General features: G+C 31.9%; 29 protein-coding genes, 1 non-coding gene and 1 pseudogene across 44 annotated transcripts; 21 read left to right on the top strand and 10 right to left on the bottom strand.

Moving 5' to 3' along the window:
• Positions 1-17,504: 17,504 nt before the first annotated feature.
• Positions 17,505-19,871, bottom strand: LOC148578964 (uncharacterized). Its single transcript, XM_088502281.1, has one exon. It carries the CDS (start codon positions 19,869-19,871, stop codon positions 17,505-17,507), a length of 2,367 nt encoding a protein of 788 aa, XP_088358407.1.
• Positions 19,872-48,535: 28,664 nt separating this feature from the next.
• Positions 48,536-48,609, top strand: TRNAI-AAU (transfer RNA isoleucine (anticodon AAU)). Its single transcript has one exon. It is a non-coding gene; the product is annotated as a tRNA-Ile (tRNA).
• Positions 48,610-50,729: 2,120 nt separating this feature from the next.
• Positions 50,730-52,397, bottom strand: LOC107619930 (protein GRAVITROPIC IN THE LIGHT 1-like). The gene has a single exon (XM_016322160.3). The coding sequence runs from the start codon at positions 52,293-52,295 to the stop codon at positions 50,898-50,900; it is 1,398 nt and encodes a 465-aa protein (XP_016177646.2). The 5' UTR covers positions 52,296-52,397; the 3' UTR covers positions 50,730-50,897.
• An 18,662-nt stretch (positions 52,398-71,059) lies between these two features.
• On the top strand, positions 71,060-77,114 carry LOC107622890 (protein STICHEL-like 4). Of its 2 annotated transcripts, XM_021114203.2 has the most exons (9): positions 71,060-71,331; positions 71,605-71,870; positions 71,994-74,119; positions 74,241-74,460; positions 74,750-75,298; positions 75,643-76,025; positions 76,122-76,195; positions 76,367-76,430; positions 76,721-77,114. In XM_021114203.2, the coding sequence occupies exons 3-9, from the start codon at positions 72,071-72,073 to the stop codon at positions 76,811-76,813; spliced, it is 3,432 nt and encodes a 1,143-aa protein (XP_020969862.1). In that variant the 5' UTR covers positions 71,060-71,331; positions 71,605-71,870; positions 71,994-72,070; the 3' UTR covers positions 76,814-77,114. The 2 variants fall into 2 exon arrangements, with proteins under 2 accessions (XP_020969862.1, XP_016180444.1); XM_016324958.3 differs by having other exon boundaries at positions 75,643-76,195.
• A 951-nt stretch (positions 77,115-78,065) lies between these two features.
• On the top strand, positions 78,066-79,235 carry LOC107624186 (fasciclin-like arabinogalactan protein 11). The gene has a single exon (XM_016326665.3). It carries the CDS (start codon positions 78,173-78,175, stop codon positions 79,019-79,021), a length of 849 nt encoding a protein of 282 aa, XP_016182151.1. The 5' UTR covers positions 78,066-78,172; the 3' UTR covers positions 79,022-79,235.
• A 4,013-nt stretch (positions 79,236-83,248) lies between these two features.
• Positions 83,249-177,877, top strand: LOC107621764 (fasciclin-like arabinogalactan protein 11 pseudogene; annotated as a pseudogene). Its single transcript, XR_015903477.1, has 2 exons — positions 83,249-84,333; positions 177,802-177,877. The product of XR_015903477.1 is annotated as a fasciclin-like arabinogalactan protein 11 pseudogene (transcript).
• Positions 90,865-91,641, top strand: LOC148578962 (uncharacterized). Its single transcript, XM_088502274.1, has one exon. The coding sequence runs from the start codon at positions 90,865-90,867 to the stop codon at positions 91,639-91,641; it is 777 nt and encodes a 258-aa protein (XP_088358400.1).
• On the top strand, positions 91,678-92,376 carry LOC148578961 (uncharacterized). Its single transcript, XM_088502273.1, has one exon. It carries the CDS (start codon positions 91,678-91,680, stop codon positions 92,374-92,376), a length of 699 nt encoding a protein of 232 aa, XP_088358399.1.
• Positions 105,123-108,173, top strand: LOC107623122 (U-box domain-containing protein 17). The gene has a single exon (XM_016325280.3). The coding sequence runs from the start codon at positions 105,846-105,848 to the stop codon at positions 107,988-107,990; it is 2,145 nt and encodes a 714-aa protein (XP_016180766.1). The 5' UTR covers positions 105,123-105,845; the 3' UTR covers positions 107,991-108,173.
• On the top strand, positions 118,593-120,083 carry LOC107619929 (uncharacterized). Its single transcript, XM_016322159.2, has one exon. It carries the CDS (start codon positions 118,670-118,672, stop codon positions 119,909-119,911), a length of 1,242 nt encoding a protein of 413 aa, XP_016177645.2. The 5' UTR covers positions 118,593-118,669; the 3' UTR covers positions 119,912-120,083.
• Positions 121,785-123,948, bottom strand: LOC107623925 (heat stress transcription factor A-4c). Of its 3 annotated transcripts, none has more exons than XM_016326327.3 (3): positions 123,616-123,948; positions 123,125-123,428; positions 121,785-123,003 (listed from the first exon to the last, which is right to left on the bottom strand). In XM_016326327.3, exons 2-3 carry the CDS (start codon positions 123,338-123,340, stop codon positions 122,026-122,028), a joined length of 1,194 nt encoding a protein of 397 aa, XP_016181813.1. In that variant the 5' UTR covers positions 123,341-123,428; positions 123,616-123,948; the 3' UTR covers positions 121,785-122,025. The 3 variants fall into 3 exon arrangements, with proteins under 3 accessions (XP_016181813.1, XP_016181814.1, XP_088359490.1); XM_016326328.3 differs by having other exon boundaries at positions 123,125-123,373; XM_088503364.1 differs by having other exon boundaries at positions 123,125-123,948.
• LOC107619928 (uncharacterized) lies at positions 125,461-128,405 on the top strand. The gene is made up of 6 exons (XM_021114967.2): positions 125,461-125,984; positions 126,068-126,220; positions 126,307-126,432; positions 126,571-126,615; positions 126,724-127,271; positions 127,470-128,405. Exons 1-6 carry the CDS (start codon positions 125,477-125,479, stop codon positions 128,130-128,132), a joined length of 2,043 nt encoding a protein of 680 aa, XP_020970626.1. The 5' UTR covers positions 125,461-125,476; the 3' UTR covers positions 128,133-128,405.
• LOC107623254 (RING/FYVE/PHD-type zinc finger family protein) lies at positions 128,295-131,945 on the bottom strand. Its single transcript, XM_016325441.2, has 5 exons — positions 131,579-131,945; positions 130,337-131,266; positions 129,395-129,595; positions 128,920-129,115; positions 128,295-128,696 (listed from the first exon to the last, which is right to left on the bottom strand). Exons 1-5 carry the CDS (start codon positions 131,690-131,692, stop codon positions 128,512-128,514), a joined length of 1,626 nt encoding a protein of 541 aa, XP_016180927.1. The 5' UTR covers positions 131,693-131,945; the 3' UTR covers positions 128,295-128,511.
• Positions 134,364-135,515, bottom strand: LOC107624521 (uncharacterized). The gene has a single exon (XM_016327016.3). The coding sequence runs from the start codon at positions 135,460-135,462 to the stop codon at positions 134,563-134,565; it is 900 nt and encodes a 299-aa protein (XP_016182502.1). The 5' UTR covers positions 135,463-135,515; the 3' UTR covers positions 134,364-134,562.
• On the top strand, positions 151,843-153,323 carry LOC107623360 (pyridoxal 5'-phosphate synthase subunit PDX1.3). Its single transcript, XM_016325588.3, has one exon. It carries the CDS (start codon positions 152,071-152,073, stop codon positions 152,998-153,000), a length of 930 nt encoding a protein of 309 aa, XP_016181074.1. The 5' UTR covers positions 151,843-152,070; the 3' UTR covers positions 153,001-153,323.
• LOC107621874 (nodulin-26-like) lies at positions 168,279-169,625 on the top strand. Its single transcript, XM_016323857.3, has 4 exons — positions 168,279-168,462; positions 168,535-168,957; positions 169,042-169,103; positions 169,209-169,625. The coding sequence occupies exons 1-4, from the start codon at positions 168,352-168,354 to the stop codon at positions 169,411-169,413; spliced, it is 801 nt and encodes a 266-aa protein (XP_016179343.1). The 5' UTR covers positions 168,279-168,351; the 3' UTR covers positions 169,414-169,625.
• Positions 170,359-173,344, bottom strand: LOC107623784 (Putative adipose-regulatory protein (Seipin)). Its single transcript, XM_016326157.3, has 2 exons — positions 172,072-173,344; positions 170,359-171,019 (listed from the first exon to the last, which is right to left on the bottom strand). Exons 1-2 carry the CDS (start codon positions 173,224-173,226, stop codon positions 170,522-170,524), a joined length of 1,653 nt encoding a protein of 550 aa, XP_016181643.1. The 5' UTR covers positions 173,227-173,344; the 3' UTR covers positions 170,359-170,521.
• LOC107619927 (uncharacterized) lies at positions 174,291-178,718 on the top strand. Of its 2 annotated transcripts, none has more exons than XM_088503365.1 (9): positions 174,291-175,221; positions 175,657-175,806; positions 175,959-176,099; positions 176,299-176,418; positions 176,527-176,589; positions 176,677-176,757; positions 176,857-176,964; positions 177,077-177,627; positions 177,974-178,718. In XM_088503365.1, the coding sequence occupies exons 1-9, from the start codon at positions 174,657-174,659 to the stop codon at positions 178,583-178,585; spliced, it is 2,391 nt and encodes a 796-aa protein (XP_088359491.1). In that variant the 5' UTR covers positions 174,291-174,656; the 3' UTR covers positions 178,586-178,718. The 2 variants fall into 2 exon arrangements, with proteins under 2 accessions (XP_088359491.1, XP_088359492.1); XM_088503366.1 differs by having other exon boundaries at positions 174,380-175,221; positions 176,680-176,757.
• Positions 178,719-179,538: 820 nt separating this feature from the next.
• LOC107623195 (uncharacterized) lies at positions 179,539-184,425 on the top strand. 4 transcript variants are annotated; one of them, XM_088503368.1, is made up of 8 exons: positions 179,539-180,131; positions 181,520-181,669; positions 182,001-182,144; positions 182,246-182,293; positions 182,561-182,674; positions 182,994-183,167; positions 183,255-183,592; positions 183,665-184,425. In XM_088503368.1, the coding sequence occupies exons 1-8, from the start codon at positions 179,567-179,569 to the stop codon at positions 184,280-184,282; spliced, it is 2,151 nt and encodes a 716-aa protein (XP_088359494.1). In that variant the 5' UTR covers positions 179,539-179,566; the 3' UTR covers positions 184,283-184,425. The 4 variants fall into 4 exon arrangements, with proteins under 4 accessions (XP_088359494.1, XP_088359495.1, XP_088359493.1 ...); XM_088503369.1 differs by having other exon boundaries at positions 182,994-183,196; positions 183,272-183,592; XM_088503367.1 differs by having other exon boundaries at positions 183,255-184,425.
• Positions 184,426-184,579: 154 nt separating this feature from the next.
• On the bottom strand, positions 184,580-186,947 carry LOC107623196 (26S proteasome non-ATPase regulatory subunit 14 homolog). The gene is made up of 6 exons (XM_016325368.3): positions 186,591-186,947; positions 186,271-186,448; positions 186,077-186,158; positions 185,423-185,599; positions 185,130-185,297; positions 184,580-184,948 (listed from the first exon to the last, which is right to left on the bottom strand). The coding sequence occupies exons 1-6, from the start codon at positions 186,721-186,723 to the stop codon at positions 184,757-184,759; spliced, it is 930 nt and encodes a 309-aa protein (XP_016180854.1). The 5' UTR covers positions 186,724-186,947; the 3' UTR covers positions 184,580-184,756.
• A 3,882-nt stretch (positions 186,948-190,829) lies between these two features.
• LOC107622487 (putative LRR receptor-like serine/threonine-protein kinase RFK1) lies at positions 190,830-197,877 on the top strand. Of its 6 annotated transcripts, none has more exons than XM_016324407.3 (24): positions 190,830-191,358; positions 191,806-191,980; positions 192,302-192,373; positions 192,481-192,549; positions 192,641-192,712; positions 192,800-192,871; positions 192,968-193,039; positions 193,129-193,200; positions 193,298-193,369; positions 193,455-193,526; positions 193,650-193,721; positions 194,077-194,145; positions 194,351-194,416; positions 194,499-194,561; positions 194,661-194,708; positions 194,783-194,826; positions 194,913-195,301; positions 195,372-195,570; positions 195,875-196,018; positions 196,105-196,223; positions 196,315-196,525; positions 196,671-196,908; positions 196,992-197,142; positions 197,298-197,877. In XM_016324407.3, the coding sequence occupies exons 1-24, from the start codon at positions 191,265-191,267 to the stop codon at positions 197,694-197,696; spliced, it is 3,054 nt and encodes a 1,017-aa protein (XP_016179893.1). In that variant the 5' UTR covers positions 190,830-191,264; the 3' UTR covers positions 197,697-197,877. The 6 variants fall into 6 exon arrangements, with proteins under 6 accessions (XP_016179893.1, XP_016179892.1, XP_088359484.1 ...); XM_016324406.3 differs by having other exon boundaries at positions 190,953-191,358; positions 194,658-194,708; XM_088503359.1 differs by having other exon boundaries at positions 191,330-191,358; positions 191,885-191,980; positions 194,658-194,708.
• On the bottom strand, positions 197,597-201,798 carry LOC107622489 (dynamin-related protein 4C-like). Its single transcript, XM_016324410.3, has 2 exons — positions 199,527-201,798; positions 197,597-199,406 (listed from the first exon to the last, which is right to left on the bottom strand). Exons 1-2 carry the CDS (start codon positions 200,019-200,021, stop codon positions 197,880-197,882), a joined length of 2,022 nt encoding a protein of 673 aa, XP_016179896.1. The 5' UTR covers positions 200,022-201,798; the 3' UTR covers positions 197,597-197,879.
• LOC107622488 (heat shock 70 kDa protein) lies at positions 200,151-203,380 on the bottom strand. The gene is made up of 3 exons (XM_016324409.3): positions 202,383-203,380; positions 201,904-202,307; positions 200,151-201,798 (listed from the first exon to the last, which is right to left on the bottom strand). Exons 1-3 carry the CDS (start codon positions 203,017-203,019, stop codon positions 200,410-200,412), a joined length of 2,430 nt encoding a protein of 809 aa, XP_016179895.1. The 5' UTR covers positions 203,020-203,380; the 3' UTR covers positions 200,151-200,409.
• Positions 203,381-215,674: 12,294 nt separating this feature from the next.
• Positions 215,675-216,061, top strand: LOC107619924 (uncharacterized). Its single transcript, XM_016322155.1, has one exon. It carries the CDS (start codon positions 215,675-215,677, stop codon positions 216,059-216,061), a length of 387 nt encoding a protein of 128 aa, XP_016177641.1.
• An 8,039-nt stretch (positions 216,062-224,100) lies between these two features.
• LOC107619923 (mitochondrial import inner membrane translocase subunit TIM17-3-like) lies at positions 224,101-224,571 on the bottom strand. Its single transcript, XM_016322154.2, has one exon. It carries the CDS (start codon positions 224,569-224,571, stop codon positions 224,101-224,103), a length of 471 nt encoding a protein of 156 aa, XP_016177640.2.
• An 8,344-nt stretch (positions 224,572-232,915) lies between these two features.
• On the top strand, positions 232,916-237,287 carry LOC107623451 (MACPF domain-containing protein CAD1). Its single transcript, XM_016325713.3, has 6 exons — positions 232,916-233,519; positions 234,665-234,903; positions 235,212-235,407; positions 235,602-235,785; positions 235,932-236,086; positions 236,391-237,287. Exons 1-6 carry the CDS (start codon positions 233,229-233,231, stop codon positions 237,030-237,032), a joined length of 1,707 nt encoding a protein of 568 aa, XP_016181199.1. The 5' UTR covers positions 232,916-233,228; the 3' UTR covers positions 237,033-237,287.
• A 1,118-nt stretch (positions 237,288-238,405) lies between these two features.
• On the top strand, positions 238,406-242,568 carry LOC107624500 (protein NRT1/ PTR FAMILY 4.5). The gene is made up of 6 exons (XM_016326993.3): positions 238,406-238,476; positions 238,589-238,736; positions 239,128-239,345; positions 240,581-241,024; positions 241,172-241,299; positions 241,602-242,568. The coding sequence occupies exons 1-6, from the start codon at positions 238,474-238,476 to the stop codon at positions 242,482-242,484; spliced, it is 1,824 nt and encodes a 607-aa protein (XP_016182479.1). The 5' UTR covers positions 238,406-238,473; the 3' UTR covers positions 242,485-242,568.
• A 474-nt stretch (positions 242,569-243,042) lies between these two features.
• Positions 243,043-244,251, top strand: LOC148578960 (oil body-associated protein 2A-like). The gene is made up of 4 exons (XM_016327028.3): positions 243,043-243,329; positions 243,423-243,505; positions 243,576-243,690; positions 243,774-244,251. Exons 1-4 carry the CDS (start codon positions 243,068-243,070, stop codon positions 244,028-244,030), a joined length of 717 nt encoding a protein of 238 aa, XP_016182514.1. The 5' UTR covers positions 243,043-243,067; the 3' UTR covers positions 244,031-244,251.
• Positions 244,252-245,809: 1,558 nt separating this feature from the next.
• On the top strand, positions 245,810-249,738 carry LOC107624555 (receptor-like protein EIX1). Its single transcript, XM_016327055.3, has one exon. It carries the CDS (start codon positions 246,553-246,555, stop codon positions 249,526-249,528), a length of 2,976 nt encoding a protein of 991 aa, XP_016182541.1. The 5' UTR covers positions 245,810-246,552; the 3' UTR covers positions 249,529-249,738.
• Positions 249,739-252,493: 2,755 nt separating this feature from the next.
• LOC107623365 (Integrin-linked protein kinase family) lies at positions 252,494-257,303 on the top strand. The gene is made up of 12 exons (XM_016325592.3): positions 252,494-253,158; positions 253,794-253,868; positions 253,965-254,060; positions 254,478-254,563; positions 254,645-254,765; positions 254,894-254,973; positions 255,339-255,401; positions 255,527-255,633; positions 255,813-255,898; positions 256,165-256,286; positions 256,528-256,639; positions 256,844-257,303. Exons 1-12 carry the CDS (start codon positions 252,832-252,834, stop codon positions 256,949-256,951), a joined length of 1,383 nt encoding a protein of 460 aa, XP_016181078.1. The 5' UTR covers positions 252,494-252,831; the 3' UTR covers positions 256,952-257,303.
• An 18,911-nt stretch (positions 257,304-276,214) lies between these two features.
• On the top strand, positions 276,215-284,116 carry AG (K-box region and MADS-box transcription factor family protein). Of its 2 annotated transcripts, none has more exons than XM_088503361.1 (9): positions 276,215-276,549; positions 277,042-277,305; positions 282,571-282,652; positions 282,740-282,801; positions 282,959-283,058; positions 283,151-283,192; positions 283,396-283,437; positions 283,510-283,721; positions 283,821-284,116. In XM_088503361.1, exons 2-8 carry the CDS (start codon positions 277,067-277,069, stop codon positions 283,717-283,719), a joined length of 777 nt encoding a protein of 258 aa, XP_088359487.1. In that variant the 5' UTR covers positions 276,215-276,549; positions 277,042-277,066; the 3' UTR covers positions 283,720-283,721; positions 283,821-284,116. The 2 variants fall into 2 exon arrangements, with proteins under 2 accessions (XP_088359487.1, XP_088359486.1); XM_088503360.1 differs by having other exon boundaries at positions 276,453-276,583.
• The last annotated feature ends 4,242 nt before the right edge of the window (positions 284,117-288,358 follow it).

Genomic DNA, 288,358 nt, shown 5'->3' with positions numbered 1-288,358 from the left:
ATAATTTTTATTAATCATAGTAATTTTCATAAATTACAATTAAATACATAAACTTGTATGTATGGATATAATGTTATAATAGAAATAATAAAATTATCGATTGTATTATGATTACGTAAAATAATATTTAAACTATTTTAGTTCTTAGACATCTACTTCTATTTAATATACTAAAATTGGTTTTCCCCCAACTAATGAAAGTAAGATGTCAATTTTTCATGAATTCATTTTTTTGCCAAAATGAATGCATTATTTTCTCTTCTAAGTTTATTTTATAAATATATCTTTATTATAATTATACTATAATTAGTATTTAAGTAATAATGCATAATTATACTAATTTAGAAAAATATCTTTATTTTTAGAAAGTATTATTCTCATGTATTGAAAGCACTATTTTCTCTTCTAAAATTATTTTTAGAAAAATATCTTTATTATAATTATATTATTACAATTAGCATTTAATGAATAAGGCATGATTATACTAATTTAGGAAAATATCTTTATTTTTAGAAAGTACTATTCTCATGTAATAAAAGTACTATTCTCTCTTCTAAAATTATTTTTAGAAAAATATCTTAATTATAATTATATTATAATTAGCATTTAATGAATAATGCATGATTATACTAATTTAGAAAAATATCTTTATTTTTAGAAAGTTCTATTCTCATGTAATGAAAGCACTATTCTCTCTTCTCTTCTAAAATTATTTTTAGAAAAATATTTTTATTATAATTATATTACAATTAGCATTTAATGAATAATGCATGATTATACTAATTTAGAAAAATATCTTTATTTTTAGAAAGTACTATTCTCATGTAATGAAAACACTATTCTCTCTTCTAAAATTATTTTTAGAAAAATATCTTTATTATAATTATATTACAATTAGCATTGAATGAATAATGCATTATTATACTAATTTAAGAAAATATCTTTATTATAATTATATAAAATAATCTACTTAATATACTAAAATTGGATTTTTTCCCAACTAATGAAAGTAAGGTGTCAATTTCTCATGAATTTATTATTTTCTTTTCAAAATAAAAGCACTATTCTGATGTTCTCTCTTCTAAATTTATTTTAAAAAATATCTTTATTTGAATTATATTACAATTAGCATTTAATGAATAATGCATAATTATACCAATTTAAATAAAATATCTTAATTATAATTATATAAAAAATTAAACATAAATTTATAATTCTAATTGCTATAAATATGATACTAACTTTTATAGTGGTAAATTGATATTGCAATAATTAATTTTTATAATTATTTTTGTACTACGAAGGCTATATATAGTGTTTCTTTGTGGTTAGTGAGTCTAAATCTAAGAATCAAAGCATTCTTTTTTTTCTAATATGTTATTCTTCTTTGATTGGACAATTGTTTCTAAGGAGCATTGTAGGTCAAGTTCAAGTCACATCCCCTCCATATTTTCTACGTTTGTCCGAAAATATTTGAAGTGGAGCATATAATGAGATTGAATTTCCTCAATTTAGGTTCAGTTTTGAAAAATTCGTGCCAACCTTGAAGATACAATTCAAAGATTGGTACTATATTTAAATTTTCTTCTCTTAAACTTTTTATATTAAAAATAATTTTATAACATATTGTGATTTTTTTTCAGAAACTACCAGCTTCTGGTGCATTAATGCAATGCCTTTGAGGAGAATAAAAGTCAACTTAATTTGAAAATTTTAACAAGAAGATAGACTGAATTTGTACAGATTCTAAGTGTTCGATCTTATGATGTTATTTCGGTTGGTTGTTACGAGAATGACTCTAATCTATACGTATCTAAGGATTAGAATAGATTAAATATTATTTAAATAATTTAGTTCTAATATTGGTAATTAATTAAATTAGTTTTCTATAAATTTAAATTGTTGTCTCAATTTATTTATTATGACTATTCTTTTTGGATATGTTATTTTTAAACTTTTTAATATGAATTTTTTTTTAAAATTTGTTTTCTTTTTTGGATATATATATGTATCACATTTTTTTTGTATTTCAGATTAGTAATGCAATTATTAAGAGAAATGTAATTCATCAATAAATTAGAATGATTAAAAGTTTAATTATATTGTGTGGACACAAGATTGATTAATTAAGATTAAGATGTGAAAAAGAAAAAAAGAGTCACAATACGTGGTTTTATTTTCTTGCTAATATATAAAAATACGTGAAAGAAAAAAAATATCACTATTTAAAAAAATTTGTTAATCAAGCATATAAAAAATGATTGGAAAATATGCATGGATATAAAAAATAAAAAATTATTACTCGATTGTAGAATAAAAAATAATCATAACAAAAAACAATTAATATATGTGCGTTAAATTTTTATATATATATATATATATATATATATATATATATATATATATATATATATATATAAACAAATATTTAGAATTATTTAACAAAATTAATATATATGTATAAGTAAATAAAGAAATTATTATAATTTATGAAAATTATACATACGATGACATTAATAATAAAGAATAAAAAATTTTTTGAATGATTGTAGGCTTAAAAAAAATGAATCATGATAAAAAAAATTAATATATGCTATTTAAATATATTTACATACAATTAATACATATATATATATATATATATATATATATATATATATTATATAAATTATTAAATGATTGTAGGCTAAAAAAATTATTTATAATAAGAAAATAAAAAATAATTAATATATATGAGTTAATATATATGTATACTTAAATAAGAAAAAATTTAAAATTATTTAAACAAAATAAATAAATATATCCTACGAATAAGAAAGTTATTGACTAATCGATTAATATATACTGTTAGTATAAATAAACAATCATTAAATAAAAAAGAAATAGTATGTTTTCAATTTTGGGAATAAAACGTAAATAAATTATAATATAATAATTTGTTTAATTATTAATATTTATAATTGTTATTTTAAATCATAAATTTAGAAAAAAAAAGTAGATTAACAAAAATGATTAATAACTATATTAGAGTTGATACACATAACACTAGATTAAGAAAAAATAAACGCATAACATGTTACTTTTTTATTAATCAAATTACTACAATTCAAATTAATTTCAATAAAATAATTTAAAATTATAATTTCAACCTTATCACGTGCATAGTACGAATTATTGAACAATTTATTATTATGTACATGGCACGGATTATTAAACAATTTCTCATGTGTTTTTTTTTCAAAATAAAAATACTATTTTTACTTATAATTATTATTCTTTATCAATTCTTTCATTTAAATACTAATATTATTTATTAATTTTTTATTTTTATTTCTCACATTTATTAAAAATTCCTTTTCAATATTTTAGGTATTAATTGTTGTAATTTAATTAACTTATTTTAGGTATTTACTTATTAAAATTTTAAGTATTAATTATACCTCAATTACAGTATTAAGACTTTAAACATAATTTCAATTCAATTTAAGTATTAATTCTAATATTATGTTATATTAATTATAAATTAATTATTTTATTTTTAATCACATTTGTTAAATTAAAAAATAGATAAAAAAAGTATCAAATTAAAATTTATGTACAAATTTAAGTTCAAATATGGATATCAACTTCTCGATAACAAATTTATTCTTTATAAATAAGTGCATCATAAATAAATTTTTTTATAAATAATTTTTTTTATAAATTATTGTTAAAACTTTAAAGGTTCGATTTTCATCCAATTTAGACCTGATATAATTGTGACCAAAAAATATTTAGGTTTCATCAGGTCTAGGATCGGGTTAGAGTCTAAAAAATAGATCCGGTGTATATTTAAAGTCGGATCTGAATAAGGACAAATTCGGTTTCACCCGATCTATGTACACCCCTAAATTAGACAATTGAAAGTAACAAGAATGTTTGATAACAAAAAAATTAATAAAAAAAATTGGTTATTTTTTTTAACTCTTTAATATTATCATTGAAATAATTTTGTCTCTTGTGATTATAGTCTTAATTAATTAATTATCACATATTAATGTAGTTAATTAACATATTTGTATATTTATTAAAATGACACTATATTATCTCTTATTATTAATGATAAAATATGAAGTACTTATATATTATTTTAATTGTCCTATTATTTGTTTCTCACCTATAAATAGATTATATCTTGTATCATGTTTTCCACGGTAATTAAACACAGTTTTCTCAAATTTGGTCGTAATAGTAATATGGCTAAATTAGGTGCCACAATCCACTCCCTTTGTTGTTTCATAATCTTACTGCTGTTGCTGGGTGAAGGAGTCTCAGCAAGCAGGCAAAACTTATTTACTTCTGTGGAGCAAGAAAATAAGGGAATAAGTAGTGGTGAAGCTTCTACCATGTTAAGGGCTTCATCAGATGCATTCGTTGTTCTAAGCAAGGGACCAATTCCACCATCTGGACCAAGCCATCCCCATCCTCCTCCTCCATCGTCCTCACTTGGCAAGCCATAATACAATCCCTTCATGCATCAAATAAATCAAAGCAAAGTGGGGCTTATTAATAATTAATTATATATGTATTTCGGCTTATGAATAATGCATCCACTTTTTTGTAGTTGACCTTACCATATCTAATTTATTTATATTCCTCCTTTCTATACGCATGTACCATGTATTAATAATTTAATATATAAAACAAATACGACTTTAAAATCATTCTCTATATAAACGGTTAAACAGACATTTTTTTTTCTGTTGTTACAAGAGTTCTTTTATTATTTATTTCCAACTAAATGATAGAAAAATTCTAAAAAATTGAGTCATTTTTAGGTGTTTATAAAATAAGTAATTTATTCTCTCTAATCAATTTATTGTTAGAATTTTTTAAAAATTTCTTGACTTTAAAACCATTCATATAAAATTATTAAAAAAGAGAATTGAGAACAAAAACATACTTAAATTTGTGAACATAACTAAATCACAATTCTTCTGATGAAAATTGAAAGCACGCAGAGACGATTTTGATATATTGAAAATCAAAATGTTAAATTACTATTTATATTTGAGTGTGGCATTCATTAAACCTTAAAATTCTAATAAATAGTATTTTTGATTTTATTTTCGTTTAAATTTAAATCAAAAGTAATAATAAATTATTCAATTTAGTATTAATGATAATAATTGAGATCAGCGTTATGAGTTATTTAATATAAAATAGTTGTAATTAATATATATTAACCATAAATAAATTAAAAATTTAATAATTTCCTAATATATATTTATACCATAAAATAAATGATTGTTATAAATATTCGTTAACGATTTATTATTCAATTAATATATCAATACAAGAAAGAACATGATGGAAGAGAGAACTCTAGACCATGCAAGAGTATGCTGCTTTTTCTTCTCTTTTTTTATTCATTTCAAACGACAATACTTCTAGTAGTTTCTCCCTATCATCAATCAATGAATTATCGTTTGTATGATATGCTAACAATCTAAAAACAAATAAATAAATAACAAAAAAATATAAATAATTAATTTTTAATCAGTCAACTTTAAACATCAACAATTAATTAATAATAAAGACATATCTATATAACTCAAAGACACATCCACCAAAAATAACAATACATCTTTGGACCGTCAGATAGCGGCGAATAATACTTTTGTCAAGACTGTACACACCCCCACTCGTATTCCCATCCTAAATACCTGCCCAAAATAAAGACACATCCATATAACTCAAAGACATATCAAACCAAAACAAAGACGAAACTGATAAAGTGACAATTCAGGAGGGATTCACGGAGGGGAGGGTGGGGACGCAGTTACGAACCAGGTCGGGCTTCGCCGTTGAAGACATGCGACAGGGAGAATGATCGGTGCTAGTTCGAGGCCGCAACAGTGGCCATGCTGAGCAGGGATGTCACTCAGAACTCGCGTCAAGGCATCGACAGCAATGACTCATGAAATTGGGTCGAGGCGGCAGTGGATTGGTTGGTGCGGCATTGGGAGGACGCGTGGAACGGAGCACATGAAGGGCAGTGACAACGCGGGGTCTCGTGTCCTGTTGGCCGTGGGATGTCATCGGCTACATGACAGGCGGATGGCAACGGTGGCGCAGCGGCGATGGAAGTTGGCAATAGTTTGACTGCTAGTGGGAGAGAAAAGTGAATGGGGGTGTAGTTATTTTTTGAATGCTATGTAAAAGTGAAAAGTTAAATTAAGATCACAATGAGATATGACTTTAGGATGTGTCTTAGGTTTTTTTCCGAATAGTCCATTAAAGTTGATTGATAGTTAGCTGGTTGAGTGTTAATTACCTAGCGGAATTCATAATAAAATAGCATACTTTAGCTGTTTCTTACAAGTCTTTTGGCACGCTTCAAAAGCGTGGCCAAAAGGTTCCAAAGAAAAAAACATTTCAATGAAGTCCCTTTAAAATGACTTTGATGAGTTACACAATTGGCACACTCTCTCTCTTCGAAACTTCATCTTTCTCCATTTTCCTGGTGCACTGGCCCTATACCGTTTTTCCCTCTTTCAAAGAACCTAAATCCTAACTCGTTCAGATATGGCAGCGGTCAACCCTCTCTTCATTGTCCCTCATCCTAAATACTAACGATTAACCCTCTCTTCAGCACTCCAAAGAACATTGAAGAACCCTAGCACTTCGCAAAGAACCACAGCACTCCACGAAGAACATCGCTGACGCTCGCAATGCCTCCATCGATGCTCCCTCCGCCACCGCTCCCTTCCGTCGTTGCAAACCCCTAACCCCTTTCCATTTTTCGCTGCGCTATCGAGCTAGCAGGTAGTAGCATCTTCATCCCCCTGTGCCATCGCGTCGATTCCCTTCGCCCTCCATCGTCGAGCCCCGTCCAGCTGTCGTCATCCAGCGCCTTTCCCTTTCTGGCAGCCACCGCGTCTACCTCCACTCCTCCCTGCACTCTGCCACTCTCTGTCTGCATCATCAAGAATGGAGCCTTTGACTCAGGTTGGTTCTTGATTTTTTTGTCTGATTTTTCACTGCTTCTATTTGTTTTTCTATTTTGTTCTTGAGTTAATTCTAGTTTGTTCCTAAGTATTTTAGTTCTTGATTTTAGTTATAATTTTTAATTTGTTCTGGACTCTTGGTTGGCAAATTTTCTGCAGTTCTCTAGTATTCTCTTGGTTGCTATTATTGATTCTTGATTTTTGTTATGATTTTTTAATGTTGGGAATAAGGAGTATGACCACAATCCAATCAATCATGTGTCAAATAATTTATTATTGTTATTATATTAAAATACTAATATAATAAGGTCCTTGATTAAATTTAGAGATTTATCATTGTGATAGTGATCATAATATTGAGAGATAAATCTTTTATAATTTAATCTAAATTGTTCTTGGTCATAGGATTATTAAAAAGGACATTAATAATCCAGAAAAATCAATATATATATAATGGTCTTCATTGGATGAAGATTAATAGATCTCATTTATTAAATTATATATATAGATGGTGCATATAGAGATATGACCATTGAACTGACTCACTTTGAAAATTCCTAATGGTTATAATTACCGTATATTTGTCAATAGGATATTCTCAAGATGAACATGGTAATAGAGTTTCCTTTGACCTACGACTGTCATAGTAATTAACAATGTATTTATTATACTTTGATTTCGGACACCTAATACCCTAGGGTGCTAGTTGAATGGATATTGGGTATAATTTAAATACTTGTAGAATTAACGATTAGTCAATAAGGAATCCGTCAACTCTCGGTAAAGAGTTTGAGCTCTATGATTATAATGACTGAGATGAATAAAACCTTGACCGAGGGGATTGAATGAATGAAGAAATGAGTTTTTTAAGTCATTCACAGTTCATTATAATAATGGTAACAAGTTAGAGTTTGACAATTAAACCATACTTTAAGGGTTAACCAAGAGCTGGAAAGATGGAAGGAATTATACTTTGTTCTTCTAAGGTTATTAGTAAAAATATATTACTTCATACTATCGGGTCGTTGAGGAGTGTTGCTAGACGCCAACCTTGATTAGTAAATTTAGTATGACTAATTTACTACCCGCTTAGTATTGAACCTATGGGGTCACACACTAACGAGTGTTCTAATCTTTGCTATAGAATTATTTAATTATTAATTTGATTTGATCAAATAAATAATTATATTAATTCAAATGAAATATTATTATATTTTTTTCTAGCACCAAAAATATAATAATAGTATGATAATTGAGAATATTAAATGAGATTTGAGAATAATTAGTTATTCTATTTCTAAATTTGAATTATAAAGTTGGATGAGATCCTAACTGATTCTGTTTCAAATTGAATTATGATATGATTCATAAATTTGAAAGATTCAAATTAAAATAGTAAGATATGATTCAAATTTGAATTGAGATTCAAATTTAAAATCAGTAACAAATCTCATACTATATATATGTATGCCAAGAGTAGAGGAAAACATGAGAAAAAGATGAGAATAAAACACAAGAGTTTTATTCATTTACCTCTACACACATAAACGTATGTGAGCCTAATTCTTGAAGAAGAATTTTATGACGTGCAAAGAGTTGCAAGAGGTTTCTCAATTTAGATCAGATGTCCATTGGTCAAGGAGTTGACAGCAAAGGTTGGTCTCGGTGTGGATACGCATATCGCCTTCGTACCATCGAAGGAGAAAGTGATTTTTACTAAAGCGTCTAAAGGTATTTAGATCTGATCTATTATATATTATTATTGGAATAAAGTTTAAGCACAAAATAGATCCTTAGGATTACTTTATTTTCTTCCACTGCGTATTATGAACACATGGTAATCCTTCAGTAATGCTTCTAATTTTTTCCTGTTCTGTACTTGAGTTGATTATGTTCTTGATTTTTGGTTCTTTATTTTTCACTGCATCTATTTTTCATTGCTTGATTCTGTACTTGATTTTTGTTCTTGTATTTTGTCTGCATCTATTTTTGACTGCCAGTTTCTGTTCTGTTCTTGATTCTTGATCTTTGTTGATTTTGAATTTGTTCTCTAACTTTTGTGGTTGCAGTTTTTTAATTATTTGATTTTAATTTGTTGTTTGGTGTTCTCATTTCAATTTTGGTTTAGTGTTATCTGTTCTTATTTTATTTTATTTTGATCACTCAGGTTTCAAGAGTAAATGACGGCGCCGTATGGGAGACTTTTGGCAGGGAAAGTAAACGAGACGGAGACACATGTGGTGGTGCCGCAGGACGGAAGCGGGGACTACACCCCTACCATGGCAGAAGTGAAGGCCTTGAAGAAGAAGAGCTTGAAGAGGCAGAATTGGAAAGATTGGAACAAATTGTGGGATTGTACCTTCAGCAGTAAAACCTGCACAGCTTAAACATTTATGGAAGGCACATCACAACTCACGGTATGGCAAATATTTTTATTGATTTTTTGATATTATATTAGGGAAGATAATTTTAGTGTTATTTTTTAAAAGTTTTATTAGTTTAAAATCATATGCATCTTTTTAAACCTTAAAATCATATGTCTATCTGATTGCCTATTATTTATTAAATTGCGGTGATATTTTGAAAGGGAACTATTTTACGATAGTTTTGCTTACATTTTCAATAGATGTTGCATAAAAGGGCACTGTTTGGGGATTTATAAATCTAGATACAGTTATGCTAGTATGAAGCTTAAGTCATTACCTAAATTTCAACCTGCAATTTAAAGTAGGAATAAATTCAATTAAGGGGATTTGGGAAGTGTAGAGTAAGTAATTTTGAATATTTGAGACTCAAAAGAAGTTGAAATTGTTGACATCTTTTGTCTAAGGTTTTAGTATATAGCAAGTAGGTGCAAAATGGGACATGAGACAATGCATTATTGGTTATGCTTTGAGCTCAAAAGAGAAGAATTTTCCAAATAATTGATAGATTGAACTCTATAATCAAACCAAATAACAAAAGAGAGTTGAAGTTTAATTTAAGTAGTAAGTGATTCACCATAGACAGAGAGAATCTTAATTTCCACAAATAGAGTATAGTTCTGTTTCTGTTTAATTCCCCAGCAAGAGATATGCAATGTTAGAGCAGAGTGATTATTAAGGGGGTTCTTTGTAAGTGGAATAAAAGAAACAAAGGTTTTTGTTGCTAAAAGGAGGAGCTTCTTGATTCTATATTGGCTTTTTCATTCCTTTTTGAGAGAGAGTTATTATTGCATTGCTTTGCTGTTTTCTTGCTCAAGAGAGAAAAAGTGGGAATTTCCTTCTTGGCTCACTCAATTATTTGATGAGGTTAGAAGCTATGGAATATTCATTCTTTGTTTCTTTCAATTTTAATTTGTTTCTGAAATTCAGTGGATTCATATCTATTAAGCATAGTTCTAACAAGTGAGAAACTTTGCCTCCCTTATTTTTGTCTATTTCTAGCATCTGCTTTGGTGTTTTGAATTTTTCTTTCCTTCACCCATCATGTTTATCATATCATTGTTATGATTCTTTGTAGGTTCAGACGGATTATTCATCTCCATTCAAATGTTCAAATGCATCAATTACAGATGCTACAGCAATCTCAGGTTTTGTCGATGCAAACTTATTATCAAAACCAGCACCAAGAGTTTCCACATGCAACAGCAGCAGCATCAGCCAGCCGAATTTACACAACAACGCGATGCTCAAGCACAGCAGCAGTCAGATCCTGGAATGTCATTACATGAGTATTTCAAATCACCCGAAGCAATTCAGGTATTTGCAATGCATGCTGCTGTTTCTTACTATTGTTCTTGTTTTCGAGCACACGTCACACACTACTTTCTATTGATGATGCTGATATACAAACTTGATTTACCTTTTTATTCTTACCATCTTACTCTTTTGACTTGGTAGTCTTTGTTGTGTGACTGCGACAAACTTTGCCAACTTTTGGAGCAGCATTTGAAGTTAATGCAGATGCTACAGGTAACAAGATTTAGTCCTTTATTGGGTGTTACCATATTAGCACTATAACATCCCTAAACCTTAAGTATGTGTTCCTGACGCGAGTTGCACTTTTTTTAAAGATTTGGGGAGAGGGGGTTGAATTGCACATGGCTTATAATGATAGGGCAGAATGCAATTAAACCAAAATTATTTATCAGCATTCAAATTGGTTTTTTTTCTTCTGCAGGAAAGACTGGGCCAGCTGTAGCAGCATGATGGCAAAGTAGAACTAAAGAAGCATGATTTCTTGCACTATTCTTATCTGTAAATATTCTTCATTATTGATTACTAATGAGCTTGTGCTGATGTTTATGCCTCAGCCATTGAAATTTTATGTTAATATGTACTTTATAAACGTGCTTTTAATTTCTTAGTCAATGCCCCAATGGGTCCTTATGTTGATTTCTGGCGCAATCATGGTGCTGTTGTACTTCTATTGTACAATTGCATTATTAGTTCTTGATATCATTGCCTTAATGTGTATAGTTATTTCCTTCTCCTTTTACTAAATTATATTCAAGTTTAAGTGCTAATTTTATTGGGAAAATTCGTTAGTTACATTGGTCATTGTTAATTGAGCTCCAAGTTTTCTATGCTAATCTTCGTTAGTTAGAAACATGATTTTTTTTTTAAAAAAATATGATAAGGCTATTGCCACGCTTTTAAAGCGTGGCCGTATCTCTCTATCGCCACGCTTTAAAAGCGTGGCCATATCTCTCATATACGACCACACTTTTAAAGCATAGCCATATTTGGCACATATGGCTACGCTTTTAAAGTATAGCAAAAAATAAAGTATGGTGATCGGTCACCAAAAGCGTGGCGATAGAGTAACCGGCACCCTTGCAGATGTACCTTTCAAAAGTGTGCCGATAGCTCAAAAAGCGTGGCGAAAAGTAAAAAAAACGTAGCGATAACTTTTCGCCACGCTTTAAAAGTTAGCAAAAAACATGTTTTCTTATAGTAATTTGTTGAACTTTAAATATTTTTTTGCAACTTTCTATTCATAGCTCTTGGAGCATATTTTTTACTTAGGTACTAGTCTCATAACAACATAATCCAAATTTTATCTGTTATATCCACTCGAAATAGGTAACATAAACTTTAGTTCAAGTAAATCTTTAGACTATATATATAAACAAGAGAAAGTTTAGGGGTCAACAATTTTATTAAAATTTGGCTAACACATAAGCAGCAAAAGAAAATGGAGTAATTTCACACCATTAGATATAATCTCACCTATTCCAAAACACGCGTCAACTCAGAGTTTTGACACATAAGTTCCTCACCTATAGAAAAAATTTGAGTTCCTCATCGTAACATTATCCTCATTTGCAATTAGCTACGACAGCACATTGAAGAAAGAGAAAAAATATAGATAGATAATAAAAATACTAAATAATGTGAATAATGGATATATTGAATGTTTATTTCACTAGGTGTGGAGATGGTTATTCTAATATTAAGATTTAGGTGGATAATTTAGAGGTGTAGTGTATTTTAATTTGATTGGTAGTTATTCATGTTGTTCAAGAAAGTTATTAGTTACCAAATATTTCTGAGAAAGAAAATGCTATATATTAAACAACATAAGGTTAGATAATTGGAATAATTTCATCTCGTGTTAAAAGACACTCCCACGCGATCAAATCAATATCAGAAATATATGAGAATAATAAAATAATTCAAATATCAGAACTTATCTTTGATTAAAAATAAAGAATAATTTATATAGAAATTAAATAAGTAAAATATTGTTTTTATCTTCAACGTTTGGGGTAAGTCCTATTTATATTCCTAACGTTTAAATTGTCCTTTTATATCCCTAACGTTTATAAAAATAATTTAATATTGTCCTGCCATCAATTATACTAATTAACGGAATAGATTGTATTTTTTAATTATTCTTATTTAGATGTGTTTGATTTCAATATTATACTCACTATTTGTGTTTACGTTCAATTATGTCTCTAAAAAAGTGAATTATGTAAATATTGCAGGATTAGTTTCAATTTTTGATGAGTTATTATCCGGAGTGGATTATCAGTTCTATCCTAGACATTTGTATTCTAATTTCGAGAAGAGATTTTCATATTCCAACTAAAGTTCATAATGTGTAATTAACGACAGGATACATTGAATCACTTTTACAAACGTTAGGGATATAAATAGGACGATTTAAACATTAAGGACAAAAATAGAACTTGCCCCAAACATCAGGGACAAAAATGATACTTTACTCTAATTAAATTATAAATGACATTGATGTTATGACCATTTGATAATTAAGTTAGTCATGATAATCATTAAATTTGTCTATTACAAACTTAAAATTAAAATAAGGAAAAGTATATATAGGTAGACAACAAAAATACTAAACAATGTGAACAATGGATATATTGGATGTTCATTTTACTAGGTGTGCGGATGATTATTCTAATACTAAAATTTAGGTAGGTAATTTGAATGTGTAGTGTATTTTGATTTGATTGGTGTTTATTCATGTTATTCAAAAAAATTACTAGTTACCTAACATCACCTTTAAAACAAATAAAATCAAATTATTATTCATCATGTACAAAAAAAGACCAAATTATTTTCATCATGCATAACAGATCAAGTCGAATCATAGCTTAAGTAACTAATAAAAAATGATACTATATGTTACCTCTTATTATTAATGATAAAATATTAGGTATTTATTATTTTAATTGTCCTATCATTTGTTTCTCACCTATAAATAGATTATGTGTTGTATCATGTTTTTCACGATAAACACACAGCTTTCTCAAATTTGATCGTAATAGTAATATGGCTAAATTAGGTGCCACAATGCAGTCACTTTGTTGTTTCATAATGTTACTGATGTTGGTGGGGGAAGGAGTCTCAGCAAGTCGACAAAAATTATTTACTTCTATGGAGCAAGAAAATAATAAGGGAATAGGTAATAATAAAGATGCATTCGGTGTTCTAATTAAGGGACCAATCCCACCATCAGGACCAGGCCATCGCCATAATCCAGAGCCACCGCCCTCTCTAATTAAGGGACCAATCCCACCGTCCGGACCAGGCCATCGCCATGATCCACTGCCACCGCCCACATTTTAATAATACAAGCCCTTCATGCATCAAATCAAAGCAAAGCTATAGCTAATAAATTCAATAATGGGAATGCATCGTGATCGTATATTGTATATATATGACGGCTTATTAATGATTAATTATATAAATATTTCGGTTTACTTATGCGTCTACTTTTACAGGGGACTCTATCTAATTTATTTATATTCCTCCTTTCTATATGCGTGCAATAATATATATTAGGTTAAATTACACGGTTGATTTCTACATTTTCAATGAAATTATAAATTAGTTTTTATATTTTAAAAATTTATAATTGAGTTTCTAAAGAAAATTAAAATTTATAATTTAATCTCTATCATTCAAAAAGTATTTGATTTAACCAAATATTCTCAGTATATTCTCTATTTTAACAGAATATTCTTAATATATACTGAGAATATTCTATTAAATCAACACTTTTTGATCGGTAGAGACTAAATTACAAATTTAAATTCTCTTTAGAGATCTAATTACAAACTTTTAAAGTGTAGAGATCAATTTGCAATTTTACTGAAAGTATAGAGACTAACTATATAATTTAACCTATATATTATATAGAAGTATAGAACAGATACACGATTAAACGAACATTCTTTTTCCGTCGTTATAAGAGATGATACACAAAATTCTAAAACATTGAGTCATTTTTAGGTGTTTATAAGATAAATAATTTATTCTCTCTAGCTAATCAATTTATTGATAGGATTGTATTGAATTCTTCATCTCTAAAATCATCCATATAGAGAACTTAGAGCTAAAGGGTACTTAAATTTGTGAACATAATTAAAAGGTTTTATTCTTTGATTTTTTTTCGATTAAAATTTTTTTTAATTGGATTGAATAACAACTTCTCTAATAACAAAAAAGAATGGCATGCAATGACCACTTTAATATATTAGAAACGAACCAAAATTCAATTATATTTAAGTGTAACATCTGCTATATCTAAATACTTAGACAAAATAGTACTTCTGATTTTATTTTAAAATAATAATGAGTTATTCAATTCAATATTTATGACTATTAAATCGCTTGTTTTTATTTTATTTTTATTTGTTTTTATCTTATCTTATTTTTATTTATACTAAACTGATTTTAAATTTTAAAATAAGCTAAAATAACAAGAATTTTTTATTTTAAATTTTAAAATAAGCTAAAACAACAAAAAATTTTAGATAATTCTATTAAAAAAAATAAACATAACAAATTTAAAAAAAATGATGATTTAATAATGATAATAAATTATAAATGAGTTTATCGTTATATAAATAATTTAATATAAAATAATTTAATTAACAATTATAATTAATATATATATTGTTTATAAATAAATTAAAAAATTAATATTTTTTTAATATTATTTATACCATAGAATAAATGATTTTGTTATAAATATTCATTAACGATTCATTATTCAATTAATATACCAATACGAGAATCATAATTTGCAGAGAGAATATTTAAATTTTTTTTCTAAAAAATTTGAAGTACTTGACATGATGGAAGAGATCGAGAATTGTAGACCATGTGAGTATGCTGCTTTAGTTTTTCTCTCTCTTTTTTATTCATTTCAAACGACAATACTTCTAGTAGTTTTTTTCTATCAAATTCAATTTCAATCGATTGCATATAAAACCAATCGATTGATACAGTAATTAAGTGCACTCCAATCGATTAAAATAATAAAACAATTGATTGGAACAGTGTTTAGGTGTACTTCAATCGATTGCACTAAGAAAACAATCGATTGAATCCATACAAACACCTGATTGCACCCATTCTTCAATCGATTGCATTAAAAACTAATCGATTGAAGAAGTAACTAAGTGATTGTGCTTGCACTTCAGTGTCTTGTGGTTGTCTTTGGACCTAAGGTTCTTGGGTATTCGGATCTCTTCCCATCTGTCTTAGAGTGCTGTCATCAATCTTGGCTACATTACTCAAGACGACACTTTTCTCTGCACTCAAGTCAATTCCAAGCCAGGTAAAAATCTTGGTCCAATGGCAGGCATATCCTAAACCAACACTTGATTTTCCTTTCTTCATTTCAAGCATATGATGAACCATAAAATAAGGCCAATTTATCTCCTTTTCAGTCACTATAGCCCAAAGCACTATAATATCTTCGTTAAACAAGATTCCATGATTATGTTTTCTTGGAATCAACATGTATGAAAACAAATACATCAATATACGCTGCTCGTTACCCAACCCACTGCAACTTATATTACCTCTAACATCCATTTGTGGATTCTCATACTGTAGATTCTGCAAACCAACGATCCTATTATATTCACCCTATTCCTCATCTTCCCCAATACCTCCAGTAAATTTTGCCCCATGATAAACTAAATTCCATTGTTCAGCTAGTTCTTGCAAAATAACTCTATAATACTGACCCTAAATCAAACTCAATCAGCGGCATTACCTCCTCACCCTCTTCATCAGGTTCAGGAACAACATAATTTAAAGTACTATAAACAGCCCTAACCAAGTTCGGGTAATAATCAAGCCTAGTTTGTACAAAATCGGTTAAGTGCTGTGTTTGCAAAGCATTTCAGACCAAGTTATAATGTCTACCATGAATGAACTCGGCTGTTATGTACCTGGGAGGAACAATTGGCCTTGACTCGAACTTCTCCACATAGTTTTTCAGTGCCCTTCGAGACGGCAGCCACCTTGCCATGTAATGTGATGAAGCAACTAGTCTGGCGGAAGCAGAGCTTTCTCCCTCAATCCTGGCTCTTTTGGTGTTTTTAGTTCTGTCCATTTTGGGGATATTGATTTGGTGGGTTTTGTAAGGAATTGGATGAGGATTAATAATACGTATGTAGGACGGAGTGGATGTTGGTGAGATTGGAGAAGAAGAAGAGAGAAGAAGATGAAGCTTTCTTGTTCGATGAAAGAAGAGAGCGGTGCAGAAATGGGGGTTCGAATCTTTTAAAACGTTACTTCTAATTCAATATGCATGGTTTGGGTTTAATATATAGCGAATTTGAAATTTCAATCGATTGGATTAAAATACCAATCGATTGAAAGCCGAAAAAAACATATTTAGATCACTTTCCAATCGATTGAATTTTCAAACCAATCGATTGACTTAGAAGTCACGTGCAAAGCCAATCGATTGAATAGTGAGACCAATCGATTGTTTTGAAGAATTCAATCGATTGAAAATCCTAAACAATCGATTGAATTACATAAAATCCACATAAAATTCATTGTTCAATTGATTGGTTACTATAACCAATCGATTGATTTATGCAAAACCATGCTTCCCAGCAGTGACGGACCCAGAAAATTTATGGTGGGGGGGCAAAAATAATACACATTATTATCAAAATATATATTAATTTAAATTTAAAAATATAAAAGTGCACATTAATTATTCGAATACAAAAAAAAACCAAAAATTACATTAGCTGCTAACTTTCTTCGCTTCAAATCTTGAAGGTACTTCTCTTCTTGTTTTCATATTTTGAAAATGTTGAATAATTGTTTCATTATCAACTTGATTGAATGTCTCTCTTTCTATATATGTAACCAAACAATCATTCAACCACTCATCTCCCATTCGATTACGAAGTCGACTCTTTATGATATTCATAGCAGAAAATGTTCTCTCAACTGATGCTGTTGCCACAGGTAGAATCAAAGCTAATTTCAACAGAAGAAATACCAATGGATAAACAATATGCTTTTTTGTCTCAACTAACTTTTGAGATAGTCCACTGATTCCATTTATATTTGAGAATTGATCATCAAGACGCATATCCAATATAAAATTCTCAAGTTGACTATCAAGTGCCAAAATTTGAGTAGAAGAGAATTCATGTGGATAAAATTCAGCTAAACGAAGCAACTTCTCCTTATCAAATGCAAAAAATGAGTCACTTGGATTCAAACAAGCTATACAAAGAAGTAGCTCAGTATTTACCTCTGTAAAACGATTGTTAAGCTCTTGAAGTTGTCTATCAATCACTTGATAAAATAATTCAACTTGAAAATGATGCAAGTTTGAGACCTTTTGGATTTTGCGCCTTGATCTTCCTTGTGTTACAAATATATCATTCATATTTGGAGCAAGAATATTGTGACTATCACAAAATAGTAAAACTTCGTTGAGCAAAGAGGACCAACCATCGTCTCTTATACTTTGCAATCGTTGCTTGGACACTTTAACCAATGTCATAGCATTTATAATGTCTTGATCACTTCTTTGTAGAGCTTGAGACAACTCATTAGTAACTCCTAATATACTTTTCATCAAATGTAAATTGAATACAAATTCAAAAGATTGAATATGATTCAATAATTGGCATGCTTCAGCTCTTTGTTCAGGATTATTTCCATCTTCCTCAATAACTTCAAGAACTTCTACCACGGAAGAAAAAATAGAAATCAAGCTAAGTATTGTACCATAATGTGAGCCCCATCGAGTATCACCTGCCCTTTTCAATGTTGTTTCTTGATTTAAGCCACGCCCACTAGAAACATCTCCATTTTGTAATGCAACAATTGTCTTTTGCATTTGACTTTCACGAAGCATGTCTTTACGTTTACAAGAAGCTCCAACAATATTGCACAAACTAGCAAGCAAATTAAAAAGTAGTGCAATTTCGACCTGTTTCTTTGCAACAACCACAAGTGCTAATTGAAGTTGGTGAGCAAAACAATGAACATAAAAAGCACAAGCATTTTCTTTCAAGATCAAACTTTTTAAGCCATTAAATTCTCCCTGCATATTAGTAGCTCCATCGTAACCTTGTCCACGTATTCTTGCTAAACTTAAATTATGCTTTGTTAATAAAGATTCCAAAGCTACTTTTAATGACAACGCATTTGTGCTAGAAACATGGACAAGGCCAAGAAATCGCTCCATTACAATCCCTTCTTTGTTCACATACCGCAAACAAACAGCCATTTGCTCTTTAACAGAGATGTCTCGAGCTTCATCAACTAAAACAGCAAATAAATCATCTCCAAGATCATCAATAATAACTTTAGTAGTTTCACTTGCAGCAGCTCTAACAATATCTTTTTGAATTTTAGGTGCTACTAGCTTAAGGTTTCCACGAGCATTTTTGAAAACACGATCAATCTCTGTATTATGTTGAGCAAGAAAGTCAAGAAGCTCCAAAAAATTACCTTGATTATTTGAATTGTGCGATTCATCATCACCACGAAAGGCCAATCCTTGTCGCAATAAGAACCTAATGCACTCAATTGTTGCTGTTAAGTGAGTTCGGTAATCTCTTTTAGCTTGGTCTGAATGCTTTTGAAAAACAACTTCAATATGTTGTTTTTGCTTCATGAGTGCTTCGCATTTTCTTCGAGCTTGATTATGAGCACTATCATGATTTCCAACATGTGTTTGTAATCGCTCCTTCTTTTTCCAATTTGAAAAGCCCTCTTTTACAAAAGCATCACCACTCGCACCATCAGGTTTCATAAGATAGCAACAAAGACAAAATACAGCATCTTTTGAAATACTATATTCCAACCAATTGCCAAATTCATCAAACCAATCAGCATTAAATCTACGGAGAGAAGTTCCAAAATATGTTTGTGGAAAATCATGTTCTCTTGGTTGACAAGGACCTTTTTGCAAATAAGCTCGTCTAACTTCATCTCTGTCATTTGGATCATAATTTGAAATTTTGGGTCGTTGTCCAGGATCAGCTACCAGACTTTCCACATTGAATTCTAAGAACTTTTTATTAGAAGAGACTAATGGAGTGACTTCAGATTCTAGTGGTAGCTTTCTTTTGAAATATTTCTCCATTACTATTTCTAAAAATAAAAATATATATTCTAAATTAGTAAATTGATCAATTCACTTTAAAAATTTATATGCAATCTAATTACATATAATAGAATAGAACGAAAGATAAACAAATAAATAATAAGGATCACTAAATTGAGAATAAAATAAAATATATAAATTCATGAAAAGAATAAAAAATAGATTAATACTTAAACTATAATTGTTTGAATTAAAATTTGCAATTGAAAATATCAAAAAGAGAAACAATGAAATTGAAAGATACATAGAGTCATAGAGAGCTATATAAAATAAAATAGAGAATTTAAAATTTACCTTTTGATGAAGAGAAGATGACCACTAGACAAGGAATAGAAAAAGAAGATTGAAAATATGAAACTAAGAAAAGGGTTTAAGAGAATAAATGAGTGACGGCTAGGATTTAAAAACAGAAGAAGACTAAATTTAATTAGGTTAACTAATAGTCAAAATTATAAAAAGATAAAATGGACTTAGACTTTTAATAATTGGGCTTAGTTTATTTGTAGTGGGGTCATTTAAAATTTAAAGTGGGGGCATATTATATATATATATATATATTTTTTTTTTTTTGGGTTTAAAAATATCAAATGTCACTGGGGGCAAGTGCCCCCCCATTCATGAAGGTGGGTCCGTGCCTGCTTCCCAGCAATTTTCAGTCGATTGGTTTGATAGTCCAATCGATTGGATTTCAATCAAACACGATTTCATGACTCGTCACGAACGTGACATATCAAATTTAATATTTTAATCGATTGGAATGGCCAAAAAATTTATTAGGATCAATAGAAGATCTAATTTGTTATTGTTTTTGTTCTTGATTGTTAATAAATATGATAGATTTTGGTTAAAATAACTATTTATAAAATAAAAAATCGTTTTTATAATTAAATAAAATATATGAGATTAATTTGTAATTAAATTTAAAAAAAGACTATTTAACAATTATTAAAAAATTTTAAAAAACATGTTTTGTTATGAGACCATTTAATGGTCCAAACGTTCTAAGACCACCGAATCCTGAGCCATCAAACATAAATATTACAACTTTTAAAAAGTTATTTTTTAAAAATTAACTTTTATAAATTACTTTTAAAAAATAAAAATTTACCAAACTAAGCCTTAACACGATGAAAGAGAGAACTCTAGACCATGCAAGAGTATGCTGCTTTTTTTTTCTCTTTTTTTATTCACTTCAAACGACAATACTTCTAGTAGTTTTTCCCTATCATCAATCAATGAATTATCGTTTGTATGATATGCTAACAATCTAAAAATAAATAAATAAATAAATAACAAAAAAATATAGATAACCAATTTTTAATCAGTCAACTTTAAACATCAATAATTAATTAATAATAAAGATACGTCTATATAACTCAAAAAACACATGCATTCAAAATAAAGATACATCCACTTAAAACACAATTCACTTTTTTCTTGGACTATCGGATAACTGCAAACAATACTTCTATTAAAACTACACACATCTCCAGTGATGAATTGAAAAAAATTTATTGGTGAAGATAAAATATGTATAACATGATAATAATTTTATAATTATATTTTATTATTATAAAGTATAATTAATTTTTTAACTATTTAACTAATAAATTAAAATATTTATATAGTAATTTAAATAATAATATATAATTTAAAATTTTATTCTTTTAAATTTGATATTTTAAATAGATTGAATAATTCTTTTATTGTTAATATAATTAAATATTTTATTTTTTTATATATATTACTAAATAATCATTTAAAAATTCATGTCTTATAAAATTATGAAATTAGTTTTTTATAATATTTATAATTAAAGTTTTTTTAATTAATGTTGTTATTACTAACAAAACTAGAACTAACTTCAAAAAAAAAATATTAATAAATATTTGTATATTTGGATCTTATTTTTTATTTTAACTGTTTTTTATTATTAGTTAATATTACTATATTTCAAAATTTATATTGTTAATGGATCTTATTTGGCAACAGCTTGACTGCAAGTGGGAGAGAAAGGTGAATGAATGGGTGTGCAGTTATTCTTTGAATGTTATGTGAAAGTGAAAAGTGAAATTAAGATTACAATGAGATAAGATTTTAAGATGTGTCTTAGGTTTTTTTTTTTTTTTCGAATAGTCCATTAAAGTTGACTGATAGTTAGCTACTTAGCTGGTTGGGTGTTAATTACTTAGCGGAATTCATAACAAAATAGCATACCACTCAACTGTTGGAGTGATTGTTTATCTTGATATCATGAGTATTTTATTATTTATTTTATTCTCTAAAATTGATTACTGCCTAGTTAATTATAAAAGATATTAAAATTATTTTAAATTATCAAAAAATAATAACATAAATATTTTTGGTAATTTAGGAGGCTAAATTATTAGTATATCGCTATGTATTAATGTGAAAAATTTATGTATACCTTTAAAGTATAAAATAAATAAATTTTTACTCTAAGTTGATAACTTATGATTTACAAAAAAAAAAAAAAAAACTGTCTACATGAAACACAATAAACATATTGATAATTAATGAGAAGAAACCGCTACATCCTTCTAGCAGTTTTTGATGGAATACTTAAAAGGCATAAATCGCAGTACTCCTATAATAGTTTATATTAGGTATCAAACAAATGACACAGTAAAATATAGAAATGAAAAATTAAAAATTTGTAAAAAATATGAAAATAACTGAATAACTTTTTTTGAGAATTATAACTTCTCTCTATCACAAGAAGATTACCATAACACTCTCTCTTGACAAAAGGAGAATACACCTCTCTCTATATATAGGAGAAAACTTCTGAAAGAAATAAAACTCTCTATGTTAAAACTCTCTATGTAACTCAATGTTACTATTGTTCTTGTTGGATGACTTGATTGAAATGAATTAAAGAAAAACTCAATTTATAGGTGAGTTTTTTCAATATGAACCATCCGTCAACTAGAGATATATAATTCTTCTCTTTTTCAACCATTAAAATTTTAAGGTTATAAACTAGGATTGTTTATTACCTTTCATTTTATTTAGTTATTATTTATTTATTTATGTATTTATTTTTTAAAATTAGCTTTACTAATTTCACAATCTCCCACTTAAAGCTAATTTTGATAAATTTTTAAAATTCATGCTGCTCATATATTCGATAGGCCATGTGAGAATCTACAACATTCAAACTTTTCTGTGTTGATTGATTTTGTCATGACATCTGCTAGGTTATCTTTCGTGTGAATCTTCTGCATATCAACACTTCCTTCTTCTACTACTTCCCAAACAAAGTGATATTGTACTACAATGTGTTTTGTTCTTGAATGAAAAGCAGGATTTCTTGCAATGTGCAAGGCACTCTAACTGTCACAATACACAAGAATCTTCTGTTGTTTGTGCCTGAGTTCCTCCACCAACCTTTGGATCCAAATAGCTTCCTTACATGCTTGTGTAGCTACCATATATTCAGCTTTTGTAGTAGATAAAGCTACAACAGTCTGTAATTTAGATAGCCAGCTCATAGCTCCTCTTGCAAATGTAAACACATAGCCTGTAGTAGATTTTCATTTATCAAGATTACCTGCAAAGTCTGAATCGACATATCCATTGACAATGAATTTTGATCCTCCAAAACATAATGCAACATTTGAGGTCCCTTTGATATATCTCAGGATCCTATTAACAACATTCCAATGCTCTTTACCCGGATCTGCCATAAATCGACTTACTACTGCAACTATTTGAACAATATCTGGTCTTGTACAAATCATGGCATACATAAAGGCTTTCCACCGCTGATGCATACGGTACTTGAGACATTTTCATCCTCTCTGCTTCACTACTAGGGCACATACTTGAGAATAATTTAAAATTTATAGGAAGTGGGGTTGAAATTGGCTTACATTCTTACATCTTGAAGCGTTGCAAGATCTTCTTCAAATAATTCTTTGGCGATAGCCAAATCTTCCTAACCCTTTTGTCTTGGTGGATTTATATTCCTAAAATCTTATTTGCTGGTCCCAAGTCTTTCATATCAAACTCCCTAGCCAACTGTGCCTTCAAGAATTTAATCACGCAAAGGCGAATTCTGAATTAAACATATTAAACAAGACAAGGTTAGATTAAGGGTGTATATGGCCTGATTCGGTCTGAAGATTCGGTCCAGACTTGAATATTTTAAGGACTAATTTGGTGTGATTTTATCGAGTTTAGGGTCTCAAAAATAGACTCAGTCATTATCTAAGGTTGAATCAAGGTCAAAGCAAACCCAACTTCATCCAATTCATGTGCACTTTAAGAAAACTAAAATATGTATATATATTTTAAATTAATTATAATATTATGTTATATTAATTATAAGCCTATTGTTTTATTTTTAATTACACTTGTTGAATTAAAAAATAGATCAAAGAAGCATCAAATTAAAATTTATGAACAAATTTAAGTTCAAATATGGATATATCAACTTCTCGGTAACAAGTTTCTTCTTTATAAATAATTTCTTTTATAAATTATTGTTAAAACTTTAAAGGTCTGGTTTTCATCCGGTTTAGACCTGATATAATTTTAGCTCGAAAATATTTAGATTTCATTAGATCTAGGATCGAGTTAGAATCTAAAAACTAAATCTGGTGTATATTTAGAGTCAGAATCTGGATAAGAACAAATCCGATTTCACCCGACCCATGTACATCCCTAAATTAGATAATTGGAAGTAACAAAAATGTTTGATAACAAAAAAATTAATAAAAAAAATTGGTTTTTTTTCTCTTTAGTATTATCATTGAAATAATTTTGTCTTTTGTGATTATAGTCTTAATTAATTAATTATCACATATTAATGTAGTTAATTAAAATATTTGTATATTTATTAAAATGATACTATATTATCTCTTATCATTAATGATAAAATATTAAGTATTTATATGTTATTTTGCTTGTCCTATCTTTTGTTTCTCACCTATAAATAGATTATATCTTGTATCATGTTTTTCACGGTAATTAAACACAGTCTTCTCAAATTTGGTCGTAATAGTAATATGGCTAAATTAGGTGCCACAATCCACTCCCTTTGTTGTTTCATAATCTTACTGCTGTTGCTGGGTGAAGGAGTCTCAGCAAGCAGGCAAAACTTATTTACTTCTATGGAGCAAGAAAATAAGGGAATAAATGGTGAAGCTTCTACCATGTTAAGGGCTTCATCAGATGCATTCGTTGTTCTAAGGAAGGGACCAATTCCACCATCTGGACCAAGCCATCCTCCTCCTCCAAAAAAGTCCACACTTGGCAAGCCATATTAATAATACAAGCCCTTCATGCATCAAATAAATCAAAGCAAAGCTAGCTAATAAACGAGGGCGTATTAGTAATTAATTATATGTGTATTTCGGCTTATGAATAATGCATCCACTTTTTTGTAGTTGACCTACCCATCTAATTTATTTATTATATGAAAAAGTCTAGGGACGGTAATTTTGTTAAATTCTAACCAGCATGTAACCGGTGAAGAAAAATGAGCCATTGGATGAAATCTCACACCAATCTCATACCATTAAAACCATCATTGATAACTATTTGATGGCTACAAATCACATTTCTATACGCGTGTATTAATAATTTAATATATAAAACAGATACTGCTTTAAAATCATCCTTTATATTTTTTTTTGTTGCCCACAGTATCCCCCAACCCGACAGGTTAAGGACTAATCCGTCGCAGATCGGAGCTCCATTTATTTAAGCGGACGAGTAAGCTGATCACTCGACCAACCCAAGTTGGTTAAAATCATCCTTTATATAAACAGTTAACTAGACATTCTTTTTTCTGTCGTTATAAGAATTCTTTTATTATTTATTTCCAACTAAATGATAGCAGAATTCTAAAAAATTGAGTCCTTCTTAAGTGTTTATAGAATAAGTAATTTATTCTCTCTATTCAATTTATTGTTAGAATTTTTTTTTAATTTCTGAACTTTAAAACCATTCATATAAAATTATTAAAAAAGAGATTTGAGGGCAAAAACAAACTTAAATTTGTGAATATAATTAAATCACAGTTCTTCTGATAAAAAATGAAAATACATAAAGACGACTTTGATATATTAAAAATCAAAATTTTGAATTACTATTTATATTTGAATGTGACATTCATTAAACCTTAAAATTTTAATAAAATAGTATTTTTAATTTTGCTTTTGTTTAAATGTAAATTAAAAGTAATAATAAATTATTTAATTTAATAATAATAATAATAATTGAGATCACCGTTATATAAATTATTTAATATGAAATAGATTAATTGACGATTATAATTAATATATATGTTGTCTGTAAATAAATTAAAAATTTAATATCTTCCTAATATTTTATACCATAAAATAAATGATTGTTATAAATATTAATTAACGATTTATTATTCAATTAATATATCAATACAAGAATCATAATTTGTACAGAGAATACTTAAATTTTTTTTTCCAAAAAAATTGAAGTACTTAGCATGATGGAAGAGAAAACTCTAAACCATGCAAGCGTATGCTGCTTTTTTTTTTTTCTTCTCTTTTTTTATTCATTTCAAACAACAATACTTTTAGACTTTTAGTAGTTTTTCCCTGTCATCAATCAATGAATTATCGTTTATATGATATGCTAACAATCTGAAACAAATAAATAAATAACAAAAAAATATAGATAATCAATTTTTAATCAAGTCAATTTTAAACATCAGCAATTAATTAATAACAAAAACACTTCTATATAACTCAAAGATGCATCCACCCAAAATAAAGACACATCCACTCAAAACACAACTCACTCCCTCCTTAGACCGTTCAATAGCTGCAAACAATATTTTCGTCAAAACTGCAAATACCTCCACCCCACTCTAAATACCCGCTCAAAATAAAGACACATCCATATAACTCAAAGACACATCTAACCAATGTTAAAATTTTTTCAGAATTTCTTAATCCAGAGATTATCTATGTTAAATAATTAAAAAATAAAATACTTGAATACAAGAACATACCTAAATTCATAAACATGAATTATGATTGAAAGAGTTTGAATCGTACGGTTCTTTCGATCTTCCTCAACCAAAACTTTCTGTATTCCTACGCAGCTGAATTGCAACTTTTCTGATGGGGAGAGAGTTGATGAGGTGGCTTTGGTATATTAGAGACCGAAACCTTAAAGGCACTATTTATATTTGAGCATGACACCTATTAAACCCTAAATCCCAAATAAAATAAGTGTAATAACCCGTGCCATGCACGTGATAAAACTGAAATTATAATTTTAAATTATTCTATTAAAATTAATTTGAATTGTAATAATTTAATTAATAAATAAATAATATGATGTGCATTGTTCGTATTTTTTTAAATATAGTATTAAATGTATTAACTCGAATGTAGTTATTAAGTGTATAAAAATTATGTTTAAATTATGAATTCTCTAAATGAAATTATCCCGTTTAAAATATTTAAATTATGATTTCAATCATAAATTATAATTATGATTTAAAATTTTTTTTGATATAATATTACATTTTTTTCTTCATTTTACTATTAATATGTTGATATTGCAAGTCTAAATTACAGTATTTTACTTAATCTTGACTAAAAAAAAAATAGTTACGTGTTTCTATCATTTAATTTATTTAATACATAATGTGCTAACACTAATGATATTTTTTTTAAAAATATATTGATAAAAATAGATATAATATAATTCCAAATATAACATAAATAAATAAAATATATAAATAAATGCGAAACCAATATGTTTACCAATGTCTTTGTTAAATTTTATAAATTAGAGAATAAATTATGTATTCGGTTGCTTGGTGATCACATAGATGATCAAGTAATTGGATTGTAAATTGATCTCATAGTGTACATCTTATTTTTTTCTCATTTTTGAATGAAAGCGAGAATTAAGGGAGTAAGTAGTAATATATAAAGAAAAAAAAATTCAACCACATCAACGCATAATTATAACCTAAAGAAATATTCATATTAAAATTTTACATACTGCAAATCATGAAGATCAATCACAATGTACTGGTCACTTCTCTTTATTTTTGACCATGATATGAGTTTTTCTTTTCTAGTCAAGAATCTAATAACATCTAATTGAACAAAAAAATTGAATTAAAAGTACCAAATTAAGGACAAATGAGTGAATAATATAAGAAATTATAACTTCGAACGTGAATAAAATAAAAAGAATTTACTGATTTATTTTATATTAAACGATAAAACTAACAATAGTATATTAATAAAAGGATATACCTTTAAAAAAAGTCACAATACAATTTCAAATATTTTCATAAATAAACTATTAAAATTTTTGTTATCAATAAAATAATGCTATTATACAATTTTTTGGTAAAACTTAAAATCAAAAGAAAAATAATTTTGTGTGGGTTAATATAAATTAATTACGTACCAAATAAGTAGAATCGTTCATTTGTTTGTTTCAATATATCAGCATGAGCAAGCAAATTAAAATGATTATCCAGAATTTTACGATCATCGACCAAATGTACTATACTTGACTCCGTCTCAAAAGATATTTTGCACGTGTGTACAGTCAGAAGATATATTCCGCTTGATTTCTCGATCTCAAAATTTGAGAAGACATAGACTTTCCTTTCTACCAATTCATTCTCAAATATTTTTGTCAAATAATTCTTGATTAAACAATGAATTTTATCATATTGTAAAACAAATTAAATATAAAAGCTATTAGCATTTACAAAGCTATTAAAAAGAATTTCTTTGACTTGATTGAACAATGAATTTTATCGTATTGCAAAATAAATTAAATATAAAATCTATTAGCATTTACAAAGCTATTAAAAAGAATTGTATTTGACTTGTGAAATGGTGTACTTATAAAATTAACTTAAAATATGAACTACAAATATTTATAAGAATTTAATTTTGATACACTGCAGTGTAAAGTAGTTTTACACGTGTATCCAATTACGTAATGACACATCAATAAAAATAAATACATTTCACATTGACCGTGTGAATGGTCATCCAAAAGAACGGATGTGATTGCACGACTATGTAAAATGCTTTACACTGTCAGTGCATCAAAATTAAACTCTATTTATAAATTGAACTTAGCATTACTTGAAAAAATTTAGTAAATGAATCAATTAATCTTATCATCTATTAGAACTATTTCTATGTAAACTGTCTTACTCTTGTCAAACTTGAATGAAACTTTTTATAACCTTATAATTCTTGTCTTTATTTTTCATACTTTCTCTTCGTATAATCTACTATAGGTGATACTATTAACAGAATCGTAGTAAATAGTCATTAGGTATGGAAAAAAATAGAATAAAGACTATGTGAAAATTATAAATTTTTTAAATAATAAACATGAAAGAAAATTTATTGCTTATTATATATACTAATAATATGCCAATAATTTTAAAAATTTACTAATAATACTAATAGTTTAAAGATAATTTTACTATAGTTATAATAAATTTAGTTATTACTCTAAATAAATAAAATAAATAATATATTTGAAAACTAAAGAAAAAAAGATTAGCGATAATCATGTTTAGAATGTTCCCATGGTTTTTTTTTTAATTTTTTTTTTGCTTGTTATTCTTTCACTGCAATGTTAGATAAAAAAACTCTAAATTTGAAATATAATAATAAATATGTCATGTAATGAAAAAATAACAAACTATATATATATATATATATATATATATATATATATATATATATATATATATATATATATATTATTGCTATATAGGGAGCCAAATACACAAAGATATATTATCGTAATAAAATATCACACTATGAATAATTATATTTGTCAAGTAAATTTATTTATACTCTATATCTATTATATTATTTTATATAAAATTAAAATTTACTCTTCTAATTTAATATTATATATATATTTTCTTCTTACATTGTCTAAAATTAAATTGGGATTATGTCTAAAGACTTAACATAGTAAACAGAATATAATTAATATCTAATATTTTAATAATTAAAAACCTAAAATAAGTTAATAGATAATAATAATTAATACCTAAAATATCATATATATATATATATATATATATATATATATATATATATATATATATATATATATTTATTTATTTATTTTTGATATTGTCCAAAATTAAATTGAAATTATGTTCAAAGTCTTAATACCGTAATTGAGGTATAATTAATACCTAAAATAAGTTAATTAAATAACAATAATTAATACCTAAATTATTAAAAAGAAATTTTCAATAAATGTGAGGAATAAAAATAAAAAAAATTAATAAATAATATTAGTGTTTAAATGAAAGAGTTGATAAAAAATAATAATTATAAGTAAAAATAGTATTTTTATTTTGAAAAAAAAAACACATGAAAAATTGTTTAATAATCCGTGCCATGTACATGATAATAAATTGTTCAATAATTCGTACTATGCACGTGATAAGTTTAAAATTATAATTTTAAATTATTTTATTAAAATTAATTTAAATTGTAGTAATTGCGTTTATTTTTTCTTAATCTAGTGTTATGTGTATCAACTCTAATATAGTTATTAATCGTTTTTGTTAATCTAATTTTTTTTTAATTTATGATTTAAAATAACAATTATAAATATTAATAATTAAATAAATTATTATATTATAATTATTTACGTTTTATTTTCAAAATTGAAAATATACTATTTTTTTATTTAATAGTTTTTTATTTATACTACCAGCATATATTAATCGATTAGTCAATAGTTTTTTTATTTGTAGGATATATTTATTTATTTTGTTTAAATAATTTTAAATCTTTTCTTATTTAAGTACACATATATTAAGTCACATATATTAATTATTTTTTGAGTTTTTTATTATAAATAATTTTTTTAGCCTACAATAATTATACTGATTTTGTTATTTCATTAATACCATCATATGCGTAATAATATTCATAAATCATACTAATTTCCGTATTTATATAAATTGTTTAGTTAATAATTTTTTTATTTTTATAATATATTTATTGTTTTAAATAATTCTAAATACTTCTTTATGTAGTTTATATATATATATATATATATATGATTATTTTTTATTCTACAATTGAGTAATAATTTTTTATTTTTTATATCTATGTATATTTTTCAATTCCTTTTCATATGTATGATCAACAATTTTTTTTAAATGGTAATATTTTAATTTTTTCTTTCACGTATTTTTATATATTAGCAAGAAAGCAAAATCATGTATTGTGACTCTTTTTCTTTTTTCACACCTTAATCTTAATTAACCAATCTTGTATCCAAAACAGATGTTAGTTAATCTTAATTGAACTTTTAATCATTCTAATTTATTGATGAATTACATTTCTCTTAATAATTGCATTACGAATCTGAAATAAAAAAAAAGGTGATACATATATCAAAAAAGAAAATAAACTTTAAAAAAATCATATTAAAAAGTTTAAAAATAACATATCTATAAAGAATAGTCATAATATATAAATTGAGACAATAATTTAAATTTCTCTAAAACTAATTTAATCAACTACCAATATTAGAATTAAATTATTTAAATAATATTTAATCTATTCTAATCCTTAGATACGTATAGATTAGAGTCATTCTCGTAACAACCAACCGAAATAACATCATAAGATCGAAATCGGTACAAATTCAGACTATCTTCTTGTTAAAATTGTCAAATTAGAAGAGACTTTTATAAAATTATTTTTAATACAAAAAGCTTAAGAGAAAAAAATTTAAATATAGTACCAATTTTTGAATTGCATCTTCAAAGTTGGCACGAATTTTTCAAAATTGAACCTAAATTGAGGAAATTCGATCTCATTATATGCTCTACTTCGAATATTTTTTGACAAACATAGAAAACATAGAGGGGATGTGACTTGAACTTGACCTACAAAGCTCCTTAAAAACAATTGCCCAATCAAAAAAGAATAACAGATTAGAAAAAAATGCTTTGATTCTTAGATTTAGACTCACTAACCACAAAGAAACACTATATATAGCGTTTAGTAATACAAAAAATTTATAGAAATTAATTATTGCAATATCAATTTACCACTATGAACGTTAGTATCATATTTATAGCAATTAGAATTATAAATGTATGTTTTACTTTTTATATAATTATAATTAAGATATTTTTTAAATCATAATAATTATGCATTATTCATTAAATGCTAATTGTAATATAATTCTAGTACAGATATTTTTTAAAATAAATTTAGAAGAGAGAATAGTGCCTTTATTTTGAAAAGAAAATAAATTCATGAGAAATTGAGACCTTACTTTTATTAGTTGGAGGAAAATTCAATTTTAGTATATTAAGTAGATTATTTTATATAATTATAATAAATATATTTTTCTAAATTGGTATAATCATGCATTATTCATTAAATGCTAATGGTTATATAATTATAATAAAGATATTTTTAGAAAAGAGAATAGTGCATTCATTACACGAGAATAGTATTTTCTAAAAATAAAGATATTTTTCTAAATTAGTATAATCATGCATTATTCATTAAATACTAATTGTAATATAATTATGATAAAGATATTTTTCTAAAAATAATTTTAGAAGAGAGAAGAGTGCTTTAATTACATGAAAATAGTACTTTCTAAAAATAAAAATATGTTCCTAAATTAGTATAATTATGTATTATTCATTAAATATTAATTATAATATAATTATAATAAATATATTTTATATAAAATAATTTAGAATAGATAATAGGAAAGTTCATTTTGAAGAGAAAATTGAGTCATGAGAGATCGACACGTCACCTTAATTAGTTAGGGAAAAACCCAGTTTTAGAATATTAAGTAGAAGTAGATAGTAAATATGTCATGTAATGAAAAAATAACAATATATATATATATAGGGAGTCAATGCACAAAGATATGTTATCGTAATAAAATATCACACTATGAATAATTATATTTGTCAAGTAAATTTATTTATACTCTATATCTATTATATTATTTTATGTAAAATTAAAATCTACTCTTCTAATTTCATATTATATTTATATATTTACTTCTTACATTGTCTAAAATTAAATTAGAATTATGTCTAAAGGCTTAACATGGAAAACAGAATATAATTAATATCTAATATTTTAATAATTAAAAACCTAAAATAAGTTAATAGATAATAATAATTAATACCTAAAATATCATATATATATATATATATATATATATATATATATATATATATATATATATATATGATATTGTCCAAAATTAAATTGAAACTATTTTCAAAGTCTTAATACTGTAATTGAGGTATAATTAATACCTAAAATTTTAATAAGTAAATACCTAAAATAAGTTAATTAAATAACAACAATTAATACCTAAATTATTGAAAAGGAATTTTTAATAAATGTGAGGAATAAAAATAAAAAAAAATAGTAAATAATATTAGTGTTTAAATGAAAGAGTTGATAAAGAATAATAATTATAAGTAAAAATAGTATTTTTATTTTAGAAAAAAAAACACATGAGAAATTGTTTAATAATCCTTGCCATGTACATGATAATAAATTGTTCAATAATTCGTACTATACACGTGATAAGTTTGAAATTATAATTTTAAATTATTTTATTAAAATTAATTTAAATTGTAGTAATTGCATTTATTTTTTCTTAATGTAGTGTTATGTATATCAACTCTAATATAGTTATTAATCGTTTCTGTTAATCTACTTTTTTTTTCTCTAAATTTATGATTTAAAATAACAATTATAAATATTAATAATTAAACAAATTATTATATTATAATTATTTATGTTTTATTCCCCAAATTGAAAAAATACTATTTCTTTTTTATTTAATGATTTTTTATTTATACTACCAGTATATATTAATCGATTAGTCAATAGTTTTTTTATTCGTAGGATATATTTATTTATTTTATTTAAAAAATTTTAAATTTTTTCTTATTTAAATACACATATATTAAGTCACATATATTAAATATTTTTTTATTTTTCTATTATAAATAATTTTTTAGCCTACAATAATTATACTGATTTTGTTATTCCATTAATACCATCATATGCGTAATAATATTTATAAATCATACTAATTTTCGAATTTATATATATATATATATATATATATATCAATTGTTTAGTTAATAATTTTTTTATTTTTAGAATATATTTATTGTTTTAAATAATTCTAAATACTTCTTTACGTAGTTTATATATATATATATATATATATATATATATATATATTAATTGTATGTAAATATATTTAAATCGTATATATTAATTAATTTTTTATCATAATTAATTTTTTTTGAGTCTACAATCATTCAATAATTTTTTTATTCTTTATTATTTGTCATCGTATGTGTAATTTTTATAAATTATAATAATTTCTTTATTTATCTATACATATATATTAATTTTGTTAATAATTTTATATATATATATATATATATTGTACATATAAAAATTTAAGTCACATATGCTAATTATTTTTTTTGTTATGATTATTTTTTTATATATATGATTATTTTTATTCTACAATCGAGTAATAATTTTTTTTATATCCATGCATATTTTCTAATCCCTTTTCATACGTATGATTAACAATTTTTTTAAATGGTGATATTTTAATTTTTTTTTTGTGTATTTTTATATATTAGCAAGAAAGCAAAATCACGTATTGTGACTCTTTTTTTCCTTTTTCACGCCTTAATCTTAATTAATCAATCTTGTGTCCAAAACAGATGTTAGTTAATCTTAATTGAACTTTTAATCATTCTAATTTATTGATGAATTACATTTCTCTTAATAATTGCATTACTAATCTGAAATACAAAAAAAAGTGATACATATATCAAAAAAGAAAATAAACTTTAAAAAAATCTTATTAAAAAGTTTAAAAATAACATATCCATAAAGAATAGTCATAATATATAAATTGAGACAACAATTTAAATTTCTCTAAAACTAATTTAATCAACTACCAATATTAGAACTAAATTATTTAAATAATATTTAATCTATTCTAATCCTTAGATACGTATAGATTAGAGTCATTCTCGTAATAACCAACCGAAATAATATCATGAGATCGAATACTTAGAATCGGTACAAATTCAGACTATCTTCTTGTTAAAATTGTCAAATTAGAAGAGACTTTTATAAAATTATTTTTAATACAAAAATCTTAAGAGAACAAAATTTAAATATAGTACCAATATTTGAATTGCATCTTCAAGGTTGGCACGAAATTTTCAAAATTAAACCTAAATTGAGAAAATTCGATCTCATTATATGCTCCACTTCGAATATTTTTGGACAAACGTAGAAAACGTAGAGGGGATGTAACTTAAACTTGACCTACAAAACTCCTTAGAAACAATTGCCCAATAAAAAAAGAATAACAGATTAGAAAAAAATGCTTTGATTCTTAGATTTAGATTCACTAACCACAAAGAAATACTATATATAGCCTTTAGTAGTACAAAAATAATTATAGAAATTAATTATTGCAATATCAATTTACCACTATGAACGTTAGTATCATATTTATAGCAATTAGAATTATAAATTTATGTTTCACTTTTTATATAATTATAATTAAGATATTTTTAAATCAGTATAATTATGCATTATTCATTAAATGCTAATTGTAATATAATTCTAGTAAAGATATTTTTTAAAATAAATTTAGAAGAGAGAATAGTGCCTTTATTTTGAAAAGAAAATAAATTCATGAGAAATTGACACCTTACTTTCATTAGTTGGGGGGAAATCCAATTTTAGTATATTAAGTATATTATTTTATATAATTATAATAAATATATTTTTTTAAATTGGTATAATCATGTATTATTCATTAAATGCTAATGGTAATATAATTATAATAAAGATATTTTTTTAAAAATAATTTTAGAAAAGAGAATAGTGCTTTCATTACATGAGAATAGTACTTTCTAAAAATAAAGATATTTTCCTAAATTAGTATAATCATGCATTATTCATTAAATGCTAATTGTAATATAATTATGATAAAGATATTTTTCTAAAAATAATTTTAGAAGAGAGAAGAGTGCTTTAATTACATGAGAATAGTACTTTCTAAAAATAAAGATATTTTTCTAAATTAGTATAATCATGCATTATTCATTAAATGCTAATTGTAATATAATTATGATAAAGATATTTTTCTAAAAATAATTTTAGAAAAGAGAAGAGTGCTAGAATTACATGAAATAGTACTTTCTAAAAATAAAAATATGTTTCTAAATTAGTATAATTATGTATTATTCATTAAATATTAATTATAATATAATTATAAAATATATATTTTTTATAAAATAATTTAGAATAGAGAATATGAAAGTTCATTTTGGAGAGAAAATTGAGTCATGAGAGATCGACATGTCACCTTAATTAGTTGGGGGAAAACCTAATTTTAATATATTAAGTAGAAGTAGATAGTAAATATGTCATGTAATGAAAAAATAACAAACTATATATATATTAATGCTATATAGGGAGTCAATGCACAAAGATATGTTATCGTAATAAAATATCACACTATAAATAATTATATTTGTCAAGTAAATTTATTTATACTCTATATCTATTATATTATTTTATATAAAATTAAAATCTACTCTTCTAATTTAATATTATATATATATTTACTTCTTACATTGTCTAAAATTAAATTGAAATTATGTCTAAAGGCTTAACATGGTAATAATTAAAAACCTAAAATAAGTTAATAGATAATAATAATTAATACCTAAAATATCATATATATATATATATATATATATTTGTTTTTGATATTGTCCAAAATTAAATTAAAATTATGTTCAAAGTCTTAATACTGTAATTGAGGTATAATTAATACCTAAAATTTTAATAAGTAAATACCTAAAATAAGTTAATTAAATAACACAATTAATACCTAAATTATTGAAAAGGAATTTTTAATAAATGTGAGGAATAAAAATAAAAAAATTAGTAAATAATATTAGTGTTTAAATGAAAGAGTTGATAAAGAATAATAATTATAAGTAAAAATAATATTTTTATTTTAGGAAAAAAACACATGAGAAATTGTTTAATAATCCGTGCCATGTACATGATAATAAATCTTTCAATAATTCGTACTATGCACATAATAAGTTTGAAATTATAATTTTAAATTATTTTATTAAAATTAATTTAAATTGTAGTAATTGCGTTTATTTTTTCTTAATCTAGTGTTATGTATATCAACTCTAATATAGTTATTAATCGTTTTTGTTAATCTACTTTTTTTATCTAAATTTATGATTTAAAATAACAATTATAAATATTAATAATTAAACAAATTATTATATTATAATTATTTACGTTTTATTCCCAAAATTGAAAACATACTATTTCTTTTTTATTTAATAGTTTTTTATTTATACTACCAGTATATATTAATCGATTGGTCAATGATTTTTTTATTCGTAGGATATATTTATTTATTTTGTTTAAATAATTTTAAATATTTCCTTATTTAAGTACACATATATTAAGTCACATATATTAAATATTTTTTATTTTTCTATTATAAATAATTTTTTTAGCCTACAATAATTATACTGATTTTGTTATTCCATTAATACCATCATATGCGTAATAATATTTATAAATCATACTAATTTCCGTATATATATATATATATCAATTGTTTAGTTAATAATTTTTTTTTATTTTTAGAATATATTTATTGTTTTAAATAATTCTAAATACTTCTTTATGTAGTTTATATATATATATATATATATATATATATATATATATATATATATATATATATTAATTATATGTAAATATATTTAAATCATATATATTAATTATTTTTTTTCATAATTAATTTTTTTGAGTCTACAATCATTCAATAATTTTTTTATTCTTTATTATTAATGTCATCGTATCGTATGTATAATTTTTATAAATTATAATAATTTCTTTATTTATCTATATATATATATATATATATATATATATATATATATTGTACATGTAAAAATTTAAGTCACATATGCTAATTATATTTTTGTTATGATTTTTTATATATATATATGATTATTTTTTATTCTATAATCGAGTAATAATTTTTTTTTATATCCATGCATATTCCCAATCCCTTTTCATATGTATAATTAACAATTTTTTAAATGGTGATATTTTAATTTTTTTACGTATTTTTATATATTAGCAAGAAAGCAAAATCACGTATTGTGACTCTTTTTCTTTTTTCACGCCTTAATCTTAATTAACCAATCTTGTGTCCAAAACAGATGTTAGTTAATCTTAATTGAACTTTTAATCATTCTAATTTATTGATGAATTACATTTCTCTTAATAATTGCATTACTAATCTGAAATACAAAAAAAAAGGTGATACATATATCAAAAAAGAAAATAAACTTAAAAAAATCATATTAAAAAGTTTAAAAATAACATATCCATAAAGAATAGTCATAATATATAAATTGATACAACAATTTAAATTTCTCTAAAACTAATTTAATCAACTACTAATATTAGAACTAAATTATTTAAATAATATTTAATCTATTCTAATCCTTAGATATGTATAGATTAGAGTCATTCTCGTAACAACCAACCGAAATAACATCATAAGATCGAATACTTAGAATCGGTACAAATTCAGACTATCTTCTTGTTAAAATTGTCAAATTATAAGAGACTTTTATAAAATTATTTTTAATACAAAAAGCTTAAGAGAAAAAAATTTAGATATAGTACCAATCTTTGAATTGTATCTTCAAGGTTGGCACGAATTTTTCAAAATTGAACCTAAATTGAGGAAATTCGATCTCATTATATGCTCCACTTCGAATATTTTGGGACAAACGTAGAAAATGTAGATGGGATGTGATTTGAACTTGACCTAAACCCTAAACCAAAAGATAATATATCTAAAATCCAAAAGATAATATCTGGTTTTATTCTCATTTAATTCCAAATCAAAAGTAATTATGACTTATTCAATTTAGCATTTATAACAATAAATAAGATCACCATTATATAAGTCATTGATTTTGAAATAGCATAATTCATGATTATAATTAATATATGTATTGTCCACAAACAAATTAGGAAATTAAAATAATTTCCTAACAATCTCCCACTTGGGCTATACATATATTCTTTCTTGACATAATCACATCTTATAAACTTTATGCGCGCATCTAAATGCTATTTCCCTTATTACTTTAATAATCTGATCCGTCTCATACATTAGATATGGAACTACCGCAGCTTTTATCACATTAATGTCATGACTGAATCACGACAATCACCATCCTAATATACTTGACGACATAGATTAAATTTGGATGAATAATATGAAAATTACATACCAAGTGATATCATGCATGTCTATTTTCAACTGGTCCAACTTTAAAACTTTATTGAGATCAAACACAAAACAAATATTACAAAATAAACATTTCACATAACATGAAATAAACACCAACTTAATTCTGCATAAAATAATTCAATATCTTTCATAGGACATATAGCATAAAATAAACTCCCACTAAACCAAGGCATCACAAATATTGACACCCATCCGACCAGTGTGCTCATGAAAGACTTTAGGGGTCAATCCCTTAGTAATGGGTCTGCTAGCATATACTCTGTTCCTATATGTTCTATAGAAATCTGTTTTTCTTAACCTTTCTCCTTGACAACTAAGAAATTGATGTCTATATACTTCGATTTTGTCAAGCTCTTCTTATTGTTGTTGGAGTATATAGTATTGTTGACTTATTGTCACAAAATATCTTTAATAACCTTTCAATATCATCTATTATACGAAACTCAGTGACAAAGTTTCGCAACCATATGGCATGAAATCGAAATCAGAGTACCCAATGATCTCCAAATTTTTTATGATCTCCAATAAGTAAGCATGTAATCCTTTATTCTCTTTAGATAACGCATTACGCGTTTAACAGCTATTCAATGATCTATGCCCGGATTGCTCAAGTATCTACTCAACACTCCTACTGTAAATGATATACCGGGATGTGTGCAGACTTGAGCATACATTAAATTTCCTAGTGCTGATGCATAAGGTTTATCATGCATTGTTGTCTTCTCAAGATCATTTTGCGGCATTGCTTGGGACTAAACTTGTCTCCTTTAGTTACGAGTGTGTCTATTGGTCTACAACTTTCTATGACATATCTACTTAAAATTTTTTTTATATAGTTCTTTTGTGATAATCCAAGAATACCTTAAGAGCAATCTCTTATTATCTCGATTCCTAATACAAGTCCTTACAAGTCATTGATATTTTTTACGTGAGCACGTTCTTCTTCTCCTCTTCCTTCGTTATCATCGTCACTAACACCTCCTCCTCCTCCTCCTCCTCCTCCTTCTCCTCCTTCTCTTCCTCCTCTTCCTCATTCTTTTTTTCATTGGAATTTCTTCTCCTCTTTTCTTTTCCCCCTTCTCCTCCATCAGTTATCTCGTTATTAAAGATGATGAATAAGTCAAGTTCAGATTGTCAATTGAATCAGAACGAAATTGATTATTATTTTGAATCCAATCAAGTGGTAGTTGAGGTGTGGTTCAATTCTAGTCAACTTTTTCGTTAGTAGTTTATGATTCTATATGTGAATAATGTTTCATCCTTGATGGTTTGAATTGAGTGTAATGTAAATGTTCTGCATTAGAGAAAATATTTTTCTGTATTTGTAGCTAATTTGGGTGTAATACGAAAATATTTGGGTGTAACATAAAGATATTTGGGTGTATTTTTTAATAATTTTCGGTGTATGTATGCTGATAAATTCTGTATAATTCAAAACTTTTCTTCTCTCCCCTCCTCATCTTCTGTTGCTTCTTCTTCTTTTTCATCATCATCATCATCATCATCATCATGATTATTGTTTTGAATCCAATCAAGTGGTTGAGGTGTGGTTCAATTCTATAGGTGAATAATATTTTATCCTTGATGGTTTGAATTGAGTGTAATGTAAAAGTTCTGCATTAGAGAAAATATTTTTCTGTATTTACAGCAAATTTGGGTGTAACACGAAGATATTTGGGCGTAACACGAAGATATTTGAGTGTATTTTTTAAGAATTTTCAGTGTACGTATGCTGATAAATTCTGCATAATTTAAAAGTCTTTCTCTTCCTCCTCTTCTTCTTCATCTTTTTATTTCATATTCTCATAATTCTTCTTGGGAGAAAAAAATCAAAGAAAGAAAAATAATAAATAATGTTGCAAAATCAATAAAAAGAGAAGGAGGAAAAATTTGTAGCAACAACCAGAAAGACTTGTATGTGTAGTAGTACTCTAAAATCAAATTATTAGTTTATTACTCATCATGTACAATAAAAGACCAAATTATTGTCATCCTGCATAAAAAATGTTTTTAATATATTACCTCTTATTATTAATTATAAAATATAGGTAACAATTAATTAATAAAACAGTCGGAACTTGTCTTATTTAGTATTAATTAATTGTCGCAACAATTAATAAATGCTAAATAAGGCAAGTTATGGCTGTTTTTGGCTGATTTTCTTTGGTTACCAAATATTTCCGATAAAATATTAGGTAGGTATTTATTATTTTAATTGTCCTATCATTTGTTTCTCACCTATAAATAGATTATATGTTGTATCATGTTTTTCACCATAAACACACAGCTTTCTCAAATTTGGTCGTAATAGTAATATGGCTAAATTAGGTGCCACAATGCAGTCACTTTGTTGTTTCATAATCTTACTGATGTTGCTGGGGGAAGGAGTCTCAGCAAGTCGACAAAAATTATTTACTTCTATTGAGCAAGAAAATAAGGGAATAGGTAATAATAAAGATGCATTCGTTGTTCTAACTAAGGGACCAATCCCACCACCATCAGGACCAGGCCATCGCCATAATCCAGAGCCACCGCCCTCTCTAATTAAGGGACCAACCCCACCACCATCTGGACCAGGCCATCGCCATAATCCAGAGCCACCGCCCTCTCTAATTAAGGGACCAACCCCACCACCATCCGGACCAGGCCATCGCCATGATCCACAGCCACCGCCCACACTTGGCAAGCCATTTTAATAATACAATCCCTTCATGCATCAAATCAAAGCAAAGCTATAGCTAATAAATATTGGGCATGCATCGTATATTCTATGTATGACGACTTATTAATGATTAATTATATAAATATTTCGGTTTACTTATATTCCTCCTTTTTCTATATGCATGCAATAATATATATTATATTAGAACAGATACACGATTAAACGAACATTCTTTTTCTGTCGTTATAACTTATAAGAGATGATACACAAAATTCTAAAAAATTAAGTCATTCTTAGGTGTTTATAAAATAATTAATTTATTCTCTCTAATCAATTTATTGATAAGATAATTCTTCATCTCTAAAATCATCCATATAGAGAACTAAGAGCTAAGAGTAACTCTAATGGGCGGATCTTGAGGCCTTATTTATGACAAAAGTAGAAAGACACTGTTGAAAGAGAGAAGGGATGAGTTTTTATACGAATCTCAAGGTGAAAGAGTCTCTCAATAATAATTTGTCACTTTGATAAGTTATTATAAAAAACTAATCATATAAAATCTGAAATAATTAATAATTATATTAAATAATTAAATAATAATAAAGTTAGTAATAATTATAATAAATTAAATTTATTAACTTTATAATAATAAAGTTAGTAATAATTAAATTTTTATTTAATTAATAATTTATATTAATTATTTATATTATAATTAATTAAATTTATTTACATTAAAAAATAAATTTAATTTTTATACCTTACAAAATAATTTTTAGTTGAGTTAGTTATTTTTATTTTTAAAATTTAAAATGCTAACGATATTATTAAAATTAGCAGTTGTAAACACAAAATTATAAATTAGTATAATTCCGAATTATATATTATGTATTATTGTTATATATGAATTTATTTAATATTAATATCTTTTAATAGTGAATTATTTTTAAATTTATAAATTTAAATAATATTATTGAAAAAATTAATTACATTAATTTTAAGTATTTTAATTAATTAATTAAGTGTGATCACAACAGGGACTAAAGTTAGTTCCTTCTAATGGAGAAAAAAGAGATGCTTTGAGTTCTTATTTACTGTTTATGACACAAAAGCTTATGTGAAATTACTTTTTATGATAGATGGATCATAAATAAAGATTGAGATGAGTTCTTTATTAGAGATGGTCTAAATGGTACTTAAATTTGTGAACATAATTAAAAGGTTTTATTCTTTGATTTTTTCGATCAAAGTTTTTTTTGATTGGATTGAATAACAACTCCTCAGATAACAAAAAGGAACGGCAATGATGACTTTAATATATTAGAAACGAACCAAAATTAGGACAACCAAATCACATTTACATATAATATAGTTCGAACCTACCTGTTTTGAACTTGGATTGCATGTAATTCGAATCATATAGATTCGAATTACTCATTGACACTCAAAGCAACATAATTCGAATTCAGCTAATTCGAATTAGACAGCAACATGTAATTCGAATCAAGTTGATTCGAACTACTTCCATGCACGTCATTTAACGTAATTCGAAGTGGATTAATTCGAACTATACATGAATATTTTTTTATAAATTTTTTTAATAAATTTATTTAAATTATGCCACAAAAAATATTTTATTCTATACAAAATAATTTTAAAAAATGGCTTAAAAGATGTTAGGAGTACTATAAAAATTTGTAATGTCTTAATAACTTAGGATATTAAAGAAATAGTTTACATAGTCAACAATAATTTAAAAATTAAAATAAATATAGTTATAACCAGTATTTACCTAAATTACTAAAATATTACAAACTTTTATAGTACTTCTAACATTTTTAAGCCATTTTTTAAAAATTATTTTGCATAGAAAATGGCTTAAAATGCCCTTTATTCTATGCAAAATAATTTTAAAAAAAACAGCTTAAAAAATATTAGGAGTACTATAAAAGTTTGTAATATTCTAGTAATTTAGGTAAATACTAGTTATAACTATATTTATTTTAATTTTTAAATTATTGTTGACTATACAGAGTATTTCTTTAATATCCTAAGTCATTAGGACATTACAAATTTTTATAGTACTCCTAACATCTTTTAAGCCATTTTTAAAATTATTTTGTATAGAATAAAATATTTTTTTGTGGTATAATTTAAATAAATTTATTAAAAAAATTTATAAAAAAAATATTCAGGTGTAGTTTGAATTAATCCACTTCGAATTACGTTGAATGGCGTGCATGGAAGTAGTTCGAATCAACTTGATTCGAATTATGTTGCTTTGAGTGTCAGTGAGTAATTCGAATCTATGTGATTCGAATTACATGCAATCCAAGTTCGAAAACAGGTAGGTTCGAACTACATGTAAACGTAATTTGGTTGATTGATGAATCAGATTTTGCTTTATCTTATTTGTGTAAAATTATTCTCCCCTTAATTTATTTATGTTTTTTGCCCCCAAAATTATGAATTACTAATTATATTTAAGTGTAACATCGGTTACATCTAAATACTCAGACAAAATAGTACTTTTGATTTTATTTTTATTTAAATTCAAATAAAAATAGAGGCCTGCTACACATACAAGCCTTTTTGGCTTACAAGCTATGCAAGTTGGCCCAAATTCAAGAAAAAAATACGCGCACCACTCCGTTAGAATCGAGCTTCCAACGCACGCGCCTTAATCACCCGTTGCGTTTTTCCACAACATGTTCATTATGCCGCACTCTTCCTCTTCTTCCTCAATCAAAATGCAAACCGTCAAAATTCAAGCGACATTCGAAACAAACTACAATTCTAAAGAAACATTCTAACTCCTCGCGAAGAGTAGAAGAAATCAAGAAGAAAAGATACAAATCTCCATAAAAAATCACCAGAAAAACCAAGAAACATTATTCAAGGTACTGTTTTACTATTTTTCTAGGTTTTTTTTCTAGATTGTTTCTGCTATGTGCCTCATCCTTAACCAGCAAAACATTAAAAGATTTCAAGAAGAAATATATTGTCTCCCCCCTGTTTTAGGTGTATTTCTTAAATCGTTTGGGTGTATTTCTGTAATCGTTTGGGTGTATTTCTATAACTGTTTGGGTGTATTTCTATAATCCTTTCTGTAACTGTTTGGGTGTATTTCTATAACCGTTTGGGTGTATTTCTGTAATTATTTGGGTGTATTTCTGAAGTTCCATTATCTTCAAAACGATTTCAAAGCTTGATTTCAGAAATCATGAAAATTGGAAAAAAACTAAGCAAGAATATAGAGAGAGAAACGCACGTAAATGACGAAGAAGAAACCAGTGATAAATGTAGGTAAAACAATGAATAAAAAGGCAAAGAGAGAACTCACAAAAGAGATCGAAGAAATTTGGCAAGAAACTCGAAAAAGGAAACGAAATCTTTTGAAAAATAGAAGTTATATATTCGCGCGTTAATTGATTTTGATTGATTTAAAAATCTGTTAAAGAGGCACGTAACATAAGCAGCGCATTTAAGGGTTTCGTTCTCTTCAGGCTTGTAAAGCTTGTAAGCGCAAAACACTTATATGTAGAGATTAATCCATAAAAATAATAATGAGTTATTCAATTCAACATTTATAACTATTAAATCGCTTGTTTTTATTTTATCTTTATTTGTTCTTATCTTATTTTATTTTTATTTATACTAAACCGAATTTAAATTAAATAAGCTAAAACAACAAAAATTTCTAGATAATTCTATTAAAAAAATAAACATAACAAATTTAAAAAAAGAATGATGATTTAATAATGATAATAAATTATAAATGAGTTTATCGTTATATAAATAATTTAATATAAAATAATTTAATTAACAATTATAATTAATATATGTATTGTTCATAAATAAATTAAAAAATTAATAATTTTTTAATATTTATACCATGGAATAAATGATTTTGTTATAAATATTCATTAACGATTTATTATTCAATTAATATACCAATACGAGAATCGTAATTTGCAGAGAGAATATTTAAATTTTTTTTTCTAAAAAATTTGAAGTACTTAAAATGATGGAAGAGAGAACTGTAGACCATGCGAGTATGCTGCTTTATTTTTTCTCTCTTTTTTTATTCATTTCAAACGACAATACTACTAGTAGCTAGTTTTTTCCTATCATCAATCAATGAATTATATATCGTTTGGAAAGAAAGGTTTTAAGTATATTAATCCACTGTATTTTAATAATTTTAAATGGTTGATCTTAATTATATATTATACATATTTTTATAATTAAATTAATAATTAAAAATTATTGAAACACTAATGCACAAATATACTTGAAAAATTTTTTATAGTTTATATGATATGCTAACAATTCAAAAAAAAAATAAATAAATAAATAACAAAACATCATATTTTTGCATACCACTTCAGTGATTATTTATCTTGATCTCATGAGTATTTTATTAGGTGAATGCTATGGTGCCTAAAAAGTTGTGTCTATTTATTAAAAAGGGTTAAAAGTTATTATTTAATTTAAAAGATATAAGAATAAATAATTTTTAAAAAATTAAAATTTACTACAAAAAGTAAGTTAGGCAAAATTTAGACAAAAATTCATAGGCACTATAGAATTGGCCATTTTATTATTTATTTTATCAATCCTAAGTATATATTTAAGATTCTTTTATAATTAAATTGAGTCAAATCTAACAAAAATCAATTTTATTAGTGAGAGTGTATAAACACGTTCTGACTTCTAGCGGCATCGTGCACTTCCTCTTTTTCGCATTTTTTCTTTTGTTTGGTGTTCCTTTTTCTCTCCAAGCAGTTGCTGCGTTTTTCTTTTCTTTTTCTCTTTATTTTTCTGGTGATTTTTTGTACCATTATATATATTATCTTTTTCTTTATTTGATTTTTTTTCTATTTTTTTTGTTTTTTTTTTCTTGTTAAAAAGGTAAAACAAAAAGAATTATGAAAATACAATACAAGAAAAGAAGAAGATGATGATAACGAAGAAGAAGAGGATGATGAGTTTTGAATTATGTAAAATTTATTAAAAAATAACACCAAAATATCTTAACAATAACACCAAAACTTCTTAATTTTGATACCAAAATTTAACTACAAAAACACAGCTTCTTTAATGCTGTATTTTTTGTGCTTCTTATGATGATGATGCTGATGATGATAGTGATGATAATGATGATGATGAGGAGTAGTAGTTTTGAATTGTTAAGATCACAACATAGCACCGAAATTATTTGAATGAACATGTTTATATTATATTGCAATTTTATTTAGTTGAATGGATGTAACTTTATATTTATTGGATTGAATTCTTACCAAAAATAAAAAACACCAAAATTTTTTTATTTTACATTGAAATATTGCTAAAAAACAAAAAACCTTCTTAATTTTGACACTAAAATTTTATTACAAACACAAAAATATTTTTTTATGCTTTAATGAGAACTTCTTCTCTTCTTTTACTTACTAACTAAAGATAATGAGAATTTAATATTTTAATTTAATGTTCTAATCTTGCTAACTAATAATGTTAATCAAGATAACAAGAAATAAGAGGAGGAAGAAGAGGAGGAGAAGTTGTTGTTTTGAATTGTGATTTTTATTTTTTTATATGAGTATTGTTTCTCATATTAAATTTGAATGAACATATATTACAATCTTATTTAATTAAATAAATGTAAAAAGTAAATTGCATACTAAAAGATCATAAGATAACACCGAAATCATTTGAATGAATATGTTTATACTATGTTAGAAACTTATTTAATTGAATGAATGTAGATTCACACTTATTGGATTGAATTCTTGCCAAAAATAAAAAAATACCGAAATTTATTAATTTAAGCATTGTTTTTCAATTAGACTTGAATGCATACTTATTAGATTGAAATTTTATATGTGCAAAATTTTGAAAGAGAATGAAGGAGGAAAAGAAACATGGTAACTTACGTATAAGAAGAAAACGACATTGACGACGATAATGATAATGATGATAGAGGAGGAGGAAAAGGAATGAGGAGAATAAATTCAAGTGAAAAAGAAAGGAGGATGAAGAGGAGGAGTTGATGGTGATGGTGACAATGACGACGATAAATATATTATAATAATTTGGTTGGACTTATTAGATAAATGATTTTTTTTTTACCAAAGATAGGAGACTCAAACTCGCAACCTCTTAATTAAGTATGGAGAGACTATACCATTTGAGCTATTACTCTTTGACTATTAGATAAATGATTTGAATGTAGAGTTTTTCGTTATTTTATGTCTTAAAATTGATGACTCTGTGGCTAATTATAAAAGATATTAAATTTAAATTATAAAAAATATAATAATATAAATATTTTTGGTAATTTAGGAGGCTAAAATATTAGTATATCATTATTACGTATTAATCTGAAACAAATTTATGTATCCCTTTAAAGTATAAAATAAATAATTTTTTACTCCAAACTGATAACATGTTTTAAAAAAAAACTGTCTACATTAAACAAAATAATAATATTGATACTCCAAGAACAATTGGCCTATTAGCTCAGTTGGTTAGAGCGTCGTGCTAATAACGCGAAGGTCGCAGGTTCGAAACCTGCATGGGCCATATTAACGTTTTAATGTTTCTTCCATCATTGAAGTTTACTGTGATATTAAATATATCCCTTTTTACATGACACCTTTTAATAACGAAAAAAAGCATGTCGACTCTATTAATCATGTCTTCCCATATGTTTATTTATCAGGTTGTCACTTGCGGAATCTACTTTGATTTGGTTACAATGAGCAGAAAAACCATAGGGAGATTTTTGCATAGGTCAATCGAACTAAGTTGCCTGCTAATTTGGATAATATCATAATAATTTCCAAAGAACAATGACAAGGAAGAGAAACTTTGATAATTGCATGTTCTGCATCTTTAGTCAGTGTCATTCATTGAAGAGTGTGATAACTCTGCTTCTACTTGCTCACAGCCACAATAGTTGTTATCAATCATTCGAAATGAAAGCTATGGCAGCACATTGAAGAAAATGCTAAAATGGGTTTCTCTGCTTTCCATGATAAGTAGCCCACAGAGTCAGAGAGAGATATTTACTAGGGGTTTGGTTACCTAGTTGAGAAATCACCAAAATAAAACTCACATGTAGGACTGTTACTATGTCATCGTAAAATTGTTCCATTTTGTTAGGTAGACAATGATTTTTCTAAACAATGTGAACAATAGGCTTTAGAATTGACAAATAAAGTAAAAATACTCCATCTTTAAATTACCTCCTAAACTATAATATTAGGATAACCATCTGCACACCTAGTGAATTAAACATTCAGACATCCAATCATTGTTAACTATGCATGAATAAATCGAATAAAAAAATAACCATCTAATTAAAAATAATCAACATAATATCTGCATACCTATTAAATTGAACATCCGATATATCCATTGTTTACATTATTTAATATTTTCGTTGTTTTCCTATACTTTTCCATTGTGAAGATATATAATTACGGGAAATGCTAGGGGGACAATGATTTTGTTGAACAATATGAACAACCACCAATTAAATAAAAACACACTACATCTCCAAATTAATTCTCTAAATTTTAATATTAAAATAACCATCCGTACACTAGTAAAATAAACATCCGATATATCTATTGTTTACATTATTTAATATTTTTATTGTTTACCTATACTTTTTCTTAAATAAATTCAAGGTTTGAATGGAGTTTTAAATACATTATCATTACAAAGTACAAACCTTTCTTTGTCTCTATACTCTGTCCATGTGCATGCCATCATGAGGGGCAATGTTTTCCAAACTAACAGTCAACTTCTTATTGCAAGCCACTTTATTATAAACAACTTGAATCTCTATCTCCCTCTTTTATAACCCAAATAGAAACTGCAAGCTAACAGATTGTCACATGGAGTTGAACTTTACTAGAGAGTAAGCATTAAGCAAACATGTTAATTGACTATGGTAATAATGGTAATTCGGAAAGAATTATGAATTGTTAGATACACTTTACCTGTTCTAGGAAAGGTTTTAAGCATAAGCCTTCTTGTTAATTAATTAGCTACAATATTCCTATGTTCAAACATAGAAAAATTGTTGTGATTTATTATTTCCTGTGAATTACATGAGATGAGAAAAATTGTTGATTGGGTCTTGTGATTGTACAAAGACATTAGCTAAAGGTTATAGCAGTACTTGTCCTAATAATGCATGTTAGATAGCAATCCCGTGAACTATAGTCAGAAACATCAGAACCTCCAAGTTATAACCCATCACCTGAAAAAAGAATGTGACATTTCCAAACATTGGTACTTGTCTTTGTCTACAAAACCAACCTCCTAACTAGTAACTACCCTCACTCATATGTGAGACCACTATTTATCTTTTCTTTGGTTTAATATAATCCTAATGCACTAATTAACATTGCTGTACTAATTATTGATAGTAAAACAATCATCAAAATATTCTCTCAAACTGCAACATTCTTATAAATCGATGTACCTTCCCTTCCCAACCACCTAGCCACCATCATGATCATGTCTCCTCCCTCTATTTGGCGCCAACCGCTTAATCATTATTTTGGCATAAGCTATAGTTTTAGCACTACTAGGATTTACTCAATTAAAACTTTCTTTGGCCTATATCAAAATCAGAATAGTAATCTAAAGAGACTTGAGTGCTACTAGAACAAAAGCTTGCCAAACATTACTCATTACTCATTACAATATACACTTGATATTGCTAATAATTTAAGCTACAAAGTAATTGCACCATACCATAAACAAATTTAAGAAAGTAAAAGAAAAAGAAAGGAAATTTGAGGCAGAGTGTGTGAAGAACCCTACTTTGACTTTTGAGACCAAATATATGCATTCTAACTCACTGGAGAAAGGTAAACCTGGCTCTGTATAACACTTTTTCCAATCATAAAACCCGGAACCACCGTGAAACCCACCCGAAGCTCGCCGGAATCGGAATCAGTAACTTCCTCTGAGGAGGTTGAAACTACTTGTTCTGCTTCACATTCCATGTAGGCCTCAGAGAATCTAGTGTTCTTCTTCACCTGAAAAATTCTGACATCTTCATCTAAAGAAAGTGCCAAACAGTGCAAACACCACACACGCTTTGCCATCTCCGCAAAAGCAACGAAGAAAGCTGAATCTGGGACACCACCATTGTTGAGTTTGAGTAGCTTCCTATGGTTAAGGTTTCCAAAGAAGGAACACTCCATTTTTTCATGAACCACTTGAAGGTACTTGGATTTCAAGAATCTGGCAAACGATGAGTTTGGATCGTGTGCTGATAAGTAATGTTTTGTGTTCAGAGATTTGTGCCTCTTGAAGTTTTCCAAGTAAAGGTTTCTGTTATGGTGTTTCTGAAGTGGTTCACTTGGAACATTGAAGTTTTGGTAGTTGAAGCCTTCAAACATTGTCATGTTTACAAAGGATTCAAATGCATAGCATTGATGCCTTTGTTTGATAAAAACCGCATCTGGTTGGATACATTTGGCTGCTAGTTCTAAATCCCAATTTGATGATTCCATTTCTTTGATCATCAACTTGGTGAAGCTCTTCATTGAGCTTAGAGTATGTTGAAGAAAATGGATGAAGTGTGTTGTGTTAAGTGCTGAAAGATGAAGACTCTCGAACTTTGATAATGAACCACTTGAGTGTAGCTTCTTCTCAAGCGATTTGTTGAATGCAGTGCACTCATGAAGCTGTTTCTTCAGTGATGAGATTTCAGAATCTTTGGTATCAACCAAAGATTGGAGCTTTTGGATGGTGATTCCAAAGGTCTTCATTAGGCTTTGTTGTTCTTGAACCTCTGCAAGCATGAGAGTCACTTGTGGTGATGAAATGTTAAGTTGTTTCTTCAAGAACCTTTTCTTCAACTCAGAGATGGAAATGAGTTCATCAACAACAGCTTGATCAGCTTTCTGAATTGCTTCATTGTTGTAAGGTTGCTGAGCCATTTGCAGCTCTGCATAGGAAGCTTTAATGGTGGTGACACCAGCAAAGAGCCTTGCAATAAGAGCCTCCATAACCGCTCTTCTTCTTGTTCTTGCTTTGGATTCTTCATTTTTGTTCTTAGCTTGATGATGATGTGCTTTGGTTTCATGAGTAGTGAGGAAGAAAAGGGCATTGTTTGAAGCAAAATTGAGACTAGTGACCTTCTGGATTGTCTTGGACAGTTTATTATTGCTTCTACCTTTGGTTACTGATTTCGTTCCAATGGTTTCCATCTCATGAAAATAATGCTTAGTTTGAAGCATGAGAATTAGAAGAGATATCTATCTATCTCTCTCTAACACAGTCAAATCAGACTCTATGGACTTGTCACTTGGGAGACAAAAATTTGATTTTGGTTTGAAAATGGTCACAAATCTTTTTGACTAAACGTTGTAGCCAGTGATGTTTAATATATATAAATATGAGAAATGCTAGATCAGTAATTTTGGTATTTTGTAATTATCAATTGATTATTAATAGTATTTTTAATGATGTGAGATTACATCTAATGGTGGGAGATCACTCACTTTTATTTTAATGATTAAATGTTGGACATAAAATACAAAACTTACTGGCCCTAAACTTTTTCTATAAATATATTGCAAGCACTGTCAATTATTTTGGAGTTAAAAATTAAGGAAAAATATGTAGCATTATCTGCTTTTTTATGATAAAAATAAAAAGAATGTTATTATATAAACACATGCACCCACGCGTAGACATAAAACCTCGATTAATAAATATTAAATAAAATAAATCTAAATTATCTTTTTACTAACGCTACTGTATATATTAAATGATTCTTTAATTAATGAGATTTATTAAAATGGATGGCTAAAATGATGTAAAAAAATATGGGTTGATCAACCTACAAAATGTCAGAGATTCAGATTAGTCATTGGGATAGAAAAAGAGAAAGCCTAAAACGTTAGTATTTTTATTAAAATTTAATTACTATTTAATTATTTAAAAAATATATATATAATTTTATACTATTAGATATAATCTGAGACTATTAAAAATATTAATAATTAATTAATGACTACAAATCATAAAATGTGTTGATCGTCTAATACTACTAACAAATTAAAAGAAAACACATAATCTTTTTTACAATTAAAAAATAAGAAATGCAAAAAAGATAAAAACTTTGTTTTTTGTAATATGCAAAAAACTTAGGTCCTTCTTAAAGAATTTAACCATTTTTAAAATCATATACAAATTTTTCAACCGCATATATTATTTTTTGTATATTTCTTTTTGTTTTAGTACTAAAGTGATTAATAAAAATGAAATAATGTCTTTTTATACCGATAAAGAATACAAATATAATCTCTTCTAAAATAAATAGTAAAGTACTTGATTACTTGGAGAAAGTAGTCATGTGGTAGGGTTATAGCAGAAGGAGTTTTGCAATTTACATGTAAGCCATTAATTTTATTCTTTCTTTTTTAATTTTTTATTGAGTAAAGTATTTTTTGTCCTTAACTTTTGGGATAAGTTCTAAAGTTATCTTTAACATTTTAATTATCCTATTTAAGTCTCTAACATTTCAAAATTGATTCAATATTGTCCTACCATTAGGGATCTGTTAACAGAATTGACGGCGAGACAAAATTGAGACGATTTAGAAACGCTAGGGACTTAAATAGAATGAAAACTTAGGTAGCGTTTGTTTTGAGGTAGACAGATACTGAGAGATTGAGACTCAGTATCGTGTTTGTTAGTTCAGAGACTGGTACTAAAATTTCTGTCTCTGTCTCTAAAATTTCAGTATTTCAGTACCTCCAAAAAGTAGGGACACAGGGGACTGAAATTTTTAGAGATGGACACTGAAACTTTAATAATATTTTATACCTAAAATACTTTCATTTCAATTAATTAATTCCAATTTTACCCTTTGTGCAAATTAAATTAGAATTTTATTCTTGTTTCAATTCCTGTCTCCCATTTTGCACCAAACAGAATACTGAGATTTATTTCAATCCCTGTCTCTTAGTCTCTGTCTCTCAGTCTCAGTCTTTCCGTCTCTGTCTTTCCACTAAACGCTACCTTAGGGACAAAAATGATACATAAAAATAAATTTTAATTTAATTTTATCTTTTAATAATATTAATTTTTTTACCGTACATAGTATTCAATTATTTTTTAATTACATCTAAATAAATTACACTTAATCACATTACTTTTATTTTAAATAAATTTATTTTTTTATAATTTTAAAAAAATTTAATACATTAGAGACAAAAGGTATAATTTATATTTTATTATATATATATTATTTTTTTCTTGTCTGCAAGTTTATATACTAGTCATTTTACAAACATTTCATGATAACTAAAAATTTTTAAGAGTAAAATTATAAAAAAAATCATTTATTTAAAATAAAAGTAATATGATTAAGAATTTACTTAGATGTGACTAAAAAATAATTGAATACTATGTATAGTAAAAAATTAATGTTTTTGAAGGATAAAATTAAAATTTATTTCTATGTATCATCTTTGTCCCTAATGTTTTCGTCCTATTTAAATCCCTAACGTTTCAAAATCGTCTCAATTTTGTCCCGTCGTCAATTATGTTAACGGATCCCTAATGGCAGGACAACATTGAGTCAGTTTCATTAGAGACTTAAATAGAACGATTAAAACGTTAGAAACAACTTTAGAATTTATCCCAAATATTGAGAATAAAAACGATACTTTACTCTTCTTTATTTAATTTCCCCCTCTCCTTTTTAATAATAATATACTTGTAGACTTAGAATTATGTAGTGCTATACAGAAACATTATATGATCCGTGGGCCCTTTTATCATACGTGATTGATGGCTACAATATTGTTTTGGACAAAAATGTGGAATATGAAATTTGCATAACATGAGCCTCAGATACATTAAATTATACAACCTAGCTATTTGAGTTTTTGTTGCTTCAATATCAAGTTCCATGCGATCTATTATTTTTCTCTTGGGACCCATTTCCACATTCCATACACGCTTTCTGCAATTATATGTTCCACATATCGCAACAATTAATTAGATCTGCCGAATACATACATATAGACATAGTTCATTATTATTATTAGTCGATTAGTTAATATAGCATTGCCATATCTTCTTAAGCACACAACCTTATTAGATACTATATTAAAGTAAAAAACTATAATTTGTATTAGTATTAGATTCAATCTTTGGCATGCACTTTCATGCGTAAGTACTAAGTACCGTCAATAACTCAGAATTATGCCGTTAATTAACTGTGCAGTGAAGTCTATCTCAAGCTTAATTTCCACTGTTATAGGATTTATATATCATTTATCTATTTAACTACTACATCAGATAATAATAAAAAAGGTTTCCATATAAAATATTTAATTTGTTGGCCTTGTCAATCTATCAACAGTTCAACACCAAATCTTATGATTGATGCATATATACATCCCATGATTAGCAATATCTTGAATTATAGAAGTCCTATAATAATATAATATTATTATAATATAAACACTTGAAAATCCCATTATCTTTGATTGTACCATGATTATTGTTATTGTATCGTATTGATTGGGAAAATTTAAAATTTTTTTTATTTTTTATGGCGCTTGAATCCGACCGACCACCTTAACAATCAATAAAATAAGAGAAAGTATTAAATACCATCAAGGGTTTGATTGGGTCAAATCCTAGAATGGAAGATATGATTTTGGCGTTCTCAATAATAATATAGAGTTACTGGCTACAACAGTATTATTTGCGATACGATGCCATTGTTTTGTTTCCACAATTTGATGCATATGTATTATATATATTAAAAATAATAAATTCAAACGATTTAAATTTATTTTATTTAATATTTATTTATTATAAAATATATTAAATAAAATTAAAAATAATAACTTTTTGTAATTTTTAGTTAGTATTTTTTAACTATTAATTTAAAATTATAATATTTTAACGATATTTATAATTAAAGGTCTAAAATTTAAAATAAATAAAATAATTTTAAAAAATAATTAATATTAGCTAAAAAATATTGATTACTTAACCTTACTCTCTTTAAAAATATAAAATTTAATTAAGGCCATCCCGCTTTCTGCTATCTACATTATCAAAAGATCCAATAACACCTTCTCCATGCGCAGAAAAGGCACCCTTTCTAACTAGTAATGAGTAAAAATTAAATACAATTTTATTATATAGTACGGCTTTTTTATTTAAATAAAATAAAAGAGAATTAATATGATCATATTTTAAAATGTGAATCTTCTATTTTTATTAATATATATAAATTGTCCTAAAATTTGGTACTTTTTATAATATGAAAATCACCATACTTTAAAATAATTTATGCATTAAACTCATTTTAAAAATGCACATAAATCGTTCTAGGAATTTGAACTTTTTAAATTGAATATAATTTGTCCCAAAAGTAGCATGATTTGTAGTATTTTTCACCTAAAGGTAACACGATTTATATGCAAAAGGTATCACAGTACTTTAGCGCGATTTACGTACTATTTATTTTATTTAGTAGTTAGGCCTGAAATTTTGTATAATGAGCTAGTTATTTAGTTCAATTACTTCATAGGTTATCTAAATTAAAAAACTCTCATTATTTCATATCAAATTTCAAATTCTCCAATTTTAATTTTCAAATTTTTAAAAAATTCAGTTAGTTATTTTAAAAAAATAACCATCTTAAATCCTAATTTACTAAAGCATTTCACTCAAATACTCTCTTCTTTCTCGACTGACGGCCACCCAACATTCATTAATAATCATCTCATTTTACCGTCGCTGTTTGGCTTGCCACACGCTACTCATCCTTAGTAAAAATAACCATCCACTTAAAGATAAAAATAATCATCGGCATACCTAGTGAATTAAACATCTAACATATTTTAATTATATATAACTAAATCAAATCCAATTAAAATAATCATCTACGTAAAGATATTTAGGTAATGTTTATTGTTTTGGGTGATTCAAGTAGGATTGTTTTTGATTTATATAAGTGTTTCTAAATATAAAATAAAAAATTTCACTTTTTTTTTTCTCCTACACCTTAATTTATGTTTAGAGAAGATTTATATGTCATAACTCATGATAATAAAATAATGAGTAGGTAAATGAATAATAATAATAATAATAATAATAATAATAATAATGTGTCCTCAACATGTTTACGGGACTTTTTCTCGAGTTTGTCAGAGTGTGTGAGTCAGCGTTGCAATTGGCAAAGGAAATCACATAGAATACAATAATGGTCTAATCTGAAGGATATGGTATCTTATAAGTTCATGAAGGTGAGGAATTTAGAGCATCTCCAACGGCAATCCAATGAAGGACCTGTTCTGACAAAAATTGAAGCCCTGCCATTGGAGTAATATAAATATGAGTCCCCGTACGTATTTTAAAGCAAGTAAGTCCCTCTGAGTAGGGCCTTGCTTTGTTTTCATGGTAAGCAATAAAATTTTAACATGTGGCACTTAATTTAAAAAAAAATTAAATAATATCGTAATAATATAACAACTAATAATGTTATAAAATATGTTGTGAATAAAAGGTTGGTATTAATCTTATTAGATACTAACTTATTTAACCTTATGTATATAATTAAATATTATAATTATTTATAAATTAAATGTGATTTAAGTATTTAATTTAGTTATCTAAAAAATTATATCAAATAATTAAATTATATTTAATTTATTAATAATTATAATAATTAATTATAACTCTATTTGATTAATAATTTATATTAATTATTTAAATCATAATTAATATAAGTAATTAAATTAATATAAGTAATTATAATACTTCGAAATAGGCAGCAGTATAGACAATTGAAAGAGGATTTGATTGAACACATATGACAATTTCACAATGCTTGTCGTCAACTATAGAATTTAATTATGTTTTTTTTTGTATTAAGTAATTTTACAAATTTGTGTAATTCCGAATTATATATTGTGTATTGTTGTTATATATAAATTTATTTAATATTAATTTCTTTTAATAGTGAATTATTTTTAAATTAATTATTTAAATTTTAAGTATTTTAATTAATTAATTAAGTGGGACCACAACAGGGACTAAAGTTAGTTCCTCCTAATGGAGAAGAGAGAGATGCTTTGAGTTCCTATTTACTGTTTATGACGCAAAAGCTGATGTGGAGTTACTTTTTATGACAGGTGGGCCATAAACAGGAACTGGGATGAGTTCTCTACTGGAGATGGTCTTAAGACCTCAAGTGGCAGAAAATAGCTAGTAGTGTAGTGATGCCAATCTTGTCAAACCCTGCTTATTGCATTGTTTCCATGTTTCAACATGAATTGTTTATGCAATTTTGTAATATAAATTTTAAACTCACTTTTAGTATTGGACATTATTATTAAGGGAAAGTATCAATAGAATTGTTGTACAATGTATATAACGGAGGTTTAGGAAGTATTAGAGATATAACTATTAGTATTATCTTTTTCCATCAGCTAAAACTTTTGGGATGAGTGGTATTATGATATGGTATTAGAACTCTAGAGATGATTATTCTAGATAGTATGAGAGATGTTCATTTTGTAATTTAATAGCTCATTGTACATATTGTACAAATAGTACATTGTCTCCCTAACGAGATCCTGTTATTATTAAATAAGATAAAGGAAAGAACAAATAATTAAGTGAAAACTTCACTAAAAGGAATGATGTTAAGGTTTATCCTTTTTTTTTTTTTTTGTCTTGGAGGTTTAGCCCTTAATCTCCATCATAAAGTATAAACAAGCATTACAGTTACCAAATACCAAGTACAACAATAAATCATCAAATGAATCAACGAAGAGCCCAAAATAATTGACATGAAAAGCAGCTTTTCTTTTGTCAAATCACTCTTTCAATTTTGGTTGGACTTTTCATGTTGGAACACAAGTACCAATAACTCGTGCTAAAATGTACGGAAAGATAAAAGAACTTGGGCTCGAATGAAGTTTCAATTCTTGTTTAGGACATGATGAAGTTCCTTTTTTTTTCTTGGGCTTTCTCAGAAAATATACAAACACAGTCACTCGGACCAAAAACAATTTAAGAAACACAATGACACATCCACTTAAGCAAGTGTCTCCAGCAAGTGTCAAAAATTAAATTTCGTTTTGTGTGTAATAATTTACTAGTCAATAATAAACTCTTAAACAAAATTTTAATCTACGACAAATTAATTCTTAACCTATTACGTTAAGAAATAACATAAAAAAACCTCGAGTAAATACACTTAAAATAACCTCCACTTTTATTAACGACAAAAATACATCTAAAATATTGAAAAACACTACAAAAATATCTGCCCGCAAATCAAAATCTATTCTATTAACAGAGTTGCCTGAGCTATCAAACGGATTTTGTTACATCATTCTTCTGCTTCTCTTTCATTATCTCTCACTCCCTCCTAGGGATGTCAACGGGTAGGGCGGAGACGTGGGATGTCTTCTTGCTCTCCATCCCCGTCCCGTGATTTGCTCTCCATCTCTGTTTCCATTTTTCGCCGTAGGGGATATTGCTCTCCATCCCCATTCTCCACAGGGCTCCATTCTCCGCGAGGATCCATTCCCTATTTCTCTAATAGTTTTGACTAATTATTAATTTTTATAGGAATAGAGTTAAAAGTATCCATTTTATACAAAAATAGCAATATTCTATACAAAAAATCTAGACAACAAGATAGTGACTTCTTTCAAAATGACACAGTGAGAGACGCCACGGCGAGTCAGAGCACAGAACAGTGGATGAGGTTGAGGACGCGGCAGTAGAGAGGAGAATGGATACTGCGACAGAGTTGTGGAAAGGAATGCCACGAATATAGAGAACGACGTGATGAGGGAATGGAACAATAAGGGGTCACAATATAGTGAGACAGGAGAGTGGCAAGAGGGTGGCTGCAGAGAGGTTGGATGGAGTATAGACGACACTAAGGTTCTATGAATTGAAGAAGGGCTATGCAAATAAGGATTAAAAATTTTGGGTTTCTCTCTGTCTATATATATATATGGCATGTGAAATTATTAAAAAATATATATGCGAAATAAATTATTAAGGACAATTAAGTAAATTTATGAATTTTGGGGATTAGCGAGGACGGGGGCGAAGATCCCTGCTCGGGTCCCCGCACCTACCTCGAGAGAATTTTGCCTCCGTCCCCATCCCCACGGAGAAAATTTTCCATAGTCAGATCTCCATTCGGGGCAATCCCTGTAGGGATCTCCACGTCTCAGAGAGTTTTGCTATCCCTACTCCCTCCCTCCCCCAAACCTCCCAAAAAGAGCTTACGCCTTACCTTCTTCACTTTCACTCTGAATCTATGGCTGTTGCCTTTCGATCTTCTCTGTCTCGCGCTCTCACACCCCACTCCATGCTCCTTTTTTCTTCTCCCTTCTTCTCACTTTCATTTCTCTAATGCACAGAACTGTTGCTCATCAACCCATGCCACTTTCTCTTTGTCTTCAACGGCAGAACCTCGTTGTCGCTATTGCTGCTTGCTCACCGCCCATCCATTGTCGTCAGAAGCGGATCTCGCAGTTCCTTACCCTCTCACTCTCGCAGTAGATCTCTCGATCTTTCCTCTCAAGATTCGCCATCGACGTCGCTGCTTGCTCGCTGCCCCTCCATCGCTGTCAGAAACCTGTCTTGCACATAGTAAGCCAGCAGCGGACAGTCCCTCTCTCTCCAGCTCCTCTCTTTGTCATTCTTTCTCTTTGGATTCTGTTTTTATTAGATTATTTAAAAAATCATAATGTAAAATTGTGGAATTGCTGATTATAGATGATTATTATTGATTATGGCTAATTATTGCTGTGGTTGAAATGAAGAGAGTGAGGCGTAAGGTCTATTTTGGGAGGTTTGGAGGAGGGAGGGAGTCACTAAGATGTTGCTTTTTGTTGTTGTAGTTGCTTTGGGGAGTAAGGAAGGATGGGAGGAGCGGGCAGCATCACCGCAGGCACCATGGTTGAGGAGAAAGAGAAGCAGAACAACAAGGAGAGAGAAAGAGAGAGGCGGCGAGAGAGAAGAATCGAAGAACGAGAAGTGGATGAGCAAGATGACATTGACAAAGAGCAAGACCATTGTCGTACTTGAGGGAGAAAAACTGTGAAAGAAGAAGTGACATTGTATTTGAAGAGAGAAATAGTGAGGAAGATGTTGTTGTTGTAGGAGCTTCAGCTAAGAAGATGATATTGTTATCGTTATTGCAATTTTGGGGTGAATGAGATATGTTGTTGTTGCAGCTTGTAGCGGCTTCTGGGAGGTTTGGGAGAGGGAAGGAGTGACTGAGATACTGTTTATTGTTGTTGTAGTTGCTTTGGGGAGGAAAAAAGTGAGGGAGAATGAAATAAAAACAGAAGAAGGGGTGTAACGAAATTCGGTTGACAGCTCAATTAATTCTATCAACAGAATATATTTTTATTTATAGTTGGATATTTTTATAGCATTTTCTAATATTTTAAATGTATTTTTGTCATTAATAAAAGTGAAGTTTTTGTCAGCATATTAATAATTCAAGGATGAAATTAGTAATTTATCCAAAAAATTCTGACAAATAAAAGGGAATATACAATGAACATGGGAAAAAAAAAGAGTAGATTACTAACTAGCACAAATTGCTTCTAAATTTCGTCCAACCAACGAAAATGTATAAAACCAAACACACTTTAATTTGTGTGGAGTGTGGACCATTATTGTGTTTCCCTTCTCACCTCATGAGTATAGGTTGTACCTAGTAGTTGTAGGAATCATCATAATTTCTAAGGAAACGTTTGCATCGATTTAGTCTTCTGAATCGATACTTGCTTCCCAGAATTGCATTGTATGGGTATATCTCTAATAAACTCATAGATGACTTGATGGCTATGATTGATATCTGACATCATAATAAGCTTATTTAATTTGCACCAAACTCCAAAAAGGTCTATCATTTTCTTTTGGGTCATAGATACTGATATCTTTGTTCATAAGAAGAGGGATGACTAGTGTACAATACATGATTAAAATCCTATGTAAGGTAATATTTTGGAGGATGAGCACGGGTCGGTTTGGTTCGAATTTATGATAAAATTAGAATCGAACCGATCAAAATGTAATTGGTTTAGTTTGGTTTGGATTTGTATTTTTTTTTATATGTATTTGAATTAAATCAAACCGATTAAAAACAGATTGGTTCGGTTTGGATAATTGGGTACCCGATGACTTTGAAATTCATAAAAAAAAAAAACTAAATTTTTATCTTAAAAATTCAATAAATACAATAAACATATAACATTAATAGAAATAATCCAAACATGTTAAACACCAAATACATTAAAAACTAAATTCATTAAAATTCAAACATATTAATAGTGAATAATCATTGTCTAATGAAAAAGTCATATATATATTTTTTATTTTTTTATTTAATTAATATATTATCGGATTCACGGGTTGGTTCAAGTTCCACACCCCTAGAACCGATACCCGAACCAATCACTAACAAAAGTCATTAGTTTGGTTCGGATTGGACCCGATTACCCGTTGGTTCCAGAACCAATTTAATTGATTCGATTTGGATTCGGACGGATAATCAAGTATCCACTACCCGTGCTCACCCTAACATTTTGTTCATATGATGCTCATCATGCTGAGAGTTATATATATTAAGTTTATTGAGTACTATTACATATTAATTATACTCTTTTAATTAAGTATAGTAAACCTTCTCAAGCTCCACCGCCGCAAAGGTGCAAGTTATGGTGCTAATAATAATGATCAAAATCCTATGTAAGCCAGTTCAGCCTGCTTTTCTCAACATTAGAGTCTACTGTATCACTTAAAAAGATTTAATTATTTTAAAAGAGATTACTAGATTTCACATATCGGGAAGTTAACTAAATGTTTACCCGGAACCATACACTAGAACTCTTTCCCCATGACTCAAAATGATTCCCTCCACCATATCCACTTAAATTACTCGGCTTCCTATAAAAAAAATGTTAATGAGTCATCATCTAGCTACTAGAGTCAGCTACATGCATTGGGGGGGTATGTTTTTTCATAGTGTTAGCATTTAGCAGTCAAAGACAACATATATTATTCTATGCTAGACCAAGCTATAAGCCTTATTACAATATGATCACATGTTCCACCACTAATAATCTAAAAGATAATTCATTATAGTCACACATGCAATGGATGGTGTCTAATTAGATCAGTCACTTTCCAATAAGAACAGTTAATTTATTAGTTTTAAAAGATGTGCTATATATCTTTCCTCATTTTCCTCTATATAACTTATAATATATAATCGAATTATGTATAGAGAAATTCTTGGGTATACAATCTTTAATATTTTTTGTCCTTATTTCACTAACATAAATATTAAATTATTTTTAATTAAATAAATTTTATATATTAATATGTGCAAACTCTAAAAAATATGAATATAAATTGTATTAATTTATGTGTGTAAATTTTAGTAAATATTAGTAAAAATTATATATTTTTTGTGTACAAAATTTCTATAAATATAAATATAAATTATTACTGGCTAAATACTGACAAAAAATAATAATATTTATGTAGTATTATTTTTATTTTAATTTAATCTAGTGCTTGATTTGAAAGTTGGAATAGAAATCTGATTGATTCGATTTTTTTAGTTGATATATGTAATAAAATTTTTTCAATTAAACCAACAGAGGAGGAGGATGAAGTTAATTGGTGCTGGACAAAATCTGGTATATATGAAGTTGGGTCAGGATACAAAATTGCTTATAGATTCTTTCATTCTCCTACTTCATTGAAGCCCCAGAACATACACAACAGAGTCTGGAATAGCATTTGAGAGTTGAAATTACCACATAAAACTAAGATTTTTCTATGAAAAAATCTTCATGAAAAGCTTTCGGTGTTGCAACAAGTTCACAGCCGGTTCGTATCCACTACTGCCACTTGTCCAAGATGCATGTTGAAGGCTGAATCAATTTCTAATGCTTTGTTCCAATGCCTCTATCTTCAATAATATGGAGTCTAAGTTTAATAACCCCTGACCTATGGATGAGAGAAGAAGAGACCTTTTTCAATTGGTGGCAACGAGTCTTATCCTAGGCAGTGGCTCAATTCGACGGTAGACAAAAGACCCTTCTCATAGCGGCGCTGTGTTGGAGCACTTGGAAAGCGAGGAATCGGTGTGTTTTTGAGAAGGTAATAAGCCCGGCACCAAAGATAGTGAAAGAAGTCAGCAATTTAGTGCGTGAACTCGTGAGCTATACCTGATAGATGCTGCTAATTTTCTTTATTCTTACTTTACTCTTCTTTAAGCTCTTAGTCTTTCAGTTACAGTTGGGTGATAAATAAAAATACCCAATTGTACTTCTTTATGAAAACACTTTTATTTTATATTAATAAAATAACATTTATTTTTGACAAAAAAAAATCTAGTGGTTGATTTGGTCAAATTCCCTAAAGTAACTTTAAAAGCATTGTTTAAATAAACGATTTGCTTATATGGCCAAATCATAAAAGAAAAAGTAAAAGGCAGTAGTGGTCAAGTAGTAGTTAAGATTTGTTGTGATAATGAGTAATGATATCTTCTTCCTTCTTCCGTTGAGAACTTAATTAAAAAACTTGTACGCTTTCATGAACTAAAACCATAGTTATCAGAATCGAACCGGTGATCAAATCGGTCAGGTTACTGGGTTATTGGGTCATTAGTTTAATCGGTGGGTCACTGGTTGAACTGGTTAACTCGATACTATGTATATAAAAAATAAAAATATTCAAAAATTTAAAATTATAATTTAAAATAGATATTTTTACTAATATTTTAAGAATATCAAACTATTTTAAAATAATATGGATCAAAAATAATAAGTATTTTGTTATTTTTATTCTATCATAAATATTTTTATTTTATTTTTATATTAAAATAACTATTATTTTAAATTTTAATAATTTATTAATTATTTTATATCTATTATATTATTATATACTACAAATATTTATTAAAAAATAATACTAATAGATGTTATATAATTATAAAAAAATAAATAAATTTATAATTATTGTTAAATAAAAATATAATTAATTTAATAATGAGTAAATTTATAACTAAATTTAAAATAAATTATATAAAAGTAAATTATTTGATATATATATATATATATATATATATATATATATATATATATATATAATTTGTATAAATTTTAATGAAAATCACTACAGCTTGGTGGTCATGCATAGGTGAATGTTCAACTCAATGGTGAATGTTCTAGCTAGTGAAGTAGAGATAGATATATCCCTCACAAGAAAACTGCTTTCAACCACCACCTTCTCAATTACAACTTCAACCTTATTCCCATTTTATGGCACCACCATTTTCATCTATATATATACCATACCAATATTAATGAATAGAGGCAGACCCCAGTGTTATTCGCTTTCTTGCATCACGTGTTGTACTCATACTCACCACTCTCCACGTACACACATTAATATTATTTCCCCTATCCTATATAATAATAATAATTAATAAGAGAAACAAACTCTTTAAAGTTTGGACCTATATATTTGGACTATATTATTCAAACTCAATATATAGTTATATATACAACAATCACTTGAGGATGGTCCTAAGTTTCAATGCATAGGTCGGATTTTAATTTGGCCATGTTGGTTAATAAATACAACTTTATTAGACTGTTCGGCATTATTGTTACATTGGAATAATTAAATTGGGTCTCTAGAGTTTAGCTGTGGAACAAAAAAAATAAAAAAAGTCTCATCAATAAGATTCAAGTATAGTTGTGTATACTATAAATAATTAACAAGGAGGCTCTTCTATTAACTAGTTTAATTTGTCATTTGGTATGTAGATAAATTTACTTAAGCTCTAATTTAATATTGATCAATATGATTAGATGAAGTCTTTTGTTTTTTAAGTGATTCTCAAGTTTTAATCTTAAAAGGTGAAAACTCTAGGTGCAGTCGACTTCACGTGAAGTTGATAGCCAAGAGCCGTTAGATAAAAATTTAGTCAAATTATTTAACTGCTCTCGGTTATCAACTTCACGTGAACTCAACTGGACTTGAGTTTCTACAATTATAAAATTAATCAAAAGACGCACGGTATCACCACCAAACCCTAAACGAAATCACTACTATATAGCAGGTGGTTTCAACGAGTACAAGTTGGTTCAATTTTTAAAAGCATTTATTATCACTACAGCTATTTTTATTATTTTCGATTCATTGTGTGTGGTCCATTCATTTTGTGTTTATAGAAGTGGAAAATAAAAAAAAAATAAAAAACTATGATTTGTCTTATCTCATGTTATTATATTTTATACTTGAGAGATTTTATGACTTGCACCACCACACTTTGAATTGGACCACCGTCATAATAAAAGATCTAATAAGAATAACAATACATCATCATATCACTCTCTCCTTTTCTTTTTGTAGAAGACTTATGAAAATAAAATAAAAGCGGATGCATGGCATACTTGAGGACAATCTTCTAGAATCTAGACCACTTGAAGCATCATATCATATATCATATATATTGTCTTAAAACATGACACTTGAACATTGTGTGTTGAATTGGCAACATAGTTCACGCAGAGTGTTGGATATTAATTTAAAGTCATGTGAGTAATAACATGGTCCATGCACCATATATATGAATAATGACATTAAGGATTCTATTATGGTGAGTATATATATAGAGCTGGTAAAACTCCATCCCAATAATTACACTATTAGGTATGTAGCGTTTGGTGGATAGACAAAGACAAAAAGACTGAGACTGAAAAACAGAAACTAATAAGAGACAAAGATTGAAATAAATTTCAGTATTCTGTTTGTTGTAAAGTGGGAGACAGAAATTGAAACAAGAATGAAATTCTAATTTAATTTGTACAAAATGTAAAATTGGAATTAATTAATTGAAATGGAGGTATTTTAGGTATAAAATGTTATTAAAATTTCAGTCTTCATCTCTAAAAGTTTTAGTCCCTGTATTCCCACTTTTTAGAGGTACTGAAATACTAAAATTTTGGGGATAGAAACAAAAATTTTAGTACCAATTTCTGAACCAACAAACATAATATTGAGTTTCAGTCTCCCAATCTCTGTCTCAATACCTCAAAACAAACGTTACCTTAGGTAGCGTTTGGTGGAGAGCCAGAGACGGAAAGACTGAGACTGAGAGACAGAAACTAAGAGACAGAGATTGAAATAAATCTCAGTATTCTGTTTGATGCAAAATGGGAGACAGGAATTGAAATAAGAATGAAACTCTAATTTAATTTGCACAAAGGGTAAAATTTGAATTAATTAATTGAAATGAAAGTATTTTAGGTAAAAAATGTTATTAAAGTTTCAGTCTCCATGTCTAAAAATTTCAGTCCCCTATATCCTTACTTTTTGGAGGTACTGAAATACTAAAATTTTAGAGACAGAGACAGAAATTTTAGTACTAATCTCTAACTAACAAACACGATACTAAATCTCAGTCTCTCAGTCTCTGTCTCAGTATTTCAAAACAAACGCTACGTTAGTGTATACTATTGAAACCAAAGATGCATGCATGTATGCTGTGAATAAGTGAATAGAGAAAGTGTATGGAACGAAATATTTTAGTTTGTTAATATTAATTAATTTTAAAATTTAAAGTTTATAATTTAAAATTTAAAATTTAAAATAATTTAAAAAAAATTGATTAGTATTGGTTAAAAAAACTAATGTACTAGCGTGACTTAAAAGAATAATATGAGAAAATTAAATATGTATGTGGTGTATTGTATGAAATGACTAGACTTGTTTATTATGTAATGGCGATTGCCGAATATAAGGCTATCTTATCTTCTCCGTATATGGAGTAATGGTTGGTTTGTTAGCATGCATGAAGACATTCAGAATCATTCATTGCTGCTTTCCAAAACGTTGATCAAATGACAAGTGATGGATGATGATGATGGCGACGTTATTAGTTGATATATCCGCTAACGTTTTTACATGAGATACTCTTTTTTATATTCCTTAGTTTTCCTTGTTACATCTATTTTCCTCCTTTTATCAATGCAACTAATAATTTATTATCTCAAGCACTACTAATTTGGGACATTTTTTTTAATATATCGGTATTTGGACCACAAATGAAAGTTCGCGCTTTAATGGTTTTGTATAATGATTAATGAATCGATTTTATTTTACTAGACATAATAATTTTTGTGAATAATGGACTGTAAATTTAATTTAATAGAATAAAAAAATATTTTATTCTCAAATTATTTTATTTCATTAAAATCTTAATTTTTTTTTACTCTATTATTTATATTATTTAAAATTATCATTGTTTTTTTATATTTTTTTAATAAAAATACTCATTTTTGTCAATATATACTATTCTATCTTCATTTATATTAATCGCAGATTAAACTTGCCAACAAACTATAAATATAGTCTTCATATACTCATCTAGAAATTGTAAGTTTGAGTTTTTTTATTTTAAAAAATTTGGTTCATTTTGACTTTATTCAGCACGTGTTAATTGATTTAGATTCCAGTTTATAGATATATTTGGATCGGACTATTGCTAATAGATCAATTATTATTATTATTATTATTAAACCCTAAACCCTAGAGTTTAGAGTTTAGGATTTAGAATTTATATATTATACTAATAAATTACAATAAAAGATAGGAAGTGAATGTTATTATTTTTTAAATGATAATATTACTCCTAATTAATAAAATTTTGTTGTAGACATATATTTTGTGCTAATAATTAAAGTAAATATCATATTAATTTAAAATTAATAATATTTATTTTTTAACTTCTTAAATAAGTATAAAAAAATGATGTGATTTGAGATATAATTTATTGGCCAAATTATACTTAAACTTGCAACATAATAATCTACAGGAATCCATAGCTGATTTACAGAGATTGATTCTTTCCAGTGATGGACCTGGTCAAATTCTAGTACGACCCATGACGTAATAATGCACAGGAGAGTAGGATATATGATGTCATCATCATTTATGCCCGACATCCTCCGATCCGTTGAAAATTTCCTGTAACCTCTGTCATCGATCCCCCTATTCGTCAGTTATGCAACAATTTCAGAGATTATGACGAAGATCAATATGATCATCATGAGTGTTAGTTATTCAATCATCCAAAGTTTGTAGGTTTAATTTCCTTATGTGTTGGAAAATAATTGTTAGTGTGAGCAACTATGCCGTTGTACATATTATATACATTTATCAATTATGGTGAAAACTTATGAGTTTTTGTTACTCCAAGTAATATTTTATATTATATGCGTCTTAATGGGACAAGATGTCATGTGCTGGGAAAGTATCCAATGCAATACATATGTAACATTATAACGGTACAAGGAGATACTCCAATTTCTTATACATATAATCAAATAAAAAATAGAAAAATTTTCAAGTATGCCGTCATACCGGTGTTTTAGTGATTTTTAACCGTTGATTTTAATTATAATAAATATATATAATATATATAATTAAGATCAACGATTAAAAATTACTGATACACCGGTATAACGGTACACTTAAAAATCTTCCTAAAAAATAATCCATGCACTTACCACTTACCATGAAAGAGCTAGCTAGTAAGAACTAACTCAAATTAAAGTGCCATTAATGCATACTTGCTTTTGCTTCCATGAGCATCCACCGCTGTAAATTCTTGCATGAAAATTGAACAAGTACCAAAACCACTAGATCAATAATGAGTGTACGGGTTTCTGCACATACATTTTTTTAGTAGCCAGTTATTGGAGCTAGTAATAACAACTGGTTGCATTGAAAATGAATCAATACTAATATTTTTTTAGTACACGGTTATAATTTATACTCTACATACTACACATACATTATATATGAAGTATACTTTATGGTGAAAACTATAGGCAATTTCACGTAAAATTGATAATTGATGAGAGCCGTTAAATGATTTGATTGTCTTGACTAAATTTTCATTTAACGATTTTTGGTTATCAATTTTACGAAAAATCGACTGCATCTAAATTTTTACCATATTTTAGTTCTTGTTTATATTTTTTTATTTGTTTATATGAATCTCATCTTAAAAGACTTTCTGTTAAACTGCAGATATAATTATTATAAAGTGCATGAGAAATAAGAAAGTGTTTAACTCTAAAGCAACAAGCAACCAAGAATTTCAACGGGACGGGTTCATTGGCCCCTTCCAAATTTCAGCATCCACAAACTTCCAAAAATAATTTAATTTTGTTCCTATCCTACGCCAACAATAATCAGTAAAAAAGATGCGTACGTACAAAATGCTGGCCTAATATATACTTACCAATAACCCTAAATCCTAAAAAGACGCCATTTCAAATTTTAGGAGGTTCCTTTTCTATAACAATTTAGTACAACTTTGAATTTATAAGAATGGATCTTCTTAAGACTCAAATTAAGTAATTAAAATAATTGGCAATCACACAATTTAAGAACTAAACCTTATTTCACCCCAAAAAAATGGTGCTTTTCTAATTATTCATAATAAATATTTTTAAAATTTATTTTAGTGGAGAAACTCACCAGTAAAATTTAATTTGACAAATTTAATTAAATTATCTTCTAACCAGTTTTAAATATCAATTTTATATGAAGTTAATTGTACTCCACCTATGTTTTCACTTAAATAGCATAAATTTAGATTAACTTTTAAAATATTGACTTATTTTTTAGGTGAAAACTCAGGTGCAGTCGACTTCATCTAACGACTCTGATAAAACATCTTGTTATTATTTAGGTGAAAACTCAGGTGCAGTCGACTTCATCTCACGTGAAGTTAATATTTGAGAGCTGTTAGATGATTTGACTGATTTGACTAAATTTTCATCTAACGATATCAACTTTACTTAAAATTCACCTGAATTTTTACCTATTTTTTAATATTATGTAATTGAAGGAAAAAAAAATATAAAATGAAAATTGAAATTGCATGCTTAGCAGCAAATGGACACACCGCTTTATTTGCAGAGAGTGTCCTGTGTTCACTGTCCTCTCTCTGTCCACAACGGATCCATACCTCCCTCTCAAGTTTCAACCCTCACCACTCACCACCCCTTTCTCTCTCTCTCTCTCTACACTGCTGAGTGAGTGTTTGAGTGAGATATGGGTTGGACTATCGTTTTCTTTCCCTCGTGAAGTGCATGTGAACCTTGCTGAGAGATCTGGACACCTTAATAATCCAAAAGGTCTTCTTTCTCTCTCATTCAGGTGATTCAACTCTTCTTCCTCCCTTCTACTTCCACCTTTAGCTTTTATTTTTCTCTCTCTCTCTTTCCTTTTTTTGCTTCCCACTGTTGGAAATGTTACATCATTTTCTTTATGCTCCTGCTGCTTAGTTAATTCTCGCCTCTCATTTCTTCAAACACTGGCCTGATTGGTGCTTTCTGTGTTTTATGCACTTCTTTTGAGCTTTTCGGATAACGGGGTCTTAGATTCTTCTCTTTTGCATGCTTGTTTGACCCCAAAATTGTTCCTTGTTAGGTGTTTGAAATTTGAACTTCCAAGCTGGCTTCTTTGCTGCACCAGCACAAAGTTCACTCTTTTAGCTTTTTCTACCTTCGTTTAGCTCAATGGGGTTAGAGGAATACTTGGTTTTGTTTATGGAGTGTGCCGTGTAGCAACAGGGAAGTTCTGTTGAGTATTGATTAATAATTCCTCCACTTGAAGTGTGTTTCTTGTGTCTTTGTGGAGTTAAGTTTGCTTAATGGGATAATTGGCTGCAAGACCTGGTGTTTCTCCCCCTTTTGGTGAGTTCAATTCTAACCTCATTTTTGGATTTTTGCAAGTAATTAAGGGGTGTTCACGAATGTGCATTTATGTTTCCCTATTGTTTTTGCTGAAATATTTGTGAAAAATTGGCTCATGTACAGGTGAAAATGCGAGATTTTTTATCTTATGTCTTTGATTTAGAAGAGATATTGGTGTCAGAAAGGTTGGTGTTCTGATAATGACTAGGGCTGTCCGCAATAGGGTACTCAAGGATGCGAATGGTGATGTCAGTGATCATCTACGCAATCACATACATTTAACAAATTGCATTCACTTGAAGAACCACATGCACAAGAACAGCCCTATCCTGGCTGATAGGTCCCTCATGAGGGACCTTGTTGTGCTTCAGAGGTCACGTTCACTCAGGGACCCTTCGGCCAGCCCTCAATCATGGAACTCACCTTCTGTGGTTGATATGCTTTTCAAAAAGGTTGAAAATGATGTCATGCTCCATGGAGGAAGAAGGTCTGTGGGCGGGGAGCGCAGGAAGGAAGGGAGGAGGTTGTCCGGAACCTCGCCACCCTTGGTGAGCATAGGTACATCAAGAGTTGCTCCAGGTGATGCTAGTAGAGGCAATGATGGGGTGCCAGCAACTAGTGAGCGTAGTAGCAAGAGTGGAATTGGGGATGGGAAGAGAGTTGGGAGAGAAGAATCTGGTAGAAAGAGTGATAGGCCTGATTATGTGGATGTTAGTCAAGAACAGCATCTAAGTCAAGCTGCCAAAACTTTGTCTGAAGATGTTGCTTCAAGGCACTCTGAATCTAAAGGGAGAAAGAAACATAAAGGGAAAAATGTTCGAGATGTTCAAGTTAAGACCCTTTCTGAACAGCTTAATGATATTCCGTTGGATAGTGATGATTTAGCATCATCAAACATCCATTTTCGTGGAAGGTTTCCTAGACAAGAGAAAATCATTGAGGAGGCAGAAGCCAGTGTGCGTGGTCATGGAAGTCGGGTAAAGAGGCGTAAATTTCGAAGTGCAAGAAGAGCTCGGGTGGCTACAGCATCAAGAGATACTGGTGCTGAGAATGAATTGTCTGTGGCCTCCAACTCATTAGCTCATGGTTCAGCCCACCAGAGATATCACTCAGAGGAGGCTGATGAGTTCCTAGATGGAAATGTTACCAGGGCTCCAAAAAATGGTTGTGGTATTCCATGGAATTGGTCCAGGATTCATCATAGAGGTAAAACATTCCTTGACATGGCAGGGAGAAGTTTTACTTGTGGTTTATCTGACTCAAGGTTAAGGAAAGGGTTAAATGGCAATGGAAGAAATATTTCTGAAATGCCTGTGGCATCTGAGCACTCAGGATCATCTACTAAATCTGATGCAGAGGCAATGCCTTTATTACTTGATGCATCTGGGAGCACTGAAAATGCTTGTTGGTCCCATGACTATTCCGGGGAACTTGGTCTTTTTGGTGATAACTTGTTCAACCGTGATATTGATTCTGACCTTGCTTCTGAAGCTAGATCTGGTGACCAACATAAGTTGAGAGGGAGTCGTCATGGTAGACATCAAAGCTTAACACAAAAGTATATGCCGCGAACCTTCAGAGATATGGTTGGACAGAGTTTAGTGTCACAAGCTCTTTCGAATGCTGTAATGAGGAGAAAAGTTGGATTGTTGTATGTGTTTTATGGTCCCCATGGCACCGGAAAAACTTCCTGTGCCCGCATATTTGCCAGAGCATTGAATTGTAACTCTTCGGAACACCCGAAACCTTGTGGCTTTTGCAATTATTGCATGGCACATGATATGGGCAAGAGTAGAAATATAAGGGAAGTTGGCCCAGTCAGTAATTTTGACTTTGAGAGCATCATGGATCTTCTTGACCATATGATTGTATCCCAGCTCCCATCACAGTACAGAGTGTTCATTTTTGATGACTGTGATACTTTATCAGTGGATTGTTGGAATGCCATATCAAAGGTCATTGATCGAGCACCTAGACGTGTGGTTTTTATCCTTGTCAGTTCTAGTCTTGATGTCCTGCCTCATATAATAATATCCAGGTGTCAAAAATTCTTTTTTCCAAAGCTGAAGGATGGAGATATTATATATACATTGCAGTTGATTGCAACCAAGGAAGGTCTAGATATTGATAAGGATGCCTTGAAACTCATCGCATCAAGATCTGATGGATCGTTGAGAGATGCTGAGATGACCCTTGAACAACTTAGTTTGCTTGGGCAGAGAATATCTGTTCCTCTTGTTCAGGAACTGGTAAGTTGTTTTCTGTTAGCACAATTCTGTTTTTCATTGATCATTATATTCTGCTATCAACTGGCATTAATATTTTTTGTTGCTATGGATAACTTGCTTTGGACTTAAATTCTTTCTTCAGGTAGGGCTTATCTCTGATGAGAAATTGATTGATCTACTTGATTTGGCATTATCTGCTGACACAGTCAATACTGTGAAGAATTTGAGGGTGATCATGGAAACTGGTGTTGAGCCATTAGCTTTAATGTCACAGCTCGCCACAGTAATAACTGATATACTTGCTGGGACATATGACTTCACAAAAGAAAGGCGAAGAAGAAAGTTCTTCCGGAGACAGCCGTGTGAGTAAAAGTTATAGATTTTATCAAAGTCATAAATTCATTGCAAGCTGAGATGATACTGATAATCTTAGACTTAGTTCTTATATCTGAAACAAATGCAAAAATTTAATGCTGAACAATTCCAAAACTGGCTATCCTTGAAAAAATGTTTTTCTTTTTGGTTTTATACACTTGTCGGTGTGGAGACAGAAGAAGGGAGACTGGGAGAGCCTTAATCTGTTTTCATGTTGAAAGATATTTATTTCATTACTATCCTTTTACAAACTGATGATGTTGATTTATGTATCAGTGTCTAAAGAAGACATGGAAAAGCTTCGCCAAGCACTAAAAACATTATCTGAGGCTGAAAAGCAGTTGAGGATGTCCAATGATAAGCTTACGTGGTTGACAGCTGCATTGCTTCAACTTGCTCCTGACCAACAATATGTGATGCCTACTTCATCTGATAATAGCTTCAACCATAGTCCCCTAGATCTAAACAATTCTGGTGTGAGAGAAGCAACCAGAATAAATGGAAACCCTGTTGAAATTTCCAGCAAAGCAAGGCAATTATCAGTAGATTCTAGATTAGAAAACTTCCATGCGGGACACTCAGCTAATGGTATGACAAAGGATCCTAGTACAGAGAAAAGAAGACTCAGTGTGTCTGCTTCTGCCACTCAACAAACTTATTCCCATATGGCCAACAAGAGTAGAATGAATGAAAGGCAGATATTGAGTAAAAACCATAAAGGTATTGAAGAGATGTGGTTAGAGGTTCTTGAGAGGATTCAAGTTACTGGACTGAGAGAATTTTTGTATAAAGAAGGCAAGCTGATCTCTGTCAGTTTTGGAGCAGGTAAACATCAATTCCTCGCTGTTCATTTTTGCATGTTGCTTTGTGAAGAATTAGGGTAAACTGGTTTATGTATTTGATTACACTTAATGTTAGTCAACTGAAGGGCCTTGTAGCAAAATGCATTGAAAACTTGCTTTTGGGTTCGTCATAAAGTTAACAGTGATTTTTAATCCAGTTATGCAGCTTTTTATTTGCTTTCATAAGTAGCTTTCTTTTTGGTTTAATGTGTTGATATTGCTGTTATTATTATGGTAGGTTGCTTATGTGTCTCCCTCCTGTTTTTGTTGTTTGTATTGACAATTAGTTACCATTTATCTAATGTTAGTGGATGCAATATTGTGCAGCTCCAACTGTGCAGCTAATGTTTAGTTCTCAAATGACCAAATCCACGGCTGAGAAGTTCACAGGTCACATTTTACAAGCATTTGAATCTGTCCTTGGAACATCTGTAACGATAGAAATTAGATGCGAGTCAACTAGAGATGCAGGCTCAGCTGTTCAACTTCCTCTTACATTGCCTGCTACTGATGATAGTTCGTCACAAATTAGAGAATTAAGTGGTGTCAGTGTCGCTCGAGCTCATCCAAGGGGTGAAATCATAGAAGAAGCAGCTTCTCCAGCAGAGCACAAGAATGATGCACAGCAAGTTGATGCTCATGCAACATCTTACAGAAGTGTAGAAGGTTCAAGTATAGGGCAAGCATCAGCTTCCCAAAGAAATCCAATAGTTAAGTCTCACTTGGACCGCAGAAAGCTTAGGGAACAAGGTCAAAGTAAAAGTATTGTAAAAACTAAGGTATCTCTTGCTCATGTAATCCAGCAGGCGGAAAGCCAGCGAAGTGGGTGGTCGAAACGCAAAGCAGTTTCCATTGCTGAAAAGCTTGAACTAGAGAATCTGTATGTTGCTTCTTTATCCATTTTCTTTCTATGTGTAAACTTTGTAATTCAAGGATGGTAGCTTGCTTAGAATCTCCATTAGCCTGGGTACTAGTAGTGTTTTTCTGTTTCAGTAAACTAGTAGTGTCTCTTTTGTAACTGCCTACTGATTCTAAAATTCTTACTCTGCAGGAAACTGGAACCAAGATCAAGGAGCTTACTTTGCTGGAAAGCATCAAGAGCAACCCGTCAGAAGGTAATCATATTTTGCATGATCTAATTTAATGTTAGAATTCATACATGAACCTTTTTTCTTTGAAGTAAATAAGAATAATAATATTTTATCCACCATCAAGAATATATTCAAACTTTTCAGGCAAGACTGTTAACTAGAAATACAGCAGTGTTGATGCATATGTTTGTAGTTTTTATGCTTCAGCTTCATATGTGGTGATTTTTGTTGGTGAAAGTGCATATTTTTAGATTTTGTTTTGCATTTGCTTTGATTACTATACACATTATTGATTTATTTGATTGCATTGGCAGCTGTCCCGCTTGAAAATTCGAACCCGAAAACCAAGAGCATTGCTGAAGTTAGTCTCATGTGGGAGATGTCTCTCTTCAAAATCTCCAAGATAGTTTTGGGAATCTCTGAGAAGATCCATCCCACTGCCATTGTAATTTGTATTTGCCTGTATTTAGGCCGGTTTTTTTTTTCCTCCTGATGTTATAGGGTCCAATTTCATAAGGCCAATCCTTATTTTCATTTAATCTAATAAAAAGCATGTAGTTATATATCTAATGAAGAAAAATTAGGAATGTAGTTGATGTAGTTATTCCATTTTAGCGATAAGATGTTGTATATTTTTCCTTCCAGGCATAAATTTGATGAGAAATTTAAATTTAGATTCAATTCAAAATTTTATTAACTACTGTGGCAGTATCTTTTGTTGGAGCTCTATTAACTGGTCTCAATTATTGCCTTGGTTGTTCTGTTGAACAGAAAATGTAAGCAAGAACTTGTCTTATTTCAAGACAAATCTGTGAGTTCAGTCTTGTGTCTTGAACCCATTTTTGTTAATTTGGTTTTGTATCATATTGAATAATGATAGAGGACTATAAAAGCGTGCATATAAACAGGGTTTTGAAATAGTGAATGGTAAACAATACATTTCAAGATCTGATGCATGTATATAAGGAAGCATATACTTTTCTGATTCTATTTAGAGGGAAACAACATAGTCCATATATATTGTTCATGTGTAGTTGTGTACTTAAACTCGCTAATGAACAAATGATTCCTAAAGAGAAAAAAAATTTAAACCATCATAAGATGAAACATTGAAAGTAGAGAGGAACCAATGACTAATGAGTGTAATTCATATAAAGATATCAATCAATACCAAGATTATTTATGTACTAAAATTATGCTAAACGGTGATGATAGAATAACTTTTTTTGTGTACTTTTTTTAAAGGAATGAATCTTAAATGAGTACAGAAAAATGACTATTCAAATTTTCTGTATGTAAACAAGAGAAAATTATCATATAATATGACAAACATTTTAGCACAAACAGTTACAATAAGCTTATTATATCTCTCTCAAGTGAATTGATCTAACATCTTTCTACCCAATAGAAAAAGGAGATGCTGCCTTATCTGTAAAACTGGCATCTTTTTTAGTATCATCTCACAACTAATTGGGGTTCATTCACTAATCCATTCCCTGCATTTCCAAGCAAAACTGTCATGACAGATAAGATACATAGCCTCACTCCCCTTTATAATAGAAGTCATTTTCATAACTAAAACCTTTTACCTAACCCATCATTTCCCTGTCCAATATACCATCTATAAAAGCCACTTCCTCCCCTTCAATTCCTCACAGCAAACACTCATTGCAATAACAATTAGCCTAATCATTTGCATATTGCATCTACCCCAAAAGCAGCAAAACAATCTACAAAACTTTCAAGCTTCAATTACCAATAAGAAAATGAAGCAAAGTATCATCTTTTCACTTCTTTTAGTACTACTTTCTCCCATATTTTCCACCATCACTTTAGCACAATCACCTGCTGCAGCTCCTAAACCCCCAACAAAACCAAAACCTGCACCAGCAGCACCAGCTGCAGCGCCAGTGAAGCCATTAGTCCCATCACTTCCACAGTCACCTACATCCGATACTTCTTCGGGCGAAGACATCGTCAAGATCCTAAGGAAAGCGAAGAACTTCAACACAATGATCCGTTTATTCAAGACCACCCAAATCATCAACCAAGTCAATGCACAACTGGTGACATCAAAGACCGGAGGCTTAACCATCTTCGCACCGGACGATGGTGCCTTCTCTAATCTCAAAGCAGGGTTCTTCAACTCCCTAAGCGATCGCCAACAAAAGGCATTGATACAATTCCATGTTCTTCCAGTTTATGTATCAAGCTCCAATTTTGATTCTCTTAGCAACCCTGTTTTGACTCTGGCCAGTGATAGCCCCAATGGTTACCAACTTAATGTGACTGCATATGGTAACAGTGTGAATATCTCAACTGGGGTAGTGAATGCAACACTCACAGGGATTGTTTACTCTGATAAGGTGCTTGCTATTTACCATGTTGATAAGGTGCTTATTCCCTTGGATTTCTCTAAGCCTAAGCCTATAGCTCCGGCACCGGCTTTGGCCATATCGCCGAAAGCTGATAAGGATAACTCCACTGCAGAAGATACTGATCAGGGAGATTCAACAAAGGAGAATTCTGGGGCATTGAAGTTGCTTGGTGTGCAAGGAACAATGTTGGTGTCAATTGGTGTTGCTTTTGCTGCAGCACTAACGATTTTCAGTTGATGAAGGATTGAAGTGAAGTTATTAGAACAAGAACTGTGCATGATTTTTGTGAATTCTCTATGTTGTTTGTTTCTTTTTCTCTTTTGGTGGCTTTGTCTGCATGCATTGGGGTAGGAAGAGTGCTTGAAAGCTGTATGTGAATCCCTTTGGCTTCTTTCCTTCTTTTGTCTTCAAATATAATTTGAAAAGAAAAAATGATTGTTTTGTTGTAAAAGGTTTTGAATTATGCATTCAATCGTTTAATCTTATTATTGAAATCAATCTTGCTCTTGCGGTAATGAAGTATAAAAACCTGCTACTAAGGTACCAAAAAGATAAGGAGACTCGAATTCGTGACCTCTTAAGTAAGTATGGAAAAATGATGCCATTTGAATTATAACTCATTGACAATTTTTAATGTATATATAACATTTTTTATTTCTTCCTATAAGATTTTCGTTAGTATAATTTGATCTATCTGAATAACTTTTACAAACTGGTCCATCTTATTTTCACAATGAGTTTGCGTAAATTCTCAAGTGTTTTTGCATAAAATGAAGCAAAATTGCTTTCTTTTTTAGGTGTGAATTGAAAGGATATCTTTATTGAAATAGCTACTTCCTTATATCCAATTGATGATACCTAAAAATAAGAACATCAATCACTCCTTTCATGTCGCTGCCAAAAAAAAATCACTCCTTGTAACGTTAGCAACAATGATTGGAGAAAAAACAAATGATTTTACAGAGTACATTAATGTAATTTTGTTCCATGTATATACATATTGATACATCCTTCTTAGCGTTCTAGTTATTATATCGATAACGCTAGAAATATAATAACTAAAGTAATTATTTTATTGTTGAGAATAAGTAGTATGACCACAATCCAATCAATCACGTGTCAAATAATTTGTTATTATTATTATATTAAAATGTTAATATAATAACGTCCTTGATTAAATTTAGAGATTTATCATTGTGATAGTGATCACAATATTGAGAGATAAATCTTTTATAATTTAATATAAATTGTTCTTGGTCATAGGATTATTAAAAAGAACATTAATAATCCGAAAAGATCAATATATATATAATGGTCTTCATTGGATGAATATTAATAGATCTCATTTATTAAATTATATATATAGATGGTGCATATAGAGATATGACCATTGAACTGACTCACTTTGAGAATTCCTAATGGTTATAATTACCGTATATTTGTCAATAGGATATTTTCAAGATGAACACAGTAATAGAGTTTCCTTTGACCTGCGACTGTCATAGTAATTAACAATGTATTTATTATACTTTGATTCCGGACACCTAATACCATAGGGTGCTAGTTGAATGGATATTGGGTATGATTTAAATACTTGTAGAATTAATGATTAGTTAATAAGGAATCCGTCAACTCTCGGTAAAGAGTTTGAGCTCTATGATTATAATGACTGAGATGAATAAAACCTTGGCCAAGGGGATTGAATGAATGAATAAATGAGTTTCTTAGGTCATTCACAGTTCATTATAATAATGGTAACAAGTTAGAGTTTGACAATTAAACCATACTCTAAGGGTTAACCAAGAGCTGGAAAGATGGAAGGAATTATACTTTGTTCTTCTAAGGTTCTTAGTAAAAATATATTACTTCATACTATCGGGTCGTTGAGGAGTGTTGCTAGACGCCAACCTTGATTAATAAATTTGGTATGACTAATTTACTACCCGTTTAGTATTGAACCTATGGGGTCACACACTAACGAGTGTTCTAATCTTTGCTGTAGAATTATTTAATTATTAATTTGATTTGATCAAATAAATAATTATATTAATTCAAATGGAATATTATTATATTTTTTGCTAGCACCAAGAATATAATAATAGTATGATAATTGAGAATATTATACGAGATTTGAGAATAATTAGATATTCTATTTCTAAACTTGAATTCTAAATTTGGATGAGATTCTAACTGATTCTGTTTTAAATTGAGTTATGATATGATTCATAAATTTGAAAGATTCAAGTTTAAAATAAGAGATAAGTACGATTTTGGTCCCTCACGTTGAAGGTCAGAATCGAACCCGTCCCCGATGTATATTTTGATTTAAAATCGTCCTTAACGTGTTTTTTTCGTATTAAAATCGTCCTTTTTATTTTTTTGGACAAAAATACCCTTCCCCCACCCGGTCTCCCCTTCCCGCCTCCCTCTCCCCTCCCCCACCCCCAACCCCACCCCCGGTCTCCCCTCGCCCTCCTCCTCCCCTTCCCCTCTCCCCCACCCCCACTCCACCCCCACTCCACCCCCGGTCTCCCCTTTCCCCCTCCACCTCCCCGTCTCCCCTTCCTGCCACCCCCACCCCCACCCCACCTTCGGTCTCCCCTTCCCCCCTCCCCCACCCCCGGTCTCCCCCTCCCACCACCATCCACCCCCACCCTCACAACCACAACCACCACCAACCACCAACCACCACCACCACCAAGAAACAGGAAACAACACCACAACCACAACCACCACCAACCACCACCACCACCAAACAGAAACAGAAACAGAAACAAACAGAAACAGAAAACAAGAAAGCAGAAGCGAGGCGGAGGCGGCGACGTGAGGCGGCGAGGCGGAGGCGGCGAGGCGTGAGGTGGCAGAAGCTAGGCGGAGGCGGCGAGGCGAGGCGGCAGGCGGACTCCAACGTTCTTCCCCTTCGCCGCCGCCGTCCTCCCCCTCTCCCCTTTCCTCTTCCCTTCCCCCCACCCCCACCCCCACCTCGCGTTCTTCCCCCTTCCCCCTTCGCCGCCGCCGTCCTCCTTCCCCTCTCCCCTTTCCTCTCACCCTAAACCCGCTTCTTCTCCGGCTTCTTCCACTTCCCCTCCTCCCTCTCTTTGCCGCCGGCGCCATCCCCCCACCGTAAACCCTTCCCCCCTTCCCCCTTCCCCCTTTCCCCCTCTCCCTTCGTAAACCCTTCCCCCCTCCCGTACGCGTTTTATTTTTTTTTTATAATTTTATAATTTTTTTTATTTTAGGGGTAGTTTAGGAATAAATTAAAAAAATTTATTAGAAAGGACGATTTTAAATTTAAATGCGACTTTAAGGACGATTTTAAATCAAAATATACATCGGGGACGGGTTCGATTCTGACCCTCAACGTGAGGGACCAAAATCGTACTTATCCCTAATAAATAACAAGATATGATTTAAATTTGAATTGAGAATCAAATTTAAAATCAGTAACAAATCTCATACTATATAGATGTATGCCAAGAGTAGAGGAATGTGAAAGAGACGAGAATAAAACACAAGAGTTTTATTCCTTTACCTCTACATACATAAATGTATGTGAGTCTGATTCTTGGAGAAGAATTTAATGGCGTGCAAAGAGTTGCAAGAGGTTTCTCAATTTAGATCAGATATCCATTGGTCAAGGAGTTGACAGCAAAGGTTGGTCTCGGTGTGGATACGCATAGCGCACCATCGAAGGAGAAAGTGATTTTTACTAAAGCGTCTAGAAGTATTTAGATCTGATTTATATATTAAATTATTGGAATAAAATTTAAACACAAAATAGATCTTTAGGATTATTTTTTTTTCTTCTGCTGCGTATTATGAACACATGGTAATGCTTCATTTATTTTATTTAACATCCATAAAATATTTTGAACAAACTGGAAATAAAATTGCAAAGAAAATATATGTCGTTATGGTTATTGTTGATATATCTCCCAAGTCCCAACACATCAATCTCAATCTGATTAGGATGGGATATATTATATTAAAATAGAGAGAATTAGGTGGATACATCTGAGAAGGTATAGTAGGTCCAAAGTGTGATTCTTAGTTCCTCAATCCTTTCCTAAATAATCTTTCATAGGGTGCCACTTATCTAATGATTTGATTCGGTTTCCCTTTCTTCCCTGATGGATGGATCGGAGTAATTAACTCACCCTATACACACACCAATCATGAGTTGAGAATTATATTAGTTTTCCAACTGCACTGTAATATTAAAAAAATGATAAATCATTATATCTAACTATATATAAATAAGTTGACAACAAAAGCATTTTAGAAACATCATAGCATATCAAAATATATATGATGTGAAAGCAAAATAGTTGCATGCATGCATATTAATCCTAATCCTAATGCACCATCATTCACAGCTAAGAAATGTTCCAACATAAGTTCTTTAATCTGAAAAAGTAGTTATAACTAAGCCCTTTTAACATATCCAATTAATTAATCTCGCTAATTACTACATGCATCTGTCCTCATTCCTCATTATATAATGGCAATCCCTTCTCTCACTTTCCACACAAATTAATTAACACTAACACTACTACTAATAAGTAACACAAAAGAAACTAACTCTCATCACTGAAAAGTGAAAAATGAAGATCACAAAACAACAACAACAACAACCTCTCTTCTTTTCTGTCAAATTTCTACTGCTATCACTAGCACTCACCACCACCACCTTAGCCCAACTCCCCCCAACCCAGCCCGCTCCATCTCCGCCTACAACCACCGCACCATCCCCAGGATTCAGCACAGTCCCCCTTGTACCGGTTTCACCAAGCGGCGCACCCATCGCAGCGGCCCCAAAAGCCCCCACCATTGATATAATCCAAATCCTGAAGAAAGCAAAAAGATTCTCCGTCCTCATCCGCCTACTGGAAACCACACAACTCATCAACCAGCTCAACTCGCAGCTCGTAACTTCTGGTTCTGGAGGGTTAACCCTCTTTGCACCCGAAGATACCGCCTTCTCAAAACTCAAACCAGGGTTCTTGAACTCCCTGAGTGACAGAAAGAAGGTGGAGTTGTTGCAGTTCCACACGCTCTCTTCCTTCATCTCTATCTCCAACTTCGACACGCTAACCAACCCGGTGCAGACGCAGGCCGGCGACGACCCTCAGAGGCTTCAGCTCAACGTAACCACCTACGGCGGCAGCCAGGTCAGCATGACCACCGGCGCCGTCAATGCCTCCATCACCGGAACCGTTTACACAGACAGCAAACTCGCCATATACCAGGTGGACAAAGTGCTTCTCCCTCTGGACGTAGTGCTTCCCGCCAAGGCTCCGGCACCGGCGCCAGGGAAGGCTAAGGCTGACAAAACCAAGCCATCCTCGTCGTCGTCGTCATCCTCCGGTGAAGGGAAGGCTTCGCCCACAGAAGGTTCATCAAATGGTGGTGAATCGAAGGGAATGTGGATGGGTGTTGTTCTTGTTGTCGTTGTTGGAGTGACTACTATAATAGGTTGAAGATGAAGGATTCAATGGTTTTGTTGTGATTCGATTCTCTTTAAATTTATGTTGTTTATGGTATGTTAAGTTGTGATATATATTTTCTTTTCCTTTATGCTTTTCTTCATCCATTTATACATCATATTTATTTTTCATGTTTCAGAGGAAGTTGTCCCCTAAATTAAATTTTAGAAGGTTATATTTAACTGTGTTTATATAGTTTTTTGGACTATTTGAGAATGTTCTAAATAGTTTTGGAATGTTCTAAAATGTTTTAAAAGGTTCCAAAATACCCTAAAAAGTTTTAGAAGATTCTGAAAAGTCATAAATTATTCTAGAAGAGTGTGGAAGTATATAAAAGTATGAAGAGTAATATGAAAGAATTTATAAGTATTTAGAGAAATATGAAAGGATAGATATTTATAGTGAAGATTCTAGATGATTAATCTAGATCGATGATTAGATTTAATCCTAACCATCTATTAAAGAAATGAATGGCTATAAATAAGAGTTAAGAGTTGGTGTGAGTCATAAGTATGAAATAATTATAACAAATACTTGAGTAATAAATTATTCTTCTACCAAAATTTTCTTTTTTTGTGTTCTCTTGTATACATTGGACTTATTTTTTTGTTTTAATATTAGTTAATTTTTTAAATTATTTTTTATTTTAAATTCTTAGATTATAAACTTTAAAGTCTTAGATTTTCAAAATAGCAATAAAAAACGTTAATTAACATGACCAATAAAAAGTTCTGATAAAATTATGAGTCATGCTTTGAAGTTTTGGGCTTTCCACACAATAGTCCACTACTATTTCTTGGATCAATTATTCATTTGCCAGCCCAATAACTTATTAGATCACTAATCTTTGCCAACACTTCTATTCTCATGACCAAATTATGTATACTAGCTAAAGTTAATTTATGGTTTTACTTTTTAAACATATAAAAATGATAAAAGTGAAATTAGTTGACTTAATAAGTAATTTATAATTTAGTTAAGAGATTTTGGAATCAAGTGTCAGAAACCAGAAAAAAAAAATTATGAATTATATATGATAAAAAAATATTTTAAAAAAATTGTACACCAATTCTTTTGATATACTTATAATAATAGAGTACAGACGAAAGGCTTCTATCTTTTAGCTTATGTAATCAAGGTTTAAAATCCGATAACTATTAGATACACATTTCATTTCATTAGGGTTTTATGACGGCATTTGTAGTAATACATTGCTTTTATTTTTTAGATCAACTTAATTCTATTTAGTAGATGAATAAATAGAATCATTCATCATGCCATAAAATTTCTTCGGTTTAATTACTCTGTTGGTTCCTATAATTTCATCAAATTTTTAATTAGGTTCTTATATTTTTTTTTCTTTCAATTGAGTCCCTACATACACCGCTTTAATTTTGTAATTAAGTCCTTTCTAGTATAAAAAATATTAGAGTTAACTGAATATTTCTTCGCAAATTGAAGGTATTTATAATTAAAAACTTAATTTAATGTTCGACCGCATATATTTTGGTAAAAATATTATGTTAATTTTAACATTTTTAATTTGAAAAAGACGTAATTACAAAATTAAAAGTAGTGTAAGAACTAAATTGAAAGGAAAAAAAGTATAAGGACCTAATTAAAAATTTGGTGAAACTATAGGGACCGAAAGAGTAATTAAACCAATTTCTTCCCAATCCTTGCTAATCATAATTTTGGAGTTGGAAATATTTTATTGGTGTAAATACAAGTTTGCCGTATCAAAAGTAGGGACACACTATACACATAAGAGCAAGTGAAATTAAACCAACTTATTATTTGTGTAACTCCTTTTGAAAGTTATATATATATATATACACCAGAGGTACAACTTTAACACTAGTTTAATTATTTTGCATTGACCACTTCCAAGTCCAAGATAGAAGATACATGCATTTCTCACTTCAGTACTGTTCCTATGATGGCAAATTAAAAACATATTGATTTCATGCATCTCCATTAATTGGTTGTAGACTTGTAGATTAATCAAACCGTTATTTAGGGTAGAAAAAGACACTAAGCTAGCGTGTAGTTCAGAGTTTATAGCCACATGAAAAGACAAAGCAAAACAGCTAGCCACTACTAGTTTCCCACCCTACATTCCTTCTTGCTTCTTGTGGCCAATTTGGTTCCTTGATTTTATTGATTTAGCGCTATATATTATTAATTAATTTATCGTTATTATTATTATAGCGCGTATAGCAGCAATATTTATATTATTTTATTGAAATAAAATTGTTGACTAGTTGACTTTGGCATTCCTTCGGGTATAGGTAAGAAAATTGTGTGTTAGCAACGATCTCAAATCTGCGTGGTCGGTCATTTTATTGGCCGCGAAGAAGACAGCAACCACACAAATGAATCCCTTTTCCTTCTATATTTTATGACAAAGTTTTTGTTTTTGTTTGGTTTTCTAGAGGCATTGCCTGCCGCCACACGTTCTCATTAATCTTTTCGTCGCAAATTATTTGAGTAGTTGATTCCAAAAATTAGCTCGTTCTATTCGGTATTTAAATTTGTTTTTTTTTTACAAAAAGAATTATACGTTGCCTTTTCCAAAAATAGTAGCGGTAAATACTTACAAAGACAATCAAATGCGCAAGTTAAAAAGAATATATAATAATAAAGATAATATTTAGAGTGAATAACGTATGGTAACTTAACGAGTCACTTGTATTTATGAAATTGTTAATGCTTATAGAAAGTTAGAATATCTACGATAAAGTTAGTCTGATTTTTTAGTAGGCAGTTTTTAACTTTGGACGAATAGATTTTGTTCATTTTTATTTTTTTTTTAAGTATTAAAACGGAGTAGTTTATTTTTATTTTATTCATGAGATGTTAATTGATTTAGATTTCAGTTTATAAATATATTTAGGGGTGGCAACAGGACGGGTAGGGGCGGGTTTTTGCTCTACCCGATCCCGTACCGCCATACAATAATTAGCATAAAACCTGTTCCATTTCTATCCGCAGGTAGTAAAACATTGAACTCTAACCCATTTCTATAATTATTAAAATCCAATAAATAAAACTAAATTTTAAAATTTATATAACTATCATCACATACATAACATAAATTAAAGTAAAAATTTAAATATGATACAATATTATTGATCATTTACTAATTATTTTACATATATTATATATATAGCGGGGCGGGTAGGGGCGGTCATTATCTAAACCCGACCCTGCTCCGCCCCTTTCCAAGAACCCGTCTCGAATGGGTAGGAACGGGGTGGATACCCACAAATTTGGATAGTATTGTCATCTCTAAATATATTAGAGTTGGGTTATTACTAACGGATTGGATCAGTACTAAATTTCTGTTTTTTTTTTCCAGCTTATAAAATGCGTATAAATCTTAGAGAGATAAATAAACAAATAACTTAATGATATTATTTCTTATAAAACATAAGAACAATTCTAATACTATTTGTTACCGTATCAGTATGTGCTTAATATTTGCCCAAAACCCTAAAATAAGGAGAAGCACCCCGAATCTTCATGTCCCAACGCTTGCCACATGGCAAAATTTCACGCATACAGATAATCTTAATGCACCCTTCGTGTGGGTTGAACAAGCATAAAAAGCTCAATTTTTTTTGGAAGAAAATTAGTAAAATTTTATGAAAAAATAAATCTTTTTCAAGTTAAACCTAATTTTGTAATTGTCTTAAATGTCATCACTAAAGAACTTTTTTTTTCATAACTTAAAAAAAAATATATATGAAAATGATTTAAGACACCAAACAACAACCCTGCATGCTTTGAATTGGTTTTCTTACGTAGATATATATATTAGCTTCTCGTATCAATGCGGTGACTTATTGATTTATTTATTTATTAAAGATGAACTATTAAAGAGATGAATAGTCCATAGTCAGAGATAATAATTCACGTGGTTTTGAGTGTGTATGACGTTTTAGTCGGCGGATCGGGTAAGCTAATACCAAGTAATAACCGGAATCAGTTCGGCAGTTTTTTAATTTTTCAACAAATATAATAGCTGCATGTGCATATAATAACAAACAGTTTCATAGCTAAAAACTTCGAATGTGTCCCCTGATTTTGGGTGTTTAGGGTTCTTGAGGTAAACGAATTAAGAGCCAAATGCCACCAAGCAATAGGCTCGCCAGCAGTCACGGATTAATAAAACGAAAAGAAAAGAAAAAAAAATAATAAATGCATAGCCTTGATAATAAAATTGAACGCATATTATTCTATTAGTGATATTAATTTTAAAGTGTATGTGATAAGCAGCATGCGTTATCGTTATTCTTCCACAACGTGCTTTTGTTGTTACGTTGTTATCCATGTTTGAACAGTTAAAATTAATGGTGAAAAATAATGAGTATAAATATATGAATTAATTAATTAATTAGTCGGCTAAGAGCGAAAGGATATTCAATTAATATATTCATTATTCATTTAAGCATGTGATTATTAGAAAGTTTTAATATTGCGACCATCATGAAATCACTCTTCTTAAACTCTCTAAAATTGATATAAAAAAATAGTTATATTTTTAATATTATTTTAAATATTTTTTTGATTTACTTAATTTTTATATAGATCTTTTTTTTTCTCTCTTTTATTTATCTTATGCTAAGTTTTTCACTCTTAAAATTCATCAAAAGATCGAAATCTAAACCTTTTCGATATAAAATACTCATTCTAAAAATTTAAAAAAATAAGAAAATATAATATGAATGATTATATCTCTAATACTCTTCTTCAAATAAGAACTTCAATTCTTTTTAAATTTGCTTGATTTTTGTATACATTTTTTTTATTTTTATTTATCTTAAGCTATTTTTTTATTTTTGAGATTTACTAAGAATATTAAACTCTATAACATAGAGCTTATCATGTCATGTGAAATCACTTCTCTTCAAAATTTAAATTAATAGGAGAAGATAATATAAATAGTTATATTTCTAAATTTTTTTAAGCAATAATCCATTTTTAATTAGATCTGTTTGATTTTTGCATAATTTTTTTATTTATTTTATATTATTTTTTTATTTTTAAATTTTATTAAAAATTAAACTCTAAATTTTTAGATATAGAATTTAGGGTAAAAAACCTAAACAAGCCAAAGGGATATCAAATTTACACAAATAAGCCAAAGCAAAATCTGATTCATCAATCAACCAAAGGACATTTCTATATAGTTCGAACCAAATAGGTTCGAACTAACTTTCCAAGTAATTCGAACCAAATAGGTTCGAATTACACATGTTCCCATAGCCACATAATTCGAACCACCATGGTTCGAACTCAACCTCCATAATTCGAACCAAATAGGTACGATTTACACGTAAATTAATTCGAACCAGCTTGGTTCGAATTACACAGACCATATTTCGTACTAGCATGGTTCGAATTAGTGAGGAGGAGAGCTGTATATATATGGTGTGAAGGTGGGTTGATATCATTAGAGTGGGGTTACATGGCTAGTGAGGAGAGTTTCGCTGTGTTGGTTCACCACAGAGGATCCATTAAGAAGAAAACTCGTTCCAGTGTGAAGTTCACTGATAAGGATCCTCTCTGTATTATCGTCATGCCTACGACGAGGTATGAGGACCTTGTTAGCTCTGTACTGCTGAAACTCGGTCTGGAAGGTGTGAAACGGGTTAAGAAGTTTTTTTATCGATTTCCAATCACGGTGCTCCAGAACACCGTAAAGTACGATTGTTTCACGGTCGGGAGTGATGAGGACTTGCAGATCATGTTTCATTGTCGCCGGCAGTTTCCAGAGGTTAGGACACCGTACCAGAACTATTGACAAAGTTGGTTGATGCGGTGTCCAGCTCGGTGGGTTCGAACTGGAATACCACCACTTTAGCCACGGTAGCCGGTTCTAGCTCCAGACCTGCCGTTGCATCTTTCTCCGTCCCTGCGTACGAGCCACCCATCCAACCTGTCGCCTCCCCTCCGTTCGCTGTTGATCTCATCGGCAGTGTAGGCGACGAGGTCGGTGAAGGTGGGTATCTGCCGACATCTTTACAGTGTGCTGCACCGGCTGGGGTTGGAGATGGATTCTTGGATGATCCAAAGGACGATGATGTCGAGCCAGATATGATTGCTGATGACAGTGGCGATGATGTTGGAGCAAGTGAGCCTGCTAGGCCGGGCGGTGGTTCTAGCTCTGGCACGCAGCAGTATCCTCCACATTTTTTCTCTTTGGACTTGGATGCCATGAGGCAGGAGGGGGTTGCTGGGCAGCCGGCTGGATTTGGCGCTATAGATGCTGAAGGGTCTGCAGGTCTGACAGAGTTTCAGGTTGGTCAGCAATTTCCGGATAAAGAAGAGGCCCTGTTAAGTGTCAAGACTTACAGCATCCGGCGAGGGGTACAGTACAAGGTCGTGGAGTCTGACTATCGCCGGTATGTGGGCAAGTGTTCTGAGTTCAGCAATGGGTGCACATGGTTGATTCGGCTCAGTCTCCGACAGCGCAAGGGGATTTGGGAGGTCAAACGTTACAACGGACCGCATACTTGTCTCGCCACCTCCATTTCCAGCGACCACAGGAGTTTGGATTACCATGTCATATCGGCATTCATTATGCCAATGGTGAGGGCTGATGCATCCGTCAGCATCAAAGTACTCATAAATGCCACCACCGCACACTTTGGGTTTAGGCCAACTTACAGGAGGGTCTGGTTGGCGAAGCAGAAGGCTGTTGCCCTCATCTATGGTGACTGGGATGAGTCGTATAACGATCTCCCAAGGTGGGTGTTAGGAGTGCAGTTGACGATGCCTGGTACTGTTGCAGTGCTAAGGACGAGCCCTGTTCGTGTCGGTAGACAGTTGGACGAGTCTCGAGCTTATTTTCACAGACTATTCTGGACCTTTCCACCATGTATCGAGGCATTCCGTCATTGCAAGCCCCTAGTTAGTATTGACGGCACCCATCTGTATGGCAAGTATGGGGGAACGTTGCTTGTCGCGATTGCACAGGATGGGAACTCCAACATACTCCCTGTTGCATTCGCATTAGTCGAGGGTGAGAATGCTGAGTCGTGGTCCTTCTTTCTCTCCCACCTGCGTGAGCATGTGACACCGCAGCCGGGTCTGCTGGTTATCTCGGACAGGCATAACGGCATCAAGGCCGCCCTTGAGGCTCCTGACGGAGGCTGGTTACCTCCGTCTGCATACCGGGCATTCTGCATTCGACATGTTGCGGCAAATTTCGCCCTCACCTTCAAGGGCAAAGACGCAAGAAGGCTACTTGTGAATGCGGCATACGCTAAGACCGAGGTCGAGTTCCAGTACTGGTTTGATATTCTTAGGACCGAAGACCCGGCGATGTGTGACTGGGCTAACCGGATTGAGTATTCCTTGTGAACACAGCATTGTGATGAGGGGCGTAGATTCGGACACATGACGACGAATATATCTGAGTGTGTGAACTCGATCCTCAAGGGTGTCAGAAACCTTCTTGTGTGCTCGCTAGTCAAGGCAACATACGGAAGGTTGGCCGAATTATTTGTTCGCAAAGGGAGGGAGGCTGAGGCGCAGATGGGTACCGGACAACAATTTAGTCAGCACTTGGTGAAGTGTATCGAGGCCAACTTGAAGACGGCTAGGTGCTTCACGGTAACTGTGTACGACAGGGATAACTCCGAGTTCACCGTCGCAGAGACAACTCCGACTGGTTCTTTCTCACTGGGTACCTACAAAGTCTCGCTTGCATCTCACACATGTGACTGCGGATACTTCCAGGCACTTCATTTCCCGTGTCCCCACGCACTGGCATGCTGTGCCTACTCACGGCTTACATGGGAGCCTTACGTCCACCAGGTGTATCGTCTTAGTTCGGTCTTCAGTGTGTATCAGATGGGTTTCACACCTCCCATTCCGGAGGGTTTCTGGCCACCATATGACGGGCCGACTGTCATCCCTGACCCCAATAAGAGGCGTGCGAGAGAGGGTCGTCCCAGGTCCACTTGGATACGGACCAATATGGACGAGGCAGATCCGAACCGGCCAAAGAGATGTGGGCTTTGTCGGCAGCCCAACCACACACGTCGGAGTTGCCCGCAGCTCGGAGGAGCAGAGCACACACGGAGACATGATTAGGTGTATTGGTGGCTTTGGTACTTTTGTTATTTCAATTTCGCGTTTAGATTCCACTATTATCGGTTTTCTTGCTTGTAGTTGGTGACTGATAGAATTTGTTAACGTTAGTGCGATGTACTTTGAATGGGATTTTAGTTAATGAATAAGTTCTGTCACCGCAGTTTTAAATGAAATGTATGTCTAATGCACACCGGCAAAAATAACTTTACGAGTTTTATTAAAACATGATGCGGAAACTATGTTCGTAACTTAAATTGCTTGCTGGAACGAATTCTGAGTAATTCGAACCAAGCTGGTTCGAATTACTTTGTAAATATTTCTTCAGTGTAAATCAAACCTATTAGGGTTCGAACCAATTTGGTTCGAATTATGTTGCTTTGTTCTATACGTGTAATTCGAACCTATTTGGTTCGAATTACTTGGAAAGTGAGTTCGAACCTATTTGGTTCGAACTATATAGAAATGTCCATTGGTTGATTGATGAATCAAATTTTGCTTTGGCTTATTTGTGTCAAATTGATCTCCCTTTGGCTTGTTTAGGTTTTTTACCCTAGAATTTATCATATTATGAAATTATTTTTTAAAAAAACTTAATTTAATAAAAAAATATGAATAATTATATTTTTAATCATTAATATAGTCAAAATTAAAATTGTTCTTGTATGGATACCTGGGGGGAGAGCTCAGTCTCTGGGAGTCGACGCCGAGCTATTACTTTCGGTGCCGACCTTCAGGCCTTATGGTAATCCGAGCTCCACTCCAAGAGGATGTCCAATCGCGTAGAGCTTTGAGCAAGAAACAGGGGGAGTGTACCTGCAAAGGCACTCCGAAGCTTAAGTTAGTATTGAGAATTCAATATATCTTTAAAATGGAAGATCATACCTTTTTATAGGTGATAGTGTATAAATCGGTTATGTTCCTATTTTATTGTCTGTATTAAAGAGCAATAATAAGGGTAAATGTCAGGTTGGACGTTTCACATTTGTGAAGCAGTCCGTTGAGCTGATCTGTAACATCACTTTTCAATAAATGATATTGATTGTCGATTAGTGGCTGCAATGCCGATTTAATGACTGTAATGCCGATTTAATGACTGTAATGCCAAACTGTAACACTGATTTTCTGAGGAATGATGTGAATAATGCCGAGTTATGAATAGTAAAGCCGATTTATGATATTGGATTTATTATGGCCGGACCATAGCCCCCAAGCTTGGCCTGGGAAAATGTTTAATGAAGTAGGTTGAGCTTTTAATGATGTGTGAATTGGTTGCTGAACAGTTCGGCGTGTGGTTTAACCTTGTAGCCCCCAGGTCAAGGTGCTTTATTGAACAGTTACTGAGGCTATAAGCATGCATGATTAGGAAAGAGAAATAGTTAAATGAAGGTATTAATGAGTTTGCATGTTTCCAAGGTGGGTTTATTGGTTTTGACACGACTGATTTGATGGGAAGGGAAATTTTGGGTTTAAAGTGAGTGAATTTAAAGTTTTGGGAATTCTGAAGGGTTGCATGCTTGCTGTTTTATTTTCCTCAAGTGTTATCATCCAAACAATGAGTAAAAGAGGTGAGTTACTCTTGGTTATTTTTTGTTTTTCTGCGTAACCGTTGCCTCTTCTTCTCCTTTTCTGCTTTTGATTTTTCAATGGGTTATGAGAAAGAAACGAAAGGGAAGATAGATTGGTCTTATGACTGGGTGAATGATGATGTAAGGGATCGTGTCTCTTTGTTTCTGGATGTTGGTGCTGTGAATCAGATAGATAAGTTGAAGGTTGTTAGGGCTAATTCTGGGATTCGATTGGAACTGTTACCCTGTACTGTGGATGATAGGGTTTTTCATAGAGGGGAGGGTTTTGAGCATTTTTTTATGTATAGCTCTGTTTTGGAAGAACTGAGGGTGAGAATCCCTTTCAGTGATTTTGAGTGTAAAGTTCTGAGGCAGTTAAACTGTGCACCTTCACAACTTCACCCCAATGGTTGGACTTTCCTTCGGGCGTTTGAGGTTCTGATGAAATTTTTGGAGGAAAATCTGTCAGTGGAGCTGTTCTTCTCATTGTTTCGGGCGAAGGGAGTTTGGAAGGAAGAGTTGGCTGTAAAAGTTGCTAAGGTTTCTGAACTTGAGGTGAAGTTATTTGAGGTTGAAAAATATTTAAAAGAGGTGAAGGAGAGCTATGCCAATGATGTAGAAGATTTAAAGAAGAAAGAAGCTGACTTATCTTCTTTGAGCACCCGTATGATTGAGGTTACTGCCCAGATGAAGGAGTTGGAGAAGAATAAGCAAGGAGAGATTCTGGATTCCTTCCTTGAAGGTTTTGAGAGGGCTGTTCTTCAGGCGAGGTTTCTGGCTCCCAAGGTTGATTTATTGGCAATGGATCCGGGCAAAATAGTACAGGATGGTGTCATGGTTGAGGATGATGGTGCTGCGGAGCAAGGAGATGAGAATGTGTAATTTGTTTCTTGTTTGTAGACTTGTTTTGCTCCTAAGTTGAGCTTTTGACTTGTCAATGTGTAGACATTTTTAGTTGGCTTTTGTAGCTTATATGTTGCTACTTTTCTGGTAGAGGAAAAACTTGGTTATTTCTGTTTGGATATTATGATAATATAATGTTATTGATGTATGATAAGTTGGTTTTTATCTGGTTGAGACCAGATTTTTGTGGTTAAAATTTGTTGTAATGGTGAATTGCCTTTAAAAAAGGTGAGTAGGCCGATTTTGGGATGCCGATTCATAGGCATGATAATAACTGTTATGGTCATTTGGCATTGATTGTGAATTGAGATACCATAATGTTGTGAATCTGACTACGATCGGGTATTTGATTGAGTTGGCAAAATTAAGCATTATTGGGTTCTGAGATGGGTTGCTCATGCTTTCTTGAATGGTCGGATTCTGAGATAAGTCGGATACGTGTTTGGTTGAATGGTCAGATTCCGAGTTAGATCGGAATGTTGTCTGATTTAATTATTGGATTCTGAGTAAGATTGGATTGTTGTCTGATGATAGGATTCTGATTTGAATGATTTTATCTGGATTCCAATTAAGATCGATTGTTTGAATTTTGACAAATTGAAAAGTATAAAATGCAAATAATATTGACTGGATAAGGGATTTTATTAATGTAAGACCTTTGAATTTAAAAGCCCAGGTAGGCTAGCCTCGTTAAAACCTCTCCAAGCAAAACCCTTGTGGGAAAAATCTTGGTAGTAGGAAAAAGAGTACTGGCCTGTCCCTGGTATTAACTGTAATATAACTTTAAGGAAGATACATTCCAAGTGTTAGGGAGATCTTTACCCTCTAGTGTTTGTAGTCGATAAGCTCCATTGCCGATTACTTCTGTGACGCGGTAAGGGCCCTCCCAATTAGCTGCTAGTTTGCCATGTGCTGGTGGTTTCCTAGCTTGTTCTATTTTTCGGAGCACAAGGTCGTGGACTTGGAAAGACCTTGGTTGAAGTCGTTGGTTATATCTTTGGGCAATGTGTTGTTGCATGGCTAAATATTTGATTGCTGTGGACGATCTGAGTTCTTCAATGAGATCAAGTTCGGTTTGCCGGGCTATGTCTTGTGTAGTTTGGTCGGCCAACTCTGTGCGTAGTGAAGATTGGGAGATCTCCACAGGTATCATTGCGTCTGAGCCGTAGACCAAGTGGAAAGGTGTCTCCTTTGTGGTTGAGTGAATTGTTGTATTGTACCCCCATAGGATTTCTGGGATAAGCTCGGCCCAGAGGCCTTTTGCATCATCCAGTTTCTTTCTTAGAGCATGTAATATTACTTTATTTGCGGCTTCAGCTAACCCATTTGTTTGTGGGTGCTCTACTGATGAGAAGTGGTGTCTGATTTTCAAGTTCTGCAAGAAAGATGTAAATTCTGATCGGCAAACTGGCGACCATCATCTGTGATAATGTGCCGAGGAATGCCGAATCGACAAATAATATATTTCCAAACAAAGGAAAGCATTTGTTGTGATGTAATCTTGGCTAGAGGCTGTGTTTGTATCCATTTGGAAAAATAATCAATTGCTACCACGAGGAATTTTACCTGACCTGCTGCTGTTAGAAAGGGTCCGAGGATATCTATGCCCCATTGGTTGAACGGCCAACTAACCTCGGAACAGTGTAGGAGTTCGGCTGGGAGATGTGTAATTGGACTGTGTTTTTGGCAATTGTTACAGCTTTTGACTTTTGCCTGACAATCTTGTCGTATTGTCGGCCAATATAATCCAGCTCTGAGGATTTTCGAATACAGACTTCGGGCTCCGAGGTGTGTACCACAGATCCCTTCATGTGCCTCAGCAAGTGCAAGCTCGGCTTCTATTCTGCAAAGACATTTTAGTAATGGACAGGAGAATCCCCGTCTATATAGGCAATTATTATATATTGTAAAAAAGGAGGCTTGTCGGCGGAAATGCCGAGCATTTTCGGCGTCGCCTGGCAAGACCCCTGTCTGGAGATACTGTATGTATGGGGATCTCCAATCTACTTCCTGTGTTACACTTAAGACATGTGTTAGTTCAATGCTCGGCTTAAGTAGTGTTGATTGGTAAAGTGAGGATCCATTTGGTTGAGTGCTGGCGAGTTTAGACAGAATGTCAGCTCGGTCATTACTCTCCCTTGGTATGTGCTGTATTTTGTATTTGGAGAATTTTGAAAGGAAATTGTGTACGACACCCAGGTATTTAGAGAGCAAAGGGTCCTTTACTTGGTATAGATTGTTTACCTGTTGGACGACAAGTAAGGAGTCGCAATATACCTTAAGTTCGGTGATGTTAAGGTCGGCCGCGAGTCTAAGGCCGGCAATTAATGCTTCATACTCACTTTGATTGTTGCTTGCTTTAAATGAGAAGTTGAGAGAATGTTCGATGACATTACCGTGGCCATCATCAAGTATAATACCTCCGCCACACCCGTGTGGGTTGGAAGATCCGTCGACGTATAAAGACCATTCGATGTAATCTTCAGTTATATTTGGTACTGAGAACTCGGCGATAAAGTCGGCCAGAAACTGTGATTTGATGGATGCTCGGCCTTCGTATTTGATATCAAATTCTGACAGTTCTACCGACCATTTTACTAGTCAGCCAGCCAGTTCAGGCTTCTGCAGCACTTGTCGCAAAGGTTGATCTGTTCTAACATGGATTTCATGGCTCTGAAAGTATGGTCGGAGTCTTCTGGCTGAAAAGACAAGCGCGAGTGCCAGCTTCTCAATGCTCGGATAACGAAGCTCGGCGTTCTGTAAGGTCTTGCTTGTGAAATAGATTGGGAACTGTTTCTTCTCCCTTTCTGCAACAAGAGCAGAGCTTATAGCCCAGTTAGTGACAGACATATATAAGAATAATGGCTCCCCTTGTAGGGGTGTGTGTAAAATTGGTGGTTTTGAAAGAGTTTCTTTTAAAGTTGTAAATACTTGTTCACATTCATCAGTCCATTGGAAAGCCTTTTTTGTTTTTAAAGATTGGAAAAAACATGAAGATTTAGAAGCTAGGCAAGGTAAGAATCTAGAAAGTGCAGCAAGTCTCCCTGTTAACCGCTGGACTTCTTTGATGGTTTGTGGGCTTGTCATGTCTAAAATAGCTCGGCATTTTTCAGGATTTGCCTCGATACCTCGGCTAGTAAGCATGAAGCCAAGGAATTTACCACTTTGAACCCCAAATGCGCACTTTTCGGGATTTAACCGCATATTGTATTTTCTTAGCTGTCCGAAGATTTCTGTGAGGTCCTCAAGGTGATTATTGCCGATCTTTGTCTTGGCGACCATATCGTCCACGTAGACTTCGATGTTCCTGCCGAGTTGTTTGGCGAAAAATTTGTCCATCAGACGCTGATATGTCGCACCTGCATTCTTAAGGCCAAATGGCATGACTTTATAACAATAGTTTCCATATTCAGTAATAAAGGCTGTCTTATTTTGGTCAGATGGGTGCATTTGGATCTGGTTATAACCAGAATAGGCATCCATGAAGCTGAGTTTTTCAAATCCAGAGGCATTATCAACTAAACAATCAATAGAGGGTAAAGGGTATGAATCTTTGGGGCATGCTTTGTTGAGATCGGTGAAATCAACACACATGCGCCATTTATCGTTATGTTTTTTAACCATGACGACGTTTGCCAACCATGTTGTGAATCTGATTTCTCGGATGAAGCCCGCGTTGATGAGCTTCTTGGTTTCTTCTAGGGAAGCTTGCTTTCGATCGTGCCCGAGATTTATCTTTTTCTGTGCCACAGGTCGGATAGATGGATCTAGTGCTAACTTGTGTGATATGATGGATGGATCGATGCCTGGCATATCAGCTGGGGTCCACGCGAATAGGTCGGCATTTTGTTGTAAGAATGCTCGGAATGAAGATTTTTCGTCTGAAGATAATGTTGAGCCGACATATGTGAACTTATCCGTTTTTTTTCTATGAAGTAGATTTTATCTAGGTCTTCTGTTGGAGTCGGCCTTTCCAGTGTTCCTGCTCTAGGATCAAGGTCGGCCAGCATGTCTTGGTTGTTCGTGTTGCCGATATTGTGGACCTGGGCATTTGTGTTACGGTGAGGTTTTTTGAGACTATTGTTGTAGCATTCCCTGGCTTCTCGGGCATCACTATGAATGGTTGCAATTGTGTTGTCCTGCAAAGGGAACTTAACACAAAGATGAATTGTAGATACTATAGCGCCGAACTTATTTAAGAAAGGTCGGCCAAGTATAATATTATAGGGACTGAAGCAATCAACGACTAAGTATTGAATGTCTGAAGTTTTTGACGAAGGGAACTTACCGAGTGTGGTTTGTAACCACACTGAGCCCATAACCAGGACTCGCTCACCTGAGAATCCTACCAAATCACCAGTGGAAGGTCGGATGATGTTATCGCTCAGTTTCATTTTTTGGAAAGTCGGGTAAAAGAGAACGTCGGCGCTGCTGCCTGGGTCGAGCAACACCTTTTTAATTAGGAGATCTCCGAGCTGTAGGGACATTATGATGGGATCATCCAGATTTGCTACGCTGTTGTCATGATCGGCTGTATGGAATGTTATTTGTGGAGATGTAGGCGGCGGCTGTTGTTGACTTTGATCGGTGTTGATGGAAAGGATAGCTCGGTAAGATCTTTTCCTTGTCGAACTTGTGGCTCCTCCACCTGCAAAACCTCCGGAAATACAGTTAATTGTACGTGTTGGTAGTTCAGGATGGTTATTGTTCGGTCGGTCTCTATTTCGGTTATGTTGTGTAGCCGAGCTTTGGTCTCCTGAAGGAGGTGCTCGCCGCTGCATGTGGTCGCTGATGAATTTGTCCAGATGACCTTGCCGAGCTAATCGCTCCAACAAGTCTTTGGCGATGACGCAGTCATCGGTATTGTGTCCATGCTTCTGGTGGAAAGAGCAGTACTTTGATCGATCAGTGCCTTTTGAATCTAGGTAATTGCCAGCTTTTCGTGGTGGCTTGATTAACTTTGAATTCAAGATCTCCTTGATGATGTCATCGTGCTTGGTGTTGAATTTGGTGTAGGTCTCATATCGTGGGATCGGTTTGAAATTCTTCTTGCTGTCCCGTGGCTTGTCGTCATCTTTTATAGTGAGGCTTTTCTATTTTCCGAGCTTGTCGAAGCTCTTCGATGTCAATTTTTCCTTTAGCTTTTTCACGGAATTCGGCCATAATTTTTGGTTTGGCCACAGCAATAGTTTCCTGGAACTTTCCTGGTCTTAATCCACTTTTTATGGCGTGTAGTTCTACCTCGGGGTGGAGGTCAGGTATGCTTATGGCTATCTTTGTGAAGCGCGTCATGTAGTCCTTAAGGCTTTCGTGCTGGCCTTGTTTGACTGTGTTCAGGTAATCGGAGTCGTGAAGGTAGATGGTAGATCCAGCAAAGTGCTCCTCAAAGGGTTTTGATATGTCTCGGAATCGAGAAATGGAACCTGCAGGCAAAAAATAAAACCAATCAAGTGCAGGACCGTCTAAATAAGATGGAAAACAACGATATAAAACTTTATCAGATGCACCGTTTACTATCATTATGGAGGTAAACTTTTTGATGTATTTCTTCGGATCACCTAACCCATCATAGGGAGTTAGGGTGGTCGGCAAGGTGAACCTTCGGGGCAGCACGAAGTTCATCACCTCCGCCGTGAATGGTCCAGGGGAGCTTTCCTGATCGTCATTGTCGATGTTTTTCTGAGTGTCCTCATTATGTTCGGGCTGCTCCCCCTCCTGTCGAGCAGTGTCTGAGACATGTGTTGGCCCTGACTGCTGCTCGGCTTCTTCTGTCCGTTCTCGTCGGTCATTGTTTTCGGTTCGAGTGTTATTCAAGTTGGCGATTTGATTTGCCATTCTTTGGTTCTCCTCAGCCACGACTTGCCGCAACTCGGTCACCATCCGGAGCAATTCGGATGGCGAATGTGGAGGTTGTTCAGTCATGACTTCAAAACGGGAACTTCGAGGCCGATAATATAGAGAGAGAAGTTTATATTTTCGGTCCCACGGTGGGCGCCAATTGTTCTTGTATGGATACCTGGGGGGAGAGCTCAGTCTCTGGGAGTCGACGCCGAGCTATTACTTTCGGTGCCGACCTTCAGGCCTTATGGTAATCCGAGCTCCACTCCAAGAGGATGTCCAATCGCGTAGAGCTTTGAGCAAGAAACAGGGGGGAGTGTACCTGCAAAGGCACTCCGAAGCTTAAGTTAGTATTGAGAATTCAATATATCCTTAAAATGGAAGATCATACCTTTTTATAGGTGATAGTGTATAAATCGGTTATGTTCCTGTTTTATTGTCTGTATTAAAGAGCAATAATAAGGGTAAATGTCAGGTTGGACGTTTCACATTTGTGAAGCAGTCCGTTGAGCTGATCTGTAACGTCACTTTTCAATAAATGATATTGATTGTCGATTAGTGGCTGCAATGCCGATTTAATAACTGTAATGCTGAACTGTAACACTGATTTTTTGAGGAATGATGTGAATAATGCCGAATTATGAATAGTAAAGCCGATTTATGATATTGAATTTATTATGGGCAGACCAAAAATTAAAATTAAAAAAGAAAGAAAGAAAGAAAGAAAGAGGTGAATTGGCACTGGCATGTATGTATGTATATATTCCCAGAAATTACAGCAAAGCTAAGTCTGAAGTCTGCAGTCTCCACACACCCATTCATATTAAATGGCGTGGTGGCCCCATTACCTTTCTAAGTCAACTCTTCCCTTCTTGGACTCTTCTATGTATCTTCTATCCAAACTTTTACGTACCAATGTAATGTAAATTTAGGACTTTTGAGTTATTTCGGTCAAGTTAAAAATATAATTATCATATTAAAATTAATGGAATTAGAAAAAAAATCAATATAGTTAGTTTATTAGTGAAATTCCTAAAAGTAAGAGTTATAGAGAATTTACGGAAATACGAAGAAAAACAAAAATATCAAAATTTTTTAAATAAACAGAAATTACATTTTTCTAATAACAAATGTTTGGGACGATATATAGTTTAAAATTTATATGTAGCTATAATTTATTTTTTCTTTTATTTATATTTATTAGTTATTATTAAAAAAATACATATTATTAAATATAGTAAATATATAATTATAAATATTATACACATAAAATTATATATATTAAATTAAATAAGATAATTTTACATTATTATTATTTCTCTTTCTAATTTACCACTCATATCATCATACGTATATCATTAATGACTGACATGCAACGTTGCTTATTACTATAAATATAAAAAATGTTTGAAATGCAATAAAATTCAGTCTAAAATAACTAAAATTTTTTATTTTGTATTAATTAATTATTATTTAAATAAAAAAATAATTTTAAATATAATAAATATATAATTATAAATATTATTTATATAAAATTATAAATATTAAATTAAATAAAATAATTTTATTTATTATCTTTTTAACATTACTATAAATATAAATAGTTATATGTTGAAATTGTTTAAAATTATCCGTTTTGATTTCGGAACCCAGTTATTTTTAGTTTATTACCATATGCAGGTCTAAATAAGAAATCTAGAGTTTTTGGATCAAAACAAATATATAATAAAAAAATATAAAGATAAATATTAAATTGATATTCGAATAATTTTGGTGTTGATAAAATAATATTTAATTTTTGTTATTAATAAAATAGTCTCTAAATAATTTTAAAATTTAACAAGTATGCTCTTAAATTTGTCGGAGCACATCTCTAACAAAAATACTGCTGAGTTGACTATCGTATTTTACTAAAATAACAGCATTTCTAAACTAATTACTTAAGTATAATTAATAATTAAATTAAAATAATAATAGGTAAAAATTTCCTAAATCAAACTAACTTTATCCTAATTTTTTCAAATTTTTCCTTTCTGACCCATACTCTCTCTTTCCCAACGTACTCTCTGTCTCTCATTCTCTAGAACTTTAAAAAATTGTTCCAAATTTAAAAAATTTCTTAAAAAATCATCCCAAAATGAATACTTCTTTCGATAGTAATGGCACGTTTTTTTTGGCTTCTTGCAAATTTTTTGAGAAAATAACAAATAGGTCCCTAACTTTTTGCTCTGCGGACATTTTCGTCCCTAACCATTGAAAAATACTTTTAAGTCCCTGACCTTCACAAAACTTGGACGGATCAGTCCCTCCGTCCAAATGCCTCCGTCAGGGACTAATCTGTCCAAATGCCTCCGTCAGGGACTGATCTGTCCAAATTTTGTGAAGGTCAGGGACTTAGAAGTATTTTTCAATGGTCATGGACGAAAATGTCCGCGGAGCAAAAAGTCAGGGACCTATTTGTCATTTTCTCATTTTTTTGTGTTGGTAGATATAAATTTTTCGTTGTTGAAATAGAGGCAGCAACAACGATCTCTTCAATAACCTCAACGATTTTTGCACCATCATCATCAATGGATAGAACAATCACTACCTTTTCTTCAACTTCAACCATTGCGATTTCTTTCACTTTTTCCCCCTCCTCGACCTCCTATTCTATTTTTGTGGCAGGTTCAGATTCGGTTTCAAAAGTTTTTTCCTTCTCTTTCTTTTCACTTTTTTTCTCAGCAGTTACAACTTCTTCATCAGACTTGTGTTGCTGCTTGGGGTTGGTTAGAGAGGAGAAGTGGTGGTTATTAAGAACTTTCTCAACAAGATTCTTGAGTTATTGTATATGAATCTCTCTGCTTTCTTTTTAAAATGAGTTTTATTGTTATTAATCTTCTTTAATTGTAAATTAATTTGTAATTGACAATTTTTAACAAATTGAATTTTGAAATTATGGATTTTTTTTTCAATCTATAAATTTGGGACAATTAGAGTTCAAAAAAATTTTCAATCTGTAATTCACTAGATTAGGATTCAAGAAAAATTTTTAGGTTTGAGACAATTTTTCAGGATTCACAGAGTGAGAGAGTTAGTTGGGGATTGAAAATTTGAAAAAATTAGGGTAATCTTAGTGTTATTTGGAGAATTGTCACCTATTGTTGTTTTAATTTAATTATTAATAACACCTGAGTAATTAGCTTAGAGATGTTGTCATCTCAGTAAAATACGGTATCCAGCTTAGTAATATTTTTGTCGAAGATGTGCTCCGACGAGTTCAAGGACACGTTTATCAAATTTTAAAATCATTCAGGGGCCATTTTGTTAATAATAAAAATCAGGTACCATTTTTGTCAGCGTCAGAATCTTTTGGATACCGAATTGATATTTACATCAAAAGCGTAAATAAAACGGTGGTCAATCTATCCTTATTATCTTACCTTGTGGAGAAAATAATAAAGGAAGTAAACTATTAAAATAATATTCGAAAGTTTATATTGCTGATAAATTTTTTTACAAAAAATGTTAAGAGAAAAAGATAAATAGGTTCCTAATTTTTTAATTTGAAGATACATAAATTCTTAATCAATCAAAAATATAAAAACATCATTTACCTTCTAAAATACAACATATATAAGTCCTTCCATCTAAAATATAAGAACAAATAGGTTCTCTAGAGGGACTTAGATGTCTTGCTTTTTAAAAAGTGAATGACATTTTTGTATTTTTAATTCCTCGATGACTTATTTGTCTTCAAGATAGAAAGTCAAAAATCAATTTGTCCTTTTCTCAAATGTTATTGATAAATATGGCTCCAAAAAATTTAAAAAAGAGACCAAAAAAACTAAATATTAAATATATATTCTAAAAATAAATTTTAAAGATTAGATTTTGATGTATATTTTTGTAATTATTATTAAAAAAAATTTTATCTTTAAAATTTGATAATTTTATATCATATAAATTTTTTAAAAATTTTTTTAATGTGAATGATCATATTTTTTAAAAAAATCTAAAAATCAAATTTTATTTTAATTTTTTTATACTTGTTAAATATCTATTCAAATATTATTAAAAAACCTGAATAAAATAGTAAATTATTTGTTAAATATAAATTTTTTTTATTACATATAAAATATATAATATTTATTAATTATTTTTATCTTATTTTTAAATTATTAAAAATTATTTTATTAATAATATATTTTAAACATCTTTTTGTGAACCACTATTCTTTTGGATTGGAGCTGTAGTTAACCCAAAGAAAGCAAGCATGTTACACACATATCTAGGAGTTTGCAAACACTGTGGACTTTAAGGCAAGTCTGAAGTCATAGCCCAAGAAAAGCAAGTAACATGGCATCATCAAAGGGTACCACACACCATGTTTCACTTACAAAGTCAAAACCAAAACAACACACATACATTTCCCAATCCATCCTTCGCCTTTGTACTGTTTTTAGGTCATGTGTGATGTGTCTGACAAAAGTAACACTCTGCCTAAGTCTATCCTACGAGCCCATAATTGTAATTTCATACAAAAGCTAACCTATCTTTAATCTTCTTTGTTCCTTTTAAATCTATTGCAGCTAAGATGAGGTGATAAAGAAAAGGAGCGAAACATAACGAAAGGACCAGAATCTGCATATAATCAAAAATCAATCCGTCAAACATAGGAAAGTCATTTTCACGAAGGCTGCAACCTGCAAGCTATAGAGAGAGAGAAAAAAAAAAAGAAAAAGAAAAAATAAAAATTAGAAATCGAAGTGAGAAGACAAAATAAAAAGTCTTTGGAAATTCAGTCCCTTTTGTTTTTCCCCTATTTTTATCTTTCTCATATACGCGGATTCGGCTGAATTTTTTTATTCTTGATATCTCTTGGGAGTTCCGACTTGTTCATCATTCTTCTTCTTAACCCTTTCAACATTCAAACTCTCACCAAACAACAACTGTTTCATAATCCCTTCTTCTTTATGCCCTTTGGCAACCTAGAAAATTATTTATTTTCCCGGAAAATCCCACAGATCTGAAAGGTTCGCCAAGTTCTTTCATTTTCCTGTGCGAATTGCTCGTCTCCTCCAATTACCATCTGGGTCTCGAACAAAGTTTCACACCAGTGAGAGATTCTAGCTGTTTGGCTTCGTGTTTTCGAATTTTAAAATCCCTAGTTCGTCGGTTTCTATGGCTTCAGGGGCTATATTCTCGTCGCTGCGGCGGAGAAGGTCACCGTCGTTGGAAGCATTTCTGGCCCCCGTTGACTTGACAGACGTTGCACTCGTCCAAACGCTCGCTCACGTGGCCACCGAGCTCGTCACGTGCTTCTCCGATCGACCCTTCTTCTTCCAGCGCAAGAATTCCAGGTCCCTGATCCGAAAAGTCGAAGTCTTTCAGCTGCTCCTGGAGTACCTTAGCGATTCTTCAGGCGCGTGTCTTCCACCTACCGCCGTGCTCTGCCTCAAGGAGCTGTACCTGCTTCTCTATCGGTCCAAAATTCTTCTTGATTACTGTGCTCAATCGTGTAAGTTGTGGCTTTTGCTTCAGAACCATTCGATTTCTGGCCATTTCCATGATTTGAACCAGGAAATTTCAACCCTTTTGGATGTTTTCCCAATTGGGGATATTGGGTTGAGTAAGGATGTTAGGGAACAAGTTGAGCTCTTGCAGAAGCAATCAAGGAAGGCTAGGTTGTTTATAGACAAGAATGATGATGCGCTTAGGATAAGATTTTTCGCTTTTTTTGATGAATTTGAGAGTGGGAAGATTCCTGATTCTGCTGAATTGAGGGATTTCTATGTTGATAAGCTTAGGATTTTGGATGCTAGGAGTTGTAGAAGTGAAATTGAGGGTTTGGAAGAGCAGATTGTTAATCATGAAGGGGACATTGAGCCTACAATTTCTGTGCTCAATGGTTTTGTGGCGATGACGCGGTATTGCAGGTTCTTGATCTTTGGGTTTGAGGAGGATGAACTTGCTTTGGATAATGGGGGTCAGAAAAAGATCAAGAAGAGATTGATTACTCAGGAAATCGCCGAAACATTTATGACTGTTCCAAAGGACTTTTGCTGCCCAATATCATTGGATTTGATGCAAGACCCGGTGATAATTTCCACAGGGCAAACATATGATAGGAGTTCCATTTCCAGGTGGGTGGATGAAGGCCACACGACTTGTCCAAAAACAGGGCAAATGCTTGCCCACAATCGCCTTGTTCCGAACCGTGCGCTGAGGAATTTGATAGTGCAGTGGTGCTCTGCACATGGAATTCCGCTCGAACAGCCAGAAGTTATGGATCCAATGGCTGAAACTTTTGCATCAGCTTGTCCATCCAGAACTTCCCTTGAAGCCAACAGAGCCACAGCAACACTTCTCATCCAGCAGCTCGCTAATGGGTCGCAAGCCGGGAAGACTGTTGCTGCTAGGGAGATAAGAATGCTAGCCAAAACTGGTAAAGACAACCGCGCTTTCATTGCAGAAGCAGGGGCAATTCCTCATCTTCGAAATTTACTGTCATCTCCTAATGCTGTCGCTCAGGAGAATTGTGTAACTGCATTGCTCAACCTATCCATTTTCGACAAGAACAAAAGCCGGATCATGGATGAGGAAGGGTGTCTTGGATCGATTGTCAATGTCTTGAGATTCGGCCACACAACAGAAGCAAGGGAAAATGCTGCCGCGACATTGTTCAGCTTATCTGCAGTTCATGACTATAAGAAGAGGATTGCAGATAAGACGGGAGCTGTCGAAGCTTTGGCAGGATTGTTGCAAGAGGGGACTTCAAGAGGAAAGAAGGATGCTGTAACGGCTTTGTTCAATCTTTCCACTCACACCGAGAATTGTGTTAGAATGATAGAGGCAGGCGCAGTAACGGCTCTAGTTGGAGCTTTGGGGAATGAAGGAGTCGCGGAGGAAGCAGCAGGTGCCTTGGCCTTGATCGTCCGGCAGCCGGTTGGAGCCAAAGCAGTGGTGAAGGAAGAGGCAGCAGTTGCCGGATTGATTGGCATGATGCGTTGTGGAACACCAAGAGGTAAAGAGAATGCAGTTGCAGCATTGTTGGAGTTGTGCCGGAGTGGCGGTGCAGCTGCAACTGAAAGGGTGGTTAAGGCACCATCTTTGGCCGGATTACTTCAGACCTTGCTTTTTACCGGAACAAAGCGAGCCAGACGAAAGGCAGCTTCACTTGCAAGAGTGTTTCAGAGATGTGAAGCTTTACATTATGGTGGATTAGGTGTAGGGTATGCATTTGCCAGCAATTCTGCAGCAACTAGGGATACAAGCTTTGCTGGTGATGTTTCAGTGCCAATGTCCATTTCTGTCCCAGTTTTATAGTGGTCATACTCTCCAGTGTTGTTACATTCCCCATTTTTGTTGTAAAAGTCTTTACAGATTCTTTCATTGAAATTTATAAATGATAAGAAATTATAGCAATACCATATGTATTTATGAGGTCCACTGAGTGTTGTTGTAATGAGTTATATGAAGAAAGAAAAAGATATAGACCATTTCTCTGCATGGGGTTTCTCTTCTTTTTTGCTACTATCCACAATGAATCTATGGTTATAGGTCTAACAAAGAAAATGATATTAGTATTAAATACAATACACTAGCTTTGTAATTTAATATAGTGTAAAACTAAGCATCATGTGTCTAATGAATTTGAAGCATGCACGATTCTTGTTAGCACACTCCACTAGTTCTGTTCCAAGAAGAATCTAGACCACGCGGCTGAATGTTCCATTCTTCTTTCTCAGTCCATGGTGACTTCAACATAGCACCTTTTATTATTTTTTTCCTTCCAACAAGTTAGAACCAAATTTTGATCACAAAAAGATAAAGCTGATTTCTCCCAAAAATTATTCTTATTCTTTTATATGTTTTCTTTATTGGAAACAATCTTATTTAAATCATGCATACATGCTTATTTGATAATATTGTTCCTTTAAAATTTTAGTGCATCTACATATTCGAAATCTAAATTGAAAATGTCTAGTTGAATTCGAGCATCTTCTTATCAACACATTCGTTGGTAGAAAATTCTTCATTTTAACGAGTTAGATGAAAAAGGAACATAAAAGTAATTTGACACCCGTGAGTGGTGCAAGATGGTCCTAAATCCTAATTCAAGATTCATCACCAATTGTACATTCACATAATGGCACAGTCGACCGAACCAATTTTGTTCCAACTAGATTCTGGTGCATGTCAGCTCAAGTTTCTACCATATACTTTCTAACGAAATAAAGAGTATTAATTACTCCGGAGAATAAATAATACTTAGAGTGAACTACTAACCCGGCCCCTGTCTATTTTCAAGAATGATAACGCGACTCCTCAAAATAAAATCGATCCACTTCGGTCCCTGTCCCCAAATTCCGTCACACAACGCGGTCCCTGTGCGTTACTCTCCGGCGAGACTTGACGAAAAACGCTGAGCTGTCCTGTTTGAAGTGTGACCTGTCACATGAGCTAGATGACGTGTCTATTCAGTGGATAGGTGAACAATCTCAAATGGACAGGGGCTAAATTGTCCAACTCCTTCACCCTATAAACGACGTCGTTCGCGCGGGAATTAACGTTTTAGTTGCTTCTGAAACGTTATGTTTCCATAAAACACCATCCTCCAGCCTTCACATTTACAAGAAAACCCAACAGAAAGCATGACCAGTGGTAAAGAACCAGTAAAAAATCCATTACTACAAGACTTGTAAAAATGACCCAAAAGATCCAAGCTGGCAACCATTGATAAAGAAGGAGAGAAGAGCTGCTAAGAGAAAGGAGTTGCATATTGTACCCTTTGACCCAAACCAGAACAGAGGCCAGGTAATTAGGGTTCGAATTGGATCACTTTATAAATTGTCAGGGGTTTAAGAGTCACATCTAAAAATTGTGAAGGGTTTATGTGTCTCAATTTAGACTTGGGTTTAGACCTCCGAGGCAGACTTGATGTCTGTTGTGTTGCTGTTGACATAGATGATATCAAATTGAACTCTTTTTGTTATTATTTTGATGTTGGTGTTTATAAATTTAGGAAAAACTTTGCTTTGTTTGAGCGTGTATGTATGCATGTTTAAGTTAGTTTGAAACTCTACTAGACTGAATTGGAAGATGTTTTAGGTTTAAGGCTACATGTTGGCCTTCTTTTTGTTGTTAAAAGGCTATATGTTGTCCCTTTCTTATGCTGAACAAGGACATAATTTGTTATTTTGTGTACATGTTTTATATAAAGTATCTTTTTGGTTTCTTTATCTAATATTTTTTGTTGATTAATTTGTGTAACTACATGCTGCTAGAATGCATCAAATTAATAACAGACGATTTTCATTGAATCAAATCACTATCTCATTTGAAGCAACATACATACTTCTGAAGTTAGTAACACAAATTAAAAATTAAACAACATATACTTTTTGAAACAACATACACTTTAAACATAATATCACATAAGGTTTCCTGCTAGCCAAATGCCTTAAACAAAATTGGATATCATAATTCCAAATACAAAAGCAATAACCATAACTTTAACATTAACACAACTAGTACCACTATTGGTATTACAATTTTTGGCTTCCAACTCTAACCCAGTCACTCTACCCTTTAGTTCCCTAAGTTTTTCAGCATCAACAACAGCATCATTAGGTATCTGACTTTGATCTAGCTTCCAACCCTCCATAAAAGGAGAATTTTCTGGGTAACTCTTTAAATAATGCAACATAATCATCCAATCATGCAAAAAATTTGCAATGCGGTGTTGAACTCTGTAGAGTATACCCACAGTAAAGAAGATGTCATAGGGAGTTAGAATAAAAAAAACTTAAATTAAAATTCAGCTTACCTTGAAGTGTGGACATCCATAAAATAACCTGTTAGGGTTTTGCTCTGTTGAGGAGAGAAACAGTATTGCATGCGCCCCACACAACGGCATCGTGGAGCAATGAACTTCTTCTTTTTCGGTGCACCAACACTTCCTGCAGATACGCTAAGAGCAATTCTACCTTCCTCTTTAAGAACTTCTCTTCCACTCCCATCAATGGAACTCGACGCTGGTTCCTTACTGCTACTCATGCTTCCTGCTGAGTTTTCTTGTAAATGTGAAGGCTGGAGGATGAGGTTTGATGGAAACACAATGTTTCAGAAGCAATTGAAATGTTAATTTCTGCGCGAACGACGTCGTTTATAGGGTGAAGGAGTTGGACAATTTAGCCCCTGTCCATTTGAGATTGTCCACCTAGCCACTGAATGGACACGTCATCCAACCCATGTGACAGGTCACACTTCAAACGGGACAGCTCGGTGTTTTCCGTCAAGTCTCGCCAGAGAATAATGCACAGGGACCGCGTTGTGTGACGAAATTTGGGGACAGGGACCGAAGTGGATCGATTTTATTTTGAGGGATCGCGTTGTCATTCTTGAAAATGGACAGGGGCCGAATTGGTAGTTCACTCTAATACTTAGCAGTAATTGTAAATCCCTTATTATATAAATTTGAAATGCCTTTTTAGACATTCAGAAGTGTATGGATTCTATTTTAGTCAAGAACTACTAAGAATTTTCACGATCAAATTAGTCTAAAGTTCAAAAGACATAAGAATTAAGATTAGAAAAGATATTGACAAAAATTTTGTCCCTAATCTTTTCTTTGCTAATAATGTCACATCAGCAATTCTAATGACTTAGTAAAAAATGAAAATCAACCAATCACTATTTAGTAAAATATTTTAAAAAAATTAAAACAAAAAACTCTCTTATTATTATTCAGTTGAAACATCAAATACTAATTAAATGCAATAAACATACATTAAAAGTGTCATAATAATAATAATTATAAAAAATTTCAGTTACAAATATTCAAATTCTACAGCTTATACATGTTAAGACTCATACTACTCTTCGTTTCTTAATCTCTCGTACTAGTTGTCAAAAATTTCTTAAATTTAATATAACATTTTTATATATTTTTCATTCTCATTGATTTATTTTTTAATTATTTACAAACAAAAAAACCGCAAAAAAAGACAAGGGGATAACAGTAGCTGCTTGTTTAGACTTAGATATTTCTAGTGTATATAAATGGTTAGATTTTTTAGGTATTCCTAAGGTACTCTGGTGTATATAAATAGTTAAATAGAGTATGTTTATTAGAGTTAGAGTATCTAATATTTTTGTATATATATAGAATGAGTTTAAGTCATTTTTTTTTTGCTAATAATGTCACATCAACAATTCTAATATATATAACAAATATATTATCAAAAAATTAAGAACAGAACATTTTATTTACTGTGCCTAAGAATGGGAAGATGGAAAATGGGATAAAAAGGAGCTTTACCTCAAGTATCCTCCAAACTTGTAAACGGGTTTGTCAGGGATAACCGTAGCTGTGCCTAGGAATGGGAAGATGGAAAATGGGATAAAAAGGAGCTTTACCTCAAGTATCCTCCAAACTTGTAAATGGGTTTGTTAGGGATAACCGTAGCTGCTTGCTTAGACTTAGATATTTCTAGTGTATATAAATGGTTAGATTTTTTAGGTACTTCTAAGGTACTCTGGTGTATATAAATGGTTAGATAGAGTATGTTTATTAGAGTTAGGGTGTCTAATGTTCTTGTATATATATGGAATGAGTTTAAGTCATCTTCTCTTTTTACTAATGATACCACATCAGTAATTCTAATGATTTAGTGAAAAATAAAAATCAACCAATCACTATTTAGTAAAATATTTTAAAAAAATTAAAACAAAAAACTTTCATTTATTATTATTCAATTGAAACATCAAGTATTAAATGCAATAAACAAACATTAAAAGTGTCATAATAATAATAATTATAAAAAATTTCAGTTATAAATATTCAAATTCTACAACTTATACATATTAAGACTTTTACTACTTTTCATTTTTTAATCTCTCATACTGATTGTCAAAAATTTCTTAAATTTAATATAACATTTTTATATATTTTTCATTCTCATTCATTTATTTTTTTAATTATTTACAAAAAAAAAAACCGCAAAAAAAGACAAAGTATAGCCATTAATGCAAATCAAAAAATAAAAAAAAATGAAAATATAATTTTGTATAACTCTAATATAAATAACCTATGTCTTTTTTAAAAATAAATAAATTCAAAATTTATTTATAATATGTTCTCTAAAATATTTTTAATATAATATTTATTAAAATATATTATATAGTATAAATAATCTATCTCTCTGCGCATTGCGCGTCTCACCCTAATATTTATAATTTTTAGTAGCTAAAAATTCAAAAAAAATCTTTTTTTTTGGGTCAGAAAAATCTCTATTATTTTTTTTTGGACGTGAATCTCTATTATTTTAAAAAATATGATCTCGATTTAGACGTGGGCCTTTACCGATCACAATCCTCAGAATGTTTTTTTGTATGATCCAAAGAATGCATGGAGAAATATGTCACCATTATTGCCTTAATTAATTGCTTCTACCAACTATCCCATAATGAGAAGTGATTGGAGCCACACTTGACTAGTATTTTCAAAGTTGCTGTCATTGGCATTCCTTAACCACTCTTGAGGGTATCAACTACACACACACATATGCATGTTTCATTGCCTAGGAAAATTGCAGCTTATGAAATAGTGCGTTTTTAAATAACGGTCTATCTAGATAAATAGTATATTAAAAAATTATCATATTTTATTAATTTTTTAAAGTATTAATTTATTTAAAATGCCTTCACCATTCATTAGTTTATTTAAGTTTGAAGACAAAAATGGATGGGAGAGAAAGTGGAGGCATAAAGCGCACATATATGGAAAACAATTGGATATTTTTGGTGAGAGCATGGTGGTGGTTGAGCTTATCTCATGTGATATGATACCGTTAAATTAAAGAATAGAGGAGGAGAAAGGAAGATTTTTAATGATGACAATAACACTATTGACTATCAAATATCAATAAATATTATAGTTTTAACTTGAACAAGTAATATAATGCAATTAATTCATTAATAAAACTGATCCTGAAAACTCTACTACTCCTTAGCATCGCCCCTTGATACACGTGAAGGATTTTGATCCCTCCTGCTTTAACTTCAACTTGTCTTTTAAGACTTTTCAAGTCATAAACATACTCACATATGTGTTCACTTTCTAAATTGCTTTTTCATTACCAAGTATAATAAAAAAAGAAAAGAAAAAAGGATCTTGCATTCTTGCTCAACATCAGCGGTTGAAAAAGAATATATTGATACATAGTGCCATGATTTTTTTTTTTTTAAATTTTTGTACAATATCTTAGATGCTATATATGTGTGTGTGTTGAATTCAACTAGTTGATTAATTAATTTACCTAGTGATCTTGGCAAATTAAATTAGTCAATAATAATAGTCTGACGATGACTCCAATATAATTAACCAAGCAACAATGCTAGGAACCAAGAGGGTACCAACAAAAAACCAGCCAAATGCTTTTGTGTGAATTTAAAATCTCTAAGTGGATGGTGTTTATACTAAGCATTAGGATGTTTCTTCTACTAAGTATCAGAATGTTTCTTTTTCATACTAAATGGATGTTCTTTTATATATTTTATAAAAAATTTTTATATACTAAGAATCAGGATTGTTGAAAGTTCCGTGATCCCGACCCCTATTTCTCCAACGTATCATTCAAAATTTTAATTTAGGGATGAGAAACAATTAATATAAAATATTATAAATTAAAAATAAATAAAATTAATTAAATATAATTATAAATTAGTTAAATTGTTTATTTTTAAACTGATCCTCTTGGTTCCATATACTTTTCTTTAAGCAGGTATGGTCATTCTTTATATCTAAATAAAAGTTATATTGATTTTTACCTAACAATATATATAGATGTCAAATTGAATATATGGTTCTCTCGTTTCTTATTTGTGGTTCAACAAAACTTGCTGTCATCTTCTATACTGCGGACTTTAGGGATCAAATTAAAAGTGCATGAAGCAAAATTATTCAAAAGTAAATTGAGACAAGTTAGCGGCATATTAATTGATTAATTGAATATTTGAGTGAACCGTAATGACACTCGTTTTCCACTTTAATTACATTTATTTTACACTGTTCGGTTGGGCCTACATTACTGTGGGTTTCAAAATAGAGTAATAAATGGGCCTTAAAGATACTACTGTTACCCTCACGACCACCTAAAACATCATGTTACCTGATGTCCAAAAAAAAAAAAACCATAATGTTACCTTGACATACTAATGTTGTTATGTTCATGATTAGGAGACCGATGAAGAGTCTTCTATGTACACAAGGTCTGATTTAGTGGTGAAATTCTTGCATTGTAATAGGTATATTTTGATTCAAGATTTGGCTGAAGTAAATAGTGAATGAAAATTCATAATGTTGTGTATATGAGTGTGTAATGTATATGAATATTGTGATATTATAATACTTAGAGTTGGGAGTTGTCCAATTTAATGTAACCATAAAATAAAAATCTTATATAAATTTTTTAGGAATTAATTAGAACTAACTTATAAAAGAAAGCGGTTGGAAAATCGAAAAAAATGTTAACCACTTTTGAATCACTTATTTATAATAGAAATTATTGGTCAAGTTAATTGTTATTGGAAGTAATCTTTTTAAGTTTAGGGGGCCTTTATCTACAATAATTTAGTTTTTGGAGCGGATAACAAAGCTTGTCCTAGAATTATTGTGAAGCCATTCTAAACCAATGTAAATAATCTTTATAAGTGAGTTTGAATTTTCATATGAATAGTAGTTTATCCCATCAATCTCTCACTCAGAATTTTAAAGGATTGTACCGCAAAATGGGTTGCGGAAGTAGAATATTAATGTGTGCTTAGTTGATTTATGTTATCTGACAAAGACAGAGAAATTAACTAATTAATGTCGGCAAGAAAAATGGTTTAAGCTTTTCTTCCTTTACATTTCCATACTCATTATTTAGTCAATGAAAATTCGATTGCAGTCAACTTCACATGAAGTTGATAACTCAGAATTCGTTAAATAAAAATTTAGTAAAATTATTTAAATCATTTAACAGCTCTTACCTATTAACTTTACATAAATTTTCACCTATTTAGTTGTTTGCATATATATAATATGTATAACAACTTCCTTCTATTCAATTTTTTACCAACCAAACGTAATAAGGATAGGGAGTGTCTAGTTAGTTTTAGTCTTTTTGATGTAAAATTTCCACACAAAAAAAAGTAACTAGATATACAAAAGAATGGGAAATAAATTAAAAGTTTTGTGGACTAAGTGTTTATTTAGGAAAAAATGCAAACCTAAGCCTCCTCTTATTATTATTATTTTTTGTTCTTTGATAATTTTGTATCTCTTCTCTACAATAGCTACATCTACTTCTACTATATATATACTAAAAGTATGAAAAAAGTTAGTGTTATTTTTTTATGAGAAAATTCCACTCCCCTCCTTTACGAGATGCTAAAATGACACTCATTTTCCCTCCATTTTATAAATGTACATTCTCCTCCCTTCTAACTTTAAAAAACTTCCTCTTTAATCCATTTTAAACTTTTTTGTTAACTAATGTCAACTTTATCCATTTTTTAAGAAAAAATAAATTATTTTTTTTTAAAAAAATACTCATTAGCAAAAATTTTATTTTTTATCATTAAATTTTGCTTACCAAAATATCCTTTAATAAATTATTCTTTTATTGATTAAATTGTATTTTTTGAAAAAATTAATAATTATATTTTTTTAAATATCTTTCAATAATTTTTTAATTATTAAATTATAATTTTATAAAAAATTTTCGTTAACAATTTTTTTTTATATTTTACTATTAATTTTTTGATATCTATATATATTATTTTAACATTAAATAAAAAATTTTAGTAAAATTATTTTTTAATATCAATATATATTAATTGTTATATATATTAACAGTGATAAGATTTTTTACTTAATGTTAAAATAATATATATTGATATCAAAAAATTAATAGTAAAATATAAAAATAATTGTTAACAAAAATTTTGGTAAAATTACAATTTAATAATTAAAAATTATTGAAGGATAAGTATCTTAGAAAAAAATAATTTAATTATTAATTTTTTAAAAAGTATTTTAATAAAAATACAATTTAATCAATAAAAAAATAATTTATTAAAAGGTATTTTGGTAAGCAAAATTTAATGATAAAAAATAAAATTTTTGTTAATGGGTATTTTTTCAAAAAATAATTTATTTTTCTTAAAAAATGGATAAAGTTAATATTAGTTAACACAAAAAATTTAAAATAGATTAAAGAGGAGGTTTTTTAAAGTTAGAAGGGAGAGAAATGTACATTTATAAAATAGAGGGGAAGGGAGTGTCATTTTAGCATCTCGCAGGAGAGGGGAGTAAAATTTTCTCTTTTTTTATTATATATAATTCATAAAATATATTTTAAAATGTCTAAAACTAAAACTCATGATTTTTTAATTTAAGTATAAAATATTTATCATCTTAATTAACAATATATTTGCTATTATTACATACATTTAGTTAAAAAACTAGATTAATATAATAGACTCGTTAGTACATATTAATATACTAATAATATAATAAACTCCGTAAAAACATTCATAATCTTGCAGGCCAGCCTCCATACTTACAATTCATCTCAACTTCTAAAGGTCATTGCTAATAATTAAATTCATGTTACAGTAATTATTTAGACGGGCTTAGCTTTCATATATTGTCATGGTTGTTGCACTAAATTTAGCTATATATTAAAGACAACCCCTTAATTATATGATTGAGTACTGCTTGCATGAACCCTGGCCTATAAACAAAGCTCGTATTATGTCAAGTGGATGTCATTAATTATATCTATTTCTTTATTTTCTCCATCTCATCAATGGTGTATTAATTTGCCAATTATAACTAGTTAGAAAAATTTTTAAGTATATCAGTACACTAATTGTTGATCTTAATCATATATATTATAGAAAATATTTTAAGTGCATCGAGGAGCACCGGTGTTCTAGTTATTTTAACCGTTATATTATATATATTTTTTATAATTAAGATCAACGATTAAAAATTACTGAAACATCGGTATATCGGATTATCGGTACACTTAAAAATTTTCCAACTAGTTAACTACCACTATAGTGTATCACTGTATGACCTTATATGGAGGTGTCAAATTGTCAATTAACACTTCTTTAGTAAGTCGTTTGGAAAAATTGAAATGAGTGAGAGGTACACTACTATTATTAGTATATTTGACAAAGATTTTGGTTACTGTATGTGCTACATAGCGTTGCTCTCTTAATTTTTTAAAAGTACAATAATCCAAACTAGAAAGCAGCAAAAGTGGGTAAGTGATCACAGGAAGTGGAGGGTTCTCTCCCTTTTTTTTTTTAAATAATGCTTGCAAAATAGCAATATATATTACACCTAGCTCATCGCGACAGACTAATTATTGGCGTGTCAAACTAGAAAATACTATAAACAAAAAAAATTATTATACTTTTTATGATCTATTTTTTTATTTATTTTATTTTATTTTTATCTAATTATTTTTAACTTTTATTTTTTGAAGAAGACAATTTTGTGTGAATAATTATATTTATGAAGGTAAAAATTCACGTTTAAAATTAGTAATTAAAATTTATTAAATATATTTAATTTTTTTTTTTTACCAAAGATAGAATACTCGAACCCACAACCTCTTAATTGAGTATGGAGAGATTATGCCATTTGAGCTATTACTCATTGGCATATTTAATTATTAACCTGATATAAAGATAATTATAAAATTTTTACAGTAAAACTAGTGAAAATTTAAATGATTTAATAGATTTGATTAAATTATTATTTAATAAGTCTCAATTATCAATTTCAGGTAAAGTGATTTTTGACAGTGGAATTAATATTAAACAGTAAGAAAGCCACGTTCTTCATAACCGTCTTCTCCTTATTATTGTTACAGCTTTCTGCTCTATGTTCTTTGTATCTTTGTCTACCATCTTCTTTGCAAAAACCCTAAAGCAAGATAATGATGATGAAGTGGGGAGGAAGAAAAGCTGGTTCTTCTTCTCCTTCTGTGTCTTCTCATCACCATGCTTCTTCTTTTTCTTGGTTCTCTAAGTTAAAGCACATGAGAATCAACTCATCATCCGAGCCAACTACTACTACTCATCATGCAAACATCAAGAAGCAGAAGCCACCATACCAGAATAATACTTCTGATGCTGTTACTACTGCTTCTTCTACTGTTGCTGATGATGCTTCTTCTTCTTTATTTCACGATGAAGATAATTTTATTGACTCTTCTTCAAGTTTCCCTGCTGCTGCTAGAAGAAACAGTAGTGCTATGAAGCACACAGCAAGAGAAGGTGCTCTCATCAACAACAACAAGAACAAGTTGAAGAAGGAGAAAAAGGAGAGTGGTATTATTCAAAAGGAAGAAAGAAAATTTGTGGATGATAGGAAGGTTGAAATGGAGATGCAAGAGTACACTAGAGATGACAAGGAATATGAAAACCTAAGGAGGAGATTTGAGAGGAAAGCTCAAAAGGTTTTGCAAGAGCAACTCTTCAACTTAGAAAAAGAAAGAGGAAGAGAATCAAGAAAATTAGTACAAGAGATCAAAGATGTGGAGATGCAGTTGGATTCACCAAGAACAATATGCACACCAAGGATACATTATTCACTCCCATCTTCATCTGATTCCAAGAGTTCGAATTCTGTTAGAAGTAAGAAGAATAATGATATTTTGGAGAAGAAACTGATGATGAATCCTACTGATGAGGAGTTGAACTCGAACTTGAACTTGAAGGTGAAGACCAAGAAAAAGAAGCAACAAACAGTAGTTGATGGAAACAGCAGCAGAGAAATTATTCATCAGAGGAGGAAATCAAAGCATAGCCCCAGAATCAGAATACATTCTCCAAGGATGTCTTCTCCCAAGATTGATCAAGTTTGCAGAATAAAGGCTATAGAAGACATGAAGAAAGCAAGACTGAAGATGAAGAAAGAAAGAGAGGAGATTATTGTGCAGGAAGCACTACTCACAAAAGGGTCAGAAGATAGATTTGCTGTTATAAAATGTTCATTGGATCCAAGAAAAGATTTCAGAGACTCTATGATTGAGATGATCATTGAGAAGCAGATTAGAAACCCAGAAGAAATGGAAGAGCTTCTGGCATGTTATCTGACATTGAATGCTGATGAGTATCATGATCTCATCATTCAAGTTTTCAGGCAAGTTTGGTTTCAAATGAGCTATGGTGCTTAATTAATTACATTAAGCATGTATTCTTGTATTTAAAAGAGAGTAAGTCCTTGTTATATATTGTGTTATCATGCTTTGGTTTTACTTGATAACAATAATATTATTATGTAATAACAAAGTGTAGAATGATCTTATGAAGAATAATATATGATAATAGATATCAGAAGCAATTAAATTGCATTCTCTTATTGGGACTCAAATGGTGCCATTGGATCACCTGAATCATGCTGCAAAGTAGTGCAAGCTGGCTTCTGCTCAGCAGCTTAATATTTTGAGTTACACCTTTGACAAATACATATTTAATATTGATATAATGAGCAGAACTAACTCCGTGATCATGTGTAATAATAATGTGATTTTTCTTGTCACAGTAATACTTTGCATGAGGTGGAAGCAAAAATAGGGAAAAAGTTAGATAGGCACATGGTATAGCTTTCTTATAAAATATAGCATATATTATTTTCATTTACCTTATTTTCAGAGTTTGTTTAAGATGATATCCACAGATAAATAATACAAAATTATTATGTTATAATTAATCAATCTAATTGTAGAATGCATTATTTGCCTTTTGGGACCAATAAAGAACCAAAGTCACGAGATTTATCACTTATAATGACACCACCATGGTCAGAGTCCAAGGTCTTGTGTCTTTGACGGGTCATCACTCACTAACATCTATTATTTAATTTGACAATTAAGAGAAAATTAACCATGGGATATGTTGGTTGAGAACCAAGTTTTACAAACGAAAATTGCTTTGATTTTCTCATTTACTTACAAGTTACAACACCCGCCAAATCAAATCAAATCAAATTAAAAGAGAAATAATAAAATAAAAAAAAATAAAAAATTCTTCCCTTATACCAAGAAAAGAAAAAGTTCTTCTATTTTGCAATATTTTTATAAGATCACATCCTCAATCTTTCAATCTTTCTTTCTGCAGATACTTGGTCAAAGAATTATCTCAGATTCCATTTGACCCCAAGTTCAATAGTAGCCACTTAGAATAGTCAAAGGCATATATGCTCATAATAGTGTAGTCAATAAAGACTGAAATTATTTAACTACCATTGGATTAGTAAATTCTATTGTATGATAGATTGGTAAATCCTACTTAGTTACTGATCTATAGGTGGTTAATCTCTTACTATCTCACGTTACATAAAAAAATCAAAGAAAAAGCAGAGACAAATCTGTTAAAATGACTGTTTGTGAACAGAAAAGAGACTGTAAAAATGTAAAATGCAGAATCAGGTTGCATCCAAACAGTTTCAATGCATGCAAGCAAGTTCCCAGTTTCCACAGCATCTTCTAAGACATTCCAACATATTTTAATAACCCAAGCAGAAGAAATGTAATAAAACTAGAAACTAGAAAGTGATTTCACATCATGGTAGAACATGCCATGTCTTGCATCCTGTACTCATCTGTGGTTGCCTTGCCTTACATATAGCTTTCTGTAATGTCACAGCACTACAGTTTGATTGCAATTTAACAACATATAATATAATATCTTGTATTTCCCAATATGAACAAATCCTATTTTGAATGTAACACCTTCAAGTCTCAATAAATTCATTATTATTATTCAACAATTCTTTCTCTTATTAGCAAACAATTCAGTGCAGGCATCCAAACTATTAAAAAAAAAAAATACTGACTTCAGAGGGGAATCATAATTTAGAGTCAAGTCCATCAAATGTGCATTATACAAATGCCATTATAGATCAGTTTCAATTATCAATTCCAGGACCTATCCCTGTGAGGCATCTGAAATCCTAGATCGAAAACAAATATTCACACTTGATATTAAGTATCTCTCTGCAGCACATAAATTATGGGTCAAAAAGGGTGGGGGAAAAAATAACAACACTTAGGGATGCAAATCACGCTTTGGTACTGGTTTGGCATAGTAGAAATTGAAGAGAATGGCAAGCAGTAAAATAATAATTTACTAAGTTCTACAATGGACAAAACATCCAACCTAAGATATTGAACATGTATCTATAGCAGATTGTATCATGCTTACCTACAATTATTACATCTAATTCTGGGGGCAACAGCATCACAAGATAGAAAGAACGATCAATTTCCACAATGTTTTATCAGCTTAACTAAGAATGACCCATCTGTTCTGGAAGATTATTTACATTCCTCATGTTCCACCAAAATTTGCCATGTGCACTAGGCTTTCCTTCATTCTTTTTGTTGTCCAAATCCATTCTTTCTGATTGTGCCTCTTGCAGTTCTGTTGAACCAGGATTCTCTGTCAAGAATTGTTCCCAGAATTTGTCGTTAACACCAGTAGCTGCAGGGGTAGTTCCAACAGGTTGTTCCTTCAATGCAACAGTATCAGAAGGTAAAGCTGGCTCAGAATTCATGTCTATCCCGGATGACTTAGGCTGAACTTCATCATCGAGTTGCACACTAGATACCGCTGGACTATCTGGACAACTTGTGGATTCATCAACATCCAAGTTTGAATGACTTTGAACAATGGTTTCATTCACATCTTGTGCAATATATTCCCAAAATACCAGGGTTGACTCGAGCTGATTCATTCGTTCTATGCATGATGTGACGAAGCCACTACTCTCTGCATTTTCACTAGGTAACACTTGGGATATTTCCATAGGATCTTCAATGCTAGCTTCATCAGTAAAGTGACTGCTGCCTTTTGGCAACCTTCGTTTTCTTTCCATGTTTTCTGTCAGTGTCAACAGATTTAATGCAGCCCCAGGTTTATGCAGCACTTGAGAAATAGAAGAAATCATATTCTGTTGCCTCTTTTCCATTGTTTCCAAACGCTCCTTTGTGCAATCTATTTTTAACTTGAAAATTTCCCACTCTTGTTCTTGTCTCTGTAACTCCAGAATCTGTTCTTGTTTATCATGCTTAAGCTTTTCAATGTCATCTTTCAGACTCTTCCGTTCTGACTCGGTTAGCGGAATAGCCACTTGTCCATGTAGAGTCTGCAAAGAATGGCTATGAACCGGTTTGCGCCTATGAATATTCTTCATAAGATTTGGTTGACCTCTTACAAAATCATCATTGGAAAATTCCCATTGTTCAGGGTCAATCTTCTTAAAGCCCTGATCATACAGAAGCCATAATACAGTTCAAGCAATCAATATAAGAATGAGGAACAACAACGATACAAAATCTACTTATCAAATCCAATTGAACTAGACTAGAGGATTGAATTTTTCTTACATAAGTGTTGAGCTGTCTGATAAAGCTTGAGAAGTTATTGTGCTTAAAGAATTTTGGTAACAAGACCCTTGCAAACTCTGGTGGATTCCAAACAACAAAACTCCTGCTGCTGTCACTCCATGAAACAATGGAATTGGTGGAAGGATCATCCACCATCTCATATGTCTTTGTGAGAAATGGAGGTAAGGAACTTGAACTTCCCTGAACTTCATCCATCAGGCCCAAGCACCAAGCCCCAGTTACGCAAATCTAAAAAACAACCGAATCCTCAAACACCCTCTTCCTCAATTCACAATTCTCGAATCTAACACACACACAAGAATTAATAATTAAAAAAAAAATCCTTTTTTTTCCCTCCCCCCTTTTGTTTCTAGCTAGGTTGTATGAAATCCTAATAAATGTCAATGAATCACAACCAAACAGAGGATTCAGTTTTTCGCAATTCAATTCAATAATCGCTTTCTTCAAGCAAATAAAGCTCATACGCTTACCTGCACTGTACCAGCTGGCGATGAATTACAACCCAAAAGGTGAAAAGGTGAAACCTTTTACAGATTCAAATGCTCAAACACACCAAAGCTGAAAGTGGGTATAAGCAAAACCCACCCATAGTTACAGGGAAAAAATTTTAAATATATTTAAAAAAGAAAAGAGAAAAACTTTTTGTCAGCTTAACGTTCTTCAATCCAAAAATGCACTCTTCATGTTTATCACAGAGTTTAGCTAAAAATCTAAAAGGATTCCGACCCCTTTTTTTTTAACCAATAGTGTCAACGGTGGAATTATTTGTCATTTGTAGAACTTTTTAGAAATAAAATAAGCTTGCTGTTCAAGAAACAATAATTGGGGATATAATGTCCATTGAAAATAAAATATTGAAACCTTACTTAAATAATAAAGATAATATTTATTTTACAGAGATAGTTAATTTAATAATTAACTTTAAAACTGCATAACATAATTTTAAAAATAACTCAATTACCGTTTTAAAAGAAAGAAAGAAAATTGTAGAAAAAATAAAATAATTTATTTCATGTTAAATTGGGATTCATATTAGCAAAAAGGAAATTTAATTTTTTTTTCTTATTTTTCACTTTATTTTTCCTTTTGGTACGACATATTTATTGTGGTTGATTTAGTTGGAATTGGAATATGGAAATCTAAAACATATCTTTTTTTTTTTTTTTTGGAGAAAACAACATTTAAGAGCTTAGAAATTTTATAAACAGTACTTTTGACTATTTGACCTTAGAAATTTCATTGTTTTGAGCTTATGTACATAAGAAATTATTTTAACATAATCTTCCAATGAGTAAGCAAATCAGCAAATGTGATCATTATACTTCATCTGATTATCTGAACATATATAACCAAAAAGAAATAAGAAACAACCATTCTTACATTCTTCAACCTATTATAGTATCTTTGCTGTGCTAAAAGCCTAAAACAAAAAAGCATTTCTGTTCTATTTGCTAATTCATTCAATACCTATATATGACTACACTTCTCCATAAGTTTATTCCATTTAAGCCATTGAAGCATACAAGCAGCAACCAAAGATTGTGATAACAAAAAATAAGAAAGGGTAGTTGCATGATAGAAACAATTGATGCTGTCAAGTATCTTCTCACACTTTACAATATGATCTCTGAAAACACATAAAATAGCAACATAGAAAATTCACATGGAAATTAGCATCAATAGAAGTCTCACAAAATTAATTTCTTAGAAGAATTTTCATTTTTTAATCTGAAGGCTGGAATACCTTACTACAAATCACAGTTGATTAATATTTTAAGCAAGAGGGACAGCATATATATTGTGATAACAGTGGCCAGTGCTTCCTTGTTATCAAAATGAGATATGTTTCTCATTGCAGACATTTGTAGATGTAACATTATTTAAAGAGTAATATACGAGATGGTGTTAAGGGATGCACTATGGATAAAATTTTGGAACAAGTCTCACGTTATGTCTTGGTTCGTGAAATGTGCATGTTTCACAAGTCACAACATAAGATATTAATCCTCCACACAATATGCTGGGATAGATTCTCTTTTCCGATGCAATTTTCTTTCAAATCATATAGATTTGAAGGATGATAGAAGAATATGAATTAGTAGAACCTTCAAAATGGGATAAATCACAAGCACTCATGTTCCAAAGCAAAAGCAAATCTCTAACTTTAATTATTCTCTTGCTTATATACTATACACACATACACTTTATAAATTAATTAAGCAAGGCATATGCTGATATGCTCAAACACATTGCTCATTTCTGATTCTTTTTCCACAAATATATAATAATTAACACATTGGGAAGCTAGTGAGTGAGGGAAAGAAAGAGAGGATGACAGGATCAATAGAGAAGATGAAGAAGGCATATATATTGGCAAAGAGATATGAATGGGAAGAGTTTGGAAAATTCTTCAGGGAAAACAAGGAGCTATTGGACAAGGAAATTGATCTGCACAAGAGCACTGCATTCCACTATGCTGCACACTGCGGGATGCCAAGCATGTACAAGGAGATGCTAGAGATGGTGGATGATCCAATAGGAATCCAACACGTGCTGAGGTTGCAGGATGACATGGGGAACACGCCGCTTCACGAGGTGGCCTTTGTCGGAGAGGTGGAGATGACTGACCACATACTAAAGTACAATGATGATAGTGAACAGTTTGAATCCTTGCTGTTCATGAAGAACAACCTTGGTGAGACCCCTGTTTATAGAGCTGCTGCACTTGGCAAGACCAAGTTGCTTCAACACTTTGTTTTGAACATTGACTTAAGCCCACATTTTCACCGAAATGATAGTATGTCCATTCTTCACACTGCTGTTATTGACCAATTCTTTGGTATATCTTTCTCTCCTCAACTTCGTTTAGGAATGTGCACCATGCATGCAACAATGTCCAACTACTGTTGATTTCAATTGCAGGCACCGCTTTATGGCTATTGAAAAGGTATGGGAACCAGCTCGCTGATCTTAAGGACGACAATGGACTAACAACTCTTCAATTGCTAGCAACAATGCCTTCTACATTTAGGAGTCAAACCCAGATGGGAGCCTTCAAAAATTTCATATATGCTAGTAAGTCTCTAACAACTTCAATCCATCTAGAATTTCAATAACAAGCATGCATGTTTCACTGATAGATTCAATATTGTGACTCCTAGTGCTTCCTAAGTATCAAGATTATCAATTCTATCAAGATGAGGAATCTATTAAGAGAAGGGAAGACTTAGAAAGTGGTGAGAAAGGCATAAATCAATGGTCTCACCCATACCAACGGAATCACTCAGGTATCTATTTCACTCTACACTGTATTTTATGCACAACCAAAGAACACAAATATGGATTATTAAGTTGTGCACATTCTAGATACATGGATACATCTAATCTAACCATGTTACATGTCATTATGTCAATCAAATTTACAGCTTTCTTTTGGTTGTGGTATTCTATGTGGAAGGCTATGGCCAAAGGTAGTGCAAACTATCATGATTCTCGCAAATGCTAAATATTTTCTCTTTAGTCTGTTTTGACATTCATAATCTCTTCCAATGCTACTTCCATGTTCTGTTCTTGTTCAGAATGGAAGGGGATTGAAAAACTTTGGAGGAAAAAAGAAATGCACAAGTTAGCAGAGGAACTTGTTCGCTTATTAGCAGAGAAAGACAAATCATGGCAACAGACCTCTATTGCAACAGACAGGACAGTTTCCATAGGGAGCGCAGGTTCTTTCAAAAACGAACGAAAAGGAAAAGAGAAAAAAGATCAAGCATCCGAAAAACAAGAAGAGAAATCAAAGGATCAGCAAAAGCATGCTGAGAAACCTGCTTATACTCCATTGCTTATGGCTGCTTGCAATGGAATCATGGAGATAGTGGAAGTAATAATTCGTTTTCATCCTCAGTCAATCGAGCACGTTAGTGACGACGAGCAGAATATATTGTACATGGCTGTTAAACACCGGCAACTGGAGGTTTACAGGCTGTTGAAGAAACTGAAGATGGTGAGAAGGCTTGCAGGGAAAATAGACAAGTTAGGGAACACTGTCCTACATTACACTGCAGAGTTTCAAGGGGGACACCAACCTGGCTATGCTCTCCAATTACAAGAGGAGTTACATTGGTTTGAAGTAAGTACCTTTTTGAGACTCTTTACGAATACAACCATTATTTGATATTATCAAACACATCACTGAAGAAAAAATTATTTGAGTGGCAGAGTAAGCACTAATTAGTGAGAGACTTAGAGTGAATTAAGTGTTTACATGGGTTCTGTTCTCCTTAAAACTAGAGAGTTTGTAATATTTTTCTTTGTATGCTCAAAACAGCGCATAGAAAAGAGGCTGCCTTACCATTACACCATCCACTACAACAAGGAGGATAACAAAACCGCAAAGCAACTTTTCCAGGAAAAGCATAACGACCTGTTGAGGGAGGCTCGCAATTGGATAAAAGAAACAGCTCAGTCATGCTCTGCGGTGGCTGTCCTTGTGGCCACCGTGGTGTTCGCAGCAGCCTACACTGTCCCCGGAGGGACAGACGACAATGGCCTCCCTAGGTTCCTCCATCACCCCATTTTCTTGGTGTTCACAATCATGGATGTTGTGTCTCTGGCAAGCTCATTGGCTTCGGTTGTTATGTTCCTCTCAATCCTCACATCTCCCTGTGAGATGTGGGATTTCCGGAGCTCTCTGCCGCGAAAACTAATGGCAGGTTTCGCCTTCTTGTTCTTCTCAATGGCGACAACAATGATGTCATTCAGTGCAACTGTTCTTATCAACATCAAGTTGGAGAAGAACAAATGGACTTCAACATTGACTTACAGTGCAGCTTTCTTCCCTGTTAGCATATTTGCAATGATGCAATTCCCTTTGTATGTTGCCATGAGAGGATGTCTTAGGAGCACCCTCAAGAGGCTTAAGAAGATCACTCCTCGCTACATCCGCAATCTCCTCAAAAGGAGTAAGAGAAAGAAAATATGGGATATTTGAATTGGATAGATTAATATAAGATGCAAGAACATATGTAACATATGTTTCATTGGAGAGTAGAAATATATTGTCATTATATAGTGTTCACTCTTCTTTTTTTATTTTTAATCATAATTATTTTGATTGTTTGCTTAGGGTATATTAAAAAATTTTCAAGATGGAGAGAGGGAACAATAGTCCACTGGATAAATTAACCTCAACAAAGGTCCACACAATATTTACACGTTTCATGTATTTACATGACAAATAATGACACAAGGACCCTTTACACACTAGAGTGATTTTGCAGCTGTACAAATTATGGAAAATCCAATAATCCTTTCATCAATGACACTGTCCAAAAAGATTAAGGTATGAAATGCAATGTTGAGACATTCGATTAATCATTAATTTTCGAATACAAATCTGCAAGAGCACGGTAGAGAATAGCAGCAGCAGGTGGTCTAGGCAACGAGCCAAGTAATATATCTGTTGCAGTTATGGACTGGCTGCCATAGAATCGCGAATTTTCTTGTGCACGGGTACTCACAATACTGCTTTCAAGTGAACATCCAACAAATGCGCCTGCAAGCAAAGCAATATAGTTATCAAACACTTAGCATTGGCATCTCTTCCGCTGCTAAATGTGGTACTAAGATTGTTTAAACCCTACCTAGACTATCAAATTTAACATCTTGTAAATACAAGTTCAGTCGAAGTATATGAAGTTCTATTCTGAATTTCAGAGTTAAAAACATGAAGGTTTCCAATAGTATATGATCATAAATAACCGAAATAAGACATATACCTTTACTGCAGCTGTAGGTATAACAAGCCGCATAGCCACCATCACCAGCGCGAACATCAGCTTCAGCTGACCTTCCAACAATGCCAAATGCAGCACTCAAACCAGCTCCAAGAGAAACATGCGCATTACCACTAAATGTCTTGACAGCTTCCGTTGTTCTCAGAACAATAATGAAGTCGGTTAACTCTCCTCCAGCCTACATTTAGGGGGGTTACACAATTAAACGGGTATCAGTAAGTAAATTCTTCAGGCATGCTCCATATATATGGAGCAGAAAATCAAAATCTGTGCTACTTTAGAGGCTAGGAATGAATTTTAATTTGGTAAGCGTTCATTCAACAAAATAAAATTGGGCAACAGTATGTAGTATGTACATCAACAGTAATGGGTTCTTCATTGATTCGTCATTATAAGCAAAGCAATAACTAATTAGACTGTTAACGACATAGCTATTGTTACAGATTAGACACTTCACCTGAGCTCCCCAACCCACACCAAATGTGGAAATAGCAGATGGTGGGGACCATGAACCATCTTCCCTAAGCGCAAGCACAAGTCCTGTTCCAATATTATATGTAACCATCATTCCTACTTTGACCACAGTGATAATTGCAAGGCCTTTTGCTTGCCTTAGAATGAACTCTGGGATTGATTTCTCAGGCTTCAAAGAACCTATCTGCAAACGTGAAATTCTTCATTAAGTAACACATAATGACATGACATGATGATAAAAATAGTATCACCAAGAGCTTAAAATTTAAAGCTTCAAAAACATAAAATGACGATAACATTGAGCTATATACATAGTCGTCCAACCTAACATCTTCCTAAATATGCAATCAGGCTGAGACAGAGATTTGCAATTTTTCTTTGAGAATAGCACCATATATGATCAAATAGTCTGGGAGCTGGGCTAACTATAACTTTCAACTGTCACCAAATGCTAACAAAGAAACTCTGGCCCACCGGTATGCAAGATTAGCCTTATTCCTTTAACCTATGCCATCCATCACTAATTTAATTAAAGCAACACTACAACAGATCCGGTTGTTCAGTGTGAAATTAAGAAGAATACAGTTTCTAGAAACTAAGAATCTTACAAAGAGAGGCAATGACTATTTTAAAATGCTTGTCTTACTCTTATTCAGATCAACATTGAAGAAAGTTCATTATAGACATAAACCCCATAATAATAGGCATGCATTATATAGGATAATGATATTGCCAATCCTATTTTTGATACTGTCACTCTACACATGATTTGTTTGCATTGTAAGTTAGCATGAACTTGTTAAAAAAAAGGAGTGTATTATCAAAATAGGAGTGGCATTATCCATTCCCCATTATTAATGGTTTCTGCTTCTGGAGGGAAATCAGGGGGAAAAAGGTTGAAAAAAATGATGTAATTTGCACCAACCTGATTGTAAGCTTTGATAGTGTTCGTTGCTTTGTAAATTTCATACTCCATGGACCGTGCCCAAGGAAAGTTAACCCATGATCGTAAAGTGCTGAGGTCTGTCAAGTCATGGGTTGGTAACTGAGCAGCATTACTTACATGATCCATCAAATAAGGCTGTACAGACTCGAGTCGAACACAGCAAACATCACAGACTCTTTGGGGGTCAGAAACTCGGAACTTTGATGGCAACAAGCTCCGTCCTTTGGAACATTCACCACAAAATATTCCTCCACAAAACCGGCAGTGATGTCGGGTGCACATGATGGGATGGAACCTCACGCCACACAACATACAAGAAGCAGCAGCACTATCTGCCAACCACTTTGGGGGCTCTGCTTCAAGTAATTCCTTCACGTTACCAAAGTTGGCCTCTGTAAGAGTTTGTGCCATCTCTCTCCAACATTGTTCAAGTACATTGTTGGATATCCACGAAAAGCTACATGTCTGAAGATCTCCTGATGCTAAAGAATTCACTTTTCCCCTAGCTGCAAGTAACATTTCTGCTAGAACATCCCACATAGTCAATTCTCTTTCTTCTCCAAGGCATTGATTCCATCCCATGTCATCATCAGGAAAGTAGCCACCATTTGAGTGAAAACCCTTGGCCCACTCTTTGTGCTCATCTTCCAACATAGGAGGAACGGAAACCGGGATCCAAACACCAGTATCTTCGCACAGTGGAGTGTCATAATAGAAGAACTTTCCACGTTTCTGAAAATTACCCGATGAAGGTTCATTTTCGTCTTTACTTTTCTCCAAAGTTTTCTCATATAATTTAGGATATAATCTGGATGAATTCATGCTATCACCTTCAATGCCAGATGGGGAAAAAGAGTCGTAATACTCTTTGTTAACATGATTTGTCCTATTACCATCCACCTCATCATCCTGTAATCATGATAAAATCAAAACAAATAAACAACATAAATAAACCAGTTTTAAGAAGAAGAAAAAATTCAATATAAACTATAATCATTTAAAAAATTGAAACCTAATTAAATGTTTTCAATGATCCATGATTTCCTAGTTTAAATGCAATCCCAGCATACCGAATTAAATCATTACAAAGACAATCAAAGTCGAATCCCACAAATAAATAACAGAGTCAAAACAACGCAAAATCCACAAATTACGAAAATTTCCAGTTCACCAAACAGTACCTTGTGCATATCAATCAGGAGTAAGAAGGAGAACACTTACCTTAAAAGAATTGGAATTGGATATCTGGTCACTAACTGAAAAACCCGACACCCTTTTAGATAAAGTTTCTACATCCTCAACCTGATTCTTAGAATCCAAATCGTTGCCCTCCATTGATACAGCTAGAACAGGACCAAACTAGGGCATATACATGTTATCGGCCAGAAAAAAAATGAATTGAAAATTTCAATTTCGTGTCAAAAGAACGAAACTTCGATAATAGAAACGAAAAGGGTTTCCGATAGAACTCGAATTAGAGCTCTCCTCTAATGGAGTATTATCATAGAGAATTTGCCCGGGGGTTTACGATACCTTTTGCTTGCGTTTTCAATCTTTCTTTCCCAATTCTAATTTTAGTTTTCTTTCTGTTTATTTTATTTTTCGCGTAGCAATTAGAATGGAACAAGCAAAACGACGCCGTTTCGAAGAGGATTCTGTTGACTTGTTGAGATTAGCAAATAAGGGGTGTGTTTGGTTTGACTTAAAATTTTAAAAATATATAAAAATTTAAAATAGTTTCAAAATATTTAATCTTAATTAGTAATTTTATTTTTTATAAGATATTTAGCAGTTTAAAATTCAATTAGATATTGGTGAAAACTCAAGTGCAGTCAACTTCACACTTAAAATTGATATTTAAGAGCAATTAAATAATTTGACTTATTTAACTAAATTTTCATAAAACTGCTCTTAAATATCAACTTCACCTCAAGCCATCTTCCCCTGAGTTTTCACCTTAGATACAGTCTAACTTCTTTTTTGTTTAACAAATTTAGTTAGGTTTAGTTTTCAACTTTTGATGTTGACAACACACACAGCGAAGTTCCAGCGGTAGAAAACTAAGCTTTTTCAGTTCCATCAATCTCGGAATGAATCTGTGATACTCTCACTCTCACCGAGTTCAAAGCTCTGATCTTTCATCATCCATGGCGTTGTTCTCTCTCTTGAACCGCAACCAATGTTCAATTTTTCTTGTTATTCTTCTCTTGCACAGTACTATGTACAAACCGTCTTGCCAAACTCGAGGGGTATTAGGGTACACCAGCAACTGTGGGGAGCACGTGGTGCAGTCTCAGTGTTCTCGGAACACAAGGTGCAGTTGGTGTACCAGCGAGGTTCTTGATGACATGTGCTTCACTAAAGCTGAAGCGTGGAGGTTGCCCCACCAAGTTTACTCTTGTAGGTTGATCCGGTGAGACATCCATTCCTGTTTTTTCCTATTATCTATCTGCATTTCGAGATTGTGCCATTGATGTGGCAACTCCTTTCTATTCTATTAATTGATACAGTAAATATTGTTGTAATTGTATTTGTAAGGGTAACTTGTTGTAATTGTAATTGTAACTGTAATTGTAACAGTATTTCTATTTTTTATCATTGTGGTTGTATATTCATTCAATCTATGATTTGTCAAATTGACATAATGGGAGTGATGTATAAATTTGATCTTTGATTTGTGTATTATATTTCGTTGCCGGTAAAATCTTAATATTTTAGAAGAAATTGACTGTATTTAGATCTGATGATTTACCAAGTCCAAACACACCTTTACCAACAATGCATGATGTGTGTAAAAGTAAATGAAAGTGCAGTTAGTCTAAATTTGGGTGTGTCGTGGGTGTGTTTGTGTGCACGCTGTAAAGTGATAGTAAGTGTTGTGAACTGATGAGAGTGCATCGTGATTGAAGTGAGTGTGATTGCAGTGAGAATTCAAGTCTGTGAAGTTTCCTATGAGTGTAGTGAGTATATGTTGTAATCTAAAGTTTACAAATAAATAAAATCCATACTCTTAGTGTCTGCTTTTCTGATAGTGCAGAATGCAGATAGTGCTTGGTATGATTGTAAACATGAGGAGTTCAAGTTAAGTCTAAACTGTAAACGAATTGTTAAACTTCATCTTAAGTTAGTATAAGAAAGAGGTTGTGGTTGCGACATGTGATAAAAAAACTTCGTCCCAAGTTATGAAAAACCAACAACCCAGGGTTACAGAATCAGAGATATATTGAACAATATTGGAATCAATGTGCCAGAATTCTCTATTCATGTGTCATCTTTAAGACAAGTCTATGATTTCTTAGAAGGTTCAATATTTGCTTCTACCTAATTATAACTTATATCCCTATCCCTAATCGTGTTTCTTGGATAAGTTCTTAGATGATCTATGATCTTGATATTTCTCCTACCCTGTGCTGCTGTTGTAATTGTATCACTTCTGTTACGACTTACAACATTTCGACACGACTTAAATTTGGCGAATTTCATCCTGATTCCCCTCTTTTGTGATACATTGATCTCTCTTCACGATGAATTTTACTGAACCTCCCAAGTGGATCATTATGGTAGAATATAATGTTGCTAATCCAAAGCGAATTGTCCTCTTAATTTCTTCACTAGCTATATAGGTACCTTGAGTGTACAAAATAGTTACTTGTGTGATTTTGCCCCCTAACTTGCTGTGTGGTTATTAATACATTGACGAAATACTTTGCATGCTTCCTGTCTTATGCTATCAGTGCTGGAGGCTATGGTGTTTCTTCAACCAAGAAGAGCGCAGTCGAAAACAATGCAATGGAGAAAGACAGCAAGAAATTTCGTTTAGGCACTCGATTATCAGTTTCAACTAGTTGGGGGATTATCATGCGGAACAGTAGAGGATTAATGTTCCTTAACATTAACAAGTTACAACTTAGCAGTGATAGACAAGAAAATCTGCCAAATTCGGTTTCAGTCATGAGTGTGGTTGTGACTTAATATGGCAAAAATCTGAAATAAATTGCAATGATTCGAAGTAATGATTTTTTATTTCCAAGCTTTAAACACATGGAACAAGCTAAGTAAACATAACAATGAAAAAATATAGGATGGTAATACAACACTTTGGCAATACCTATTTTTACTTTCACCTCACTAATCAGGAATCACATTGAACAAATCATTGTTCAACTGACACTCAAACGAAGCAAAGAAAAAGAAAAGGGGAGTTGCTAATGATGCTGCAATTTGATGGGATAGTAGTGACTGATAGCCTCTCTCGTATCATCAAAGCAATCGCAAGCATCAAAGAACTTTCTAAGCTTCCAAAGCTCAGTGTCCCAAAGATTATCAATAAAAGGCTTTATCATGATCGCATTTTCGGGTTGTTTCGAGAATGAGTTCGGGTTATCGTCTACTATCACAACCCGATCCAACTCCCGACCCGTTTCCGACAGATCCTTCACCAACCTCCCGTCTACCGGCCGGCACGAGTCCCGGTAAAGCCTGTGCGACACGTACCGGTTGTCCTTATCAAGCCTGTCAAGCACCAGCTCCGCGTACTCCCGCAGCGCCGCCGTGAAAATCACCACCTCGAACTTCGCCGCCAGCGCCGACAGAAACTCCTCCAAGCCGGGACGCTTAAGGACGTAGAACTCAATCTCTGCGCCGTCGATCACCGGCCTCACGACGAAGTCGTAATGCTCCGGCGCCGGCGAGGGCTTGGAGTGGACCAGAGTCTCGTCCAGGTCGAGGAACACCGTCTTCCTTCTCCGGTGGGACGGCTGCGGCGGAAGGTGGCAAATCTTGGTGCTATCGACGTCTTGGAAGGATAAGGTTTTACGAACGGATGCGAAGGGATCCTCGGAAACTTGGAAGTCCAAATCGTTGGGCGCCGGTGCTGTTTTGGTCTTCTTGAGGAGTTTGTACGGAACGTTCTTGTTGTTGTCTTTGATCTTGTGGTTTGGGGTGAGTTTGGTGAGTAGCCTGGAAATGCGGCGGTGGATGGAGGCGAGGATGGCTGTGGAGGCGGTGACCGCTTTTCTCAACGGCGATTTCTTCCGCCAGCTACGGCGGCTTCCGCGGAGGTCCTTTAGCGATTTAATTGTTGTTTTCTTTGCCTTTGAAACCATTGTGTTTATTTCTTCTTCTTCTTCTTCTTCTTCTTCTTCTTGGTATGGTTGTTTTTCTTTTGGAGATGAAAACACAGAAGAGAGGGATGAATGTGTTTGATTTAGATAGCGTGATTTTTAAACCTTGGTACGGCGCAACGGTCACCACTAGGTTCGGAACCGAAGCTACGTTTCTTGCCCTTTTTGTTGTTTTGGGCTTATTATTACTGCCTTTCTTGTTTGTTAATTGGATAATTCTTATGGGATATCATTTTTGTTTCGTTCGTTACAACTTACTACATTTACTTCTTTCTTTTTTGGTTTTATAATGCGGTTGTTATACTGTATTAGTGTATTATACTATTATGAACCACTTTTGTGTTGTCACCTTTAATTTGTTTTTTCTTTTGTTAAAGTAGCTTTATGTGTCTTCTCACAACCATATCTTTTTTTTGAAAGTTTTTAAGTATATCAATATACTGCTGTTTTAATAAATTTTAATCATTAATTAAAAATTATTAAAACAAAAATGTATCAATACATTTTAAAATTTTTCTATCTTCTTAGTTATATAAGTTGCTTTTTTTTCGTAAATAAGGAAACAGAAAATGTGTCTAAACAAGAAATTGATTATGTTAATATCTTCTTAGAATCCAGACAAGCATAAATCAATTGAAACAATTAAGCTAACTAAGAAATGCCACAAAAGCATTTAACTAACATCTTCGTCTTTGTTAATTAAAAGAAAAAATTGTAACGATACCTAATTACACTGTTATTCTTTAAGCGATTATCTAATTTAGTTATTACTTAAAACAAAATACCGATTAGGAGGTTAGAAGTTTTCATTTCTAGTTAAAATTGTTCCTTTTTTTTATCATATCATTTACGCACACTCTATTTATGAGTTCTTAGTCCACTATTTCCGGTGATACTCGAATCCAAATTCGTAGTTCATGAAACTTACATATTTGCTACTAACCTTAGAGCCTTATCAGAGTCAGAATTGTTCGAATACTACAAAGTAGTTCATGAAATAATAACCAAACTTGATTTTATTGTTTTAGATTATGTTGATGTTGTGGAATCTACATTATTTTATCTTTTTTAGAAAAAAAAATCCATTTCATTGATCAAGAAATACACAACTATATATATGTGTTTTATCGATTTTTAGTAAATCGAAAGTGGTTTGATATCTCTTAGTCTGGGAGCAAAATTTATTTCTCTTGTGAGTTTCAATTTTTAAAAATGTATCAAAATGATCTTTTGATTGGACAAAACAATAAAAGAAAATCTGAAAGATAAACAAAGTAAACTTGAAAATAAATTGACTGAAATTAAAATAAGTGGCATTAAATTTAAATAAAACGGTAAATTGTCTTCGATAAAATCGAAGGACTTTTGAAATCGAAAACAAAGTGCTGAAATTTAAAGGAAAACAAGAAAAGTAAACATTGCTTGAAAAGTAAATTTGCATAAAAGTAAAGGTTACAAAAAATTTAAATGAAAAATAAAAACAGTGGAAGGAATCCTACAAAAAAAAAAAACTCTTAGCAAATTCAGGAATACGCTGGAGATATGAATGTACGAGAGTGTTTTTTGATAAAAGATCCAAACCCTTGTTTCTTCGATCTTCCCCTTATTTATAGAAGTTTTCAACCAATCAAATTCAAGTGTAACTCCCACGTGCATTAATCTTTGAATAATCGTTCTCGCTTTTTTGTACAACGTGGGTAACTGCCGATTCTCAACTCCGCAAGTTCCTTTCTGTCGATCAAGATTGTTGAGTTAAGAAATTAACTAACATAAATGATTATGACAAATATTAGATTATTGGGCTAATTACCCCATTAGTTTTGATTATTTTGGTGTTATGTTGTAGGCCAAAAATCAATATAAAGCAGCAGCCCAAGTGGATGAAAAATATAAACAAGGCTGGTGGGCTAAAATCCAAAGGAAGCCCAAAGAAAACAAAGCAAAGAAATCAACGGGCTGATTGAAAAGATCCGATCCAAGCCCGATAGCAAGCAATTCCCTCCCATTTGCTTTCATCAAAAGCAACGTTCACTTTCTCCCTCTTGGTCAAAAATCAGAGAAGTAAGAGAGAGCTTAGTTCCTAAGCTATTCATAGAAGAAGAAAGAAAGAGAAAGTTTAATCAAAGAAAGCAAAGGTCTAATCACCCAAATCAAACCATCAAACTGAGTCAAAAGTTAAAGGTGATTTATTTCCATTTGCATGCATGTTAATTTCTTCACTCCTTCTCCAACTTTCTGCGATACCATTTTTGGTTAAATGAAGAAAGGAGTCTCTGTTCACCACTGCTGTAAATCTATGGTCAAATTTGTGTCTTGGGGACCAAGTAGCATTTCAATGGCTTAGATCTGGGTTTACCATTGAAAAAGTGAGTTGACTCGAGGGTTGACCTTGGAGAGAGCAACTCAGCAACATGCAAGGAGATACAAAAGAAGATTTTTCATCATTCTGAAGCCAAGAAGAGATAACCAGTATTTTGAGGTGTATGTTCTGAGAAGAGTTCTCTGAAGAAGTTCATCAACTTGGACAGTGCTTCCTAGTCAAAGGAGCATTCTGCCAGAATGAGGAACTAAATCAGAGGCAAGCGAATCTGGTTTATCACATAGCAAAGAGGCTGTTGAAGCATTAATCTCCTTCATGTTTTACAGATTGTAATTTTCTTTTCAATGTTTATCTTTCTGTAATTTTTTGAGGTAAAAGGCTGAATGAGAGAGTTCTTGAAAAAGCCTAAGAGTGGAAAGAGGCAGAGAGAAACACATGAGTGAAAAGTCTAGAGTGATTTCAGATTTCTTTAGGTTGATTCTGTGTCTTGTATCTTATACCAGTGAGGTACCTATTTCTTAGTTGGGTGAACACTAAGAGTGAAGAGTTATATATTAGCATTACCAAGTCAAGTTAGGTTAGAACTTGAGTGTGGAAGGATTGTGTCAATCCTGTAGAATTGGTGTATGTAATACTTTAACTATAGTGAAAATTCCACCCCTGTTGTGGTGGAGACTGGATGTAGGTTGTATTGCACAAAGCAACCGAACCAGGATACATGATGGTGTCAGCTTCTCTCTTCCCTGCTCTGTTCTATTTTCTGATATTCATGAGACAAAATGAAATTGTCTCATAAATTTTCCGCTGCTGAGTTCAAACGGATTTAGATTGAAAGTTTATTTTAAAAGGGTTATTTCATTAAAGTAAAAGAAGGTCATAGATTCAACCCCCCCTTTTCTAAGCCTTCTACAACCTTCAATTGGTATCTAGAGCCAAGATCTCAAGAATCAAGCTTAACCACTTGGAACAAAGGTCCAATGGCGAACAACTTGGGTACAACCACAGTTGCCTACGCTCTAATTGAAGGCCAGTCAAACAACAGGCCATCCTTCTTCAACGAGAAGAAATATGCCTTCTGGAAAGAGAGGATGGGGGATCTTCATTCAATCCATTAACTACAACATATGGAAGATTGTTGTAAGCGGTCCCAAGATTCCAACAAAAACAAGTGCTGATGGAGTGGTGACTCCAAAAGAAGAAGCTTAATGGAATGATGACGACAAGAAGAAAATGGAGCTGAATTCTAAATCCATCAACCTTCTTCACTGTGCTATCAGTTTTGAAGAGTACCAAACGGTGTCTAGATGCAAGACAGACAAAGAAATCTGGGAGAAACTCCAGGTTACACACGAAGGCACTAAACAAGTAAAAGAAACGAGGATTGATATACTGTGAAAAGAGTATGAGATGTTTAATATGAAGGATGGAGAAAGCATTGATGAAGTGTTTGAGAGATTCTCAATCATAATCAACAACCTTGATGCTATGGGTACAACCTACTCAGAACAAACCCTAGTGAGAAAACTCCTTAGAAGCCTCACAAAGGAATGGGAAACTACTGCCACTGTCCTAGCCGAGAGCAATAACCTAAGTCCTATAACCTATGATGAGCTGAGAGAAAAACTCCTTGCCTATGAAGTCACACACACAAACCCGAACTCAAAGAAAAAGGGAATAGCCCTCAAGTCAAAAATAGAATCAAAAGAGAGTGAGCCTAGTGAGCATATTTCAGATGATGAACTTATGTTTTTTGTTAGGAGACTTAGAAGGATAATGAAGAACAAAGGCAAATACAAGGGTTCAAGCTCAAAGGATTACAAGAAGGACTTGAGTAAGGTGACTTGTCATCATTGCAAGGAGGCTGGACATTTTAAGTTCAACTGTCCAAAACTCAAGAAGGAGGACAAAGGAAAAAAAGAAAAGAAGAGAGTGCTCATAGCATTTTGGGAGGATCTTGAGAATGACTCAAATGAGGAAGAAGATTCTGAAGGTGAAGATAAAATTTACTTCATGGCTGGTAATGATCATCTTGATGAGGTAAATTACTATGACTTGTCTATAGATTATTTACATGCTATAATTGATGATCTTATACTAAATTCTTCAAAACTGCTGGATAAATACACTAAGTGTAAATCTGAAAAAGAAATATTGAAAGCTGAAAATGAATTTTTGAGAGAAAGGGTGAAGGAAACTGAATGTGCTTTAGATATCATTGAAGAAAATAGATTTCTAAAATCTGAACTTGAAAAACTAAAAGGAAAGCACATTGTGGATCCTTCTCATGAACTTATTGCTGAAAATGAAAGATTAAATGAAATGATTAAGAGGCTGAATGGTGACTTAGCAAAATTTGCTCAAAGTTCTAGTAACTTGGACAAATTACTTGCAAGTCAAAGATCATTATTTGAAAAATCTGGTTTGGGTTATGTAACCAAAGAAAGTGCAATTTTTAATGATTCATCTATGAAATTTGGGGCTTCTTCATCAAAAACTAAATCCACATCCAACAAATCTGGTATTGGATATGTTCCTACACATGAGAAGAAATTTGATGAAGTTTACACAAGTGAAACTGAGCCATCACCAAAAACCAAACCTACATCAAATAGGTCAGGTCTGGGATACATTTCGAATGATGAGGTTGCTTTCGAAAAACCACAATTTCACAACAAAATCTCATATTCGAAAAGTCCAAATATTTTAAAAAATTCTGGTTGGAACACTTTTGCAAAGAGGAACAATCACAACAAAAATCAGTTTGTCAAAAGAAATGCACCTCTTCTAAAAACCAGAAAATTTCAGTCCTTTAATCATTTCCAGCACAATAACTCACCTCAATTTTAGCGATATACATAAGAAAATCATTGTTTTAACTGCAAAAAATTTGATTACTCATATTCACAATATTTCATTGAAAAGAGAATTGTGGGAAACCAAATTTACAATGTTGTTTGTGATTTCAATGCACTTGGGCAACCAAGATGGGTTAACTTCAAAGGATCTAAATTAATTTGGATACCTAAGATTACTTGAAGTTTTTAATGCAGATTTTACCTAGCATCCAAGAACAAAAGGGATATGTGGTACTTGGATAGTGGATGCTCAAGGCACATGACTAGAAGGTCAACTTTCTTCATCAAACTAAACAAGTATGATGGAGGTTTTGTGACTTTTGGAGATGACGAAAAAGGTAAAATAGTTGCAGTTAGAAAAATAGGTAATAATCACTCCACTTTCATTGATGATGTCTTTTTGGTAAATGGTTTGAGGCATAATCTTTTGAGTATAAGTCAATTATGTGATTTGGGTTATTTGGTGACTTTCAAAAGACTTGAATGTTGTGTTGTAAATGAAAAGACAAATGACGTGTTGGTTGTTGCTAAGCGTTGTAATAATGTGTATGGACTTACCCTTGATGAACTAAATGACAAAATGTAGCTTGTTTTCATTCCAAAGAATCTGAAAAGTGGCTATGGCATAAGAGATTGGGTCATGCAAGTATGTTTCAAATAAATAAACTTGTCAAGAAATGATTAGTAAGAGGTCTTCCTTTGATAAGGTTTGACAAAGACATTACTTGTGATGCTTGCCAAATGGAAAAACAAACAAAAAGTTCTTTTAAATCAAAGGAAGACATCTCTACTAAAAGACCACTTGAATTGCTACATATTAATTTATTTGGTCCAACAAGAACTCAAAGCTTAGGTGGTAAACATTATGGTTTAGTGATTGTGGATGACTATTCTAGGTTTGGTTGGGTTTTATTTCTTGCACACAAAAATGAAGCCTTTTCGGCCTTTGAGGTTTTTAGCAAGAAAATTCAAAATGAAAAGGATTTAAAAATCTCTTCTATAAGAAGTGATCATAGAACTGAATTTGAAAACCAATTTTTTGAATCTTTTTTTGAGGAATTTGAAATATCTCACAACTTCTCTTGTCCAAGGACACCACAATAAAATGATATTGTGGAAAGAAGAAATAGAAGCATTCAAGAAATGACAAGGCTATGCTTTGTGAGAGCAATGTTCCAAAATTTCTTTGGGCTGAAGCGGTTAACACAGCTTGCCACATTTTAAATAGAACCATCATAAGGAAATTCTTGAAGAAAATCCCTTATGAACTTTGGAAAGGCCTCCCACCAAACTTAAACTACTTGCATATCTTTGGATGTAAATGTTTTTTCTTTAATAACAAAGATAATTTGGGAAAATTTGATCCAAAAGCATATGAGTGCTTATTTGTAGGATATTCCACAACTAGTAAAATATATAGAGTTTATCATCAAGATGCTAGAATAATTGAGGAGTCCATACATGTTACATTTTGTGATAGTAACTAGGTTCAAAGTATTTTGGAAGGCTGTGATGCAGGAAATCAAGCTCAAAAGGACAATGAAACAGCACAAAATCATGAAAAAGAAAATTCTGGACAATCTGAACCAGAAATTACAGTTGCTGAAAATTTAAGAGACAATTCTGTTTTGTCTCATGAATCTGAAGAAAATTCTGAAACCACTAGTTTCCTGAATTCCTTGGTGACTGAATCTGCCTCCAAGTCTACCAGACCTCGGGAATGGAGATTCTTGAAGAATTATCCTGAGGAATTTGTCATTGGAAACGTCTCTCATGATGTTAAGACTCGGTCTTCAACTAGAAAGGCAAATGAAGAATCAAACATGGCTCTTCTCTCTCAAATGGAGCCTCAGAATGTCAAAGAAGCCCTTAATGACCTTTCTTAGATAAAGGCAATAGAAGATGAGCTTCTTGAATTTGAGAAGAACCAAGTGTGGACATTGGTTCCAAGGCCAAATGGAAAGAAAGTGACCGGCACCAAGTGGATATTTCGGAACAAGCTAGGAGAGGATGGTAGCATTGTAAGAAACAAAGCAAGGCTAGTGGCACAAGGATATGACCAAGAAGAAGGAATAGACTTTGATGAATCCTTTGCCCCTGTTGCCCGAATGAAAGCCATAAGACTTCTCTTAGCTTATGCTGCTTTTTGTGATTTTAAATTATATCAAATGGATGTGAAATGTATATTCTTAAATGGTGTGATAGATAGAGAAGTATATATGGAGCAGCCACCAAGTTTTGAAAATAAAGAATTTTTCAACCATGTTTTCAAATTATCAAAAGCTCTCTATGGGTTGAGACAAGCTCCCAGAGCTTGGTATGAGAGACTTAGCTCTTTTCTTTTGAAAAATAGTTTTCAAAGAGGCACCATAGACACTACTCTATTTATCAAGAATTCTAATGATTCTTTCATTCTAGTCCAAATATATGTTGATGACATTATTTTTGGATCAGCCAATGAATCCCTTTGTACTGAATTTGGAAAACTCATGACAAGTGAATTTGACATGAGTATGATGGGTGAACTTAATTTTTTTCTTGGGCTACAAATTAAACAAACTAAAAATGGTATTTTCATTTATCAAGAGAAGTATGCCAAGGAACTAGTTAAGAAATTTGGTATTGAAAATGCCAAACCCATGGGAACCCCATGCACCCTAATTCAAAATTAAATAAGGGAGAAATTGAGAAAGATGTAGATGAGACTAGGTATAGAGGAATGATTGGCTCTCTTATGTACTTAACTTCCTCTAGACTCGATATTGTGCAAAGTGTTGGAATGTGTTCAAGATTCCAATCTAAACCAAAAGAGTCTCATCTTTCTGCAGTTAAGAGGATCATTAGATATGTTCATGGCATATCCAATTTTGGTCTTTGGTATCCTAAGATTGATGATTTTTCTGCAGTTGGTTATTGTGATGCAGATTTTTCCGGTGATAGAGTTGATAGAAGGAGCACATCAGGCTTATGTTGCTTCTTTGGAAAGTCTTTGAATATTTGGTCAAGTAAGAAGCAGTCAACAGTGGCTTTATCCACTGCAGAGGCTGAGTATATAGCTGCTTCTTCTTGTTGTTCTTAGCTTATGTGGTTAAAAACACAGCTTGCTGATTACAAATTAAATGTTGAAAATATTCCCTTGTTGTGTGATAATATGAGTGCCATTAATATTTCTAAAAATCCAATTTTGCACTCTAGGACTAAACATATTGAAGTGAGATTTCACTCAATAAGAGAACATGTTCAAAAAGTAGATATTAGCATTCAATTTGTTAAATCAAAGGAGCAATTAGCTGATATTTTCACTAAACCACTAGCTGATGACATATTTTGCTTGCTTAGGACTAGTCTAGGGATTTTAAGCTATGATTCATTGTTTGAAAGTTGCTGATGTGTTTGTTGGAGTTTTTGTCTCATATACAGGTATGAGACAATTCTAGGCAAATGAAGAACCTTCTCTCTAAACAGCATTCTCTGGCCTTGTTGCACATGTTGAATCATCTGGGCCGACCCTAAAATTCAGATTCTGAGTGGTTCAATATGCTTCCTTAAACACAACCATCTCTGGGACCAATGAGTGTTACATGTGATGGTCCAATGTGTTTCCTTAAATTCTTGTGATTTTGTGTATTGTCTTTAGTGAAAAAGTTTTATTTAAATCAGTTTTTATTCTTTTAAAATATTTATTTTTCTCAAATCAAAACACTTTTTCATGATGTCAAGTCTTGTTGGTTGATTTACAAAATCTAAAAAAGAAAGGTTTTGAGTTTGTTGATAATCTCATTTTTCTGTACTGGAACCATCTTTTTTTAAAATAAAAAATTTGATTTACCCAGTTTTAGTCAATGAATTTTATGCAAACATGACTTACCATGAGGGGACTGTTCATTCCTATGTAAAAGGCCGTGACATAATTCTGAATAATGAAACCATCAGTGATTTTCTGAAATACACTAATGTTGGTGCATGTGCCTATACATCTGGTAAGTGGGATGAAGGGGTAGGTCTCTCTTTCAATGATGCTCTGGCCTATATATGTGAACATATTTCTTTGATTGATGACATCACTCCAACTCACAAAGCCTTGGGTTACACTCGTGCTCAATTGCACTGCATAGTGAACCCTATCATCCTTCCTCAGAGTGGCTCATACTAAAGGGTATCTTACACTGACACTCATGTTTTGTATGCTATTCTCACAAAAACAAAAATCTCTTTTGCTTATTTAATGGTAAGATATATGTTTGATTCTGTTAGAAGTGAGAAAGATAAAGCCCTTCCTTATGGGATGTTCTTAATCTGTATTTTTGAACATTTTGGTGTTGACTTGTCAAATGAGTTATATGAAACTAGACACTCTTATCTAAAAGGAGGTGGTTCAGTAAAACAGCATAAGGGGCCTACTCGCACTGAAAGAGTTGTGCTAGATGATGAAGATGATGAGTTCATTCCTGAGGAATCTCCTCCTCCTTTCACTGAGGAAACTTCCATCTCTACTGGACAAAAATCTGCTCTATTTAATGTTGTCAAAGACATAGTCCAGGAGTTTGTCTCCCAATCTAATCACATTTTTGCCATGAGTAAGGAACAAAGGAAACTAGCAAGCAAGCATGAGAATTTCCTCTGGAAATCAAGAGATAGAGTGACTGTTTTCATGAAGTTTATTGATAACCTTCAACAAGATGAGGATCCTGCCACTGATGCTGAAGAGGAAGCTGATTTAGAGGGAAATGGTTCAGATGCCTAGAATTGTCTCATGAAGCTACTGTTGTCTGCTCACTTTTGTCTCATGAAAACTGTCTATCTTGTTACTTTTGAACTTTCTTTTTGTTAGTTCGGATTACTATAATACTTTAACTACTGTTGCATTTACTTTAAATTAATTTGATGTTTTAGACTGTGTATTAACGCTTCCTTGCAAGTTTTAAGGTGTAGATTTTAATTGTTTTTTATTATGCTCCATCCTTGATGACAAAAGAGGGAGTAATAGCATGAGCATCAGCAGCATGTGAATATGTGATTTTTAAGGGTGAATGATCTTTTATGAAGTTTTACTACTGAATTTTTGTGAAGCTTTATTGTGTTTTTTATTGCTACTGCTACAATGTTTTTTTTTTTTTTTTTGCATGAAAATTTGATTTGAAAATTTTTGCAACTACTGTGATTTTTGGCATGAAAACTGGAACTTGCTTTATATGATATGTTGCTAGTTTGCCCTTGTTAAACTTCATACTCTGTTTTGATGCTGAATTAATATGTTATACTGGGCTAAACTTGTGTTGTTGGTTATGTAATATCCCTTAGTCAAGTTGTATTGTGTACAACTCTTTATTGTATTCTCTACAAGTATAACAATCAGGAAGGAAGAAAAGAGCATAAATATAGGGGGAGCTATCCTTGAAAAAAAAGGGGGAGCAACACTAAAGCAAGTGACAAAAATTAAAGGGAAGTCTCTCAACTAAATTTAAAATTCAATTTCTTTGGTTAATATTTCAATTATGTTTATCATCAAGGGGGAGATTGTTGAGTTAAGAAATTAACTAACATAAATGATGATGACAAATATTAAATTATTGGGCTAATTATCCCATTAGTTTTGATTATTTTAGTGTTATGTTGCAGGCCAAAAATCAATATAAAGCAGCAGCCCAAGTGGATGAAAAATATAAACAAGGCTGGTGGGCTACAATCCAAAGGAAGCCCAAAGAAAACAAAGCAAAGAAATCAACGGACTGATTGAAAAGATCCGATCCAAGCCCGATAGCAAGCAATTTCCTCCCATTTGCTTTCACCAAAAGCAACGTTCACTTTCTCCCTCTTGGTCAGAAATCAAAGAAGTAAGAGAGAGCTTAGTTCCTAAGCTATTCATAGAAGAAGAAAGAAAGAGAAAGTTTAATCAAAGAAAGCAAATGTCTAATCACCCAAATCAAATCCATCAAGCTGAGTTAAAAGTTAAAGGTGATTTATTTCCATTTGTATGCATGTTAATTTCTTTACTCCTTCTCCAACTTTCTGCGATACCATTTTTGGTTAAATAAAGAAAGGAGTCTCTGTTCACCACTGCTGTAAATCTATGGTCAAATTTATGTCTTGGGGACCAAGTAGCATTTTAATGGCTCAGATCTGGGTTTACCATTGAAAATATTTTTTTTATTGATGTCATGAGGCTTTCGGTCAAGAAAGGGGGTTAGAACCAAAGTTCCTAATTTGAGAAAAAATGGAAGAAAGTGAAAAAGTGAGTCGGTGAAGCACACAGCTCGAGGGTTGACCTTGGAGAGAGCAACTCAGCAACATGCAAGGAGATACAAAAGAAGATTTTCATCATTCTGAAGCCAAGGAGAGATAACCAGTGTTTTGAGGTGTATATTCTGAGAAGAGTTCTCTGAAGAAGTTCATCAACTTGGACAGTGCTTCCTAGTCAAAGGAGCATTCTGCCAGAATGAGGAACTAAATCAGAGGCAAGCGAATCTGGTTTATCACATAGCAAAGAGGCTGTTGAAGCATTAATCTCCTTCATATTTTATAGATTGTAATTTTCTTTTCAATGTTTATCTTTCTATAATTTCTTGAGGTAAAAGGCTGAATGAGAGAGTTCTTGAAAAGCCTAAGAGTAGAAAGAGGCAGAGAGAAACACACGAGTGAAAAGTCTATAGTGATTTCAAATTTCTTTAGGTTGATTCAGTGTCTTGTATCTTATACCAGTGAGGTACCCATTTCTTAGTTGGGTGAGCACTAAGAGTGAAGAGTTAGGTATTAGCATAACCAAGTCAAGTTAGGTTAGAACTTGAGTGTGAAAGGATTGTGTCAATCCTGTAGAATTGGTGTATGTAATACTTTAACTATAGTAAAAATTCTACCACTGTTGTGGTAGAGACTGGATGTAGGTTGTATTGCATAAGGCAACTGAACCAAGATACATGATGGTGTCAGCTTCTCTCTTCCCTATCTGTTTTATTTTCTGATATTCATGAGACAAAATGAAATTGTCTCATAAATTTTCCGCTGCTGAGTTCAAATAGATTCAAATTAAAAGTTTATTTTAAAAGGATTATTTCATTAAAGTAAAAGAAGGCCATAGATTTAACCTCTCCTTCTCTAAGCCTTCTACAACTTTCAAGGATCATCGACTGAGCTCCACCTCTTCTCTTCGAAAAATATGATTTTGATGATAAAAATTATATTCCCCGAAAAGATATTGCGCCTCGATCTCATGTCTTCAAAATCGTATTTTTTCGACTAACAAATTGTTTACTTAGGATTAATGCGCTCTTTTTCGATACCAATTGAAAATGAAATGTTTAATCCTATTTCGCTTGACTTTCCAAACGCATACAATACATTTGATTTTAAATGCAATTTAATAATCGTCCATTTATTCGTGCTCACTCTAGCACGTTCTCTACTAATAACCAATAACCGTCTCTTTCCCTTTTACTTTTACTTCTTAAAAAAGTTTTCTCCTTTTTCAAATTTTTAAAAAAGTGAAATATAAAACGGCAAAAAATTTCACTTACCTTCCTTACTTTCACTTAACAAAATTCTCACCGTCACAACGTTAACTTTTCATCTTTATCTTCTCATTCTTCTTTCCAAATTCATCTCCTTTCTGACAACAATGACTTCCCCCCAAACTCCAAGAACCTTAACAACTCAAGACAAAGGTAAGGGTGTTTTGACTGAAACGCTCGCACAATCTGATTGAAAATACTAACCTGATTCAATGACACTATTATTGAAGATTCTAAAAATCTTACATATGATAAAAGAATACTTATCCCTTTTCTGTTGAAGATGATACCTACTGTTTCATCGGCCCACTACAGACATTTGAAGAATCCAAAGAAAAAAAAAGTCCAAATCTTCCCAAGTGTCGAAGGGGAGGATCATCAAACAGCCTCTTTCCATAGCACCTCTCACCGAGACTAAAAAATCATTCATAAATAATCTTAAAATCACTTCCAAAAATGTTGATTTCCTTACTTGGTACCAACGACTCGAACCAGTAAAAAACGAGGCTTGGAGAGTGCAAGGTATTCACGAGCTTCTTCGCCTGTCTCATTTTTACCCAACTAACTATTATTGGATGATTGGTGCTGCATTATGTTTTTGGAATAAAATCACAAAATTTTCAACTCCATTGCGAAATGGTTGGACCTATACTGTTTGATGTAATTGTCATTATTGGACTCTCGATGTGGTCAATTCTATAGTTATATTTGACACAAAACCTACTAAATCTTATAAGATCATTCAAAAAAATTCTTATGGTGAGGCAGTTCTGTCACCAATGACAAAAATATGACCTTTTTGTATTTTGTAATATTATTAAAAGAATTGTCTGTAAATAGTGTTATTTATTTAAATAGTTAACTATTTTAAGTTTATTGGATAGATAATTTAATTAAATTTATTAAATTATTTAATAATTTTTAAATATTAATTTTACGTGAAGATAAATGTATGTGAATAAATAAAGTGCGATGTCCAAAAATATCTTGAATATAAATATGCAACTTCCTTGCTACTCAAGGAAGCAATGGACAAAACTGATTTCGGTTACCAAAAATTAACACTACAATATAAACCATAAAGCAAAGCTGAGAGCGACGGCGCATAGATTCAGTGACAAAGATCTTTTTAGTGAAATAAGATGGTGGCTTGGTCTAAGGTGAGTCAAAATTTAAATGCAAATGGTGATTTGGTGAAAGAAAATCGACATTGTTATCTCTTGGTATTGGTCACTGAGGCCGCATGATGATGCAAATAAGACAATGAATCAATTGAATAATACACTTCTTAAAGTTTTATGAGGTAGCAAAGTAGGAGGGAGAAAAAGAAGTTTTAGTTGATTAATATATATTAAGATTATTATTAGTACAAAACCTTATTTTTTTATAAATATGTAATAAATGTTAAAAACTTAAATTTTACTTATCTTCTATAAAGTTTTTTAATTAATAAGTTTAATATATATTTTTAAAATATATTATTTAAATTTTAAAAATTATATTAGTACGTAATAGCGTATACATAAACAAGTGGAGGTGGAAGACAAGTTGAACCCAATCTCTTAGTTAATTATTAATATAAATAAATATAATAATTTGCATAGCATTGGTTATATTTTCCGTGGGGGAGGATGAAAGTTAGAGATTGAAAACGAACGGCTCCACTGCAGCCTTTATCTCAGCCTTTTTAGACAAAAAATTATATGTAATTATTTTTATATAAAATTAATAATTAAAAATTATTAAATAATAATTTAGTTAAATTTATTAAATTATTTAATAATTTTTTATTATTATTTTTATATAAAAATAATTGTATATAAATTTGTACTTTATTAAAAATAAAAATATTAATTGTTATATATATCTTATGTATATTAATATGTGTTATTTTATATTTTATATCTATGTTATATAAATAATTATTTTTTATATACAGCTAACATAATTAAAGTTTTATATATAGCCATTATTTTATGTTGAGTGATTTATGATTCATACTTATTATTTGGGAGTCTTTTGTTAATATTAAAAAGTGTACGAAGTTAGTCCCACATTAAAGTGAGCATTTTATAAGATAAGAAACTCATTAACTTACTGCTCTAAGGTTTTGTGTTGGATGTAATGTTTTCTCATTTTATTTTATTTCACTTGATTCTTACTGAAATTTTTCGGGTGGTCGAGAACTCTCCATGGCGGCTAATACTTTTAGTTAGAAAATCTTTTATTTATTTTTTAGTTTATATTTCCTATAAGAATCTCCTTCTTTTCTTTTTTTTTTTCTTTTTTATCAAAGATAAGAGACTCGAACTCGCAATCTCTTAATTGAGTATGGGAAGACTATACCATTTGAGTTATTACTCATTGGCCTATATTTCTTTACATACGTCTAATTATATTAAAAAATATTATGTATATATAAAAATTAGCTACTAAATTAATTAATATATTTGTATATAAATATATATGATGTTTAACTTATTTGGATGACTATTTTTTATACCCACATAACATGATTAAATTATATATTAGCTTAGATGTCCTCATCTTTTTTATTATTTGCTAATGTATTTGATTAGTTAACCTAACCCAAGTCGCCACAAATGGCAGTAGAGAATATCACAGTGCTCAAATTTATTTATTTATTTTATTATATATATAAACAAAAGCATTTCTGTTGGCCCAGGAAATGCCACCATGCCTTAATTAGAAAAAACTGTCGTGGTTTCCCCTTTACATATGGTTGCCGCCCATGATTTGTGTCTTCCTATTCAACATAAAAATTATAATTCTTAATATTAAGGTCTTGGTTAAAAATGTAGAAATAGATCTAATATTGCAATCCATGCATATGTCAAAAATCTTGAGAGCAGCAATTTATGCTCAGATGAGTTATAGCTCAAATGACATAATTTTTTTATACTCAAAAGTTGCGGGTTCAAATCTTCTATCTTTAATAAAAAAAAAAAAAACAATTTATGCTCAGACGTCCTAGTTGTGCTACTTGTTAAGCAACTGCGTTTAGTTGTAGAGACTAAACAAAAATAGAGAAACTCAATGTCTTTGGAAAAAAATAAAATGACATGAATGAATTTCTTAAATAATAAAAATCCTGGATTTTCTTACATCACTTTTAAGGTTGGGGAAGCAGGAATAATGATAAAAGAACAAACGATAATCCAATGGAGATACGACGTGAACTTATTGCAAAATGTATGCTTAGCAGTTAGCATGTGTAAAGTACTTTAGATTGAAGGTACCCTTCCAAATGTGTGTACTATTGCTTACTGTGATTTTTTGCTTGGTTGGCCTAATAAATTTGAATTTAGATCCTTTAAAATAAAAAATTAATAAAATAAAAAATTAAAATTTATAATTTATATCATATGTAAATTTTATTATCCTAATTAAAAATAATTAATTTTTTACTTTATTATTTTATCAATTTATTTATTATAAAAAGGTTTAATCCGATCAAATAAATTTAGGTCCAGTTACGTTGTTATAGAAAGTCTATTTGGATTTTAATTAGTTTTAAATAAAAAATTAAGATGAATTGTTCAGCGAATTGAGTTCAAACACTGAGAATATCCTAATATTTTATAGAATTATAAATGATTATAAAAGTATATAGTAAAATAGAAAGTTGATTAAAAAAAAAGTGATAATTATGATGATCACATATATAGAAGGAGAGGAATGCGTGGCCATGTTTGATTAGGCAGGGTTGAAGGCAAATGAGGCATCGAGATACGTGAGTGTTGAAACACTACTTAAACCCCCCAAGGCCCCAACCCCATCCCTTCATTCGTTACCCTTTCAGAAACACACAACACACACACACTAACAAGATAAATAAAAAGAAACTCACACACACAGTCTCTAGCCCTCTGTTATTTCTGCGCTACCAATGGAAGGTTCTGGTGTAGTAACCGTTTACGGTAACGGCGCTATAACGGAGACCAAGAAGTCCCCCTTCTCCGTCAAGGTCGGCCTGGCCCAGATGCTACGTGGCGGCGTCATCATGGACGTCGTTAACGCCGACCAGGCCCGCGTTGCCGAGGAGGCTGGCGCCTGCGCCGTCATGGCCCTTGAGCGTGTGCCCGCTGACATCCGGGCTCAGGGCGGTGTGGCCCGCATGAGTGACCCTCAGCTAATCAAGGAGATCAAGCAGGCCGTCACCATACCCGTCATGGCCAAGGCCCGCATCGGCCACTTTGTCGAGGCCCAGATCCTTGAGGCCATAGGCATCGACTACGTCGACGAGAGTGAGGTTCTCACTCTCGCCGACGAGGACAACCACATCAACAAGCATAACTTCCGCATCCCCTTCGTCTGCGGCTGCCGCAACCTTGGCGAGGCCCTCCGCCGCATCAGGGAAGGCGCCGCCATGATAAGGACCAAGGGAGAGGCTGGAACAGGCAACATCGTCGAGGCCGTACGCCACGTGAGGTCCGTCATGGGCGACATTAGGGTTCTGAGGAACATGGATGATGATGAGGTCTTCACTTTCTCGAAGAAGATTGCTGCCCCCTACGATTTGGTGATGCAGACCAAGCAGCTTGGCAGGCTTCCCGTTGTGCACTTCGCCGCCGGAGGTGTGGCCACGCCGGCTGACGCCGCGCTCATGATGCAGCTGGGATGCGACGGGGTTTTCGTCGGCTCCGGGGTTTTCAAGAGTGGTGACCCGGCCAAGAGGGCGCGGGCTATTGTCCAGGCCGTGACGCATTACAGTGACCCGGAGGTGCTGGCGGAGGTCAGCTGCGGGCTTGGGGAGGCCATGGTGGGCATCAACTTGAACGACGACAAGGTCGAGAGGTTCGCCAACAGGTCGGAATGAAAGTAAGTTAGGGTTTGCTGCAATTGGATCTTTTGAAGAAGAAGAAGAAGAAAGAAAAAAGGGTTTTTACTTTTTCTTAATTAATCTTTTTTCTAGTGTTGGTAGCTGTTGTTATTCTTAATTGTCATGATAATAAGGTTATTATTGTGTTTGTTACTGGGAATTTGATGTTTGGGACAATTTTAGGGGAGGAAAAAGAATGCAATTTGGGAGTTGTAAGAGGGGATACTTGGTTGGTCTGAACGTTGGATGGTAAGGTGTTTGATCAAGTATGTCTATTTACGTTGCTGCATAAATTATAAGCATTCTTATTTTGAATATTATCTTTGGTGTTAGCCTTGCTCTGTTTATAAATTATTCTTTATGAACTGAACTGAGCTGATATAGAACTGCTTCATTGGTTAATTTGTGTGGTTGATGAGACTATGAGAGAATGTTTGAACTTTGAACCATATACAAAATGAGTTCATACTTGAATTGGTTCAGCTAGGGCTTGGCTGGGTTATAATGTGTAAAATTATTGGTTTATTTTAATTTAGAATGGTTAAACTAGGTTGTAAGTGTGTAGGATGCTTGGTATCTCTGGAATTGTGATAGGGAAGTGACGTTTTCTGTGTGGCGGCTGTGGAGAATGTTGGATGCTGAAAGCTATGCTCCTTAATGACACTTTACTATGTTGTACAATCTGTAAATTCATGTTTTAACAACCAAATAAGGTGTTTTACCCAAAACATTTAGCATTTGTATTTTATGATTATTTTGGTATATTGTTTACCTTGCACTATACTAGTTACCTAGATTGAGCTATGTGAAGAAAATTCAGGAACTGCTAGCTGCTTTCCAAAGCTAATTGAAACAAAATACCAGATTCTCTGTTCATATTTCATGGTAGCTTTGTTAGAATCATGTTGATGTAATGTTAAGTAATTATAGCTTCTCATCTTCCTAACTTGTATTCTTTTGGTAATGTTGAATTCATCTACCAAATTTTGCTGTCATTTAACTGAATTTGGGAGTTATGGTAAAATATTTGCCAAAGTTTTCTACTCTACCTGTTCATTACAGAAGCTTTTGGAGTTTTGGCTTCTTACTCTCCCTTGCATTTGTTTACTTGTGTGTTACTTTTTTATTTGGTCTCTTTATATCTGTTACTTTAATAGTTTAATTGCATTCGATGTTTTTTTTTAATTATTAAATCATAAAAATATTATTATAAAAACATTTTGGGTCATAACACGTTTCAATCTTAGCCATTAGTTATAATTATAGTGTGCCGAGGTTCTGAATTTCTGAGTATACTATAAAATAAATGTGTGTAGAGTTGTTTGCTTGTATCCTACAAAGACAAAGATTATGAGTCACATAATTAGCTGTGGACAACATCGGCAACTAGACCTTCAAATACAATTGGTAGCAAACTTAGCAGCATGAAGATAGAAACCCGGATAAGATCTAGTACCACATGCACAGAGCAAGTAGTGCATCTAAACAAATTGCACACTGACACAAATTATAATTTGTGTGAGAGCATACGTTTATTATTTGTGTTCGAGACATGAAAATTATATATATATATATATACTTTGTCCAAATAATAACTTAAATAGGCATGTGGCATTCATAATTGTTACAACTTACAACATCATTTAGGTGGAATTGAAAAACAGAACAAGGGTATATTCCCTGGGCGATGCAGAAATTTCTGAGAATCGAATTATTTGAATGTATTTTATGTAGTAAATTTTATGATACTAAATATATTAGCTCCTAATAAATTATTATTTTTCTATGGCATCCCAAGTCTCATACATTTTTATGTCGCATACAAATAATTGAAAACCTTGCATAATTCATTATTTTTGTTTTTGGTCGATCTGCATATTTTATTTTTCCTACATAATTTATTATTATTATTATTTCTTTTTTTTTTGGTAAGAATTTATTTTTTTTTTTTTTTTGTCGGTAGATTGGATACACTCCTTACATACTTACCAATTTGAGATGGAGAGGGGACGGAATGCTGTGTGAGCTATGGCCCATTGGCGAATTTATTATTTATCTGAACCAGTTAAGCTAGTGGTTCAGCTTCTTAGTAGAAGCCCAGAATGGTTTGGACTCTTATTGATGCATTGTATATATTATACACTCTGAGAATTCCACATAAGGCATTAAAGATTGGACCTATTCCAAAGTAGAACTAAGTTGGGTTGGGCCTATTTAATTAGTACCGATGAATCCAATTGGCCCAAAATGATAGAACTTCTTGTACTTCTCCTTTGATACCATTTTGCAAGTCCTAAGCAATACATCACATGATCACAAATTCACAATGACTCATGCGAACACTCAAAATATTTAAAGGCAACAAAAAATGAGAGAGAAATTAAATGTGAAATTAAAGGCAACAAAAAATGAGGGGTAAAAAACCTTAATAAGCCAAGTCAAGAATCATGTAACGTAAATACGCCAAAACGAAAATCGTTTCAGCAATAAGCCAAATCATATTTTTATATAATTCGAACCATGCTGGTTCGAATTCCATTTCTACATAATTCGAACCAGCTTGGTTCGAATTATACACAAACACATGCATACACGTAATTCGAACCAGCTTAGTTCGAATTACACACAAACACACGCACACACTAATTCGAACCAGCTTGGTTCGAATTACACATAGTAATTCATGGTATAATTCGAATTATGCTGTTAAAAAATTAATAATTTATTTAAAAAAAATTATTAAAAAAATTAATAATTTAAAAATAAAAAAATATATATTTTTATTTCATACGTTAAAAAAAGCTAACAAAATATTTAATTACGAGACTTCTTTAAAATATTAATGAGCTATCAATTCGAATTCCATACAATACTTTTCTGTCCATTTTTAATAGTTCATGAATATTTTTTAATAAATTTTTTTAATAAATTTTTTTAAATTATAGTACAAAAAATATTTTATCCTATGCAAAACAATTTAAAAAAAATGGCTTAAAAAATGTTAGGAGTACTATAAAAATTTGTAATGTTATAATAACTTAGGTAAATACATGCATGTACTCAAATTTTAAATAAAATACTCTACATAGTCAATAATAATTTAGAAATGAAAGAAAATATTTTATTTCATACAAAATAATTAAAAAATATATTTTATTCTATACAAAATAATTTTAAAAAATGGCTTAAAAGATGTTATGAGTACTATAAAAGTTTGTAATATTCTAGTGATTTAGGTAAATACATGATAAAAATATTTTTTCTTTAATTTCTAAATTATTAGTGACTATGTGGAGTATTTCTTTAATGTCCTAAGTCATTAGGACATTACAAATTTTTATATTACTTCTAACATCTTTTAAGCCATTTTTTAAATTATTTTGCATAGAATAAAATATTTTTTTGTGGTATAATTTAAATAAATTTATTAAAAAATATTATCGATTATATCATAAAAAAATATTTTATTCTATGCAAAATAATTTAAAAAATGGCTTAAAAGATGTTATAAGTACTATAAAAATTTGTAATGTCCTAATGACTTAAGACATTAAAGAAATACTCCACATAGTCACTAATAATTTAGAAATTAAAGAAAAAATAATTTTATCATGTATTTACCTAAATCACTAGAATATTACAAACTTTTATAGTACTCATAACATCTTTTAAGCCATTTTTTAAAATTATTTTGTATAGAATAAAATATATTTTTTAATTATTTTGTATGGAATAAAATATTTTCTTTCATTTCTAAATTATTATTGACTATGTAGAGTATTTTATTTAAAATTTGAGTACATGCATGTATTTACCTAAGTTATTATAACATTATAAATTTTTATAGTACTCCTAATATTTTTTAAGCCATTTTTTTAAAATTATTTTGCATAGGATAAAATATTTTTTGTACTATAATTTAAAAAAATTTATTAAAAAAATTTATTAAAAAATATTCATGAACTATTAAAAATGGACGGAAAAGTATTGTATGGAATTCGAATTGATAGTTCATTAATATTTTAAAGAAGTCTTGTAATTAAATATTTTGTTAGCTTTTTTTAACGTATGAAATAAAAATATATATTTTTTTAATTTTTAAATTATTAATTGTTTTAATAAATTTTTTAAATAAATTATTAATTTTTTAACAGCATAATTCGAATTATACCATGAATTACTGTGTGTAATTCGAACCAAGCTTGTTCGAATTAGTGTGTGCGTGTGTTTGTGTGTAATTCGAACCAAGCTGGTTCGAATTATGTGTGTGCGTGTGTTTGTGTGTAATTCGAACCAAGCTGGTTCGAATTACGTGTGTGCATGTGTTTGTGTATAATTCGAACCAAGCTGGTTCGAATTATGTAGAAATGGAATTCGAACCAGCATGGTTCGAATTATATAAAAATATGATTTGGCTTATTGCTGAAACGATTTTCGCTTTGGCGTATTTACGTTACATGATTCTTGAAATGGCTTATTAAAGTTTTTTACCCAAAAATGAGAGAGAAATTAAATGTGAAAGGAATTGGTACCTCCTAAAAAGGAAACAGATATCGCGGGTCGCGACATCCATTATTTTATTAGCGCCTTTATTTGTTTTCCAAATTAAATTAGTGCAAAGTATACTTTTGTGGGCTAATTTTTTTTGATATGACATCAACTGTGGTGTAATGCTGGGTTATGGAACTATGGGGAGTTTTACACCGGTGTGGCGGTGTTCAGGTGAAGAGAAGTAATCAGACGGTCCGATTTATTGCAGCTGAAAAGGGACACAAATCGGACCGTCTGATTTGTGGATCATGAAGGGCAGTGCATGGAAATCGGATCCACCAATTTCATGCTTAACGTTCAGATTTTTCTTTTGCATAAGGAAATTGGACCCAACCATTTCTTGGCAAGATGGAAAAAAATTTTGGAGGCCATGAAATCGGACCCAACGATTTCTAGGTGCCACACTCCAGTCAAGCACCCTGCACCCCCATAGTGCAGTTATACACCACCACTAACCCAATATCAAAAATAAAAAAGTGTACTTTTGTGTATCCAAAAATGAATTAAATTCCAAAATAATTTATGAGATTGTCGTGCACTAAAATCATTTCTAAGATTTTAATTGCACTAATTACATTCCTGAAATTGACAAAAGTGTATCACGTTAGTCCTTGATCTATTTTTCATTAACGATGTGATGGCATGGTGGCTTGATGACGTGGGCTGTTAGTGACACATGTCACTCTATGGTTTAGCCACGTGTAATGGTATGATGATGTGTTGACCAATGACACATGACATGCTGATGTGGATGGTTGTGCCATATGTCACAATGTTATTTGGTCACGTGTCTGTTTGTGTCACGTGTCGCAACAGTATTCGTCCACATGTCACCCATTATGTCGCCATTGTAGATGCACCAAATTAGTCCCTCACTTTGCATTATAAGTGACTCATTTTAATCCTTGAAATTGAATGTCGTGCACCAAACTAGTCCCTTCACCAGTTTTTCTCATTTTTTAAAAAATTTAAAATTTTCAATATTTTGGATGCACTAATTTTAATTCTATTTTTTCACATATCGTTTATATACAAGTGTTCTTATAAAAAATTTTAAGATTTTAGTTTTAATTATATAATTTTTTTTCTATAATGACTTAACATTGGTAAATTTTGTAACATATAAGTATGTTATTATAAAAAAAGAATTATATGATTGATTAGACACTTTTTTTTATTAAAAATATGTGATTTTAACAAGAAATCAAGAATTAAAATACACATTTTTTTTAGTTCTTATAGAATACATGTTTTTGTTGTGTGTAAATGGGCTAGACCGAAGGCACTTCAAGCACCTTCACTAACATCTCTGACCTCTTCGGTCTAGACGAAAGAGGTCGGAGATGGTAGTGGGGGTGCGTCAAGTCGTCAACTCCAAAATGGGTGGTTAGGAGTATCCGCAAGAGAAAAATATTTTATAAAAGCACTTGTATTTAAATAACATGTGAAAAAATAAAATTGAAATTAATGGATTCAAAGATATTGAGAATTTTGAATTTATAAAAAAAAAAAGAGAAAAAACTAGTGAAGGAATTAATTTGGTGCACGACATTTAATTTCAAGGATTAAAATGAATCACTTAATGTAAAATGAGGGATTAATTTAGTGCATTTACAATGATAACATAATAGATAACACGTAAACGAATATTGTTGCGACACGTGACACAAACAAATACGTGGCTAAATAGTATTTGTGACACGTGGCACAACCATCTACATCAGCATATCACGTGTCGCTGATCAATACATCATACCATTATATGTAGTCAAATCACAGAGTGATACGTGTCACTAATAATCTACATCATCAAGTCATGTTATAATGTCGTTAATAAAAAATGGATCAAGAATCCACATCATCAAGTCATGTCATAATGTCGTTAATAAAAAATAGATCAAAAACTAATGTGGTATATTTTTATCAATTTCAAAAATATAATTAATACAATTAAAATCTTACAGACAATTTTAATGCACAACACCAGTTTAAAAGGCCATTTTAAAATTTAACCCATCAAAAATACAAGTTGACAACATTAGCTATATAGTCTTTTGGTTTGAAAAGTAATGTGTTAATTGTTGAAAGCAGTCAACAGCAATTTTAATTTTTGTTTTTTCGGTCAGCAACAATGATTTTATCATAAGTGACACATTTAAAGAAATGGTAGATATTATTTCCACTAAAAAATTATTGGATATTATAAAAATGTAAGGTACCTAATTAATAAACATCTACTTACTTATATTAAGTATAATTAGTTTCCCTCTATGATTTATTTCTCTATTAATAATATATTAAAATAGAATCTAAAGTAATCTCTATTCTCTAGATGCATTATTAATTTTTTACAATAATGTTACGTCAGTTTAAATAGTTAATTTACACCATTTAAATATAATTTTTTATTTTTACATTATATTATATAATTTTTATTATATTTTTATCTTCTTATAATAACTTATTTTTATATAATATTATAAGATTTTTTTAACTTTAATTTTTTATATTCTCTTACATTTTATTTTTATATATGTTACACTATTATTTTTAATATTAATGTTATGTCTTTTTAATATGTATAAATTTAATTAAAATTTAATTCTTTCTCTTCTTCTTTCATACTCATCACTCATTCTTATATTTACTATATAAATCAATATTTACTTCACACATTTTCTTTATATCTTTTAGCATAATCTTATACTTCTTTCTCTTTCTCCTTATCCCTCTCAATTCTTACTAATTTTTTTCATAATTAGAATTGGTTGATAACTATAGTTTTTATTTTTAATTTTTTAAATTTGTTAAACGTATATATTAGGTGATTGTGTGATTGTATTCATTAATTTTTTTATTTCTTTGTGTAATTGTATTCATGATTTATATAGTGTCTTTGTCGTCTATATATCACTTCTTTTTCTTTTAACAATTTATACTTGTTTAATATCATTTAGTTGTAATCATATTGTTAAAAATATATGTTGTCATGGTTCATGAAAAATAAATTTAGAAAGTTAAATATTATTTTTAAGGTTAAATTACACAGTTAGTCTCTACAATTTCAATGAAATTGCAAATTGATCCCTACACTTTAAAAGTTTGTAATTGGGTCCCTAAAGAGAATTAAAATTTGTAATTTAGTCCCTATCATTCAAAAAATGTTTGATTTAACAGAATATTCTCAACATATTCTCTATTTTAACAGAATATTCTTAGTATATATTCTGAGAATATTCTGTTAAATCAACAATTTTTGATTGGCAGGGACTAAATTACAAATTTTAATTCTCTTTAGGGACTCAATTACAAACTTTTAAAGTGTAGAGACCAATTGTGTAATTTAACCTATTTTTAATTATTAAAACATTAATAATATTCATACTTATATTTTATTCAAACGGGTTGGTTCGGGTTAGATATCCGCGAATAGGGTATATATTGTCAGCTCTAGCAGGACGAAAAAGGAGTGCGGCAACAAAGGAGGAATGTGAGGCGCTGCGAATCTAGATTTTATGAGCGGGTGAAAGATTTAATAGAGTAAAACTGTATTTTGAGATATTTAAGGAATGTTTTGGGAGTTGTTAAGATTTAAAAAGTTTAAAATTAAATTGTTCAATTTTAGTTTTACTTAAATTATTTTTTGAGCTTGTATTTTAAATTAAAAAATATTAAATCTATTTAAATATATTTATTTTAATTTTTTTAAATTAGTATAATAAAAAATTATTTAAAAGATAAATTTAAAAAATACCTAATCATATTGATAAAAAAATTTAAATTTAATAATGTACACTAAAGCTTAATATCCTTTATTCGTTTCGTTGCAATCTTTCTTATTTATTTGGTGGTTTCCATGCTGTATATAATAATTATCTTATTATTATAAGCTGTATATAGACTCAAAGAGGGCATTATGAGTTTTTATTTTATTTTATATATATATTTATATTATATGGATTTTCCTAATAAATTTTTCTTGGAATATAAATGAAATGTAGGTTGTACGTAATCATTAATCTTAATTATATTATATTGTTCCGAATTGATATTTTGGATCCTATCCAATAAACTAGCTCCAACATTAGTATCAGATTTGGCTATACGATGCAGTAAGCGGACTAAATTAAAAAGCACGTTATTTTAAGAAATACAGATCAAATAAGAGTAATAATATCTTTTCAAAATTAAGAATGCAAAATTTAATGAATAAAGTGTCATCATATATGATCCCGTTATGTATTAATTAGTTCAGTACTTCAGTTGAACCCTAGTATAATATAAGTTCGCAAATGATTATACTATCAATTTCGGGAGGAACATATTACATATATTTAGTTTCACGTACATGATCATAACTCTGTATTACAATCCTGATAATTTATGCTTCTGCATGTACTAAATACTAATAATGTTATCATATGTTAATTCACATCTATAACTCTATTCAGTATTCACCTCAATTTCGATTAGGAATATAAAAAAAAAAAAAAAAAATTCGTACCCACAATTATTTGTGATAGAATACTAACATAACCTGTAAAATTTTTATAGGAACAGGGTTTGGCTCCGGACAAGAGCGAAAATTGAAGTATCCTGTAAAATCTAATTAGATCTTTTGATTACATATTTTTTTTAGAAATATTTTATTAATTTTAATAATTTTTATATAAAAAAAATTTAATTACAAAAATTAAAAATAATTTAAAGATTCAGTTAAAAAAATATAAAAATTTAATTAAAAATTTAATAAAATTATAAAAATTAACAGAATAATTAAATTTATTTTAATTTATACATTAAAAATTATATATATATATATATATATATATATATATATATATATTATGTTAATTTATGTTTGAATTGTGTTTAATTTAATATATTTAATTAAATTATATTAGATTTTATTATAATTGTGTTAGTTTTATTTTAAAAATATTTTTAAACTTAATATTCACATATATCCCCGAGTATCCACCTCTTTTGCGAAAAAAAAAAAAAACAAAGATTTGTGAAAAAAATAAAAGGAAGACAAAACATATTTTAAAGGAAAACAGGAGACCCATCCCTAACTTTGATGGTTATCAATTTACCATCACCCACCAAAACTAGTTGTATTAATAATTAAGAGCCTTAGCTTTTGGCATACTTTGACTTCTTAGATCATAATTGTTCTTGCTTTGTCAACTCATATACAAAATAAAACCATATAATAATGATGAAAAATCAATTCAAGATCGAATCCCTTGTCCCTTGATATTAAAGGTGAGTGGCCGCTCATGCTACATTAATTTTTAAATGAAAAATGTTACTAACCATGAAAATTTATTATTTTTAGTTATTATTTAATTATTAATTTAATTTTTTTAATTTAATTTTTTAATTTAATAATTTAATAATATATTTTATTTTATATTTTTAATTACTAATAATTAAATAATAATTAAAAATAATAAATTTTGATCATTTTTATTTTTTTTTTCTTTTCTGAATTCGGTAGCTGGAGAAGACGTCAAGAATTAAATGCAAATTAGCTAGATCCCCAAAATCCATAACTCAAGCTGCTACAACTTACAAATAAATATTCCGCTCCATTGATATATCTTAATGTTACATAAAAATGTTTATTATCACTCCAATTCATAAATTTAATCTTCTATTATGAATTTATATTTTTGATTGAATAATTATGTAAAATTATTTAGAGTATCATTGTATTAAAATTATATTTTATATACTCTTTTTTAATATGGTATGTATTCTAGTGTCTCTGAACATATATATATTTAAAATAGGTGGATACTCTAATAAAAATTTTATAATTATTTTTATGTGAAAATTTTTTTTTTAACCATTAAATGATGAATTGAAGAGTTAGATTTTGATATGTTATAAAAGTGTTATTTATATTTAAAGTATGGCCAAATAAATAAATAACATTTTTATATAAAACATTTTTATAAAAAGATATTTTTGACATTTTTATTTGACTAACTCCCTTTAAAATATACCTAGTTCAAGTGTGACTGAAAGTTTTTTGGGTCTTATACATATAAAGTGTAACTATAAAAAGCATTCTCACCCTTAAATCAATAAAAAATATAAATCGGTTTATATGTGAAAAAGAATAAAAATTTTCTACCTCTTGCTTTGTAAATTTCCGTTCATTTTATAGAAAGATTATTTTAGTGAATTAACATGTTGTTGTAATCAACTCATTTATCTATTATTCGTTATAATTTAGACATACATTTCTGTAATTGTTAATCCGACTATTGCTCAGTAGATCAGTATGAATCTTTGCTAACAAGTATTTTAATGACATTTTTTAAGAATATTAAAATAAAAAATTATATTTTTTATATACTGAATTAGAACTTCGATTTTTTTTTTCCAATTACAATAACCATTTTACTTTTATATTCTCTAGCGGAACCCTTACAATATATATCCTTAAACGAGAAACACATAGTATGTTAATAAAAAAAATCTAAATAGTAGTCTAAAAATATAATTAGACAAAATTGTCCTTATAAAAAAATTAAATTTATATAATTTTTAAAATTATATTTTTTTGGTGACTGAAATAAATTAAACAAAGAAAAACAAAACAAATAAAACAAGGAACTGCCTAAATAGAGGGACAGTCCCGTTCAAGACTACTCTTAAACTCCTCCCAAGGTGAAAGAAGCTCCACATGCGAAAGTTGTAACTTCATCGCCATCTTTGCCATAGTATCTGCCACCGTGTTTGCATCTCTCATAATCAAACGAAAGTCAACCCGCCAATTCCAATGCATGATATCTCTTATTTTGAGCACCAGTGGATCAATAAACCCAAAACCATCTTGAGTAACAAGATTAAATGCTTCCATACAATCCGTCTCACAAACAACATCTCGTTGACCCACATCCCAAGCTAAGAGATATCCTCTCCAAATAGCAAATAATTTTCCTTGAAGAATACTATTACTCTCAATCATTCCCAAACACCCCATTTGCCAGCTCCCATTACAATCTCTAATAACACAAGCAAAACCAACAATATCACCCGAACCAAAATAACTAGCATCACAATTAATCTTAAAAGTACCAATAGATGGGAGATTCCAAAAACTATTTAGAGTAGAGGGAAGGGACATACGTTGTAATTCAAAAATATTCCTAAGCTCCTTTTCTGAAGTTAATGCCAGACAAATCACTTTTTCCGGAGTCCAAGTTTCATGGGGATTAAAGATGTCATTATTCCTTGCTCGCCATATCCACCAAAGTCCCGAAAAGAACTTGAACGGATGCTCTCTGCTATGATACAAGAACCAGTTCTTCAAATCCAAAGGATGACAAGAAATATCCAACCTATGCCAGACAAGCTGAGCTTTTGGACAATCCCGAATACAATGTAAAACTGATTCCTGGCTAGAAAGACATCTTGGACACCTATCCGATGACGACATCCCTCTTCTAAAGCGAAAACTTGCAGTAGGAAGAGCCTCCTTAAGACACAACCAAGCCAAAAACTTATGCTTTTCCGGAACAAGTTGACGCCAAAGCCAAAGCCAATTCTCCCGCTCCTCCCAACCAAACAGCTGCTTACACAACCACAAGTAACCATTACGTGAGTCATAGACTTTGGCAGCAGACCCACTCCAATACCAACCCACTTCCGGACCTGCTTGTTCATCTGGATTGTAAGAGAGAATATTATCTTTCAGATTTTGAGATAAAGGAGAATAAAGAGTATCCAAATGCCACCTACCAACCGACCAAATATCCTGTATCCGGAGATTCGAATCAGAAATGTGAACATAATCCATCTCATTAGATAACCGTCCTTCTCTCCTCCAGCTAGAAAACCAAAAATTCTGGTTCAAATCTCCAATACACCAAGCAAACCCATCCTTCAACACTTCCCAAACCTTGCAAAGACACCTCCAAATGGGAGAGTCCTTGTTCTTAGGATAACTAAAACAGTCATATAGAGATGATCGGTATTTGGCATCCAACAATTGGACCCATAGCTTGTTTGGCTGCTGGAAAAAGTCCAAACTAGCTTCCCAAGAAGAGCAATATTTACACAATAAGGATCTCTAATCCCCAAACCTCCATATTTTTTTGGAGTAACCAGTACCTTCCAACTAACAAGATTCAATCCTCTTCCATCAACTTGTCCTTTCCAAAGAAAATTCCTCATCATAGACTCCAATTTACTAATGATTCCTTTGGGAAAAATAGAGACCTGCATCTGGTACGTGGGAATAGCAGCGGCAACAGAATTAACCAAGCAGAGCCTACCAGCCCGATTGAGTAAACTTCCTTTCCAGCTTGCTAGCCTACTCCGAATCTTATCCAGGACACCATTGAAAGCTGAACGAGTCACCCTAGAATGGCTAAGGATAACTCCAAGATACTTGCCCAAGTCCTGGACAAATCTGATAGAGGATACCCCAGTGAAAACCTCTTTCCTTGTTGCAGAGACATTCTTGGAGCAAAGCGCTTTAGACTTCTCCACATTAATCTTCATCCCAGATGCTTTGCAAAAAGTCTCTAAAACCAACATCACATTTTGTACTTGTCTCTTTGTAGCTTTACAGAACAGAAGCAAGTCATCCGCAAACATTAAGTGGGATATTCTTGGTCCCCCTCTAGAAATAGCAACCGGCTCCCACAAGCACAAATCAATCTGATGACTAATAAAGCATGCCAATCGCTCCATACACAACACAAAAAGATAGGGTGACATAGGGTCTCCTTGTCTAAGACCTCGGCTAGGAGTAAAGCCATTCAGACGACTCCCATTCCAAAGAATAGATAAGGAAGAAGTAGTGACACAATTCATAATCAAATTAAGTGTAGGAATAGGAAAACCAAAGCTTTTAAGGGTATGAGCTAAAAACCTCCAGTCAACTCTGTCATAAGCTTTCTCCAGATCAATCTTAAAGGCCAGTGTGCCTTTCTTTGATTTAGTCTTCTTCATAAAGTGGAGGACTTCTTGAGCAATAATGATGTTGTCAGGAGTTCCTCGTCCCAAAATAAATCCTCCTTGAAGCGGGCCAACAATCTCCGCAAGATGAGGACGAAGCCTATTAACAAGGACCTTCGTGATGATCTTGTAAACTACATTGCAGAGACTAATCGGCCTGAAATCTTTCATAGATACCGGTGATTCAACCTTTGGAATGAGAACCAGTAAAGTCTCCAACATTCTCAGATCAAGAGGAACACCGGAGAATGCCTGCTTAACCATCTTCCAAACATCAAGACCAATGATCTCCCAATATTCTTTGAAGAAGAAAGCTTGAAACCCATCAGGACCCAAAACTTTAAAAGAGTTCATGTGAAAAACAGCTGCTTTGACTTCCTCCATAGTAACTGGTGCCGTAAGGTTATTGCAAGCTTCCTCATTCAGAGAAGGAAGAGGCACATCACCAAGGCAACCCAAATCAACATCATCCAAATGACAGAATAAGCTTTAAAATTACATTAATACTAGGAGAATGGTAAAAAATAATAAAATTACTTAAATATTATATAAATATTACAAATTAAATATCCTATGATATATGCAAATCAACAATAACTCCGTCTATGCTACACTTACGGTACATAGTCAGTTTTAAACCCGGATAAAGGAAGAAGGTTGTGTTAGACCTTCGACAGTCAACATAAAAACTTAGTCAAATTTTTATGACATAGATAAAAAACGTTATTGCGCTAAAACTAAGTCGTTGCCTAGAAGCAACGCTTTGTATGACTCGAGTACAGTGTCAAATGAGCAAGAGTCACTGCATTGGTGCCTGGGAGTATTAAATGAGCACGGGTTCTTGCATTTTCGTGAACAGACGACAGTAAATAAGCTAGTTCACAAAAAAAAGAATAAAGGTAAAGGTCGGAGCGACAGAAGGTTAAAATTTGGGACATGAAATATATGCACTCTAACAGGAAAATCCATGGAGGTGGTGAATACCATGACAAGGTTATGTTTTATGATCCAGAGTGTTGGGCAGTCAAAGAGGAGCATGAACATAAGTTAAGTGTGACAGAGATGAAGATGTTGAGATGAATGAGTGGTCATATGCGATTAGATAGAATAAGGAACGAAAATATAAGAGAGAGAGTTGAAATAACACCTATTATAAAAAAGATGGTAGAATTGCGTCTCAGGTGGTTTGGACATGTGAGAAGAAGATTAACAGAATATCCAGTCAGAAGAGTGGATGAGATGGAAGATAGATAAAGGATGAAAGGCAGAGGAAGATCTAAGAAAATCATCCATGAGATGGTCAAACGAGATCTACATATAAATGTTCTTTTTGTAGACGTGATACAAAATAGAACCCAATGACGTCGTTTGATCTATGTAGCCGACCCTAACTAGTGGGACAAGGCTTGGTTGATGTTGACGTTGTTGTTGTATATGCAAATCAAGAATATTTTTATCTATCATCAGCTATATTACAATAAATTTTTATGGACACATGCAAATAAGTAAAATAACAAATATTTCAATTTAAATAGAATGAAATACTTTTAAAGTTGATTGAATCATTAGAGTCGAATCTTGTTTCCATCATATATCCTTTGAAGAAATGGAAAAGCCTAATAATAACAATAATAATAATAATAATAATCTCATTATTTTCTATCAGTACAGTGACTCTGTCCATTGTTCTCTTTAGCACTTTTGTGTTGCTATAAATTGCATTGGCACACACAACTTCGATTGACAGAGAGTATTGCTTGTTTCTGCCCTTAGCTTAGCTTGTTAGTTCTTGTCTCTTAGCTTTCATTCTCAGTCATGTCAGATAATAATAATAATAATAATAATAATAACAGAGATGTTGTAATGAGTGTTACCAATGATGAAGATGAGTCAGACACCAAGGTCACTGTGCCTCTTCTGCAAAAGGTATGTATGTATGTATGTGTGTTGTTTATTTATTTGCCTATTTTGTCTTGAATGGATATGAATATGATGCAGATGGTAGCAGAGGTAGTGGGAACGTTCTTCTTGATATTTGCAGGGTGTGGTTCATTGGTTGTGAACCTCAACAACGACAAGGTGGTGACACTTGCAGGAATCGCAACAGTTTGGGGGTTGCTTGTGATGGTGTTAATATACTCTCTTGGACACATATCTGGTGCTCATTTCAACCCTGCAGTTACCATTGCTCTTGCTTCCATAAACAGGTTCCCTTGGAACCAGGTTCCTGCTTATATCTTCTCTCAAGTTCTTGGATCCACACTTGCAAGTGGTGCTCTCAGACTCTTATTTACGGGCAAGGATAACCAGTTTCCCGGAACCGTTCCATCTGTGACTCACGTTCAAGCTCTCGTTATTGAATTCATAATCACTTTCTTTCTCATGTTCGTCATTTCTGGGGTGGCCACTGATAACCGAGCGGTAACATTCTCTATCTAAAGGACTGTGTCATGAGGATTAAACACTAGTATCACAATAATTTCATTTGAGCTTTAAATTTTGCAGATTGGTGAATTGGCTGGACTTGCAGTTGGATCTACTATTCTACTAAATGTGCTCGTTGCAGGGTATTGACTTAAACATTAAGCCTAACAAAAAATATATAATATAAATTTGAAATAAGACATTTTTCATCTAGAAACAAAAGATATCATTCAACTATTTTTGAATAGGCCATTAACGGGAGCATCAATGAACCCTGCAAGATCATTGGGACCAGCTATTGTGCACAGTGAATACAGAGGAATATGGGTGTATTTGGTGTCACCCATTGTTGGAGCTGTGGCTGGTGCATGGACCTACAATTTCGTTAGGTACACAAAGAAGCCGGTTCGTGAGATCACCAAGAGTGCCTCTTTCTTCAAGGGGAGTAACTAGAGATCAGATATAAGCAAACATGTTCCTAGTCTTCAACATCACACGTTGTATGGTTTTTCTTAACACAGTTCAGTTTTCTCACGTGGCCTTTCGTTGTACTATATACACACTTTAGTCCCAACTTTCTTCTAAAATATAAAGTTTGCACTTTGCTGTATTAACGAGTATGTTATTAAGTCCAACAGGCAACAGAATTGTATTTTATGTTAAAATAATCTTTCGGTTTTTTTCTTTCTTCCTCAAATTTTTTTTTTTTTGTATTAAATTAAGTCCAAACGTTTTTTAAATATCTTGTCCACGACCGGAATATGTAATTAATTCTTTGTTAACTTATCGTTAGTTAATAGTTAGGCACTTCAATCAGGACTAGTCCAATCGAATTAAATTAAGAGGAGTGCTAAAATGCTAACAAATTTTGTAATTTGTAGCTATCAATTAGTTATAATTAGTCATCATTAGTGTTTTTAACAGTGAAATTAAAAGTACAGTATTGAATAAGAAAGGGAAATGAGCCTAACCACGTGGTCACATGATGAGCTTGGAAGATGACCAAACACAGCTATAGAAGTTCAATCATTTGTTTGGGCCTTAAGCCCTTAACAATACTCCTAGCAAATCCTGTTTCATATTTTCTATGGGTTTGTCAAAAGGTGTCCAACGACTCCAAACAACAACATCCAAGGTATGACAAAAAAGATCCAAGGTTGAAAAAAACAAAAACCTTCATCCGCGAGGTAGGTAAATAGGTAATCAGAACTCAGAAGTGTAAATACCAAAAAAAAAAAAAAGAACTCAGAAGTGTCAAAATTCCTTGAGCACATTGCATACAAGTTTGTCATAATAGGATACAACATTCCGGAATGAAGCTGTTTATTGATAAAAGTATACAACTAAATCAAATGAACAGATAATACAAAAAAATAAAAAAAAAATCAAATGAACAGATACAGGAACGATTAACCATATACCTCATTAACAAATTAACAGGTTACACAAAATTACATTATACATCGCATGTAATTAAAAGACTACATTGTGACTGTAAAGGAATTTAACAGAAAAATGAACATTAAAATTAAAAAAAAAAAAAAAAAAAGAAAGGAAAAAGTTAGAATTTAGGATGCCTTGCTAAATTTTGTACCTGATGATTATTTTGGGTTGCAGGTCTGCTAACCCTTTGCCTTGTTCTAGGAATAATTACAGGTCTACAACACACCAGAACAAAAAGTAACTGAATTATGAATACCATCATCGTGATCCATATGAATATGCTCATCTTCCAAACCCAAATAATCCTCTTAAAGAATGGAAGTTGGGACTCAATAACCACAGATGCATCGTATATCTGAGGAATGCCAGCACCAGGTTGATATTCAGCTCGCTGCTCAAGTGTCACCTTCAGGCACGAAGTAGGTTCATTCCCTTCAATGAAACCTCTCATATGGACGTTCAGAGTCTGGGTTTCGGCCATATAACCAGTTACAAGAGGAGCAATCTTGAGGAAAGTCATGATCAATCGTATAGGCTCGCTGCTGAATCTTAACATGCAAGGTTTACTTGAGCTTGCCATGGTTCTACCATCAGCCGATAGGAAATCAACTCTGGCCTAGAAATGAGTCATAGAAGAAACTCAAAAGAAGGCAATAGGAAAACTATGCACTGTAGTTATCATAGTTAGTTCTAACAGTTTTAACAAAGATGCTTGAAGAAATCATACAATTAATCCACTAGTCATAGATAAATAACACGTCAAAGAATCATTTCACCTAAAAGTATGAGCTATTAAGCAAAGGCCTTCGAAAATGTTTTTGATGTTTTTACACAAATTTCATGTTAAGTCTACATTGGCTTGAAATAATGAAAAAGATTGCTCGAAGAACTCAACATTACATTTAGAAAAGGGCATCAACAATCAGACTCCACTGATCTCGTCTAAAATTTCAATAGATGTGACCGAGACACTGCAAGAAAGGAGGCCTTTGAACTCCTTTCAAATGAGACACATTCTTAAAAGTCTATGATCACGTTTACAACAAAAAAATTCTTCTCCGTTTTTGATAAATCATTTACCAAAATTTCTTCCAACCACATGCCAACAATACTAAAGTAACACAAATAAGAAACTAATGGGAGTTGGAAAGGGAAAGGTTTAATGAAACTTCAGAGTTTACACACAAAACAATGTTCAAAGGTGAAAACTCATGACTGCAAATAGTATTACCCCACATCAAAGGTCCTTATTCTTCCATAGTAACATATAATACCTCATTCTTACAGTGTATCCTCTCAACTATAAAAGTGAAACCTATGACATTAAAGAGAGGTATAGACGTAGTGGTTTATCCGACGAGGTCCACAACTTTAATAATGTAAACAAAGAAGAAAATCAAATTCTGTAGTTATTAATTGAAGAAAGTGTAATCAGAGTAAGAAAAATGAAAAAAAAAAAAACCCTGCTAGCTTGCCCAACAAAGTGAGGATTAAATGTTGGGCCATTCAATACTATTTGTCAAAGCCAAATCACAATCACTTCCCCTATGATTCCTAAGCTCAGAGTGTAACAGAACATACAAAATTGCTTAGAACTAAATCACAATCACCGAAATCACAAAGCAAAACAAAATTTGCAGAAAAGGAGTCAGATAGATTTATCTGTACCTGAAAGACCCCAAGATCTCTGTTGTATCCTGACTCAGGAACTGTCAACAAGAGAGTGACTTGCACTTTGTGCTTATAAGGTATAAAACGTTGACCCCTCCACTTGGTACTCGTAACACCAACGTCGTTGTTCAAATTCTCAGAATATTTTCCACCAAAAACAGCATCACAAGAAATTATGGGCACATAAGCCACAGGGCTATGCTTAGTGAAATCAAAGTTCAAAACTTCCCTCGTCCGAATCGGCTTCTCCACAAAGCACTTCATCAAAAGCCCACTCACCACAAAAGAATTAACCAAGAGCCCAAACAAGACGCAACAAACGTAGATCGACCACAACAACCCCCACCCGCAACGAAGCGCCAAGCTCCAAACTGAATCGTTCTCGTTGAACCAACCCTTGAAGTAATGCCCCACACGACCATAAACAGCGTCACGCACTCTCGCCAAAACTCCTGTCACGAAAGCCTTGCCCTTTTTCGTCGTCCCCAATGGGTCCACGCAAAACATGCAACATTGAAACGCGAACAATAGCGGATACGTCACAAACATCGTGACTAGCTTGATTTCGAATGCGATCGCCTTAATTACAAGCCCTGCAACTATTTCGAGGAAACTCGAGGACGAGTTGCCGTGTTGAATCGGTGACTCGGCTGAATCCCCCGGCGAGTCGTCTTTCGAAGCTGTGGTAACCGTCGACTCCTCGTTGTTCACATTGTTCTCTTCTTTCACGGAACTTGAAGCTTGAACTGCGCGAGCGCGTTGACGTTTTGCTTCGTTCGAATCGCATTTCTCGGCAGGACTTTCCTCTTCCTTTGTTGATGTTCGAGGGCCTCTGTGATTTCGGGAGCTGCTTTTAGCGCCATTGGTGAAATCGCTGCTCTCGGAAGTGAGGAAAGAATCGGGAGCTGAAATTTCCGGTTCCTTGCCCTGGGAATCACGATTAATTTTCCGGCGGCGGATTCTGGCGGCCGGAGAAGGTCGTTGGGGATGCGAAATTGGAGGTTGTGATGAAAGGGGTTGAGGATCCGAAACCGTAGAATTCGAGGTAGAAGGTTCCTCGGCGTTGTGGAAGACGGCGTTGGAAGAGGAGGAGGAGCAGTGATTGAGGCGGACGGCGTCGTTTTTGTGGATTGATGAAGCTGGCGAGTCCATCTCGGAGAGGGAAGACGCTGGAAGATTGGGTTGCCTTTTATTTATTTATTTTTATTTAATTAAAAAATAAGGGTAGAGAATAGAGATGAGTATTTTACTATTTTTCATTTTTAGACATAATCCAACTCGTTTTGCATGAAAGCATTAAAATAATATTAGGAGTACTTGCGTAAGCGAAAGAGAAAAAATCCAAAATAGCTTGATAATTACTTTGAAAAATAACAAGATTTTTAATAAAAAAATATTATTTATTATTTATTTTTATTTTTATAATATTAATTAATTTTTTTATTAATATTTTTTTATATTAACAGAATAAGTCTATATAAATTAATTTATCTTTTAAAAAAAATTAAAATTTTGTTGTCTTTTAAATATAGTTATTAAGATCGTTTAATTTTTTTATTATTATTTTTAAAATACATTAACTAAATATATATTGTAAAATTAAAAAATATTAGTAATTTTTAAATTATTTTTATGATAGAAACATAACATTTGATGTTTGAAGGTTAAATGATAACAAAGTCTTTTAATTGTATTCTATAAGAGTAGTGCTAGAGAGTCAATTGACTAAGCGTACAATGTGTACAATAGACTAAATCTTTGGTTCATGAATAAAATAAACATCAAACTTAAGCTGATTTTGGAGTTACTTTTCGGATCTAGAACTCTAATAGTATATCATGAAACTACTCATCCCAAAAAACGTAATTTAACGGGACAATGTAACACTAATAGTCATATCTCTAATACTTCCTAATCCTCCATTGTAAGTTCAGACCATTGACTCCCTATACTTATTCATTCTATAATCCTCGTCGTGAAACACGTTGAAAAGGTGCAATTTGTGACTTTACTTGGAGAGGAAACTCAGCATAGATACTCACCAAAAGCAACCAATCCATTAGCAACAAATAAAACATTCCATAACCTGTATGTGTTTAGATTTTTTTTTAAAATATATTATAATCGAACAGGATTCCTCTGAAAGAATTTTCTTTTGGACAAAAAAACAGTTCCAATCAATATAAAATCCAAATATGTTGGAATCTCTCATACTCAAAGGCAGTAAAATCAGCATTGTTTCTATTTTCAATTCAGTTTTGGATCTTTCAAAGTTGCTGGCTGCACTTTTTTGCTTCCAACCGAACGAACGCTGTCAGATAAAGAAAAAAGGAATTGAAGAGACTTAATCGAAATAAAGAGCTGCAGATTGGAGATCCAACAATGGGAACAAACATGAACATCTCCACTTTATATGGTAGGATCGGATAAAGATAACTTCATATCCAAGTAATAAATAAAATAGAAATATATTATTCAAATACATAAATACACATTCATAAGCTTTGATCAGTTTCACTAATCACTATAAAAAGTGCTGCTGAATGCTGGTGATACATAGATTATAGAGTGAGTGAGAAGTTATGGGAAATCATGATGATGATACTGATCATATTGAGAGTGTGACGTGTAATGAGACGATGAAGAAACAAGAGAATACGAAGCAGCTCTTCCAAATCTGCATGGAAGGTAGATGGAAGGAAGTTGTTGAGATCTATGAGAAGGAGAAGAGAGCTCACACGGCAAAGATAACGAGGGGAGGCGAAAGCGCGTTACACCTGGCAGTCATCGACGGCCAAGAGGAGGTGGTTTCAGAGCTTGTGGATCTGATTGTGAAAGAGGAGAGTAAGAAAGAGGCTCTGAGAATCCAGAACAAGAGGAATAACACGGCATTGCACTTTGCAGCTTCCATGGGGACTATCAGCATGGTTCGGGTGATTGCTGATGCTGATCCTGAGCTGGTGAGTTTTCGAAACGTTGATGGCGAGACCCCTCTCTTCCTTGCTGCTTTCCATGGAAGAAAAGAGGCTTTCATGATCCTTCATTATATCTTCCACAAGGAACCAGGGACTCCCGTTAACTACTCTAACTGCAGAAGAAATGATGGCGACACCATTCTTCATTCTACAATTGCTGCCGACAATTTTGGTAAGAGTAGTGCTAGGGAGCCAATGGCCTAAGCGTACAATATGTACAATGGACTAAATCTTTGGTCCATGAATAAAATGAACATTACTTATACTATCCATAATAACCATCCGGATACCAGGATAATAAATATCTCATGTCATAAAACCATTCATCCCAAAAGTTTAAGTTGATTTTGGGATTCACATCGAACTCTTGACCTTTCGGATCTAGAACTCTAACACCATATCATAAAATTATTCATCCCAAAAGCGTAACCTGACAGAACAATGTAACACTAATGGTCATATCTCTAATATTCCCTAAACCTCCATTATACACGTACGATTAGGCCATTGGCTCCTTATACTTATTCTTTTGGTAATGATGATAGAGACATGGATTGGTTTAATTTTCTTTCTTGATTTATGTGTGTCTAATTGAGCTGTTTTACAGAATTAGCATTCCAAATAATTCACTTATATGGAGATCTTGTGAATTGGGTGAATGAAAGGGGAGCCACTCCTCTCCATTTCCTTGCAACCAAGCCTTCTGCTTTTAAAAGTGGCAGTCGTCTTGGCCGAATAGAAACATTTATTTATCACGGTAACTCTTATTAATTAATTCACACTATTTTATAGTTAACTCTTTTTAAAAATAAAAAATAAAAAGATATATATTATATCCTAGTATATAGTACTTATATCTTTTATCCTCAATTTCATTATTATAACTACTGCGTTATATATTTTTGGAAGGTATACGTGTGAAGCAACTGAAAGCTGAAACTGATTACCGGCCACAAGCTGAAACGAGAGACAATGGCAAAACTAGATATCCAAAGAATTATCAGGCATGCGTAGACTTTATGACCCTGATGAAAAATGCAGCCTCGGTTGGTATGCAAAAATAATCAATTATAAGTTTGATTTTGATATAATTTGCACCTTACTGTTAGTGTAGTTTATTCATCGGTACATATAAATCAAGTCATTGAAGAATTATATTACTTACTATTAATTGCAATTAATGTGATTTAATTTGAGTCTTATGTACCGCAAAAGGAATGATTTGATTCAATAGTTATGTATCCACCAGCTACCACCAAATTCCCCGTGGCAACTTTTCTGATTGGAAAACTAAGAAAAAAGCATAATAAAACTCAAAGAAGGGACCTTGAAGCACAAGAAAGAATTGCTTCTCAGACAAACCTCTTAGGTGAGACCATAGGGCTGCATTTTAGTGCATGCACAACAATTACCATATGTTATGATTTGATATAACAATTTTATTTTGTTACAATATTTGAAAATTAAACTACTCTAGGACGGGACTCTAAAGCACAAGAGAAATCTACTGTCAATGAAATTGAGACAGACTCTTCATCAGGTGAGGGATGAACTATTAATTAGTGATACACATACTCACATGTATACTTTTAACTAAAAATGTTGCTTCAATTTTTGTATGTGAAAGTAGTATATCTGAAAACTCAATTAGGACAAGGAGGGGATGGTGAAGCACAAGAGAAAATTAATGCTGACACAAACTCCTTAGGTGATGTCTACATATTATTATTATTATTATTATAAAATGTATTCGAATATACTCAACATAGATAAGAATCTAATTAGCAAGATATAAATAATTGTTTAGGGTCGGAATCTGAAGCTTGGTCGCACCCCCTATTTCCAGAAAATTATGAATGCTGTGCTGGCTTCCTCGCGTTTATATACACGGCTATCCTGGTAATCTTTGGAAAAGGTATGTCAAACATATATATAGGGCGTTGTGGATTAATTCATGGTTGACATAATTAAGGGATTAGTGTGCTGTTTAGTGATAATGTGGTATATATGTTTTGTACTACTAAAAGGGACAAACATATTCAAGAGGATAGGGCGAAAGAAGGAGAAGCACATATGGTCTAATCAAGTAATGAACGAACTTCTGAAGCGAGTATCCTTGTATGAGTATGATGGCAATGGCAGTAGTAGTGGACCTCAAGATCAAGATCAAGGGACATCTCCATATAATGTTTATAAAGATGATGCTTTGGATAGAAGCAGAAATGAGCAGCATGGTTCCACCAGCAGAGCTACTACTAAGGAGATGGAGACACCGATATTAATAGCAGCAAGGAATGGGGTAATAGAAATGGTGGAGAGAATCCTGGAAATGTTTCCAGTAGCAGTGCATGACATGGATTGCAACAAGAAGAACATAGTGCTGTTGGCTGTAGAGCACAGGCAACCACACTTGTATGAGTTCCTGCTGAAGAAAGAAAGCATAAAGGAAAGTCTATTCAGAAAAGTGGACCATGAAGGCAACAGTGCGCTGCACTTGGCGGCCAAGCTTGGTGACTATACGCCTTGGATCATTCCCGGAGCAGCCCTGCAAATGTACTGGGAACTCAAGTGGTATATGGTAAGTACGTAATTATTTTTATGTGAAGTTAATATTATATTTAAAAATCATTAGATGATTTAACAAATTTGATTAAATCATCATCTAACGATTGTTAGATATTAACTTCACATGAAAATAACTATACGTAAGTCTTCATCTGAATTAATTCAGATATAATAGATGGAAACTCAGGTGCAGTCGACTTTAGGTGAAGTTGATAGCTGGTACTGTTAGATAATTTGACTTATTTGACTAAATTTTTATTTAACGACTCTCAACTATCAACTTCACATGAAGTCGACTGCACCTGAGTTTACACATATTATTATTACAAAAGACTAATTAATATGACTCACGCACCCAGTTTGTCAAAGACTCTATGCCACCACGTTTCTTTGGTCGATACAACAAAGACTGCAAAACCCCGAGAGAGGTGTTGGTTGAATCTCACCAGAAGCTCGTGAAAAGCGGCGGGGAATGGCTGAAGCAAACCTCAGAGTCTTGCTCCGTGGTGGCTGCTCTGATTGCGACGGTGGCCTTTGCAACCTCCACCACAGTACCTGGTGGAGTCCAAGAAGACACGGGCGTGCCAACGTTGGAAAGCACGGCGGCATTCAAGGTGTTCGCCATGGCATCACTTGTTGCTCTTGCATGCTCTGTTACCGGGGTGGTGCTGTTCCTGTCCATACTAACATCTCGGTATCAAGAGTATGATTTCGGGAATAATCTTCCTCGGAAGCTTATATTGGGTTTGACAGCGTTGTTCATGTCAATAACGTCGATGCTGGTATCTTTCTGTGCTGGGCATTTTCTTGTGCTTCGGAACAAGCTAAGGGATGTTGCACTTCCAATATATGCAGTGACATGCTTGCCAGTCACACTTTTTGCTCTGGCTCAGTTTCCACTATACATTGATCTTATATGGGCTACGTTTCGGAAAGTGCCACAGCGTAGCTACAAAGCCACTCGACTCTAATTATAACATTTCTCCTTTTCTTCTTGTTTTATTATTTGCTTCCTACTGGGACGGATTACGGATTAACGCTTTTATAAAACATAAGACCTTGGTTTACAGCATTTCATTGAGAGAATCTATTAACAGCTAGCACAACAAATATTAGCTCTAGTAATGCAAGCACACTAAACATTATCAACAAGAGAACGAAAAACAAGTAGGAAAATTTCTTGTGCGCTTTGAGAATAAATAAGTGATCTTGCTCTGTTATTTATTGTGTCAGATTGATTTAATTTTTATTTTATTAATATTTTCATTCTACCTATGATACTAATATAAAAGGTAATCAATTGATGAGAGTAAGAGTAATCATTTACACTCACAAGACCTAAGAGTAACTTAAAGAGTAGGATCAGAAAACCCTTTATAAAAGATGCACCTTATTGTGGCTTTGCTTGGATAGGGAATTTAGCACTAATACTCACCAAAAGCAACCGATAATCCATACTTTTACTGTTTTTATGTGTGTTTAAAATTAAATTAATGTATTTTTATGTTTAAAATATAGTATAATCAAAATTCTTTTCTTGGACAAAAGAAAAGTCCCAAACATGTAGGATTAATCTGTCATCATAGGCAGTAAATTTAGAATTATTTCCATTTTCAATTCATTTTGGATCTTTCAAAATTGCTGCCTGCCCTTTTTCGCTTTCTACGGAACGATCCTTTTTAAATAATAAATAAAAAAGAATGGAAGAGGAGGAAGAGACTTAATCGAAACAAAACCTGCAGATTGGAGATTCAATGCAACAGTGGAAAGTGGGAACAAATAAACACATCTCCACTTTATTCGGTAGGATCGGAAAAAGATGACTTGATATCCAAGTAATGACCAATAAATTAAAATAGAAATATATTATTTAAAAACATAAATACACTGACATTCATAAAAAGTGCTGCTGAATGCTGATGATATACAGATTATCGAGGGAGTGAGAAGTTATGGGAAGTGATGATGATGCTGATCATATTGAGAGTGTCACGTGCAATGAGACGATAAACAAACAAGAGAATATGAAGCAGCTCTTCCAAATGTGCATGGAAGGCAGATGGAAGGAAGTGGTTGAGATCTACAAGATCGACAAGAGAGTTCACACGGCAACGATGACCAGAGGAGGTGACAGCGCGTTACACCTGGCGGTCACCGACGGCCAAGAGGAGGTGGTTTCACAGCTTGTGGATCTGATTCTGGAAGACGAGAGGAGTAAGGGAGAGGCTCTGAGGATGCAGAACAAGAGGGAGAACACGGCATTGCACCTTGCAGCTTCCGTGGGGACTATCAGCATGGTTCGGGTCATTGCTGATGCTGATCCTGAGCTGGTGAGTTTTCGAAACGTTGATGGCGAGACCCCTCTCTTCCTTGCTGCTTTCCATGGAAGAAAAGAGGCTTTCATGATCCTTCATTATATGCTCCACAAGGAACCAGGGACTCCCATTAACTACTCTAACTGCAGAAGAAGTAGTGGTGACACCATTCTTCATTCTACCATTGCTGCCGAAAATTTTGGTAACACAAACTCTCTCTCTATCTTTCTATTTTGGAAAAGTATAGGTAACTAACAATATTTTTGAATAATATGTAAATAATGTGAATTAATAAGGTTAAAAGAATAAATTAATCTTAAATTTAATTAGTAGCATTAAATTAGAATGTAATGTATTTTTATATGATTGGTGGTTGTTCATGTTGTTCAAGATAGTCATTATTTACCTAACACTTTCCTTTTATTCTTAAGTACGAGAAAGTTTTAGGATTAGTATTTTTATTAAAATTTAGTATTTAACTATAAAAAAAATATATAATTTTATATTATTAAATATAATTTTATACTATTAAAAATATTAATAATTAATTGATGATTATAAATTATAAAATGTGCTTGGCCCTAGCAATACTGTTTAGCTATTACTGAACCAAACTGTCATGAAAGCATTTCAAAAAAATTTAAATAAAAATATTTATTATAAAAACTAATTTAATGATGACCGTAAGTATGCTCATTAAGAGTATGTGCAAGTATGTACGTATAAGTTTCGCTTTGTTGCTTTGGTAAAAATACTTACTCACTTGCTTACTTTTCTTAATTTTGTTATATATATATATATATATATATATATATATATAATTGAAAATTTTTATATAAATATTTAATTATATTCATTATTTAAATTGAATTTTTTTTGGTGACTAAATAGATATTTTAATATCATGTATGATATATTAATTAATAATAGTAATTAGTCATTTTTATCATACTAGTGTATTAAAATTTTATTCATTATATATCTAAACACATATCTATGGGAAGCAGCTGTTTTTTCCTTCTTAAAAAGTATAGTTTAAACACATATATTTATTATATAATGTTATATTATGTTAAACTAATTACTTTTTATATTACTTGTCTGAATGATCATTGCAGATTACGAATATAATTATATAATTATATAAAATATTTTTTATTGTTAGTATATTAAAATTAAAAAAAAAATATATATATATATATATATATATAATTTATCTTTTTTTATTGGTACTTTATTTTATTTTTGAATTATATATGTTCTCCCATTATGATGTGTATAAAAAATAAAAAAATATAATATGAACTTAATAGAATATATATGTATATATCTTCAACCTTATTAAGTATACATTTAAGTTAACAACTTGTATAAAATATATAATGAAATATAAAATATGAATTATAAATAATTTAAATTATATATATATATATATATATATATATATATATATATATATATACACACATAGGAACAGATTTAATGGTTGTCTCGCTGATTTTTAATTTTGACATAGTATTTTTTATATATGATTCTAAATTTAGTTTCTTGTTATGTCTAATTGAGCTACTTGTTAAATTTGTTTGGCAGAATTAGCACTGATAATAATTCACCTTTATGAAGATCTTGGAAATTGGAAGAATGAAGTTGGAGCCACTCCTCTCCATATACTTGCCTCTAATTCTTCTGTTTTCAAAAGTGGTAGTAGATTTGGCCTAATAGAAAAATTAATTTATCAAGGTAAATCTTATTAATTAATCCACGCATTACGCATACATATATATAGCGGATATTATAATTCATTGATGTTATTTTTATAAAAAAATATTTAAAAGACAATAAAAATTAATTTAAAGTAGTCTATTTTTTTAATTTGCACTCTTTAATTATTATTAAAATAAATACATAATTTTAGATTTAATAAACTTATAATTACAAATACTACATATATAAAATTATACATGTTAAACTAAATAAATATTTCTTTAACATTACTTATTTAAAATGGTAGCCTTTATCCTCAGTTTCATTATTGTTATTATGATGTTAACAAGTGCATTATTTTTGGAAGGTATAACCGTAAGGAAACTCGAAGTAGATGAAAGTGATTATCTGCCTCCCTATGAAACGATTGACAATGGCAAAACTAAATATCCAAAAAATTATCAGTCATGCATGGATTTTATGAAACTGATGAAAAATAGAGTCTCATCCGGTATGCAAATTAAAAGGAATCGTACCCTCCTCTCGCTCTCTCTCTCTCTCTCTCTTGGAAAACATGTAAGTTTAATTTTGATATATATAATTTACTTTTAGGAAACCTTGAAGCACAAGAAAGAATTGCTTCCGAGACAGACTTTTTAGGTGAGGCCAGGGCTGCATTTTAGTGTATGCAAAAAAAAAAAAAAAAAAAAACCATATATCATGAAGATTTTGGTACTAATCCGTAGATAAATTTTGATGATTTTGTAATCTGGATCTATAATTAATTTTTTAAGGAGTACTAGAAGACTAGCAGATTTTGTAATTTGTAATCATCAATTAACCACCATTTACTTTCTTTTTTATGGTTAAGTAATAGCTATATTTGAATAAAAGTGCTGACTCTCTAAACTTTTTCTAATTTTTTAGGACAAGAAGCCGAAGCTTGGTCGCTTCCATCATTATTTCCCGCCAATTACAAATGCTTTGCTGATTTTCTTAAGTTGGTATTTATGATAATGCTGGTGCTGGTATTTGGAAAAGGTTGGTTCTCGTTGTAAAGACACGTTTACATCTTTAAGGGTTATGCTAGGTAATGAATAATTTTTTTGAACAACATGAACAACCACCAATCAAATCAAAACACACTACATCTCCAAATTACCTACCTAAATCTTAATATTAGAATAACCATCTACACACCTAGTGAAATGAACATCCGATATATCTATTGTTCACATTATTTAATATTTTCATTGTCTACCTATACTTTTCCCATCTGCATCTTTGATCTTCAATATTATTTGAGCTTCCAATATTTTACTGAATTATTAATTTATTTAAAACTACACATGTATTAAAGGTACATCCACACTTGAAGTGGTACTTGAAAAGAAGAAAAAACATATCTGGTCCGTTCAAATAATGAATGAACTTTTGAAGCGATTCTCTATGTATGAGTATGATAATATCCAGGTGACAACAGACCCATGGATAGACCAACTGATAGACCAAGATCAAAGGATATATGATGACGGTAACAAGATTCCTATTAGCCACTTAATTGTTTAGTTTTTTGGCATTAACATATTATCTGAGTTAATAATGGAAAATGAAATGTTAGATGAACGGAAGGGGGAGGCAGTGATAATAACAGCAGCAAAGAATGGGGTAACAGAAATGGTAGATAAAATCCTGGAAATGTTTCCGACGGCTATTCATGAGTTGGATTCTGAGGGGAAAAACATAGTGCTATTGGCCATAGAGAATAGGCATATCCACTTGTATCAGCTCCTTCTCAAGAGAAATATGGTGAAGGACAGTCTACTGGCAAAATTGGATTATGGAGGAAACACTGCCCTGCACTTGGCAGCCAAGCTGGGAGCTCCAGGCTATACTGATCTGTCTCGCCGCAATCCCATTGCCGCCCTGCAAATGCACTGGGAAATCAAATGGTACAAGGTAACAAACTCTTATTCTACATGTTTTTTTCCAAAACATGTCGTGTACAATGCTGATGATGATGTGATGCAGTTTATTTTAAGATCCGGGCCACCACGCTTCTTTCGTAGATACAACAAAAAGAGGCAAACTCCAGCAGCGATCTTCACCAAAACTCACCAGGAGCTTGCCTGGGTAGGTTGCGAATGGCTGCAAATAACCTCTGGCTCTTGCTCCCTTTTGGCATCGCTGATTGCCACGGTGGCCTTTGCCACTTCTACCACCGTTCCTGGCGGTGTTGGCGATGGAGAGGATGCTGGAATTCCAAACTTTATAGACAGGACAGCGTACAAGGTCTTTTCCATCTCATCACTCATTGCTCTTGGCAGTTCTATCAACTCACTCGTCTTGTTCCTCTCAATACTTGCATCTCGATGTCATCCGTCTGATTTCGAAAAGAGTCTGCCCAGGAAACTTATCTTGGGTTTGATATCCATGTTCTTGTCCATTATTTCCATGCTGGCTTCTTTTTGTGCTGCCCATTTCCTTGGAACCAGCAGCAAACTCAGGAATATTGCTGCTCCTATATATGCACTGGCATGTCTTCCCCTGGCATATTTTGCCTTGTCTCACTTTCCACTATACATCAAACTTTTCTGGTCTACCATTCACGATGAACCACAGGATACGTTCGACTACGCTCCACTTTAGTTGTGAACAAGTGTGCCCTCAATCTACCAAGCTTTAGCAGCCCTTCATGGTTCATGTTCCTGTTTCAAGCTTTAAGAATTAAGATCATATGATATAATCAGTGAATAAACTTCATACCTTGCACTTTTGCTTAGTAAGAAACTACTGATCTTGGTGGATGCTTAAGTATATCTTACATGTAATATCAAACGTTTTTTTCCTAACAATAGCAATCTTTCCTTTATGTAACCAATGATGATTGATGAGTTCAGGTATCGTAACTCCAAGGACACAAAGTAAATAGTAATACTATGGGGGTCACCGGAAAAAATATGAACTGTTTTAATTTCTTGACCTCTTCAGCTCGTCCAAAGAATACATCTGTCTTCAAATATGGTTTTGGGATAATTGTAAAACTACTAGTGAATAAATTACCAGTTTTCTAACTAATTAGTAATCACAATAGAGAAATTGAAAGATCCGAAAATAACAACTCTAGAAGACAACGGTATCAAGCATCATTCCTAGAGTTTGAACGATGTTGGAAGACATCAAATTCGAGACATGCTCTTCAAGGTGCTTCTTCGCATCTTGTCTTCCCACATTTGCTATCGCAAGCTTTTCCGGGGGCAGCTCATCTTCCTCTTGGACTGCCTTGTTGTATTTCACGGCAAGGTTCAGCATCTCCTGCAATTCCAAATTAGCTGAGATATATCACCATCTAAATCTAATCTAAAAAATAAACCGGACTGGCTTTCAAATCTTAGAAAGTTTAAACAACAGCATAATTGCAAAATCAAACACATTATTTGAGTAAAATAAAACCCGGGTGGCATTCAACCTTACACGCTGAATTCCTTAAATTTACCTGAACAGTCTGCTCATTAGTCTTAGAATGTGTATCAAAATGCTGAAGTGTCAAACCATCGGTCCATTTCTTCTTGTGAAGATTTAGCAACATCTTCTCCTCAAGTTCATTCTTCCTGTAGTTAATGGCTATGGAATAGTAATGCCTGTTCAATCCATGGATCAACGCCTAAAGATGGCAAATATTAGTCAGAAGCTGCTAAAAGGAGTCGCGGAAAAAAAAAAGACAGTGATCACATTGATGGCAAAAATAAAAATGAAAAATAGAAAAAGGAGAGGCATTGAATAACGCACTTGAATGGATGGTTTGTTCAGGTGCCCCAGATTGGACGTCGTCTGCCTCGGTTCTTGGCCAAGCATCATAGTCTGTGGATTGATCAATCTGAAAGCGTCAATCACTACTTTTCCTTTAACACTTTGTATTGGATCTACGACAACAGCCACGGCACGCTGATTCAAAGCCTCAAAACTCTGGAAAACACAAATTCATGAGCAAAGTTATCCAATAGCAAATGTCCATACTAATAAGAATTGATAACAGTTAGTACAATTACTGCACTTAATTATTATGCTGGGACGCATCCTGAAACTAAAATCATCAGCAACTCAAATTTCACATTAATAAAATAGACAATAGTTGGCACTTGCACTTGGCACTTGGCACTTGGCACTTGGCAATTGGCACTTGGCAGTGCAGTCCACCACAGTATTTCAATCACAAGAAAATAGTTTGCTTCCATTGATAATCTAGAAATATTCTATCTCATAATGAAGAGTACCCTTCTCAGGGAATCCAAAAAACAGAAACATTAACTTTATTCACCCCAACATAACATCATGAACCAATCAACCAGCCTAAATGAAAGTAAGGCATCCAACTTTAGTCCACAATTTCCCAAGTGATTAACTTTACTCCACAATAACCGAAAAAAAAAGATAAACTTGAACCTGTTGTGTATTGATGTCCACACCAGAAAGCCAACATCCAAATCCAGGATGTGAATGGTACCACCCAACAACCATCTCTGGTCTGCCAACACAAACAAACTAACTGACATTGATGAATTCATTCATTCATGAATTAAACCCAACACAAATAGTTAAAAAAGTATCATTTTTTTTTTCAAAATATATATTAATACCGTCCAGTCTGTTTGAGCATATCAAGCATGTTAGTTTGGAAGACATGATCAACAGCTTCAACACTAACACCAGTTCCACTCTGTGGCATCGCAAACACATCAACAACGCGTACGGTATACTCATCCACGAATTCCCCAAGCATCAAACCCATCACTTCCATTGGAACCCCAGCTCTTCCTATAGCAAATAGCACCCGAATTCAGCTAAAATAATATTTTTCTTAAGAAAAAAAAAACCTAACTTTGACATTGAGCTGAAACAAAAAAAAAAAAAAAGAAAAAGCAGAGATTTGATTGGGTTAAAGGTTGAAGCTTTTTACCGTGCTTGAGCATCTTGAGGAGGGCGAGCGAAGAGATATAGACCTGCTCGGAGGAATCGAGTGTGGGGGAATCTGGTGGTGGGTGCCCTAGCGCCCCTCCTGCACCTGCAAACATTCTCTGAAGCCGCTCCATGATTCTCAACTCTCTCGAGATTCTCTCTTCTTTTCAGATCTCAATTGATTTGGACTTGAAATCTTGAGTTGAAGTCTTTGATCTCAGCGAAAGTTGAAGTCTTGAAGCTGAATTTGTAGCTTAGCAGAGGAATGCCATGAAATTTTATCCTTTTAACCACAGATTATCACTTTTTACGAATAATATTTTTTTAATTAAGAGTAATATTGTAAATTTTTATTAAGTAACAATATCTAATCATTTATATAATTAAAAAAAAACTAATAATTTATTATTATTATTATTATTAAATAATTTTATTCTGTAGCGGTGTCATGCCGACTTTCATTTTTGGAACTCTAACGTATCGTTTGTTTTGAGGTATTGGGACAGAGATTGAGAGACTAAAACTCAGTATTATGTTTGTTGGTTTAGAGACTGATACTAAAATTTCTGTCTCTGTTTCATTATTTCAGTACTTCTAAAAAGTGGAAACACAGGAGACTAAAATTTTTAGAGACAAAAACTAAAACTTTAATAACATTTTATACTTAAAATACTCTATTTCAATTAATTAATTCCAATTTTACCCTTGTACAAATTAAATTAGAGCTTCATTCACGTTTCAATTTCTATCACCCACTTTATACCAAACAGAATACTAAATTTTATTTCAGTCTCTGCCTCTAAATCTCTGTCTCTCAGTATCCGTCTTTCAATCTCTATTTCTCTACCAAACGCTACCTTAATATTCGTTTCAAAAGAAAATAGTATCTAGTTCCCTGAGCAAATAAGAAACTCAACTTGGACCTTCTTTTTCAAGCTAGATCATGGGTCTTAGATATAGAATTTAAGGGATTTGATATATCATGAGTTATAGTATAATTTCTAAATTTGTTTGTTTTTATTTATAGTCCCAATTTTTTTTCATATTAAGGAGATTTAATTGATTAAGAGTTTGTTTGGGCGAGTTTCTAAAAAAAGATTTTTTTTAGTGCATGTTTGGGCGCCATTATTTTGTTAAAAAAAGATCTTTTTTCAATAAAAAAGATCTTTTTTTTATTTTTTAACGTGTTTGGCAAATTTCTAGTAGTAAAAGTAAAAGCACTAGTAAAATAAAAAAAAAAAGATCTTTTTTGAGAAGCTGTAATTTACATCTTTTTTTAAAAGATCTTTTTTTCTTAAAAAAAAAATGTTTTTCGTGTAATAAATGAACAAAAAAGTACTTTTATATTGTTATACCCAAACATAATTGATAGATAAAAAGACCTTTTTACATGAGATATCCAAACATAAAATTACTTTTACTTCTCTATAAAATCTTTTAAAAAAAGATAACTCGAAAAAAGATTTTTTTTCAAAAGTTCACCCAAACAAGCCCTTAGTTATCTTTTTTTAAAAGATCTTATGAAAAAGTAAAAGTAATTTTATGTTTCGATATCATGCAAAAAGATCTTTTTATTTTTTAATTATTGTTTAGATGCTATTATTTTGATAAAAAAATATTTTTTCAATAATTTTTTTTTTTATTTTTTAGCATGTTTGGTAAATTTTTAATAGTAAAAGTAAAAGTACTAGAAAAAAAATCTTTTTTGAGAAGTTGTAATTTACATCTTTTTTTAAAAGATCTTTTTCTCTTAAAAAAAAAGATGTTTTTCATGTAATAAATAAACAAAAAAATACTTTTATATTGTTATACCCAAACATAATTGATAGATAAAAAGATCTTTTTGCATGAGATACCCAAAGTCCAAACATAAAATTACTTTTATTTTTCCATAAGATATTTTAAAAAAAGATAACTCGAAAAAAGATATTTTCTTAGAAGCTCACCCAAACAAGCCCTAAGTAGATATTAGTTTTAAACATGTTTAAGCACAATTTTATTTTAAAAGAAAAAGGAAAAACTAAATGAGTCGTACATTATAATCTTTCTATGAATATGGAACATAAATTTTTACAAACTCAATCTCCAAATGTGGCATAAGAAGAGCTCTGTTTAACCTAGACAACACTCATACATGCATTTATATTTATGAGATAGTGGTTGTTTCAAATTTTGTTTGACAACTTGGTAGTGAGAGTGATAGTGATACTTCCATTCATGACACATTCTTAGCCTTACTTTGATGGATTTGCACATACAGAATGGGTTCAAGAAATATTCTAACCTTAATTATTATTTTATTTCACTTGAGAAATATTGATACCTGAAAAATCTAGCACATACAGTAGTTCAAATCATCCACGTCGAAATTAATTAAAATATTGACTTAGGAGAACAAAGTGATGACAAGGGTTGTCAACCTGAGGAGACATTTTTGCCATTGGGAGAATGAATCAATGAAGAAAATAATCGTTCTATTGTATAAATTAATTGTAAAATTTAATTTAGGAATCTTTTTAAACTTGCCTGAATTATTATTGTTATTAGTTTATCTATTTATAATATATAAAAAGCTGATACCAACTTTTTTCAACCATCTTTTCTTTGTTAACGATATCACATCAGCAATTCTAATTTAGCAAAAGATTAAAATCAACCAATCACTATTTAGTAAAATATTTTTAAAAAATTAAAACAAAAAACTTTTATCTATTATTATTCAATTGAAACATTAAATACTAATTAAATGTAATAAATATACATTAAAAGTATCATAATAATGATAATTATAAAAAATTTTAGTTACAGATATTCAAATTTTACAACTTATACATATTAAGACTCTTACTATTTTTTATTTCTTAATCTCTTATATTAATTATCAAAATTTTTTTAAATTTAATATAATATTTTTATATATTTTTCATTCTCATTCATTCATTTTTTAATTATTTAAAAAAAAAACTCAAGAGGTAAAAAATTAGAATTCCAAGAGTTAATAAATGCAAAACACATTACTGTAGAGAATGATAGGAAATTAAAAAAAATATTTTAAGTAAAGATTAAAAAATATTAATTTATGTCCCAAACATCTAAAAAATGAAAATAACATTAATATATGCAAACATATAAATAGAATGCAAACAAATAAAAAAATAAAAAATTATTTTTTTATAAACAAATTGATTATATAAAATAAAATATAATTAATGATAAGACATAATATTTATATGACATGGTTGTTGAAATAATAAATAAAAATGATATTATTTTATCGTAAAAATATAATTTTTTTAAACTAATATATATATATACCATTTGAGATATAATTCATTAAATACCCTTGTTATATCTAGTTACTATTATAGATAAGACTAAAGTAAGTCTACTAATATATATATATATACTAATACCTTAAAGGGGAGTCTTTGACCACAACACACTAACGCAATGTATGCATATGCAAATTGACCGAAACTTTACGTGCCCATAGTATGTTTTTCTAGGGGTGTGCATGCCCGGGTGAAGCCGAGTTTGATGTGACTCAGACTCGACCCGAAATATATACCGGGCCTATTTGTTAGACCCGAACCCGACCTTAGACTCGATGAAACCTATACACTTTCGGGCCACGATTATACCGGGTAAAAACCGGGTGAAAACCGGGCCGTTAACATTATATTACCTTGATACCTTCTTGTAAGTTAGCATGTAAAAATATCCAAATTTTCAAGACTCCAATCATTATTTGACATGGTAAAATTCACTTAGAAAAATATAATAAGAACCAACTCTTCTCTAAAATTAAAGCATAACCATAATCAATACTAATATTGCCTAATAACACCAAATATTTAAATCAATACAAATAACACAAGATTATGAATTAGTCTAAAGTCTTATGCATTTTAAACATAAAATATTAACTTATAGTCTTATATATAATGACTAATAACACAAAATATTAAGGTTTACAACACTTAAATTTCACATAATAATAGTCATCATCCAATATCCATCACTAATAATACAAAATATTAATTATGTATGATGACCGGGCCACCAGGTCGATTTCGGGTGACCCGAGCTATGACCCGGACCCGACCCGAAATAATGACCGGGTCTATTTTTGAGACCCATACCCGACTCTAGACCTGATGAAATCACACCAAATTAGCTCCTAAAGTGTTCGGGGCCGAGCCGGGTGTTCGGGCCGGGCCGGGCCATGCACACCCCTATGTTTTTCCATTGTTTCAGCTTTATTTCTTTTAAACTATACAAGTAAGGTATGGCATTAATGTAAAATAATAGTATGACATTAATCCACCTGCTGCCTTAAAAGTCTAAAACTGACAGCAGAAATGTTTGTTAAACAAGCAATATTATAAAATTCTGCAAAGAAATTCAACTATTCTCATTCAGAGGTTTCTGGATCTCACTATCTAGTTAATCCAATTTTCATGTTTGTCATATTCATTGTGTCCCTTATTATTGTGCAATAATGCAATAAATATTGTCACTGTTTGGTATTTGACCATAGCAGTGCAATGTGCACAACCTCTATTATTCACTAATCTAGGTTCCTGCAAGGCAAACACTATTAAGTTGATGATACTTGAAACCAAACTCAGCTTTGTAGCAAATATCAGAGTTTCTTAATACTTGTCAGAGCAACATGCAACTTCTCAACTTCTTTGGCTTCTTACTTGTTACACTTTGTTGCTTCCAGTTGCTGACAATATCCGAATCAAAATTACCAAAAGAAGAAGGTAACTCTGAAACTCATCTTTTCAGGTGATGAAATTCTTAGTTCAAAACATTTCATTAATGGTGGGTTTTAGTGACCTAGCTCCTCATTTCCTTATCTTCCCTTGGAGAGATTTCTGGGAAGAAAATGACCAAAATGAAAAACAAATGAAATTGATGTTGTGTCCTTCAATTTGGAAACTCCAGTATTTGAAATTATAGAGAGTACAGCAGGATCTTGGCAGACCCTACAGACTTATAATTTTTTTTTTATTATTTTCTACGTGCTTTCACTTCCATAATTAATAGTTATGTGACATATAGAGGAATTCTTTTAATGGTAGCCATCAAGTTGATATTGGACTCACTTGTAGTGGGTAAAGCTTCAAATTTCTCTAGTTACTGAAATGAGCATTCTAATATTTTAGAATGATTGCCTTAACTTTAACATGATTATGATTGCTATTCAGTTGAAGCTCTCAAAGAAATTACCAGTACAATGGGGGCGGTCTATTGGGAGTTTGATAATGATTCCTGTGACATTATAAGGGTTGGACTAACTCGAGAACCTCCTGACGAATCGGAGAGAAGCATTGTTTGTGACTGCAGTTTTGAAAATAATACTGTCTGTCATGTTACTAAGATGTATGACTACATAATTACCCTTTTGTTTTTTAGCTCCTTGAAGCTGTATTTGGTGTCTCATGATGGAAATGCAGAGTTGTGCTTCTATTGTGCCTGGTTTTTTGGTGGATAAAAAATTGGGCAGATTTTATCCAAGACAAAGACATTTTATGTGTTTTCTTCTCTGAACAAGTTTGTGTTTCTGGTTTCTTTGTATTTCTATCCTGAGACTGTTATCAAATGTGGCTTAAGTTTTTATGTGTGCTTGGCTACATTTTCTACAAAAATCTTATCAGCATTTTATGCATCTTAACAACGCTGAGCATTGTCTCTGTGCTTTAGAACCCTCAAGCGCCTTAGTCTACCTGGAGCACTCCCACCTCAACTGGTCAAGCTACCTTTTCTTCAAGTGATGTATGAGCATCTTAACTTCTTTGCTTTGTTCCTTTTACATTCTTTCTAAATGTTCTATGCTTCTTTATTTTCATATTTTTTACTGATAGTTTTCCTTCTATCAACAGAGATTTTGCATACAATTGTTTAAATGGCACAATTCCAAAGGAATGGGCTTCAATGAATTTAACTTCCATGTGAGTCACTTTGAACTACTGAATCTCTGAACATAATTTGTCATTATATTGTTCTTATATTTGATTACATATTTCATATAACATGATGCAGCTCTCTTCTTGTGAATCGCTTGTCAGGGGAAATTCCAAAGCATGTAGGAAATATTACTGCTCTCACATACCTGTATGTTTTGAGCTTTTAAGTCTATTCATTCGTATAGTGTGCCTTTTTCAATATTCACTGAAATGGTAGTTTTGAAACATTAATTAGGATGCTGGAAGCAAACAATTTTTCTGGAGTTGTTCCACCTGAACTTGGGAAGCTAATCAACTTGCAGACCTTGTAAGACCTTTGTTCCATTTGTACTTTTTAATGATATGATTTTTTCTTGATTTTAATTATTTCTTAAAATCTGTTTCTGAAATATTACCATTGAAGGGTACTGTCATCAAATCAGTTGACCGGGAACTTACCATCGGCACTTGCTGGGCTGCAAAATTTAACCGACTTGTGAGCTTTTCTGTTGTTTCTTCTCATCAGAACTCAAATTCTAATGATACTGTCATACTGATGTTTGCCATTGTTTTGTAACAATGCAGTAGGATAAGTAGTAACAACTTTACAGGAACCATACCTGATTTCATAAAGAACTGGCAATTTCTCCAAAGACTGTGAGATTCTAATTCCTTTCCTTGCTAATATATTCACAATACTAAATATTTATATTCTTTTCTAATTTTATATTCTTATCAATGTAAATTAATTAAGAGAAATGCATGGAAGTGGACTAGAAGGACCGATTCCATCGAGTATATCTCTATTGAAGAACTTACTTCAGTTGTGAGTATAACTATCTTTCTATAAAACATTTTATGATATTTTACTTCAATTTTGTCTGTCCTCATGGTAGCACATCTTTCTACAGAAGAATCAGTGATATAAAAAGTCCTAGCCAGGTTTTTCCTTCACTGCAGAGCATGACAGCACTAACTACATTGTATGTAGGCTGCTACTATTGAGAATATAATACTTCATTTTATTATTTTTGTAAAATATGATTCACTTGATTTCTTCGAATTGTTTTCCATAAGTTTAATGTGATTCAGTTTTTGCACTCAAGGGTTTTAAGGAACTGTAACCTGTCTGGGGAGATACCTTCATACATATGGACCTTGACAAATCTAGCAACTTTGTAAGTTAAGCATGCTCTGCATCTGTATTAATAATAATCAATTTATACACTTGAAATTGTTTACTAAGAAAATGTTAAAAGAAATGATTTCTTTGGATTTTTGTACATGAGAAAGTTAAGAGCTTTAGATTACATCAATAAATATGATAAGCCTTACTTGTCAGTGAAGAAGTTATGAATTACCTTTGTATTAAGCTTTACTTTATCTGATATGAGTTATTATACTATATTACTATTCTATTTATTGACTTACTTTGGTTTTACAATATGCTTAGACGATCGTACGATTTGTTTCTGTTAAAACAGCATTGTAAGTTTAAACAATGAAGTTCTTTGTTTTTGAAAATTTTGTCAGGGATGTCAGTTTTAACAAGCTAGTTGGGAAAATTCCCGAAGTCATTAATGTAAAGCGTATGAGATACATGTAAGTATCTTACTCTACATTGCTTTTTGACACTTTGATTTGACACAAGATAGCATATTTACACAAATGAAATCAAATAGTTCTGCTGAAGTAAGATAATATGCAACTAATTTTATGATTAGGCAAGTTATGTGAACATTGAATAAATGCTTCTACATTCAAGTATTAACACTATGAATTAAACAATTTGGAATTGTTTTGCTAGCTACCTAACAGGTAACATGCTCAGTGGAAATGTACCAAAGTCAATACTGAAGGATGGAAGTAGCATGTAAGTTGCTTCTTTTATGAACATCTTTGGATTCATCTGCAATTTGTTTCTGTTACAACTCCCCTGGCATTTTTGGATACAGTGATCTCTCTTACAACAACTTTAGTTGGCAAGGGCCTGAGCAACCTGCTTGTCAGGAAGACATGTGAGAAACTGAGATTATCATTCCTTTATTATTAGTGGAGTACTTTTTTATTTTCTTCCCTTAAAACTAAAATCTGTTTCATGCTGATTCACTTAGTAGGAACTTAAATGTGAATTTGTTCAGAAGCTCAATGATGAAGAATAAGTTGTAAGATCCTCATCTCTAATTTCTTGAGTTAGAAACAAGCAGAAACCTGAAAGTTGCACCTTTGCTTTTGACAGAGAGGAATATGTGCCTTGCAAAAGTAACTTCAATTGTCCACGATGTAAGTATATACTACTCTAAAGGAAAATGTTTCTCATTACACAAACTCACTTGAGAGAAACTCATCCATCTTCTTAAATTCTTCAGATTCAAGTTGCTTACATGTCAATTGTGGTGGAAAGGATATACAAGTAAAAGATAATACAGGAAACACCCTCTATTTCGGAGATGGAGAAGTTGCAGGTGGTACTGCAACATATTTCTATAGCTCCAGTGATCAATGGGGATTTAGTAGCACTGGGGACTTTCTGGATGATTTCGAAGCCCAGAACATACGTTACACTGTATCTTTATCATCTTCAAATATGTCTGAATTGTACACAACAGCACGCATATCTCCAATTTCACTCACTTACTTCCATAATTGCATGGAAAATGGGAACTACACTGTGAATCTTCACTTTGCTGAAATACAGTTTTCAAATGATAACACATATAAAAGCCTTGGGAAGCGTATATTTGATATCTATGTTCAGGTAAATGGTCAAAATAATGAATTTGGCTCTTCTTTCTACATTGTGAACTAATGCAGTGATTTTGTCTCAGGAAAAATTGATTAGAAAGGATTTTGATATAGAAAATGAGACACATGCTGCTGTAAAACCACTGGTAGTGCTTATATACAATGTCAGCATCACAAATAATGTTTTGGAGATTAGATTCTACTGGGCTGGGAAAGGAACAACTCGAATACCTGATTATGGAGTTTATGGTCCCCTTGTATCAGCATTGTCTGTTGCTTCTGGTGAGTACTTTCATCTAACATTCTTCATTTATCTTCATGTAAATCAGCTGACAATTAAAAAATGGTTGACCTAAAGAAAAAGAACCTCATGTAATAATACTTTTGTACTCGATTCGGTTGTGGTACAGTTCACTAGGATTCTTTCTAAGGCTTTCTCAATCTTATCAATAAGATGAAGTGCAGTGTCTGTTCTCATCACACGCAAACTAGTTGTTAAAAGAAGGCATGCTATTTTCAACACTAATCTGCATGATGTCCAGTACTGTCATAAATATAATATGATATCTATCTGTGGTTTGAACAGACTCTAGAACTTGCTCAAACGATGGAAAGAAGGTTCCTGTTTCTGTAATAATTGCAAGTGTAGCTGGGGCTCTATGCTTCATTCTTCTTTTGTTTGGATTCATTTGGTGGAAAGGCTTTTTCAAAAGAAAATTGCGACGGAAAGGTGGTGAACCCAGTCTCTTAACACTTCAAAAGTTGCAACAATCTCAAACTAATATGCTTATAAATTTATCTTGCTCCAATTGATAGGTACAAAAGGTGGAGATATTCAGTCAGGAACTTTTAGCTTAGAGCAGCTGAGAGCAGCCACTGATGACTTTTCTTCTGTTAACAAGATTGGAGAAGGCGGTTTCGGTCCTGTATACAAGGTTTTTGGATAACTTCTAAATGCTTATTTTTGTCAAAATGAAATCTGCTTATATGTTTGATATAAGTGGTTTCTGACAATTTGAATGTCAGGGTCAACTGCCTGATGGTACTGTTATAGCAGTTAAGCAACTATCATCAAAGTCAAGGCAAGGAAATCGCGAATTCTTAAATGAAATAGGCTTGATATCTTGTTTGCAACATCCCAACCTTGTAAAGCTTTATGGATACTGCACAGAAGGGGAACAACTTCTATTAGTATATGAGTACCTGGAAAATAATAGTCTTTCCCGTGCTTTATTTGGTGAGTATGACTTTGCCATGAATTTCTCGATACCTTGTGTGTGCCGAGGTCCTGCCAATGTTTAAGAACTAACTTAGAGATTGAACATGTTAGGCTTCTGATTCATTCATTTGTCTTAGAAGTGTTTAAAATTATTGATTCGTAGGTAGTGAAACCAATCAGCTTAAGATAGACTGGCCAACAAGGTTTAGGATCTGCATTGGCATAGCAAAGGGTCTAGCATTTCTCCATGAAGAATCAAGATTCAAGATAGTTCACAGAGATATCAAGGCTTCTAATGTGTTACTTGATGGTGAACTAAATCCTAAGATATCTGACTTTGGATTGGCTAAGCTTCATGAAGATGAGAAGACACATATAACTACCCGAGTTGCCGGAACTATGTTCGTAGTCTTTTCGTTATCATAAAGATAAAAATGATATTAGTTTACATGGGTCTAGATATAATTATCTTTTTTCTTTGCAGCGGATATATGGCACCAGAATATGCACTATGGGGATATCTTACATACAAAGCTGATGTTTACAGCTTTGGAGTCGTGGCCTTAGAAATTGTTAGTGGAAAAAGCAACAACAATTATTTACCAGATGATGAAAGCGTTTGCCTTTTGGATTGGGTATGTTCAACTCTCCTAGTTTTGTTATTCAATTATAAATAATGCTCCATTTTTGTTTAATTACTTATCTCATAGTTAAACACAATTATGCAGTATAATTATTTAGTCACTTTGTCCGTAAAACAAGTAAACAACAACAACTATTCATATTGTAGGCATGCCAATTGCACAAAAAACAGAACTTAGTTAAACTGATTGATGAAAGCTTGGGGCCAGAGGACATTATAACAGAAGCAGAAATGGTGGTCAAAGTATCACTACTATGCACAAATGCATCACCATCACTCAGACCTACAATGTCTGAGGTTGTGAATATGCTTGAAGGTCATGCAGCTATTCCGGATATGGTTCCAGATCCAAGTTCCTGCAATGAGGATTTGAGGTTTAAAGCCTTAAGAGACTTCCATCAACATAAATCAAAACAGGGTTTCAGTGTAAACCAGACCCCAAATTCAGCAACACCACATACATTCAGCTCAATATCTGGTGATAATAATTACACAAGTTCTATTGAGGAATTAGCTCATTCTGAGATTTCCCCTTTATCAAGTTAAATATTCATCCTTAGTTGATTAGTCTTAGCAAATAGCATAGTGGTACAATACATATATTTGTGTACAAAAGCATTTTTGTATCTAAAGATTGGGATTCACATAGACGTAGACACTGTACAAATAGAATTTTTGTACTGGAAGTAACACAAATTCACAAACATCAAACCAGACTTGCTGCAAATTCTAATCTGCATCAGCAGAAATTCTATCCATGATTCGAGCCACAACATCCTTGCTTTCCCTGAGCACTTCTACACTCTTCTTAAGCCTTTCGCGCTTACTCGCAGTCGATGGACTTTCCTCCAACAACCTCTCAATTCCACCACCATATGGATTCACCATCTCATTCACAATTTTCTCTCCAAGATCCTTGTTCACAAGGCTGTTAATGTTGAACTGCAAATGCAATGCAGTGCTGTCAATAATCCTTCTCAGCACGATCTTCCAATAGGAAATTAGCCTCATTCTCAAGTCAAAAGCCTGAGAAATCAAACATGGATACTGCCTCAGATGACTAACCTCAACTTCTCCAAAACCTTCAAGATTCACCCAACATGGGTTTTTAGTATTACCCTTGCAATGCAAAACATCTTCTGTGAATTCAATCTCATTGGCCATGAGCTTCTTGTAATCGCGAATGTAGTCGGGGTTACAAGTGTAATCTGTTATCTTTTCCATTTCAACAACCTCCATCACATGTTTCATAGACTTATCCTTCATGCTGGAAATAACATTCTGCACTGATCTTCGCACAGCCACTTGAAGTTGGTGATAGTGTTCTGAATGGTTTACCAAAACAGTAACCACCACTTCTTGTAGGTAGTCCCAAACCCTCTCAATGAACTCAACCGGGATTCTTGATATTGCCTTCACTCTGTTTTGTAGCAGAGTAAGAAAAGTGCTGCGCGGCACAAAGTTTGGGAGTCCAATCCATTTGGCTTCTTCCAGCACCTTGATTTCCTCCATCAAGAAGTTCTTCTTGGTTGAATCACTTTCCTGATAGTTGTGGAGATCATTTGAGTACTGATCAAGCATCTGAACCAGCCGAGCAGTGCAATGCATGCGTTTGTCATCAGGGTACTCATCGAATTCTCCTCTTAGGAGAATCTTCCTTAGCGACTCTTTGGCTGATCCAATAATATGCATGAATGCAGACATAGCTTCAGCCACAGAAGTCAAACTCTTGGGAAGTTTCTCCAGTTCAGAGACATGAGAACCGAGTTTGTCATTGATCTTCTTAACAATCTCAGGGAATAATTTGGAAATGCTATTGGCTTGGATTTGAACCAGCTTCTGTGCCAAAACTGGGACACCAACTATGGACTTATCAATATTGGATAGCAATGGATGAGTTCGGAACAGTGTTTCTTCTGCCATTCTTGCTTCTTCATAGGACTCATTGCCAATGCGGTTTCTGACACAAACATAGCCAAGACCAATGTTGACATCATCAGCCATAACCTTCTCTAGAAGACCTTCTGGAGCCTTATCAACTTTTGTGACCACAGCAAGAGTCCTGACTCCTTTCTTGTCAACACTCTGTGACATCCTAATGGATTCACAAGTAGAAAAATCAACAGTTGCAGACAACACATTGAGGATGATGGATTCCTCTGGCCTTATATACTCCATTATGATGTTCACTATCTGGTCATAGATATTCTCAGGTTGGCCATGAACCGGGACCCGAGTTATACCAGGAAGATCAACCTATGTTGAACAATCATAGCCAAAATTTTGAGAATTAGAATAACCTTTACATGCATTTAATACACAAACAATAATCGTATGTGACTAAAATTGAAGTGTTTATGCATCAAAGAGACCAACCATTGTGAGATCAGGAACACCGTTCTTCTTGACCAGCAAAGTTAATGGAGAGTTAGAAATCCCTTTGCCTTCACCTGCAAGCACATCAGTGGCTATTCTAATAGCGTCGGAGACACGGGACTCATCCGTGGAAACACTTTTCCCATTGTACTCCAGCACAAGCTCTGGTTTTGGGAGTGGATGCTGTTGGAGCCTCATGATCAAGGGTACTCTAGTGCAGATACCTTGTCCACGGGGCAAGGTAATTTCGGCAAGAGATTCAAGGACACTAGACTTGCCGGAAGATTGGTCGCCAACAACGACAATGGTTGGGAGTTGTATGCCTTGTTTGGTGATGTTGAGACGCCTTAGGTCCTCAAAAGCATCAAGAATTGGACGAATTCTATCATTGTAAGAGGAAACGAGAGGCGAATGGAAGTTAGCATCATGAGCTCCTGCTTCAACTGAGATGGTTTTGCAATCATTGTTGTGAGGAATATGGTTTTCATCTCCCATTTTCCAGCAAGTGCGGTAACTTTCTATGTGGATGAATGATTGTTTTTAATGCATGATGAGAAAAAATCAATAGAATTAAAAAGAGGGAGTGAAGTGTAGGAGACTCATACTTGACTTGAGACAATTAAATAGGGTAACTGATTCTCATAGATAGAATCTCTTCGTTGCTTTATCATGGAGGAACTTTGCACTTTTCCATGCATGCAAATAATTCATAAACATTTGATAACTTCAACCAAGGTATATACACATTTTTAGAAGCATATAAAGTGGAGAGAATCCTATGTTACATTCTTCTAACTCACTCGACACTAACTTTGTTCTTAAAGATATATATTATTCGTTTCTTTTTTCTTCAGGAAACAAAGACAAGAAGAAGAAAATTTTGCTAACGAGCATGAACACCACGTTGTAAGGGAACACCAGCAACATCATCATTAAGAATGTCAACAACAGCAGTGGGTGCCTCCATGAACCGCTTCACACTAAGACCCGAATCCAAAGTGTGTCCCAAATGAGCCATTTTGTCAGCAGCACGATTAGATTCTCTAAGTATATGAGAGAATTCCACCAACCAATCCCTTCTCACAAGTGCATTAATCTCAGAAACCAACCCAAATGCAGGATCACTAGCCACAGGACAATTCCTCACCAATCCAAGAGCATTTCCAGAATCAATATCCACCTTCACTTTTCTACACCCAAGATCCCAAGCCAGATTGAGTCCATGAACAACGCCCCACAACTCTGCCATTGTAACTGACGTGGCATGATCTAGTTTAACAGAAAAACCACCTAGGAAACTACCTGAGGAATCTCGAACTAGACCCCCACATGCTGCTTTGTTGTTATTGTTTCTGTTCTGCAACACTGAACCATCGGTGTTGAGACAAACCCAACCACTTGGTGGAACCCTCCAAGTACACCATATTGGAACCTTGGACTCATCAGGGTTTGGAACAACATTAGATACAAAATCTGATTTCAGATCATCTTCCAGTTCTTGCTTCCTGAACTCAAATTCCTCTGCTTCTGCTAACTGGTTCCTCTCTAACCATTCTATTGCCTCCTCAATTTTCTTCTCTAGATTCTTCAATTTTTGCTTCATTTCATATGCATAGTTTTCAAGCGAGTTCTTTGCCTTCTCCTTCTTCTTTACTTCCTCATCATCTTCCTTAAACTTCTCTGCATCTCTCACCATTCTCTTCAACTCTTCTGGCCTCAACCTTCCATTCCTGTGGTTGATCTTGATCGTTTTCTTCACCCTCGAACTTTTGTCTTCAGCCGTGACCTCAAGAATGCCATCGATGTTTATATCGAAGCAAACATTGATCTGTGAGGTTCCTCTTGGTGCTTGGAGCTCAAGCTTCCCGAGAAAGACATTATCCTTTGTTTTTTGTTCTTCTCCTTCAAACACTTTGATCATAACACTGCTTTGATCCTCATATGAAGGATAAAAAACCCTCTCTTTTTTGGTCGGAATCATGGTGTTCTTAGGAATCAAAACCGACATGGCTCCACCGGAAGCTTCAATTCCAAGGCTTAGCGGCAACACATCAAGCAATAAGAGCTCCTCCACGTTCTTGTCTCTTTCACCACTCAATATGGCTGCCTGAACCGCAGCACCATACGCCACGGCCTCATCGGCATTGATGCTTTTGCAAAGCTCTTTAACCATACCATTGACACAGAACATCTCCTTCAAGAGTTGCTGAACTTTCGGAATTCTAGTAGAGCCACCAACAAGAACAATCTCGTGTACTTGCCTTTTGTCAACCTTGTATGTTGCACAGAAACATGAACATATAAGTATAAGAAAAAAATACAAAACTTTGTGATAAGATTATTCAGAAACTTAAAATTATTTGTTCAATGATAGTACCTTAGCCTCAATTAGGCATTTCTCCACTGTCTCCATGCACTTTTTGAACAAGTCCTTGTTCAATTCCTCAAATGCAGCTCTAGTAACAGTAAGGTAAAGATCAATCCCTTCGTGCAAAGCATCGATTTCGATTCTTGTTTGTGAAATGGAAGAGAGATTCCTCTTGGCCCTCTCACAATGTGACCTTAACCTCCTCAATGCTTTCACATTCCCACTAATGTCCTTCTTGTACCTCCCTTTTACCAATTCAACGCAATGGTTCACCATTTTGTTATCAAAATCTTCACCTCCCAAATGTGTGTCTCCCAAAGTGGCCTTCACCTTGAACATCCCTTCATCAATTGTTACTAATGAAACATCGAAAGTGCCACCACCAAGATCAAACACAAGCACATTCTTCTCACCTATGATCCACAAACACAAGCATCATATTCCATAAGAAAGAAAATCATAACAATTCTTGCATTATAGCCACTCACCTTCCCTCCAACTCTTCTTGTCGAAGCCATAAGCAATGGCAGCAGCAGTAGGCTCGTTTATGATCCTCATAACGTTAAGGCCGGCGATTCTTCCGGCGTCTTTGGTGGCTTGTCTCTGAGAGTTGTTGAAGTAAGCAGGGACAGTGATGACTGCATTCTTCACAGAATGGCCTAAGTAAGCTTCAGCAACCTCCTTCATCTTGAAAAGCACCATGGAAGACACCTCTTCAGGTGCAAGGTATCTCTCTTCACACTTATAGTTAACAAGAATGAGTGGTTTGTTGCTGTTGTTAGGATCAGGGACAACCTTAAAAGGCCACAGCTTCATGTCCTCTTGAACTGAGTGGTCGTTGAACCTGCGACCGATCAAGCGTTTGGCATCGAAGACAGTGTTGAGTGGATTCAAGGAGAGTTGGTTAATGGCGGCATCGCCTAGTAATCTTTGAGTGTGAGTGAATGAAACGCAAGAAGGAGTGGTGCGGTTGCCTTGTTCGTTTGGAATGACGTCAACGTGGTTGTTTTGCCACACTGCAACACAACTGTAGGTTGTGCCAAGATCAATTCCTATGGCTTTGCCATTGTTGCTTGATCTTGAACTTGAACTTGAACTTGAACTTGAACTTGAACTTGTTGCCATTGATAAACACTCACTACCAAAGTATCAAGTAGTGTGGCTGAGACGCTTTATGTGTTTATATAGAACGGGAAATTGTGAGAATATTGGAAATTAAAGAATGGTTGATGTGATTTTCAGCGTTTTGGGGAAGCTGCGAGGTAGCAACCATGAAGCTCATTGGTTTGGTGTCGGTAACTTCCTCCATGACCAAGTTGGGTTGACTTTTACAAACAAAGCAAAATTCACTCACTAGTGGATTCAATGATTCATCCCAATATTATTTTCTAGTTAATACTTAATAGGCAAACTAATTTTTAATGGTTAAAATATATTTAGAAATATTTCGAATTGATTTGGTATTATTTGACTTTTGTTATTTGATCTAGAACTGAAAAATTAAGTGAGTGAGATATTTGTTTAGTAAGGAAAAATTACTATCCAAAAAAATAATTTTGACTCTCACTTAATTATCCAGTGATAGTATCTATTTTAAGTTTGGATGAGTAAAAAATAAAAGCTCGCAATTTAATATATAAAAATAATTAATTATCTAATTTTAGTTTACAAATAATATGAGCCTCCTCTACTAGGCTTTTGATATTAGCTTTTCAGTTTCTCCTTCGTAGCTAAGGACTCTCACTTATTGGCTGTTTTCTTTTCTTTTTCTTTTTTTTTTAATCTCTTATCGGATGTTTGAATGCTAATATTACGCATGCCATTTTTCAGTCGGAGTAAGAGTAGGTTTTTTTAAGTAATGTTAAATATTTAAATTTTTTTATTAATTAAATTTAATTAAATTGATTTAACATAATAAAAATTATTTTAAATTTTATCATTTAATTTGATTAGATTTGATTTATAAAGAATTTAGGGTAACTTTCATAATTAAATTGTTTGGACTTTAAATTACCCCTTTACAACTTTTGAAAATTTGATACGATCCACATTGAATAATAAAACCTGAGGAGTGAAGTTGAGGGTCTGCCGCTGGCCAATAGATTCCTACATGCACAAGACGAAATTCGAATTCCCGACACTTATTTAAGTGGACGAGTGAGTTGACCACTCAACCAATTCAAGTTGGTTAGTTGAGTTTTCATCTTATTAAAATTGTTTTGATTCTTTTGGATATTGGGTGACCCAAATCATTTTCAACTTCTGGGCCGAAACATTCCTACCCAATGAAGGCCCATAAATAGCACAAGCACGATCAAAAAACTGTTTTTACTATATTCATTAGTGTTGATTTGCATGGTAGTTAACATGTATTTAGGAGTGGCAATAGGCTGGTAGGAACTGATTTTTTAAAAATTTTGTTTCATAAAAACTAAACCTTTTACAATTATATTAAATATGAATGGCAAGAGATGAAGAATTAATTTTTTTGCCATCTTTTAATTTTTTATTTGAACATTAAAAATATTTAATTATACTTTACTAATCATGCCTTTAAAATTCACCAGTCACCACATCACTGCAGACATTGCCAATACAGTCCACACTCCACACTCCACAGAGTGAATCTAACTCAAACCCTAATCCTAAATTCACATTTTTTCTCCTGAATCTCCCAATTTTTATGGCGAAGCAGAAGTATGTGGTTCCTCTTAAAGACTCTGACCATGAAGAAGAAAAAGATAGCAGCGAGGAAGAGGATGAAGTTGCTTCATCCAACGAAGACGAAGACACAGATGAAGGCGAAGATAAACGTGACAAGCACGTGCTGGTTCCCAGAAAGCTTCAACCGCAAATGGTTTCCAAACCCTCCTCTTCTTCATCTGAAGTCGAATCTGAAGTCTCTGAAGCAACAAACATGATAGTGAGTCTCAGTCTTTTAATTTCTGTCTCAATACCTTAAAACAAATACTACCTAAGAATTTTAATATGTATAAGTTGTAGAATTTGAATATTTGTAACTGAAATTTTTTATAATTATTATTATTATGACACTTTTAATGTATGTTTATTGTATTTAATTATTATTTTATGTTTCAATTGAATAATAATAAATAAGAGTTTTTTATTTTAATTTTTTTAAAATATTTTATTAAATAGTGATTGATTAATTTTTTATCTTTTGCCAAGTCATTAGAATTATTGATATAACATCATTAGTAAAGAGAAAATAACTTAAACTTATTGGAAAGAGAATTTGTATCAATTTTTATATATTATAAATAGATGATTATTAAAAAAATAACCTGACAAATTTTTTTCATTTAATGTTAGATTTTCAGAAATAAAAAATACACCAAAGAAATCATGGTGTGATGTTTTATACATTAAGTAAGGATCAGATAAGACATTTTATGGAACATTTCTACAAACAAGATATTATGGTGACCCAGTATTTATCAGATGTAATCATTTATTTAGGTCAAAATTAACAGAAATAATCATTTACTGAAGACTTTCCCAATTTTATTTTATAGGAAAGAGGAGTACAAAAAAACTAAATTAAAACAGTGGTTGAAATGTGCTGATTTTGCTTTTACTAAACCTACATCAACGGGTGCTTATTTTGTTTGCCCAATTATAAAAATTTTATCACAAATGTAGAAAAAGATAGGATCTCTTCGTTGCTTTGCTATGGAGGAACTTTGCACTTTTTTATGCAAATAATTCATAAACATTTTCCACTTAAATTCCTCTTCTGCTTGCTAACTAGTTCTTCTCTAACCATTTTATTGCCTCCTCAGTTTTCTTCTCAAGATTCTTCAATTTTTGCTTCATTTCATATGCATAGTTTTCAAGTGAGTTGTTTGACTTCTCCTTCTTCTTTACTTTCTCATCATCTTCTTTTCCTTTTTTTTAAATATTTTTTAATAATTAAAATTTAATCTATATAATTGATTAAACCGTGTTATTTTTATTAAAATTAGACTAAAAAAAACCAATTTGACCGAAAAATTGATAAATTAAATTTTGAACTGATCTAAATTAATATTTTTTTTTAATAGAAAATTACTATAATACTCTTGTTATAAAAAATGACTAAAATATTCTTATTATATATTAATTTTAAAAATTTTAAATTCTAATTCTATGATAGCATAGAAAAAAGAGAAATGTTAGAATTTAGAATTTTAAAATATATAGTAAAAATATTTTAAGTAGTTTTCTATAATAGGGGTATTATAGTTATTTTTATAAAAAATATTAATTTAAATCGGTTCAAGATATGGTTTATCGATTTTTTGGTCAAACCGATTTATTTCATCTAATTTTAATAAAAATAATACAATTTGATTGATTATATAGATTGCATATTAATTATTAAAAAAACATCTTTAAAAAAAGATGTTTTAAGCATCTTTATATGAGTGGCTCCCTACTACTTAACAAGGGTATTTTATGAGTTATAGGCTTATAGCTCAAATCATATATGATACCCTATATATATATATATATATATATATATATATATATATATATATATATATATATATTAGTTTAAAAAAAATCATATTTTTACAATGAAGTAATGTCATTTTTATTTATTATTTCAACAACCATGTCATACAAATACTATGTCTTATTATCAATTATATTTTATTTTATATAATTAATTTGTTTATAAAAAAAATATTTTTTTATTTTTTTATTTGTTTGCATTCTATTTATATGTTATATTAATGTTATTTTCATTATTTAGATATTTGGGACATAAATTGATATTTTTTAATCTTTACTTAAAAATTTTTTTAATTTCCTACCATTCTTTATAGTAATGTGTTTTGCATTCATTCATCCTTGAAATTCTAATTTCCAACTTCTTGTGTTTTTTTTTAATAATTAAAAAAAATGAATGAATAAGAATGAAAAACATATAAAAATGTTATATTAAATTTAAGAATTTTTTTACAATTAATATAAGAGATTAAGAAATAAAGAATAGTAAAGTCTTAATATATAAATTATATAATTTTAATATTTGTAATTAAAAATTTTTATGATGTGATATTATTAGTAAAGAAAAAATGGATTAAATGTATTGTGAAAAAAGTTAATATCAATTTTTATATATTATAAATAGATAGATAGGCAAACTAATTTTTAATGGTTAAAATATATTTAGAAATATTTCGAATTGATTTGATATCATTTGACTTTTGTTATTTGATCTAGAACTGAAAAATTAAGTGAATGAGATATTTTTTTTTTTTGGTGACTAAGTGAATGAGATATTTGTGTAGTAAGGAAAAATTACTATCCAAACAAATAATTTTGACTCTCACTTAATTATCCAGTGTTAGTATCTATTTTAAGTTTGGATGAATAAAAAATAAAAGCTGGCAATTTAATATATAAAAGTAATTAATTATCTACTAGGCTTTTGATATTAGCTTTTGAGTGGCTCCTTCATAGCTAAGGACTCTCACTTATTGGCTGTTTTCTTTTCTTTTTATTTTTTTATTTTTTTTAATCTCTTATCGGATGTTTGAATGCTAATTAATATTACGCATGCCATTTTTCAGTAGGAGTAAGAGTAGGTTTTTTTTTTAATAATGTTATATATTTAAATTTTTGTTAATTAAGTTTAATTAAATTTATTTAACATACTAAAAATTATTTATAATTAATATTATTTTAAATTTTATCATTTAATTAGAATAGATTTGATTCATAAAAAATTTAGATGTATAGTATTATTTTTTTTTTTTTTTTGGTATAAGGAGTAAGAGTAATGTTACTTTGCAGTAAAGCTTCTTTATTGACTTTTGGAGTTTTGGTCATGGTTCATGGATCAACACACTGAATAGTAATACCATTATTAAAATTGTTTTGACGTTTTTGGATATTGGGTGACCCAAATCATTCTCAACTTCTGGGCCGAAAATTCCTACACAATCAAGGCCCATAAATAGCACAAGCACGATCAAAAAACTGTTTTTACTATATTCATTAGTGTTGTTATGCATGGTAGTTAACATGTATTTAGGGGTGGCAAACTGGCAATAGGCTAGTAGGAACTGATTTTTTAAAAATTTCGTTTCGTAAAAACTAAACCTTTTACAATTATATTAAATTGAGAATCTATATTAAATATAAATTGCAAGAGATGAAGAATTAATTTTTTCCTATCTCTTAATTTTTTATTTGAACATTAAAAATATTTAATTATACTTTACTAATCATGCCTTTAAAATTCACCAGTCACCAAATCACTGCCAAATACAGTCCACAGAGTGAACCTAACTCAAACCCTAATCCTAAATTCACATTTTCCCTCCTGAATCTCCGAGTTTTTATGGCGAAGCAGAAGCATGTGGCTCCTCTTGAAGAAGAAGAAGAGGATGAAGTTGCTTCATCCAACGAAGACGAAGACACAGATGAAGGCGAAGATGAACGTGACAAGCACGTGCTGCTTCCCAGGAAGCCTCAACCGATAATGTTTTCCAAACCCTCGTCTTCTTCATCTGAAGTCGAATCGGATTCGGAGCCCGAGCCCGAGCCTGAGCCTGAGTCTCTATTGGAAAATGCTAAAGCCTCTTCAAAGTTGAAGTCTCAACCTTCGTCTGCTGTCAGTGAAGCCAAATCCGGGTCAAAGGCGCAGCCAAGAACAGTATCGACCACTCGAACCAACCAAAGCGTGGGAAGAAGGCACAGGACGATCACGCCGCCGGCTCCGATGAAGAGGATCCGAATAAATCACGTGACGAGTCCAAATCCATCTTTCAGAAGGCTTTCAGTGAGAAAGATGAGATTGGTATCGAGAAGGCTGGGAAGAGTACTCCAAAGAAGGCACTAGTGCCTCGTTCAAATGGGAAAGGTGAAGCAAAGTCTTTGGATTCAAATGAAGGTAAAAGGATGAGTGAATTGTGTGGGACTGGTTTAGCTTTGACTTCAATGTTAAGGTTCGATGGGATTTTTGGTGAGCCTTACGGTGAAGGTTATATTAGAAAGGGAATAGAGTTGCTTGGAGTCTCAAAGAGAGAAGAGATCGAGGCTAGGTGGAGGAAGTTCGAAGATGCTGAAAAAAAATTGTATGCGGAGATAGCTGAATTCTATGCAGAACAAGCTAAGTTAATATATCAAGTAAATAGCTCGTTGTCCTCCTAGGTATAAATCTTGGTTGTTTTTTTGTTTTTTTTGGATTCTGGCATTTTGATTTTATTTTGGTACGTTTAGGTTCGGAAATTTAATTTGAATATGGAAGCAAAGGAAGTGTTGGACTCGCTTATGGGGAGGAGAGGTGCTCCACCTCGTTGTGAGATCAGAGGAAGCAGAACTCGGACCCTGCGAGTTGTGTCCCTCAAAATGTAAAAAAAAAATTACCCCGAATTTCACGTTTTAGATTTCAAATTCCATCAGATGCAAATCGGACCATGCGATTTGTGAAGCAAAATTTCATGACCAAAGAATTCGCATGGTCCGAGTTGTGTACTCTGAATTTTTTCAATTTTTAATACAAATTGGACCCTCCGATTTGTGTATTCTGAATTTTTTCCACTTTTTAAACACAAATAGGACCTTTCTATTTGTGTATTCCCACAATTTTAAAAAACACCAAAAATTACCATGTTAAAGTATATCACTCGTTTTACTTTCATATCAAAATTTTTTAACCTTTTAAGTTCATGGCATTTTAGTATTTTATGATATATATTTATCTCTATTCATTCAAAAATTGGGCGTTTGGGAGTTGGAGGAAAAGGAAGCAAAATGGAGGGCTTTTAGTAAATATTTAGGCTGCAAACCTTTCTTCCACACTTTTCACCAAAACCCAACTCACAAAAAAAAAACAATTTGACAATCTTTCAATTTTGATTTCCCTGTAGCTTAGTTTCAGTTGGTCTAAGTTTTAATGTTAATTGTTAGTTTGGCTTGTTCAATGTTAAGATTACAAGCAAATTTAACAAAAATTACATATATAGCTGTAGCTTTTAAGTTTCAAGTATTTGGCCTACTTCTATGGCAGAATCATTAACTTCAAGAAGAAATATAACTAATAGTGAAAGAGAATACTATGCTAATTGCTAAGTCAAACAATTGTCTGTTAATTATGTTTCTCGAGGTTAAAAACGAATAATTTTTAGTAATCCTATTATGGCTGAAAATAATTAAATGAATGGAAAATTATCAAATTTTAGATAACTCTACAAATTACTCAACACTAGCATGGGGTAGAATGTATAGAACAATGGAAGTGAAGTAACAAACTAGTTGTCATGCTACTCTATATGAATAATATTGTTGGGAGCTTACATAACAAGTATTTTGTATCATAGATGGCTAAAGTTGTGTTAACTTAGGCTGCGATTGGTGAAATAGACACAATGAAACATAACTTGTTTGGTAGTTAAATATATGTCATAATATACAAATAACAATACTATGAAAATGATAATCTTACCCTTATACAAACCACCACTACTACCAACACCATCTCATGTCTTCGTGTGATGGTTGGGGGTTCTATATGTTAAGCACATTGTTAATTTCCAATTTTTCAAATTGTGATTTTTGTTTTTGGTGATACGTACTATTTGAATATTTTTTTAGTAGGCTATTCGAATATTGTCAATGATGACAATTAAGGTGTTGGGCTTTCCTGTCGGTGGACATTTTGCCGCTTTGACATCCCAATTTTTTACTTGGGCCCTTTTTTATGGATGGTAGTACTAGTTGTATATATTACTCTCATTCTTCATTTAATAAAAAAATAAAACTCTCGTTCTTCATTACTAGAAAGAAAAAATACTTAACCAAATTGGGTTGGTCTAGTGATTAATTCACTAATCCGCTTAAATAAGTTTTGGGAGTTCGAATCTCGTCTTGTGTATATAGTAATCTATTGGCCAGCGATAAACCTTTAAATGGAGCTCAGTATTGCAACGGATTAGTTCTTGTCCTACCGAACTGGATGATATAGTGGGAAACGAAATAAAAATTAATTGATATTTTATAGAGTTTTGATATGACGAAGCCCTATTTATTAAGGAGGTTTTAATTCTAAATTTAATTACTGAAGATGTTAAAAAAAATATAATAGTATTAAAACCCTCTAATTTTGTTATGTTTAAATAATACAATTGATTATAAATATAATAATGGTTTAATTAGGCTATTGATGTTATAATTTTATTAAATTTTTAATTAAGATTTTATATTTTTTAATTAAATTTTTATACTACTTTTAGTTTTGTAAGTCCATCCTAGTGTAAATTTAATTAGATTCAAAAATACATTGTTTTTAATTTTGTAATTAGGTCTTTTCATATAAAAAATGTTAAAATTAACAGAATAATTTTTCCAAAATACATGCGGCGAAAATCTAATTAGATTTTTAATTATGAATATCTTTAATTTGTAAATATCTTTAATTTGTGAATAAATATTCAATTAACTCTAACATTTTTTATACTAGGAAGGACTTAGTTATAAAATTAAAAATAATATAAGAATCCAATTAAAAGGAAAAAAAAAGTATATAGATCTAATTACAAATTTGGTAAAATTATAAAAATCAATAGAATAATTAAACCTATAATAATATTAATAATTTAACGTATGATTAAATCTTAGGTTGATTTAGACGTGATTTGATAAAATTTTTATTTTTTCAACAGTAACTTATAAAAGTTAGTTTTTATAAGATATCTTTTTAAAATTGTAGTCTCCATGAAAATAAAAATGGATTTCAATAAGTATAAACAATAACAATTGTATTTGATAAAATAATTTTTAAAATTTAAAAATACTCATAATAAACATAAATGTTAGCGATAAATTCATAAATTAATTAGAGTTTTAATTAAATTAATTAGATTTTTTAATTAAATTAATTAGATAATTTTGATAAGCACAAACAAACTTACACTATTTTCAATTGGGTGTGAATTTATCTTCTCTTGGAATAGGGGGCCGATGTCGTACGTTGCGCCGTGAGACTAGATCTTTTTTCCGGAAGTCTCGTTCTACTATGCCCCTGATTGTACTTTAGGATCACCTTCTGTTTGAAGGCTAGTTTCCGCAGGTGGACTATGCTTCTGACCTCGTCCGCAAGGTCTTGTTCTGCGTTTTCATTGTGTCCCCCAACGATTCTTCAGGAGTTTGATTCTCCAATTTCTATGGAATAATGGCTTCCAAGCCGCATGTTAACCGGAAGGGGTCTCGATTGAAGTTTGGGGTGATGTTCGGTATGATCAGAGTTCGTTGGCTTATAGGCCTTTGGATTCATCTAGCTGTTTCTTGAACCCTTTTACGATAATTTTATTGACCACTTCTACTTAACCGTTAGTTTATGAATATTTCATCAAGTTGAACTTTTAAAAGATACCGAGTCCCTCTAAAAATTTTTGGAAGCGCTTATCTATAAATTGAGTTCTATTATCGGATATTATGATATTGAATATTTTGAATCGGGTTATAATTTGCCTCCAAAAGAATTTTTGGGAAAATTTAATTTGAATATGGAAGCAAAGGAATTGTAGATTTGCGTATGGGGAGGAAGGGTGCTTCACCTCGTTGTGGGATCAGAGGAAGCAGAACTCGGATCCTGCGAGTTGTATCCCTCAAAATGTAAAAAAAATTACTTAGAAGAAGAAAAACGGAGGGTCCGAATTACACACTTCAGATTTCAAATTCCATCAGCTGCAAATCCGACCATGCGATTTGTGAAGCAAAATTTCATAACCAAAGAACTCGCATGATCCGAGTTGTGTACTCTGAATTTTTTTTAATTTTTTAAACATAAATCGGAGGGTCCGATTTATGTTCCGATTTGTGTACTCCCACAATTTTAAAAAGTACAACAAATTACCATGTTAAAGTATATCATTCATTTTGCTTCCATATCAAAAATTTTTAGCCAATTTTTTAGCATCGAATTATAATATCAGGTATTTTAAATCGAGTTATAATTTATTTGATTAAATTGTTTAACGTAACATTTTCGATATAAATTATTCGGTTACAAATTTTCATTATTTGTATATGTGCGAAATTGAGGTGGTGTTATTTTTCTCAACGATAATCTTGTCAATATTATTACAAGATACTTTTTCACAACTCAACAAATTTACCGTTCTTTTAAGTTGCTTGCAATTTTTCAACAAACTTATGTGTTCCAATATAAGTTCTTTTAAGTTGTAACAACTCTTTGAAATTAGAGGGAATTATTCATTATTAATACTCAATACAATCAATGTAGGAACTTCCAAATTAATCCAAAACTGAAATTGAAGCAGCTCATATTTTAATCCAGCTAAGTTCATATGCTAAATGTTTATTTGAACGTCATTATTTTAATAAAAGAGAATTTTTTAATAAAAAATATTTTTTTTATTATTTAGCATATTTAGTAAATTTTTAGTAGTAAAGTAAAAACACTAAAAAAATAAAAAAAAATCTTTTTTGAGAAGCTGTAATTTACATATTTTTTAAAAGATTTTTTCTTCTTAAAAAAATATATTTTTTATGTAATAAATAAATAAATAAGTACTTTTATATCATTATACTCGAACATAATTGATAAATAAAAAGATCCTTTTATACAAGATATCCAAACATAAAATTATTTTTATGAAAATCTTTTAAAAAAATAATTCAAAAAAATATCTTTTCTTCAAAATTTATCAAAATTTTACAACATTCGAGGCAAAATTTCAATAGCACCCTTTAAAATTCTCGTAATTGCTCAAGTCTATCCTCTCCAAGTTAGGGCAAAACTAGTGACAACCAAATGAGAATTTATAACCAAATAATGTAATATCTAATTAAAATAAAAAATATAAAAATTTAATTATAAATTTAATAAAATTATAAAATTAATAAAATAATTAAATTATATATATATATATATTTATATATAAATATAATATAAATATATAATAATTAATTTAATGATTGATTTTTTATTCTAATTATTATCGTATTTAATTATATATGTAGGGTAATTATATTCCAGTGGACCATAAAACTTGCCAATTTGGTAATAATCCTTTTTTGTCTTTTTCTTAATATCATATTTCTTTCTATTCCTATAACTTCTTTGTTTGAGAATTTATTCTATACAAATAAAAAAAAAAGAGTATAGATAAAGAATTCTTAATAAGAAAATTTTAAATAATTATAATTAATAATAATTAATTTTATATTTATTAAAAAATAAAATTTAAATAATTATTGCTAATTAATGATAATTAATTAATAAAAAATTTAATTTAAAAATATTTTATTAATTTTAAAACAAAATTTTTTTTCCAACGCATTGTTGCTGTCTCGAAATTTATTAAAATCTAGATTGAGACTTGTGCAACACACAGAATTTAAATGCATGTTTAAATTAAAAAAATAATAATGCCAGTTTTATTTTTAATAATGTCATTTTTTTAAAGATATATTTTTTATTGCATAAAAGAACTTTATATCTGGAGTACATTATGTTTTCCTGGAGTACATTATGTTAAGACAAAGAATTTTTCAATCGAGATGTTAAATAAAAATTAGGAAAAATTATTCTAAAAGACTGTTAGGAAAATTTAATTATTAAAAATGATCTTTAATACCAAAATTGCATCATCATTCGGTGCAGTTCATCCAAGAGAATATCTAGGAGTTTGAAATAGCCCAGAGTATAAATTATTTTTAATAATGTCATTTTTTACATAATTTTTTTATATTATATTTTATATGAATTTGTAGGAAAAAATGATAACATCATCTCTCTATAAATTAATATAAAATTTAATACCACCATAGAAAATAAAAAACCAAATAATTTCAGCAATCACCTTTAATTGTTATTTTTTGTCTTTTATTAAAGCTTTGTTATTTTTAAGCAGTCACTTTCATTTAGTATTTTTTATTTTTTTAGGTTACATTTAAATGCTGTAAAGCAAAAATAATACTATTAGATGCAATGTAGATATGTATATAATATTTTAATAACTGAAAATAACATATAATTTTTTAATTTTATTTTTTATGAATCATGATACTATGTATTTTTAATATTATTATAATTAAATAATATTAAAAAATATAAAATGGTAAAATGGTAAAAATGTAATATATAGGTGAAAAAGATAATATATAATTAATGAATGAATACATTTAGATACAAGCAAAAAAAATTTTGCAACAACATACGTTTTAGTGTTTTTAAAATATTCATCTTTTAATATATAATGAGTCAATTTTTTAGCAAAATAAGAAAAAGAACTTTGATTAATCTTTTAATACATAATGAGTCGATTGTTTAGCAAAATAAGAAAAAGAACTTTGATTATAAAAATAATGGTACAAAATATTAGCAAGAATGGATAGGAGAAAGAAAGAGCAAGGCATGTGATTATATGGAAAAAGACTAAAAAAAAAAGTGTGAATTTATATAATAAATATGAGTAGAAGTGAGTATAAAAGTATCTTTCCATATTTTGTAGCGGGAGTACGTACTCCTCATCCAGCGCCCCATGAGTTTGTTCACGCTGTGCTAGGGTTTCACTGCGCCGCCTCTATGGTTACACCTTTCTTTGTCTTTTCTCCATCAAAATCTTTTCTATCTTCTTCTACTTTCTTCTCTTAATTTCTTTTCCACTTAGTTCCCTAATTTTCGTTTTCTTTTCCAATTCATTCCTCTTTTAATTTATTTCGTTTTCTAATTCACCCATTCCATATATCTTATTTCTCTCTGAAATCATTAAATACCAATTCTGTTTTTCTCTACACCATGAGCAACAAATCAGAGACACAAAACCCTCATATAATTGATAGTGATCAGGAGGATGACTTGATCGTTTTAGCTTATGAAGATGTTTCTGAAGGAATTCAAGCTTGTACACGGAGCCTGTCTGGAAGAATGTTCTCAGATCGGATCTTTTCCGTAGGTACCATGGAAGGAGCTCTCTATGCAACATGGAATAAACCAGAAGGATTCAGAGTAGTCGAAAAATCCAGGAACCAGTTTCAATTTTTCTTTGAGAATGACTCTGATGTGACTCGAATTGAGAGAGGTTCACCTTGGTTATTCAAGAATTTTGTCATTCATGTTCGCAAATGGAAGCAGTCAATAAACATGGAGGATAATCACATCTCTTCTTTTCCTGTATGGGCATAATTTTGGGGATTGCCTGAACAATACAAAACACTTGAGGTTGGACGAAAATTGGGTGGGAGACTTGGTCAAATTGAAGATGTTGCTCTATTTGAAGTCAGAGGCAAAGATACACGCATAGTGAAGGCTTAAGTGGAACTGAACGGTGATAAAAGAGTGAGGGATACACTGAAACTGCTTGATCCTAATCAGAAAATGCTGGAAATTGGAGTACGCTATGAACGTGTAGGTGTGTTTTGTACTTATTGTGCAAAATTGGGGCATGAATCTAAGAACTGCCAATGTTTTATTGATGATTCTGCCCAAAACAATATCAAGGAAGATAAAGTTGGTGAATGGCTTAAGGCAGATCAAGTCGGTAGGCTTTTAACTGAAAAGAGAGCTTCCTTCAATCCTAACCAACCTCGGGATGGTTCTATTCCAGCTCAACCGAAGAAAAAATCTCCACCTGCTTGGCTTTTTGATAGTTTCTCAAAAATGAGTGTGCAAGATGATCAGAAAAAACAGAATAATGAAAAAATTGTTGCCAATTCGGGTTCTAGAGAAGAAAATGAGGGTGAATCAGAAAACACAGGTACAACTACTGATACTAATTCTTCTTCTAATACTTTATTGGAGATATCCTATCCCATGAATAATGTCCAACACAATAACAACGTCATATCCAAGCTTAAAAAGGAGAAGAAAAAGCCAAACCTGAAACAACTTGCCAGAAAGTCTGTGATAGGTTTCAAACGGAGGAGTGGAGGTAATGGTACTGAAGAAATTTCAAAGAAAATTTGTCTCAATAATATTACCTCTGATGCTATGACGGTGGAGGGTGCCAGCCTTCAAGTGGCACCCAAAGAAATATGAAATTGCTCTCGTGGAATTGTCGGGGTTTGGGGAGACCTCTGACAATCCACAATCTTAAAGGGATTTGCAAATCCTACTCCCCCGAGGTTGGTTTTATCTGTGAAACAAAAAATCAATATCGACAAGTTGAAGGAAAATTAAGATCTTGTGGTTTCAAGGAATGGTTTATTGTGGATCCGGATGGATTATCAGGGGGTTTGGCAATGGCATGGAGGGATGGTTGCACTGTTCAGATTTTGCAGCATGGTAGATTCTTCATTGCAGTATCAGTTCTGACAGCTGGTTCTAATGATCCCTATGGTGTTCTAGGTGTCTATCTCAGTTCAAATGATCAACATAGAATGGCTCAGTTTGCTGAATTAACTTCAGTCACGCAACAGTTTGATGGTAAGGTTGTGTTAATGGGTGATTTTAATGCCATTTCTAGTCAATTGGAGAAAGCAGGTGGGGGTGCTAAATCTCCTTCTTCTATCGAAACTTTTAACAGTTTTATTGATGATAATTCTCTGATTGATATTGGTATGGTCGGAAGACCATTCACTTGGTCGAATAGACAGAGGGGTGATGAGTTGATACAGGAAAGACTGGACCGATTTCTGGTAGGAGTTGATTGGCAGCAACTCTATCCCAATGCAACGGTTCTTAGACTGTCAGAATTAGGCTCGAATCACTCCCCTCTTCTCTTAGACTCTAATCCAAGAACTGAGAGATCTAAACGCCGATTCAAATTCCAAGAAAGATGGTGTTTCAATGATGAAATAAGGCAGATTGTTAGAGAGGTTTGGCACGAACAGATTGATGGTTCAGCCATGTATATCCTAGCTCAAAAACTAAAGCGTTGTCGACATAAGATTGTCAGATGGCAGCAAGAATACAGATCTAATTCGAAGGTGGAGATTGATTTACTACAGTCTGAATTAGAGGAACTTCGTTTAGCAGGAATTCATGGAGGCGACATCATTTCAGAAATAGAGGACAAACTTGAAAAAGCATTGCAAAATGAGGAATCTTATTAGAAAGATAAGTCTAGAGTCAAATGGCTCAAATCTGGCGATCAGAATACAGCTTTCTTCCATCAGAAATTTAGAAATCGAACCCGAAGGAATAGAATTTGGCAACTAACTGGCAGTGACGGTGAAGTGGCTACTTCAAATGCTGGTATTGCTTCTGTGGCTGAATCTTATTTCAAGGACATCTTTTCCTCCACTTGTCATGAGAACCCTGAACCTCTGTTTACTGATTTTGAACCTAAGGTTACAGCTCACATGAACCGTAGGCTTCAAAGACCAGTGACTATGGAGGAAGTGAAACGTGCAACATTTAGCATTCATCCCCAAAGTGCTCTAGGAGATGATGGTATGACAGCAAAATTTTTTCAAAGCTTCTGGAACATACTTAGTGGTGATGTGTTTCGAGCAGTTAAGAGCATCTTTTCAGGGGCAGAATTTTGAAGGGTTTTAATCACACTCAGATCTGTCTTATTCCCAAGATTTCTGATGCTAAAGATATGACTCAGGTAAGACCAATAAGCCTATCTTCAGTCTTTTACAAGATTATCTCCAAAGTATTTGTACATAGACTTCAGGGTATGATGAATAGACTAATTAGCCCTACGCAGAGTGCTTTTATTAAAGGCAGATTAATCTCTGATAATATCCTAATTGCTCACGAGTGTATGCATTACTTGAAGAACAAAAAAAGGGGACTCGAAAATGAAATGGCGCTAAAACTAGATATGAGTAAGGCATATGATAGGGTGGAATGGCACTTTCTTTGGTTTATATTGGAGAAGTTTGGTTTTGACTCCCGGTGGATCATGTGGATTCGAGAATTAGTGACAACTGTTTCTTATTCTGTTATTGTGGAAGGACAACCTTATGGTTTCTTCAAACCAAATAGAGGTATTCGACAAGGAGATCCTCTATCTCCCTATCTTTTTCTTTTCTGTGCAGAAGGTCTCTCCTTCTTACTACACAAGGCAGAACAAAACAGACTAATTCAGGGTCTTCAGATACATAGGCGATGTCCCAAGGTCAACCACCTCCTCTTTGCTGATGATTCCATCTTATTCTGTAAGGCTAATCCTGAAGCATGTTCAAATATCCTGCATTTATTGAATTCTTATGAAAGCATCAGTGGCCAGGGGGTAAATCTTAATAAATCTGCTGTATTCTTTAGCCACAACACTCCCTCCACTACTCGTACACTACTGGCTAACTCTATGAATATTAATCATATTGGGGCTCAGGATAAATACCTTGGTTTGCCTTCTACAGTCTCTAAATCGAAAAAGGCTTCTTTTAGTATGATCAAAGAAAAGGTTCGGAAAAGAATCCAAGGGTGGAAGCGCAACCTTCTATCGTCAGGTGGTAGACACGTATTGCTTAAGACAGTGGGAGAAGTTATTCCTATTTATACATTGTCTTGCTTCAAGTTGCCTGATGGTTTAATCTCGGAAATTCACTCTCTACTTTCTCAGTTCTGGTGGGGACAAAAAGGTTCTGAAAGGCGGATGGCTTGGATTAGCTGGGACACTATGACTCGCCCACGAAAAGAAGGAGGCCTTGGATTTAAAGATCTCAGAATCCAAAATCTGGCACTTTTAGGCAAACAGTTTTGGCGACTTGTAACACAGCCTACTTTCTTATTATCCAAAATCCTAAGAGGTAAATACTTTAGCAATGGTAATGCTATAACGACAGAAATTGGAGTCTTACCTTCTTGGGGATGGAGGAGCATACTGGAAGGCCAAAAGATTGTTGAAAAAGGTCTTAATTGGGCTGTGGGTACTGGAGAGAATATCCGAACCTTTGAGGATCCTTGGCTGCCTCCTCCGTATCATTTAAAGATTTCTGACATGCCAAATAGACAAGCTATCTCTGAGTTGGTTCCAAGAGTTAAAGATCTAATTACTGAAGATAGGAATTGGAATCAGAATCTTATTCAAGAATTATTTCCCCAAGGCGTTGCAAACAGGATTTTGTCAGTTAAAATTCAGCAGAGTAGGGACAAATTGCAATGGGATTTGAACAAATCCAAACAATATGATACAGCTTCAGGTTACAAAATTGGCTATTTATTTTACCATCCGCCTCTGGAGCTTTGCCCTAATTATATGCAACAGAAAAAGCCGTGGATTGATCTATGGAAGTTGAACTTGCCTCACAAAATTAAGCTATTTATCTGGAAAGCTCTCCATGGCCGGCTCCCGGTGCTTGCTCAGATTCATCACCGCATCCCATTTATATCACCAATATGCCCCTGCTGTCATGAAGCAACCGAAACAGTCACTCATTGTTTGATCGATTGCTCTAGAATTAAAGATGTATGGTCTCATAGTTATCTTCGTGACTGTCTTCCCCCTCAGAGTCCTAGCGACTTTTGGACATGGTGGATTGCATCAACAGAGATGCTTAACCCGTTGAAGAATGCTGACCGTAATCCCAATTACTTGCCATCATTTGCTGGAACTGCTGGAAAGCTCGCAACCAGTTGATTTTTGAAGGTTCTACTTCAATGTCGTCTGCCATTCTAGCAAGCTCTGTCAAGTTGCTCCATGAAATCCAAAGAACTCCCAGTTTAGGTCGTCATCTCCATGAGGCAAGCTCTTAGTTGCATTCAATTTGATTTATCATTCTTTCTTCTTTAAGATTTTTTTCGTTTTTCGACCACGCACCGTTGGATGAATACCTTCAGTGTAGTGCTTTTAGGAAATCCCCACTTTTCATTATGCTGTCCTGCTTTTGGACATCTTTGTATTTCATTTTTCAATAATTAATGAAATATAACCTACTATCTTTGGAAAAAAAAAGAAGTGAGTATAAAAGTAAGTAAGGTTGCACACAGATCGGATCGGATCAGATATAGCCTATAATTTTATTCGATTCGCACTGCACTCATCGGATTGGATTGGATACGATATCCACAATTTTTTTTAAGTTGGATTAGATCCAATGGATCGAATATCGGGTATATCCGCATAATTCAAAAAAATTGTTTTAAGTCTCTTTTTTACTCTAGAAAATTTATTTTTTTTACCTATTTAAGCCTATTTACTCCTAAAATATTATCAATAAAATTCTATTGAATAACAAAAGAAAAATAATAACACAAGATCTAAGTTTAATTATTCTAAATTAAAGTACAACATAAAAAATTAAAAACAAGATATCATAAAATTTATAAAACAACACACTAAAATTTATATCACATTAGGGTTTACTTTCTTAAACTATGTTATTTATATGAGACCGTGGATATGCGGATCTGCAGATCAAATCTGCAGATATCACTGCCAAATCTGCAATCTGATTCTACCATAGTGCGGATAGGATCGAATCTGATCCGATTGCTCTGCGAATCGGATAATATCCATAAAATTCAGATCAGATGCGGATAATTACCACAGATATGAGAATATTATCCGATTTACGTGCAGTACTAAAAATAAGAGAATGAATTTCGGAGAAATGATTTGAGAATGGTAAATAAGAGAGAATATATTGTGTGGAGTTAACGATAATAGTTAGTAAAAATTAATGATTGTAATTAGTGAGAAAAATAAATGCAATTGGAACGATTGTTCTGTAAAAATAAACAGTTTTACAATACTGCTTATGTGGCAAACTATAGAATGATAAATGTCAAATTGTCAACATTTTATTATGAGACAATATTGGTATCAGGTTTTATATAATATAAATAAATGAAGAGATTTAATCAAAGAAGAAATTGAAAAAACAAGCTAAAGCAAAAGGGTCATTTCTTTTACCATCACACTATTATTTATTTTAAATTGGAGTCTTGGATATGCTTATAAAACGACTCTGCATCAGTGCATCTGATTAGAAATTTAAAAGAAATTTTTCGCTGCTACTACTACGCTACTACCCCCTAAAACTTCTCTAAACTCAGATAGTGCGTAACTGCATATCACAACCACCGAAAATAGCTTATATTTAACTTCTATCAAAGGAATAGTGAGACATCGAGAATTGAGAAACTAATTACAACATTAAGCTTTTAAAGAGATTATTTTTAGGTTCTTCTAACAACAAATTCACAAAAATCAAATTAATTTTATGAAAAACCAAATTAACTAAATAGTAAATACAAACATATTCAATTTTTAGATGTGAAATTCGGTTTCAGTCTGAGTATGAAACTTTGAATGATTTAAGATTATAGTCCTCCATCTTCATGAGCCATCTCATAAATTTTTCTATCAGAATAGTCTTCACTGTAAATATAGGAGGGTTTATCAAGTTTAATGTCTCCCAAAGTTGATGAGTTGTTGTCACATTTTAGAAATTAGAAACCAAGAGCTCCATGTTTAACATCAATTTGTCAAACTATCGCAAAGCCAATACATATTGTCATTGCAGCTTCCTCTGACAAACTGCTAGGCTTTGGAATATGTCAAGTGAGTGAAGATATTAGGGTTTACCAAGGGCATCATAAGGCTATTTGTTGTGCCTACATGATGGCGCGGAAGTCACACCTTCATGAAATGTTACTTGTCCTTTAAATTTTTAGTCTTTTGATTTAAATGTTACTTGTTTTTTTATGGGAAATTACTTATATTTTAGTTTCTCTTTTCTAAAGGTTGAATGATAGACAATTTTTAAAGGATATCTAGTTGTATAGACATAGAAAAATTGGTAAATTCTCAACCAGAATAGTCTTCACAAACTGGAATGAAAACATTAGCTTTAAATGATAAAAGGTGGTTTTATAACAAAAGATTAGATGGTCCAAATAACATTTAAATTATTCAATGATTTTAGTAACAAAATTTATTTTGGAAAAATTATTACAAAGGACCATTAAAAAAATTTAATTATTAAAAAGGACCTTTAATATTAAAATTATTTAGAATGACTAATTTTATAATATTTAAAAAAAAGATCAAATCTTTTTTTGTCAAGAGATAAATATATCCTTAGATTATTTATTTATTTTAAACATATTATTTTTTAATTATCTATCATATTCAAATCTTTATTCTTCATCTATAACTCATAGAGAATAAGGATTTGAGTATGATAGATAATTAGAGAAAAAATATGTTTACAAAATAAATAAATAAATAAATAATCTAAGGATATATTTGTCTCTTCACAAAAAAAAATTAGTCCTTTTTTTAAATATTATAAAATTAGTCCTTCTAAATAATTTTAATATTAAAGATTCTTTTTAATAATTAAATTTTTTAACAGTCTTTTATAATAAATTTTCTATTTATTTTTTAAATTTTTAATAATTATCAAATAATCATTTTTTAAATTTTATTTATTAATTAGCTCTTCATATATTATTCTATTTTAAAATTTAATCTCTATTTTATAAGTTATTTTATTATTTTCACAACTATATCATTAACAATTGGAAATTATATAGAAATAGAATCTCCACTAATGGTGACCTTAATTCTAGTCTATAAACAGGATCATGAGGTCAATGTAAAAACATCTTCAACTAATTTGATTTCTAAAATTCAAATTTTATATTGTTAGATTAAAATTCAACATTTATTGTTCTTTTGAATTGAAGAATAAAGAAAACAATGTGAATCAATGAATTTTTATATTTGATCTGTTTGTTGTTTTAATCTGTTTGATGGTGTAAACGATTGAAAAATTGTGTTTGTTGTTAATCTAATTAATTTAATTCAACAACAATCAAAAAGTATATAACTATTTTGGGTCAAATAATTCTAATTGAAAACTCGTAACAATCGATTGTATAGATAAATAAATCGATTCTTTTATGCACAAACATATTTAAGATTATAGTCCTTCATCTTCATAACTCATCTCATAAATTATTTCTCCAACTATTCCTTTCGTCGTCCAACTCCAGACTTTATTATTTTATTAATAACAACCATCCACTAATCACACACCAAAAGACTAATAAAAAAGAAAAAAAAATAGAACATACCCCCTTTATATAAAAAAAAAAACTGGCCAATAGGCGCAGCAAGAGTATAAGTGTATAACTATATATAGAATTAGATATACATTGAGACTATGGTACCTATCTAAGAACAATCAATGTGCATGCTAAATTTATTAAGATAAGAGTGAAATTTATACCTAATAAAAGAAATAAATTATTAGCCTTACTTTCTCTTGTGAAAACTAAAATTCATGCTGAATCAGTCAAAGCGTCAATTTCGACCGGTTTCATTGCATCTTTGGGTACTGCCTTTCTCCATTTGCCTTCCTCAATTTCTTAAGCGCGCGATCGGCCGAAAACTTTCGCTCCATGATTGAGCCGACCTCTGATACTGTGCCCATGAGAGCACCAAACATGGTGAAGCATGCGGAGGCTTTGAGATTGCGGTGGCACAAGGAGAGCAGCCCGCTGCTGATGGCCGGGGCAAATATGCCATTCCAGGAGTCGTTCTTCTGACGAACAGAACACAAGGCGTCGTAGGAGACACTGCAGAGGGCAGACCAGGCGGCAACCTTGCCCCCCACACGGGGTGCATTGAGGCGAACGGCGTGACAAGCAGTAGTGATATGGGTTGGAGAGATACAAAGGGACTTAAAGAAGTGGAAGGGAGATCCGGCGATTGCGCCCATCACGAACCCAATGCCGGCTGAATTGAGGGCATCATCAAGGCTTTCTTTCATTGTTAGGCATTCTTCCATTGTTCGCGGATTTCTTATTAACAAGTTACCGGTATCCATTGCAAATAGGATTCCCAAAGGTGTAACTGTGTTTCTCCACCACAAGGGTTCTTAAAGGAAAATTATTCTAGGCAGTAGGGCGGTTTAAAACTTCAAATCAAAATAGATCTAAATTAAATCCCTAATCTAATTTAATTTAAATTAAAAATCAATTATAATAGTATTAATTTGAATTTTAATTTCAAATTTTATTCTCAAGATCGAATTCAATTTAAATTGCACAGTTGGACATAATATTATTTTTATTATTATATTTAAAATTTTATTTACAATATGTTGATTTTATTATATATTTTATTTTATTCATATATTATCATCGTCATCATTATTACTATCTATTCATATTCTGACCAATAAATAAAAATCAGGATCAAGAAGATCAAAAAAACCCACCAATAAAAATGGACTTCACAATAAATCCAACTTCTTCAATGACATAGATGCAATGTAAATGTGTATATAATATTTTAATAATTAAAAATAACATTTAATTTTTTTATTTTATTTTTTATGAATTATGACACATGTATTTTTAACATTATTATTATAATTAAATAATATTAAAAAATATAAAATGTTAAAAAGTAATTCTCCACGTACAAGTGATTTTCAATACAAGTCATTTATATTCACGCCGTTTTACGTTTTTTTTTGTGTGCCTCTTTTTCTTCTTCTTCTTTCTCCGTGCTTCATCTTCCTCTTCTTCTTCTTTTTTCTCCGTGTCTCTTTTTCTTCGTTTTTGTAATTTTTTTCTCTCGTTGTCATCGTCATCAACACCACCTCTTCCTCCATCTTTTTTTTATTGAAATTTCTTCTCTTCTTTTCGTTTTCTCTTTCTCCTTCATCAAAATCACCAGAAAAAACGAAGAAACATTATTCAAGGTACTGTTTTACTGTTCTTCTAGATTTTTTTTCTAAATTGTCTCTGTCATGTACCTAATCCTTAACCAGCAAAACATTAAAAGATTTCAAGAAGAAATATACTGTATCCCCCTATATTGGGTGTATTTCTTAAATCCTTTGGGTGTATTTCTGTAATCGTTTGGTTTATTTCTGTAACTGTTTGGGTGTATTTCTGTAATCCTTTGGATGTATTTCTGTAATCGTTTGGGTGTATTTTTGTAATCGTTCGAGTGTATTTCTGAAATTCCATCATCTTCAAAACAATTTCAAAGCTTGATTTCAGAAACCATAAAAAAAAAACAGAAGGAGATCGAAGGCAAAGAGAGAACGCTTTTCCATACAAATCATACAAGTCATTTATATTCAGGTCGTTTTCAAGTTTTTTTTGTGCCTCTCTTCTTCTTTCTCTGTGTCTCTTCTTCTTCTTTTTCGTAAAAAAAGAAACGAAGATGAAACACGCGAAGATAGTTCAGTAACGCGCGTGTTAGCCCAATTTGTAAGACTTATAAACAAAAATAACTTGTATGTGTAGCACTCCTCAACGTTAAAATGGTAAAAATGTAATATATAGGCGTGAAAGATAATATATAATCAATAAATACATCTAGATAAAAGCAATAAAAATTGCAACAACATACGTTTTAGTGTTTTTAAAATTGGCTTCGCTAGGTAGAATCTGAACAAAGTGAATAATAAATTAGAAACTTAGCCCAATAAAATAAAAAAAAAAAAACACTCCATCCAAATTATCCAATCAAAAAATCTCATTCAATAATTCAAATATTTTAATTTTCATTATACTCTAATTTACCAAAGCACCAATTTTTTCTCCAAATTTTCTGTCGTCGCTGTCGCTGCTTGGCTTGCCACATACTGTTACTGGCGTCACTCACTCCTAGTGAAAATAACCATCCACTTAAAGATAAAAATAATCATTCGCATACCTAGTTAATTGAACATCTACCATATTTTAATTATATATAACTAAACCTAACCCGATCAAATAACCATCCACATAAGAATTAAAATAATCATCTGCATACCTACTAAAATGATCATCTCATAAATATTTATAATAAAATATAATAAATTTAAAATATTTTATAATTTTATTAATAAATAAAAATTTATTTATATATTTAATTATATTTTAATAGATCCAGACAAATTTAACAAACTAATAAAACTAATTAATAAATTTAAATCTGACTTATTAATATATTAAAATTTTTATAAAAATCTGAATTGTATCTATTTTATAACAAACTAAAAGTTAACCCAAACATAGATCAAACTACAAACTCCTGACCGCCTCACTCTTTTTCACCTCTAATCATAAGGCTACTATTATTGTGTCTAGGGGTGTCAAAAATTTCCAGGAGGCAGGGATCCCCGCGGGGACCGCCCCGAATGGGGTCCCGTTGGTGGGAAATTTTCTCCGTGGGGATGAGGATGGGAGAAAAATTCTCCTGAGACAGGCGCGGGAACCCGAGCGGGGATTCCCGTCCCATCCCCGATAATTCTTCAAATGTTTGAAATTTCTTAAATAACCTTATTTTATTTCTAACATAGGTGGGTTTTTTAGTAATTTTACCAATTAAAAAAATCCTAACCCTATTATTCAGTCTTCCCTACTCACTGTGTTGTATAATTTTAATTTTCTCTCCTTTTATGTATCTAAAGCAATTAGACATATAGGGTTTATAATTTTGAAATAGTTAGGGTTTGATTTTGAAATAGTTGCTTGATTTTCTCTCCTTCTATGTATCTAAAGCAATTATGATTTCTCTTGCTGAGTATGCTGACCATCAAAGAATACTTGATGTTAAAGACTATATCTTATTGCTTTTTTTTAGAATGGAAGTTGTATTTTAAGATTTTATTTTGTGGATTATAATTTGCTATGTTGTATTTCTGGACTTATAATGTTGGATAAGATATGTTTGTGTGTTTGTAATAGTATTTTGTAGTTTGTTTTTTATTTTTTTGATATTTTTTACTATAATTTTCATATAAATGTTAAATATAAGAGGATGAAGAATGGAGCCCGCGGGAAACATGAGGAATGCAGGAAATGTGGATGGGGACAATTATCCTCCCATGGTGGAGATCGGAACAGAGATGGAATTAATTCTAGAGGCAGGAACGGAAAGCAGGGAGGCATCCCCCACCCCATTGACATCCCTAATTGTGCCCTACATAAATCATGTTGTACCCAAACAAACTCTAAATTGCAATTTAAGAATATGTAGTGTCTACGGAAAAATTCTCAACCAGACCATAGTAGTCTTCACAAACTGAATTGAAAACATTAGCTTTTAAGTGATAAGAGGTGGTTTCATAACAAAGGATTAGATGATCCAAATAACATTTAAATTATTAAATAATTTTAATAACAAATTTATTTTTTAAATTTTTAATAATTACCAAATAGTATTTTTTAAATTTTATTTATTAATAAACTCTTTATATATTATTTTATTATTTATTATCTATTTTATTTTTACAACTATATCATTAACAATTAGAAATTGTAAAGAAATAGAATCTCCACTAATGGTGACCTTAATTCTAATCTATGAATATGATTATATGAGGTCGATGTAAGAACAATTCCAACTAATTTGATTTCTAAAATTCAAATTTTGTTAAATTAAAATTCAACATTTATTGTTCTTTTGAATTGAAGAATAAGGAAAGACAATGTGAATCAATGAAATTTCATGTTTGATCTGTTTGTTATTTTAATCTGGTGTAAACCATTGAAAAATTGTGTTTGTTGTTAATCTAATTAATTTAATTTAACAACAATCAAATAGTATATAACTATTTTGGGTCAAATAATTCTAATAAAAAACTCGTACAATCAATTGTATAGATAAATAAATATCAATGAGTTATAATTTAAATGGCATAGTCTTCTCATACTTATCTAAGAGGTTGCAGGTTCGAATCTCCCTATGGTCTGGAACAGTTGCCCCCTAGAGCGAGAGAGGGTTCTTGCTCAATCTCATTGCTCGGAAGGATTCGTCTTGTCGTGAGTCTGCCATGGAGCGCTGTTCGAGTTATCTGGCCGAGATCGGGGAACCGGGCCGAGTTTTTGGCCGTTTTGGGGGCCGCTCTTTTAGGTTTGGATGTTTCTCGTGTCTATCGGAAATGGGATGATGAAGTCTCATGTTTTGCAGCCAAGATCGGGGGTTTGCACATGTCTAGGTCGCTTGGTAGTCGCGTTTCTTCTAAGAGATTTTTGTTCGTTGCGGTTCCCAAGGCGTCATAACGAGGCTTAGTAAGAAGATAGAAATTTTCTTGTTTTTGCCTTTTTTACCCTCCACCCTTTCGTATTTTTTTCTTTGAAACGTTGGGGGTTTTATTTTTCATTTGCAACTGTTTTTTCTCCTTTTTCTTCTTTCACTTTCTTAAAAACGGTATTTGCGAATTTCTTTGGTATTGTGCTCTGCTTGAACGTTCGGTGGGCTTTTGGTGTTGTACCTCTTTGCTCATTGTTGTTTCATTTCTTTCATTCGCTTTTTGAGAACCAGGTTGGTGTGTTCTGTCACTCTGATCGCTTTATTTTTCTTCTGCATTTTTGTTTTATTTACTGTTTCTATGTTTTTGCATGCTTCTGTGTTTATCAATGGAGAAATGTTGATTGGTGGTATTGTGTTTGGTGTAGTTTTAAGGATTTTGGTAAGATGCTTTAATTGTGGTTTTAGTATGGTTTAGGAATTTTCTGTATGTTTGTGTTTCTGGGTAGTGGGCTGACAGTGAAAAATCCTATTTGGATATAGGTATGGTGCAATGGAGGGGAGTTTAGGGGAACATGGGTCCTATCTTCGCAATGGGAGGTGTGTCAAATCATTACCATTGGGTAACGTCCAACGTTTCGGGCACGCCTTCTCAATTACACGAGGGGGATCTTCAGAGTTCAGAGGCTCCATGATGAAGGGGCCATGTTAGGTAGTGAGGCGGGGGGTAGTACGGGTTGGTGCTTGCCGACGAAAATAAGAGAGTTTGTTATCTCAACTTACATTTTTCTCATGTCCCGGACTGGATTTGGGTGCACGAATCTCTGTTTACTAAGTTAGGAGTTCGGCTACCTTTTTTCTGAATTCCAGATGGTTCTTTTGAACCGGATTTCGGCAGTGCCGTTTCAACTGCATCTGAACAGATGGGCAGCTATTCGGACCTTTGAGCTGGTTTGTGACATTTTGGAGTTGCCGGCTCAGGTCGAACTCTTCTTGTTTCCGCATAAGGAAGGAAAACATCAGAAAATGATACATTTCTTTCCGAGCCCAGGCGAATCATCGACTCTTCGACTTGTTCGAAGATTCATTTCATGGTTTCAAGGAGGAGTATTTCAAAGTTCGTTCTGTCAAGGGTTGTCATCCCTTTTGGCTTTCGCCTGAGGGGGAGCACCGGATTTTCCTGCATTAGAACTTTGGGGCCATGGATTCTTATATGACGAGAGTGACCTATAAGGGGATCTCTTCCGAGAATAGGAAAATTGCTGACGTCTTGTTGGCACTTTTCGGAGACCGACCTTTGAATCATCGCGACATGATGGGGGATCCCAAGGCAGGCAGGTCTTCTGTTGGTAGATCTTATAACTTGTTATTTCTCTCGTCTTCTTCGCTTTTATAGTTGGCATAGCTGATGGATTGATGACTCTGTAGCATTTGAAGGCTACTTTTGTTGACACTCCAGAAGTTGGTGGTCTCAGTCAACTCCTCTGGCGACTTCTTTCCCTAGTTCGCAAATGGTCTCACAGGAGATCATCCAACAAGGGGGGTCGCCAAGGATGATGACCTCCGGGAGATCCCAATTTCCGAGACTGATAAGAAGCGCAAGCGAGTTGAAGGCACTGGTCAGGGGGGAGTTAGCACAGGGGTGGTCACTCCCTGTGTGATGGACCGCTCTTTTGATGCTCCCGGCTTTATTGACCGGCACCTGCTGCCTGAGACTAATGAGTTTTTCAAGGACTGTGGTTTTTCTGGCCAAACTAAGTCGGTGTACGGTGCCCTCCTTCGCTCTGCTGCCATCATCTGAAAAGGCTAGCCTGCGCTTTCGCAAACTTTCCGTTTGGAAGGGAAGCTGAAGTAGGCTCAGGCAGATTTGGGCATTTTGAAGGGACAGTTGGAGGTGGCTGAGGTTGCTAGGGTAAAGGCGGCCAAGGATGCCAAGATGTTGGTGTCGAGATCCTGAGATTGTCAGAGCTAGAGATTGAGCTGTCAATCCAGGAGGCTAAGGCCCAAAAACTTGCTGCTGATGCTAAGAATGCTGCTACCGCTGCCCGTGCTGAGGCGAAGGATGCAAAGGCTGAGGTGGAGAATTTAAAAAAGCAAAATGCCGTCCTTCTGGCTGATGCTTGGGAAGCCGTTGCAGCTACTGAGGAGGCTTTGAAGGCCCAAGTCTAGGATCTGTCCCCGGATGTGGATGTGTTTGTAATGGGAGCATTCCAGACGTCAAATCGTAGATTTGGAGTAGTTTGTTTCTAGTTCTTATTTCATTTTATAAGTTTGTAAGCCGTCTGTTAATCATTTCATACTGTTACTTTTATGGAACAATTTATCTTATGAAGTTTGTAAGCCGTTCTTTCGGCTCGTTGAACTACTTTTTGGTGATCTGATTTAGTGTGCCGTTTTGTATGAATAGCGGTCCCCTTGGTGGGCCGTTTTAAGTACTGTTTATTTGTGGATATCTGTTTGTTGGCTTTGGGGGTGATCGGGCCTTGGGTTAGTCGTCTAGTTTATTTTGTTCGTACCGTTTGCTTGGTTAGAATGCGAATGAAATATTTTTTTGTTCGTACTGTTTTGTTTGGGTAGAAATTATTTACAATAAAAAAATGACTTTTATTGAAGGGTAAACTTAGTTAAAATCTTCCATTGTTATCCGGATAGAAAAGAGTGCTCGAAAAAATAGAAATATTTACAAAAATAAAAGAAAAAGGAACATTAAAGAGCTAAGAGAGACTTTGCAAAACAACTAAACAAAAACTTTTGACAAAATTACCAAATCAATAGGACTTTTTTATGGGTAGAAACGCCGTATAAGTCGTGCTTGTTAAGTCGTTCCAGTTTGTAGGTTCTTTTTTTCGATTAACAACTTAAAAAAAGTCTAATATAATTTTATATACTAATTAATTGTTAGATTTAATTCTTATATTTATGTCTATTATAATATTTTTAAATTTTAAAAATTATTTTATTAAATATAATTATTGTTACTTATAATTATTGAAATTATTTTTAATTTAATTTATTAAATATAGATGGTATAATTTTTAGAAACCTATCTCTTAATTATTTATTGATCTGCACTCAACTCTTTGCTTGTGTAAGTCAATACTCGTTATTAAACACATGGAAATATTTTTGGTTACTATAAGATAAAAATATAACCCCTTGTTACTTCTGTTTTGTTGATTAAATGAGATTAGTATGACTAGTCAAATTCATTTTTCTTTTATTGCGTGTAGTACATCCCAACTTCATGTATAAGATATAAAGAGATAAGAGAAGGGATTAAAATCAACAAGGAATATTAAAATCATACTCGAATGGTCAGCTACATTCTCCATTTTTATGTACGAGTTGGAAACTTGGAATCAATCATTTTTCTAATGCTTTATTTCATTTTTATTGTTGAAAAATCAAGCGGTCAAATAATAAGGGTGAGCACGGGGTACCGAGTATCCGATTACTCGTTCGAATTCGAATCGAACTAATTAAATTGGTTCTTGAATCAACGGGTAATTGGGTCTAATCTGAACTAAATCGATGATCTTTGTTAGTGATTGGTTCAGGTATCAATTTTGATGGTGCGGAACCCCAACCAACTCGCGAATCCGATCATATATTAATTAAATAAAAAAATAAAAAAATATATATGACTTTTTTTATCAGACAAAAATTATCACTATTAATATGTTTGGATTTTAATGAGTTTACTTTTTAATGTATTTGGTATTTAACATGTTTAAATTATTTTTATTGATGTTACATATTTATTATACTTATTGAATTTAATTTGTTTTTTTTATGAATTTTAAAGTTATCGGGTATCCAATTACCCGAACCGAACTAATCCATTCTTAATCGGTTTGATTTAGTTCAGATACATGTGCAAAAAAACATAAATTTAAACCAAACTAAACTAATTACATTTTGATGGATTCGATTCTAATTTTACTATAAATCCAAACCAAACCAACCCAACTTGTGTTCGCCCTATCAAATAATGCTACTTCCTATGAAAACATAATCGCATCCAAAGATGTTTCCAAATTTTAGAAAGTGATGTTATCGCCTTATTCTAAGCCTAGTAATAAAAAAAAATTCACCATTTTAAGAGTGAAAATATCTAATAACATAAAGTCATAAACCAAAAAAATAGTCAACTCAGAATCTAAAAGTGAAAAAAAAAATGCAAAGGGAAAGGATGGAAAAAAAAAACGCGTTTTCAGACAGTAGATGATTAACAGTCAAACTCAAACAGTTGCCTTTTAGAAGAAAGAACAACCTTCGAAGCTCACCAACAACAACTACAAGGTCCAACCTTCAAAGAAAAAAACAAAGCCATGTTGTTCTTCTTCTTCTTCTTGTGAGGACATAACATCAAATGCTGTTGTTATTGCTCATATTCTTCTACTACTTCATCATCATCACCGCTTCACCAATTCCAACACCTCCTTCTTGCTCTTCTTATGTTCTTTGACCATGATGATGGAACACCCATCGGTTTCAATGAGGAGCTCTGATTCACTAGCAGCCACACTTGCAAATTCAATCCAAGCTTTGGGTCGTGGCTTTGATGTAACATCTGATATTAGGCTTCTATACTGCAAAGGGGCACCAGGGTCGAGGCTTGTTCATCTTGATGAGGGGAATACAAGGGATCTTGCTGTTTCCCATGGTGTTCTTGTTCCCAATGTTTCTCTGGACATTGATTGCTCCTATGGGAATGGCAAGGGTGATATAAACAAGACCCCTGTGTGTAGCTTCCATGAGGTGAATTATTTTTATATGGTTTCTAGATTTTGATTTTGATTTGTTTTGCTTCTGGGGAATTTCTTCTTAGAAATGAAGAAAAAGGGCAACCTGGGCATATAAGAATTTCCCCTTTTTTGGCTCATTTTTTCCTGTTCTCTATTGTTACTGTTTTTTTGTTGGTTGGTGGGTTGGTCAATGTGTTGGACTGTGTTTTCTTGATTCGTTACCCAACTCAATCTAATATGGAGGCTTCTGTTCCTTGCTGCATTTGCTGGATATATCACTTGGAATAGGGTGGGGGTTATGACATATGAAGATGTGGTTTGTAGCAATTAAAGTGGCTCTATGTCATTGATTTCCTGAAATAAGAATCGGATAGTTAAATTGAAATCTTTATGTGGCCTCCCAAGTTGCATTTTTATTCTTGCCAAATGATGGACCTGAAGCAATACACTTATTTGAATTAGACCCTATCATCTTAAGTTGGTTGGCACTTGACAACTGTAAATTGTTTTTCTCAAGCTCTGACAAAACTTCATTTTGTCTTACAAGCATTGCAAATTTATAGCAAAATTTATACCAAATATGGTTCTGTTGTTTGTACTAATCTCGAACCAGTATATCGGCCTGAGAGGATGTAGAAATTTGTTTGGATATTATTCTGGGAGTAGAATGTTGAATTCTTTTAAGGATTGAAAAATTGGATTTATTTATAAGTATCCATGAATCTGGCAAATGGAGCAGCAAGTTCCCAAGTTCTTTAAAAGTATTGAAGTGTAGTAGTTCATAATATGTAACAGGCATTTGCAGGCCCTGGTAAGATGTGGAATCCAAGTGTAATGCCATGCCAAACAAAAAGGGGAAGAGGGACCTGAAAAAGACATGGCATGAGACTATGATACATTAATGTGCACGAGTGATGATAATAATGAGGAACTTTGTTTTGACAAGTGATGGTTGAGCCTGTTCTGTTACATTGTCCTGATAATATAATCTTTCCATATAAATAGAAAATAATTGAAAGGAAAAGAATGCCTAGTAATCGTAATGTATTATTTTTCTTATAACAATTGTTCTTGTTTTCTTAGAAATGAAAGATGCAGGCTTGTTGTATAACCAATTTAGAAGTTGTGGTGGCCTTATTTGATGACTGAATTTTTCAGATGGCGAAATATTTCAATGAGAAAGCAGGCGTTAAAGGACAAATTCCACTTGGAAGTTTTAATTCCATGTTCAATTTTACTGGCTCCTGGACGGTTGATGCTGCAGCCACCAAATCCCTTGCTATGATTGGATATTTCATTCCACTGGTTGAAGTTAAATTAACCAAACTAAGTTTGGATTTGAATGATCAAGTCAAACGCGCTGTTCCTTACTCTTGGGATCCAGCTTCCTTGGCAAGGTAAACCAAACTCTTATCTTTTCCTGTAGATAAAATCTAGTTACTTTTGCTCTAGGCAATGGTTTTGGCTTGTTAGGTCTGACAATGACAAAATGTTGCATGCCGCTGATGCCGTCCCATTATATTGTACAAAAGGCAGTGGAATTTTTCTTGGTTGCAGTATTATGACAGTAGATATTACAAGGCATTTTTGTCATGACTTAAATTTATTGTCCAAAATACTTGGTTCCTTTTCCCTCAAAAATCCAAAAAGGAAGAGTTATATATTCAAGTTCTAATCAGAAACCTCTGCCCTTTATTCTTCTCAGTTTTATTGAGAATTATGGTACCCACATTGTTACATCTGCAACAGTTGGCGGAAGAGACGTAGTGTATATCAGGCAGCACCATTCATCTAGTTTGTCTGCCTCAGACATTGAGAACTACTTAAATGACATTGGAAATGATAGGTTTCTTGATGTCAAAAACACATCTGGTTCTGGTCCTTTAAAGTACAAGGAGAAGGTTAGTTTTAAGAAATGCCATGTTCCCATTATTACTCACATCTTTCTTATGCAAATACATTCCTGCCTAGCTTTGTTGCACTAATTTTGTTATTTCTTCCTATTTCATTCTCCCTTTGAAAATCATTGAGTCACTGATGTAATGTAGAAAATATAGGAATCTGAGTGAAGTGATCTTTCATTTTGTTGCTACAGGATGTTACTGTGATTTTTAGGAGGAGAGGAGGTGATGATCTTGAGCAAAGTCACACTAAATGGGTGGAGACTGTTAAATTGGCACCCGATATCATTAACATGACATTTACTCCAATTGTTTCCCTTCTTGAAGGAGTGCCCGGTGTAAAGCATTTGAGCCGTGCTATTGATCTATATCTTGAGTGTAAGTCTTAATCAAATTTTTTGATACAATGATACTCTGTTGTTAAATGCATTGGTTATGGACAGTTTGCTGGACAAGTGTGATTAGCAGTACTTAGAAGTAGAACCATATGTTATTGTAATTCACCACTCTTCTATATCCACCAGACAAACCACCCATTGAAGATCTACAGTATTTCTTGGATTTCCAAATTACTCGCGCTTGGGCACCGGAACAGAACAATCTACAAAGAAAGGAGCCCGTCTGTCCGACCCTCCATTTCAGCTTGATGGGACCGAAGCTTTATGTCAGTCCAGATCAGGTATTGTTTACTAAATCCTACTTGATTGAACATCGCAATCAAATTATGACGAAAAGGATCATGCACATTTTAAGAACATAGGATAGGTGCTAAAACTATCATTTTATTCTGTATTGCTAACTACCTTATTCATGTTCTTTTGGATAGATGTATCAGCATTAATCTTTAATATGTTGCAACCAAGTTATAAAACTGTTGAACTAAGCTTATGATTCCACAATCACATGGTTGGTGGCATTGTAAATTATACATCACAAACCTTTGGTATATTTCTTCCTAGCCAATAACAAGATTTGATGTGCAGGTAACTGTTGGACGAAAACCTGTCACTGGGCTAAGACTTAGCTTAGAAGGCACCAAACTGAATCGTCTCGCGATTCATTTGCAGCATTTAGTCTCACTCCCGAAAAACCTTCAACCTCACTGGGACACACACATGGCCATAGGTGCTCCCAAGTGGCATGGTCCCGAGGAGCAGGACAGCCGGTGGTTTGAGCCAATTAAATGGAAGAACTTCTCCCACGTAAGCACCGCTCCAATCGAGTACACTGAGACTAGCATTGGCGACCTCTCTGGTGTCCACATTGTCACAGGAGCACAGCTTGGTGTTTGGGACTTTGGTGCCAAAAATGTTTTGCACCTCAAGCTCCTCTTCTCCAAGGTTCCAGGATGCACGATACGGCGATCTGTATGGGATCATAACCCCTCTACTCCTGCAGCACAAAGATCCGATGGCGCATCATCATCAGTAACAAAGAAAGCCTCTGAAGATAAGAAGGAAGATAGTTCAATTCACATTGGAAAATTAGCCAAAATTGTGGACATGACAGAAATGTCAAAAGGTCCCCAAGATATTCCTGGTCATTGGTTAGTTACTGGTGCTAAGCTTGGAGTTGACAAAGGAAAAATTGTACTGAGGATAAAGTACTCTTTGCTAAACTACTGATTCATATTCCCCACCCCCTCTTCTCCCCAAAAATGTGTTATTTTTTATTTTATTTTTTTCCCCTTCACACTAGAAACAATAGTCAAGGTCAAGCATTCTTTGCACAGGAAACCGGTTGAGATATTTTTTTGGTGTACTTTTGCCTTATTAGTTTAGATGATGATGGTCATGCAAATCATTGATTATGCTAATGATTTTGAATTCAATTTTGTTTACAGTGACATCATTACATAAAGACAATTACCATTTGTTTTATATTCAATATTTGCAGCTAAAGATAAACTCAAGATTATTTTAGTTAACTAACAGTGACAGGATTCAACAATCAAGCTATATTTACACACCAATATACTTATGTTGAGGAATTCGCATTTCACAATTCACATGGAACCATAAAAGGTGAAGGAGAGTAAATTGAATAAAAATGAACTCAACAACTCAACTCAGCCCCAACAAAAATGATTATACAGTTGTTACTTGAAATTTTCTATCAGATAATTTGATACATTTGCTGAGTCAAGTTGATGAGAGACAGAAGTAGAAGCAACCAGGAGGGCTCTGGTCCCCTACTCAAAACATATCAATAATACATCATATCATATCATATATAGTACAATTTTCTCCATCATCTTAACTTATATGTGTATATTATGGTGTGAACCGTTGACATAATTAATATAGAAAGGAAAACATAACAACAAAATGCTCTTTTCAGTGACATTTTTTTAGTACTTCATTGACTGTATTATTCAGTTTATTTAATTCTTACCACTAAAAGATATAATTTCTCAAGATTTCTAAAGAGATGCTTTGGATACATATTGCACCCATAGTGTGACAACAATAATAGCTAATCTTAAGCTAATTGATTATACTTCTCTTTTAACATTTTCGAACAAACACTGCGATAATTATTAATAAACCTCGTAAAATCAAACAATAAAAAACAAAAAGAACGTAACTTGGTATATCCCAAACAGGCTGGTTTTGTTGTTGTTACAATTCCACGAGAATTTTTCTAGAGAATAACTAAGCGAGATTGTGATCATATCTTAAATTAAAAATATATGAAAGAAGAGGAAACTAAACTAAGGATATTGTGACGGATGTAACCATGTAGAACCGCCACTAAATATATAGCTATTATATTGTAAAGTCGGCTTTTTCAATGTGATGCAATTTGCTACCAACCAAGAAGAGTGTATATTCTGACTAGGAAGAATCAGCTACAACCATGTCCATCTTTGTCGAGTGAGGCACTTGATGTGCTCGTTATTATTGTCTATTAAAGGGAATCATTATATTATCTTTATGATTAAGAAATATACTTTTTGATAAGCATTTTTCACATTATATAAGGAGAGGGAGTTGGTCTTGCTTGCTGCGTTTCTAAATTTGTATCTTCTGCACAAGTTCAGCATATTCATTATTTGTATTGGAAATGGTATCTTTTATATTGGCTAGAAAGAACTCATCAGTTAATAAGTTTTCTAGTTTTGACTTTCTTCTTGTTACTTGTTATATACACATTCATTCGTTACCATATATACATGCAGGAAACTTCTGAAGTGGTTGATGGGAATTCGAAGGTGGAGGCAGTGGAGCTGGAGCAGCTGATGGCGGTAGATGGAAAGGTTGATTGGAAAGGAAGAAGAGCTCTCAAAAATAAGCATGGTGGAATGATAGCTGCAATCCCCATGCTAGGTACATCCTAAGATTTTAGGGTTATCTGTATGTCATCTAATTATTGTAAGAGGAGTGTTAGGGCAGTAATTTTTGTGTTTTGTAATTATCAATTGGCCATCAATAATCTTTTTAATGATGTGAAATTACAGGCAATGGTGAGAGCCATAAAATACAAAAGTTGTTGACCCTAAAGTTTTTCTTATTTTAATTTATATACAATTATTTTTATATAAAATTAATAATTAAAATTTATTAGATAATAATTTAATAAATATATCAAATTATTTAATAATTTTTAATAAATAATTGTACATAAAAATAATTATACAATTTCACCTACTATTATTGCTTAATAGTAAAATGAATTTGATATGGTTACGTGCGTTATGCATGGAATGGATGGATGCAGTGACGCTTGGTTTCGAGAACTTGGCGACATTCTCGCTGGCGGTGAACGGGGTGCCATACTTCAACGGAGAAATGCACTATGATCTGGCAGATGCGGCTAACATGCTCACCACCTATCTGGGTGTAAGCTACATCCTCGCCCTTTTGGTCGCCGTCGTTGCTGACACCTGGCTTGGCAGATACAAATCCGTTCTTATTTCTGGCTCCCTCGACTTTCTGGTACAGTGAGTTAAATTAGCACCTGTAGATTATGTTTATATACGTATTTATGTCTAAAAATACAGTAATGGAATAATAGTATGGGTGGCAATATGTACCCTACTCGCGGCTATCCAATCCGACCCCATCCAATTCGCAACGGATAGGATAAGGTACGGATAGGGTTTTCGTGCGGGTCGGATAGGGTGCGGATTGAGCCTCAACTCTACCCGACCAACTCGCACCCTATATATGTATATGTTATATATTCATATAAAAATATATTTTAAGTAGATGTTAAACTAAAGACTTCTCACTAAATACAAAAGATCCTTAGTCATTAAAAGAAGATCATTAATTGATAATTTAATAAATTTTTTTTACATAAAAGTCAATTCTATTTTAAATTATCATCAAGTTATATAATAACGTTGCATTTTTTTGTAACCCGTGGGTAGGGTCGGGTACCCGCAGATTAAGAACGGGTAGGTTAGGGTTGAGATATTCTCAACTCGCAGATAGGGTTAGGATTGACTCCAAACCTTACCCTACCCTACCCTACCCATTGCCACCCCTAAATAATAGTTTAAAAAGAATATTTCATTATTATGATATTTAAATTTAACCCTAAATACTAATAACTACACTCAAATTAGCCACAAATTATAGAGTTCGTATATAGACTCAAGTTAGCTTAATTAAACTTCCTCACGCCTTTAATTATATATATATATATATATATATATATATATATATATATATATCACTTGATTATCAATTTATCATTGTGGTCAAACATAGTTATGAATATATAGTTATTAGTATTTTTTAAAATTAACATAGTTTTATGTGTAGATGTCATGGGCAAAATTGGGTGTTCTCATTGTCTGTACTCTCTATGTAGTTTTTTTATCCTCAGATAAAGACGCGCAAAATCATATTAAAATTTAAAACAAGTTGACCAAATTGTACATTTGGATTGTAGACAACAAATTTATTGTCATATACTGTATTTTATAGCATCACATAATTAAATCTTTATCCTCGTGGTTATATATTTTAATTTTTTTTATAACGAATAGAATTTTATCTTTAATTCACTTTTTCAAAAAAAAAAAAAAAACAATTAGGCATACATTTTCTAGTTTATGATAACATGTACCGTAGTAAGTAGTAACTATGACTATCAACTGCTTGTAATAATGTCTGAATGAAAATTTGAGGTGATATTGTGAAATGTGAACTATGTTATGCAGGGACTTGTATTGATCACGGCACAAGCGCACTATTCTAGCCTTAAGCCACCCCCTTGCAATATGTTTGATCCAAGATTTCACTGTGAGAAACTCAGAAGAGGCCAAGAAGCATTTCTCTACATTGGCTTGTACTTGTTGGCATTTGGAAGTGCAGGGGTCAAAGCTTCTTTGCCATCACATGGTGCTGACCAGTTTGATGAAACAGACCCAAAAGAATCAAGGCTGATGTCAACATTCTTCAACACACTCTTGCTTGCAGTGTGCCTTGGTGGTGCTGTCAGCTTAACCTTCATTGTGTGGATACAAATCCATAAAGGATGGGATTGGGGATTTGGGATTGGCACCATTGCTATGTTACTTGGCATCATTATCTTTGCTGCTGCATTGCCACTATACAGAATTCATCCTGCTAAAGGAACAAGTGCTTTACTTGAGATCGTGCAGGTATCTGTTGTATACATGCTTCAGTGGTGTTGGTTTTAACTTAATCAGCATTACTCTCGAATTTCGATAAGCTTAATACCCCAGACGATGATGTCTATAATGGTTGCAAACTCCTTATTGCACTTATTCATGTGTTTTAATTTCCAGGTCTATGTTGCTGCAATCCGGAATAGAAGACTTACCCTTCCTGAAGATCCTGCAGAACTATATGAGATTGAGTCTGACAAGGAAGCTGCTTTGGAAACAGAGTTTCTACCTCATAGAGATATTTACAGGTTCAATTTTCCTTCCTGTAACTGTTAAAGCACAGATATAGTTCTATTGCATCCTCTTTGCCATAATTAAGAAGTAAAATTAATACAAGGCTAAAGTAAAAGGTCTTATAATATCTATATTTTGTAAATTAATTAAAACATGTGGATTTGGGTAGTCTACACTTTGATGAACCCTAAAAGATCTTGGCTATGAAAAATGTGCCATAGTGGTCAAAGATCTCAGCATTTGCAATTAGTATATATCATTCCAATTCCAATGTCTTTGGTTTTGTAGTTCTGAACAGAAGCTTCTTTTTTCACAGGTTTTTGGACAAAGCAGCCATCCAAACAAAACCTAATGATCAATCTGAGAAACCAGAGGCTCAAAGCCCATGGAAGCTTTGCAGAGTTACACAAGTAGAAAATGCAAAAATCCTTCTTAGCATGGTCCCAATTTTCTGCTGCACAATCATAATGACCCTTTGCCTGGCTCAACTCCAAACATTTTCTATCCAACAAGGCTATACAATGGACACCAGATTCATCAATAATTTCCACATCCCACCAGCATCCCTCCCAATCATCCCAGTCACGTTCTTAATCATAATTGTTCCAATCTACGACCGCATCTTTGTGCCTCTTTTGCGCAGATTCACCGGTATTCCCACTGGAGTCACGCACTTGCAGCGCATAGGAGTAGGTCTAGTACTCTCTTGCATATCAATGGCAGCGGCTTCAATAATGGAAGTGAAGAGAAAACAAGTCGCAAGAGACCATAACATGCTTGATGCTATACCAGTACTTCAGCCATTGCCAATAAGCACATTCTGGCTTTCTTTTCAATACTTCATATTTGGCATAGCTGACATGTTTACCTATGTGGGGTTGCTTCAGTTTTTCTATTCAGAAGCACCAAAAGGGCTTAAATCTACATCAACATGCTTCCTTTGGACTTCAATGGCACTCGGGTATTTTCTAAGTACTATTATGGTGAAATGTGTGAATGGTGCAACCAAGCATCACACTAATAGTAGGGGATGGTTAGCAGGGAACAACATTAACAGAAACCATCTAAACCTTTTCTACTTGTTCCTATCTGTGGTGAGCTTCATCAACTTCATAATCTATTTGTTTGTTTCAAAGATGTATAAGTACCGGCCTCAACAACCTATAGTGCCAGATGACAATTCAAAATCAAAGGAATGATTATTGTTTACAAGGAAGAAGAAAAAAAATAAGTAATAAAGATGGGTTATCATAAGGAGTAAATAATTGTTGGTTGTTTTGTGAGCCTCTTTTTCTATTCCTCACAATTTGGAGGCTTTTTTGTCTCAAGATTTTCACAATCCACATATAGATCTTACTATCCACTCCATACCTTTTGAGAGGAATTAATCTCCATTTTAATCTTTTTTCTATATTCAGTGTTTTTTTTATTATGATTTTGTCTTCATATTATGTATATATTATTCATTTTAAGATTTGTGAAAGTTAATTTTTTTTATAAATCACATACTACTTAAACCTGCTGGTAAGAAAAAAAAGAAAAACTCTTGATATGGTTATTCAAGACTCATTATTACGTCACTACTAGTTGAAGTTGATAAAGTTGTTTGTAGTTATGTAAAGGTCCCCACTCCAAGTTCCCAAAGCTTCACAAATGGCAACATAACCTGACAAGTAATTAACAAGTCTAAGCCACGTAATGCACCTTGCATGCCTACCACGTCCCCTTTTCCTTCCTCTATATCACTTCCAATACACTCTCATCTCTTCCAACACAACAATAATGGCTTCGGCGGACAAGTCAGCGGGCCCCACACCACCGGGGCAATCCATGAGCGTGGGGCAGCACATGCTAGACAAGGGCGCCATGATGCTTCAGTCCCTCAAACCCGTGAAACAGTTCAGCCAGCATGTCTGCTCCTTCGCCATCTACAGCCACGACATGTCTCGCCAGATCGAGACTCACCACTACTGCTCCCGCCTCAACCAGGACTTCCTCCAGTGCGCCGTCTACGACTCGGACGACGCCAACGCCCGCCTCCTTGGTCTAATTACTCCCTCACTTTCCATGCATCATGCAAGCATGTTTCTTCTTGTTATTTAAACTGACTCGCTCACTCCATATGAATGTGTGCCAGGTGTGGAGTATATTATTTCTGATAGAATCTTTGAAGATCTGCCTAACGAGGAGAAGAAGCTTTGGCACTCTCATGCTTACGAGGTTTTTCACTTTTATTCTCTTTTTTGTTTTTTTGCTGTGTCATAGAGGCTGATTTGATTGGATGGTGCAGGTCAAGTTGGGTCTATTGATAAGCCCAAGAGTTCCAGAAACGATTGCCATGCCTGAGCTTGAGAACCTTGCTAAATCCTATGGAAAATTCTGGTGTACTTGGCAGGCCGACAGAGGTGTATATGCATAATGGATAATAAAATTAACAATCTTTGTCTTATTATATTTTTGGAGTTTAATCAAGCTATTATTGGTGCAGGAGATAAGCTTCCAATGGGTGCACCAGCACTAATGATGTCACCACAAGGGGTGAAGCCTGGGCTGGTGAGGCCGGATCTGGTGCATCAGAGGGATGCAAAGTATCATGTTTCCTCAGACAGCTATAAGACCTCAAGGCTTGAGATTCCTGAGCCTGAGATGATTAGCCCTTTCGCTGATTATTGGAAGCAGCATGGTAAAGGGTTTGCCATTGACATTGTGGATAGTGAGATGATACTCAGGGCACCTTTTCCTTGAACAATGTTTCTATATATGTATGAGATCTTGATGAGGGAACAAATCTAAAGTGATGAAATGTAATAGTGGATTGTCTCAAGTGTTTAGCTATTATCTAAGTGCTTGTCATAATAATTACGTGAGTGAGTGAGTTGGGTTCTGTTCACGTAAAATGAATTTGTTGTATTGATTCCTCATGACAACTGAATCCTCATAGTAAATAAAGTCGTTAATTTAATCTATCCGTCAATCAACATTATATACAAAATATATATATGAATGATTTTAATTCTAGTATAATTTGTGGACTATTTAATATGAGCAACTCAGAGAAGTTAGGAAGTGGTTAGAGTGAAGAGAGAAATGATCCAAACAGAGAACTTGCTATTGCTTATTCAGTATAACGAGAAAATACTCAATTTGGTCCTTAAAATTATACTCGAATTTTAATTTAGTCCTTGAAGTTGTCTCAATTTAGTTTCTAAACTTTTCAATCGACTTTGTGACGGAAATCACCGGACTAACATGATTAAAATTTGAAAAATTTAGGGACTAAATTGAGACAATTGAAACTCAAAAGACTAAATTGAGGTTGGAGTGTAATTTTAAGGACCAAATTGAGTATTTTTTCCTTATATAACACAAGGATAATTTCTTGGCAATGAGTTATAGCTTAAATGGTATATGATACCATATATATATATATATATATATATATACATATTAGTTTAAAAAAATCATATTTTTACAATGAAGTAATGTCATTTTTATTTATTATTTCAACAACCATGTCATACAAATACTATGTCTTATCATCAATTATATTTTATTTTATATAATCAATTTGTTTATAAAAAAATATTTTTTTATTTGTTTGCATTCTATTTATATGTTTGCATATATTAATGTTATTTTCATTCTTTAGATGTTTGGGACATAAATTGATATTTTTTAATCTTTACTTAAAATATTTTTTTAATTTTCTACCATTCTTTACGCAATGTGTTTTGTATTCATTAACCCTTGGAATTCTAATTTTCCACCTCTTGCATTTTTTTTGGTAAATAATTAAAAAAAATGAATGAATGAGAATGAAAAATATATAAAAATGTTATATTAAATTTAAGAAATTTTTGATAATTAATATAAGAAATTAAGAAATAAAGAGCAGGAAGAATCTTAATATGTATAAGTTGTAGAATTTGAATATTTGTAACTGAAATTTTTTATAATTATCATTATTATGACACTTTTAATGTATATTTATTGCATTTAATTAGTACTTGATTTTTAATTGAATAATAATAGATAAAAATTTTTTGTTTTAATTTTTTAAAAATATTTTACTAAATAGTGATTAGTTGATTTCAATCTTTTGCCAAATCATTAGAATTGCTGATGTGGCATCGTTAACAAAGAAAAGATAGCTTAAATTTATTATAAAAAAAAGTTGGTATCAGCTTTTATATATTATAAATAGATAGATAGAATGAGAGATCACATATTGCTTTAGTTACAATTAATAGTATAAATAGCTAGCTTCAACTAAGAATGCCAACTTGCTATAAACATCTAGTAGCCACCAACTATCACTAACTGCTATAACTGAATCCGATTTATTACAATAATACCCTCCAATAGTCATTGTTGAGCTTATTGTATATTTTTACACACAATATTCAAAAATGTTTGGGAGTCAAAGATAGTCATAATTTATCTTTTTTGGCTTTTGTTTGTATTTATTAATTATTGCTAGAATAAATACATAGGATTAGATGTAATAAGATTTTAATTATAGATGTTAGTAATTTTGAATTAGGAAATTGTGCTTTATAATTTACAAGTAAGTCTTTGGTTCTTTCCCTGTATTTACACTTCAAGTCGGACACAATTTATTTGAAGCTGCTGCTTTAATTAATTGCAGAGAAGGAACCATGAAGATGAGCTTGAAAGAGACGCGAAGGAAGGTAATGGATAATTTTGTGACAATATGATTATGATCAATTTTATACTAATATGTCATATTCAGAGATCAATTTATAATGGATTCACTGCATTACCGTGAAGGCCACCCTCAAATTCTTGCTCCTAGAATCCAAATTCAACAAGCTTACTCAGTCAAGGACTCGCATTGTCAATAACAGGTATGCACCATTGTCACACTCACATTACTAATCAAGTGCTTATAATATATTTGTTTACAAATTAATTAGGACATAAATATTTTAAAAAGAGCAAGTAGTCCAACGCAAATCCATGCAGTGTAGCTTTTAGAAAATTGCATGGACATAGACTTTTAGCAATAGCAGCTGACATCTTCAAACTTGTTAATACCTTATATAATAATTGTTTCTATTTCAATTTTCAAGTGTTATCATAAGCATTATCCAGATTTTGACTTGGTGAACTTCCCAGAAGATGGTGCATATCAATTTTTAAAATATATTTAATCTGACTATGTTATCAAGGTACATATTCTGTTCTATATAGCTCTAGTTCATCAAACGGAGCTCACAGCCTCACACAGTTTAATTTGGAAACGTATGATGTCCGGTTTTTGGAGGATGGCAAGCACAAAAATCATCTTTGAATATGCTACCTTTTCTATTCTCCTGCTTATATCATTATCCTATGTAGCTACAAGCCTTAATGTTAGCACTCTTTGCATCAAGGAAGAGAGAATTGCCCTCCTCAAAATCAGGAAAGATCTTAAAGATCCTGGCAATTGCCTTTCTTCATGGATTGGGAAAGACTGTTGTAATTGGATGGGTATAGAATGTGACAATCAAACTGGTCACATCCTAAAGCTTAACCTTCAGAACTCACGTATCTGCACCTTCACCAGTATAATGGAAGGGTCTTCCTTAAGTGGTCAGTTAAATCCTTCATTGACATACTTAAAATATCTGACTTACTTGGACCTTAGTTATAATGATTTCCAAGGAATCCCTATTCCAAAATTTATAGGATCTCTTGGTATGTTGAGTTACCTTGACCTATCTCAGGCAAATTTTTCTGGAATGGTCCCTTCTCATGTTGGAAATTTGTCAAATTTGCATTATTTAGATATCTCAAGTCTATTTCCATCATCACTATGGGTTAGAGATATAAGCTGGCTCTCTCTTTTGTCTAACCTTCAATATCTCAACATGAATTCTGTTAATATTCGCTGCTCATCAACTGAGTTGTTTCAAGCTATAAATATGATTCCTTCTCTGCTGGAATTACATTTGTCCTTTTGCAATCTTCATACTCTCCCTCCATCACTTCCATTTCAAAACCTTACATTACTTTCCATTCTTGATCTCTCTTTCAATGATCTCAATTCCACAGTAATACCTTCTTGGCCTTTTAATATTAGCACACTCACAGAAATAGATCTTTCTTCCTTATCTCTCAGTGGCCCCCTTAGCAGTAAGTTTGGGAGAGGGAATCTCTGCAAACTTCAGACGCTAGACCTATCAGAGAATTACCAGCTTACTGGGGATATATCTGAATTGTTGGAGGCCTTGTCTTGTAGCAACCAAACTCTAGAGTGGCTCTTACTGAGTTCAAATCAACTAACTGGAAAATTGCCTAATTCTTTATGGCAGTTTAACTCTCTGTTGGAACTTGATCTGTCAAACAACTCACTCTCAGGTCCAATACCAGCATCTGTAGGCAATTTATCCAGTCTAGGTTCACTGAACCTGCAAGGCAACATGATGAATGGTGAAATTCCAGAAAGTATTGGTCAACTAACCAAGTTGTCAACTCTAAATCTGCTCCAAAACTTTTGGGAAGGTACAATGACCAATATTCATTTCCATAATCTGACAAATCTCATGTCGTTCTCTGTATCATCCAAAAATAAGTCACTGGCTTTGAAAGTGACACATGACTGGGTTCCCCGTTTTCACTACTTATATAATGTGGAAATTCGTGACTGTCAAGTTGGCCCAGCATTTCCTAACTGGCTCAGAAACCTGAAGTCCCTGCTTAATGATATAGTTTTAGTCCTAGAAAATGTTGGAATATCGGAGGAGATACCCCTTTGGCTTTTCAACATATCCTCCCAAATCTGGCAGCTTGATCTTTCTCACAATGAAATATTTGGTTACCTTCCCAAAGCATTGAACTTTTCTTCCTCATATTCGCCCACTGTTAACTTAGCTTTCAACCAGTTGAAGGGTTCTATCCCACTTTGGTCTGGTGTGTCTGCACTCTACCTAAGGAACAATTTGCTTTCCGGAGAAATACCAGTTGATATTGGCAAAGAGATGTCACAATTGACAGAGTTGGACCTCTCAAATAACTACTTGAGTGGGAGCATTCCTCTATCTATTAATAAGATGCAAAGTCTTAGTTATCTTGATCTGTCCAACAACCATTTGGTGGGAGAAATACCCATATTTTGGATGGGTTTGCAGAGGCTGGGAATTATTGATCTATCCAATAACAGTTTCTCAGGTGGAATTCCAACCTCAATATGCTCACTGCCTTCACTTTTTATCTTAGACTTGAGCAACAATAACCTCTCCGCAGATTTGTCTTCAGCTTTTCAAAATTGTAGTAACCTGAAAACTCTTGTGCTAAAATACAATAGGTTTTTTGGGTCCATCCCGAAAGATGTCACCAAAAATCTTCCTTTACTTGCGGAGTTACTATTACGAGGTAACACACTAACTGGAAGCATCCCTGAAGACCTATGTCATCTACCTTTTCTTCATTTGTTAGATCTTTCAGAAAACAGAATATCAGGTTCTATTCCTGCATGTTTAGGAGATGTGCACGGTTACAAACTGCCTCAAACATATTTTATATATCTGATGTATTCATTTGTTTCTGAAGACCATGTACCATACACGAGGCATATAGAATTGGTCTTCGGTGGCAGAATAATGGACTATATCAACCAGATGGCAGTGCATTCGACCATTGATCTTTCTAAAAATGATCTTACTGGAGAGATACCAGAAAAGTTGAGTGAGCTAGTTCACTTGGGTGCCTTGAATTTGTCATGGAATCATCTCACTGGTAACATACCAAGCAACATTGGATCATTGACTGACTTGGAAAGCCTTGATCTTTCCCACAACCATCTTTCGGGTTCAATCCCACCAAGCATGACTTCAATGACTTTCTTGAGTAATTTGAGCTTGTCATACAACAACTTCTCAGGACAGATTCCAGTAGCTAATCAATTTGGGACATTCAGCGATCCATCGATTTATGCGGGCAACCCACATCTTTGTGGAACACCACTGCCAACTCACTGCTCCTCATTAATGTTGCCACCAAGAGATGAAGAAGAAGATGCAAATGAAGATGACGACAAGAGTGAAAGGTTCTGGTTATATGGAAGCATTGCTTTTGGGTACATCACGGGCTTCTGGGTGGTATGTGGCAGTTTGGTATTGAAGAGGTCTTGGAGACACGCCTATTTTAATTTTGTCTATGACATGAGAGATAAGTTACTGGTCTTTATTGCTGTTAATATGGTTCGTGCGAAACGCAGGTTTGGATTGGAAACAAACTGAGACGACACCCATAAAGTGTGTACCATAGTAATTAGTTTTCCCTTTTTTTTCTTCTTCTTGTGGATGTTGTTTTAAGTTGTGTGTTTGTATGCGTTGTTCACGATGGCAACACTACCCAAATCTGCGGGTACTCATCCCATCCCTATCTATTCAGGCGTTCCGCACGTGACGAATTTTTAGCGGGGCGGGGTGAGGTCGGGTTTTGGTACTATCCGCTCCGATATATATATAATATATCATTCTAATATATAATATGTGTAATATATGTAAAATAATTGATAATATTGTATTATATTTAAAATTTTACTTTAATTTATATTATGTATATGATGATAGTTATATAAATTTTGAAATTTAATTTTATTTATTAGATTTTATTAATTATATATAAGCGCGGGTAAGAAAAGATGGATACCTGCGAGGACGGGTTATGATTTAACTTTTTACAGTGGCGAATTTTATGCAGATTATTGTAGAGTGAGACGAGTCGGATATAGCAAAAAATCCGTCTCTACCCGTCCCGTTACCACCCTTAGCGTTGTTGAAACAGCAATACGCTTAAAATATGTAATGTTATCTAGTGTTCATAACGGAGAAATGGTGATTAGGTGTGTTTGCATCTCTAGAATAAAATGATAAAGAGCCATAGATAACTAGATATAGTCATTATTATTATTATTATTATTATTATTATTATTACAAAGTACTGGAGCTGTATTAATTAACGATGAGAGCCGGGAGGGATGCGGCGCGGTGGAGGAGGAGAATGCAAATAAAGAGGAGGACCACGATAGGGTCCTGACCGGAATGTCCTAAAATGTGAAGATGGTGGGTGTGGCTGTGAAGGGTCATCATGAAAAGGATAACGAATAGAGAGAGAAGGAGGGAGTGAGCTTAAGACAAGAAGAACGCATAAGAGTAGTAGTGTTGTCACTTTCGACCTTGTTTCACACATTTTTGCCATCTCTCTACTCTCTTCTCTCATTCTGCCTCTTCCCAAGCTCTGCCCTTTATAATTGAGTCCTCAATACTCAATAGCCAATACCAATTATATTAAAATTATTTATTAAATTTAATAATTAATGTATAATATATATTAAAATTAATCATATTAAATATAAAATATATATATTAAAATATAAAACATACATTAAAAATAAATTAAATAACACATATTTATACATAAATATATAATAATTAATTTTAATATATAAATAATAATTTTGTATTAAAATATAAAATACATAACTATAAATATATTTATACAAATATATAGTGATTGACATTAATATTTTTATTTAAAAAATACATTAAATGTAAAATTAACACTAATTATTAATGCCTTGTTTTTGGGAAATTTAACACAAAAGAATTTATTAAGGAGAGAGATTAAATAAAAGTATTTGAGAGATAAAAATTAATTTGAAAAAGGGATAAGTATGGTTTTGGTCCCAAAGATTTTTAGAATCGAAATCGTCCATCGTCTAATTTTCGATTTAGAATCATCCTTAACGTTTTTTTTCGTATTAAAATCGTCCTTTTAAATAAAATTTTTAATTTAATTCCTAAACTACCCCTATTTTAATAAAAAAATAAAATTTTAAAATAAAATAAATATAAAAAAAAAGAAAGGAGGATATATAGAAGCGGGGTGAGTGGGGAGAGAAAGAAAGAAGGGGGGCGAGAGGGGGGGAGGAGGTGGAGGGAGGAAGAAAGGGGGACGCCATGCCGCCGCACCACCGCCCTCCGCTTCTTCTTCTGTGAATTCTGTGAATTAGATTTTTTGTGAAATTTGTTGTGGAATTTATTGATTTTTTTTGTGAATTTGTTGATTTTCTGTTTCTGCTTCTCTGTGTGGAGGTGGGGGGTGGGCGAAAGGGAAGACGGGGAGGGGGAGGGGACATGGGGGTGGGGGGAAGGGGGAGACGGGGAGGGGGAGGGGACGCGGGGTGGGGGTGGGGGGAAGGGGGAGACGGGAGGGGGACGGCGGCGGCGTTGGTGGTGGTGTTGGTGGTGGAGGAGGATGTAATTGTGTTGGTAGTGATGAGGGTATTTTTGTCCAAAAAAAAATAAAAAAAACGATTTTAATACGGAAAAAAACGTTAAGGATGATTCTAAATCGAAAATTAGATGAATGACGATTTTGATTCTAGTTAAAAACCTTTGGGACCAAAACCATACTTATCTCTTTGAAATAAGTAAAAAAAATTATATTAATTAAATAAACTAATTTTATATTATTATTATTATTATTATCTTTTTAACATTACTCAATTAAAATAGTATTATAAATAAGTCACACTCCATATTAAAAAAAAGAAGTTAGTGACACTTAAATAGTTCAATTTTTAAACTTCTTTAATAAATTTGTCGTGTTAATATTAAGTTTAACTCAGCAATATAAAGAATAATATTTATTTATATAATTATTTTTATAATAATATAATATTATAGAGAATAATATATATAACCAACATAAGATTAATTTTATTATTTTTTACGTCAAATTTTTTAATTATATAAAAATAATTATACGATAAAAAACATTAATTCATACAAAATGTTTAATTTTAATATTATATGTCCTATTTAATGAATAAATTTTACTTTATGAAAATATAAAAATTACATAAAAAAAAAGACAAAAAAGTAATGGCACTTAAATTCTTAAAATTTTGAGTCATTGATCCCGAAGATTTTTGGACATGTAGAAACAATGTTCACACGGTGACATGGACACGGTACGATGTCGGCGCGGCAAGCAATATCCATTTGTATAGTAAGAAATTTAGATGCAGTTGATTTCGCATGAAATTGATAATTAAGAGTATATGAAATTGATAATTGAGAGTCGCCATATGATTTGATTAATTTAACTAATTTTTTATTTAACGGCTTTCAACTATCAACTTCACGGAAAATCGACTGTACCTGAATTCTCACCATTTGCATTTGGCATCCACTAGGGCGCACGCTAGTGAACTGTATGTTATCGTGCGCCACCTTCATTCCACTGGCTCAAGTTGCGCTGGCGTCTCAGGAGACGCGTCACGCGCTTAGCTCAACGCGTAGATCCACCCTCTTCTTCCTCCTTCTCCGAACATCATAGACATGTCAACGGTGGACTCCGCTTAAACTTCAACCACCTCATCACAAACTCCCAACAAAAAAAAAAAATTGCCAAACTTTAGTCCTCCAGGGTTCTCAATTCTCCACTACCCATTAAACAAACTCGCATCTTTTTCAGCTCATTGATCTTCACTTTCAGCATTTCAAGCTTGGGCCTTTCTCTTCTTTTTGACTATGGAGACGAAAAACACTTCGAGGTTTACGCTGATAAAGCAGTCATCAATGGCACCAGAACACCGCAGAGAAGAAGGATCAGAGCTCCACAACGATGGTAGTGGCGAGGAAGGTATCCATCCGGGTGTGAGGTTGATGTATTCGGCGAACGAGAACGATCTTGAGGGTATTCGTGAAGTTTTGGATTCAGGTGTGAGCGTCAATTTCAGAGACATTGATGACCGCACTGCACTTCACGTTGCTGCGTGTCAGGGATTAACCGATGTGGTTTCTTTGTTGCTCGAGAAAGGAGCTGAAGTCGACGCCAAAGATCGCTGGGGGAGCACGGTAACTAACTATAACTAACTAACTAACTAACTAACTAACTAAAATGACTCTGGTTTCCATCATTGATCTGGGTGTTTATGCATGATGCAACTTAGTTTTGTAGTTGTTAAGTGTGAACTATCTTTTGGCCTGAAACTGAATATAGCATCAACTGAAGCTGCGCATTTTCATAACGAAATTATTGTGTATTAGAAAATGGCAATGACAATAGTATTATAAGTTTTAGTTAGCTTCAAAAGACCAAAATTCAGATTTAGGGTATTTTTTAGCTAGACTGGTTTTGGATTGCTTGACTAATCAAATAAAAAATGCTTTACTTTGTAGCATATATCCATTCTGTTTGGCACTCATGCTGGAAGCCCGGATACATGATTGATATGTAGTGTCATTCAAGGCCTGAGTTTGTTGGATCAAGTTCTTGTTAAGATTCTTTGCTTTTTTCCACTGCTTTTGTTAGGCATTAGCTAAGTATTGGCCTGCTTTTACAATGGGAGGAAACATAAGAGGGTATAAGTAATGTGAAACAGTGGAAATATAATTAGATCTCTGGGTCTTCTATATGGATTGCATCTTAGAATTAAGTTTCTCGTCTTAGTATAATTGCTGGACTAATTAACCTCATATCTTCCAAACAGCCACTTGCAGATGCTATATTTTATAAAAACAATGATGTGATCAAACTATTGGAGCAGAATGGAGCAAAGCCTTTGGTATGTGTTAATTGAGGATTGTATTTGTCCTGGTCTTTAATGTATATTTGGTATTCCTACTCACCGTTGCTTATACATATAATTATACTGTCTCAGATGGCCCCTATGCATGTTCATCATGCACGTGAAGTACCAGAATATGAAATCAATCCTAAAGAACTTGATTTTACCAATAGTGTGGAGATAACAAAGGTAAAGTCATTATGATTTACTTCTTTCTGATCAACAGTCAATTTGTTTCATCATCCCCCCCCCCCCCCTTTTTCCGGCGTCCCCGCCCTGCCAAACAAAAAACCCCTTCCCCCAAGTGACCAAAACTGGTACTAAATAATAATATTTTGTTACATCTCTTTTATTAAGATTTAGCTAATGTTTTTCTTCAGTATTCAAATAGCTGTAAGCTGCAATTAGCAGTATTGAACTTTTATGATAATTTTGTTTATCTGTAGCCATGTTCTTGGAACAGAACTTTTAGGAAACTAGTTAGTCTATGTTTCTTAAGAAATGCTGTTTTCTTAAGAAATTCTGGGTATGCACTATCTAAGAGCACAAGGCTTCAATTAACATGTAAATAATTATTGCATCTCACAATCTAGTCTTAAATGGCAGGGCACTTTCTGTAGTGCATTCTGGCGTGGGACAGAGGTTGCAGTAAAAAAACTTGGGGAGGACGTAATTACTGATGAGGAGAAAGTGTGAGTTGCTCAAAAACCTTGAATCTTTTTTTCCCCTTCTTTCTTACTTTCACTGTAGCTAATATGCTTGGATTTTTACAGGAAGGCCTTTAGAGATGAGCTTGCACTATTCCTGAAGATCCGGCATCCAAATGTAGTTCAGTTTCTGGGTGCTGTGACACAGAGTAGCCCGATGATGATCGTGACAGAATATCTTCCCAAGGTCTTTTATCCTTCAATTGTTTGAAAAATGATTTCTTGAGCGGTTTTTGGTGTTGTTTGATGAAGGCTAAAACTTAGGTGGAATTAAATATACATTTAGTGATCTTACGTTCTGTATGTATTGGTCAGGGAGATCTCCGTGCATTCTTGGGAAGAAAAGGAGCTTTGAAACCTTCAACAGCTGTGAAATTTGCACTTGATATTGCCAGGTATTTGACACTCATGTGGCTTGATATTGGTTCTAGAGAGGGGGCTGGTACTCTGTGGTTTGATCTTGGATGGTGCTTATATGTTATTATTTCTAGTTATATGGACAAAGCATTCATAAACCTTAGGACATTTTCAAATTATGAGTTTTCTCAATATTTTGTCCTAATTTTCTTCTCTTATATATTTGCGTGAGCACTGAAAAGTTGTATACTTGTAAGGCTTTAACATTATCGTTGTCCAATACTTGCCATAGAAAAGTTAAGTTACCTGTTAAATGAATAATGATATCTCCATTCACTGTATTTGCCCTTTGGCCTGTTAAAAGTGTTACTTGTTACATTTTTATTTTTCCTTGAATATGCAGGGGAGTGGGTTATTTACATGAGAATAAGCCGTCACCAATCATTCACCGTGATCTAGAGCCTTCGTGAGTTTCTTTTTTCAATTATTTTCATCTTAACCTCTGTTCTTTTATGTGATGTCCATGTGTCTGGTTTAATAGTCTGATATAGTCTACACTTTTTATAATGTTGTTTATGAGTAAGCTAACAGTAACATATTGCGGGATGATTCGGGACACCTAAAAGTTGCAGACTTTGGGGTTAGCAAGTTGCTGGCAGTTAAAGAAGACAGACCTCTAACTTGCCAAGATACATCTTGTGGGTGCTGCTTTTCTTCAGAATTGATATTAGTGCACACTTGAACTATCTATATATGAAAAATGCTATATTTCTTATTCTTAGGACATAAGAAAATAATGCCATGCTTTATATTTTTTTGGTAAACATAGACATTCCCTTTCATGGACTCATTAGGAATTTGTTGATTTTGTTGGTAGGCCGCTACGTTGCTCCTGAAGTTTTCAAACAAGAAGAATATGACACCAAAGTAGATGTATTCTCATTTGCGTTAATCCTGCAAGAGGTATGTATTTTTAAATACTTTGTACTCAAACAAAAACTGTTCCTTGTGAAAGTTGAAAGTGTTGAATTGACCTCAAGTAATCATCTGCCTAAGTATCATTTTAAACTACATTGTTCTTCTCATAAATCAGCTTTGAAATCTTTCAAAATCATTTAGTTGGATAATTTCACTTCCTTCTAGTCAAATTCCTACAATTTCAACGAGTAATGTGGTAACTTGCAAGAAGTATTCTACTGTCGTGATATTTCTTATTTGTTATGCATTAGATGATTGAAGGTTGTCCACCATTTTCTGCAAAGAAAGAAGATGAAGTTCCTAAGGTGTATGCTGCCAAAGAGCGTCCACCTTTTCGAGCTCCAGCCAAGCGTTATGCCCATGGGATTAGAGAGTAAGTCTTCAATGTGTATTGATGATATTCTTTTCTGTTGCTAATAAATTAGTTTTTAAATCAGGTTCAAGAAATTTTTCCCAGACAAATTTGAAAATTGTTAAATATGTTGATGTATGTAACTTAATCTAACTATTGTTCACAGCCTATAATATGCTTTGTATATTACTAATCTTCAAAGTTTGCATGTTTCATGGTGTTATTTATATTTGCTGAAGTTTACAATGGAATTTGTTTATAGATTGATTGAAGATTGCTGGAATGAAAATCCAGCAAAGAGACCAACATTTAGACAAATAATACCAAGGCTGGAATCCATCTACAACACTATTGGTCAAAAAGGACGTTGGAAGGTATTTGTCACCTCGCGTTTCCTGTTTATCTACTAGTTTCTAGAAGTAAAAAAGATACCAAAAGAAACTAGTTTTTATTATTGGATTTTTTGACATCGTCTAATCCATGTAACCGAACAGACTGTAATTGGTAAAAATATAAGGCTCTAGTTCACCAATCGACTACATTGATATTGTCATTTGTAATGGTGACACTATTTCCAGGTTAAACCATTGAAATGCTTCCAGAATCTGGAGGCCTTGTTGAAGAGGGATCGTTCGAATTTTAGCAGTCGAGGCAGTTCATCGCGTTCAAGGTCCAGCCGGATATGAACAACACAGGTGCTGTGATGCAAATTACATTAGCTTAAAGATTAAGATAGCAAGCAGATTCATTTGGCTACTTCTTCTTATGTGTTCATTCCCAATTTGGCTATTATGTTTTCAGATTTTCCAAGATTCTTGATTAGTTCTTAAAGATTTATTTATTTCCAACTGCATTATTTGCGGCAATAGAATTGCATCTAAGATGTAACATAAGATTAGATGTGCTCCTTTGTAATGTACATTATGTATGTAATTTGTACCAAAACGGTTTTTTTTCTTTTAAATTTAGATTAAGAACTTTAACGAATTAAATTTGAAAAGTCTACTATTTTATAAAATTCAGCATCTATTCTTTTGTGTCTTTCCGGGTCAGATTTTATTTTTTTGAGTTATGATTATTTTTATTTTATTTGGGGTCGGATATAAGAGAATTTCAATAGGAATAACACTGAAGCCTGTTACGCATAAATGGGCTAAGGCCCGATGTAAAGTTTATATTTTGCAAAAATACTAGATGTCCAAATTTTGTATTCTGGAAAAAAAATCGTGCAAGATCTTCCCAATCCCAGGTGATGTGAATCTTTCATAACTGACTCTCCTAAATGATTTGCCTAGTTTGGGTTTTGTTATAAGATTAATATTTTTCTAAAAAGGTAATAATCAACCAAAAAAGTAGTGAAGTGAACGCGGATAGGATGGAATATGACTAAAATTTTTATTCGATGGAATATGACTAAAATTTTTATTCGATCCGCACTAAAATCATTGGATCGGATTGGATCTAATATCCACATTTTGTAAGTTTTGATCCTATCCGATCTTTGCAGATCGGATATTGGATATCGGATATATCCGCAAAATACAAAAAATATTTTTAAAAATTTATTTTTATTAAAAAATATCAATAAAATTCATTTTTTCAATTTTTTTAAATAGTTTACTCTTAAAATAATATTAAACTAACTTTTCTTAAATAATAAATTAAAATAATACAACATATATGATAATTATTGGTTGAAATAAAATATAAAAAGAATATTTACTTATTTATTTCTTTATTTTTGTGAATACACAGATATGCGGATACATATACAAAATTCGCAATCTGATATTATTAGTGTGCAGATCCGATCCAATCCGATCCAATGCGAATCAGATCTATATCCACAATTTTCGGATCGGATTCGGATGCACACCGTGAATATGTGATCAGATCTGATCTATGAATATCCCTAAATACAAGTTAAGGAATAAAAAAAGAGAATTTCTTTAAGAAAAAAAAGTTTAACCATTCAGACAGGAAACACGAGTGGATTATCTTTACATAACGTAACGTAACGATCTGACAAGTTCAAAGTAGAGGTATATAGGTAAATTTGATGCCTATATATTGAGTGATTTCATAGTAGCTGAATTATCTTTACATAATTTCAGTTTAAGTATCTTTGTGGTCCTTATGAATATTGCTAACTTTATTTTGGTGCCTACAAAATAGATAAAGGTCAAATCCATATTTCTAGTTAGTCTTATGGTCAAGAGAAGACCCTTTAATATTCTAAGCTCAAGATGGTTAAGCAAATGTTTAATATTTATTTGAAGAGATAACAGAATGTGTGTGTGTGTAGAGGCAACGTTTCCCTTATTGGAGAGTTTGGAATGCGGCAACAAATTATGGCGGTTCTACCTTTTTTCTTGTTTTAGAACACACCGTGTGCCATAAGGCATTGGGCACAGAACACAAAAATTTCATACATATAGAGAACCTTTTAATAATTCTAAACTAGTATATAGCTTAAACAGCACACAAAATTTGGGTGTTGTTAACATGAATTTGCCAATTAGTGTTGAACCATATCAACCTTAGACTACAATTCTACCATGTTATTTTGAGAAAGATTTACATAAAATAATAATGGATGTGAGAAAAGCTTTCACTTCCATCTTATTAGTGTTTTTTTCAGCTTCCAATTTTTTACTCTTGGAATTGGTATATACTATATAGGTAGCTTTCTAGTATTCGTACGGAAACATTATTATTATTTGACAGCCTGCTATGTTGAAATTGAAGAACATGGGAGCATGTTGAATTTGTTTATTTAATTAGTGTCGAATAACTCTTAATAATTCACCTGCTTTTCATGATTATACATCGTACTTACACCTGCAAATTGTGACCGGGAATTACACTATTCCTATTTCTTTTCTTTTTTTCTTTTTTTGCTTTTCATTTTATTGTATTTTAATCTTCTAACAAATAATTGTCTTCAGGCTAATAATGATGACTATAAATTGTTGATGTTGAAATTTGACCTTGCAAATTCAAGATAAGTTTCTTTTTATTTGTTTATTTTGGTTACATCACATCACTTGCTTCCTTGTTTGTTGTCACATATCTCTCGTTTTGGAGTTTACAATTTAATGAGTTGAATTACATACTCCTATGGCCTAACTCCTATGGCCTAATCTCACATAAATATTTCTTGAGTTATCATATTTATATTAAGAATTTTATTATAGGGTAAAGTACTAACTTGGTCATTTATGTTTGGGTGTAATACTGTTTTAGTCCTTAAGAAATAATTAACGAAAAGTCCTATATCAAAGCAGAACAAGAACAAAGTTGATAATTTAGAGAACAAGTACAAGCTCCAAAAGCACAAAATCAACCGTGGATGCATCAATACATTTATTTAATATTCTCCTTAGTTTTATAGAAAATATTTCATTTAAATTGTAAGAAGAATGATAAATAAATGTATTGATGCATCCATGGTTGATTTTGTGCTTGTTCTCCCGATTATCAATCTTGTTCTTGTACTGTTGTGATATATGACATTTTGTTAATTATTTAACTTTGACCTCACGGTGGGACTAAATTGAAGCTAAATGGAACTTTTTTAGATTCAAATAAAACATCTTAAATCTTAAAGATCAAAACAGGATTATGCCTAAATGTAGAGGACCAATCTAATACTTTACTTTTTATTATAATTTTTTTATCATATAAGATTTTTTATTAGATTAGTATCATATTTTGTAAAATATAAACATGAAGCATAATATTATTATTTTTTAAAATAAATAGTATTTTTATAAATAAAAAAGCACATATTGAAAATTCAAGTACTACATATTTGAAATTTATATTAACTTATAATTATTCCTTTTATTGTTTTGCTAATTTATCTGCTTTTTGTTATATCATTTGCATAATCTATATATAAAAAAAAATAGGTACATATTAAAAATCAGTCCATTTTTTAAATTGGACAAATTTTATGCGTATGTTATATCCTTTGTATTTCAAAGTTAGTCAAACTTCACCTATTTGATACGCATAAAAATTTAGTCAATATTATAATTAGGTAGAAAAATATAGCTAATAATGATTTTAAAATGAATTAAATCATGTTTTTTAAAATATGATCGACTGGATTATTATAAGTCATTTACTAACAAAATATAGTATTTGGTGCGAAAAGATATCATTTCTATCCATATGGCCGCAAATTATTTTGTAGAGTAAAGTATTATTTTTGTTTTTAATATTTGGAATAAGTTTTATTTGAATTTTTAATGTTGAAATCGTTTTATTTGTATCTTTAACGTTTATAAAAATAATTTAATATTATCTTGTCGTTAATTAGACATTATGAATTTTAGTTGGACTTTTAAAAATCTCTTTTTGAAGTTAAAATACAAATGTCCGGGTCAGAATGGATGATCCATTCCGATTAATATTGAAACTAATCATTGCAACATTTACATAATTCACTTTTTTAGTGACATAATTGAACATGAATACAAATTTTGAGTACAATATTAAAATCGAACACATCCAAATGAAATGTAATTGAGAATAAATACATTTAAGTGAGAATAATTAAAAAAATACAATCTGATCTATTAATATAATTAATGGTAGGATAACATTGAATCACTTTTATAAACATTAGGGATACAAATATGACAATTTAAACGTTAGGGATACAAATAGAATTTACCCCAAACGTTGAGACAAAAATGATATTTTACTCTATTTTTTTAAATTGGGGTGAAAATGGTATTTTTTAGGATCATAGATTATAAGGGGTTATATGTAGAACTTTTTTATTTAAAATGTAGAAATCGGACCCTCCGATTTTTTGGAACAAAAATCGAACCATCCGATTTATTAGAAACAAAAATTGGATCGTCCGGTTCATGAAATTTTTTTTAAAAAAAATCACAACAAATAAATCGGACCTTCCGAATTGATATTAAATAAATTTTAAAAATTAACTTGCAAAGTAATTGATAGATTCAATTTCTAATTCTCATACTAAAATAAAAACACATGCATAACTAATAGAATTGAATTACACACATTTCTCTTCTATAATAAAAGGAGAAAATTTCACTCTTCTCTCATGAGAAATGCTAAAATGACAATTTTTTTGTAAAATATACATTTTCCTCCTTTATAATTTTTTAAAAACTTCTTCTTTAATTTATTTTAAATTTTTTGTGTTAACTAATGTTAACTTTATCAATTTTTCAAGAAAAACTAAATTAAATTTTACAAAAGTACCCTCTAGCAAAAATTTTATTTTTTGTCATTAAATTTTACTTATCAAAATATCTTTTAATAAATTATTTTTTATTGATTAAATTGTATTTTTACCAAAATATTTTAAAGAATTAATAATTAAATTATTTTTTCTAAGATACCCATCAATAATTTTTTAATTATTAAGTTATGATTATACCAAAATTTTTGTTAATAATTATAGTTATATTTTACTATTAATTTTTTTATATCAATATATATTATTTTAATATTAAATAAAAAATTTTAGTAAGATTAATTTTCAATATCAATATATATTAATTTTTATACATATTAACAGTGGTAAGATTTTTTTATTTAATGTTAAAATAATATATATTAATATAAAAAAATTAATAATAAAATATAAAAATAATTGTTAATAAAAAATTTGGTAAAATTACAATTTAATAATTAAAAAATTATTGAAAAATATTTTAAAAAATAGTTTAATTATTAATTAAAAAAATATTTTAGTAAAAATACAATTTAATCAATAAAAAATAATTTATTAAAGTATATTTTGGTAAGTAAAATTTAATAACAAAAAAATAAAAATTTTGTTATAACGTTTTTTTGTAAAAAATAATTTATTTATTTTTAAAAAATGGATAAAGTTAACATTAGTTAACACAAAAAATTTAAAATAAATTTAAAAATATTAGTTATCACAAAAAATTTAAAAAATTATAAAAAAATAATATATATTTTATAAAAAAAAAATCATTTTAGCATCTTTTAAAAAAGAAAGTAAAATTTTCTCCAATAAAAAATTTTAGCCCCATATGGCTGTTCTTAATAACTCCATGAGACACTTATTTTAAAACAAAAAGAGTATATATCAAAGCCAAATTTAATTTAAGTGCCAAGAGTAATATACTTAGAAATAGTTTCTGTTATTATTTTGATGGAAACTACCCGTTTCTCTCTCTCTCTCTGTTCGACTTAATCCAAAAGTCCCATCAAACTTTTGGGGTAGGCATTAATTTCATTAATCAATAAAAAATTATTGTTTACAAAATCTAATAGCATAAGGTTTGTAAAATAAAAGTATATTTAATGCTTAGAATCCCATCAAGGGAATGGTGCATACACACATCAGCACTCATATTTGACTGATTTGATTATATATTTTGCTTCAAACATCGTTCCTTAGTTTCCTCCGATCACTAAATTTCTGTCACTTCACACGTACGTACCTTTATTTCTGTCAATCAATCCAAATTCCAAGTCAAAAGCTGTTTGTTGGTGATGACACAATACTTCATTCGATCAAACTCCAGTACTTAAAATGTTCACTTAATTAATTACCTGACATTTCTAAGCACTTTTATTGTGTCACTCCTTATTTTCAATTTTATCCTTTGCCTTATAAGTAATAATTTCTCTTCTCTAATATAATTCATTCTAAGTGACATTTTTTTTCTTCAACCTTTCATGTTATCTAGGTTAGAGGAAACTACAAATTTATCTTCTAAGAAACGAGCCTAGTTTTGTTATGAAAATATCTTAAGAATTTTTTATAATATGATAGAAAAATTTTTAAGTGTATCGAAAACACCTGTGTTTCAGTTATTTTAACCGTTGATTTTAATTAATATATATTATATATATTTTTTATAACTCAAATCAACGGTTAAAACAACTGGAACACCAGTATTTTCGATATACTTAAAACTCTTCCAATATGATATGATGCAATATATAATAATCTAGACAAAATTTTATATATTTTGAATTCATCTGTTGACTTTAAATATTATATACGTTAATAAAAATTTAAAATGTATCTTAAGAATATATTATTTTATTAGATTGTTGTGATGGTTTTTTTTAATAAATATTTAAAGTAGATTATCAATAATGTAACATTTAAGCACAAACAATTCTAAATATAAAAGATTTAAATTATTGAGTTGTTTTATTAAATATTTTACATAATTTTGTCACACTAACTAAATTAATTTATGTTATTTCATGACTAAAATTATGAATGCTTTAACCTTTTTAGTTAAAAATAGAAATTTATTCAAATACCTTTCGTAAATATTGACATAGAAACATGCTTTATTTTTATAGATCGATTGATGTTGAAAGTTGAAACTAATTAAAATTTAAATAAAAAAAATTATAAAAGTCCTAGGGGTGCAGGCCTGCAGGCACATGGCGAAGTTACTGCTACGATTTCCTGTGATTATTGAAGAATGGGGATGTGATGGGGAAGTCTAGGTCTAATCCTAAATAAGAGGGTCTTATGTTAGAGAATCAATGCACATTTTGTAACCACATTTAGTCTTTGAGTTGTATTCAAATGTTGTTGATAAGATTGCCCTACTCACTGAATTTATTTTGTAAAGATCAAAATGGCAATGTTAATAGTTTCACATTTGTTTGGGCCCCCCAAATGGTTGTTGTTGTTGAGGGCATTCTTGGAATACTACTATGCCTATAACATGAACCATTATCTTGTAGTAGGAAAAAAGAAAAAAAAATGTTATCCGTGCACTAAAATTAGGGTAATTTATTTAAATAAATAAAGTGGAGAAAGAATTTATTCAATTACACATTTTTGAATATCAAGATGTAAATATATTTTTTTATAATTTTATAGAATCGCTACTGGTAGTAGCAGATTAGGAGAGAACGTAAACTACTGATACACATAGTGGCTGTTAGGAGTGATTTACGTTCTCACTTAATCCGTTACTACGTAGCGATTTCTATAGAATTATGAAAAAATACATTTACGTTTTGGTATTCAGAAATGTATAATTGGGTAAATTTTTCTTCTATTTTATTTATTTAAGTAAATTGTCTCCGAAATTAGTCACTATAATATAGTTTAATTTATTTTTAATGTATATTAATATTTTAACATATATTTTATATCGGTAACTGATTTTGATAGCTGATTTTGAGAAAAGAGAGGAAAAATATTATTCATTATGTACATTCTTTAGGTTTATATATATATACAAATGTGCCAGCATAATATAAACATAATGATTTTATGTCAGCAAGAAAAGGGATCTAGCAATTTATTTTCCAATTTGATTTCATTCCCATGTTGAAGTTTCAACACCACTTAGGGTTTATTTGAGGGTGGGATTGGGTGTTCCTTCAGATGGTAATTGTATATGGAAAAAATGGTTATAACAGGTACCAACTTCCAACTGCCTTGTGCTTTTTATTCCCAGGACATCACTACTCCACTGTAGATAGATTATTAATCAATGTGAAAATAAATATGTCATATATAAATAACAAAAATTATATTCAGCTCCATGTGACTACAAAGACAAAAGTTTGTTTGGCATCATCAATCCAATGGGAGAGAAAAAAAGAGAAAGGAGGCTCAACCATCAGAGTGGTTTTGTGAGAATGAGTGGAACCTTTAACAAAAAGGTACACTTTATACACCCCATATCAAAAGGAGTTATCAATACTATTCATATGTATCACTAGTTTTTGTCCATCAAAATTCACAAATTTTAATTTTATAACAAATTATTTTGTATTATTGTAATAATTTTCTTACTATTTTATACTAGAGATATAATTATTTATGTTGTCTTCTCTTATCAGATTAATTTTTTTAGATAAGTAATTTCATGACATAATATTAAAACTCTATATCCAACCCTTTTTCTACCGGTTTAAAATTTTAGCACGAGTGATAATTTTATGAAACTTTATACATAGATAATCTTATAAGTTTAAATATGTTATCAAGTACTTATACTAATTATTTTTGGACATATTATAATAATATTATTTAGTAATTACTTATATATATTTTTTAGATATTAAAATAATAAATTTTTATTAGTAGATATAAATATATTTCACCTAATTAAATGTTTCATAAAAACTGTGCTTTGTAATGAGTCTCCGGACACAAGAAAAGCATCACTAGAAAAAAAAAATATTTTCATCAAGGTAATTAAATTGATGAATACTTATGTATGTTGTTGTATATTTATTAAAAAAACAAAACTTGAAGTAAATTAGTTTTGTTAAAGGTTAGAAGCACTTTGGAAACTTTACAGAAAAGCATAATAGCATAGGTAAGTATCAGATTGTAAATACTAGTATAAACTTTTCATTCATAGGAGAAAGAAGTACTAAATTTTTTCTTATTCTGTTGATCTAACCGGACATTGGTGGCAGAGGACCCTCAATTTATATCTTGTACATATTTTGGGGGAGTGAATTTGGACCCATCAAACTCAATTTTATAAGCTCATGGAAAAAAAAAAAGGGAGCAAAGGTAACAAAGAAACAAGGGGTGGGAAAATTGACTACAGATTTATACTTTAATTGGGAATTACAAGCATCAAAGAAATTACCATTGTGGGTTCTCTTTAGCAAAAGGAAGGGTTGGGACCAAACATCAGTCACCCTTAAAGATATTACCTAATATGGCTTTGAGTATTTTTTGTTGGTTGATCTTCAATGTTCTCAAAGCATTAGTGGAAAGTAAGGCCTATTTGACTTTTTATTATAAGAGTGCCAAAGACACTAATATGTAATAATGCTTACTTTTGTTATACAAGTGGTATGGTCTTTCATGACATTTTCATAAGTTGGTTTTGCACAAACTAATTATCATCACTCTAGGAATCGGATACAAACAACATACACTTCAATTTCACTTTAACTCAAATTAAAGGATGATGACTATATATTCCACCGCTATTCATTACTCCCATTACACTCATTCTCATACAATATAATAATATTAAGAGTTCTTATTACACTTAACTTAACATTCTTAATGGAGTATGAATTCTTATTCATTGGTTGTTTTTGTTTTTTCCAAAACAGGTTTTGATATTTTTATAAGTCTATAAAATAATTAAGTGATTTACTTTAAATTTTGGACCTTACTATATATTATTAGGATCAAAACATTATTTTTAAATTTATGTCTCATTTGATATACCCACTTTAATTTGTGGAGAATTTATATTGATTTCATCCGTTTTGATGATATATTTTGTTAATTGTTGAGATGTCTTAGTGTCACTAGGAAGACTGACTATGTACCCATTATTTTGATAGTAGAAGATTTTACTGAATTAGGTCTCATGGATTTTCTACATTAAAATTCTGATGTCTGATTATTTAATATCTGTCATTATATTTATTATTTGGAATATTTTTAATATTGTCTATTTAATCGCACAAATTGTGAAAAAATTATTTTTAGTGATTTCGCTGTTAGACAGATTCTTATGAATCGAAACCTCAATTTTTTCAATAGGGTAAGATAAAATAAAATAATAATAATGTAAGAATTTTGTGTGACATGATAAATACATGTTATAAAAAATATCAATATTCTTTACATGACATGGCCACCTCTAATGCTCTAAAAGAGAAGACAGATCGTATATTCTCAATGCAAATACCAAACTCGTATAGATATGTATGTACGCTACCCCAATACTGAGATTATCCGATCCATTAATTCTAAACATTAGTTCCAACAAGTATGCATTATTCTTAATTTATTATTAATATGCATTCTTATTCCTGGTATGAAATCTTAGCATTTGATACCTAATTAATTGATGGCATGAAGTGACACACATGCATATGTACATGTGATGTAACAAATTATATAATGGTATATTTGAACCATCTGGACGAGGAATTCAAAATGGATGATGATAGAATTAATTAATGTGCAAAAAATGAAATGTGTTGGAAAAATGAAGTTGTAATAGTAAGCATGTGGGTAGTGAAAGCAAAGTACTTGGGGGTGATAGAGAATAGCTTTGCGACAAAGAAGGTGAGATTGTGACAACCCTACATACTATGCATTTATGAGATTAGGTCTTTGCATTCAAGAACTCCAACTTAACGCGTAGCATCATTTCAATCCCCATTTCAGAATCATCATCTAATTGCTTTGTGCGTGGTCCCCTTCCATTCCATTCCATTCTCTCATCTCCAAATTCAATATTATATACATTTTATTATATTCTTCCTCAAATTAAAGCTAGCAATTTCTTAGCTTTTACTTTGCTTCTCTTACAATTTTATCCTCTCAAATTCGCTATTCAATTTTTATTTTTTACGATATCTTTCGATCTGATAGATTCGTCGCATATAAAAGAAATTTGGCAAGTCAAAAGACTAATCTATTACGAATCGGAATCCTATTTAAGAATTTGTCGTTAGCCAATGAATTGTTACATATATAAAGTGGAATTCGAACTCCACCACTTGTTTAAGCGGACTAACTAGTGAGCTAACTACTAGATAACCCTACTTAAATGTCAAAGACTATACGAATCGGAGCTCTATTAAAGACTTTGTCGTCAGCTAATAAGTTGCTGCATGTACAAATTAATATTCAAACCCCACCACTTGTTTAAGCGGACTGACTAGTGAACTAACTACTAGACTAACTCAATTTAGTTGTCAAAGCTAATCCAGCACGAATCGGAGTTCTAAAGAGTTTGTTGCCGGTTAATAAGTTACTGCATGTACAAAACAAGATTCGAACCCGTAACTTATTTAAATAAACTAGCTAGTGAGCTAACTACTAGACTAATCCCACTTAGTTGTCAAAGACTAACCCAATACAAATCGGAGTTCTATTAAAGAGTTTGTCGCCGGCTAATAAGTTGTTGCATGTACAAAACAAGATTCAAACCCCGTCACTTATTTAAGCGGACTAACTAGTGAATTAATTACTAGATTAACCCAACTTAATTTTCGAGTCTTTGATTTTAATGACACGTTAACTCTAGTGTTGGATTAAAATTAAGAGGTAGGGTTATAGACTTCTAGGTACACTTCGAGACTATATAATAAAAGGGAGGGGGGGGGGGGGGGGACTCCTCCCTTGTCTTCCATTTCCTCTTGGACCCAAACACGGCCTTAATAAGAGAGTTGTTATGGAGCACTAAGCCTGAAAATTAAATTGATATTTATAGATTCCAGCAGGGCAGGGGAGGGGAAGCCACTTGTATTGCATAAACATTTGAAAACCATGCATAAGCAATAATTGAGAGGTGAATATAAGTCGATAGATGACACATGCAATTCTCAACTTTAGCATTTGGATGGTTGAAGCAAGAGGCATGTGGTACCACTTCCATACCCTATCTCTCTCTTCCTGTGGTCCTCATTGCAGATATGGCCAAGATTTTCTTGTTCTTAAATATAACCAGTTTGACCCATCACAATATCCCTCTTCTCTCTCTCTCCCTCCACTATCACACATTAATTTCACAACCATAATTAGCATAATTCATATTAAACCTCTTTCAATTTGATTTTATCGTCAATGTATTAAGAGTTATTTCAGTTTCAACATATGTCGTCCAAAAGTTAGAAAAAGATTAAGCAATCATATTTAATTAGCTAGTACAAACAATAGAACTTCTAATTTTTTTATTTAAAAATATTAAGAACATAATCATTTATATTATTTTTTTTTATCAGGTTAAGTTTTTAAAATAAGTAGTTTAAAAAATTAGCTATATAAATATCAGCTTAAATTTTTGAAAAGAATAATTTTACGAAGTAGTATAGAAAGATTTTTAAGTATACTGTCATACCGGTGTATCAGTGATTTTTAATTGTTGATCTTAATTATATATATTATATATTTTTAATAATTAAGATCAACGGTTAAAAATCACTGATTCACTGGTATGACGGTACACTTGAAAATTTTCCAGGAGTATATATATAACGTGGGTGAGAGGGAAATCTTGAGAAGGATTTGTGGAATGGTGTCATGGTGATGATGGTAGCTTTGAATCCTAAGAAGGTAGCTAGAAATAGAGGGCTTGCATGGAACATTCTACCACTACCATGAGGTAATTGGTGAACATTTGTTAGTCCCATGTACTAGCTAGTGTAATAACCTTGAGAACATGAGATCAGAGGCAAAATCTTCCCTTCAAAATCACATTCCATTTTTGTTTTATTCATAAGGGGTATCATAAGCTTGTCTAATACTTGTATTGTGAGCAAATTGATTGATAAATAAGTTTGATCAATGGCAAATTTAATTTATTATATTTTTTCAAATTTTAAAGGACTATTTTGTCCTTTTTATTTATTTTCCTTTGTGCTTGATCTAGATTCAGATCACTTTTACATCTTAGATTTAGTCCGTACTTTCTATCAAGATTTGACCAAAAAGATTGATTTGAGGAGAAAGGCAGAGTGTAACTAATCAATCATTGATCATGCATGAAACCCTTTGTCATAATGATCAATAAGGAAGAGATAACATATTCGCCTTTTATTTTTTTATTTGATAAATAAACTATTATTATTATTATTATTATTATTATTATTATTATTATTATTATTATTATTTATGAGGCCACAGGTGAAGGTGGCAATGGGGCGGGCCGGGTAGAAGCAAGATTTTGTCCTATTCGATTCGTCCCGTCTTACAATAATCCGCATAGAATCTGTTCCACTCTTATTTGTGAATAGTAAAAAGTTGAACTCTAACTCATTTCTGCATATTATTAAAATTTAAAAAAAAAATTTAAAATTTATATAACTATCATTGCATACATAACTTAAATTAAAGTAAAAATTTAAATATGATATAATATTATTAATTATTTTACTAATTATTTTATATATATTATATATTAAAATTTTATATATTATATATATACCGGAGACAGGTAGAGATAGATATTACTTAAACTCAACTTAGCCTCGCCTCGCTCAAGATTCTGCTTTGCTGAAAATGTGCTCCGTACCATAACGAGTAATTACCCGCCTCAAATGGATAGAGACGGGTGGTTATCCTAAGTTTGAGTAGTATTGCGACCTCTACAGTAGAAAATAAAGGATTTGTGTAAACATAAAATAGGCATAGCTAGCTAGTGAAAACGACTAGCTAGTATCAAATAAAAGATTCATAAAGATGCAAATTAAAAAGGAGGATATATAGAAACATAAAGAAAAGTTTTGTCGAAGGTTCTCTTGAAATAATGTAAGAGTTCCGGAGAGGAGAGAAAAGAAAGGGGAACACAATATAATTAAGAAGCCGTTGTATGTAATAGTGCAACTTATCAAGCCACCATCAATATACTGCTAGTTTACCAAACCAGCCCCCCACTAGCTACTTGTGTTTTTTCATTTTAATCTCAAATCAAAATGCTTCTAAAATGTCACAGCCGTCAAAGTTTTAATTTATTACAAATTTATAAACCTTCTATCAACAATGTCATCAAATTGTTCTTTATTCAGAAGTTTTAAATCCAAGAATGGTTTAACTTTAAACATTTTTTCTTATATAAAAAATATTATATTCTTTGTTAATTAAATAAATTTTAATTCTTTATTTATTATATTTGTGTTGAAAGATTTTAATAACTAAACCATTATTTTCTTCCATATTTTTATATCAATGATTTATATTTAGAACTTAGGATTTAAAATTTAAAGTTTAAAATTTAAAATTTATAATGCGTTGTAATTTTTACCTTTTTTTTAAGAATAATAATATTCGTTATTATAAATTAAAATAATATTCAAAATTTATAAATGTTGTCAAATCAGATCAAATTAATGGAATATGTGTTAATAGGATTATTTAGTCATTTAGATAGTGATGGTTAAGCATAATTAGATTGCTTTCATAACTAGAACTTTTTTTAAAAATTGAAGGTGAAAATTTAGGTGCAGTCAACTTCACGTGAAGTTAATAGTTAAAAATCATTAAATAATATGATTAATTTGAGGTGAAAACTCAGATGAAGTCGACTTCATGTGAAGTTGATATTTGAGAACTGTTAGATGAAAGTTTAGTTAAATCAGTCAAATCATCTAACGGCTCTCAGGTATTAACTTCACGTGAAGTCGACTGCACCTGAGTTTCCACCTTAATTTGACTAAATTTTTATCTATCAACTTTCACTTATCAACTTTACGTGCAGTTGAGTTTCCACCTTTTGTTATTTTGTTTTCAAAGTTTGAAATTTGATTTGGGCCAATCATGAGGTAGAGATAGATGTTGATGACTATTTTGAGTTGTGCCAAAAGCCAAAAATACAGCACCTAATAGATGGAGTAGCTGCTTATATATTCCCCTGCATCCACAAGCTATGGGCTTATATATCTGCATCTACGATTTGTTGGTACCTACCAAGGCAATCTTCCTGTTCATCAATTAATACACCTTAGATCTTAGTTACCAACTTACCATACTGTCTACACCATTTTTTAGGCTAAAACTTTGCTCAATTATATCACTATTTAAATAGTAGTAGTTAAAGTATAATGATAATAATTGATGTAACAATTTTTAATTGGATAATAATATCAATTTTTTTTTCCAACAAGTGTCTATTAGGGTTTACTTTTATTATTCATTTTATTATACCGTAAATAAAAAAGTTACTCTATTATAAATTTTAGGTTTAATTATTCTGTTAGTCCCTATAGTTTTGTGAAATGTTCAATTAGGTCTCTATACTTTTTTTTTTTAATTGGGTTCCTACACTAATTTTTTTTTTCAATTGAGTTCCTACACTTTTTTTTTTCTTTTTATTTGAGTTCCTGTACCAATAATTTTTTCTTTTTAGTTGGGTCCCTATACAATTAAGTCAATTACTACTAAGAAGGACCTAATTGAAAAAAAAAAATTGGTGCAGAGATCCAATTAAAAAGAAAAAAAGAATAGAGACCTAATTGAAAATTTCGTGAAACTATAAGACCAACAGAGTAATTAAACCTAAATTTTAATAATTATCCATGACTGAATGGTTATATGCACCAAACACTTTTAACACTCGGACAAAAATATGATTATTATTATTAATTAATTATATATTTAAATTATTTTTTAACTAATAAAATAAAAAAATTGTATATAATTGTTAAAAAAAATACTGATATTAAAACAATATTTATCATAAAGATTATACAAATAGTAATCGAATTGGTACAACCATATTATGTATTAATAGTATGTTAAATAATTAACAAATAAGTTCTATATAATCGTGATAATTAAAGTCAACAGCTTGAATTAAGGTTAAGCATATTTTAGATGTGTATTAATACAATGAGATTAACTTAATTTATAGTAGTGTTCTAGAGACAATAACTTAAAAGTTTTTTTAATATTCATAATTTTATGTATATAATATTTATATTTATATATTTATTATATTTAATATTATCTAATTATTTTAGCAAAATTAAAAATATAAAATAAAATAAGTTTAAACTAATTTTCTATTATTTTTTAAATATTTGTACTTAGTTTATTTATTTTGTGATTAATAATTGAGCCCACATCATAAAACAACATAATTAATAGTTATTTCTTCATGTTTTATTTGAATTTAGAGCATTATGTTGAATGTTAGGGGTGGCAACATGTACCATATTCGCGGGTATCTAACCCGACCCCACCCGATCGGGTAGGGTTGTCAACCTGATCCGCAGCGGGTAGGGTGCGGGTAGAGTTCTCGTGCGAGTCGGGTAGGGTGCGGATTGTACCTTAATCCTACCCGACCAACCTGCACCATATATATGTATATGTTATATACTTATATAAAAATATGTTTTAAGTGGATGTTGAACCAAAGACTTCTCACTAAATGCAAAAGATCTTTAGTCATTAAAAGAAGATCATTAATTGATAATTTAATTTTTTTTTACATAAAAATTAGTTCTATTTTAAATTATCATCAAGTTATATAATAATGTTGCATTTTTTTTTGTAACCCGCGGGTAGGGTCCTGTACCCGCGGGTTAAGAGCGGGTAGAGTTAGGGTTGAAATATTTCATATTTTCAATCCGCGAATAAGATTAAAGTTTGCCAAACCCTACCATACCCTATCCATTGTCACCCCTATTCAATACCCACCTCCTCCCTAAATATACCCTAGGAATAACTTGTTTTCTCAATATTTTCGTAATAAAGATAAAATACAATATATATATATATATATATATATATATATATATATATATATATATATATATATATATATATATATAACTCAATATAAACTAGTAAGCGTTCAATCTATTAGTATAACTAATTAATGACGTAATATGCATGTTTTATTTATTTATTTATTTATTTATGGTTGTCAAAGTCATATCCTCCCAAACTTGAATATCGATAATAGGAGTTTTGTGTTATTGATTTGACATGCGTGTGTATATAAGTCACAAAATGAAAAAGAAATGTTAAAAATTCACAGTTAAGCTTTTTGAGAAAAGAAATTAAAGAAAGCTAAGGTTCCTTATGCTTTCCGTGGTTAAGAATAACCTAGTAACGATCTTATATACATTGATGATTATTATTCAAGGTCGTCACATGGGGTTGTCTCGTTAATTAGTTGAATTTCCAAAATTGTGATGTTTAATACTATCCATTTACTCAAGTTTCCTCTCATGAGTTTCATCTTGAACTACAATTTGAGGTGACCGTAATCATTAATAAGAACTTGTTATCATCTTATGCGCCGTAATTTAATAAATCCCCTTGAACACTACCAACCAAGACCAATCACTCTAAGCCTAGACTATACCTTAGATTGACCTAAAAAAGCAAATAAAGTATTAGCAAGAAAAAACACCCCAAGCCGATAAATAATAAGAAAATTTTGACCACATAGACATGATATATGTACTTTTAAGTTAAGTAATAAGTGGAATAATGTGTAACAAAATTTCTTGCTATAGAAGGACCTGTCAACGCTATGCTTAACATGTATTGCTAAGGTAGGCATGGATACTTGACATGTCCTACACATACCTTAATGAGTGATAAGCCACAATCCATGAATAGAACAAATTGTACCCACTCGACAATTTCCTCATTGCTCCGTCCAATCAACACTTAATTTACATACCTTAGCAATTCGACATGCATGCATGGTAAATGTAAATAATCCTTCTTATTTCACATGGTAATTTTTTGTTTTACCCAAAACTCTATCCATTCAAAGTAAAGCTCTTACAACAAGTCAATATCATATGTTTGGTTTTATGACTTTATAGAACTTGGGTTATAATTTTATGGTCAAATCATCATAACTTGTCTTTTGTCCACTCTCTTGTTCTGGATATGCAAACTATTTTGGACTCAGACAATTTCACTACTCATATTCTTATAAAAATCATTATGTATTTTTGTGTGGTGACTTGAGTTTTAGAAATTCTCATTGACTTCAACTCTTAGTTTTTTGGTCCAATTATTGTTTCAAGTATTTAGACTTTGCTTCATAAGTTCTAATTTTGGATTTTAACTTTTTTGTACCTTATTTATACTCTCTTTTTTTCTAGAAAAAAAATCATCAAAAAAGGAAGAATTAATAATTGTTATAAGGTGGAAACTCAGGTGCAGTTGACTTCACATGAAGTTGATACTTGAGAGCCGTTAGATGATTTAACTTATTTGACTAAATTTTTATCTAACAACTTTCAGATATCAACTTCACGTGAAGTCGACTGCATCTGAGTTTTCAATTTGTTATAAATAAATGGATGCATGTCACATGGCAATCGCTAGTAGCCTTCAATTTTGGGTCACCACTTAATAGTTAATAACAGTTACATTATTATTTATATTTATAAATAAATAAATATGGTGTCAATGATAGAAGGAAGTCCCCACAGTGATGGAATCCCACACAAACAAAATGCTAACAGTTAAAAAGAAATATGAAATAGGAACTGTGATCATGATTGATGGACATAGCTAAACAATACCATTTGACTGTTTAGTTATTTATCAATTTCATGCGTTAATTGTTGTACAAAAAAGATATATTATAGTAAGAAAGGACCACTATTACTCATAAATTAATTTGATTAACCCCTATTGTTTAATGCCTATTGCCACTTTGTAAGAAAAGCTAGTACAATTAAGGAAAAAAAATGCTAATTGCTTGAATGCCTAAGATGGAAAATTTATTACAAAATTAAATGTATATGTTGAGAAATTAAATGCCTAAGATGAATAACTCTAGTTGATCTACTCTTCCAATTGTCAATGGCAGTTGCGTTAAATTAAAAATTACTTGAACCTAAATAATCAGTTAGCCAAAATTTGTGTTAGATTATTTATTAATTAATGAATCTTAATTTCAAGTTTTATAAGTGATGTAATTGAATTAAAATAAAGAGAGAAAATTCTATTGTCAAATATTTTGAATAAAATTATTTCCAACAAAATAATATAAGATTTTTTTTTTGAAACAAAAAAGAATTGGTTCCTATTTTCTGAATTTTTGCAAGTAAATTTATTGTCCTTTTCATTCCATTAATATGGTTTTCTGAGCATTCTCTCTCTCTCTCCTATGGCTAAACACACATGTCCTTCTTTGAAGAGTATTTAGAATCTTAATTTAAATTTAAAAAATTTTTAATATTATAATTTTAAATTAATTAATCGATTTTACAAAACTTATATTAGATATAGCAATTTTATTATCTAAAATCTCAATTTAAATCTTATATTTTTTTATATCAATTTTACAAAATTTATATTAGTTATAGCAATTTTATTATTTAAATTTTGTTACAATTTTATATTTTATATATTTAATTTATTTTTTCGATTTCAAATAAAATCTCGATTTTGTTCTATGTTGTGTTTTTCTGTCACTTGTATTTTTATTTTTTTTAAATTCCCAAAAAAAAAAGAAAAAAAAGTTGCTAATGAGGCATAACTTAAATAATCTTCTAGATATATCCTTTTTTTTCCCTTTGAATCTGATTTCATCTGAAACACATGGCACTAGAGAGGGAAAAAAATAAAAAAATAAATAAAATATATTAGAGATGGCATACATATGAGTGTGTTTATGGTATAAGAGTTTTTGATGCATAATCATAAACCATGATGGATGAAAGGTCGTTTTATCACTTTATAAATACCCATCTCTTCATCCATGTCACTTTGTTTCTGAAATTATATATATAAAGCTATCTCCTTCCTCTTCTTCTTCTAAGAACAAACAAGCTAAGAAAGATCAAAGCCAAAAGAAAATCAAGGGCAAGAGCTCAGAACCTCTGTTGTGTCTTAATTTGTATATTCTCCCCCTTATTATTATTATTATTATTATTTATTTATTTTTCTAATCACCCAGGTTAGTTAGCAAAATACTGAAACATCATTTGAAATTCCCATTTTTAATGCTTCAACTCTTTTGGACTTAATTAAACTTTTTTCTTCTTTTTCCTTTTGCTTTCACTTCAAGCCCTCAGATTTGGCAAAACAAGCTTTGACATAGAGTGCATACTATGCTATAATATTAGAAGCAAATGAAACTATTTTAGAAGCTAACAATATAAATGTTTGTGAACTAAGTTGAAAAAGTATGCTGTAATGAGATAAGATAGATTCCCCAAAAAGTTTCAATATTTCATTGTCTTTTTTCTTTTCAGATTTTTCCCTAACACAAACACCATCTGGAAGCTGATCAAGACCAGAAAATTTTTCTTCATATTGTTGAGAAGATTTTGTGGTGTGTATGTGATTTTTCAGGGTAGGTATAGGTGAAATAAAGAAGATGGCTTTTCCAGGAGCAAATGAATCCATGTCAGGAGCAAGTTCACCACAGAGAAAGATGGGAAGGGGTAAGATTGAGATCAAGAGGATTGAGAACACTACAAATCGCCAAGTAACCTTTTGCAAGCGCAGAAATGGTCTTCTCAAGAAAGCTTATGAGTTATCTGTGCTTTGTGATGCTGAGGTTGCTCTTATAGTTTTCTCCAGCCGTGGTCGCCTTTATGAATATGCTAATAACAGGTAGAGATTATTTTTTTTGTGACATTTTTTCTTTCAAAGTTTCTTGTTTTTTTGTTCATCCTAAAATTATGATTCTGGGGTTCTTAGATTTTTGCTCCTGCAAATAGATCTTGTGAAGGATTTGATTTTGGAGAACAAGAAAAATCACAATCATTTTTTTTTTGTGATTTCAGTTCTAGAGATAAGAGGTTTTCTTTTTTCCTCTTTGTATCTCTGTTGTTCTGCAAACAAGAAGTTCCACTTGTCTTTCTTTACTTCTGATTTTGACTTTTTCCTTTCTATATGAGCCCTTTTTTTTTTTTAATTTATGTTTATATATTTTCTTTCTGCTTATGATAATTTTTCTTAGCTCTTGGTTTGTTAGATACATAGATCTGGTGCAATAGATAGAAATAGAAGCCAATTGGGGTTGTTGTAAGGATTTTCAGGCCTGTGAGATCAGCCACTTCCAACACCCCCCTAACTCCCTCTTCCATTCTTGTTCATTTTTTTCTGTTTCCTTTTTTCCTCTTTCTTTCTTTCCCCTTCCATTATTATTCTACTCTACTCTCTCTTTAATTTTTCTCTCTCTTTCTTTCTTTCTTTCTCTTACACATATCTATAAGGCTATGGAGCTATGAAGAAGGCCTAAGAAGGAAAACAAAACAAAAACAAAAACAAAAAAGAAGAAAAAGGAAAAGGTGTCATGCTTCAATAAGCCCAAACCCTTCTTTCTCTTTGACACTTCCTTAATAACACGTCAGTTAGATATCAAGAAAAAGTATAGTACAGTTCTCAATTTTTTTTTTTTTTTTGTCAATATGTCAAATTGAAATAAATAAACAACAAGTTAAAAATTAATTTTGTTTTAGGAAAATAAGAAAGGAAAGGAAAGGAAAGGATCTTTAGGGTTTGTAAAAGCCCAAAGCTAGGTTTTATGTTAGACTGTGCAGAAATCTTCTCTTTTGAAGCCCACTGCTGCTGAATCAGCTCAGAAACGTTAAAACCCAGATAAAGATTTTCCAATCCAAATACTTGAGCTGAGTTTTCCCCAAATCTTACTTGCACCCACGTGCCAGATCTCATGTTAGGTCAAATATAACCCTAGTGTAAAGATTAGGGTTTTATTAGCAATTGAGTGATTTGGGTAATTATGCTTAAGAAATCGAAGTAAAAAAAATGAACTTTTTCTGTTGTTTTGAGGCAATGGGGAAGTTGGGAACTAGACAATAGTCAAAAGGGTGTGAAAGTTGAAAGTGTTTTGGGGTCGATTTTGGGAAATTGGGGCGGGGTGGGTAGTGATCCTGGTTAGGGTTCAAAGGACTAGTCCATAGGATTTGTCTCGGTTGAAAGAATCTTTGGTCACGTCACACACATGATTTTTCAGTTCTTGACTTCTGACAAAAGAGTTTTATGTCATGATTCCCATACTTGGTTGATTTTCACTCTTCCATCTGAACCCTAAAATTTTATCTGCTATAGTGCAAACAGGCCCAAATTTCTTTTCTTTCCCCTTTGTTTATTTCCCCAGTCTTAAAGTGTAAAAATTCTTTTATATTAGCTTGAGAAGAGAAAAAAGACAGCGAAGAGATTGATAAGCCAATAAGAGTAGCTTATCATAATTTCACACACTGTTGGGTATCCCAGACTGGGTTTTCCATTTTCTCAAGATCTTTGCATTGATATATTCGTGAAAGTTATGGACTCATCCATCAGAAGTGAATACTGAATCCAATAAAATAAGATAAAGAAAAGAAAGCTAAAGGGTTTCCTAGGGAAGAGATTGAAATGAGTGAGTGAGTGTGATAATTTTGTAGCAGAGACAACGTACGACAATTGAAGTAGCCAATGAGGGAAGAGTTCTGAGTAATTACTAATTTGGCTTCTTCCATGCAAAATGGACGGCTGAGATCTTCTCAGAAAATAAAATAATGATATTGAATGGGGGTAGGTAACCTACTAGTTATTGTTACTTAGGATTTTGGAAGAGTGGTGTGAGTCTTATGTTGTTGGGTTCACCGAGGTGGATATATGGATGGGGGTTGAGGGTATTAACCGTTGAGGAAATGGTTTTGCCTCCAAGTGGCAGAGGAATTAGCCCTAGAAATGGTTGAACCAATCATAAAGTGGCAACCTGTGCCAGCGTGGCTCGAGGAAATTAAGGTATCAGAAGAACATGGTCAAAGAAATTGTTACTATTTTATTTTAATAATAATTTATTTGCATCACATCCAATCGGATGACTGACTAATGAGATCATTTGATGTTGCTTTTTAAAGAGTTGCGTTTAAGGTTCAGTTTACTGAGGCAGCTGCATGATTTGACCACCAATTAAATGTTCAATTTCATCTTTCAATTTCATAACTATGATTCAACCCCAACTGCATGCACTTTACTGTTTTCAATTACTAAAACGAGGTACCACGGTACACTTGAAAATTTTTTTTCTCGGAAGATTTTCAAGTGTATCATCGGTGATTTTTAGCCGTTGATCTTAATTATATATTATATATATTTTTTATAATTAAGATCAACGATTAAAAATTACTAAAACACCAGTACGACGATACACTTGAAAATTGTTTTTTTGAAAGATTTTCAAGTGTACCGTCGTACCGGTGTATCAGTGATTTTTAACCGTTGATCTTAATTATATATATTATATATATTTTTTATAATTAAGATCAACGGTTAAAAATTACTAAAACACCGGTACGACGATACACCTGAAAATTTTTCTTTTCTATCAACCCATCTATGTCCTAAATAACAAGGTTACATATAGGTTGGATTTGCCTCTTTTTTTTTTTTCCTTTAGTTTTTCCCCTCAAAGTAGTTCCTTTTTTCCTATATATTCAAAAATTAATATTTTTAGATACAGTTATGTTTTAAATGCATTATTATTTTTAATAAAATTAAAAAATAAAAGAGACAATTAATTTATATATATATATGATGTCTAACCTAGTGATTGATTTTTTGTAGGTACTTAACATTTTTATAATTTTTTATATTAGTTCTAATAGAATTTTATTAATATTAAATAAAAAGTTAATATGTTTGATATCGATGAGAAAAAAATGTTTACTATATTCTTATTTTATACTTAAAAGGTATTTGAAATTAAAATTTGACAAAGAAATTTAGAAATTCTTCTATTTTTTACTTTTTTTTTAATTGCCATATTTTAAATGAGAGATTGTGGAAGATGCTAGCTTCATTCATAATTAACAATTAAAGACAAAAATGACACCCCCTCCAAAAATAAATAAATAGATAAGAGCTAGGGAAACTTAATTACCATATTTTAAACTGTTTTAAATGCATTATTTTAATTACCATATTTTAATAACACACTTTTCAAATAAACTAAATGAGCTAGGAAAACTTCAAACTCAAGATTTTCAACATAATTAAGTTGTAACATAGACTCATTCTCAAAGTATATGTAATTACTCCTCAGTAATATGAAATAGACTCAATTCAGGGTCTCAACTACAAGGTGTTGATGTGACTTTTGAATTGTACACATAATGCTATAGAAAAGTTTTTAAATATATTGATATACTGGTGTTTCAGTGATTTTTAACTGTTAATTTTAATTATATATATTTTTTATAATTAAAATTAACGGTTAAAAATTACTAAAAATATCAGTATACTTAAATTTTTTTTTTAATATTATATTTTCATAAAACTGACTCTGAATGCTTGTTTCTGCATTGTTTTCAAGCTCATATTTCAATGATTGTTAATTATACTTAACTTCACAGATTTAAGAAAAATGGAAAATTTTTTTTTCCTCGTTTAGTATTCATTTCTGGGCAATATGCTCTTCTATGCGTATGAAATGTTGCAACATTCTAGAGGTGACATGCATGCTGACCTCACCATGGCATTAAATCTGATTTGAAACCTCCAATTTGGTTTATTATATACTCCTCCTAGAGTTTTGAACCACTCTTTCTCCCCTTTTTCTAATTAGATCCTTACTTCGGTTGTTAATTAGACTAAGAAATAGCCTGAATAGCTATATAGAAAATAATTTGAGAATTTTAATGGAGAGATAAGAAGATGAGAGTTTTGCAATGTATAATTCATCTTATCCAATTTCCATATGCCCTAAGCTATATAATTCACCAATTGTTTCAGCTTTGAACTCAGTTATGATAGATATGAATTGAAGAGAATTTAGTTCTTTAGCTCTATGTTTATGCACTATTTGATTTTTCTTTTTTTTTGGATAAACTTCAGTTGAATTGATTAATGATCACTCGGAACCCACATATATTAAGCATATACCATTCCCATATATGCCTTATTAGTTGTGCTGATTACTCAAAATAAAAGCTGATTGATTTGCCATTTCTGACGATTATGATTTGATTTGTGAGGCTTATACAGCTGAAAGTCACTAGTATTTAACAGTGTAAAATATACTTTTTATTTTTAATCTTTATAATTTTTTTAAAAAAATCTTTTTAAAATTTAATTAGATTTAATCTTATTTTATTTTTTTTATTCATTCAATTTTATTTCTAATATTTTTTATATATGTAAAAATTATTTTTAGATATTTTTTAATTTTATCTCTAACATTTTAAATGGAATAAATGTTTAGAAATAATTTTGATATAAATAAAAAATATTAAAAATCAAATTGAATGAAATTAAACGTTAAAAATATTTAAAAGAAAAATCATAAACATTAGAAACAAAAATTATTTTTTATTCTAATTAATTTTTTTTAAAATGTTATTAGAAAAATACAGCTTGAGGTTCAATCTATCTCAATCTTTTCATTCTTCCATAACCCTTTATTTAAGTACTATATATGTCATTGAAATTAGGCCTCCACTTTTGTCCACTATGAAATGGTGATGATTTTGGGACTCACATAAAGCTTGTATCAGAACAAACTTGTCATAGTATATATTTCAAGAAATGTTATTATCTCAACAGTTAAGCAATTGAAGAATTTATATTAACATAGATATATAATGAAATCCATGTTCTTGTGCTTTTGTTAGTGTTTTAGCTTTTCACTTACAAGTGTTTACAATAACACTCTCAAAAAAGAAAAATAGTAAACACATTCATACCTAGTTGTAGAATTCCTTATATGATTTGAGTAATTAATTCTCATATATTTGATTTGATTAGTAGGATTGAGATAATGCACAAATTATGCCCTTCTGATTAGTTGATAATTGTTTATTAGATTTTAGAATGTTGATATTCAATAATGTACATCAATTAATCAAATAATACTATTATAAATTGCAGTGTCAAAGCAACTATTGATAGGTATAAGAAAGCATGTTCAGATTCATCTGGTGCTGGATCTGCTTCCGAGATTAATGCTCAGGTATATGTATAGAACATATTATTTTATATATATTCCATGATAACCATAATTATCATTATATTAATTAAATTACATTATATTTTGCAGTATTACCAGCAAGAAGCAGAAAAACTGCGTGCCCAAATTAGTAACCTGCAGAATAACAACAGGTAATTAATTAAGTTGAACTGTTTTGTGGTACAAGAAAGTTTGAAGGGATTAAAATTTCAAAGCATTTAGTTGTTTGGAATCTGTATTGTTCAATTTGAGCTTCCATATCTATATATATATATTATGAAAAGAAAATTGAATTGAATTGAATTGTAGGCAAATTCTAGGTGAATCATTAAGCAGTATGAATGTGAGGGATCTCAAAAACCTGGAGGGTAAATTAGAGAAAGGAATCAGCAAGATTCGTTCCAAAAAGGTATTATAATGTTTTTATTTGATTTATGTAATATGGTCTTAATTTTTTCATTGTTAATTATGTTGCTAATAACCTTTATTTACATACAACAGAACGAGCTGCTGTTTGCTGAAATTGAATACATGCAAAAGAGGGTAAAAATTTCTACTTTTGTTCTTCAGTTGAAAGTGGCTTTTGACTAAACATTTTCTTTTTAGAAACTAGTAATGATTAAATTGAAGAGGATGTGACTATAAGTCTATATATACTAGAGGGCTAGTTTTGGAATTATATTTATCCACATAATTAAAGATGACATTGATCACTTGAATCCTCTAACTTATGTTAACTGGTGCAGGAGATAGATTTGCACAACAACAACCAGCTTCTTCGAGCTAAGGTTTCTTTTTCTCTCTCTCTATATCATGTGTCTTTGATTTCTTCTAATTATATATGGTGTTGGTGTTGGTAGATAGCAGAAAGTGAGAGGAACAACATGAGTGTGTTGCCAACTACTGGACCCACAAACTATGATTCAATGCATCAATCTCATGAACAACATCAGCATCAGCATCAGCATCAGCAGCAGCAATTTGATTCTCGTGGCTACTTTCAAGTCACTGGCTTACAACCCAATAGTCAGTATGCACGCCAAGACCAAATGTCACTTCAATTAGTCTAAGAGTAAGTACTAGTAAGTAGTAACATTCATTCATTAATTATATGGAATCAACTAATTAATAACTAATCTAACTAACTATATATTCTTCTTTGTTTGTGCAGTTGATGTCATTGTGATTGTGATTGTCACCCTAGCTACCTAATTATTACCAACTTGCTAGTACGTAATATAAGCAGCAAAATATATGAGGATGCATTGCATGGGATTTAACCATTAATTAATATATGTGTAGTTGCAATCTTAGGCTTTCATCACTCATAAGACTACCCTGTATCTATATATTCTCAACTGCTCCATCTCTATTATGTTTATATTAATTAGTATGTGTACTAAGATTATCAACAAGACACTACTTTAATTTCTTGACATATATATGCATATTTATTTGCCAAATAAATAGGATTAGATCTAAGAGATGAGTTTAATTTATATGTATATTACAAGTTGAATAACTGAGGGAGGTTATTTATTTCAGCCTCAGATAAGAGAGAGAACAGAAGAAAAATAAGTTTTAGTAGCGATGACTTGGTTGACAATCATTCTCTAAGAATGCTAAATAATTAACTAAACTTGAACAATCAATTATGTAGCTTCGTATATACTAGAACAGAACTGGGATAGTCATTGATTGGTTGCAACGTAACAAATGAATATTAATTATTATGATCTTATTATTATTAGAGAAAGTTTCAAGAGCCAGCACTTTAATTAAAATACATAATTTATTTTTTTTAAATTTTATCAACCTATAATACAGGACTAAATATATAACTAAGTATATAAATTATATCAAAGTATTTATATTTAAACTAAATTTGTCAATTTCTTTTTATTTTTCAATCATTATAAATTCATAATTATAGAATTGTTTAAAATTTAATTGTTTGGTTGCTCAAGTTCGAAACGGGGTCTGGTCCAATGAATGTTGAGGATTGGTGGGTCGTTGGATGTTTGGCCTGGATGAGTTCTAGGGGTGAGACAGACGAGGCTCTTCGGAGTTGACGAAATTAAACGTGATGGAGTGGGGGAAGGGAGAGCCACTTGCAAGAACTTCAACGCTCAAGTTAGTGTCCATACAAAAGGCGGTTATTAGGGTTAGAATAGGTGACATACTTGGGGGAGGAGTAGGGTCCTCCCCTTATATAGTCTGTACTAAAGCGGGACCCACAGGAACAGATCCTCCTTCTTGGAAGCTTCCTTCCAGCTGTCTAGGTGCTGTAATCAGGTAAGAAAGGAGGGGATTCGCGGGTCGAAAGACCCGTCGGATCGTTGACTCGGTATCCAGGCCCAACTTGCTAGTGGGCTGGGGCGGAACAATTCCCCCAACGCGCTGATCGCAAGCCCAGGCAGTAATCGGCGCATTTTAGCTACTCGCCCTTTCCCTGGTTGATTTCTCCTTAGGTCGAGAGTCCGTCAGCGGGGACCATGACCTCGTGCGCGTGTATTGCCCCTATACGTAGCTTGGTGCGTCGCTTCGAACTTCGCGCTGGCCATTTGATACTCATTATGATTAATTTGAAAACCCAGGAAAAAGGACTATTATGCTCCTGCCTTTTCGCGCTCCCTCCTTGACGGTTACCATTCTTTCTTTCTCCAAAACTTCCCTCATTCCTCATTTTCCATTCCCTATCTCATTCGCTTCTGTTTTCGCTTCTCTTCCATTTTTACTCTGAGTTGCTTTTGTTTGGGAGACATCTGCGCTCCTTTCTCCATTTGCTTTCACTTTCCTACCTTCTGCATATCTTCCTAGTAAGCATTCCTAATTTCTTTTGTTGTTTTATTGTACTGCTCTGTAGTTGTAGTTATTTTTGTAGATCATTGCATGCCACTCTCCTTTTTTATTTTGGTTCATGTTTGCTTGAATCCACATAGCCCACGTTAGATAGTTGCTAGGGGGTACAATTTAGGTGTCTATTTCTTGAATCTATGCCCTGGATATTAGCGTGAGCATCATGGATTATTAGTGTAGTTAGCGGTAGTTTCGTTTTATTTATCTTCCGACTATACGATCTCCTGAGTTAACTCGAGTGGTGCCTCTACTGTAGGTGTGGCTCGACCACTAACGCCGAATGTTATTAATTTTTATGCTTGGATTACTTTGAATGTGAAAGATACGCTGTCTCAAGTAACCAGAGAGGATCTTCAGGCTCTTCGGGACTCTGGCTCCTTATGCGGGGAGGCCCCTAGGAGGCGAACTACCAGGTCTACATTCCCAGTGACCGCGAATGGAGCTGTCATAAGAACATGGCCTCCCCTCATGTTATTGATTGGTTGTGGGCATATAAACCTTTTAACGAAAGGTCAGGACGCCAACATTGAACTTAACCCCATTGATGGGGAGTTGTGGAAATTAGCGTTCTCATGACATTTTTTACTTTTTCTCACAAATTTCTAAGCATCTGACATCATGGAGGGCTAGTAGTATTTGGCTCTAATGAGCTTCCTGGCTAATGCCTTTCCCCTAATATGATGACCTCAACATCCTTCGTGCACCTCACTTAGCCCTTATATAGTCTGTACTATAGCGGGACTAACAAGAGCATACCCTTTTTTTTGGAAGCTTCCTCCCAGCTGTCTTGTAATGAGGCAAGAAAGAAGGAGATTCGCGGGGCGGGAGATCCGTCGAATCGTCGACTCAGTATCCAGGCCCAATTCGCTAGTGGGCTGGAAATAATTTTTTATTTGATTCTATGATACCACTTATTTTATCATGTAATATATTTTAACAATGAAATAGAATATTAAAAATAGACTTATTTTAATAAAACTTATATATATTACTTGTCTAGTAAATAATGTGAAATTAGTTTAACTATTTTATAATTTAGTTAAAAAATAATTTTGTATTATAAAATATAAAATTACTAAAATAATATGAAATCCTTTATAGTTGAATTTTATTTAATAAAATTATTATAATTTTTCTTTTGGTGACTAAAATCATTATAATTTAAAATAATTAATTTGGCCTTCTAATTATACACATAAGAAATATTGTCTATAATTATAATATGAAATAAATATATAAACAAATAAAAATAAAAATAGATAACATTGAACAAAAAAAAAGATGATTATAGAATTTTATATTTGACAGTTGCCCTATTTAACTATTAGAGAAATTTCTAACTCGAAAGCATATACTTCCAAAGAACCTTCCTTGAAAAATCGTCGATCATCTTTCCATCTGAGGTTGATTTCTTGGCTTCTCTACGTTTCTTCCATTGCTTCAACAAATATCATCTTCCAAAATGTTTTTGTGCTCTACATGTTTTTGATTCATCCTAAATTAACGTCCAATTCTTCCATAGTTCCATTGCCTTTCATCATTTCTTTCAGGTTAATATTGCTTTCTTTTCTTTCATTCTTTATTTGTTTTTTTCATTGCATAAATAAAGATATCAGATTCATCGTTATCTGTATTTCCTTTGTTTTTCAAGAAGAGTTCTAGAATGAGCAACCAACAGAACACCGAGTTTGTGTTTTTTTTTCATCCGAGGAGGAGCCGAATTGTAAAGAAGCCTTCTCAACATACCATGGCCCATCCCTGGTTCATCAATGTACCATGGAAACATTTCACAAATTTTAAAGAAGCCTCCTCAACACGGCAAAGAACCATAAAAATAAGTGGTATAGATTATTTTTTGTTATTATTTGAATTATCTAGCAGAGTAAAAATATAAAAAATTTTGAAAATAAAATATCTGATGATATGAAAATTTTTGAAAATAAAATATCTGATATTATTAATAACCGTGGGCAATATGTTAATGCACTTATAAATTAATGGAATGTAATAAGAGAAGAAAGATAGGTTAGTAAGGATGGAGAAAGTTAATAAGATGTGGTATTGGTGGGTATGTAAAATATATATATATATTTTTATAACAATTTTGTTGTTGGTGGTTACTTTCAAGATTTTCATGGTATGAAAAAGTATTTTATAGGAGAGAATATTATTGAAAAATCTGATGGTGAAATTATTATTACAAGTCTGCAATTTTTTCTAGAGGAATTATCGGCCAAAGAAGAAGACATTATAATTTTTATTGACAACCAAGTGTATAGTAAAGTGGCTAAATGAGAAGAAAATTAAGTCTTAGAAGCAATGAAAATTAAGAAATAAAGTTTATGGAATAAAGCATTTGATACAAAATATTGGGATAAAATACAGGAACATTGGAAATTTTAAAATAAGAAAAGAATGGAAGAGTGTGACTGTAATAAACAATAACTACTATTTGATGAAATGGATCATATAAATATAAGTGCATGACAATAAGAGTGGGATGAATAAAGTGAGTGGTAAAATTAGAATGATATGAGTGATTAGCATGATAAAATCATTTGGGAGAAAATTAAAACAAGACAAATATAATATTTAAAATACTCAACAATAGACATGAATAAATTTATTTCTATTTTATCATTATTATATATTTTGTTATGAGGTAGTCAAATAAAATTTACATATAAATAATTTCTCTATAAATATAATACATAATAGAATTCAATAATATTATTTAATTAGTATAGCTAATCACATCTAATAAGACAAAATTTTATTATTGTTGTTTGTTATTATAATTTATTTTTAATATTTATTTATATTTTAATATATTTTATATTAAATTATTAA

The sequence above is a fragment of the Arachis ipaensis genome, chromosome B10 (assembly GCF_059453495.1).
Source record: "Arachis ipaensis isolate K30076 ecotype BB chromosome B10, ASM5945349v1, whole genome shotgun sequence".
In the NCBI taxonomy this organism is placed as follows: Eukaryota; Viridiplantae; Streptophyta; class Magnoliopsida; order Fabales; family Fabaceae; genus Arachis; species Arachis ipaensis.
This window is presented reverse-complemented; position numbering and strand designations above follow the sequence as displayed.

What these genes read in the sequence shown, in the direction of transcription:
- LOC107624500 (XM_016326993.3), top strand. An exon ending in CTTTACTTGAGATCGTGCAG is followed by an intron (nt 241,025 to 241,171) that starts GTATCTGTTGTA and finishes TTTAATTTCCAG; the next exon opens with GTCTATGTTGCTGCAATCCG. An exon ending in CCTCATAGAGATATTTACAG is followed by an intron (nt 241,300 to 241,601) that starts GTTCAATTTTCC and finishes CTTTTTTCACAG; the next exon opens with GTTTTTGGACAAAGCAGCCA.
- LOC107623451 (XM_016325713.3), top strand. Translation starts at nt 233,229, where the DNA reads ATGATGATGGAACACCCATCGGTTTCAATGAGGAGCTCTGATTCACTA. An exon ending in GATCCAGCTTCCTTGGCAAG is followed by an intron (nt 234,904 to 235,211) that starts GTAAACCAAACT and finishes TATTCTTCTCAG; the next exon opens with TTTTATTGAGAATTATGGTA. An exon ending in TTTATGTCAGTCCAGATCAG is followed by an intron (nt 236,087 to 236,390) that starts GTATTGTTTACT and finishes TTTGATGTGCAG; the next exon opens with GTAACTGTTGGACGAAAACC.
- LOC107622489 (XM_016324410.3), bottom strand. Translation starts at nt 200,021, where the DNA reads ATGGGAGATGAAAACCATATTCCTCACAACAATGATTGCAAAACCATC. An exon ending in GTGTTCCTGATCTCACAATG is followed by an intron (nt 199,407 to 199,526) that starts GTTGGTCTCTTT and finishes TGTTCAACATAG; the next exon opens with GTTGATCTTCCTGGTATAAC.
- LOC107619929 (XM_016322159.2), top strand. Translation starts at nt 118,670, where the DNA reads ATGATGATGAAGTGGGGAGGAAGAAAAGCTGGTTCTTCTTCTCCTTCT.
- LOC107623360 (XM_016325588.3), top strand. Translation starts at nt 152,071, where the DNA reads ATGGAAGGTTCTGGTGTAGTAACCGTTTACGGTAACGGCGCTATAACG.
- LOC148578962 (XM_088502274.1), top strand. Translation starts at nt 90,865, where the DNA reads ATGGTGAGGGCTGATGCATCCGTCAGCATCAAAGTACTCATAAATGCC.
- LOC107623122 (XM_016325280.3), top strand. Translation starts at nt 105,846, where the DNA reads ATGGCTTCAGGGGCTATATTCTCGTCGCTGCGGCGGAGAAGGTCACCG.
- LOC148578960 (XM_016327028.3), top strand. Translation starts at nt 243,068, where the DNA reads ATGGCTTCGGCGGACAAGTCAGCGGGCCCCACACCACCGGGGCAATCC. An exon ending in CGCCAACGCCCGCCTCCTTG is followed by an intron (nt 243,330 to 243,422) that starts GTCTAATTACTC and finishes AATGTGTGCCAG; the next exon opens with GTGTGGAGTATATTATTTCT. An exon ending in GGCACTCTCATGCTTACGAG is followed by an intron (nt 243,506 to 243,575) that starts GTTTTTCACTTT and finishes TGGATGGTGCAG; the next exon opens with GTCAAGTTGGGTCTATTGAT.
- LOC107623784 (XM_016326157.3), bottom strand. Translation starts at nt 173,226, where the DNA reads ATGGACTCGCCAGCTTCATCAATCCACAAAAACGACGCCGTCCGCCTC. An exon ending in GAGATCTTGGGGTCTTTCAG is followed by an intron (nt 171,020 to 172,071) that starts GTACAGATAAAT and finishes ACTCATTTCTAG; the next exon opens with GCCAGAGTTGATTTCCTATC.
- LOC107624186 (XM_016326665.3), top strand. Translation starts at nt 78,173, where the DNA reads ATGAAGCAAAGTATCATCTTTTCACTTCTTTTAGTACTACTTTCTCCC.
- LOC148578964 (XM_088502281.1), bottom strand. Translation starts at nt 19,871, where the DNA reads ATGGAGAAATATTTCAAAAGAAAGCTACCACTAGAATCTGAAGTCACT.
- LOC107623365 (XM_016325592.3), top strand. Translation starts at nt 252,832, where the DNA reads ATGGAGACGAAAAACACTTCGAGGTTTACGCTGATAAAGCAGTCATCA. An exon ending in TGACAGAATATCTTCCCAAG is followed by an intron (nt 254,766 to 254,893) that starts GTCTTTTATCCT and finishes TGTATTGGTCAG; the next exon opens with GGAGATCTCCGTGCATTCTT. An exon ending in CACCGTGATCTAGAGCCTTC is followed by an intron (nt 255,402 to 255,526) that starts GTGAGTTTCTTT and finishes GTAAGCTAACAG; the next exon opens with TAACATATTGCGGGATGATT.
- LOC107623925 (XM_088503364.1), bottom strand. Translation starts at nt 123,340, where the DNA reads ATGGATGAAGTTCAGGGAAGTTCAAGTTCCTTACCTCCATTTCTCACA. An exon ending in TCAGACAGCTCAACACTTAT is followed by an intron (nt 123,004 to 123,124) that starts GTAAGAAAAATT and finishes CTGTATGATCAG; the next exon opens with GGCTTTAAGAAGATTGACCC.
- LOC107623196 (XM_016325368.3), bottom strand. Translation starts at nt 186,723, where the DNA reads ATGGAGCGGCTTCAGAGAATGTTTGCAGGTGCAGGAGGGGCGCTAGGG. An exon ending in TGAACAAACCATCCATTCAA is followed by an intron (nt 185,298 to 185,422) that starts GTGCGTTATTCA and finishes TGCCATCTTTAG; the next exon opens with GCGTTGATCCATGGATTGAA. An exon ending in CTAATGAGCAGACTGTTCAG is followed by an intron (nt 184,949 to 185,129) that starts GTAAATTTAAGG and finishes TTGGAATTGCAG; the next exon opens with GAGATGCTGAACCTTGCCGT.
- LOC107624521 (XM_016327016.3), bottom strand. Translation starts at nt 135,462, where the DNA reads ATGGTTTCAAAGGCAAAGAAAACAACAATTAAATCGCTAAAGGACCTC.
- LOC107622487 (XM_016324406.3), top strand. Translation starts at nt 191,265, where the DNA reads ATGCAACTTCTCAACTTCTTTGGCTTCTTACTTGTTACACTTTGTTGC. An exon ending in TCAATGATGAAGAATAAGTT is followed by an intron (nt 194,709 to 194,782) that starts GTAAGATCCTCA and finishes TGCTTTTGACAG; the next exon opens with AGAGGAATATGTGCCTTGCA. An exon ending in AAGAAAATTGCGACGGAAAG is followed by an intron (nt 196,019 to 196,104) that starts GTGGTGAACCCA and finishes TCCAATTGATAG; the next exon opens with GTACAAAAGGTGGAGATATT.
- LOC107619928 (XM_021114967.2), top strand. Translation starts at nt 125,477, where the DNA reads ATGACAGGATCAATAGAGAAGATGAAGAAGGCATATATATTGGCAAAG. An exon ending in CAAAAATTTCATATATGCTA is followed by an intron (nt 126,221 to 126,306) that starts GTAAGTCTCTAA and finishes TGTGACTCCTAG; the next exon opens with TGCTTCCTAAGTATCAAGAT. An exon ending in ATACCAACGGAATCACTCAG is followed by an intron (nt 126,433 to 126,570) that starts GTATCTATTTCA and finishes TCAAATTTACAG; the next exon opens with CTTTCTTTTGGTTGTGGTAT.
- LOC148578961 (XM_088502273.1), top strand. Translation starts at nt 91,678, where the DNA reads ATGACGACGAATATATCTGAGTGTGTGAACTCGATCCTCAAGGGTGTC.
- LOC107619927 (XM_088503365.1), top strand. Translation starts at nt 174,657, where the DNA reads ATGGGAAATCATGATGATGATACTGATCATATTGAGAGTGTGACGTGT. An exon ending in AGAAACATTTATTTATCACG is followed by an intron (nt 175,807 to 175,958) that starts GTAACTCTTATT and finishes TATTTTTGGAAG; the next exon opens with GTATACGTGTGAAGCAACTG. An exon ending in CCTGGTAATCTTTGGAAAAG is followed by an intron (nt 176,965 to 177,076) that starts GTATGTCAAACA and finishes TACTACTAAAAG; the next exon opens with GGACAAACATATTCAAGAGG.
- LOC107619923 (XM_016322154.2), bottom strand. Translation starts at nt 224,571, where the DNA reads ATGGAAGAATGCCTAACAATGAAAGAAAGCCTTGATGATGCCCTCAAT.
- LOC107624555 (XM_016327055.3), top strand. Translation starts at nt 246,553, where the DNA reads ATGATGTCCGGTTTTTGGAGGATGGCAAGCACAAAAATCATCTTTGAA.
- AG (XM_088503361.1), top strand. Translation starts at nt 277,067, where the DNA reads ATGGCTTTTCCAGGAGCAAATGAATCCATGTCAGGAGCAAGTTCACCA. An exon ending in AACCTGCAGAATAACAACAG is followed by an intron (nt 282,802 to 282,958) that starts GTAATTAATTAA and finishes ATTGAATTGTAG; the next exon opens with GCAAATTCTAGGTGAATCAT. An exon ending in GCAAGATTCGTTCCAAAAAG is followed by an intron (nt 283,059 to 283,150) that starts GTATTATAATGT and finishes TACATACAACAG; the next exon opens with AACGAGCTGCTGTTTGCTGA.
- LOC107622488 (XM_016324409.3), bottom strand. Translation starts at nt 203,019, where the DNA reads ATGGCAACAAGTTCAAGTTCAAGTTCAAGTTCAAGTTCAAGTTCAAGA. An exon ending in CAAGAAGAGTTGGAGGGAAG is followed by an intron (nt 202,308 to 202,382) that starts GTGAGTGGCTAT and finishes TGTGGATCATAG; the next exon opens with GTGAGAAGAATGTGCTTGTG. An exon ending in AATGCCTAATTGAGGCTAAG is followed by an intron (nt 201,799 to 201,903) that starts GTACTATCATTG and finishes GCAACATACAAG; the next exon opens with GTTGACAAAAGGCAAGTACA.
- LOC107623254 (XM_016325441.2), bottom strand. Translation starts at nt 131,692, where the DNA reads ATGGAGGGCAACGATTTGGATTCTAAGAATCAGGTTGAGGATGTAGAA. An exon ending in CTATCAAAGCTTACAATCAG is followed by an intron (nt 129,596 to 130,336) that starts GTTGGTGCAAAT and finishes TCACGTTTGCAG; the next exon opens with ATAGGTTCTTTGAAGCCTGA. An exon ending in GTGTGGGTTGGGGAGCTCAG is followed by an intron (nt 129,116 to 129,394) that starts GTGAAGTGTCTA and finishes CCCTAAATGTAG; the next exon opens with GCTGGAGGAGAGTTAACCGA.
- LOC107621874 (XM_016323857.3), top strand. Translation starts at nt 168,352, where the DNA reads ATGTCAGATAATAATAATAATAATAATAATAATAACAGAGATGTTGTA. An exon ending in TGGCCACTGATAACCGAGCG is followed by an intron (nt 168,958 to 169,041) that starts GTAACATTCTCT and finishes TAAATTTTGCAG; the next exon opens with ATTGGTGAATTGGCTGGACT. An exon ending in CTAAATGTGCTCGTTGCAGG is followed by an intron (nt 169,104 to 169,208) that starts GTATTGACTTAA and finishes ATTTTTGAATAG; the next exon opens with GCCATTAACGGGAGCATCAA.
- LOC107619924 (XM_016322155.1), top strand. Translation starts at nt 215,675, where the DNA reads ATGAGCAACAAATCAGAGACACAAAACCCTCATATAATTGATAGTGAT.
- LOC107623195 (XM_088503367.1), top strand. Translation starts at nt 179,567, where the DNA reads ATGGGAAGTGATGATGATGCTGATCATATTGAGAGTGTCACGTGCAAT. An exon ending in AGAAAAATTAATTTATCAAG is followed by an intron (nt 181,670 to 182,000) that starts GTAAATCTTATT and finishes TATTTTTGGAAG; the next exon opens with GTATAACCGTAAGGAAACTC. An exon ending in GGTGCTGGTATTTGGAAAAG is followed by an intron (nt 182,675 to 182,993) that starts GTTGGTTCTCGT and finishes CATGTATTAAAG; the next exon opens with GTACATCCACACTTGAAGTG.
- LOC107619930 (XM_016322160.3), bottom strand. Translation starts at nt 52,295, where the DNA reads ATGCTTCAAACTAAGCATTATTTTCATGAGATGGAAACCATTGGAACG.
- LOC107622890 (XM_016324958.3), top strand. Translation starts at nt 72,071, where the DNA reads ATGACTAGGGCTGTCCGCAATAGGGTACTCAAGGATGCGAATGGTGAT. An exon ending in GTTCTTCCGGAGACAGCCGT is followed by an intron (nt 74,461 to 74,749) that starts GTGAGTAAAAGT and finishes TTTATGTATCAG; the next exon opens with TGTCTAAAGAAGACATGGAA. An exon ending in AAGCTTGAACTAGAGAATCT is followed by an intron (nt 76,196 to 76,366) that starts GTATGTTGCTTC and finishes CTTACTCTGCAG; the next exon opens with GAAACTGGAACCAAGATCAA.